This window comes from Globicephala melas, chromosome 10, assembly GCF_963455315.2.
Source record: "Globicephala melas chromosome 10, mGloMel1.2, whole genome shotgun sequence".
NCBI classification, from domain to species: domain Eukaryota; kingdom Metazoa; phylum Chordata; class Mammalia; order Artiodactyla; family Delphinidae; genus Globicephala; species Globicephala melas.
The window spans coordinates 69,504,043-69,792,400 of record NC_083323.1 but is presented as its reverse complement, the minus strand read 5'-3'; the positions used below and the strand labels follow the sequence as shown (position 1 = coordinate 69,792,400).

At 38.8% G+C, this 288,358-nt stretch overlaps 2 protein-coding genes and 1 pseudogene across 6 annotated transcripts; 1 reads left to right on the top strand and 2 right to left on the bottom strand.

Annotated features, from left to right (window-relative positions):
- Positions 1 to 124,231: 124,231 nt before the first annotated feature.
- LOC115841288 (N-acetyl-D-glucosamine kinase pseudogene) lies at positions 124,232 to 135,755 on the top strand (annotated as a pseudogene).
- Positions 135,756 to 156,845: 21,090 nt separating this feature from the next.
- Positions 156,846 to 206,475, bottom strand: GXYLT1 (glucoside xylosyltransferase 1). Of its 2 annotated transcripts, XM_030835377.2 has the most exons (8): positions 206,162 to 206,475; positions 192,514 to 192,606; positions 182,468 to 182,639; positions 176,786 to 176,911; positions 173,574 to 173,825; positions 167,573 to 167,696; positions 167,185 to 167,357; positions 156,846 to 159,906 (listed from the first exon to the last, which is right to left on the bottom strand). In XM_030835377.2, exons 1-8 carry the CDS (start codon positions 206,380 to 206,382, stop codon positions 159,745 to 159,747), a joined length of 1,323 nt encoding a protein of 440 aa, XP_030691237.1. In that variant the 5' UTR covers positions 206,383 to 206,475; the 3' UTR covers positions 156,846 to 159,744. The 2 variants fall into 2 exon arrangements, with proteins under 2 accessions (XP_030691237.1, XP_030691238.1); XM_030835378.2 differs by lacking the exon at positions 192,514 to 192,606.
- Positions 206,476 to 210,457: 3,982 nt separating this feature from the next.
- YAF2 (YY1 associated factor 2) lies at positions 210,458 to 282,117 on the bottom strand. 4 transcript variants are annotated; one of them, XM_030835373.3, is made up of 5 exons: positions 281,871 to 282,117; positions 281,306 to 281,431; positions 258,410 to 258,481; positions 218,878 to 219,030; positions 210,458 to 218,092 (listed from the first exon to the last, which is right to left on the bottom strand). In XM_030835373.3, the coding sequence occupies exons 1-5, from the start codon at positions 281,894 to 281,896 to the stop codon at positions 217,855 to 217,857; spliced, it is 615 nt and encodes a 204-aa protein (XP_030691233.1). In that variant the 5' UTR covers positions 281,897 to 282,117; the 3' UTR covers positions 210,458 to 217,854. The 4 variants fall into 4 exon arrangements, with proteins under 4 accessions (XP_030691233.1, XP_030691234.1, XP_060163128.1 ...); XM_030835374.3 differs by having other exon boundaries at positions 258,410 to 258,542; positions 281,871 to 282,116; XM_030835375.3 differs by lacking the exon at positions 258,410 to 258,481 and having other exon boundaries at positions 212,220 to 218,092; positions 281,871 to 282,074.
- Between the last annotated feature and the right edge of the window lie 6,241 nt (positions 282,118 to 288,358).

Below are 288,358 nucleotides of genomic sequence, written 5' to 3'. Positions count from 1 at the left end.
ATCTGGTGGCATTTTCTCCAGGGACGGAAGCACTGGCGGGTGCCATTTCTGTCACTTTCCATCAACCTACTAACGGTGTGCACCCCCTGCTCCACTGCTCCCCTGAACACCAGCACTGCCCATCCCACCCACCCCAGCTGTCCCCTCCAAAGCAGCCCCCACCCTGTCCCACCCAACAGGCGGCCGCATCTGACATCAGTGCCACTCCAAAGTGAGTTTTGCTGGGGGGTGCTGCCCCACACACCAGCGTGTCCACAAAAGTTGTGACCTGACCTCATAGCCAGCCAGGCCAGAGGACAGCTCTACCCACCAGTGTGCCCACAGCAGTCCTGGCCAATCAGAACAGCAAAAAGAAAAAAGAATCCAAAAAAATTAGGATAGTTTAAGGGACCACTGAGACAACATCAAGTGTACTAGCACTCACACTATAGGGGCCCCAGAAGGAGAAGAGAGAGACAGGAACAGAAAAATTATTTGAAGAAATAATGGCTGAAAACTTTCCTAACCTGGCAAAGGAAACAGACATCCAAGTCCATGAAGCACATAGAGTCCCAAACAAAGTGAACCCAAAGAGACCCACACCAAGATACATTATAATTAAACTGTCAAAATATAACAATAAGGAGAGAATCGATAAAGAGAGAATCTTAAAAGCAGCAAGAGGAAAACAATCAGTTACATACAAGGGAATTCCATAAGACTCTCAGCTGATTTTCCAGCAGAAACTTTACAGGCCAGAAGGGAGTGGCACAATACATTCAAAGTGCTGAAAGGAAGAAAACTTACAATCAAGAATACTTTATCACAAAATGATACCTGGCAAGTTCATCATTCAGAATTGAAGGAGAGAAAATAATTTCCCAGACAAGCAAAAGCTAATGGAGTTCATCATCACTAAACTGACCTTACAAGAAATGTTCAAGGGACTTCTGAAAGGCTGTAACTAGCAACAAGAATATTATGAAAGAAAAAATTTCACTGGTAAAGGCAAACATACAGTAAATATAGTAGATCAACCAACAATAATGCTAGTTATGAAGGTTAAAAGACAGGAGCAGTAAAATCACTTATATCTAAAATAATTAGTTAAGCAATACACAAAGTAAAAAGATGTAAAATATGACAGTAAAAAAACCCATAAAACATGGGTGGGGAAGTAAAAATGCAGTGTTTTTAGAATGCATTCAAACTTAAGAGATCATAAACTTAAAATAGACTGCTATATACATAGATTGTTATAAATGAACCTCATGGTAACCATAAACTGAAAACATAACAGATACACAAAAATAGATAGAAAGGAATACAAACATAACACTAAAGAAAGTCATCAAATCACAAACGAGGGGAACAAGAGAAGAAGAAAGGAATAGAGAACTACTTAAACAAACAAAAAACAATTAACAAAATGGTGGAAAGTACATACCTATCAATAATTACTTTAAATGGGAGTGGGCTAAAAGCTCCAAACAAAAGACATAGGGTGGCTAAATCGATTAAAACACAAGACCCATATATCTGTATACAAGAGACTCACTTTGGATCTAAAGCCACATACAGACTGAAAGTGAGGCTATGGAAAAAGATATTCCATGCAAATGGAAACAAAAAGAAAGTTGGAGTAGCAATACTTACATCAGACTAAATACTTTAAAATAAGGTTTGTAACAAAAGACAAAGAAGGGCATTACACTATGATAAAGGAATTTAATCCAGAAAGAGGATATAACACTTGTAAATAACTATAACTCAGCACAGGTGCACCTAAATACATAAAGCAAATATTAACAGACATAGAGGGAGATACTGACAATCCCCTGCAATACAGTAGGGGACATTAACACCCACATACATCAATGAGTAGATCATCCATACAGAAAATCAATAAGGAAAATTTGACCTTAAAGAACACTTTAGATCAAATGAATTTAATAGATATAAATAGAGAGAACAGTCTACCCAAAAAAAGAAGAATACAACAACTTCTTTTCAAACACACATGAAACATTCTCCATAAAGGATACATGTTAAGCCATAAAACAACTCTCAATAAATTTAAGAAGACTGAAATCATATCAAACATCTTTTCCAAACCACAGGTGTGTGAAACTAAAAATCAACTTCAAGGAGAAAAATGGAAAAATCACAGACACGTGGAAGTTAACAACATGCTTCTAAACAACCAATCATCACAGAAGAAATCAAAAAGGAAATTTAAAAATACCTGGAGACAGGGCTTCCCTGGTGGCGCAGTGGTTGAGAGTCCACCTGCTGATGCAGGGGATGTGGGTTCATGCCCCGTTTCAGGAAGATCCCACATGCCGCGGAGCGGCTGGGCCCGTGAGCCATGACCGCTGAGCCTGCGCGTCCGGAGCCTGTGCTTCACAACAGGAGAGGCCACAACAGTGAGAGGCCCACGTATCGCAAAAAAAAAAAAAAAAAAATACCTGGAGACAAATGAAAATGGATACAATGTTCCAAAATCTATGGATGCAGCAAAAGCAGTTGTCAGAGGGAAGTTTATAGCAATATAGACCTACCTCAGGAAACAAGGAAAATCTCAGATAAACAATTTAACCTTACACCTAAAAGAACTAGAAAAAGAAGAATAAACAAAGCCCAAAGTTAGTAGAAGGAGAGAAATACTAAAGATCAGAGTGGAAATAAATGAAATAGAGACTTAAAAAAATAAAAAAGATCAATGAAACTAAGAGCTGGTTCTTGGAAAATATAAAATTGATAAACCTTTAGCCAGACTCATCAAGAAAAAAAGAAGAAGTTCCAAATAAATAAAATCAAAAGTGAAAGAGAAATTACAACCAACACCACAGAAATATAAAGGATCATAAGAGATTACTATAAACAATTACCTGCCAACAAAATGGACAAGCTAATAGAAATGGATAAATTCCTAGAAACATATAACCTTTTAAGACTGAATCAAGAAGAAATAGAAAATCTGAACAGACCAATCACTACTAATGAAATTGAATTAGCTATCAAAAAACTCACAAATATAACAAAAGTCGAGGACCAGATGGCTCACAGGTGGATTCTACCAAACATTTAAAGAAAAATTAACACCTATCCATCTCAAACAATTATAAAATATTAAAGAGGAAGGTACGCTTCCAAACTCATTCTACAAGGCCAACATTACCCTGATACTAAAATCAGATAAAGACACTACAAAAAAAAAAAATTACAGGATAGTATCCCTGGTGAACATAGATGCAAAAATTTTCAACAAAATATTAGCAAACCAAATACAACATTACATTAAAAGGAGCATACACAGTGATCAAGTGGGATTTATTCTAGAGGTACGAGTATGGCTCAAAATCCATAAATCAATCAACATGATACAGTACAAAACAAAGGATAAAAATTATATGATCATATATATTATATATATAATCATAAAAATTATAAGCAATACATGCAGAAAAAGCTTCTGACAAAATTAAACATGCATGACAAAAACTCTCAACAAAGTGGGTATAGAGAAAACATACTTCAGCATAGTAAAGGCCACATATGGCAAACCCACAGCTAGCATTATACTCAACAGTGAAAATCTTAAAGCTTTTCCTCTAAGACCAGGAATAAGACAAGGATATCAACTATCACCACTTTTATTCAATATAGTATTGGAAGTCCTAGCCACAGCAATCAGTCAAGAAAAAGAGATTAAAAAAAAATCCAAATTAAAAAAGAAGTAAAACTGTTTGCAGATGACATGATACTATATATTGAAAACTCTAAAAACTCCACCAAAAAAGTAAAACTATTATAACTAATAAATTCAGTAAAATTGCAGGATACAGACATCTGTTGTGTTTCTATACACTACCAAAATACCAATGACATTTTACACAAAACTGGAACAAATAATCCTAAAATTTGTATGGAACCACAAAAGACAACAAATAGCCAAATCAATTTTAAGAAAGAAGAAAAGCTGGAGGTATCACACTCCCTGATTTCAAACTATACTACAAAGCTACAGTAATCGAAACTGTCTGGTACTGGAACAAAAACAGATACATAGATCAATGGAACAGAAGAGAGAGCCCAGAAATAAACCCACACTTATATGGTCAATTAATTTACAATAAAGGAGCCAGGAATATATAGTGGGGAAATGACAGTCTCTTCAATAAATGGTGCTGGAAAACTGGACTGTTACATGTAAATAATGAAACTGGACTGCTTTCTTACACTATATACAAAAATGTACTCAAAATGGATTACAGACTGGAATGTAAGACCTAAAACCATAAAACTCCTAGAAGAAAACATAGGCAGTACACTCCTTGATCTCAGTCTTAGCAATGTATTTTTTTGGATCTGTCTCCTCAGACAAGGGAAACAAAAGCTAAAATAAACAAAGGGGACTACGTCAAACTGAAAAGCTTTTGCACGGTGAAGGAAACCGTCAAGAAAACGAAAAAGCAACCTACTGAATGGAAGAATATATTTGTAAATGACATATCCAGTATGGGGTTAAGATCCAAAATATATAAAGAACTCACATGACTCAAAATCAAAAAAACAAATAATCCAATTAAAAAATAGTCAAAGGACCTGAATAGACATTTTTTCAAGGAAGACATATAGATGGCCAACAGACAGATGAAAAGATGCTCAATGTCGCTAACCATCAGAAATATGCAAATCAAAACCACAGTGAGATATCACTTCCCACTTGTCAGAATGGCTATTATCAAAAAGACAACAAATAAAAGTGTTGGTGAGAATGTGAAGAAAAAGGCATCCTCATTTATTGCTGGTGGGAATGTAAGTTGGTGCCACTACTATGGAAACTAGTTTGGAGGCTCCACAAAAAATTAAAAATATAACTACCATATCATCCAGCATTCCCACTTCTGGGTATTTATTCAAAAAAACAAAAACACTAATTCAAAAACATATGTGCACCCCAATGTTCATAGCAGCATTATCTACAATAGTCAAGATATAGAAGCAACCTAGGTGCCCATCAATAGATGAATGGATAAGAAGATGTGATATATATACAAAATGAAATATTATTCAGCCATAAAAAAGAATGAAATGTTGCCATTTGTGACAACATGGATAGGCCTAGAGGGTATAATGCTAAATGAAATAAGTTGGACTGAGAAAAACAAATACCGTATGATTTCACTATATGTGGAATCTAAAAAAAAGCTAAACAAACAAAACAGAAACAGACTTAGATACAGAAAACAAACTGGTGGTCACCAGAGGAGAGGGAGGTGGGGGGTTGGGCAAAGTAGGTGAAGGGGATCAAGAAGTACAAACTTATGGAATAAATAAGTCACGGGTATGTAACAGCATAAGGAATATAGTCAATAATAACATAATAACTTTGTACAGTGACCGACTTACTGTGGTGATCAATCCATAATGTATACAAATGTCGAATCTCTATGTTGTATACTTGAAACTAATATAATATTGTGTGTCAACTTACTTCAATAAAAAATACTTTAAGTGATAATAGAAAAAGATATTTGAAAGTAAGGCTAAGTTTAAAGAAAATGGGATAAAATTTGAAGGCAAGCTCAGGCTCAGATTAATGGATATCTACTCAGCATGAATGAGCGAGGCTGAGCGCAGCAGCCTAATAAGTTATGCTATATTAGTTTATCTATACTACACTTGAAGTCAGTGGAGTCTTGAGGAAAAAGAACATTGATTGGTGGAGGAGATGGGAGGGGGAAAGACCCAGGATGGTTGAGACATCTCAGCCTTTGAGGTGAGGCTGGGGGCGTACAGCATGAAGGGCCTGGGTGCCTGGAGAAAAGGACCCAGGAGCTGAAAAAAAGGAAAGAAAAGGGAAAAACAAATACTTAACCATTTTTACAATTTTGCCCAACACTCTCTTATTCACTAAATCCCACCACAACTCCTGTGATAAATAATATCAAATTATCTACTCAAGATCTCATGATACAACAAAGGATAGGCATGAAATAACAGAGAACACTACTGAATGTAGAGAAAAGAGGATACATTGTAAAGAAACGCTACAAAAAGAAAGGGTTTTCATCAGTTAAAAGGATTTTCAACTTCAACAATAGAAAATCTTGTAATCTGATTTAGAGGACAAAATGTTAAAACTACCATTTGAGGGCCTGGCTAAGTGACTCATTTAATCCTAACACCTACTCTATAAAATGGCAGCAGAAGAATTTTAAAGTTTGTACACACACACACACACACACACACACACACACACCCCATTTCCACAGAGTTTGCTGCCCCAATGTGAGGTTCCCCCATGGTTCACTGTGTGTGAAGTATGTGGCAGGGCTGGGAATCAAGCCCAGGCATCAAAAAGATGCAATTTTGCTACTACATTTCTGAAGCTACTATTGGTATTAGCATCTCCCAAGAATGGAACAAAGAAAATGAAAGTATGGGTCATTCACCTGGAGTATCTTGACAGATCTAGCTAAAGAGATTCCAGCCAATAATAAGAAAAGGTGAAAAGGAATAGGATTAGGACAAGGAAAGCACCAAACAAACCCTAACAAAGAAGCCATATAGGGAGACTCAGTGGGAACACAGTACCGGATGGCACTATGTGTAAAACCACTAGGTCTTGACTATGACCTCACAGACACATGGGTCCTTCTAATAAGAGCTGTGTTTGTGATGCTAACCAGCATGTTAGCTTGCACGACCAGTTTAGAAAAGCTACTGATCCCCTGTTTGCTGCCAATTTGAAATAAAACAATTGTAAGTGATGTTATATTTGTATTTCATCTGACTGATATTAGGTTTTACATTGCTTTAGTGCAGAAGTCTAAACTCTAATTAAAGAATCTATTCTAAATATCGGGGTCCCATATTTAGGGCTTCACAGTCAATAAGCTTGAAAAACATTAAGCAAAATTAAACATTTTACTAAAAGACTTCTCAGAGCCTCTACTATGCTCGTGTGCATGGTGGTGACCAAGACACAGATATAGTCCACTCCATTTTATCACAGGACACTTTTTTTGTTTGTTTTTTGTTTTTTTTGTGGTACGCGGGCCTCTCACTGCCGTGGCCTCTCCCGTTGCGGAGCACAGGCTCCGGACGCGCAGGCTCAGCAGCCATGGCCCACGGGCCCAGCCACTCCGCGGCATGTGGGATCTTCCCGGACCGGGGCACGAACCCGTGTCACCTGCATCGGCAGGCGGACTCTCAACCACTGCGCCACCAGGGAAACCCCACAGGACACTTTTTAAGGGGAAGCATCTCAGTAGACAGGGAATCACAATTCAAAGTTTGTGAAATACTTGTTTAGAGTGTGAGGAAAAAGCACAAAGTTTATTCAGGGCTCACTCAGTGTAAAGATAATAAGAATAATAAATTGTTATAAGTACCTGAAGATGCTTGTGCTTTGCAAACACATAGGCCACAGGGCCTCCCAGAAGAAAAATTACAAAGTTCATGTCCTTATCAGAAAATTGGAAAAGGATCTTGCTCAGGGGAAGTTCTTGGTCAAATATCTAGAAACATCCTATATTTAATGACCGATTCTATTTATATGCAATAAGTGAATGGTAAAGACATCTAAGAGACAAACAGCAGTAACATTTTGTCAACAAGCCCATCTCTCCAGAATACTTTTCCCCAGATGTCTGCACAGCTCCCTGCCTCTCTTCCCTCAGGTCATCATTCAAACCACATCTGCTTGGAGGACTTTTCTTGTCTACTGTGACAATTCCTGTAAATCTCTAGCCACTTGTCTTGCTTTATGCTTTATGGCACATATCCTCCTACGTGTTTATCTGTTTACTGCCTGTTTCCTCGCTAGAGTGTTGGCCCACTGAGGCCAGGGATTTTATTTGTTCACCTCTTTATCCTGAGTGCCTGGAGCAGTGCTTGTCACATAGTAGGCCTCCAAAAATGTGTGGTGATTAAACACTCAGAATAACCCACATTGGTTTCTAGCTCTACTAGTGATGCTTTTCCTTGAAATATTCCATATATCCAAGGATTTAAAATCCCTCCCTATATTCTCAGTTAGAAAAAGTGAAGAAAACAGGTTTGTCCATGGTCAAGCTCTCTAGACTTGTTAGGATTGCGGTTTAGGTTACGGGGGAAGCTTTATCTTTCAGATGATTGGCAGTCCTACTAACATCCAATGACAACATTATCCTTTTATTTGCGGCCAATGAGAGGTAAGGTTATTCTTTCCTTTCATAAAAAACAATATTCCGCATAGCAAGCCAACAAAATTTCTCATGACACAGAGTAAATACAAAAACTGCAGGGCTTCCCTGGTGGCCCAATGGTTGAGAGTCCGCCTGCCGATGCAGGGGACACAGGTTCGTGCCCCGGTCCGGGAGGATCCCACATGCCGCGGAGCGGCTGGGCCCGTGAGCCATGGCCGCTGGGCCTGCGCGTCCGGAGCCTGTGCTCCGCAGCGGAGAGGCCACAACAGTGAGAGGCCCGCGTACCGCAAAAAAAAAAAAAAACTGCAGAACATCAAGATATTGCGTTTCTGCGTGTTATGGACTGACTTGTGCTCCTCTCCCAGCCCCGACCCAATTCATGCATTGAAGGCCTAACCCCCAATAAGACTGTATTTGGGAATAGGACCTTTAAGGTGATAATTAAGGTTAAGTGAGATCATAAGTGTGAGGTCCTAATCTAATAGGACTGATGTCCTTGTAAGAAGAGAAAGAGAGAGCAGAGACCTCTCCTTCTGCGCTTGGGCACAGGAAAGGTTGTGTGACAACGCAGGGAAAAGTGGCTGTCTTCAGACTAAGAAGAGAAACCTCACCAGAAATCAAATTTTCCTTGGACTTCTAGCCTCCTGAACTGTGAGAAAATTAATTTCTCTTGTTTAAGCTTCCCAGTCTGTGATATTTTATGGCAGCCCAGGCCAACCAATACCACTTCTTTTTGTTGAAACGCATGTACATTTTCCTGAGGGTACAAAACAACCCAATCCCTGCAAATTCAAACTGTCCTCATAATGATTTGTCTAGGGGTCCATCTTTTCATGGACGAAGGAGTGTGTTACCTGGCAAGTGGCTGAAAGTTTCAGGCAGTTGGGCAGGACTGTTCAAGGCAGGATTTTTCTCAGTAACAACTAAAACCGTCCAGCCTCTCTGTACAGGAAAACTTCTGATAGATTGATGCTTTGAAAGGGCATTTACCAAAGATAGGAAAAAGGGCAAGTGAGTAGCATCTGTAAGATTAGGACAGGAAAGTTAAATAGCACAGTGAGCCGAAGCTTAGGAGAAAATGCTAAGACAACACAAAGGCTAACCGTGTTCGATAAATCAATGAAAATGGAAGGGATAAGCCTACTTCTTGAGAAAGGCTGTATAATAGTAATAAATGACTGAGAAAGAAGAGAACACAAGTCCTTGACAGCATCTGTCTTCACCAAAAAGAAAGACATTCAGATTGGGGGGAAAATATTTATGGTTAAGAAGAAATTGAACAGCAACGTAAACCACAGTATTTCCATCTTTAGCATATTAGAAAGCCACTAAAAACTATGCTTCTGAAGAGTGGTTCATGGCATGGAAAAAAGAACACAGCATAAGATTAAGTGGAGAGGAAAGCAGGATTCAAAATTGAATCACAAATAATCTTGATTTACGAAAAAATAAAATCAGAGAAAAAATACCAGATGATTATATGCCAGAATAACACTGGTTGCCTCTGACTGGTAAGATTACGGGTATTTTTTTCTATGTTATATTTTTATGAGCCTTCAAACAACAAACATTTGTTACTTTTATAATCAGAACATAGAAGTATAAAAGCAAAACGAAGCACAAAAGCAGAAGCCCAAGATACTTGAGGCTATTATAAAGCAGCTTCAAGCCAGTATTAAATGAGGCCAAGATTCCAGGCCCAGGAGTTGCAATGAGGGAATCAGTATCAGTAATACTTGAGGACTCACAAACATTACGTAAGAGGCCAGGAAGCTCTTGTTTTCAAAATTATGAGAACCTTAAACCCTTGGGCACAATATCTCAGGAGAAATCTTGACCCAATAGCTTTGAAATCCTGGAAAAGGTGATAGAAAAGGAACAGGTTTAGCTTTTTCTGCTCACCATTCACCTAAACACAAGCTTTGTCCTGCCCATGACTGTTACCAAAATCCATTAGAAACAAGACGCAGTGCCCGCACAGACCCCAGCCCTGTGGTCTGTGGGTCTCAATGCAGTCTACTTATAATTGATGGCATCTGGGAGTTGGGGCATAAGTTCAGTCCCCGGCCCACTCCTCCCCCGCCCCAGCCAGCTTTTTCTCCCAGAACTCCTCTCTGCCCTCGCAGCATTTTTCAGTCTCCCTCCACTGGCCTTTTCCAGTCTCAACAGTGGTCTAGTCTACCCCAAACCAATCCTTCTGTCACAGCTCTATTTGACATGGACCACCGAGAACCAGCCCTGACCACATAGTAGGATGTTTTCCAATGCATGCTTCTCATAACCATCCCTGAAAGACATCCATGACATTCCATGGCCAAGGGGATTTGATTATGTAAAATTTGAGAAACTCCCTTTAGGAGATTCACAATGTCCATTCACATATTAAAGGTTTTGACAATACCTACAATAAGGAAACTTGTTTAAATCTGCCCATGTTTAATAACTGCTTTGGTGAAAACTTTTTTTAAAAATCCTATTAAATCTAATAACTCAGTGATCTAGGAGCACACTTTGGCAAGAACTACGTTAGAAGCTTCCTCCCCAGTAACACTTATGGCCTAGAAAGAATTTGCAGTTCCCATGCCTTTATCTCATCTCCTGATGTTGGAATTAGCACACTGAGGCCATTTGAGAGCATGAAGCTGCAGCCTCTGTATCACTTCATGATGTGTGTCCAACCTGCCCAAATGGAAATGAACCCACCCTCCTGCAAACAACAGACTGGGGCCCTGGTCCTCTCCCTTTATTCCTTCTGACTCCTTCTCCTGAGTTATCTGCTTCTCCTATCCTGTGTAATATTCACCAAAGACCACTCTACACAAGAGCTCAGACCTCCAGCAGATGTTAGCAAAGAGGCAATCAGTCAAACAATCTGTTATCCAGGCTTGCTCCCTCCCTATCTTATCCAGATAAGAAGGAATCATAACATCCTTTTTTAGAAGGAATCATAACATCCTTTTGGTTTTTCTTGATGATTAACTCATAGCTCATCTTACTCTTCACTTCTTCAGGAACACCTCCTTGATCTGATTAGATCCCCCATCTTATCCCCATAAGAAGTACCATACACTCTTATGGTACCATGTACCTCTCCACGAAGTACCTGTTACAAGTACCATTTTATGTTTATTTGTATGAACACATAATTAATATCTCTCTCCCTCACTAATACAAATACACAATAAATTACTATGCTTCGTTAAATGTTTCACATTATTTTCCATTTAATCCTCACCACAACCCAACTAAGCATAAAGGTTTAGAGGTACAATTATTATCCCTATTTTATAAATGAAACTGGGGCATAAAGTGGTCAAGGGACTTGACCAAGATTCCATAGCTAATAAGGGAGAGACTGGAATTTAAGTCCAAGCACTCTGATTCCAGAACTCAGCGAGAGTAACTTAATTACTTCACAAGAGTCCATGAGGGAATAAACAGTATATGACTTTGCTCACCACTGTATCCTGAGTGCCTAGCACAGACAATATTTCATTAAATTTTTGAACAAATAAATGAATGGATAAACATAATTCAAGTATAAAATTCAAATATTTCATAAATATGCAATTTATAAAGTAAAAGTTGTCCATAATCCTACCACCACCTCGCCCAGAGAAAATAATTTTCAGCAGTTTTCTAACTACCCCTTACAACATGAAATTTATTGGGCAGTGTCACATACTTTACATATGTGGCTTATTCCATGATTTTTTGGCATTTCATGAGAATAACTGTTCTCCCTTCGGGACATTGCCATTACCTGGTACATTGTTTACTCACATTTCCTTCCCTACACCACCATAAACACTCATGTTTTGCTCAATATTAACAGATGATGGATAAGCAGATATTTACCACCAAAGCAATAAACAACATCATTCACAATGTCCATGATCAAAATAAAGAACTGTAGACTGGATAAGAATACAGATACATAGAATCAAAACTGAATAAGTAATAAAACCCAGAAAGGAATAATTAATAAATGTTAAAACTGGAGACCGGGCCATAATAGCATGCCACAGAGCTCTGCCCCTGTTTCTGGGCTGTTCAACATTTCTAATAAATGAAATGATGAAAACGGAAAACATGCTGATCATTTCTGAAGATAACATTAAACTGGTAGAGGTAGATAATATTTCAGATGACAAAATCAGTCTTTAAAATTTTTCCAGTGGATGGAAATAATGACACAAAACCAACAAGATTAAACTTAGTAGGATTTAATATAAAGTCTGAATATAAGTCCTAAAACTTAATAATATAAATTTAGAATGGGGGCGTCATTTTCTTCTTAGCTTATGGAAAAAGCCTGGATGCAGCCAAAGAATGATTAAGCAAATCACACTTGTGCAGCCGATATGAATGTCAGTCACCAAACTTAGATGTGCAAGAAATGTCTGGTTATTTTCTGTAAGTCAGTTTAACTTCTAACCTGGAGAACTCAATCTGCCAAGCAGGCAGAGAATTTAATCGAAGCCATTCTTGAAGATCCTTTACCACCCCAGGAAGGTTCAAAGAAACATATACAGTGGTGAGACACGGGGAATAGGGTGGCCCCACCTGTCCCCTGTCATCTACCTGCACAACCTGCATGGACGCAGGAGCCCTGCCACTCCAGGCACTGTTGGGCCATAGGGTCTTTGCAAAGACTATGTGCCCGAGCTCTCCCTACTTTCCTCCTCCCTGGCTCTGCTGCCAAGCAGTAGGATGGGACCCCCGCTACTCAGGAACACATACTTCTTTCTTATACTCTCTCCTACTCTCTAACCTCCTTTTTGGTCTTGGGAAATCCTACCCTCAGAGGCACTTTCTGTTTTCTCCATAGCAAATCTCCTTGGCCTTTACACCACCTCAATAAACATTCTAAGTTCCACTGTGGGTTTAGGCTTAGAGAAACAAAATCCAGAAGTCTACATACATGGCTTCTACTTTCCGCCTTGACACATACCTCCCCTGAGGCACAAGGGGAGTGCAGGCTATTTGCTTGAATTGGGGGAAAGAACCTGGAAAAATACAAAAAGAAACAAATTAATAGCTTGAAATATGCAGCCATAGAGATAATGGAGTACTATTACATGGCATTAAGAGCAACTATATGGGCTGTAAAATTAGAAGAAATGTTGTCCCTGAAATAATGTTAAGTGAGAAAGATACATTAAAATGACTGCAATATAGAAATACACATTTTAGAAGAATCAGGACCTAATTTGAAATGATATAAATTGATGTAATATTTTTATGTAAAATTAATTGCATAATAATTTTTGAGAGAATAAACCATACCAAGATAATGCAAAACCAAAAAATTCTAGAAATAATTTAACTATTATAAACTCAATGTGATCTAATAAATGAAAATGTGAGTTTTTTTAAGGAAGGCTAATGTAATTTTGAGGTGTATGGCATAAACTGTTAGGTAGCTAATAAAATCCATTCTTCCCTTCCTCCATTGTAATTGAATTGTAACAAGTCACATGGCTGCCCAGATAGACTACATTTCCCAGCCTGTCTTGTAGTGGGTGTAGCTGTATTACTTTCTTGCCATTGGAACCTAACTGGAAGCCCACGATGGGTCTGTCTTCTCCTTGCTGTCCTTTTCTATCTCTCCATCCAGAACCCATACATGGCTGCTACCCAGCATCAACAAAGAAGATGATTACCCACCTGGAATGTTCATCACTGACTGTTACATGAAAGAGAAATAAGCTTCTTTGTTCTTTAGCTTACTGATTTTCTGGACCTTTCTGTTTCTGCAACTTTAGCCTACACAAATTCTCAGGGAATTAGAGAGCCAACATAACAGCAAGAAAAGGAATTCCAAAACTAGAATGTTCTCTCCTTCTTCAGTTATAGCTCTTCCATAATATGATCCTCCCTTTCTGCAAGATTCTAAGAAGATACTAGAAATTAGACCTCTCATCATGAAAAGAGTAAAATGTCTAGATTCCATTTTCTCTAAATGATTTAACCACAGTTTTCTCTCTTCTTCAATGAAAAAGAGTGAATATGATTAACCAGTAGAATTTTTTAAACATTATTCTTATATGTGTAGAAAAATACTTTTTCTGCTTACCAAATTCTTAAATGTTAATAGTTTTATTTTTCTAACAAGAGTATTTCACAAGAAACTGCATATCCATAAAAACAATATCTAAGCTGAAGCATCATCATTTTTCTACTATTAAGGGTAAAGGGGAACCAATTGATATTTAATTTAATGGGCTTTTTTCCCCTGTTTGCTCTACTCTTTTACTTCTTCTCCTGGATCTATTATTCCCATTAAATTTTCATAATATCCCATTAACTCAATAAAAAGAATTTTGTGTGGTATTGAGGTTGGAAGGAAAGCATTTTCTTTTATTACTATCATGAGAAATTTTTTTGGCAAAAATTTTTTTCTTTTTCCTCTGGACCTTTAGTGTGCTCTCTTTCAGGATTTTCATAATTATTCCACTGTTATCAGTACCCCCCTTAAGGCCAAATGAATCACTGTGAGTTTATGTCCAAACTTCAGTATAACTTTCAAATTATTGGGTGTCTAATTAGAGAAGATTTTTTTCATAAATAACATTTTAAAACTGTACCACTGAATGGCCAAATACCTGCAGTTACCTCCTCCATCTTTTCTGACAGGTTCTCCTAAAACAGCTTTAGCTGAACAGTGAACACTGTCGTTGTGTTGCAAAGATGAAAGCAAAATTCCATGTGTGAAGCCAAAATTGAAATCACAGAAGGCAGGATTCACTCTGCTAATTGTTGCTTAGCAATAAAATGTGCAAAACGTACTGATGGAACAGTGACATCAGGTACCAGAGGCATCTGTATCAACACCGGCAGTAAATCAGGGAATTAGAGAGCCAACATAACAGCAAGAAAAGGAATTCCATCCCTTAGGAGCCGGGGGAGGGTTTCTGCCCTCTTTCCTACTTACTGCTCAGTTGAAAAGAAAGTCCATTTATCCACTAGATACTCCTGTTGTGGTACTTGAAGACTGCATGGAAATAGATACTCAGAGGTTCATATTATCCTAAAAGAGTCCCTGGTGGATTTGCACATATCTATAAGAGTAGATATTTTCTTTCCCCTGTTAAACAAAAAGATTCCCAGTGAGGATAGACATTCAAATCCCAGTTCAGATGTTTGCTAAGGGAGCAGAGTGGGACCAGCAGCTCCTTAGCTGGCAGCTATGCCTCCAGGATTAAGACTGTGTCTGAAAACTCAAAACAAACAAAGAGCCCACATTGCATAGGAATGGTATGAGGTCTTAACCTGAAAACTGACTCCAGCTTCTTGTGTTCTGTTTCGGTTTTGTTCATTTGTTTCTGAGAGGGTTTCTGAGATTAAAAAGTTCCAAGTTGCCTTAAAAGAAATCTGAGTTTACCTATTATCTCCAGTCTCTGTGGTGACATTTAAATGAACAGTATGATGGTCAGGCAGGGGCAGGGATGTTTAGGGATTAAATAAAATCTCAATTCATATTAAATCAATTTTAAGAAAAAATCATGCAAAAAAAAAAAAGACTGCTTTTAGAGAGAGATAAAGACTCCTGTAGAACACAAGGTGATTGTTGAGCTACAAAATATTGACAAGACACTATTTGCCTCCCCTTAGTGTCTCTCTCGGGAAATCTTTATTGAGCATATAAAGGCGTCCTGCTCCTTGCTAGGTGCTTTGGCTGCACAAGTATTGTTTCTAATTTGTCAACAATATAGAAAAGATGATATGTATCAGCCAATTAGTGACAAACAAGAGACTACAATATAAAAACTAAAGATCTGAAAACTAATACTGAAAGCCAGTTCATTTATTTTGTGGAGATACCTAGCTTCTTTAATGATAATCTGCTGTTCTCTAGATTGGTCGATGGAAAAATCCAGATACTTAGCACCTAAGATATACTTTTTAAAACTATTTTATTGAAGTATAACTTATTATAAAATGCACAAATTATAATGATATATAGCTCAGTGAAATTTTCATTTATGTAGTGTATATCCATGTAAACACCACACAGATCAAGATATAGACAGTTCCAATAATCAAGCATGCTCCCCCAATCAATACTGCCCCAAAGGTAACCATCATTCTTACCTCTACCACAAGAGATTAGTTTCGCCTGTATTTGGACTTCATATAAATGAAGCCATAGAATGTGCTACCCTTTGATGTCTGGCTTCTTCCTCTCCACATTACGTATAAACATTCTTGTACCTGTCTTTTAGTGGACATAAGCACACGTTTCTGTTAGGTATAAACCAAGGAGTGGAATTACTGAGTAAGTATCTGTTTAGCCTTGGCAGATACCAGTTTTTCAAGTAGTTTTTACCAACCACTGTACTCACTAGAGATGGAGTTTCACGTGCCTTACATACTTGCCAACATTAGATATTGTTGGCCTTTTCATTGTAGCTGTACTAGTGAGGTACTGTGGCTTTAATTTGCAGCTCTCTAATAACCAGTGATGTTGAACACTTTTAATGTGCTCATTGACTATCTGAATATCCTCTTTTGTAATAAAGCTCCAACAGATATGTTTGAGATGGGCTGAGGTTTCAAACAATCAGGATGTAGGTTTGATCCTGCAGGCCTCCAAAACTCTATTTACATCCTGATTAGCTAAGGATACTGAGGCCATGACTTTTGTAAAAGGGGAAACCTCAAGAGTGAGCTTCCTGTCACTGGAGCTATTTAAGCAGGATTGGACACAAAGGAAATGTGTAAAGGAATATAAATCCAGCTGGAAGGTGAAGTCTAAGTGTCTCTTCCAACACTGGTAAGTGCTACAGCGATTCAGCTATTGGTAGATCAGTAAGAACTGGAAGGCAGAGGGTGGAAGTTAGAGGAAGAAGCTTTTAATTTTTGAGTATCTATTGTGCTCCAAGGGCTGCACTAAGCTTTACATCCATTAATTAATTTACTTCTCATCTCACAATAATTATATAAGATATGTAAGAAAAAAATCTCTCCATTTTTTTTCCTTCTACGTACAACATATTTCTGGGCACCAAATATTGTGGGGGGGGTCCCACAATGACCAATTCTCAGATACCAGCTGGGTGTCCTACAATTCAGTTCAGTTCTGACACCCTCTCCCTGGAATCAGCATCGGATCCCACAAGTTAAGGGCTCAAGTCCCACAAGACTGCCTCCACTTAAGATGCCAGTGGCAAGTCCCAAGTTGTCACCCATACTTCTAATCAACCAGCTTATAGTTGGGGTTCCAGTGACCTCCTCCTTGGGTTATATAATTTGCTAGCATGGCTCACAGAATTGAGAGAAACACTTATGTTTTCCAGTTTATTATATAGGTTATAATAAAGGATACAGATGAACAGCCAATGAAGAAATGGCAAGGTCCAGAAGTGTTCCAAGTGCAGTAACCTCTGTCCCCATGGAGTTGGAGTGCGCCACCCTCCCAGCACATGGATGTGCTCACCAACCCAGAAGCTCTCTAGATCTCTTCACTTAGGATTTTTATGGAGGCTTCATATTTAGGAATGGCTAACTAAATCATTGACCATTGGTGGTTAGCTCAACCTCCAGCCCCTCTGTCCTTCCCAGAGGTGGAGGAGTGGGGCTGAAAGTTCTAATCTTCTAATTATATGGTCGTCTCTCCTGACATCCAGCCCCCATCCTGAGTATCTAGGGACCCTCAGCCACCAGTCATCTCACTGGCATACAAAAAGACTCTTGTCGCTTTGAAGATTCGAAGAGGTTTAGGAGCTGTGTGCCAGGAAATAGGGGCAGAGACCAAATATTAGGTTGGCCAAAAAGTGCATTCGGGTTTTCCCTTAAGATGTTACAGAAAAACCAGAACGAACATTTTGGCCAACACAATATATAATCTCTTACTATGTGATAGGTAGATAATACCTTTATTGGTTACCTATTGCACTGAATATCTACCTATTGGATATTCAGTGCTGAATATAAGAATATTGCCATTACCTTAGTAGCCTAAAACAACACACATGTATTATCTCATGGTTTCATGGGTCAAGAGTCAGGGAGAGGCTTAGCCAGGTCCCCTGCAGTCAAGGTGTGGGCCAGGACTGGGTTCTCATCTGAGGCTTGACAGGGGAAGGATCAGCTTCCAAGTTCACATGATCCTTCTCAACTTCAGTTCTTTGCAGGCTGTAACTGAGGGCCACGGTTTCTCATTGACTGTCAGCCACTCTCAGCTCCTTGCTGCATGACCCTCTCCACATGGCAACTCACAACACGGCAGCTTGCTTCTTCAAGCCAGCGAGGAAGAAAGTTTCCTAACAAGACAGATGTGCCAATCATGTGAAGCATAATCATGAATGTGTATATATGTATATTTGTAACCTTGCCGTATTCTATTGGTTAGGAGTGAGTCACAGGTCCTGACCATGCTCATAATGAGAGAATTACACGTGGACACAGACACTAGTAGCAGAGATCACAGAAGCCACTTCTAAAATCTACTACCCTACTATTATTGCAGTCTCTTTACAGGTGAAAAGTAAACTAAGGATGGTAAAATAAGTCAACAGTTAGGCCAGGTTTTGAACACAAGTGTCTTTAAATCCAGAGTTTACCTTCTTAACCACTATAATACCAGGGAAATATTCAAAGAAAAGGTAGAATGGCTTATTCTTTTTTTTTTTTTTTTTTAAAGAAGATGCTGGGGGTAGGAGTTTAGTTATTTATTTATTTATTTTTGCTGTGTTGGGTCTTCGTTTCTGTGCGAGGGCTTTCTCTAGTTGCGGCAAGCGGGGGCCACTCTTCATCGCGGTGCGCGGGCCTCTCACTATCGCGGCCTCTCCTGTTGCGGAGCACAGGCTCCAGACGCGCAGGCTCAGTAGTTGTGGCTCACGGGCCTAGTCACTCCACGGCATGTGGGATCTTCCCAGACCAGGGCTCGAACCCGTGTCCCCTGCATTAGCAGGCAGATTCTCAATCACTGCGCCACCAGGGAAGCCCCCTCATTTCTAAAAGAGGGGGTGATGGTAGTGAGATAATGCATAAGGTTTGCAGAAAGATAAAGTGAGATAATAGATATAAAAGTGTTCAGGATAGGGAATGAAATGTAGTAGACTCATATTAAAATATTCATGATTATGTCAGTATGCAGTGTAATGTTTTGCTAATAAAAGTACAATGAATTTTGTTGAGTAAAAAAATCCAGTATAATGAACACAATCCTGAATCCTTTTCCATCTTACGCTTTTCTGACAAGGACACATGTACCTCCAAGGAACACAGCCACAGTGTAAGTGAACATGGGGACTCTTCCTGGAGTGTCCACTTTACTGGAAGATTTGGGTGGGGGGGGGAGCAAATTTAACTTATAAGTAACTTTTTAATTATCTTTGTATTAAGTTCATGAGAAATGTTTTATGTGGTAACATATATTATGTTCCTAATAATACTGATTTAAATATCTACAAGTCTACTTTTAAGTCCACAGTTTAGAATTCATATGAATGGACTGAAAACTTATAATATATGACATTTATATTAAGTATCTAGAGAAAAGATTCCATTCAAAACAAAAGCTTGATATTTTATAGACATGGTTTCCTCTGTACTTTATTTTAAGTGCATTAATTTTTTAATTACATTCATCTTTTTTCATCTGGTGGTAAGATACTAGTTCAATGCTTTTATTGAAATAAATCTTAGATAATGAACAATTATTAAACTATGAAGAAAAATTGGTGGGGTAAGAGAAGAGTCAGACAGACCCTCGTGAGGACCAGAGTATTTAACCTGCAACTAAATAGATTAGACAACTTAATTAAACTCTCAGAACTTTGATTTTAGAAATATGACCTACTTCATAGAGATGTTGAGAAATTTAAATCAGATATGTATATCAAGTGACATATAGGAAGCCCTCTAAAGTTTTAGTTCTGTTTCCCAGTTACAGTCTTCCTACTCCCTGCTTCAGTGATCACCTCTTCTTACGAATATCAACCTCATGTCCCACCAGCCACCAATCAGCATGCTTTTGCCTGAACTTTATCTATTTTTTTAATTTTCTTATTTCATATGTAAGTTTAAAAATTGTACTGAATAGATAAGCCAAAGACTTGGAGAAAATGTTTACAAAACATATATTTGACAAAGTGCGGGATATGTAAATAACTCCTGAAACTAAATAATAAAAAAAAAAAGGACTCAATAGCAGAAGATCTAAATAGACATTTCTCCAAAAAAGACATACAGATAGCCAACAGGCAGATGAAAAGATGCTCAACATCTCTAGTTATTAGAGAAATGCAAGTCAAAACTGCAGTGAGGTATCACCTCACATCAGTCAGAATGGCCATCATCAAAAAGTCTACAAATAATAAATGCTGGAGAGGGTATGGAGAAAAGGGAACCCTCTTACACTGTTGGTGGAAACGTAAATTGGTACAGTCACTATGGAGAATAGTATGGGGTTCCTTAAAAAGCTAAAAATAGAGGTACGATCAATCCCACTCCTGGGCATATATCCAGAAAGGTGGAAAACTCTAACTTGAAAAGATACATGCACCCCAATGTTCATACAGCACTATTTACAATAGCTAGGACATGGAAGCAACCTAAATGTCTATCAATAGATGAATGCATAAAGAAGATGTGGTACATATATACAATGGAATATTAGCCTTAGAAAACATATATAATGCCATCTGCAGCAACATGGATGGATATAGAGATTATCATACTAAGTGAAGTAAATCAGAAAGAGAAAGACAAACATCATATGATATCACTTATATGAGGAATCTAAAAAAATGATACAAATGAACTTATTTACAAAACAGAAATAGAGTCACAGACACTGAAAACAAACTTATGGTTACCAAAGGGGAAATTGTGGGGGAGGAGGGATAAATTAGGAGGTTGGGATTAACAGATACATACTACTATATATAAAATAGATTAACAACACAGACCTACTGTATAGCACAGGGAACTATATTCAATATCTTGTAATAACCAATAATAGAAAAGAATTTGAAAAATAATATATATTTATATGTATAACTGAATCACTTTGCTGTATACCTGAAACTAACACAACATTGTATATCAATTATATTTCAATTTTTTTAAAAATTTGGATATAATGGAAATGTAGAGATTAAATAATAGACATTAAATAGAAAAAAGGTGAATTCAGATTTATAATTAGTGGATAATAAAATATTTCAGTAGTGTTCTTGTTTTACATTAAAAAGTGAAACAAGCCATAGGATAAAAACTAATTTGTATGTAGAAATATCATTCACCCAGTGATAGCCCATGAGACCCACAGCGTAATTATTAAAAGAGTCACTAATTTCCAAAGGAAGAAAAAAGACCCAATAAAAAATAAGCAATAGATTTTGACAGACACTTCAAAAGAGAAGATATATAAATTATCAATAAGTGCATCAAAAAGTGTGCACTGGTCATCAGAGAAATGCAAATTAATATCATAATGAAGTATTCTACACACCCACCCAAATTATTAAAGTTTCTAAAGTTGACAACATCTAATGTTGGAAAGGAAGTGGAGTAAACAAAACTCTCATACACTATAAGCCAGCAATTCTACTCCTAGGTTTTTACCCAAGAGGAGCAAAGCATATGTTAACAGAAAACTTGAACAAGAATTTACATAGCAGTTTTATCCATAATTGCCAGAAGCTGAAAATGGCTCAGATATCCATCAATAGGAAAACTGATAAACTGTGGTATAATCATAAATGGAACACAATTCAGCAATAAAAAGGAACTAATTACTAATACATACAACAGTATGGACAAGTCTCAAAACATTATGCTAATTGAAAGAAGAACAGTACATACTACATGATTCTATTTATATAAAATCCTGGAATAAGCAAAAGGTAGGGGGTGCCTGGGAAAGGGCATGATATGGTGATAATGTTCTATATCTTGATAGGAATTTGCATCACATAGAGGTTTGCACTTGTCAAAACTCAATAAATATACAATTAAGATATGTGCATTTCTTTGTATGTATATTTTACAGCAAAAGAAAAAAACTGTAAATAAATACTGCAGACTCTATGCTGATGTCTGCAGTTGACTTTGGAATGTGTCAAAAATTAAGATGGATTAAAGGATGAGAGAAGGACAAATAATTAAATAGATATGTTTTGAAACAAATAGAATAAAATGTTAATGGTAGAATCTAGGCAGTGGGTATATGAGTGTTCATGGTAAAATTAGTTGTTTTCATAATAAAATATCAGAAAATTTGTTTGGGATAATGCAAAACTGAATTGTAAAAACTTGCTGGTGAGAAAAAATTCACAGCAGTTGTTGAGCATTCCATGAAGGGAAAAAATGTTTTAAATCATAGACACACATACATACATACAGTTTTTTAAAGTATAATCGGAGCCTCATAGAGCATTTATAGTATTGTCTATTGTATAAGTATTTCCCTCCAAAAACAGAATCAAAAGTTTTTAAAAGTCATACCTATCATGAAATAAGAATATTAGCACAATTTTTTTTTTTTTTTTTTTTTTTTTTTTTTGCAGTACGCGGGCCTCTCACTGCCGTGGCCTTTCCCGCTGTGGAGCACAGGCCCCGGACGCGCAGGGTCAGCGGCCATGGCTCACGGGCCCAGCCGCTCCGCGGCATGTGGGATCCTCCCGGACCAGGGCACGAACCCGTGTCTCCTGCATCGGCAGGCGGACTCTCAACCACTGCGCCACCAGGGAAGCCCCTAGCACAATATCTTAATCCCCCAAAAAAGTGTGGTAGATCATTTTATCACCAAAAATATTCTTTAAGGAGAAGAAAAAGAAAAATCAGACTGCAAAGATTTTCTTCAGATTTCATTAACATCTGCTGTTTTTCAGGTCCGACACTGTGACTTTGAAGTGTGTTTTTTAATGATTTTTGCTTAAAGTTTATTGCCTACATCAGCATTTTTCAACATTTAGTAGTTCTTGACCACCTGCGTCAGAATCACTGGAAAAATTTGTTGAAGATTAAGGTTCTTGGTCCCAACCTATACCTACTTAATCAGAATCTTAGAAAGATATTTTTATCTAATTTTTAAAATTTTTATGTGTGATTGAGCCAGAATTTAGAGGCATGGCTCAAAACCTGCCATTATTAGATATTAAATATGTTCTGCAAGCAATGGGCACATAATAAAAACTCACTGGCAATCTACCCACTAACTTGTGCCAACTTCCAAACAACTCCTAGTGTGTGTTCCCCAGTTACTCCTCCCCCTCCTTACTAACACACTTCTTAGTGGTGTCCTGTGAGTTAAGCACAAGCTCCTTAAATGCAGGCTCATTTTCCAGCTGATTTATAGAGTAAGGCTGATGGCTACATTAGAGGGTAATATGGGGTCACTTATGGTGCTACTTCTATGGCTCCCAGCTAGGGCTTGTATAATGGGATATGCAGAGCATGCTGCGCATAGGGATCCCCAAAGAGGAAAGGACTCAGACTCCGATCACTGCTTTCATTCATTTAGTAGTAAATATTTTGTGCATTTACAGTACAGAGGCCAAGTCTCCTCCTTTTTTTAATTTCCCCTAGAGAAAATCCCTCTAAAATTCCCAGTGGAGACATGCACATTGCAGATTCACATATATAATTAACAGTCATCTTTCATCAAGGTAAAAATTGACTAAGATGTAAGGTGAAGAGAGCAATCTTAAAGAAGAAAGGAAAGACATGACCCAGGAAGTATTTGGGGGTTAGAGATAGGGATAAAGCCAACCCCAGACTCATACACATAATAATATCTTTGGTTTATCAGTAGAGAGCAATGAACGTTTCTATTTCTTCTACTAAATAATTCATAGGCCTAGTTCCAAAAGCTACTGATGGGAACAGGTCTCCTTACTCTGGAAGCATGTAACTATTGTCCCCATTTGTCAAACTGTGTTCCAAAACTGGGACCCAAAGAACACTGGTTCCTCCAGACCATTAGCCACAGTTAAATGAGCTTTGGAAATGCTGCAGATCACATCCCATTTGGGTTGGTCATAATACCGCTCCCCAAATTAAATGTTAAAAAGTTCTGTTCTAAGGAAATCTATTTAACCTTCCTTAATTTCTGAAATTTGAATATTAATGCCTTTTCACACATAACACATAAATGGAATGCCCCACAGAACATTATTTTGCAATTGCTGCCTCAGAGATGGCTTTCTCCTTGTATTCTATTTCCTCTCTGCTCAAGGCACCTAATATCCTTATACCACCTTCTGGCTAGCCAGATTTCCAACTGAGATGTTAATCCCAAATCCAGGACCCAGTACATAACTGTCAGGGCAACCACTGCAAAAGGAAAGTGTATGGTCTTTTGTTCAAACATTATTAAGAATTTCAAGATGGCAACAGCAGAGCATAAAACCAAGCATGGGGTCCTTCTGAGTATGGCTCTTACCTGCCTTCCTTTTCACACCTTTAGAGTCACCCATTAAAAAAGGAGAGCAACCTAATTAAATTAATCATGTGAGTTGAAGAAATTAATCATACTAATAGAGGAAAGACTTGAAGGGATTTTCTTGACAATGCACACACACAAAAAAACAAATAAACAAACAAAAAAACATTCTGCTTAAATAATGGGACTGATATTTAGAAGTAAAGAGAGTATATTTAAAGAAAGGTAATGAATGATGAAGTATTTTGAAATCATTTCATAGGAGAGAGAATGGATTTAGTCTAAAACATATCTAGGCCAAAGAAGAGAGAGCTTGGAGGTCAAGAAAGTACAGCATGTTATCTATCTGCCATGAAGGCTTCATGGAGACAGGACTTCAGCTAGTTCCTAATATCTTAATAAGATTTGATGAGGACTAGAGGTTGGGAAGAGCACCATAAACAAAGGACTAACATGAGTCACACAGCAGGGGTACTTCTTGGTAAAACACTCTTGCTAAATATAAGGAAGGGCTTCCCTGGCGCCGCAGTGGTTGAGAGTCCTCCTGCCAATGCAGGGGACACGGGTTTGTGCCCTGTTCTGGGAGGATCCCACATGCCGCGGAGCGGCTGGACCCGTGAGCCATGGCTGCTGAGCCTGTGCGTCCGGAGCCTGTGCTCCACAATGGGAGAGGCCACAACAGTGAGAGGCCCGCATACCGCCAAAAAAAAAAATATATATATATATATATAGAAGATAAGACATCTATTTCCTTTAGGTATTACTCAGAGGTGTAACATATTCAAGCTGCTGAAAAGAAAAAAAAAATTGTTGAAGATAGCCAGAGAAAAAAGACACATTATATATAAAAGAACGAAGATGAAGTTACAGTCAACTTCTCATCAGAACCTCTGCAAACCAGAAGACAAGAGAATGATGCCTTTAAAGTGCTACAAGCAAAAACTGTCAACCAGTATTCTATTCCTAACAAAAGAATCTTTCAATAATGAAAGCGAAATAAAAACTTTATCAAATAAATAAAACCTGAAAGAAACCATTGCCTGTGTACCTACTCTAAAAATGTTAAAGGCAATTCTTCACGTGGAAGGAATATGGTATCTGTATCTGTCTTAGTCTGCTGGGGCTGCCATAATAAAATATTATAAACTGAGTGGCTTAAACAACAATTTTCTCACAGCTCTGCCAGGTAGAAGTCCATGTTCAGAGTGCCAGCATGGCCAGAGTCTAGAAAAGGCTTTCTTCCTGGCTTAGCAATGGCTACCTTCTTGTTGTATCCCCACATGGCAGAAAGATGGCGAGCAAGCTCTCAGGCATCTCTTCCTAAAAAGGCACTAATCTCATCAGACCAGGGCCCTGCCCTCAGGACCTAATCACCTCTCAAAGGCCCTGTTTTCAAATACCATCACACTGGGGTTAGGACTTTAACATATGAATTTGGGTGGGGGTGGGGGGATACAAATATACAGTCCATAACAATATCAGACTGAAACTTGGATCTACACACACACACACACACACACACACACACACACAAAATAAGTGGCAGTGGAAATAAAATATATGAAGCTCTGACAGAATAGCAACATTACCTACTTTGTTCACAGCTAGATCTCTGACAGACAAGGATCTGAAGTATACTCAATAAACATTTCTAAATGAGTGAATGAATGCCAGGATAAGTGAATGTACACCTGATTAATTGATGTGGATTCTGAAGAAACTGAGTGATGATCAACAGCACGATAGTACCATTACCAGATCATTTATACAACCAGTTTTATACTGGGTCTCATAAAAATTAATTCCAAGCCATCAAAGAGTTTTTAGTTTAAGATCAGTAGGATTTCAACCTTCTATAGCCACAATCTCATCTCAGGGTAATTGCTTTAGCAATCCTGCTAAATAGGGTCAGGGCTTCCTTTAAATATGAAGGTGAGCATTAAAATTTAGGAATAATATGCAGATCCACAATATAAAAATGCTAAAACAACTAAAAATCTAGAGGAATTTTAAACTGGAATACAAAAAAGAAGACATAATCTATGATTCCATTTATAAGGCAAACTATAGCAAAACAAACCTGAAAATTAGTTTATTCTGGGAGAGATTGATTAGAAAGCGGAATGAGAGAATGTTCTAGAATAAAAGAAAACATCTATACCTTCATAGGAATGGAGAGTACATGGCATATGCATTTGTCAAAACTCAACAAATTGGACTCAAGATTTATGCCTTTTCTCCAAAGAACACATATAGATGACCAACACACACATGAAAAAGCGTTCAACATCTCTAATCAACAGAGAAATGCCAAGTAAAACTGCAAAGAGATAATCACCTCACACCTGTCACAATGGCTATCATCAAAAAAACAAGAAATAACAAGTGTCGGCAAGGATGTGGACAAAAGGGAACCCTCATACACTGTTGGAGGGAATGTAAACTGGTGCAGCCTCTATGAAAAACAGTACGGAGGTTCCTCAAAAAATTAAAAATAGAACTACCATACAATCCAGCAATTCCACTCTTAGCTTGCTTTTTTTTTAACATCTTTATTGGAGTATAATTGCCTTACAATGGTGTGTTAGTTTCTGCTTGATAAAAAAGTGAATCAGCTATACATATACATATATCCCCATATCTCCTCCCTCTTGCATTACCCACCAACACTCCCTATCCCACCCCTCTAGGTGGTCACAAAGCACCAAGCTGATCTCCCTGTTCTATGCGACTGCTTCCCACTAGCTATCTATTTTACATTTGGTAGTGGATATATGTCCATGCCACTCTCTCACTTCATCCCAGCTTACCCTTCCCACTCCCCATACCCTCAGGTCCATTCAGTACATCTGCATCTTTATTCCTGTCCTACCCCTAGGTTCTTCAGACTTTTTTTTTTTTTTTTGGATTCTATATATGTGTTAGCATACGGTATTTATTTTTCTCTTTCTGACTAACTTCACTCTGTATGACAGACTCTAGGTCCATCCACCTCACTACAAATAACTCAATTTCATTTCTTTTTATGGCTGAGTAATATTCCATTGTATATATATGCCACATCTTTATCCTTTCATCTGTTGATGGACACTTAGGTTGCTTCCATGTCCTAGCTATTGTAAATAGAACTGCAATGAACATTGTGGTGCATGACTCTTTTTCAATTATGGTTTTCTCAGGGTATATGCCCAGTAGTGGGATTGCTGGGTCGTATTATACTTCTATTTTTAGTTTTTTAATGAACTTCCACATAGAGGTTGTATCAGTTTACATTCCCACCAACAGTGCAAGAGAGTTCCCTTCTCTCCACACCCTACCCAGCATTTTTGATGTAGTTTTTTTGATGATAGGAATTCTGACTGGTGTGTGGTGATACCTCATTGTAGTTTTGATTTGCATTCCTCTAATGATTAGTGATGTTGAGCATCCTTTCATGTGTTTGTTGGCAATCTGTATATCTTCTTTGGAGAAATGTCTATTTAGGTCTTCTGCCCATTTTTGGATTGGGTTGTTTGTTTTTTTGATATTGAGCTTCATGAGCTGCTTTTATAGTTTGGAGATTAATCCTTTGTCCATTGCTTCATTTGAAAATATTTTTTCCCATTCTGAGGGCTTTCTTTTTGCCTTGTTTATGGTTTCCTTTGCTGTACAAAAGCTTTCAAGTTTCACTAGGTCCCATTTGTTTATTTTTGTTTTTATTTCCATTTCTCTAGGAGGTGGGTCAAAAAGGATCTTGCTGTGATTTATGTCATAGAGTGTTCTGCCTGTTTTCCTCTTAGAGTTTTATGGTGTCTGACATTACATTTAGGTCTTTAATCCATTTTGAGTTTATTTTTGTGTATGGTGTTAGGAAGTGTTCTAATTTCATTGTTTTATATGTAGCTGTCCAATTTTCCCAACACCTCTTATTGAAGAGGTTGTCTTTTCTCCATTGTATACTCTTGCCTCCTTTATCAAAGATAAGTTGACCATATGTGCCTGGGTTTACCTCTGGGCTTTCTATCCTGTTCCTTTCATGTATATTTCTGTTTTTGTGCCAATACCATACTGCCTTGATTACTGTAGCTTTGTAGTATAACTTGAAGTCAGGGAGCCTGATTCCTCTAGCTCTGTTTTTCTTTCTCAAGATTGCTTTTGCTATTCGGGGTCTTTTGTGTTTCCATACAAACTGTGAAATTTTTTGTTCTAGTTCTGTGAAAAATATCATTGGTAGTTTGATAGGGATTGAACTGAACCTGTAGATTGCTTTGGGTAGTATAGTCATTTTCACAATGTTGATTCTTACAATCCAAGAACATGGCATACCTCTCCATCTGTTTGTATCATCTTTAATTTCTTTCATCAGTGTCTTATAGTTTTCTGCATACAGGTCTTTTGTCTCCTTAGATAGGTTTATTCCTAGGTATTTTATTCTTTTTGTTACAATGGTAAATGGGAGTGTTTCCTTAAATTCTCTTTCAGATATTTCATCATTAGTGTATAGGAGTGCAAGAGATTTCTGCACATTAATTTTGTATCCTGCTACTTTACCAAATTCATTGATTCGCTCTAGGAGTTTTCTGGTAGCATCCTTAGGATTCTCTACGTATAGTATCATGTCATCTGCAAACAGTGACAGCTTTACTTCTTCTTTTCCGATTTGGATTCCTTTTATTTCTTTTTCTTCTCTGATTGCTGTGGCTAAAACTTCCAAAACTGTTAAATGATAGTGCTGAGAGTGGGCAACCTTGACTTGTTCCTGATCTTAGAGGAAATGATTTCAGTTTTTCACCATTGAGAACGATGCTGGCTTTGGGTTTGTCATATATGGGCTTTATTATGTTGAGGTAAATTGCCTCTATGTTTACTTTCTGGAGAGTTTTTATCATAAATGGGTGTTTTTGTAGAAAGCTTTTTCTGCATCTATTGAGATGATCATATGGTTTTTATTCTTCAGTTTGTTAATATGGTGCATCACGGTGATTGATTTGCGTATATTGAAGAATCCTTGCATTCCTGGGATAAACCCCACCTGATCATGTGTATGATCCTTTTAATGTGTTGGATTCTGTTTTCTAGTATTTTGATGAGGATTTTTGCATCTATGTTCATCAGTTATATTGACCTGTAGTTTTCTTTTTTTGTGACATCTTTGTCTGGTTTTGGTGTCAGAGTGATGATGGCCTCTTAGAATGAGTGTGGAAGTGTTCCTCCCTCTGTTCTATTTTGGAGAAGTTTAAGAAGGATAGGAGTTATCCCTTCTCTAAATGTTTGATAGAATTTGGCTGTGAAGCCATCTGGTCCTGGGCTTTTGTTTGTTGGAAGATTTTTAATCACATTCTCAATTTCAGTGCTTGTGATTGGTCTGTTTATATTTTCTATTTCTTCCTGGTTCAGTCTCAGAAGGTTGTGCTTTTCTAAGAATTTGTCCGTTTCTTCCAGGTTGTCCATTTTATTGGCATATAATTGATTGTAGTAATCTCTCATGATCCTTTGTATTTCTGCAGGGTCACTTGTTACTTCTCCTTTTTTATTTCTAATTTTATAGATTTGAGTCTTCTCCCTTTTTTTCTTGATGAGTCTGGCTAATGTTTTATCAATTTTGTTTATCTTACCAATTAACCAGCTTTTAATTTTATTTATCTTTGTTATTGTTTCCTTCATTTCTTTTTCATTTATTTCTGATCTGATCTTTATGATTTCTTTCCTTCTGTGAACTTTAGGGTGTTTTTGTTCTTCTTTCTCTAATTGCTTTCGGTGCAAGGTTAGGTTGTTTATTCGAGATGTTTCCTGCTTCTTAAGGTGGGCTTGTATTGCTATAAACTTGCCTCTTAGAACTGCTTTTGATGCATCCCATAGGTTTTGTGTCATCATATTTTCATTTGTTTCTAGGTATTTTTTTATTTCCTCTTTGATTTCTTCAGTGATCTCTTGGTTATTTTGTAGTGTACTGTTTAGCCTCCATGTGTTTGTATTTTTTACAGATTTTTTTCCTTGAATTGAAGGAAATAAGACTGTGGTTGGAAAAGATCCTTGATACGATTTCAATTTTCTTAAGTTTACCAAGTCTTGATTTGTGACCCAAGATATGATATATCCTGGAGAATGTTCCATGAGCACTTGAGAAATATGTGTATTCTGTTGTTTTTGGATGGAATGTCTTATAAATATCAATTAAGTCCATCTTGTTTAATGTATCATTTAAAGCTTGTGTTTTCTTATTTATTCTCATTTTGGATGATCTGTCCATTGGTGAAAGTGGGGTGTTAAAATCCCCTACTATGATTGTGTGATTTTCGATTTCCCCTTTTATGGCTGTGGGCCTTTGCCTTATGTACTGAGGTGCTCCTATGTTGGGGGCATAAATATTTACAATTGCTATATCTTCTTCTTGGATTGATCCCTTGATCATTATGTAGTTTCCTTCTTTGTCTCTTGTAATAGTCTTTATTTTAAAGTCTATTTTGTCTGATATGAGAATTGCTACTCCAGCTTTCTTTTGATTTCCATTTGCATGGAGTATCTTTTTCCATCCTATCACTTTCAGTCTGTGTGTGCCCCTAGTTCTGAGGTGGGTCTCTTGTAGACAGCATATATATGGGTCTTCTTCTTGTATCCATTCAGCCAGTCTATGTCTTTTGGTTGGAGAATTTAATCCATTTACATTTGAAGTAATTATCAATATGTATGTTCCTATTACTATTTTCTTAATTGTTTTGGGTTTGTTATTGTAGATCTTTTCCTTCTCTTGTGTTTCCTGCCTAGAGAAGTTCCTTTAGCATTTATTTTAAAGCTGGTTTGGTGGTGCTGAATTCTCTTAGCTTTTGCTTGTCTGTAAATGTTTTAATTTCTCCATCGAATCTGAATGAAATCCTTGCTGGGTATAGTAATCTTGGTTGTAGCTTTTTCGCTTTCATCACTTTAAATATGTCCTGCCATTCCTTTCTGGCTTGCAGAGTTTCTGCTGAAAGATCAGCTGTTATTCTTATGGGGATTCCCTTTTATGTTATTTGTTGTTTTTCCCTTGCTGCTTTTAATATTTTTTCTTTGTATTTAATTTTTGATAGTTTGATTAATATGTGTCTTGGCATGTTTCTCCTGTATGGGACTTTCTGTACTTCCTGGACTTGATTGACTATTTCCTTTCCCATATTAGGGAAGTTTTCAATTATAATCCCCTCAAATATTTTCTCAGTCCCTTTCTTTTTCTCTTCTTCTTCTGAGACCCCTATAATTTGAAAGTTGGTGCTTTTAATGTTGTCCCAGAGGTCTCTGAGACTGTCCTCAATTCTTTTCATTCTTTTTTCTTTATTCTGCTCTACAGTAGTTATTTCCACTACTTTATGTTCCAAGTCACTTATCTGTTCTTCTGCCTCATTTATTTGGCTATTGATTCCTTCTAGAGAATTTCAAATTTCATTTATTGTGTTGCTCATCAGTGTTTGTTTGCTCTTTAGTTCTTCTAGGTCCTTGTTACATGTTTCTTGTATTTTCTCCATTCTATTTCCAAGATTTTTGGATCATCTTTACTATCATTTGTCTGAATTCTTTCTCAGGTAGACTGCCTATTTCCTCTTCATTTGTTTCATCTAATGGGTTTTTACCTTGCTCCTTCGTCTGCTGTGTGTTTCTCTGTCTTCTCATTTTGCTTAACTTACTGTGTTTGGGGTCTCTTTTTCACAGCCTGCAGGTTCATAGTTCCTACTGTTTTTGGTGTCTGCCCCCAATGGCTAAAGTTGGTTCAGTGAGTTGTGTAGGCTTCATGTGGAGGGGACTGGTGCCTGTGTTCTGGTGGATGAGGCTGGATCTTGTCTTTCTTGAGGGCAGAACTGCATCCCGTGGTGTGTTTTGGGGTGTCTGTGACCTTATTATGATTTAGGTAGCCTCTCTGCTAATGGGTGGGGTTGTGTTCCTGCCTTGCTAATTGTTTGACATAGGGTGTCCGGCACTGTAGCTTGCTGGTTGTTGAGTGGAGTTGGGTCTTAGCATTGAGAGGCAGATCTCTGGGAGCTTTTGTCATTTGATATTACGTGGAGCTGGGAGGTCTCTGGTGAACCAATGTCTTGAACTTGGCTCTCCCATCTCAGAGGCATAGGCCTGACATCCGGCCAGAGCACCAAGACCCTGTCAGCCATATGGCTCAGAAGAAAAGGGAGAAAAAAAGAAAAGAAAAGAAAGAAAGAAAGAAAGAAAGAAAGAAAGAAAGAAAGAAAGAAAGAAAGAAAGAAAGAAAGAAAGAAAGAAAGATAGAAAGAAAGAAAGAAAGAAAGAAAGAAAGAAAGAAAGAAAGAAAGAAAGAAAGAAAGAAAGAAAATAAAAAGTTATTAAAATAAAAAATACTATTCTTGCAAATTTTCTGTAAGTTTGAATTATGTCAAAATAGAAGGTTTTCTTAAGAAGACAAGGAATATTTAAGGCAGTATCAAGACCTTCAGTTCTGAGCTCTGCCATTGGGAGTAAGTGACTGATAGCACACAGGATTCCCAGCTTGAATTCAGAGAGTGCCAGCATAGAAGGTTGTACATTTTTATTTTAACTGAAAGTCATATTGACACAAACTTAATAAGAAGAAATTACTTCTTTCAGACTCTCAGTCAAAAACCTTGTGGAGGGAGCAGAAGAGCTGTGGTCTGTTGAGGACCTGCCAAAAGTGGGAGGTAGCACAACAAAGCCCAGGCCATGGAGAGTGCAGACCCAGGTTGGAAACCCACCTTAGTGGTTTACTACCTATGGAACATTCCCAGGTCCCTTGGCCTCCCTAAGTCCTCATCTGCAAAGTGGATATAAAGTATTCATACAGCAGAGTTAAGTGAGGAATAAAAATAACATATATAGAAGGCATGGAGGAGGTACTCAATACATGTGACCAATTTTGGGTGCCAGGTACTTCCATGCATTGATGCATTTAATCCTTACAAACACACTGAGAAATGTATCATTACTTTCATGTCTACGTTTTAGAAAGCAGACTCAGAACAGTTAAGTGTGTCGTACAATTTATAAGTAAATCACCCTATAGATTCCACCCCTACTGTGAGTGACTCCAGCCCTGCCTTGTTTCTTAGGCCACACTATCATGCAGACACACAACATGCACATGGAACAGTGTGTAGCAGGAATAGGAAAGAGAGTGGCTTCTGCACCAAACTGAAGTTAAATGATCCTGCAGCTAATGGCTCAAAGAACACCTATTGATCTTAACCTGTATTTTGAGGACTTCATTTACTTCTTCTTAATAAATGATAGAATAACTTGAAATGACATTTTCATTATTTCCTCAAACCATAACGCCAAAGGACCACTAGTGACATGTTAATTACGATGCCATTATAGATACGAGTCTTTTTCCATCTATTCCTACTGACATCACTACCTGCAATGTCATTAATAAGGGAATATCAGTGATGGCCTAGAAATCTCTATTATCAAGTTAGTTATACTTTGCTTTTTAGAATTACATAGGCTAAATTTTGGCCTTAAAAAGCCATCAACCAAGAATTACAAAGTACATTTCAAGTCACATATTTCAGTAAAATGTTAATATGGTCATTTCACAGATGAGAGAACTCAGACTCAGTGTTTCTAAAAATCTCATGCCTACAGTTCCGAGATTCAAATCTGAAAATCATTATCCAGGCTAGTGTAAACTATCTTAATTGCCATGGTAGGAGATGAGGATGAGAAAAATATCTAATAAAAATGGGTCACAAACTATCTAGGTTTGTTTTAATCAGTTATGTAAATTGGCTCCAGACCCACAAACTAAGCCCATGGAGAAAAAGAAATCAGGCCAGCTGAAAAGGTACATGGCTATATGCAGAAATGTTTGTAATTAAAGTATATTTTTAAAATGCCTTGATCTGTACATTCCAAACCTTAGCTATTCACAATAGAAGCCAAATACATGTTTGAGGAAGGAGGGAAAGAGAAATGGAAGGAAGGAAGGAGGGAAGAGAGGGAGGCAGGGAAGGAGGGAGGGGAGGGAGGGAGGGAGAAAGGACACAAGGAAAGAAAAGGCAGTCTTTTCTAAAGCTGTCAGTGCTGGTTAACAGCCAATGCATCACTTCTAATCCTAAGAGGAGTACAGTGAAATGGTAAAAAATTGCTACTTCCGAAGTCAAAGGGCTTAATCATTTTTAGCTAATCTGCAATCCTGTCATGCAGCATAGATTAAATTTGCCGCCATATTTGAACTCTTAACTCTCTCAGAAAAAATCCCAAAAGACTACACAACATAGTGTAATCTTGCATGTTCTCATTAACAGCTGCTCAATCCATATTCTTTTTCAAAAGCAGTTATACAAACCTAGTGAGTTCAACCAAAAGTATGGGGAAAATAATATCTGCCCTGCTCATAGCAATGTGGCTACTACAATGAGGAAATAACCTTTACACACACACACACACACACACACACACACACATACACACAAACTTTGGTTTGAAGACAGTTGTTAATTATAAAGCACTCTTCACGTGAGTTGTAACACTCAGGGAGATCACTAGTGGCCTGGCCCAGGTCTCTGCTCTATACACCTTTAAGGTGATATGTATTATTATTGTTGTTGTTACAATTATTGTTATTAAATATTCAAAAAATCCACAGTCATGTCAGGAGGGGCATCAACTGCGGTTCACTCAAAGGGCACAGACAGTACCCACCAGACTAGCACAGGGCAAAACTATTGATCATTAACTTTCTTGAACAGCAAAGTCCTTAACATACATATGTAGTACTCAGTAAATGTTTGATGAAGAGACCTAAAAAAGGGGAGCACTCCCTTACTCTGCTTGAGCTTCCCTCAAACATCTCACCACAGGGCAGCAATAAGAAAAACAATAAAAATAGGCAGTATTAACATTATATAATCACTTAACATTCATTACCTCATTTAATCCCCACAACAAACTTAGGAAATAAGTACTGTCATCATCCCCATTCCACATATGAGAAAACTGAGGCTCAGATACGAGAAATTATTTGCCCAAAGGCAAACAATAAATGGTAAGTCATGGAAATGAGCTTCCAACCGATTTCCCTGACTGCAATGCCTGTGCTCTTAACCTCAGATGAGGATACAATATCACATCTATCCTTCATGTTGGAAAAGAAACATAGCCCCAAAGAGGCTAACAAAAGAACAGCTAAAATGATGGCTGGCAGTCTGGGGTTCCCTTACATTTGAAAAGCCCAGGGCATTAAGTCTGCCTGTTGTAAGTGGGGATATTGCAGGACATGCAAATCCACGGTCCTATTAAATGTGCATTCACAGAAAAGTACCAACGTCTGCAGCCCTCTTTGATGGTATATTTATCACAGTTTCTAGGGTTAGACTTACACAGCTCACCCTGGTTTAATAGGTTTCTACTTTTTGCCAACTACTAATGAAGCAAGACCTTTTCCATTCCACTCAGAGGAGAGAAACCGCAGCAGAAGAGATCTTCTGTCAGCACGCCTTTGAAAACTAATGGACTTTGAATGTGACCTTAGAACGGTCTGGTGAGAGGAGCCCCAGATGATCCTCTTCACCTGCATCCGTTGGAGCCCTGAAGCCTTCTCTTCCTGAGAATCCTCTATTAAAATGCAGAAGGCTTCGTCACTGCCAGACACAATGCCAGATCCCTGTGGTTCCAGCCGAGTTCCAGAGTTGGCCTCCAGCCTTTGTATTCACAGCACCTGCCCGAGCTCCCCTATCCAACCGAATTCCCAGCCCTTCTCCTTGATCAGCCCAGGCCTGTTGCTGCCCAGCCAGGACCTGGCAGGACTTACTCCTTCATTATGTATGTTCACTACCAAATTTCCAGTCTCAGGCTCTCTCCACTGGTTCACCTCCCCCAGCCTTCAAATACCTCAACACCATGATATTTATCATCCACACCAGCATACTCTTGAGAGTGAAAGCAGACAGTATATCAGTATTATGCTGGGACAAGAGACCTAAATCTGCAAACCTAGATCTGGTCACCCCATCAAATACCCACGTGACTGCCTTATCCTTAAAACAAAATTACAGTTCAGTCTAGTGTCTTTTCCAGAAACTCATCCAATTTCTTCCCCTTTCTTCTCCACCAAAATTCTAGAATTTGTGGTCTACAAAAATGGCCTGCATGTATTCACTGCCCCGCTCCTTGCTAATCTCTAATCAAACTTCTGCATCTACCATTCAACTGAACGGATGTTCTACATACTAAATCAAATCTCCTTTTTTCAGTCCTCATTCTCCTAAAGCCCTCTACTTGATTTGGTCCTGCTCAGTCCTTCTACACCCCACCCTGAGCTTCCTGAAAATCACTGTCTCATCTGTTCTTTGTTCCCTATTATAAATGGTAGGTACCTTTAAATATTTGAAAAACCTGCCTTTTCTGAGTTAAATCTCAGTCATCCCTCATTTAGCATGATTATGAGACACTCTCATCCTGGCTGCTTCCTCTGGCTGAGCTCCAGTTCATCAATATTCTCCTTAGAATGCTTCATCCAGGAAGAAGCACACCCTGACCAGCACAGAGAAACTCAAGACTGTGTCTCTGCACTTGTCCTCTTTCCACTATTTCTGCCTCATACTGTCTTAGCTCTGTTAGCAGCCTCTTCACTCTGGTGGCTTCTATCATGGTGACAGTCAACAAAATCTCCTGGACCCTCATTGGTGAATTCTTACTAAGTTGCTTTCTTCCATCTTGACCTTATGCAGTGAACTTTTTTGTCAACCCAAATAAAGGATTTTACATTTATCCCTGTTACATTTCAACATCTTAATTTCAATCCTATTTCACAGCCTGTCAAGACCCTTTTGAGTTTTAATGCCAAAGTCTATCATGTTAAACCTTCTTTCTATTGAGTTGTCTACAAATTTGATAACCATCCCTTATGTGATTTTCTCTTCTCTATGTCAGTTTCAGCTTGGAAACAGCTGATTTTTCAAATATACATGTTAAAGACCTATTCTCTGCCTCTCAGCTGTTCTGTGTGACAGTGTGTCACCAGGAGTTCTCACTTTCCCAGTCTGGCATGATTAGTCCTGTCATTTGGAACAGTGGTTCTCAAACTTGAGTGGACATCAGCATTACCTGTCACATTTGTTAAAATGCATATTCCCAGACCCAAACCAAGTATTCCTGATTGGTAGATTGGAGATGAATCCAAAAATAAGTGCCTTTAACAAGCATCCCAAGTGACTAATGACTAAACAAACTGCACATAATATTTAAACACTTGTTTAGGACCACAAATTTCCACTTTTCTGAATCTTTGTGCATTAGAGGGTGGAGGGAAGGAACAATGGTAGAGAAGAGTTATGTTTTCTAACTGCCCTTTCAGCTCCCAAAGAACTTTTCTTTTTTATGATAAATGACAATGTTATCAGAAAGAATACCCCAAAGAAATTTCACCAGGCAAAAAGGAACATTTACATTAAAACAACAATCCATAACAGAAGGCAGTTGCAAAAACGTGAAAGATGTGGGCATGCCTGAGGATGCAGGAAATGATTTACGCTATTTCAAATTACCATTTTTTAAAAATTGAAATAATTTAATATTGTGATTTATCTTTCAAATGCATGTTTTCTTATTTTTTTCTTATTTTAGCATCCATTTATGGTCAAACGTTTTGGTGAGTTTCACTGGACTTTCTGTGTCTTAAATAGGATTGGGAAAGAAGAGGAAACCATGGTAGTCACCCTGCCACTCAGGCTACCTCCCTTGACACAGGTAATCCTACAGACAACAAACAGGTAGCTGCCACAGGGGAGGAGGGTCGGGGGGTCAGGGAAAATAGGTGAAGAGGATTAAGAGGTACAAACTTTCAGTTACAAAATAAACAAGCCTCAGGATGTAATATATAGCATAAGGAATATGGTGACTAATACTGTAATAACTTTGTATGGAAGCAGATGGTTTCTAGACTTACCGTGGTGATCATTACATAATGTATATAAATGTCAAGTCACTATGTAGTTCACCTGAAGTTAACATAATATTTTACATTAACTATATTTCAATAAAATTAAAAATAATACATAAGTAAATAAAAGACTACTGAAACTCTACACTATTAGGTAATAATTATAACTGTTATAAGTGCATATTGTTTTATAGTTTACCAAATATTTTGTAAGGGAATTGAACATGATATCATTCTGCCAATATTCAGTTACTCTTTGTTCACATTTTCTAGGAAAATGGTGCCGAATAATTTCTTAAAGGACAAGACTTGAAATTACCTTAAAAAGTAGACATAGGGCTTCGCTGGTGGCGCAGTGGTTGAGAGTCCGCCTGCCGATGCAGGGGACACGGGTTCGTGCCCCGGTCCGGGAAGATCCCACATGCTGCAGAGCGGCTGGGCCCGTGAGCCATGGCCGCTGAGCCTGCGCGTCCAGAGCCTGTGCTCCGTGGCGGGAGAGGCCACGGCAGTGAGAGGCCCGCGTACCGCAAAAAAAAAAAAAAAAAGAAAAGAAAAAGTAGACATAGGTTAGAGAACCAAAATTGGGTCCACTCATCTGAAACACAGCAAAGCCAAACCCCTTACACCAGGTTATGATGATGGAAAGTACAGCATTTATTATGAGGCTAAGCAAGATCAGGCAGCCCATGCTCAAAAGACCTGAACTCCCTGATGGCTTTCAGGGATGGGTTTTTAAAGACAGTGTGAGGGAGAGGGTCGCAGGGTGCCTGATCAGCTTGTGCACGATTCTCTGATTGGTTGACGGTGAGCTAACAGAGTGATGTTTTAGGAATCTCAACCGTCAACCTTCTGGTTCCAACTGGGATCTATGTGCTGGTGGTCAGGATGGAGTTAACTTCTTCCACCTGGTGGGGGGGTTTTAGTATCTGCAAAACAAACATATGGCTCAGGATAGCATCTATAGCCCTTGAGGAGGAACTAAACATCCTTAACTTTGTTTTATGGATAAATTATTATAGTTTTGTCTTGCTTGACTAGTTTCTTTTGTTTCTGCATTTTCACACTTCTCTGACTAAATTTGCTCTTTGGAACTCAGAGAAGGCCTAGGAGGCTAAAGCTTTTCTACAAACAAGAGGCAGGGATGCAGAGGTCTGTCCCCAACAAGGCCCCAAAGGGTCCTGCTCTGTTTCACATATTTAAAGAGCTTCTTTATGGCCTTAAATTTAAAGAGATTATTTTGGTCTCAGTTTATATGTCTTTGACTTGAGATTTATAAAACAACTCCTCTGGTCATACATTTATGCAATGTTATATCTGTAGTTGTTATTAAAAAGAATTTCAAATATTTTTATGCTCTATTTTTAATTTTTCTTATTTTAAATTTCTTATTTATTTTAAAATCAGCATTATTTTACAGGTTATTAATTTCATGGGTTTAGTTTTCCTTTAAGTTTTTTATACTTTGCTCTTTTAAAACACTGTATTTAAAGATGTATCACTAGTGATAGTTACCTATCGTATTTTAACATTTTTTAGCCTTATGACTGACTCACCTCCTTTAAGTTCTTTCATTTTATTTAACCATCCCTATTCTCATCTTGTGCTTTTCTATTTTTGGCCTCTTGCCTTTCACAGTGCCTGACAAAAAAGTGGGTCATAGGAATGCTCAAAATGGAAGGAATCCAGTTACAACCAGGAAAGTGTCAAAGGTGCCCAGCCACCTTTGTACCTGTTAATCTAGCTTCTCCTAATTCATCCTTATGGCTCAGCAGACTCACAAGAAATCCCATAATAGCGACTTTCAAATAATCTACCTAGAATAATTTGTCATTTTTCTTATGCTCTTAATTTGTTAGAGTACTAGTGTTATAACTAGTTATAAGTAAAGTTAGAATGTGCATGTTCCAAACAGTTTTTGTTTGTTTGTTTTGCGGTACGCGGGCCTCTCACCGTTGTGGCCTCTCCCGCCGCGGAGCACAGGCTCCGGACGCGCAGGCCCAACGGCCATGGCTCACGGGCCCAGCCGCTCCGCGGCATGTGGGATCTTCCCAGACCGGGGCACGAGCCCGTGTCCCCTGCATCGGCAGGCGGACTCTCAACCACTGCGCCACCAGGGAAGCCCTACTGTTTTTGTTTTGTTTTATTTTTCTTCACCTAAACTTCTGCTGTAATTACGTTCATGCACAGTCAAATCATTGAGTAAAATGATCCATTCACATACATTAATCCATCAGACTCATGTGGAAAGAGAGAGAGAAACGATAGCGGTTGCCGTTTATTCAGGGCCACGCTCTGTGTTAAGTGATTGAAATATAGATGATAGATATAGATGATATAGATATAGACACAGATATAGATATGATATAGATACAGATATAGATATAGATACAGATACAGATGATGATAGAGATAGAGATATAGATTATATAGATAGATATAGATATACATTCTGATTAATTTTCACAAAGAGTGGAGACTTCCCTGCTCCTTCTATTACTCCACACAACATGCTAGTTGTAGAGGATACAGTGCTGGAGGACTCATTATCCAAGCTGCCGGGATTACTGTCACCTCACTGTTGGACCTCTCTCAGATTTGCCCTCAGCTGAGGAGAGCCCCTCACCCAAGGTCATACCTCTTCCCAGGGGCAGCCACATTCCATAACTGATCAAAGGGGAAGGGAATATAAGGACCAGCCTCCTTGTCCAAACCCAGGACAACCCTGAATGGCCATTCCAGCTCCAGAGCTCCCCTGGGACTGGCTGGAGCCCAGCTCCTCTATCTGTGTGTCCTGCTTCCTTCCCTCCTTTCACTGTATGAATCCTGAAAGTACTCCCTAATAAATGTCCTACACATAAATTTCCTTATCAGGGTCTGCTTCTTGGAAAACCTGACCTACAACATTGTGGTGAAACATAGCAATTTTTATTTATGCCTCCTCTTTAACAAAGAAAGCACTAAAGGCAGTTTTCGTGAATATGTAAATACAAGTTAACATATTAGAGGTGGCAGAGGAAGAATAAAGAAATCAAGCACATAAAATGGAGCCAGGCATGTGGCTAATACAAAAATGAATCCCTTAGCTGAGCCATAAATCTGGCTCTTTTTTGCTAATGTAAAAGAAAGTAAACTCTTCAGTCCTACAATTCACTGTAACCTTAAGATATCTGGTTAAATAAACAGTTGCTCAGGAAAAACAAAAACCAAAGAGAAAATACCTCCTCAGAACTCATATAAAGATTTTCACAGCCTTACATTAGATGCACAGGTAAGTTCCATGAGGATGTGTTTGACTGGCTGGTACGGTGACCAACTTGTCCAGGTTTGTCCTGGACAAGAAAGTGTCCTGAGACATGCACTTTCTGTTCTAAAACCAGGACTATCTGGACAAACTGGAATGGTTGGTCACCCTGGTGATAATAAACTCCAACATCAAGACATTGACTGCAACTCCAACATTTTTACTCCAACAGTAAAAAGCAAATCTGCAAGGGGCCAATATGAATCAGTCTAGGCACATAGGTTTATGCTGGCATGACTCAATCCAGGAATATTTTTAGGTTATCCAGAGGAACATTTAAAGCACACAGCCTTCACACAACCCTCCATGAATATTGTTGACCTCCGCTGAACTTTTGAAAGATGATGCACACGGCCATTTTATGCTGTCAGTTCACTACAGATCCTTACACTTGAGCAGAGCTAGGAATAGAGTTAACATTCTTGGGTGAAAATTGAAAAGCTTGACAAGCACAGAAAGGTGATTTCAGCTCCACTTGGCAGTGAGCTGAGGGAGCATTTGGGAGCAGGAACAAAATTCTCCTTTGAAAGTAATTTTGAATCTTCTCTACTACATAAATGCATGCAATGGGGTAAAAATATTCTACTCCAAGAACTGTGTCACCACAATTTTAGCCTGGAAGAACCAGGAAGTGAAAAAGGCAGATATTACCCCAAAAAATCAATGACAATAAAACATCTATAGAATAATTAACTAGACTCCTTGCCACTTTCAAGTACGTCAACCAAAATCAAACTATCCGAGGAATTAACCACAAAGTAACTGAATAATTGCCCAGGACCTGCATCTCATTAAAATGGGATATTCCCATACATTCACCATCTATTCTATAACTAAAATAATAATCCACCAGTTTATAATGCTGAGTTGCCTCTAATGGACTTTACCTAAGTGTTACAGTCAATAATACTGATTTAGGAGTTCCAGTTTAGCAGCTGTCTTCCAGCAAATAACCTTTGGAAGTCATTTAACAAACAAATGTTCCTTTTTCCTGAGTGATCTAATCAGCAATCATATGGATTTTCTTTTCTGGTTAAGTTCTAGTTGTCAATTGTAATTTGTAAAAGAAACTGGGAGGAAGTTGGAAACAAAGATGGCAATTACCCAGCTAAACTGGGGTTTGTGTATGGCTGCACACATGTCAGATATGCTTGAGAATATTTTCTATTTCCATTGACAAAATTTCCAAATGATTGCTAACATTCTTTCTCATATTCTATTGCACGAATAATCACAAGTAAAACTGAAATGAAGATATTCAGTGATGCCCGATCTGCAAAGCAGAGGCAGTGACAATTGTCTCTTGAATTCACAAGGCATAGAGGTATAGTCAGTTTTATCTTTCCAAACCATAACTTTTTCCTTCCCTTCATAGATCAATCGGTTGAAATAACTGCACAGTAAGACAAAGAAGAGTCCCCTGGAAAGTCCAAACAAGGAAGATTGTCTTTCCTGTGCATTATTTGTAGTTTTCCAGGGAGATATCAACTCTCTTAGAAAGTATCTCAGGGATTCACCCCACAAAATCTGGAGCACTGGCATCTACTGGGGGCTTCTGAGCTGTGGCAGTGGCCCCCAAAGATTTTCAGCTCTCAAGAGTCTTGTTTGTATTTCTTTATCGCCTTATTCACCAGTTCATTTCCAACGCTTCCATTTCATTGTGGGCTGAGTCAAACCAGTGGAGGACAGAATAGCTGGGTGCCCCAGATCACGGTCCCCTACCAGCTTCACACTACCTAAATCCCATTCCAAGCCATTTTGCTATTTGTCTTGCAGCTTTACTTATTAAACAGGAGGGAAAGAACACCCTTTGCTGCACAATGAAGTTATCCGTTTCCTCAGCTCATCACACAGGCGAGCTTTCCTTCCTTCTGAATAACTAGTTTCATCTGCGATGAAGAGGGCTGAAATTTTACTACTCAACCTGCTAATTTTGCATTGCACCAAAGGGAAGGTCAGTAATCTTGACAGAAGATTTAAAACATAAGGAGCTTAGCAAGCAGGTCTAGGAACTTAACGCGCCGTGCCCTCACAGTGCACTGCTAATGGAGCTCGATTTCACTTTGCAGCTGGCTTTTCAAAAAAGCTGATGAGGACAGAATGGTCCCTCCCTCCCTCTCCCACCCCATCCCCCTGTAGTTCGGCATTTTGTACACCTCCAGACAAGACTAACAAGCCAGCTCTTGGCGGTGAAAGGCAGGACTGCAGTGGGCATCCCGGCTCCCAGCTTCATGAACTCTTGAATCAGCGTAATTTCCAAATACATCACTGTCAGTACACACCTTTATCCTGCCATCAAAGAGCCCAGAAATTGGACTGCCATCTCATTCTTCTTTTCTAAAGGTTAAACGAGCCTTTTGAAAAAAATTAGTTATATTTTACTGTGTGTGGATATTAAGTTTTCCTTGAACAGATGAATGGTATGTAAGCATTTCACTCTCTAAAGAAGAACATAATATTTCTATTTCCAAAATGTACATGCATACATTTGTTTAAAAATAGCTTCCTTCATTATCATAATGATTTTTCCCCCTGTGTTCAGGAGCTCAGGGAATTAGTGATAAATGTAAATGTAATCAAGGGCACCACTGTGCTCTTAATTTGGCAAGTGAAAACCATTTATATCTCCCATCATTGTGGCAGGACAAGTCAGTTTTATTACCAGAAGAAGCTTGGAAGTAATGTTTGCCATCTGACTTTTTTTTTTTTTTCACGTCTATGTCTTGCCTGAATAAAAATCCTGGCCTCTAATATAAAGTGTTTGTGCAGTTATGGGGAAAGGTACTGTTGTTAAGAGTGTAAATCAATACTACCTTTCTAGAGACAATCTGCCAAAAATACATTAAAAATGTAAAACCATGACTATCCTTTGACATAGACACTCCACTTTCATAAATTTACCAGGATGTAGTTGCACACAGAGAAAATGATGCATGTTCACTGTATTGCTGTTTACAACGGCAAGAAATAACTAAATAAGAAAACACCCTAAGTGTGCACTAAATGGCAACTAGTCAAATATATTATAGTATGAAAATAAAATGTAACACAACTATTTAAAATAATAGGATATTTGAACTATTGTTTAATAAGAAACATCTTGCACAGTATAAAGAATTCATATAAAATCTACTTCTGCCACAAATATTTATCAAACATTTACTAAATGACAGACAGACATCATTCTATAGCAGAGGTGGACAAACTTTTTCTACAAAAGTCCACATAGTAAGTATTTTAGGCTTTGCAGGTCATACGGTCCCTTCTGCAGCTGCTCAACTCTGCCACCGCAGCATGAAAGCAGTCCAGGCAATATGTAAACAAATGGGTGTGGCTATGTTCCAACAAAACTTTATTTACAAAAACTAGGCTGCTGGATGGATTTGGTTCCTGGCTGTTAGTTTGCTGACCCCGTTCTAGACATTGGGATATATAAGTGATGCAAAACATACAAAAAGTTCTGACTCCAAGGACCTTACATTTTGTAGGTATCTGTTGACCTATATGCATATATGTAAATATGATTAGGTGGATGTTCACCAATCATTCATTAAACAAATCTTTGGTGATTGTGCCAGACACCATGCTATAATTAGCTAACTATTCCATGGAAACTAAAGAGATTTGGTCCCTGCCCTCATAATGCTCAAGGTGTAGTGGAGAAGACAGACAAGAAAGCAAGTAAAAAGAACAATAACAGTTTGTTAAAAATTATAAGCAAATAAAATTATTAACATGGGTTATCCGGTTAGTGATATGTCGAATGAGTTTTCCTTTATCCTTTTTTACTTTACTCCATTGTTTGAGGTTTTTACAATAAGCATATTATATCATTTCAAAAACAATAAAGCTAGTCTCAAAAAGTTGTAAGTAATGAAAAGGATAAAAGTTTAATTCATATTTTCTATTGAATACATAATCCTAATGGATTTAGAACAGCAGGCAATCTACGTTTTTCACAGTAATTTGTTTCATCTTTGAAACTGTCTACTTAGAATAAAAGGTCTTACTCTTCTCTAAATAAATAAACAGACAAATAGAAATCCTTATCGTTGGGATATGGATGAGGAACTTAGAAAAGGACAAAAGAAACAATTCTTCTCCACTCACACACTAATCTCAAGTGTAAAACAAAGGGCTTAAGGAAGCATAGGCGATCAATGACACAAAGGCTGGCAACACTTTGAGATGACTGACTCCAAAAATAATTCCTTTTATTTTTATTTTGAAATGGAAGTGTATAGTAAAAAATGTGGCTTTCCCCAAAGAGAGGGCTAGGCTTTGCCCTTGACTTCTGGAAGGTAATCTCTGTCATACCTGATGGGAGTATCTGTGTTTAGAGTGGGGGCTGGCCACACCCAAAAAAGCAACCATGTGATTTAGGGTGTGAGCTTTGGGTCACATAGTATAAGTCGACCTGGTGACTGAGATCAATCGTAAGGGCAATCAATCAATCACGCCTATAAAATGAAGTCCCAGTAAAAACTTTGGATATCAAAGCTCAGGTGAGCATCCTGGTTGGCAGTACTCCGTGTGTATTTTCATACACTGATACCAGGAGGGCTATGTGTCCCCAGGACAACAGAAGCTTTCTATTCAGTTCACTCTCAGACTCTGCCCTAAGCACCTCTTCCTCCTGCTTATTTTAACCTATATCTTTTCCCTGTAATAACCATTACCAAGCATATGGTTTGTTTCTGTGAATTCTTGTGAGTCAACTGAGTGAAATATGGAACGAGAGGGTGGTTTTGAGAACACCCCAAACTTGCAGTTGGTGTCAGAAGTGAGGGTGGTCCTGTGGAGGACTGTGCCCTAAGAACCTGCAGTTTGGCTAACTCTGTGTAGAGAGCATTCAGAGGAAGAAGAAGACAAGACAATCTGTTGGTGGAACTTCAACTCTCCATTTGCAGTGAGACTACATGCTCTGGGTCTCTTTCTCCCTTTGCTTCTTCTGAGTCTCAAACATCATTCACCAGATTTAACAGAAAGAATGACTGCATAGTACATTCAGATTTTATAAATATAAAGATGCACAACTATCCTGATGAAAGGTATGTCTTTAGGGTACATTTACATATATTATTTTCATATTTTACTGGTAACTTAGTCTTAGAAAGATTTATATACAATATTTTTCTTCTTTCATATATAAGAAGCAAACAATGACTCAAAGACTCAAATCAGTGCAGCCCCAAAGAGCACAAATTTTGCCAAAATATTTTCCTGACAGCTTTTTAGTGAGTCAGAAAAAAAGTTTCATTTAATTTTCTCATTCTTTCCATTTTTTTATTTTTATTTTTTTTAACATCTTTATTGGAGTGTAATTGCTTTACAATGTTATGTTAGTTTCTGCTGTATAACAAAGTGAATCAGCTATACATCAGTATACATATCAGTATACATATATCCACATATCCCCTCCCTCTTGCGTCTCCCTCCCACCCTCCCTATCCCACCTCTCTAGGTGGTCACAAAGCACCAAGTTGATCTCCCTGTGCTATGCGGCTGCTTCCCACTAACTATCTATTTTACATTTGGTAGTGTATATATGTCAATGCCACTCTCTGACTTTGTCACAGCTTACCCTTCCCCCTCCCCATATCCTCAAGTCCATTCTCTACGTCTGCATCTTTATTCCTGCCTGCCCCTAGGTTCTTCAGAACCACTTTTTTTAATAGATTCCATATAAATGTATTAGCATACAGTATTTATTTTTCTCTTTCTGACTTACTTCACTCCGTATGACAGACTCTAGGTCCATCCACCTCACTACAGATAACTCAATTTCATTTCTTTTTATGGCTGAGTAATATTCCATTGTATATATGTGCCACATCTTCTTTATCCATTCATCTGTCGATGGACACTTAGGTTGCTTCCATGTCCTGGCTATTGTAGATAGAACTGCAGTGAACATTGTGGTACATGTCTCTTTTTGAATTATGGTTTTCTCAGGGTACATGCCCAGCAGCGGGATTGCTGGGTCATATGGTAGTTCTATTTTCAGTTTTTTAAGGAACCTCCATACTGTTCTCCATAGTGGCTGTATCAACTTACATTCCCACCACAAGTGCAAGAGGGTTCCCCTTGCTCCACACCCTCTCCAGCATTTATTGTTTCTAGATTTTTTGATGGTGGCCATTCTGACCAGTGTTAGGTGATACTGCATTGTAGTTTTGATTTGCATTTCTCTAATGATTAGTGATGTTGAGCATCCTTTCATGTGTTTGTTGGCAATCTGTATATCTTCCTTAGAGAAATATCTATTTAGGTCTTCTGCCCATTTTTGGATTGGGTTGTTTGTTCTTTTGATATTGAGCTGCATGAGCTGCTTGTAAATTTTGGAGATTAATCCTTTGTCAATTGCTTCATTTGCAAATATTTTCTACCATTCTGAGAGTTGTCTTTTCATCTTCTTTAGGGTTTCCTTTGCTATGCAAAAGCTTTTAAGTTTCATTAAGTCCTATTTCCTCATTTTTGTTTTTATTTCCATTTCTGTAGGAGATGGGTCAAAAAGGATCTTGCTGTGATTTATGTCATAGAGTGTTCTGCCTATGTTTTCCTCTAAGAGTTTTATAGTGCCTGGCCTTACATTTCAGTCTTTAATCCTTTTTGAGTTTATTTTTGTGTATGGTGTTAGGGAGTGTTCTAATTTCATTCTTTTATATATAGCTGTCCAGTTTTCCCAGCACCACTTATTGAAGATGCTGTCTTTTCTCCATTGTATATTCTTGCCCCTTTATCAAAAATAAGGTGACCTTATGTGCGTGGGTTAATCTCTGGGCTTTCTATCGTGTTCCATTGATCTATATTTCTGTTTTTGTGCCAGTACCATATTGTCTTGATTACTGTAGCTTTGTAGTATAGTCTGAAGTCAGGGAGCCTGATTACTCCAGCTCCGTATTTCTTTCTCAAGATTGCTTTCACTATTCGGGGTCTTTTGTGTTTCCATACAAATTGTGAAATTTTTTCTTCTAGTTCTGTGAAAAATGCCATTGGTAAATTGATAGGGATTTCATTGAATCTGTAGTTCACTTTGGGTAGTATAGACATTTTCACAATGTTGATTCTTCCAATCCAAGAACATGGTATATCTCTCCATCTGTTTGTATCATCTTTAATTTCTTTCATCAGTGTCTAATAGTTTTCTGCATACAGGTTTTCTGTCTCCTTAGGTAGGTTTATAACTAGGTATTTTATTCTTTTTGTTGCAGTGGTAAATGAGAGTGTTTCCTTAATTTCTCTTTCAGATTTTTCATCCTTAGTGTATAAGATTGCAAGAGATTTCTGTGCATTACCTTTGTATCCTGCTACTTTACCAAATTCATTGATTCGCTCTAATAGTTTGCTGGTACCATCTTTAGGATTCTCTACGTATAGTATCATGTCATCTGCAAACAGTGACAGGTTTAATTCTTCTTGTCCGATTTGGATTCCTTTTATTTCTTTTTCTTTTATGATTGCTGTAGCTAAAACTTCCAAAACTATGTTGAATAATAGTGGTGAGAGTGAGCAACCTTATCTTGTTCTTTATTTCAGTAGAAATGGTTTCAGTTTTTCACCATTGAGAATGATGTTGGTTGTGGGTTTGTCATATATGGCCTTTATTATGTTGAGGTAAGTTCTCTCTATGCCTACTTTCTGGAGGGTTTTTATCATAAACGGTGTTGAATTTTGTCGAAAGCTTTTTCTGCATCTATTGAGATGATCATATGGTTTTTCTCCTTCAATTTGTTAATATGGTGTATCACATCGATTGATTTGCATATATTGAAGAATCCTTGCATTAAGGGGATAAACCCCACTTCATCATGGTGTATGATCCTTTTATTGTGTTGGATTCTGTTTGCTAGTATTTTTTTGAGGATTTTTGCTTCTATGTTCATCAGTGATCTTGGCCTGTAGTTTTCTTTCTTTGTGACATCTTTGTCTGGTTTTGGTATCAGGGTGATGGTGGCCTTATAGAAAGAGTTTGGGAGTGTTCCTCCCTCTGTTATATTTTGGAAGAGTTTGAGAAGGATAGGTGTTAGCTCTTCTCTAAATGTTGATAGAATTCACCTGTGAAGCCATCTGGTCCTGGGCTTTTGTTTGTTGGAATATTTTTAATCACAGTCTCAATTTCAGTGCTTGTGACTGGTCTGTTTATATTTTCTATTTCTTCCTGGTTTAGTCTAGGAAGGTTGTACTTTTCTAAGAATTTGTCCATTTCATCCAGGTTGTCCATTTAATTGGCATATAGTTGATTGTAGTAATCTCTCATGATCCTTTCTATTTCTGTTGTGTCAGTAGTTACTTCTCCCTTTTCATTTCTAATTCTATTTATTTGTGTTCTTTTTTTCTTGATGCGTTTGGTAATGTTTTATCAATTTTGTTTATCTTCTCAAAGAACAAGCTTTTAGTTTTATTGATCTTTGCTATTGTTTCCTTCATTTCTTTTTCATTTATCTCTGATCTGAGCTTTATGATTTCTTTCCCTCTGCTAAATTTGGGGGATTTTTGTTCTTCTTTCTCTAATTGCTTTAGGTGTAAGGTTAGGTTGTTTATTTGAGATGTTGCTTGTTTCTTGAGGTAGGATTGTATTGCTAGAACTGCTTTTGCTGCATCCCATAGGTTTTGGGTCGTCGTGTTTTCATTGTCATTTGTTTCTATGTATTTTTTGATTTCCTCGTTGATTTCTTCAGTGATCTCTTGCTTATTTAGAAGCGTATTGTTTAGCCCCCATGTGTTTGTATTTTTTCCCGATTTTTTCCTGTAATTAAAATCTAGTCTCATAGCGCAGAGGCCAGCATGACATTGCAAAAGCCTGAGGTACCCCATGTGTTGTCCCTGGATCACAGGACCCTGGCAGTGGTGGGCTGCACAGGCTCCCAGTAGGGGAGGTGTGGATAGTGACCTGTGCTTGCATACAGGCTTCTTGGTGGCTACAGCAGCAGCCTTAGCATCTCATGCCCGCCTCTGGTGTCCACGCTGATAGCCGTGGCTTACGCCCATCTCTGGAGCTCGTTTAGGTGGTGCTCTGAATCCCCTCTCCTCGCGCACCCTGAAACAATGATCTCTTGCCTCTTAGGCAGGTCCAGAGTTTTTCCTGGACTCCCTCCTGGCTAGCTGTGGTGCACTAGCCCCCTTCAGGCTGTGCTCATACAGCCGACCCCAGTCCTCTCCCTGGGGTCTGACCTCCGAAGTCCGAGCCTCAGCTCCCAGCCCCAACCTGCCCCGGCGGGTGAGCAGACAAGCCTCTCAGGCTGGTGAGTGCTGGTCAGCACCGATCCCCTATTTGGGGATCTCTCCGCTCTGCCCTCTGCACCCCTGTTGCTGCGCTCTCCTCCGTGGCTCTGAAGCTTCCCCCCCAACTCCGCCCACCCGCCGTCTCCACCAAGGAAGGGGCTTCCTAATGTGTGGAAAGTTTTCCTCCTTCACAGCTCCCTACCAGAGGTGCAGGTCCTGTCCCTATTCTTTTGTCTCTGTTTTTTCTTCTTTCTTTTACCCTACCCAGGTACGTGGGGAGTTTCTTGCCTTTTGGGAAGTCTGAGGTCTTCTGCCAGCATTCAGTAAGTGTCCTGTAGGAGTTGTTCCACGTGTATATTTTTGATGTATTTGTGAGGAAGAAGGTGATCTCCATGTCTTACTCCTCCACCATCTTGAAGGTCCTCTCATTCCATTTTTTTAAATGTTACCTAGAACACCAGGGTTTAGATACATTCCATCTTTTCAAAAGAACAACAAAGAGTATGTCTCTGGGAAGGTTTGAGAGTATGTCTCTGTGTGGTTGAGATCCTGGGGAGTCAAAAATTTCTACTGAACCTTTCTTGGGAGCAGCCTTAGGCTTTTTATAATGGCAGCCTCTAGTCCATTTACCTTTAAGGTAGGAGAAAATCCCTCAAACTTAGTCTGTCATTTCCTTAGAGATTGCCCTACTGGCCTCACCAATCAAATGTGGGTATATCATAAATCCCAAGTCACCCAGGCCATTATTTTTTAAATATCAAAAAATAATCCAGGAAAATTAATGCATTGAACTTTCATTAACAACTTAGGCTGGAACTCAAAAGTATTTCCTCCATGCCTACATTTCACCTGCATAAGTCTTTTATTTTTGGTTTTGAGGGCTTGAATTCAGGATAGATTGAACCTCTAGAAACTCAGTCTAGTTCTGAGCTTATCTTTGACTCCAAGTTCCAGTGCCTAGCACTTGAAAAGATCAGGTGCAATTCAATTATGAAGTCGAATCTGACTTTTTGAAGTGTAAATCCACTGCACTCGAAAAATGGCAAGTGTAAAATGCATTCTTAAAAAGCACTTGACATTTTCACATACAGCTTTACAGCCATGAAATGTGAGGAAATGGCCAAGAATGGCTTTTAAAGAAAGAAAGAAAAAGAATAAAATTCTAATGATTGGTCAGGAGCAGAAGTCTGATTTTCAATTCTTTGTTTTGACTCAGAAATTAGAACTTCTTTAAAAGCTGTGCTTTGTAAAACTCATCTCTGTGAGCTGATTTTTCCTGATAATGTTTAACTTCTGGTGTGTATGCTGTAATATCACATGCTTTTCTTTTCACAAGGACTCTATAGGCTATCTTGATGTGTTTATTCTGCACTTGCAGCCTGAAAAAATCATATAGATCAGGGGTTGACAAACTTTGTCTGTAGAGGGCCAAATAGCAAATATGTTTGGCTTTGTGAGCCAGATGGTCTCTATCAACTCTATCATATCATGAAAACAGCCACTGACAATAAGTAAACAAATATGTATGGTTGTGTTCCAGTAAAACCTTATTTATGTATGCTGAAATTTGAATTTCATATAATATTCACATGCCATAAAATATTATACTTCTTTTGGTTAATCTTCAACCATTAAAAAAAAAAAAAGAGCTATTCGTAGCTTCTAGGCTGTATAAAAACAGACAGTGGTCTGGATTTGGCTCCCTAGGCATAGGTTGCCAACCACTAATATAGAAGGCAAAAAAAATTTAACAAAATAAAGCAAAAATGGCAGTGCACATGATCTGAAGTTTTACACATTCTGTGGAAAAGATCTGTTGGAGATCCTCAATATCTCTGAGCATAAATAAGCCAGCAAGTCCATGTGACTCCATCAGTGGTTCAATAGGCTGGTTATCCTGCTGAAGTTGGCCAAGCAATGCTCTGGCCTGCCCTGCTCCTCACTGGGCTGCAGCCCTAACACCTAGGGGTCCCAGCCCCATCTAAGCACCGTCCTTATACCACCAGCACCAGCAGCATCTGGGAGTACACCAGAAATGCACACCAGAAAGACCTCAGGCTCTGCTCCGACACGTCCCAGATCAAAATCTGCATTTTAGTGCATGAAACTGGACACAAACAGGTCATATATTGTGTGACTCCATTTATTTGAAACATGGAAAATAGGTAAATCCATAGAGACAAAAAGGAGATTGGTAATTGCCAGTGTTTCGGGGAAGGTAGGAATGAGGAGTGACTGCTTGATGGGTATAGGGTTTCCTTGATGGGGAAAATGTCTTGAAACCAGATAGAGGTGATGACGGCACAACATTTTGAATGTACTACATGCCACTTGATTGTACACTTTAAAATAGTTAATGATTTTTTGTGCGTGTGTGCATTTTACCTCAATAAAAAAAGTGCAAAGTGGTGGTGGGGGAGGTGGTGGTGGTGGGAAGAATGGGGAGATTGGGATTGACATATATACACTAATATGTATAAAATAGATAACTAATAAGAATGTGCTGTATAAAAAAATAAACACAATAAAATTCAAAAAAAAATTTTTTTAAGTGCAAAAAAATTTTCATTTTAAGAAGAACCCCCGGGTGATTTATTCACACATTAGACTTTGAGGAGGCAACTCTACTAGATGAAGTATCAGGTATTTCTAGTCATTTTCAGTCTGGCTTATAGAAACACTGGGTTTTCAATACAAAGGGAAAAAACTCCACTCTTGATACTGATGCACATAGCATCACAATATTAATGGTTATCTAAATATTGTTGATACCTTTTCTTAAACCTTTGGTTTAAGAAATGTTAAAATAGTCTCACTCTTTAAACTCTTTTTCCAAATTTCTTCTACATATTCAATGGGTAAATTCTAATACCTATGAAATATCAAATATGTTTCTCCTATTGAATTTGAGTTTGTGCAATTCTTTTCTTATTCCAAAAGCTGTGCCCTAGCACCACCTACTTCTTCCTGTTATTTATTCAACTATAACGTTCTTTAAATATTTTTTTTAACTTTCACAGATTAACTCTCCAGACGAAGTGTTTCCCTACTTGATATGCAGTATATATTTTCTTGTGACAGCTTTATGGTACAATTAAATTTCATACATTTTTTCAGCCTTCTCTGAATATGCATTAGAAAGCCAACCATCATAATTCTAAACCAATTGGCTTGATTTGCTTTTTTAAGCCCACATCTCACAGGTCTGCTACATTTCCATACATTCCTGTTCCATCTGTACTCCATCCACCTGCCCAAAGTTATTGATTGTGCTGACAGTGAAGGAAACCACAGGGCATTGACAGTCAAAATATAATTTCCATTAGAAAGCCCTTTTGAAAATATAAAGACTATATTTAGACTCTGAACTTTAATATGCCAAACTGTATAGTGGTACCTATTTAATCCAGGTCACAGAAGAAACTGAAAATTGAATATCAACAGCAGATTGGGCCTGCGTTTTTCAAAACTGTTACCAGACTTTAGCATATAAGAAATTGATATCACAACTTAGCATATGAGAGAAAATCCTGATGTTCAGATGGACTAAGTAACTTAATAAGGCTCATTTGGATGCAAAAATAAATGAGCATCAAGTTAACATTAACTTTTAATGCTTGCCATTTTATGTTAATTTATATTTTTAAATTATGGCTGATTCTTTGCAATCAGTCTACAGCTAATTATATCTCCAACATATAAACCTAATGGAATGCTGGGACCAAAGAACAACAAAAAATATCCAACAAAGACCTTGGAGACTCAGAACTGTCACATGTCCCTGTCAACTGGTAAAATCCAGCTGCACAGCAGACCCCAAGCACTGAACTTCTGTCACCATTCTTTCTCTAAGATCAAAGCTTAGTGTGCTTAACCATGGAAACCATATCAATGCACCCTGTTTGAAGATGTTTTTCCTGATTTTTTTAATCTTTGTAACTGATGACTCTATCCTAAGACTCAAGAGCTATATGTTAGGTAGATGTAGACTGGATTTTTAAGTAACCTCCAAGCTAAAACAATCTAAATAAGAAATCTGGTGTTAAATACATCCTCCCACCCAACACTTAGTTTCTACATGCTCTTCAAGACACAAGGATTCTTGCAATTATAAAAAGACATCCAGATCCAACTATGTTAATGAAGATTTATTCTAATGGCACATTCTCATCAGAACTTTAGATTCTAATAATACAAAAACTAATAGCTACCATGTAAAGTGGCTCTACCCCAAGCCAGGCACTTTGTAAATGCTGTTTATCTCACTTACTCTCCGCAACAGCCCTGATGAGAAAATTGAAAGATACTTAACCAAAGTTACCAAGCTAGTAAATGACCAAAGCAGAGCTGTCTTATTTCAGAGCCAGGAAGATATGGGTTGTTCAAATTCAGATGCTACAAGTTTAACAAATGTTTAGATGTCTGTTAACTACTAGCTTTAAGAATCCAACTCCCACATTTCACAGGTTAAGACACTAAGAGCCAGAAAGTTAAGCAATTTGCCCAAGGTTGCAAAGCCAGCTAGTGGCAAATCCAGGACCAGAACCCAGATCTCCTGTCTGCTCAGCTGTCTTTTGTCTTCCATATTTTACTGTGCATGTGAGTCACCTGAGGATCTCGTCACAATGCAGGTTCTAACTCAATAAGCCTAGGAGGGGGCCTCAGATTCTGCATTTCTGCAGACCACCAAGGTGATTATGGGGCCCGGAGCCAATTCTCCATACCGCACTGCCATCATCACTGATAGACATAACAGATCTGGAGATGTGTCTCAGGATTTTAATTAGGAGAAATGACAGCATAAATATTGTTCACTGACCACTAAGGTGACCAACTCATCTCAATTTGTCTGGGATTTTCCCAGTTTTAGCACTGAAAATTTCACATCCTGGGAAACCCCCCAGTCCCTGACAAATCAGGATGGTTGTTCACTCTGTTGTCAACTGGTTGTTCGCTCTGTTGTCAACTGGTTGATACACCACACCTAACACAGCACTAAATCGGGAGAAAACGCTGTATGCAATATGGGTTGAAAAAGAGGAGGCAAAGAGTGAGAGGGCTTAAGAGACTGCTTAGAGGGAGCTGGCTTCCTGGGCCACACCTGTGCAGACACCCAAGCCCCATACTCAGAAGGGCTCTTCACTTAGCTTCATTTTCTGCTCTTACTGTCTTGAAATTCTCAATATTTTTTTTTATTGAGATATAATTCCCATACCATAAAAATCCCCTTTTTAAAGTATACAATTCAATGTTTTTAGTATGTTTACAAGCTTGTGCAACCATCACCACTACCTAGTTCCAGAACTTTTTCATCACCCCAAATAGAAACTCTGTATCCATTAGCAGTCATCCCCCCTTCTCCCCTCCCGTAGGCCCTGACAACCATTAATCTACTTTGTCTCTAAGGATTTGCATATTCTGAACATTTCATAAAAATGGAATCATATAGCATGTTTTCAAGGTTCATTCATATTGTAGCATGTATCAGTACTTCAATCGGTTTTATTGTGAATGACATTCCACTGTATGGATATAATGTATCCATTGCATGGATATATTCATGTTTTGTTTATCCATTTATCAGTTGATGGTTATTTGGGTTGTTTTCACTTTTTGGCTATTATGAATGATGCTGCTATGAAGATTCACATACAAGTTCTTGTGTGAACATATGTTTTCAATTCTCTCAGGTACATACTTAGCATTAGAATTGCTGGATCATATGGTAACTCTGTTTAACTTTTTGAGGAACTGCCAGACTGTTTTCTAAAGTGTTAGTAGATTTTACATTTCCACCTGCAGTGTAGGAGGGTTCCAATCTCTCCACATCCTTGCCAACACTTGTTATTGTCCATCTTCTTTATTATAGCCATCTTAGTGAGTAAGAGGTGGCATTTCACTCTTGGTTTGACTTGCATGAAATTCTTAATAAAATTTGAAAAAGGGGCCCCTCATTTTCATCTTACCTTGGACCCAACAAATGATGTAGCTGGTCCTACCTGTAGCAAAATAACTATAAAAGGAAGTCCCGGCACCCAGGATCTACAGTCACTCCTTGTTTTCCCCAGACACACAAAAGGCTGGGGTGTGGGAGGAAGGAGAAGAAACCCACCTGTCTCTGACATACCCATCAGACACCTTACAGGAACTGTCAGGTCATCATCAGAGGAGACCTACTGGAATTTCAGTTCACCCACCTTCCTAAGCCTCCGGACATTCACGCTCCACCATGCCTTCCCCTCTCTCACCCCTTCAGCTTGAATTCCTTCAAGTGAGAGGGAACTAAGCCTTTCATTGTTCATTCAACAACAGTTTGTTATCTATCTACCAGGCACTGAGTAAGATGCTGGGGATACCATGGCAAAACAGTTCCAAGTCCCAGGATTCTCAAAGTTGGTAAAGGCTTGACTTAAAAACCTGCTTGAATTACCATATCCATGCAAATTCATTCACATTAAATCAAGATTAATGAAATTGTTACAAAATCCGTTTCTGATGGAAGAGAAGGAAAAACAAGAGGGTGTAGGATGCCTTAAGTCAGGGGAGGGGGCAATCTTAAGAGGTAACAGAACATGGAAGGTGGAGACACAGAGAAGGCTGAAATACTTCATATATTTGCTGAAGAGTGGCCCTGTTTGCTTACCGCTGGGCAGGGCTGAGAGCCACTCCGTTGAGGGATGTTTCTGCCTTGCCAAATGCCTAGAGGCAGTTCTGCCTGGCTTGATTTATGAAGATGAGATTGGAACACATTTTTTTTCAACACCGCCTCTTTCCCTGAGGATTTGTTAATTGAGGTATAACCTCTCAAGAATCATTGAGTAAAACTAATATATTACATTGCATGTTTCTGGTTTCCACCAGGGCAATTCTTTCACAATGTGAATTACAGGGAAGACCACGCTCTTGAGCATGTCAAATAGAAAGCAGTGAATCAGGACCAAACTGGAAGAGGTTGATTTCCCTAATTTACACACTGGAATTAGACTTTATTTCATTTCTTTATCCTATTTCTAGAAATGAAATCATAAATTTCTCCTAACACGTCAGCACAAGTTAGTTTTAAGTGTTCATAGTTCTATTATCTTTGGTGTGTCTTTGACCAGCATTGAGTAGAAGTTGATCACATAACCTTGTATCACCCAAAATTGTACACTTAACCTTTTTCAATATCTTGGGATGGTTACTTCCTATTTAGAAAGATTATAAAATAACCTGTTACAAATTCTAGGGTTTCCTATCACCTAAGGAAAGTGCAAATGGGAGTCCTTAAGCATTTTTATGTTTCTGAAGGCCCAATGAAAATCAAATAATACATCTGCACAAGTCAAAGACAACAAAAAGTTTGTGATTGACTCAGTGTATCAACTCTCCCATTCATTAGACATTTGGACTGACAAACGTGTTGTTGCTGTTGTTTGATTTATACATATATATATATATACACACACACACACACACACACTTTATTAATAGAATTATTAAGAGAATAGAATTATATTCTGTATATAATAACTTAATAGAGTTATTTTGGAGATAGTTTTTAAACTGGGTACATGAGGAAGGTGTCAATCACTAAAAGGGTCCTCGATATTGAGAATTCTGGGGAAAACCTGGAATAGAGTATAAAACATCAAAAAAAGTTCTGTTCCTTTAGCAGCTGTTGCTTTAGAATGCAAAGTTATTTGGGAATTCATGTTCTGGCCCTTCTCATCCTTGTTCACAGCTTCCTCCCCATATCCCAGTCACTCCCACTTGGGACCTAAAACTGCCCACGCCTGAAAAGTAGGGCTTCCAAGCAGGTTCTTTGTGTAGGTTGAATGATCAAAATGACTCGCATTGTTAATATATATTCTTGGCAACACCAACTTAGATTTTACTTTTTAATATTAATAGCAACTGTTTTCTTTCTGCTTACTGGAGGGGCTCTTGTCCAGCATGAAAGCCCACTGAAACCCAAAGGATCATCCCTGCTCCAAGGAAGGTTCGAGCAAGGATAGCTATGATTAACCTGGTGCTTCTCTATGGGGACGTTCTAGAAAGGACCAGGCTAGTGAAACTTCTGGAATTGGGTCTTTACTAAATGAGTTTCATCATTGTTAGAAGTGAATCTTATAGAAAAGTACCCAGTCTTATCGAAAAGTAACTTTAAATATGTATATCAACTGTAGAGAACAAATGTATGGACACCAAGGGAGGAAAGCAGTGGGGGGTGGGGGTGGGGGTGGGATGAATTGGGAGATTGGGATTGACATGTATACACTGATGTGTATAAAATGGATGACTAATAAGAACCTGCAGTATAAAAAAAAAAATAAAATTAAAAAATTTAAAAAAAAAGATAACTAATAAAGACATGCTGTATAGCACAGGGAACTCTACTCAATACTCTGTAATGACCTAAAAGAATACAAAAAAGAATGGATATATGTATGTGTATAACTGATTCATTTTGCTGTACACCTGAAACTAACACAACATTGTAAATCAACTATACTCCAATAAAAAATTTTTAATAAAAATAAATTTTAAAAAATATGTATATCAACACCAATGGGAGGCAAGAGCAAGGCAGCGATGAGCCATTCCCTCGAGATTGAAGATAAAGGAGCAACAGTTTCTTGTGCACTCTCATTGTCAAGAGTGGTAGTAATAAAAATAATAATAATAAAGCAAGTGTTTCATTAATACTTTCCTTCCCCCACACACAAAAAAAAACCCTGAAAGCCTTCATAGCAATCTCCCCTCACTGGAGTTTACCACTCACAGGGAGATGTAAACTAACAAAAGCAAACTCTGGTAGATGGCCTGGACTATACTATTGTGATCGGTAAACAAAAGCTCTCCTTCATCTCAGACAAGGAGCCTCTGATACTTGTAGCTTCAGACACTGCAGGACAAAGAGAATAGAAAAGGTTGGATGCCGTGTTGTTTTGTTTCAGTTAGTAAATACAGCTACCATTAGCCATAAATACATGTTATTCATATAACATGTATTTAATTTTAAAAAAATTAAAAACTTTTTTTAATTTTTCTTTATTCTACTGGCAATAAAAAGCCATTAAAGTTTTCTGAACAAGCAAATGACATTCTCCAACTTATATGTAGGAAGATAACTCTGGAGGCTCTGTGAAGGATGAATGGGCTGATGGAGAGACTGAGGATGAGGCAGATAGGAGCTTCTTGCAAAAGATGGTGCCAGGCCAAGCCAGGATAAAGTCAGATAGGGGGTGGAGGTGGCAGATAAAAGAAACATGGCAAAGAATAAAAATCACTAGCAGTTAGCTGCTGATTAGGGGTAAGCGAAGGGGAGACACGGAAATGATGCTGAGAAACTGACAATGAGAAAGGCATGTATTTAAAAGCTGTAAAGACTATCCAGTGGTGGTTTTATAGATGCTCGTGAACCCTGCCCACGAGCCTCAATGAATGGTAAATGCCCAGTAGGACCAGCTCAAATGACTAGGCTGATATCTGCCTCAAACCAAAAAGGGAGAAGTGAGCCCACCGGTGCAGCACAGCAGAAAAAGCACAGATTTGAAGTTAATTGCCTAGTTTTGAATATCTGCTTATTCCTTTCTCCCTACCACCCTCATGTGATCTAAGGCAGACTACTAACCCGAAACCACTATTGAAACCGCTGCTTCCTGATCTGAAAATGAGGATGATATCCCTTGTAAGACTGTGGTGAAAATAAACAGTCATGCAGCATGGCACCTACTGCAGGCCTAGCGTATATCAGGGGCGTGACAATTAGTAATGGTTATTATCAGCCACAGAAATTTCCTGTACGGGGCTCAGAGAGAATGCATGACTTTCCAAGGTCAAGGTCATGTAGTAAATTTGTAATAAAACCAGAACTTAAAGTCAGTTTGTCTAAAGTAATCTTTCCCAAAGCTAGATTTCCCAAACGCAAGGACGTGAGATGCTTCCTTCCACACAGCTTCATGTTCTCTGTGTCCTGTGCATACTTCCTTTTCAGACCCTTAACAACAGCCAAGGCAAATCACTAAAAGCTTCCATTCCCAATATCAAAACATTTTTCTCCTTACACAGTGCCTATTATCATTTTCCTTAGCCCACGTAACGATTTTTTTAAAAAAATTCTGAATGATACAACCTACCCATTGTTTTTGTCATCTATTGTAACAAAACTGCCCCAGAACTCACTGGTTTGACAGGACAATTTGTTATTTCTCTCAATTCTGTACCTTGTCTGGACACAGGTGGAAGTTTCTTCCGCTCCGCGTGGTGTTGGCTGGGATCAGTCTGTGGCTGTGTTCAGCTAGGATCTCAGCTAGAAAATCCAAAATGCCTTCACTCATATGCCTGGTGCTTCTGAGGTTGTGACTGGAACAGGTGGGAGCTGTCTGGGTCCCCCTCTCTCTATCCACATTCTTCAGCTGCCTGGCCCAAGCTTCTTTACAAAGCAGCTGGGTCCCAAGGGGCGAAGCAAAAGTTGCCAGGCAGCTTCCGGCCAGTGCTCAGAAGTCCAGGTCAACCTCCACAGCCTTCTGTTGCTCAAAGCAAATCCCAAGGCCTGGCCAGGTATTGCAGGGAGGGGAATAAACCCCACCTCCTGACGTACACATGCTCTCACAAAGACAGGGAGAACTGTTGGGAGGAAGTGCTGATGGGCGTCTTTGAAAGTATTTACCAAAAGCATTACTTGTCAAATCTGAGCTTCAGAGTCCACAGTGAACTCTTTCATTATGACTTTTTAGAAAATATCTCATCCATACATGAACAAAATTTGTTTTTTGTGTCTTTTACCTTTGATTTCCCAGAAAGCATTTAACAATTGGAGTAGGTTGGATTGTGGGCTTCAGAAAGATGTCCAAATCCCTAGAACCTATAAATCCGGCCTTATTTGGAAAAACAGTCCTTGCAGATATCATTAAATTAAGAATTTTAAGATAAGATCATAGTAGATGACCCAGGTGGGCCCTAAACCCAATGACAGGTGTCCTCATAAGAGACACAAGAAGAGAAAACACATAAAGGAGAAGGTGATGTAAAGACAGAAGCAGAGATTAGAGTGATGTGGTCATAAGCCAAGGAATGCCCACAGCCACCAGAAGCTAAAGAGGCAAGAAAGGATTCCCCCCTAGAGCCTCCAGAGGGAGTGTGACCCTACTGACAGCTTGATTTAAGACTACTATCCTCCCAAACCCAAGAGAATTAATTTCTATTATTTTAAACCACCCAGTTTTCAGTAATTTTTTACAGCAGCCATAGAAAACTAATCAAGGATCTTCCCTCCCTATAATTAAGACTACAATGGGCCCTCTTATCAACAGGGGATACATTCCAAGACCCCCAGTGGATGTCTGAAACCACAGATAGTACAAAACCCTACAAATACTGTTTTCTCCTATACATACATACCTATAATAAAGTTGAATTTATAAATTAGGCGCAGTAAGAGATTAACAACAAGAACTAATAAAAAACAATTATAGCAAACAATTATACTGTAAAAAAAATACAATTATACTGTAAAAACAATTATGTGAATGTGGTCTCTCTCTCAAAATATCTGACAAACGTGCTGCCTTTTCCATCTTAACTGAACACTTATCGCACACTGCAGCTATAACTTTTGCAGTTTGAGGTTTGACAGCAAAACTAGCAAGAATTTCCTTTTCCCTCTTCACAACTTCACAGGATCAAAGATTCCTTCTTACCATAGATATTAGCACTTCAGCATAGATCATTTTTCTTTCCTTAAGTCAGGAACTTTCACCTTTCTACCCAAAAGAAGCACCTTAGGGCTTTGGTATGTCACTCCTCTTGCCTCTGGGGCCATTGTTAAGCAAAATAAGGACGGCTAGAACACGAGCACTGCATCCTGAGACAGTCGATCTGATAACCTAGCCGGCTACTCAGTAACTAACACGTGGGACACTCGACAAGGATCAGAGCACAATGGTGAGGCTTCATCGCCCTTCTCAGAATAGCGTGCAATTTTAAATTTATGAATAAACGTATGCTTTTTTTCTGGAATGTTCCATTTAATACTTTCAGATGCTGTTGACCAAGGGTAACTGAAACTTCGGAAAGGAGAAGGCAGAGAAGCAAGAACTACTGTAAATATTCCACTCCCATTTTAGGATTGAGATTTACAGGTCCATGGCTCCCATTTTCCCCAGCAGGTCAGCAGAGATACTGCCCAAGTCCCTTTCCCTGAAAACTCAACTTTGCCCAGGTCTAAACCAATCCTGGCTGGAACATCTAAGACTTAGACGCCTCTGTCACACCAGCTCCCTCTGGAAACAGCCTTGCTGCTCAAAAGTTACCAGCCCCGCAGGCCCTCCCTTCACTTGTCTCGCTCACTGCCAAGGAAGGATGCGACTTCCTGACTAAGGCGCTCGGGTGGCGCATCACCTACATCCTTGTGTGACTTCTGTAAACCCTGAGTCTCCAGTTTCTTCGGAAAACGTGATGGCGTCGCCTTCCTCCTAGAGCTATTTCAAGAGTTAGCTAGTGGCCGGCTGTGACCCTGGAGGTTGTGGGGCCCCCGCAGCTCCACGAACCCCGCCAGGGGCCCAGGCGCCCTCTGCGCGCACTAACCGCCACCTCCGGCCCCGCGCTCCCTCCGCTGCCGCCCCAGCCCCGCGCGCATGCCCAGCGCTGCAGCGGTGCCCACGGCCTCGGCATCCTCGGCCACGAGGACCCGCGGAGACGCGGCAGCTGCCAGACAGTGCTTGCACCCGGCGGCAGACGCGCAGCCCTGGGGCTGGGGAGGCGCGCCGAGAGCCCCACGTTCCGCTGCTGCCTCCCGCCATTGGATCCCAGCTGCGCTGGGCGGGTCCGGGGAGGCCTTCGCCAGTGTCTGGAGGCCAGGCCAAGATGATCTAACGCTGGGACGAGCCGCAGACGCGGCTTTCGACGTGCTTCCCCACACAGTCTTCATCACCGTGGGCTTTCGTTTTTAATCCCAAAAAGGAGGGAAGGAGAGCAGCGGCCCCCGCTCCCAGCCAGCGCCAAGAAAATGGCCTTTCCTTCGTCTTGAGCCCTTCGCCTTACATAGTCTACCTCCGCCAGGGTCCAAAGGAACTACCCTCCCGTCCTCTTCCCTACTTAGCAGTAGACCTGCACATCCCTGCCCATCCTGCACAAAAGGAAGTTTTCCGATGCCCAAGAGAGAGGCCCCATGATGAAGACTCCCAAAAGCCCGAGAGTGAAAGGTTTTCTGGACTCCCTTGGGTGCCTGAGGTTTGTTTCCTGGTGTTATAAATTTATAGAACACTTGCTCTGGCTTTATTGCAAACTGTGAGCAAGAATCATCTGCTGCTATCCCACGTTTGTACCGTGGGACTCCTCTGTAACCTTCAAACCTGCAGTGTGGCCGATTGTTGGCTGCCAGAAGAAAAATTCCGCGGTTGTACGAAACTTGTCTTCCTGGGAGCTCTCCAAGCCCCGCGTGAGACCCGCTGCGGGGTGAGGATGTGGGGTGTGGAAACCTCGCCTTTCTCTGTGGTCAGCCCCACTCCCCGTTCTGTGGTCCTGTGGCAGTGGGAAAGCAAGGTCAGGAGTTCCAGTGCCCATGCTTATCTGATGAGGACCTTGGAGAAGTTACTCCGTGGGCACGACAGCAGAAGAGCACCCCATTTGCTCTTGTGAGGTCTGTCACGCTTTATCATCCACAATTCAGATGGGCTTAGTGATTAAAACACGATGCTAGCTGGGCCAGGTTCATCCTGGACCATGTGCCTGTCACCTGGTCATCCCTTTACCAGCCAGCCCCATCCTTTACTGTGCAGCCCATTCCCTCCCAGAAATAGAGCAGCAAACTGAGAGTTTGAGTCGCCTAAGTGTGGCCCATACTCCTGTTTAGGACCCCCAGACCAACTCCTTGAAACAGGCTGCTGCTCGAGGCTGTGGGGAATTTGGGGAGCTTGCAGTAGAGGGGGGCTACGGGGGAACAGGAGGCGCATGGTAGAAACTCCATTCCTTCTTCACAGCTGGATGCGACTTTTTCTTTTCTCTGATTTGTGCCAGGCAGTTGGTCTTTACTTGGCTAGAGCTGTAGTGTCAGGCAGTCTTGACCCAGAGTCGCTGCAAGTGAGGCATGAGTTGGCTGTGAGAGGGTAGGTGCCCTGGCGTTTGTGCACTGGGGCTAAGTGTAAAGCTGTGGGATAGGAAAAGAGTTGCAAGGGATCTACCAGAAGGGTGAGGGCCTGAGTACAGCGTCTAAACAAAGCCAGAAGTGCTTCTGTATATTAATAATAATTCTTGCACTAAATCTTTTGTGTGAGATCCTTGTATAAGTTGGGATAAACCCACAGCTAGTTCAACTTGGTCTCTTAGAAACCATTCAGTTCTCTCCAGCCTTGAGATCAGGGCAAGGTCTCAGTCACGGCTTTGCAGTAATCATACAATTCGGTGGTCAAGATTTGAGCCCACCCTGGTTCAGACCTGCCGGGCTTGGTGAGCCTTGACTTGGGAGGAGGGGGCATAAGCGCTATTAGTTTTTTGTTTTTGTTTTTGTTTTGGCCACGTGCACAGCTTGTGGGATCTTAGTTCCCCGACCAGGGATTGAACCCTGGCCCACTGCGGTGGAAGCCCGTAGTGCTAACCCCTGGACCGCCAGGAAATTCCTGGCATAGGTACTATTTTTTTAACATCTTTATTGGAGTATAATTGCTTTACAATGGTGTGTCAGTTTCTGCTTTATAACAAAGTGTATCAGCTATACATATACATATATCCTGATATCTCTTCCCTCGTGCGTCTCCCTCCCTCCCACCCTCCCTATCCCATCCCTCTAGGTGGTCACGAAGCACAGAGCTGATCTCCTTGTGCTGTGCGGCTGCTTCCCACTAGCTATCTGTTTTACATTTGGTAGTGTATATATGTCCATGCCACTCTTTCACTTTGTCCCAGCTTACCCTTCCCCCTCCCCGTGTCCTCAAGTCCATGCTCTAGTAGGTCTGCATCTTTATTCCCATCCTGCCCCTAGGTTCTTCATGACCATTTTCTTTTTTTTTTTAGATTCCATATATACGTGTTAGCATATGGTATTTGTTTTTCTCTTTCTGACTTACTTCACTCTGTATGACAGACTCTAGGTCCATCCACCTCACTACAAATAACTCAATTTGGTTTCTTTTTATGGCTGAGTAATATTCCATTGTATATGTGCCACATCTTTATCCATTCATCTGTTGATGGACACTTAGGTTGCTTCCATGTCCTGGCTATTGTAAGTAGAGCTGCAATGAACATTGTGGTACATGACTCTTTTTGATTTATGGTCTTCTCAGGGTATACTGGCATAGGTACTTTTTAAAAATAACGTTTAATGTTGTTATTTTTCATATTTGGAAAGAGGGAAAGTCTGACATTTTTGAAAACCAACTACAGGAAGTAAAGCTTAATAAAATGTGCAGAAACTGGTGATTCTCAACCAAGGAGGTGGGCATATCAGAGTGGCTTTGGAGCAAGATTCTACCAAAGTTTCCATCACAAGGGGTTGGGATTCTTTTGGGTTTTGTTTGTAAAAACACTAGTAGCCTGTAGTAGCTGGGACATTTCTCAAGGGCTCATTGACATAAACCTCTCAATTTTATTATCTCTTGCTGAAGATCACAGCCAAGAACATTCCCTGGGGCCCCAGAACCTGGAGGTAGATAGAAAGTTCCGGAAGGTTTCAAGCAAGGGGGAGGGTCAAGACTGTGTGAAATTCCTGTAACATTCCAGACCATTCCAGATAACTCCAAGCAGAATAGTCCATAAGGTTTATTAACCATCTAACTCTAAGCCTCTCCTTAGGCCTAGAGAACTAGGCCCACACTAATCGTGCCATCCTGCTGCCTCAGGTCTTTTTAGGCCAGAGCTGAACTTAGAGAGACCCCACTCCCTAAAACTGAGTCTGGGTTCTTCATGGAAGGGGAGATGTGTGGGAGGCCTTTTGAAGGATCCCCCAATTGGTTCCCCCATTTCTCCCTCCTGCCCCCCACCAATGATACTGTCCTAGGTTTTTCTTTCTTAGATTCTTACCTGCTCTGAGGAGGAGAGGCTGAACCAGGCCGTGGATGTTAGCCCCTGCCTTCTGGGTACTATTCTCCAATTCTGATAGTGGAGAAAGGCTCAGACATGCTCAAACTTTGTCTCCTTTTTCCTCTTGGTCACAAACTAAAACAAAACTACCTAGAAGTTTGGACCTGGCCTGGGGCACTGGGACAAGAGGGGCCCACCCTGCCTCAGGCTGTGCCCATCAGGCTGGGAATGGGGTACAAGGACAGTAGGAGGCTGAGTGCACAGCAAGCACAGGTCCTAAGTGGGGAGACACGGACAACAGGACAGGAATCAAAGGTGTACACGTCTAGGCAATTGTGATACTGTCTTCGGAGTTGATCAGTTGTTTATTTTATTCCTTCTGAGCCAAATTAATTTTTCCCTCTGTTGCCCCTTATTTATTGCTGAGTGAAATAATCCTTCATAGATCCCAGTGCTGAGAGAGTAGGATTTCTTGCTTTCTTCTGAGGTTCTGGCATTTCATTCACTGGGTGCACCTTGCCTGGAGCCAAGATGAATAAGAATAGGCAAAAAAAATAAATTAAATTAAATAAAGCAAGTAAAACAACTGGCACAAAGGACTTCAGGAGATGGTGCCTATTATTACCACTACTCTTATGCTCTGCCTTGTTTCTTTTTTTTTTTTTTTTTAGCGGTACGCGGGCCTCTCACTGTTGTGGCCTCTCCCGTTGCGGAGCACAGACTCTGGACGTGCAGGCTCAGCGGCCATGGCTCACGGGCCCAGCCGCTCCGTGGCATGTGGGATGTTCCCGGACCAGGGCACGAACCTGTGTCCCCTGCATCGGCAGGTGGACTCTCAACCACTGCACCACCAGGGAAGCCCTGCCTTGTTTCTTTAGTTTACACTCTTGGTGCCCAGTGGGACTGGACCTGAACCCCAGTGTGATAAGTGAGGCCTCTGACCCCTTTCTAGTCCTTTCCAGCCACTCCACCTCTCCCAAATGAGCTGTCCTCCACGACTTTGTCACCCAACTGCTGCACCACTTTTGCCAGGCCCCACGCACTAGATTTGACCTACCAAGATATTGTAGTGATGCAAGTTCTTGGCCTCTTTGAATTAATCAGAATCTCAGGGGCCTGGGCATGAGTATTTTTCAAAGCTCCCCATGTGATTCTACCATGCAGGCAGGGTTAAAAACCCACAATAGGGGATCGGAGGCTATACCTTTTTTGCTCAGTCCTTCTCACCCTGGTCCTGTCGTCTCCTAGCATCCTCCCTTCCCTACTGGCCACTGTTGCTGAATCCCCTGCAAGTCTCACGACCAAGGTCACCCCACTTTCTCCGTACACAGAGAACACGTGTATCCAAGGTAGACACCAAGATGCATCACTCAGATATGCCTTCAAGAAAGGACTCGTGGGGCTTCCCTGGTGGTGCAGTGGTTGAGAATCCGCCTACCAATGCAGGGGACACGGGATCGAGCCCTGGTCCGGGAGGATCCCACATGCCGCGGAGCGACTGGGCCCGTGAGCCACAACTACTGAGCCTGCGCGTCTGGAACCTGTGCTCCGCAACAAGAGAAGCCGCGACAGTGAGAGGCCCGCGCACCGCGATGAAGAGGGGCCCCCACTTGCCGCAACTAGAAAAAGCGCTCGCACAGAAACGAAGACCCAACACAGCCAAAAATTAATTAATTAATTAATAAAAGAAAAGAAAGAAAGAAAGGACTCGTTGCCCAGATTTGGAGAGAACGTGATCACCTGACAGCCTCCAGCTATTTACTCCTTCAGGATCGCCTCAGCTTTGGCCAACATTAGGCTCCTCCGGGGATGCTGCAGCCAGTGACTGAGCGTGACTGTGGTACCAAGAGCCTGACATTTCTGCCCAACAGGGACTCCTCTGGGCAACCTTCATCCACGGGCCAAGATTTTGTGAGATGGGCGTCATGTCAGACTGCCCCCCCGACCCACTTCCACTTCTACTCTTTCTTTTTAGAGGTCTTACTCTCCAATAAACTTTCCACACTCATAATTCCATCTCCTCGCCAGAGGACACAGCTGACTCATATGCCCTATTTTACTGGTTCTCAGAGTGTGGTCCCCCAACCAGCAACCTCAGCATCACCTGGGAACCTCAGCGTTACCTGGTTAGAAATGCCAACTCTAGGGTCCCCTCCCAGACCTACTGACTCAGAAACTCTGGGGCCCAGCATCTGTGTTTTAACAAGCCCTCTACGTGATTCTGAGGCACACAATTTGAGAATTGTGGCCTTGCTGTATTTCAGTAAAAGTTCAAACCACCTGATATCCTGTAGAGTGAAAGAAATCACCTACCCAGGATACTGAGTGCTGCTACTAGAGGTGCTGCTAGCGCCCTCCACTGGTCAGGGATATAATGTGAAATATACCAGACATTTGCCAGTAGCGAGCTACACTCTGCCCTACCCAGGGTAGCACTCTTAGTATTTTACACACTGGGTGTGCCCAGTCTATAGCTCTCCAAGCCCATAACCCCAGCAGCCTGGTCACTCCATTGCAAGCAACAAAATCAGTGCAGCAAAATTAACCACAAGGTCAAAATCTGACTTTGAACTGTAAAGATACAGCATTCAACGTTTATACTGCCAACTGCTTTCTATAGTAACTCAAGTATTTAACTTACAGCACCTCTTGATATTTAATTTTTCAGAGCTAACAATGTATTTGATGTTCATAGGAAGTGGACGCAGATATCGGATTAACCTGCTCATAAATTCTACATTTATCTCACCAGGACCTTGTGAGCTAGGTTGTAAGAGCACAGCATGTTTACAAGATTCAGAGCTGACTGCCCGCACCTAATGGCTGGGGCATTTCTTGCTGTGACCCACCCTGAAGGAGAAAGGAAGCAGATCTTCAGACTCTTTGGCCCTTCTTTGTAATGGTTCAAACAGATTCTCTTATTAAAGTTTCCTCCTTAATTACTGACATACATGCAATTCAAGTTACTTTCTTGCAATTATGTTATTCAGCAATAATTGGTTTTCTAGTTTTAATTGGGCCCTAAATTAGCAATGGCTTTCATGAAAGCCATTACAGTGATTTCTAACTACAGTTTCTGCTGCTTTTTGGGTACATTATATTTCAAACAGGATGATTCACCAGTAGAAGAAGTCACAGCTGTGGCAAACTCTTACACGGGTTTCTATTAATGATTACAAGTTGGGCACTCTTCTGTTGTACCTGAACATTTGCTGCAAATACTATCCATTGAGCCTTGCTATGTCACAAGCGAGGCTGCCTTCTGCCCAGGGTCAGAGCACACAATTCTCTTCGTGATGAAGATCCAGCCACGTGACCAGCTATTTAGCTCAGTTAAATGGGGAAAAGGATCTATTTCTTACCACTTGCTACTGCAGATAAACATAATACAAAATAAAGAAGACCAAATTATTCTTGAAAGCTATCGAAATCAAAATTTTGTTGAACCTATAGAAAGCGTAATCCCATTGGTTTCTTCCTTTCCTAATGGGACCATCTACTCAAATCAGCCCAACAAATGTGCTGAGTGTCATGTATGCACTACTCATTACAAAGGACACTAAGCTAGTAAGAGACAACATATGAGCTTTGGAGTCAGACCATGTGGATTAGAATCCCAGCTTTGCTACTTCTTGGCTGTGTAACCTCAGGCAAATTACTTAATTTCTCTGAGGTTCTATTTTCTCATTTGTAAAATATATCACAAGGTTGTTGTGTGGATGAAGTGATTTACTACATGTAAAGGACTTTTAAAAGTGCCTGCCATGAGGTAATCACTTATTAAATACTAGTTCCATTATTCTAGTTTAAGGTGGCAAGGGCTTATCTATATTGCTCATGACTGTATTCCCAGCTTCCGGAACAGTGACTGACAGATGATAAGTGCTCTACGACTATAGAAAGTACCCTAAGAGAGAAGGGATTTAAAGGAGAGAGTAATTGTATCTAGTCTGGGGTATACCAGTCAGGACATTTGGTAGTAAACACATGGAACCTCCAAAAGGAATAATTGAGGAACATTTCATGCAATAATTCCATACAAAGGAATGGGACAAATTAATAGAAACAAACAAAAATGGTAAAGCACTGCAGGATTAGCAACAGCAGAGCACAATTACTACCCCTAGACCTGAAAAGGCAGAAACTGTAGAGAGGGGCCTCTGACGGGAGTGGCAGCCTTCAGTATGGAGCGCAGTCTCAGCTACCTGCGGCCACACAGGAAGGGTGTCAGGGCAGTAAATACCCTGACCTCTCTCTCTATTGCCCCCTGATATTGTCCCATTGGCCAAACCCAATTAGAAGCCAGAGGGTAAATGACACAATCTATGCAGGTCAGCCTCCTAGGCACCCAGCACAGTGGACAAGGGTAGAGAGTGAATCTGGAGAAGTAGATGGAGAACATTTAATTTACAGGGAAATTAGGAAGACGTTTTGTAGGGGTGGAATTTAACATGAGCCTTTAAGCAAGGTTGGGTTACATATGCAAGGTGACGTTGAAAGGGTGGGGAAGGTGTCCCAGGTGGAGAGAAGAGCATGAGTAAATCAAGACAGGAAATAGATTCAGGAGTCAAAATTAATCCAACTTGGCTGTACAGCACATGTTTGTAAGAAAAGATAACATTTAAAATGTAGATTGAAACATTTCGCAGAATGTCTGAAATGACAGGGCAAGACGGGGGACTTGATTTTGGAGGCAGAAGAGGCCACTGAAGTTGGGGGTCCAGCAGATAAGGATCAATTCTATGGTTTAAGAAGTCCGATTTTATAGGAGTGCATCAAAAAGACTAGCAAGTGAAAAGATGAGTGATAATAAGATAATTTGAGAAGTTTTAATAATTGTTCAAGGGAGAGAAAAATAAGGATATGAACCCCGATGTGAGCAACAGGGGTGGGACTAAGGAAGCAGACGGGTTATGTGGGACGTGGGGGACAGGGCTCAAGAGTTCACAAAGAATCAAAAACCATCCCAATATGTCTGACCTGGATGACTGGACACTTAAAAGGAGGAAGGTAAGGATAAAGGAGATGAGAAAATGTCCAGCTCCTGGGGGCAGAAGAGTAGTGACAAACGAGTCATTGAGTGTCCTCTCATGTATTCCCCACAGACCTTGTACAGACACCCTTGGATTCCAGCCAGCTGGATTCCACTCCAGCTCATTTCTGCTTGTACTCATCCTTGTTACCCTGACAGCCCACCAGTTAACCTGATTTGGTTTCCTTGGTATGTGACTCATTTCCAGGTTCCTGGCTGCGTATCATCCTGAAGCTCAATCCTGGTTCTGAACCCTCCTCAGGACTTCAAGCTACTTGTGTACTTCTTCACGGTGCAGAGATTTTTTTATGTATGGTTTCTTGCCATATCCTAAGTCCCTAGAACATATTTGATGCATAGTAAATACTTAATAATAAATGAATAACCGTGGTATATTATCCAAATAATTTGGAAGTAGCTGAAGTTAATGTCTTTTTTAAGTAACAGATTTTACTGCTCTAAAATAGACATACGTTCAATCAGTTGGTGGTAGGAGGTGGATTGGCGGGGCTATACAAGAACTGGTTGGTGATGGAGAGGGGATTCTACACCTTCCAGGATGAGTTCATGGCAGAGGTTAGACAATAGAAAGCCCAGAGAAGTCTGGGGGAAGATCCAGAACAGGGGTACTTGTGCTTTGCTTCCTGGGTAAAGCCTGAGAAAACAAAAAGCCTCTTAGACCCAGAACCCCCTGCACCAACTGGGTCTCCAGTAGATTAAAAATGGCTCAAGTATACTTAAGCAGAGAAGAATTGACAGCCCACAACCATCAAGTTTACTCATCCCTGAAGTAATGTAGAAGAGTAAAGAAAGTAACCTGTGTCCTTAAGAGGGGTACAGCCACTTCTGTACCTGAGAGGCCTTGACATCTAGACAAGAAGGATGCAGGTGACCAGTATGTCCCTGGTGCCCAGAAAGCAGGGTGGAACCTTCAAGGTTCAGCAGCAGTTGCAGTGTGGTTAGTGCCCCCAAAGTAAAAACATCTAGCCAGAGGTGTTAGTAGTGGACACAGCATATGACCATGGAAGAAGGAGTTGGGGAAAAGATGCTGTCTACCAATGACACATGGTGACTACTTGAGGCCCCATGATTGGAATAATCTCTGGGCAAGAACAAGTTAAAAGGAGAGGGTGAGAACACTGAATGGATTGAGTTTCCCTGGAAGTGACTACACAAAGTTTTCTGCTCCAGGTGAAATGAAAGTTTGAGAGCTAAGGTAGGTTGAGTTATAGGGAAATAAATTTTTTAAAGTTCTATTTTTGTACATCTGACCTTGTAACTGCAAAATTTATACCCATGTAGTAGCTATCTTATAACATTTTACCATTATTACGCACTTGACTCGCATCTGTGTCAGGCTCAGTGGCTGTACGTCAGGTACAGTCTTCACAACCTCATTATCAGTAGAACACCCACATGCATGGAGACCTGATCTGTGGCCCAGGTCAAAATTCCTGCCAATATCTGGCCATGTGAGCTTCTTGGGTCTTAGGCAGAACTTACTCTTGTATGTAGTAGCTTCCAGATAGCAGCTTGTTTGGTCATCTCCGTGTTGTGTCCCAGTTCCTCAGTCAATTTATTGAATCTGATTGATTTCTGTGGCCAACCTTTTCTCAAACTCCGGCATGGATTTGGTGGTTACAGACAGATTCAGAGAACTGGACTGGAGCCAAAAAATGATTCCAGAAGGATAGTGAGCTGGTCTCTCATGCAAATACAGATCTGACCTGAAAACCTTTTGTTTGTTTCAAGGTTCAACTCTGCAGATTGGCATTTAAGAACCTACACACACCAATCTCCAAGCATTCCCTTAAGTACACATAAAATTCTTTTATTTTCTCTGAGCACCAGGCCTTTTCATCTGTCTCAGCTGTCTTTTACATCTGTTCCGTTTATTGCCTGAAAACTCCTTACTTCACCTTCTACTTTCATACACCCCTCAAGTGCCAGGTCTAGTGTCACCTCCTTTTTTGAAAACTTTCCTAACTTCCCTGGGCAATTAATCACTTACTCTTTGGGCTCCCACAAATTTGGTACACACTTTCTCTAAGGCATTTTTCACAGTGTTCTCTAATTATTTATTTTTGTACTTTTTCTTCCATTAGTCTGTGAGCTGTTCAAGGGGAAGGATTCATCATGTGTCTAACTTGTTTTGAATTATTCCCAGTGTGCCATGCATCTTACTGCACAAGTGTGTGTGTGTGTATGTGTGTGTGTGAGAGAGAGAGTGTGTGTAGAAAATTCCCTGGGAATCACATAACCCTAAGATCTTTCTATAGAATATGACATGATTAGGTCTAGTGCATTTTGAATTGTTCTCAGCACAATCTCATTCCTACCTGAGTCCCATAAAGGAAACCTCAGTCTCTGAGAAGTTAGATGACTTGTTCCCAAAGCATGGCTCCCAGTCCAGCAGCATTAGCATCATCTGGGAACTTGTTAGAAACGCAGATTCTAACAAATTGGGTATAGAAGGAATGCAGTGCAACATAAACATGTAGGACAAGCCCACAGCTAACATCATACTCAATGGTGAAAGACTGAAAACTTTTCCTTTAAGATCAAGAACAAGACATGGGCGCCCACTTTCCCTACTTCCACTCAACATATTACTGGAAGTCCTAGCCATAGCATTTAGGCAAGTAAAAGAAATATAAGGCATCCAAACTGGAAAGGAAGAAATAAAATTGTCTTTTTTTGCAAATGACATATTACATATAGAAAACCCTAAAGAATCCACCAAAAAGAAAAAAAAAAACCTGTTGGAACTAATATACAATTTCAGTAAAGTTGCAGGATACAAAGTCAATATGCAAAAATCAGGCACATTTCTATACACTAAATGATAACAAAGTATTTGAAAAAGAAATAAAGAAAACAAACCCATTCACGATAGCATCAAAACAAAAACATACTTAGGGAATAAATTTAACCAAGGTGGTGAAAGATCTGTACCCTGAAAACTATAAGGCATTGACGAAAGAACTTGAAGAAGGCACAAACAGATGGAAAGATATCACATAATCATGGATTGAAATAATTAATATTATTAAAATGTCCATAATACCCCAAACGATCTAAGATTCTATGTAATCTTTGGAATTAGAATCAAAATCCCAACAACAGTTTTTACAGAAATAGAAAATATTGTAAAATTTGTATGGAACCACAAAAGATCCCACATAGCCAAGCCAATCTTGAGAAAGAAGAGCAAAGCTGGAGGTCTCACTTGTCCTGATTTTAAACTATACTACAAAACTTGTAATCAAAATAGTAAGATACTGGCATAAGAACAGACACATAGACTACGAATGGATCAAGTCCAGAGCCCAGAAACAAACTCACACATACATGGTTAACTAATTTTTGACGAAAGAGGCAAGAATACTCAATGGGGAAAAGATAAGTCTCTTCAATAAGTGATGCTGGGAAAATTGGATATTCACATGCAAAAGAATGAAACTGGACTCCTATCTTACACCACTCACAAAAATTAACTTGAAATGGGTTAAAGACTTAAATGAAAGACATGAAACCATAAGACTCTGAGAAGAAAACCTAGGAAAAGCTTTCCTTGACATTGGTATTGGCAATGATTTTCTGGCTATGACACCAAAAGCACAAGAAACAAAAGCAAGAATAATCAAGCAGGACTATATCAAACTAAAAAGCTTCTACACATAAAAAGAAATGATCAACAAAATGAAAAGGTAACCTACAGGACAGGAAAAAGATGTTTGCAAATCATGGATAAAGGGCTAATATCCAAAATATATAAGGAACTCATACAAAAAGTAATCTAATTAAAAAATGGGCAAAGGAGCTGAATGGACATATTTCCAGAGAAGAAATACAAATGGCCAACAGGTACAAGCATTCCTTGTTTTACTGTGCTTCTCCCTTTTGCACTTTGCAGATGTTGTGGTTTTTGTGGGGTTTTTTAACATCTTTATTGGAGTAAAATTGCTTTACAGTGGTGTGTTAGTTTCTGCTTTATAACAAAGTGAATCAGTTATACATATACATATGTTCCCATATCTCTTCCCTCTTGCGTCTCCCTCCCTCCTACCCTCCCTATCCCACAGATGTTGTGTTTTTTACAAACTGAAAGTTTGTGACAACCTTGCATTGAGCAAGTCTGTCAGTGCCATTTTTCCAACTGCATTTGCTCACTTCATGCCTCTGTGTCACATTTTGGCAATTCTTGCAGCATTTCAAACTTTTTCATTATTATTACATTTGCTATGGTGATCTGTGATCAGTGATCTTTAAATTTTTTTTTTAATTTTTAAATTTTTTAAAATTATTTTTTAAACTGAAGTATAGTTGATTTATAATGTGTTAGTTTCAGGCGTACAGCACAGTGGTTCAGTTATACATATATATATATATGTATACATATATGTATATTTTTTCAGATTCTTTTCCTTTATAAGTTATTAAAAAATATACAATATAGTTACTATACTGTGTAGAGCTATACAGTAGGTCCTTGTTGGTTATCTATTTTATATATAGTAGTGTGTATATGTTGATCCCAAACTCCTAGTTTATCCCTCCATCTCACTTTCCCCTTTGGTAAACATAAGTTTGCTTTCTATGTCTGTGGGTCTGTGGGTCTATCTGTTTTGTAAATAAGTTCATTTGTTTTTTGGTTTTTTTTTTTAGATTCCACATATAAATGATATCATATGATATTTGTCTTTCTCTGTCTGGCTTACTTCATTTAGTATGACAGTTTGTAGGTACATTCATGTTGCTGCATATGGCATTATTTCATTCTTTTTTTTTTGCAGTACGCGGGCCTCTCACTGTTGTGGCCTCTCCCGTTGCGGAGCACAGGCTCCGGATGCACAGGCTCAGTGGCCATGGCTCACGGGCCTAGCCACTCTGCGGCATGTGGGATCTTCCCGGACCGGGGCACAAACCCATGTCCCCTTCATCGACAGGCGGACTCTCAACCACTGCGCCACCAGGGAAGCCCTATTTCATTCTTTTTAATGGCTGAGTAATATTCCACTGTATATATGTACCACATCTTCTTTATCCATTCATCTGTTGATAGACATTTAGGTTGCTTCCATGTCTTGGCTATTGTAAATAGTGCTGCAATGAACATTGGGGTGAATGTATCTTTTCGAATTATGGTTTTCTCCGGATATATGCCCAGGAGTGGGATTGCTGGATCATAATGGTAACTCTATTTTTAGTTTTTTAGGGAACCTCCATGCATAGTGGCTGTACCAATTTACATTCCCACCAACAGTGTAGGAACATTCTCTTTTCTCCATACCTTTTTCAGCATTTATTATTTGTAGACTTTTTGATGATGGCCATTCTGACTGCAGTGAGGTGATACCGCATTGTAGTTTTGATTTGCACTTCTCTAATAATTAGTGATGTTAAGCATCTTTTCATGTGCCTGTTGGCCATCTGTATGTCCAAATGTAGACATTTGGAGAAATGTCTACTTAGACTCTGATCAGTGATCTTTGATGTTACTATTGTAATTGTTTTGGGGTGCCACAAACCACGACCATATAAATATAGCAAATGTAGGGCTTCCCTGGTGGCGCAGTGGTTGAGAGTCTGCCTGCCGATGCAGGAGACATGGGTTCGTGCCCCGGTCCAGGAAGGTCCTGGTCTGGAATGAAACCCATAATGTCTTGGAGGTATGCCTGTATATATACAATGGAATATTAATTAGTCATAAAAAAGAAGGAAATCTTGCCTTTTGTAACAATATGGATAGATCTTGAGGGCATTATGCTAAGTGAAATAAGCCAGACAAAGACAAATAGTATGATGTCACTTATATGTGGAATCCCCCAAAAACTGAACTCATAGAAACAGAGAGTAGATTGGTGGTTGCCAGGTTTGGGGATTGGGGGAAATCGGTGAAGGTGGTCAAAGGGTACAAACTTCCCATTATAAGATGACTATCACGTACAGCATGATAACTATAGTTAACAATGCTGTATCGAACACTTGAAAGCTGCTAAGACTATAGATCTTAAAAGTTCTCATCACACACATACACACACACAACTATGTGAGGTGATGGATGTGTTAACTAACCTTATTGTGATAATCATTTTGCAATATATGTATATCAAATCATGATGTTGTATAACAAACTTACAATATTGTGTAAGTTGTGTAACAAACTTTCACAATGTTATATGTCAGTTATATATATATATACATATATATACATATATAATATATATGTGTGTATATATATATATATATATATATATATATATATATATAGTTGTTGTTGTTTGGCCACTCTGCAGATTGCAGGATCTTAGTTCCCTGACCAGGGATAGAACTTGTGTGCCCTGCAATGGAGTCCTCACCACTGGACCACCAGGAAATTCTCTCAATTATATCTTAATAAAGTTGGGGGAAAAAGAAGTGCAGGTTCTCAGGCCTCACCACAGAGCTACTGAATCAAACTCTACAGGACCCCAGCAACCTGTGTTTCCACATTCCTTCCAGGGGATTCTGTGCATGTCAACCACTGTCAAAGACCCGCTCCAGGTATCTCTGTGGTTACTAAGGCAGGGGATTGGGGACTGGCAGGGAATGGGGACAGCTGAGGTGGGTGGACGGTTGATGAGGAGTGAATCTAGCTCCACAGTGCCTTTTTCTAAGATTTGGGCACTAGTAAAATCCATGTGGGATAAGGTGAATCACTCTTCCATCCCCCACCTGTTGCTATCCTGACAGATTTTTCATCCCAGCATTTTTGCTAAAATTAGAGCCCTCTGAGGAGGAGGGCTGTACCTTCTAGCCATGGATGAAATCATCCTGATGCTTTGATGGATAAAGGGAGATCAACATTCTCTGAGAGCTGGCAGGCTTCCGGGCATTCTCTGTTGTCAAGGCAGCACCCATGGAAGACTCTGCAGGGGAACACAGAGCAGTCCTATCACCCCAAGGATATACGCTGCGGCACTCTTGACAGGCAGGAAGACAGGGAAGTGAAGGTTTAGTGTTTCATAAATCATTTGGAGGAAATTGTGTTTTATTTATGTTCATTTTTTATTGTATTTGAATTTTTATTACAGCTATTTTTCAAAGATGCAAAAGCATTGGAGGCAATCCTGGGGGAACACGCACCTCAAAAGAATGTGGCAGGGGTCGACCTGATTGGCTGAGGGGGTGAAAATTATTCATATTTTAAAGAGCAGTCTGAAGTTGGCTTTCAAAGGGACCAAATCTGAATAAAACTTGAAAGTTTTAAATCGCGACTATAAAGGACCTGGTTTTAAAAAGATGATTTAGTATAAGTGAATCACAGCGCCACCTAAGTGATGTGGAGAGGAATTCAAACTGAGAAAACAGAAGGAAGAATTGGGGATGAATCTCAATTAAATGGGCTGATTAATTGTGTGGACCACATCAGTGGCTACTTTTTCAGAATCTCCCTTCTCTGATATAATTGAGCCTGCAGTTGGGTCCGTTTATCGTCCCTGGATCTCAGCTCAGTGGCACTAACTCTTCCAGCTGCCTTCATTACCAATGCTGGCCATCAGGGTTACTTCCCCAGTGGGACTGATGGTGTGGCTACTGGCACCAATCAATGAAGTGGGCCAGAATGACTAAGCAGTGCACCTGTGTGTCTGCACTACGAGGAGGTGCATTTCATGTGGAGGCACGATCAGTGTCCCACTCCTACTTGATTAGCAAAGGACTTTGATGCTATTGGAACTAAAATGAAAATGGACGTTTTAATTTGAAATTTTTCATGTTGTGATGTTTGCCTCTACAAACATATTTTTTGCAAGAATGTTGAGTTTTGAGATATAGTTTTCCTTTTCCATCATGGTATGAAGTTAGTTATGGGAAAAATATGTTCTCAATAAAATGAGGAATGGCAAACGGAGACAAGGAGTATTTCTTCTCCAATGTATCACTGAAACAGGACACAGGTAAATATTTTAGGATACAAAGGTATGTGCCAGTGCCGGATGCTGGTACTTTTCTTACAGTATCTGATTTCATAATTCTCGGGCTTCCCTGGTGGCGCGGTGGTTGAGAGTCCGCCTGCCGATGCAGGGGACGTGGGTTCGTGCCCCGGTCAGGGAAGATCCCACATGCCGCGGAGCAGCTGGGCCCGTGAACCATGGCCGCTGAGCCTGCGCGTCTGGAGCCTGTGCTCCGCAAGGGGAGAGGCCACAACAGTGAGAGGCCCGAGTACCACAAAAAAATAAAAATAAATAAATAAATACATAATTCTCCCTATTACGTGATAATGTGACAACAAAAAAGTTGGTTCTGAGAAGAAACAGTGCCTTTGGATGGGAAAGCAAGAGTCAAATAAGAACAATTTTGTTGATAAAAACTGTAAATTAAAAGGTTGTAAAAAGGCATTTTGATTAGCAATATTAGCTGTCTCTGATTGAACTGTGCCCAGGACTTGATGTTTATTCACTGGTTAATTCAACTCATATTTAGTGAGCTACTAATGTGTGCCAGGCACTAGCGTGAGCTACAATGGTTAACAAGCCAGACTTGTGTATACATTCACCCAGCTTGTCAGAGCAAGTGCCTACTGTAGTTCACCGCTGAGGAAACTAAAGCCAGAGACATGAAGAAACCTCTGGAGAGTTCTGCTTTTGAAAATACTGATGTCTGGGCTCTACCCTAGATCAATTAAACCAGAATCGCTAAATATGGGGCTGGGGGGCCAGTCTTTTCTTGTAAAGTTCCCTTGGGGGTTCTGATGTGTAGCCAGGGCTTGGGGACACTGCTGCGAGGTCACCCGGGCCGCCCATGGACAGGAAGCCATGAAGTCAGGTGCACGTAGAGCATTGCTATTGACTGAACTCGGTGTCCATGCAGTGGTGTCGCTGGTTAGCTGGGGATGCTCCCGAGGCCTCATGGATTCTCAGCACAATCTCTGCTCTAAGCCTCTCAGTTTCTTGAAAAGTTCTGTCAACGTTCCCAGTTTGAAGACAAATATGTGATCCTCCAAAGGCTTTTCACTTAATAGACTACTACACGCTGTGCAGCATGTGTGCTTTGTAACTTAAGAGGTTTGTTATACATATATCCTGGTAAGAGCAGTGGCAGAGATAGTGGAGGAGGGAAAGTGCCGGGGAAGGCTCCCCTTGTCCTCTCGGAGGAGAGCAAGTTATCGCTTTGTTTTCAAATAATGCAGTTGGTAATGAGTTTTTGGATGTGTGTGAGCTGTAAATCGTTCTGAAAATTGAACTGAAGATACAGTATCGTAAATCTCTTCTTTGGTGGTGGAATATTTATGGGGAGGGCAATCTAATCAGTTATGTGGGTATGCTGTGTCTGACGGCTGACTGAGCGGGACCCTGTACTGAGGATCTATCGCCTATTAGAAAATTCCTCTAGGTGAGCACGCGCCTGTGTCAGCTGGAGGACTATTTTTAATGGGAATGATCAGATAGATGATCCTTTAATAGAATCAATCCGGAATGCATTGGTGGAGCAGGTAGGGATATCTGGGGCAGCACAGTGCCAGGACGGCAAGGACGGGCAGGCTGCACAGTCACCCTCCTGGGGCAGACTCCTCACCTGGTTGCTGTGGAATTTGGTTCCCTAAATCAATGCTTGTTTATTCTAAGAACTCAAAATTCTACAGAAATGCACATTTCATTAGATTTGTTCCGAAACTCATTATCATCACTATAAATACCTCTGTGTGGAAAGTAATGAAATAAAGCCAAAAAAAGTAGTGAAATCATGGCAAGCTGTGAGCAGTGAAGAATCACGGCAGCAGTATATACAACGCTGTCGTGATTTTTCTTCTGAATAATTATGGCAGTTATTTCAAAGATAAAAATCTATAATTACTATTTATAGTTTTCAGACATTTTTGCGGGGGGGTTGTAGTGAAACACTTTTTTCAAACAAAATCTGATTTGCAGCCACGTTATGTAAAACGGGTCAAAGGTTGAAGCTGGGGAAGTGACTCAAATCTTGGCCTACTTAGCCTCTAACAGCGGTATCTCCCTCCAAAGTACCTCCCTCATCCCCAAAGTACCTCCACCACCCCAAGGTCATGCCAATCACGGCTCTATAACAGCTGACCTAGTTAGGACTCTCTCCTTTCATAGATGAGGAAACCAAGTCCAGGAAAAGTCAACTGGCAGAGAGAGAACAGAGAAAAGATGCTTGAATCCATTCTTGTGCTCCTTCGGTCAACCCACGCTGCCTATTGACACAGAAGAACTTGGTCACTTTGGGAGAGAGAACTCATTTGATTAATTTCACCTCCTTCAAGTCTTTTCTTAAATTTCACCCTCATTTTCCTAATCAACTTTACCCTGATCACTTCATTTAAAGTTTCAAGTCTCCCTCTAGCTCCCTGTACACCTTACACTGTTATATATATATATTCTCACAGCACTTATCCTCTCCCTGCCTATGATATCATTTATATAATTTGTTTGTGTTTATTGTCTGACCCCCGGTCCTACCAGCCCCTCCCCCAACAACTCTCCACTGGAATCTCAGGGTCATGAGAGAAGGGCTTTTTTTTTGGGGGGGGGGGTCTATTTGTTTACTGATGTATCCCTAGTATATAGAACAGTGCATGGCATATAATAGGTGCTCAATACATATCTGCTGAATTAATAAATTTTATGAAAACTGACTATAGATTAATGAGATGGTCTCCACAAGTTATCCATGACTGTCTTGCTCATGACCATGTATAATCAGGTTTTATTGGGGAAGAGAAAAGGCTCAGCAAGTCAAATTAGTTCAACCATTTTCACCCTCCAAGTGAAAGGTAATTGCCCTCTGAATCAACACTCTGTGTTAGTTTTGCTTTCAGTAGCATCTGCCTATTGTGGACATGAAGACAGGCATGATAGGGCTAGGCTGGTGGCTCTTTTCTTTTTATGGCTGACTAATATTCCATTGTATATATGTGTCACATCTTCTTTATCCATTCATCTGTCAATGAACACTTTTAGGATGCTTCCAGGTCCTTGCTATTATAAATAGTGCTGCAATGAACATTGTGGTACATGACTCTTTTTGAATTATGGTTTTCTCAGGGTATATGCCCTGTAGTGAGATTGCTGGGTTTTCTCAGAGTATATGCCCTGTAGTGGGATTGCTGGGTCATTTTAGTTTTTTAAGGAACCTCCATACTGTTCTCCATAGTGGCTGTATCAATTTACATTCCCACCAACAATGCAAGAGGGTTCCCTTTGCTCCACACCCTCTCCAGCATTTATTGTTTGTAGATTTGTTGATGATGGCCATTCTGACTGGTGTGAGGTGATACCTCATTGTGGTTGATTTGCATTTCTCTAATGATTAGTGATGTTGAGCATTCTTTCATGTGTTTGTTGACAATCTGTATTTCTTCATTGGAGAAATGTCTATTTAGGTCTTCTGCCCATTTTTAGATTGGGTTGTTTGTTTTTTGGTTATTGAGCTGCATGAGTTGCTTGTATATTTTGGAGATTAATCCTTTGTCCGTTGCTTCATTTGCAAATATTTTCTCACTTTCTGAGTGTTGTCTTTTCATCTTGTTTATGGTTTCCTTTGCTGTGCAAAAGCTTTTATGTTTCATTAGGTCCCATTTGTTTATTTTTGGTTTTATTTCCATTTCTCTAGGAGGTGGGTCAAAAAGAATCTTGCTGTGATTTATGTCAAAGAGTGTTCTTCCTATGTTTTCCACTAAGAGTTTTATAGTGTCTGGCCTTAAACAAATTACAATGAAAACACAATGACCCAAAACCTATGGGCTGCAGCAAAAGCAGTTCTAAGAGGGAAGTTTATAGCAATACAATCTTACCTCATGAAACAAGAAAAATCTCAAATAAACAACCTAATCTTACACTTAAGCAATTAGAGAAAGAAGAACAAAAAAAAAACCAAAGTTAGCAGAAGGAAAGAAATCATAAAGATCAGAGCAGAAATAAATGAAAAAGAAATGAAGGAAACAATAACAAAGATCAATAAAACTAAAAGCTGGTTATTAGAGAAGATAAACAAAATTGATAAACCATTAGCCAGACTCATCAGGAAAAAAAAAGGAGAAGACTCAGATCAGCAGAATTAGAAATGAAAAAGGAGAAGTAACAGATGACACTGCAGAAATACAAAGGATCATGAGAGATTACTACAAGCAACTATATGCCAGTAAAATGGATAACCTGGAAGAAATGGACAAATTCTTAGAAAAGCACAACCTTCCGAGACTGAACCAAGAAGAAATAGAAAATAAAAACTACCAATCACAAGCGCTGAAATTGAAAGTGTGATTAAAAATCTTCCAACAAACATAAGCCCAGGACCAGATGGCTTCACAGGCGAATTCTATCAAGCATTTAGAGAAGAGCTAACACCTATCCTTCTCAAACCCTTCCAAAATATAGCAGAGGGAGGAACACTCCCAAACTCATTCTACTAGGTTGGTGGCTCTTAATTCAGGGAGTCGATGAACTTGGATGGGGGAAAGACTACTATTTTATTTTAACTTACATCTAGCTGAAATTTAGCATTTTATTCAGCTACAAATGTAGGCAACGAACTGCAAGAGACTTTGTTAGCAATAGAAATCACAATTTTTTCATATCATGTTATTGTTTCAGATATATCAAAATATTTTCAATTATTCCCACTTCAAAATTATGGTAGCTATTACACCAGTCTCTAGATTTTATTATTTGATGCATTAATAAAGAATCATGTATACTACTATATCACAAATTTGTTAAAAATATTTGACATTTCAATATATTTTGCTTCCTTTATAATACTATGTATTTTTAAATTAAATTAAATTAATTTATTTTTTGGCCACACCTCACATTGTGGGATCCTAGTTCTCCAGCCAGGGATCGAACCCATGCCCTCCACAGTAGAAGCATGGACTCCCAAACACTGGACAGCCAGGGAAGTCCTGTAATACCATGTATGGTATTTTATGCTTTCAAAAACATTACTCTAAAAAGGAGTTCAGGCATCATCAGATTGCTAAGGAGGCCCATGGCATTATTTGTACCAGGAGAGAGTACAGTGGGAAGTCCTTGCTGCTGGGTGACTCCAAAGAAACATCCGAGACCAGACTCACAACAAGAAGAGCCGCATCCTGCTCCCCTCTAGCGAGTGTTCTCTAGGTGCCAAGTCTGGTCTCTGCAAGCCCAGTTTCACCAAGATACTTGGGCCAACCCAATGCAATTCTGTAGTAATTAGGATTTCCAGCCCTCAAGAGGTGGATCTTGAATTTATCAGCTATGTGTAGCCCTCCCGGCTACTCTATCTGAAATTTCAACAACTGTACTCCCATACATACTTCCTAAACCCTGTCTTGCTTAATTCTTACTGCTATTTATCATACTATATATTTTGGTTGAGTATTATCGCTAGAACGTAAGCTACATGAAGGTAGGGAATTCTGTTTTATTCATGCCGTGTCTTCTATAATAAGTGTGCCTAGAATAATGCTTGGAACAGAGATAATAAATAGATGTCGGTCGAATCAATGAATGCATCTTGATGCCTTTATTTTGAACTATGTTGTGTCTGTGGGGGACACCGGCATCTCTTGTCTTTCTAACTGGCCTGTCTTCATAATATTACCCTGCTGTGTTTGATAGATTGGATGATTAGGTGAGTGCTTTTGTGTTTTTCAGTGACCTCAAGTTTCCTCACTGGATTGGACACCTGGCCCGAATCACAGGCCCTTGGGCTGGACCCTTAGTTCTTCATTACACTAGTCAAGATAGACAAATAGGGGGCACTTGGGCAATCAGTCCTGCACTCATGGCAGACATAACTAATTGATTACAATGCTCTTTTGCTTGGCTCAGGGTTGGTTTCACAGTCCTTCCTAACCTAGTGGTCAGGAATTACTATTCTTTGGAATGGCACCCAGGATTTACCCTTTGGTCAAGTCCTGAGCTAAATCCTATTTCCGCACCCTTCAGCTACTGTCTGGGATCCTGTTCTAGTTTAAACTCACTCCTAGAATCTTGATGCCTCCCTGTACCACTTGCACAGTCCATGTCTGCCTCACCAGGTCCAGTTCATTTATTCAAGAGACTCAGCTCTAGGTAACTTGGTATATCAGTGAACAATATACACAAAATTTCCTGTACACATTCTTGCATGGGGAGAGAAGCATTAAATAATAAACACAACATAGTTAAATTATGTAATATTTCAGAACATTAAAATGCTATGGAAAAAACCTAGAGCAGGACTTAGAGTGAGATTTAGAATTTTCATTCCCCTGCAGGCGGCGAGCTGGACAGTTTTGTTCGATTGGCCCTGTCCCTGTGTGGCCCTGTCTTCTCTGTTTTATTTGCCTAGTGCTCAATCCCAGCTTGGTGTGGGGACAAGTTGTGACACACACTGTAGGTGCTCCAAGGAGAGGCAGGGCAAAGCAGGTCTGGGCTAAGCACTGCTGTGGGGAGCTGAGAAAGTAGCTTCTGACATGTTAAATATATATATGGAAAGGAAGTAGAAGTAAAGCTGAAAGCATGCTAACAACAAACTTTATTCTTGCCACAGTTTCTCCTAGGGTTAGTTCCTGCAAAACCTGTTTGAAAATTCAAAATCTAACAAACCTTCATTCTTTTTCATCTTTCCCACTGAATGAGCTTCCTACCTTGAGGCTATCCAAATTAGAATTAATTAAAAGTTCATTTCCTCAGTCTCACCAGCCACATCCTAAGTGCTCAATGGTCACATGTGCTAACAGTTACCATATTGGACAGTGAAGGTATAGAACACATCCATCATCACATAAGATTCTGCTGGACAGCATATTGCTCTGGACTGTGAGCTTGGATGGGTCCAGAGCTGAGTGGGTAACTGGGGTTGGGAATGACATATACACACTAATATGTATAAAATGGATAACTAATAAGAACCTGCTGTATAAAATAAATAAATTAAATTAAACAAAAAAAATTTTCTGCACCATGAAGCTTACATACTGGAGGGGGCAGACAGACTATAACAAATAAACATAATACTTCTTGTTATATTATTACATTTAATATATTATGTATGCCATAAGATTATATCTTATAGGTACTGATTAAATAGTATATTAGAAGATAATAAATGCTATTTAAAAATGCCAGTGTTAGACGGGCTTCCCTCGTGGCGCAGTGGTTGAGAGTCTGCCTGCCAATGCAGGGGACACGGGTTCGTGCCCCGGTCCGGGAGGATCCCACATGCCGCCGAGCGGCTGGGTCCGTGAGCCATGGCCACTGAGCCTGCGCGTCCGGAACCTGTGCTCCGCAACGGGAAAGGCCACAACAGTGAGAGGCCCGCGTACCGCAAAAAAAATTCCAGTGTTAGAGGCCAAATGCAAACCAATAAGTCAGATTCTGTGGGCATGAGGTTCTGGCATAAATATTTTTCAGAAGCTCTCCAAATGATTTGAAAGTGCAGCCAGATTTGAGAACCACTGCTTTCATCCATGGAAAATATCATTATTGCTCTGTGGGAGTTCTTTCTTTTGTTTTGTTAATTCATTTATTCATTAATTCATTTATTTAAATAAATAAATGTTTGTTTATTAAAAGGTAGCACCTCCATTTTCCAGCTTTGTTGTAAACACCAGGGATACAGTAATGAAGAAAAGAGGCAAACTCCTTGCTCTCATGCTGTTCACACACCAAACAATTGTTTTTTTTCCTTCATCATCTCATTTAATTCTCACAACACACATAGGCAGTGTGTATTATCTCCACTTTCCAGGTGAGGAAACTGAGCATTCGTCCAGTGAAGAAACTTGCCCAAAGTCATACAACTACTAAGTGACAGAGCTAGGACTCACACCCAGGCCTGGAGGAATCAAAAGACCATATTCTCATAACCTCTGTCATAACTGCATTTTCCCAGTGACAGGCCTTTATGCATGCTTCTTGCCATCTTATTTTCAATGCTTCTTATAGACCAGTTTCATGATATAATTTAATGGAATTAAATCTGAACAGCTCAAAATGATGTAATTGATTGCATTCAGTTTCCATAACAAATTACTAATTTGATTCACACCAGCTGATGTGACACCTAGAAGGAGGGAGTAGAGCTGGGTGGGTAGTTAGGCCTTATTGATCCATGATATATGTGCTAACTAACTGTGTAAAAGAAATGTTATTTAAAAATCTCCAATGGGCTGTGATGAAGCAGCCCACATAGCTATCATCAGCTTACCTGTTAGACACCTGGAAATTACTGTAATCTGCCTGATAAATTCTGGAATTAATTTTCATTGAATTTCCCTATATGGGAGATTTAATGAGGATATCTCCATGTATCGTATGAGATACTCTCAATGCATGCCTCATATATAGATCATACATTTATGTGAGATCATATATTTATAGAAATTCTAAATTTTTGGTCAGCATTTCACATTCAGTACAACTGTGTGTCATTTTAGAGATATATACTGTTATGGGCTGAATTGTGCCTCCCCTACACTTCAATGTTCAAGCCCTGTCCCCCAGGACCTCATAATATGACTGTATTCAGAAATAGGCCTTTAAAGAGGTGACTGAGTTAAAATGAGGCCATTAAGGTGGGCCCTAATCCAGTGTGACTGGTGTCCTTATAAAACGAGGAAATTCGGACATACAGAGTGACACCAAGGATGTATGTGCACAGAGGAAGGGCCATGTGGAGACACAGCAAGAAGGTGGCAATCTTCAAGCCAGGGATAGAGGCCTCAGAAGACACCAAACCTGCTGAAACCTTGATCTTGGACTTCTAGCCTCCAGAACAGTGGGAAAATGAATTTCTGTTGTTTAAGCCACCCAGTCTGTAGTTATGACTGCTATAGCAAACTAATACACATGCATGTTACATTCAATTAAACAAATGATTACCATTCTATGCCTGACATAAAACTATACTGTTAGGGAGATGTTGTGGACCCTTTCTTCAAGGAACTTACAGTTTCTTAGAAAGACACATATGTGGATGAGACAGAGAGTAATAGGAGGTCCAGTAGAGAAAATAAGTGCTACTCCGAAGCGAGATGGAGCAGCAGGGAACCCCCCAAGAAGAGTTTGAAAAGAGGGAAGTACTGAGGTTGGGTGGGGTAGGGGGTAGAATGGACAATAGCACAGACGGTGAAGGCTTATGAGAGAGTAAAACAAAGAGGTGAACGGCATGAGCTTCGGAGCACTCGTTGCCACTTACTGGATACGTGACCTTCAGGTGAGGGCGGAAAAATGCACTCTTTGTGGGGCTGTGGTGAAGATTCCCTGTGACGGTGCTGTAAGAGTGATTTGCTGACATATATTAAGCTCTCAGTAAGAGTAGTGGAATTTGAGGAGAACAGCGAAGAGCGCTCACGCAGAAAGAAAAGATTCAGCCTGAGAAACAGTGAAAGATAAGGGGTGTCCTTGGTGAGGACTTGAGACTAATCTTATTGGGAGATTAATCCTCCCGATAAGATTTTCCCTAGAAGGAATATTTTGCTCCCAAACTTACAATACATCCATATAACAATAGCTGACGTTTGCTGAGTACCCATATGTGCCAGGAGCCATTTTAAACATTTTGTTATGTATTAATTGCTTCATATGTATTCATTGCTTATTATTATGAGTAGGATAATCCACTGAGATAGGCCTGATAATAATGACCCGCACTTTATAGATGAAGAAACTGAAATGGAAAAAGCTGACATAGGGGGCCCACAGCTGCAGTTATAACCGCGGAGGGAGTCAAGAGCTGGCAGTTCTGCCCCAGAGTCCGACTCTGCACACGCACTGGGACCTACACCCTCCTCAGAAGCACGCACAGTGCCCCGCGGGCATGAGCCCTTAGCACCCTCTAACTGATTAATGAGGAAACTGAGGCAAGAGAAGCGTGCTGACTAATTACCCAAAACTGTATAGCAGGCAAGTGGCAAAGCCAGAGCTCAGAGTACTTAGAGCCTGTGGCCTGTGCCCTCCCCCAGCTTGGCCCTGGCTCTCATTTCAAAATATGTCACTTTCAGGGATCCTTTTTTTTTTTTCCCCAAGAGAATATGTTGACTTTCACCAGACTCAGGGTATTTCCCCTACTTCTCCACATGACTTGGTGACTCTCAGAACAAAAAAAAAAAAAGGAAAACTCTCAAAATATAGATTCTGTGACTTCAGGGAGAAAAAGAAATTTTAAATGCAACTTTTTTTTGTATGCATATGCACAAAAAAAGCTAATATAATATCTACGAAGGATCTAACTGAGGCAGAGCACATTCACTGCACTTTCTCATTTCATCCTCACACCAGCCCCTGCAGATGGGCAGATGCCATTATTATCCAGTGGTAGAGATGAAGAGACTGGGGATCAGAGAGGGTGAAGTAACTGGTCCAAGTCTGACAGGTCCCCAGTGGTGGAGCAGGTGGATTCAGAACCAGGTTTGTCAGACAGAGGCCACACCCCTAACTCCATGCTTTACTACCTAACTAACGTTCCCACTAATGTGCTCCTCTGTCCTTCCACTCATGCTTGTTCCCACTCTTGAAAGCCTTCTTTTCCCTCCAAATCCTAATTGTGTTCCAAAGCAGCAGTCTCCACCTTCCCTGCCCCACCTGCAGCCCTTTACATCAGGACACACAGGCCTCAAAATGACCTAAGGTGGCTGGTTTATATGTATACATATAGCTGATTCACTTTGTTACACAGCAGAAACTAACACAACATTGTAAAGCAATTATACTCCAGTAAAGATGTGAAAATAAATAAATGTAGTCTCCTGTGTCCCACCCCTAATCCAATGAATTATAATCTATTATTGGGCTCTTAGGTTGGCCAACCAAAGCAGGATTATTCATAATGTGGTTTAACTATGGAACCAGTTGAACCTTGGTACTGATAACTGAAGAAACATTAGGTACAGAACACAAAGTAAAAAAGAACATGGTGCCTTGAAAAACACTTATTTCCTGGGGTTCATGTTTACTGTGTATTTACAAGTCAAAGAGTATGCATACCCTTTTGGCATTTCCACTTCAAACATATAGATGTGTAAGAAAGGAAAATGGATACCAGAGATTTAAATCAAGCTCTGTAAGAAGCCACTTCTAAAAGCCAGGTGGCTAATTCAAATTAAAATATATTTTGTTTCTTTTCTGAATATCAAGGAGGAGCAGAATAGACACATTTTCAATAACATTTATGAAGCATTGATTTTCCTTTCCTTCTAACCCAGGGATACTCCATTCATTTCACAGATACCTCTCTAAATATGAATATGATTAACAACGATGATTTGATGACAGGCATACGCAGCTTCTTCGTCAACATTAATAAACATTTACTGAGCAGCTAGTATGTATAAATCAGACAGTGAAATAGGGATTTGAAAAATATTTAGACTTAATGCCCATGAAGACCTAAAGATGACAGTATCTGAAAGAATGATTAAGCTGAGACCTGGAGCAGATCTGGAGCATTTAGGGAGCATCTTCATTCAGTCTGATCAAAGAAATAATAAAACCAGTGGACTGTAAGTTTTCCTCAACTGCTTCATCAACTAGCAAGGTTTAGGGAGCAGGAACTCTCTCCTCCTAGCAGCCCTCCTAGCTCTCCAGAGCACCTGTGATTGCACAAATGGTTCCTAGGCCCAGTCGATGTGAGAAAAAAAAAAAAAATCCATGCATCTTCCATAACATTATTTTTGTAGTATCGGTTAAGAAAATGCATATCGTTGAAAGGTAACAAATTCAGTATTATCTTAAAATAACTTGTGTTTCATTAAGCACAGCAGTATCTGCCTTCTACATATATCTAAAAAGCAGTTAGTTAAATCATGTGGTTTATTCAGGCTACAGACCACTCTTGGTGCACTGGGGAATTTGAAGTTCTTTTTAATAATTTCAAGGGTCAGAAGCAGAGGCTTGAGTCCCACAGGCTAAGATCTGTTGCCCCAGCCTGTCATCTCGAGGGATTGCCTCCCAGGCTCTTCTCATTAACTGGTCTGTGGAAAGACAGCCCTAGTGCCCCAGTGAAAACAAGGAGGTCAGACGTGTTAGGAAGTGGGAAGGCTGGCAGCAAACGCTGGGTTTCTACAGATGGTTTACAAAAGCAATTTTTTTTTTTTTTTTTTTTTTTTTGCGGTACGCGGGCCTCTCACCGTTGTGGCCTCTCCCGTTGCGGAGCAACAGGCTCCAGACGCGCAGGCTCAGCGGCCATGGCTCACGGGCCCAGACGCTCCGCTGCATGTGGGATCCTCCCGGACCGGGGCACGAACCCGCGTCCCCTGCATCGGCAGGCGGACTCTCAACCACTGCGCCACCAGGGAAGCCCTACAGCAGCATTTTTTAAAGCTGTCAAGGTCTTCACCATGTTTAGAATTGGGGACTGAACCTAGACTGGCTCAGAGCAACTACTTCATCCTCTGCAAAGATCTGATTTCACCCCAGAGGCCACCTTGACTGGCTTAAAGCATGATAGGTAGTAAAAGGATGAGGAAAAAAAGCATTGTCAAGTATCTCATAAATGTCCAGTTCTCGCTAAGGGAGGCGAGCATTGTCCTTAGAAATAGTTACACTATAAAACTGTAGGCAGCAGGGAAGTGGGTTAAAGCAGATCATTCTTGAGGTTTATTTCTCAAATGTCAAACATGATTTCAGTTTGGGGTCATCCACGGAGCATGAAGGTTGTGGATAACAGTATTATTAATATTCCATAAATTCTTTATATAGTACTCAGTGGAAAAATCATCATTTGTAATATTTATCTGGTGCTTGAATGAGAACATGCAATAATATGACAATTCAATTTTCTACTTTGACATTTCAGATATGACCAAGTCATGATAATCAATCAGCAATACATTTATCATCTACATGAAGCCAATTATGTGCCAATAATCAGTAGAATTTCAAACTTGTAACCTAGACCCGTGTGCAGTGGCAACAGTGAAGGTGGAGACATTTGCTATAATTATGCTGTTATTGCTTCTAACAAAATGTTTCATACCTGAAAGAGCAGGCAGTGCTTTTAAAACCTCAATTCCACTCTGGCTCTTTATTATTAATTGACTTTTGAATCATAAGCTTTTTAGAAGGGCAGTAGGAGATGCAGTCATCATTAAGGCAGCAGGAGTGCATGGCTTTGGAATCAGAAAGACTGTGGTTCAAATCCCGGCGCTTCATTTATTAACCAAGTAACCTTGGGCAAGTGATTTAACTCTCTAAGCCTCAGTATCTCCAGCTATAAAAGGGGTAGTAAAAATTCCCTCACAAGATTGCATAGGGATTCACCATGATGTAGGGCACAAAGGTGCTCAAAAAACAGGAGCTATCATTAGAACCAAAAGAATATAACCAAAGCTTAAAGGTTTAGATCATGTTTTTAAAAGAATAAATTTAAAACTTTCTATATAAGTGAACCAATGTTGAAAGAAGAAAAACATTTAAAACAGAGCCCTCATTATAATCAAGTATCTTTTAAAATATTCTGATTACTAGACAACAATTATATGCACTATTTTAGTAATATCATAAAATGGTTGCACTTTGTTCTTTGTTTATTGCATTCTGAAAGCCCATGTTAGAATTATAGGCATATAAACTGTAGCTATTAAGAATGCCTGTGGAAGGCACTTACTGATGCATCATTTAGCCCATATCTGGTCTTTGGAAGAGAGAAATCCAAATGGCTGCTTCTTTCAAAGGTCACCCAGATACATAGTGTTCATTTGAGGTCATCTATATATTTTTGTGTATGTGTACATGTGTGTGCACATTTTAACTCAGCTTTCCACAGCACCTCGTAGGAGTTTTTCTACCCCTATGAGACAGTTAAGAATACTGTCTGGGGGCTTCCCTGGTGGCTCAGTGGTTGAGAGTCTGCCTGCCAATGCAGGGGACACAGGTTCGTGTCCCCGTCCGGGAAGATCCCACATGCCGCGGAGCGGCTGGGCCAGTTAGCCATGGCCTCTGAGCCTGCGCGTCCGGAGCCTGTGCTCCACAAAAGGAGAGGCCACAACAGTGAGAGGCCCACGTACCGCAAAAAAACAAAAAAAAATTACTGTCTGGGACAAGAAGGGATTTGGAGGTATCCAATATGCATGGGATGTGGCACTATAGGAAGCTTCCCATGAACATTTTCCTGGTCCCAGAGAGTGGACCTCAGAACTCACAGAGCTACAGAGTTGCTGCCAAGGGATCCTTGAATCAATATGAACACAGTCATTCACAGTGTGCAGAGTACAAAAAGCATATTATCACAAAGGATGTGTGTTCCAGTTGTCTATTCCTGTGTGCGAATAATAACAGCCACCCCAAAACTCAGAGGTTTAAAACAAAAGGTATTCTCTCCCATAATTCTGTGGGTTGACCAGGGGTTCTGCCACTCCACCTGGTGTTAGCTAGAGCTCCAGGATGGCCGCAGTCATCCGGGGACTTGACTGGGCTGGAGCGTCCAAAATGGCTCACTTACATGGCTGCCTCTTGTTGACTCTTGGCCGGCAGTTCAGCTGAAGATGTCAACCAAAGCACCTACCCGTGGAATCTCTATGTAGGTTGGGCTTCTTAGTTGGGTGGCGGGGCTGAAAAAGGTAGCACCCACCAAAGGGCCCATTACAAAGAGCCAGATGGAAGCAGCAAAGCTTCTTATGACCTTGTCTTGGACACCACACAGTGTCATTTCCACCTCATTCTATTAGTCAAGCAACTCACAGGGCTAGCCTGATTCAAGGGGAGGGCGATTCGATTTCGATTCGGGTGGGAGAACTGCTATTTTTCAAGTTTTTCTATGTGTAATAGCTAGAATACTAATTTATTGAAGCGCATATTGAATTCTTAGTAAATTTTAGTCATTAAATATTTTTCAGTCAGCTCATAAAAATGTATAAGCAATTTAACAAGGTGATTAGGAGTTCAAGCTCTGCTGTCAGACAGCTCTGAATTTAAATACTGACACCTATTGGTTGTGCAGCCTTGAGAAAATCACTAAGCCTCGATTTCTCTACCTCTAAATTGGCGATGGAAATGGCCTTGACAGAGCGGTTCCCAGGATTGCACAAGAACATGCATGGCAGACGCTCAGGACTCAGAAGCAGGGAGCCCTTGTAGTTGCTGTAACACTGGGATCACAGCTCTAGCTGACTCTCTCCTTTCTTCTGGCTCCCAGCCTCCTCCCCCATCCCTCCCCTCACGTCATCTTCTATTGTACTTGAATGGGTGGATTGCTACAATGCCAGACCCGGTTGTGGCTGGGAAGCGTCTATAGGTAGAAACTTACTGGAAAGATGAATTTTAACATTTGCTCATGCAAAAAAAAAAATTTATTAATGTCAAACAAAATTTAAGGGACATGATATTGTTGGAAGAAAATGAAAAACTTAAAAAGTAGCCCTATTATCATTAAGTATCTTTTTTCAAAAATTCTTAAGAACCCGTACATGACAAATAAGCCAGGAGTCAACTACTACGTATTAATCACACGTGGTGGGTCAGTTCTGGCCCACTTGCCACATTTCTTGGGACTAAATTGACAAAGAGGCAGGAGTGGGCTCTAGGGTATAATGAGTTAAAAGCAGTATCTGAGTGCAAAGTGGGCAGATCAGGTCTGAAGCCCAGGAGTGCAGGAGGAAGAGGGGCTGCAGGCCAACACAGAGCAGATAATTAGGAACCAAAAGAACTTCTGAATTCAGCCTGCGCAGTTAGGGTAACAACGGTAGACTAAATAAATGGGGAGGGCAGGAAACCAAACTGGGCAGAAGCCAAAGGTCAAATAGCAGAAGTATTGGAAGTTCACAGAAAAGATTCTGCTGGCTTTCTTGGGGCTGTTCTTCTTACTGCCTATTCTAAGCAATTCTTCCCCTACATGGAGTAGAAAACTGCACTGGTGCGGCTTCTGACCCAAGCTTAGTCCAGTCAAACCCAAGTTCAGCCCAGCTAAGAGCTCAATGTAGGAACTGAAGTTCTGCTAAATTGAAATCTTTTAGTGAAAGGAAGGAAGGGAGTTCTCTGGCCCTAAACTATGCAAGTGACTGTCTCATGAGGTGAAGTGGTCCAGCAAACATCATGCATGAGGTTTCATTCCCATACTCTGAAGCCAACAAGAGTTATGCACATGAGCAGAACCATGGAACCTGCTTTATAACGCGTTTAGGAAACTCTGAGGGTGAAAATATTTATGAAAGTTCCATGGACAGGACCCCTCTCTGGGTATCATAACCCTGGTATGTCATGGGTAAAATAAGGTTCCAACAAAACGCTCCAATATAAAGCTTTTTTTAAAAGGTTGATAGAAGACTGATAGACCTGCCTACGTCTGCATTCCACACTGCAGTAGCTCTTCTTATGTATTAGGACTCCAGTGCATAATGCTTTTTCAGTAATAGCATTTTTCCCGGTTCTTGGACTATACCTACAGATCCACCAGTAGCCTGTCTTCATCATCCTCATGTTTGGTGCTATATATTAATAGTGTTGAAAAATGATTTATAGACAATGCATTAACCACTGAAATTAGACTCACAGTAAGACATTCACGTCTTATTACATACAGTATTTGTTGTATTGTTGAGAGTAACTTTTATATACTTACCCTTTCTTAATTTATAAGCTAGAAGAGAGAGCTGTCATTTAACATTCCCATTCTGGTGCATTTCCTATTCTGTTAGTGCCACCAAACAAGAAACAGCTTGCTAGGACTGCTGGTCCCTTGAGAATTTCCCCAATACACTGATAGCCACAGCTGTCATCTATTCACGACCTTGATGTGAATGTCTTATATATTTTTGTTTAAACTCAAGAGATCGTAGTTGGATGATTAGGTGGTTCGAATGAATCTCATTGCTTTTTGCCCCCTATCCCCATCCAGAGACGTTCTTTTCTAAAAATGCTCATTGGCCACACTACATTGTCACTGAAAAGAAGGGCCTACCTTTGATGATGCTGAAATGACTGTCCCACACCTTCAGGCAGCCATTTATTACTTAAAACCATGATACCAGAGAAAACGACATTTATATCTTGTAGAATTAAATTCTGCTGACTACTCCCTGCCAACTACTTGCATTTAAATGTACACTTAATTAGATGGGAGTTTATCCAGGCAAAGGTGCAGATCTGCAGTCACCAGGCCATGTGGAATTGACTATCACTCATTAAAGTTATCCTTAAGATAAAGATTTAAATCTATTTCATTTCCTTTCTTGGTATCACTAAAGTAAATAGGACTAAGACATGAGAATTAAAGGAGATTTTCCAGCCAAGAACATTGACAGCTGAAATATAATCAGTTTCTAAGATTTATAATGCTATTGACTTTTCTTGTGCATCATAAATTTCACTGCTGACTCTCTGCCTGAGTTTTATTATAATATCATATCATATTAGGGAGATCAGAGTTGCTGGTGACAAATGAAAATCACTGATACGAAAACAAATTCCCATTATCAGCTCATCACCTAATCATATTAGCATCTTTATATCTTATTATCAACTTTTTTATATAAAATAACATTTCCTAATGACAGGGATTTCACTAATGCTATATGAGTGGGACTAGTATCATTTGAGAGTTCTCGTCATGCATATCCTACTTGAAAGCAAAGTATATTTGTTTTCTACACAGACTTTGAAAATTTCAAATGAGTGTCTAGCAATTCAGGCAAAAATGATGGTTTATGGAAAAGCTATCTTCCTGATCGGCATTGAGAGCCTTTCACAATCTGGTCCCAAACTTCAATTAACATCATATTGACTCACAAAATTTGAAGGTAGTTACAGCAGATTTTTTAAAACCCCAATCAGCTAACCTATCGAATGCAAAGTAGAATCGATCTAATTTCTTTAGTTATCACTCATATTATTCTCAAAGTCAAATCAGCATAAAGTTTAGCTGAGTTAACTCTTACCCGATTCCAAGTGTTTGCCGATGCCACTGAATGAGAGATTTGTACCTATTTCTTAGCAAACTTTCTTAGACTGGTTGAAACCTGATAAAGGGAAAAAACAGCATTTCTACAATTTATTTTTTAGAATGTGACCGAATCACTGGAGTTTGTGGCTATATCTGCAAGATACTGGACTAGTCAATCACCTCAGCAATTCAGTATGACAACCAGTCAATGCAGTGAGAAAATCAATTTCATCAGCTCATTGAACTGAACTGACGCCTGTGGACACATGCAAATCGAAGGTCCTTCACGGCTTCCCATCCCTACTTCGGCAGCTGCCTCTCTCGCCGGTGGGATAAGGTTCTCACGTAGCCAGAATTCCACAAAGGGGGACCCCAGCTCTTGCATGTATTTTTAAGTTCCCCTGGCACCTGGCACCAAACGAGAAGACACTGGCGAGGCAGCACCAAACACCTCTCCTGGCCAACTGCAGCCCGGGGCCCCAGAGAGCAGGCTGAGCTCCCTTGATGAGGACTTCCCCGGCTGTCCTCTCAGTCCTTCTAAAACCCAGGGTTCACCTTTGACCCTGCTATGAGAGTATGCTCCCAATGATTCTCAAACTGATGTTTCAGTCCTCTCCAGAATTTCACCCAAGAAGCTTACTTACCAGGCCCTCATTTCATACCTCCATAGTCAGCCAAGAGCTCCCAGAATTCTAGAGTGGTTAAATAGCTCAGCTTCTCATGAACCCTCCCTACATGTCACTGGCTGAAATGTAAGTGCTTGAAATGGAGGGGTCTGTCTTTATAACCCATGCAATGAATAGCAGATCATGGGGTTCAGTAAATATTGAATGACTGGATTAATTAACTAATTAATTTAAAGCAGTGGCTCCCAAGCTTTAGTTGGCATTAAAAGAAATTACCTGCAAACTTTTTTAAATATGGATTCCTGGACCCCATTCCCCCCAAAATGTTTACTTAATAAGTCCTGGATTGGATGCAGATTTTAACAAGTAAAAATCCAAGACTGGAGTTTTAACAAGTACACTGGGTGACATGTTTTGATTTAAAGTATCAGTTATCTTCCAGTGATCTGACTCTTACTTTATTTATTTATTTATTTATTTATTTATTTATTTTTGGCTGTGTTGGGTCTTCGTTTCTGTGCGAGGGCTTTCTCTAGTTGCGGCGAGCGGGGGCCACTCTTCATCGCGGTGCGCGGGTCTCTCACTGTCGCAGCCTCTCTTGTTGCGGAGCACAGGCTCCAGACGTGCGGGCTCAGTAGTTGTGGCTCAAGGGTCTAGCTGCTCCGCGGCATGTGGGATCTTCCCAGACCAGGGCTCGAACCTGTGTCCCCTGCATTGGCAGGCAGATTCTCAACCACTGCGCCACCAGGGAAGCCCCCTAACTCTTACTTTAAAAAACAAAGCAAGCTATGTAAATGTTTGCTATAAGACAAATTTTCTAAGTTGACCCATTTCTGCTGCAAGTGTCTATTTTTGCTGTTGTTTTGATGCATCATTTATCTAAGCCTAGGAGAACGACCAAGCATTTAAAATGTATTTCCAGCCCTGAGTTTCAGTGGGAATTAGTTGGGAAGCCGTCCCTCGTGAAATGTGTGAAAACATTTTCACACAGAATACCTGAAAGTCTTAACAAATGTCTCCCCTCCCGTGGCTTTCTCATGACCTCCGCCTCATGAATTTCCAGGCACCCAGCATTGGAAGGAAACATGCCCAAGTCCCGAGCAGTTCCCACCTTTAAGGAGAGGTGAGAGGAGTCAAGGAGAAGCCTAACTATGTTGTCAGGCTGAAGCATCAAGTGAAACAAGGAACAAGCCAGCTTCCTGGGACGCTAGTAGAAGCCAGTAGAAGAGAGGAGGTTAGAAATGTCATGTCTCTGCCGGCCTCTCAGCCCCTCCTGGCAGGGGAATTACCCCCTGTTCTGTGCTCCTTTTCTCACTAGCATATGTCTACATTCCAGTGCTTTTTACAGTACAGTCTACTTCGTGGCCCACAGTTTCCACGAGTCCATAAGCCCTTCAAGGCAAGGCCTGTGACTGACAGTATCATGATTAAGAGCTTGTTCTAGAGGCAGACCCCAAATTCAAGTCCAGGTCTGCTACTTCCTGGCTCTGTTACCCACTAAGCTGCAGCTTCTTCATCTGCCAAATGGACAGAATAATAACTTCCCTGGAGGAATGGTTGTATGAATTAAGTGAAATAATCCATGTGAAATGCTTAGCAAACCTGCTTTGTAAGTGTTGGGTACGTATTAGCTCTTATAATTATTGTTCATTTTGTGTCCCCAGGAAAACTTGTGATAAGCGGAATGGAAATGAGGATTCTGATACCCATCCTACCACAGCCAGCCTCTAGCTCCAGCTGGGCCCCTGAGGAAGACAGACGTCAAGGCCAGGCACATGTCCACTTCTGGTCACTCTAAGTTCTGGCCATGAGCCTTATGTGGAACACCTGACCCTGGTGTGCCTGGACCAAAAGCCCAGGCCAAGAGATCTCCATGGCCTCTTCCAGGTCCATCCACTCTGATCCTGGCTCTTAAAGTTTCACCACTCCATGGAAAGAAGATGTACAGAAAAGGGATGCTGAAGAAGAGAAAGGCCTTCCCTAAACCATACTCCTAGGTCAATCCTGGCATAATTATTAATAAGACACCCTCTCCCAAGCACACCCAGGTTTGAAAGATAAATTCTGTGGTTATCCAGCCCCTACACATTGGAGGGCAAGAGTCCCTCCAAGTCACTTGCACCAAGTTGGAAATAGCTCAAGCCTGTCGTGTGACACCAGCCTCATGGGCTAACAGGGAAAGAAGCTATACAGGAGAAGAACCTCCAAGGATGTAAACTTCAGGCCCTACCTCCACTCTGAAAGGCCTGCCCTGGAGCCTTGTGGCCCAGGTGTATCCCTGGGAACTCCTTTGCCCCTGGACCCCTGTTGAAGCCCCTCTTTCTCAGTGGGAGGGAGCCCGGGGACACCTAGCTCCCAGGAGAGTTTTAAAGAGGTCTTTAAACCGCCACTCCTAGTAGGGTCCCCAACCACTTAAAGAAACTCAAAATATGAACTTTCACTTTAGGAAAAACCTTTCCATGGACTTAAAAGCTAGCTTGTTTTTGATGATCGTAACATTCTTGGGTAAGAGACAAAAGACAATCTAACAAACTGCTGGTTAAACAGTGGTCACAGACTATCAAAGATGCAAGTCCAAAATAACAACAGGGCTTCCCTGGTGGCCCAGTGGTTGGGAGTCCGCCTGGCGATGCAGGGGACACGGGTTCGTGCCCCGGTCTGGGAGGATCCCACGTGCCGCAGAGCAGCTGGGCCCGTAAGCCATGGCCGCTGAGCCTGCGCGTCCGGAGCCTGTGCTCCGCAACGGGAGAGGCCGCGGCAGTGAGAGGCTCGCGTACCGCAAAAAAAATAATAATAATAACAAAATAACAATAAAACCGACAGTCAGCCACAGTAACTCATTCCTGTCAAGCACTTTACGTTCACAATGTGCGTCCATGGCCTCATTTCTGCCTTTCAACAGCACTACGAGCTCGGCATTGTCAGCCCAAAGTTCACAAGTGAGAAAAAGGGCACTAAGAAAAGTGTTTTGCCAAGATTACACACGTGTAAGCGGCAGGCCTGCAACCTGAATACTTGGCTTTTGATTTCAAATCTTTGATTCTCTTTAATACAATCCCCCACATCATATTCAGATTAAACTTGAATTCAATTATATAGAAAAAAAGAAAAGGGAAAAATACAGATAGAAGGAAAAGCCAAGGAGAAACCATTTAAGAAGTGCAGGCAATATCTCTGACCCACCCTTTGAATACAAACACGCCATGGAAGGAGCAAATGATTAGGGACAGGACCACACTATCCACTAAGTTTACCTCTGTCCTCAGATGCTTTCATCATGGAGCATCTCATCTTACTGAATGTGATTTGAAGATTTAAAGGTTTGTATTTTGGGACAACAAACTCCTCAACACAGATTAACCAGTTCATCTCATGCTCAACCCAGGGAAACAACCATCTATTAGCTATAGGAGGAAAAACCCCAGGGAGGGACAATGACAGGCCCCACATGGCACCTGCCCAGAGCTGTGGCTCCTCCAGTGTCCACCACCCCACAGTTGAGAACATGCTTTCACAGACCCCACGTCACGCAATCTTGTCAGCATCCCGGAGACAGGGAGAGAGAGGAAAAATGTGCTTAAGATACTGCGTTGTGTTTTTTCTGTCTGCATTTGTGCTACAGGGAAGGAAGGGATAAAGTGGTTAAGACTCAGGCTGATCAGGCCCCTAGGAGTGGAGCTTTCAGAGACGGGCAAGGTTTTTGTGCCCAGGCTTTGCCCAGAAGCCACAGAGCTGCCTGCCTCCAAGGCACAGGGCTTAGCGCAGATGCCAGCTGTGACCACACGGGACTGATACTGGATGGTCCTCCCCAAAAAGCAAGGCACCACTGAGCCTCCTGGGTTCTTGTCAACCCAAGGGAGTTGGAAGAAACCCCAATAATGACTATAAGTAAGTGTCTTGCTCACCTTGGGAGATAAGCACCCACAGTTATGTTGATGTTGACTCCTTGTTTGTTTTTAAATTAAGAGAATTTTTTTAGAGTAAAGTTCACAGCAAAATTGTGGTGAAGGTATAGAGATTTTACATATACCCCCTATGCCCCTACACGTGCATCGCTTCCCCCCTGTTATCAACATTCCTCACCAGAGTGGTACATTTGTTTCAATGTTTCAATGGATGAGCCTACATGGACATATCATAATCGTGCAAAGTCCGTAATTACCACTAGGGTTCACTCTCGGTGTTGTGCATTCTTGGGACCAATGTATAATGACATGTATTCACCATTATGGTATCACATGGAGTATTTTTACTGTCCTAAAAATTCTCTGTGCTCTGTTTATTCACCTATCCTTCCACCCCCCAACCCCTGACAACCACTGATCTTTCTATTGTCTCTATACTTTCGTCTTTTCCAGAATGTCATAGAGTTGGAATCATACAATATGTAGCCTCTTCGGAGTGACTTCTTTCAATTAGTGATAGGCATTTAAGTTTCCTCCATGTCTTTTTATGGCTTGATAAGTTCATTTCTTTTTAGTGCTGAATAATATTCTATTGTCTGGATGTACCACAGCTTATTTAACTGTTCACCTACTGAAGGACATCTTGGTTGCTTCCAAGTTTTGTGTTGACTTTTTTTAATGAAAAAATATGAAATTTCTTGCAGATCTTATTTTGTGATTGCAAATTTTTTTCCACCTGTGAATGAGGAAAAAATAAGATGCCAAACATCCAGAAAAATCATATATTTGAGTTATAAGGGCAACCTTTGCTGTGGAATGAGGCACTCAGTTTATCAGGCAGACTGTTGGCTAATGTATGCTTCTCCTTTGTTTCCTGTACAGACCTCAGTTGTTTAAAGTGACTTTGGGGTGCCCCTGTCTTTACTGACTTACTGGTCTCTAACACCAATTACCATCCCAAGTATGTGACATCAAAACAACTTGTATGGCTCCTTGGAGACACACAGAAGAAGGGGTTCCCAAGGCACACAGTCATTAAGCAAGTTTTTGTGCCCTGGTGCCAGGGCCTTTCCTTATTATATTATATAAGAAATAGCTCAGTTTAATGGTTCCTTGCCATCGAAGAGTCTATGAATAAAAACTCACTTGGTATTCATCTAGTTGAAAATATCTCCTACGCATGTCCTGTTCTGCTCTCTCTGCAGCATTCTGAATTTTGGCTTTTGCTTGCTTTTAGTATTTGAGGATTTGTTTTCTTGCTTTCAAGCTCAGCTATAGTTAAGGGTTTCTCCTACATTGAATCCAGCATGTCTCTGTGTTCAGAGCCTGAAGAGGGCTTCCCATAGCACCCAAGTTTGCCATTTTCAGGGTAGTCTCCATAAAAAAGTTCATTCACTCATTCAATCAACATGTTTGAATCCTTAAGAGGTGTCAGGCAGTATGCAAGACACAGGGGATGACATAAACGTGAGTGAGATGAAAAGCCTGTTCCCAACCAGCTCATAGCCTAGAGGTAGACCACAGACGAACTCCAGTACAATGGGGCCCCGGGCCAGCCTAGGCACGTGCAAAGGGAACAGAAGCAGAGCACTGACGGTTGGCTGTGGCAGGAAAGCTGAGGAAGGCTTCGCATGTACAGCTGTGTGTGATGACTGTGACCAGCCAAAATCTACCCATGATCAGCATGTCAGTGACAGAAATTAACTTTGACGTTTCTGATCCGAACCTGTTTTAAAATGCAATAGGGCATAAAGTAAAGTGGGTTGTTAGACTGTTCAAGACACCTGGGTCAAAGTTCTCATTCTGAATCTACGGGCACTTGAGAGAACCCTTGTACACTTCTAAGCATCACTTTCCTACCTTATTATTTAACCAGTTGGGTTAAATAATCTCTAAGATCTCATCTAGCTGAAAATTATATGATTATTATACTGAACTGTCATCATTTTCCCACAAAAGCATTTTTATTCCATTATTTAAGGAAATAAAGCTAAACGTATCTGTTTGCCAAGGTCAACAAGTGCAATTTAACTAAAGAAACAGACCCAGAAGAAACAGACACAGACCAAAAGGCTAAAGAGAGGAGAGATTGCTGGTGAGCATCAGATGCAATTAGCACAGTAATGCTGGAACACAGCAAAACGAAACTGCTTGTTTAGTATCAATGGGCAGAAAATCGTTTTGACTGAATATCTGCCCGTCACCGTCGCAGCCACAAACTTCTCAAAGTTACGAGTCACATCTTGTCATTGCAGCTCACTACCAAGCATCAAGGGACCCTTAATAAATACAAACTGGTTACGAGAAAGAAGAGAGCATCCTTTTCTTGGTATCTGTTGGGGGCTGCTGAGAACAGTCTTTCAACCTCCCACGGTAACGATCGGGTCCTTTCTCCTGATAAGCAGCTGGTTCCCTTAGCGGTAATGAGCACTGTTAACCCAAGGCATTAAGCCCCCTAGATCAAGGATAACAAAAACTATGTCCTTGAGAGCACAAGTCGGTATGAAGTGAGGTGAATTATGATGCTAAAACGTAGCTTCAATTGCTCACCCAGTTCTGAATATGTTGCTTACAGTCTTCAGCTCAGCTCTGCCAAAATTGGGTTCCAGTCCCATTACCGAAGGCAGGCAAAAGGGGAAGCGCAGCGCCATCTGCTGTCTGCCTGAGGGGAGAGCTGACACTGCGAAGGAATTACTTCTGTGTTCTGAAGGTGTTTCTTCCACGTTCTGTAAAGCAATTCTCTCTGATATCAACGAATACATGAAATTTACTTGTTAAATTTTTATTATTTATTATCATTTATTTATGTGTGATATTCTAGATAAGGATCTCAGACGAAAATGAGGTTTGAAGTTTAAAATCTAGTTTATAATATTTATGAATGTCATAGAATCACAGCATACATTTTTTTTAATCACAGCATACATTTTTTTAATAAAGCATCTGACCTTAATTACAGTTCTTTCCTTTGCATTCATTTTAAATACCACAAAATTAATGCCATACACAAAGGGAAATATTGCAGAGGGATAATGTATTCAAACAATGTTATAAAACAGCACCTTTTGAGTTAAGATAAATATTTTTAAAATAACATATTAGAACTTAAAGAATGATTCAAAAGTAGTCTTCTTTCCTTAAAATAGCTGAGGTTTTGCACTGTGTTACTGATCTTTCTTTAGCTGGATTCCGTATGTAATTCTATTTTAATGAAGCCTATTTTCAGAGCTGACAGTGGTGCACTGGGATTCTTTCAACTATGAATGAATATGTCCTGGACAGGACTAGATACTGGTCTCTAACTTGGATGATTTAGGGCTTATGTGACCAGAAAAAAATGGTAAACAGGATGTCAAGGACAGCCACAAAAGTCTCGGAACCCTTACCTAATGTACAGCCAGCCCTAAAATTCTGGATTGAGACCACAGCAGAGACCTGGACAGAGAATCCCAAAGGCAGCTTCCTCTGGCATCTCCTGCCAACATCTTATTCCAGGTGTTGATTTTTACTAAGTTTCTACTCCTATAACTTGAGGTAGGAGTGACAGCAAGAGGTAAACAATGCTTGTTTTTTATTATAAATATTCCCAAAAATATTGGGAAAGAACAAGATGCTAGAAATAATATTCATGAAACAAATTATAAATTAAGCCATAAGAAACTACTGCTACTTGACTATTTTTTACCTTAAATAAGGCAATTTCACATACCACTTAGGAAATAGGAAACTCGAGGAAAGGTACATTAACATGGATGTGACTAGTGAATAACATTCCTTGTAAGTGCAGTTTTTAACCGCACAAAGTTTGTTCACAGCCGAAGCCATGTTTATGCAACATTAAGTTTGTCAAATATTTTAGCTTGCTTCATGAGTTTTATCAAACAGAATACACTGACTCAAATAAGCTTCCAGGAGGGGCTATCAATTTGGGTGTTAAGACTTAGTTTCTCATCCTTCTTTACTAATTAAGTTTCTGTCAAACCTTTTGTGTTATAATATAGATAAGAACTACATATGAAATTAACTAATAGATATGCTATGTTGCAAAAGTCCATTTTTAAGGCAGTTGCTTGAAGGTAAGAAAGTACCTCCTCAAAGAAATAAAAAGTGGTTAATTTCCCAAGCCAATTCATGAGTCTGCGTAATTCATCATACAGTTACATTATGACGTTATTTTACAAACCAAAATGGCAAGCCCAGGAAACAGAAAGCTAAAAAGGAGAAGGAAAAGGATCAAAACGTGGCATTGTGATACTTAGTGTTCGTGACACCATTTACAGTAGTCTGCCATACTATGTTATTTTTAAGTACTAAAATACATATTTAGTTCTGGATAATACTGTTGCTTCAATATTTGAAAAAATGTGAAATCTGAATCCTTTATGTATTCAAAAATCAGTGACTCAATTCTTCAATTTATGCCACGAAACAAACCTGTGCTCGTTTTTTAGAGCTGGGTAAGACCACACCCAAAAGGTTGCAATAAGTAACCAAATGTGCAATTGCAAGGCTTCCACTGAAAGGGTAAGTCTTCTTCCAATTCAAAGACTTTCTGAGCAAGTAAAATATGAATCTGTCAGTATTGACATTGATAAAGATCTCTCAATCTCAGTCTTTAAGACACTAAGAAAAGAAAAGACAAACCCGAAATGTTTTTTTCAAAACAAAATATTGAAGCTTATGATAATAAAAAGATTGTCAGTCTCAAAAATATTCAAAAAGTACTCCTCAAAGAGATGGCATTGTTTGAAGATGAAAGAGTCAAAAGTAAATGTCTGGAGTTAGCTTCTAACTTGCTTCTCCACTTCTGACAGGTACATAGAAAGAGCATTATGAGCAGCTGAAAAAATTTGTACAAAAACATGCTTGCAACTGAATAATGATACCGTTGACCTCATTTCTTTTAAGTTAGTGCTTCTTAAAAGAACTATAAATTACAACAGATATTTGATTTTACATTTTGTGACTAATTTTCTTCATTTTATAAAGAGCCCATTTAAGTAAAGCATTATTTTATATATTTCATTTTTTAATAATTTTACTATTATAATGCTTATTTATTTTCATGAATTTATATTTTACTTGAGGTTTTCTAGGTTTATAATTTTTATATTTGAAATGTATGACTTTTTAATCCAACTGAATTTTAAGAATTATGAAATTTTGTTTTAAATAAATTATAGGTGATACATGTATTTCAGTGTTCATTTCACTTAAAATCAAAATAAATACTGAAGTGCCAGAAATGTCATTTTTTTCTGGTATATCATAATGTCTAGTGGTGCTCAGAGACAACATGTTGAGGAGGAAAGAATGAACTAGGACCCAAGAGACCTATATTTCAGGCTGAAATAAGACCTACTGAGGCCATAAATAGTGAATGGTACCCCTTCACCAATATGTAATTAAAAATTAAAACAATACTAAGTCATAAACTAAACTCAACAGTCTTTATTTTTCTCATAATGAATAATAATTTTGTTGTTAAATATTAAAAAATATGACATGCTTCATCCATCTACAGTGCAGTCCTCCCCAGTCTCCTTCTGTTGCCGACTCTGCCTCTGTTCACAAGTGACTTCACCTCTCCAGGCCTTTCTTTATCAACACAATAAAGGATTTTGATTAGATGACATCCAGCCTCCCATCCAGCTCTAAAGAATTACTCCCTGCTTCCAGTCACTGTAGAGTCAGTCCTAGGCAATTGTGACATTGTGATTTATAATAAGATATATATACATTTGTTCTTCATCCCCATTTCTGGCACAGAGCTCCTAAAACCCTTGGAATTTCCTAAGAGGTGAGAGGGATTAAGGTGTCTCTTGTTATGTTAATTAGGTGACTTTGGACCCTACCTAAAGATGGGAACTGGTTGCCAGGAGAACAAGCCATGTGATTAAAGGGTTGGAATATTTAATGCCACTCTCAGACCTCCATGAAGGGGAGAGAGGCTAGAGATTGAATTCAATCACCAATTCCCAATGATTTAATCAATCATGCCTACGTTACAAAGTCTCCATAAAAAACAGAAGAGACGGGATTCAGAGAGCTTCCGGGTTGGTGAACATGTAGAGATTCAGAAGAGTAGCACTCCTGGAGAGGGCATGCAAGATCTGAGACATTTCCCCACACCTCACCCTATGCATCTTTTCTATATCTAGTAAGTAAATGTTTCTCTGAGTTCAGAGGACCGCTTTAGCAAATAAATTGAGCCCAAGGAGGGGATCATTGGAACTCTGGATCTATAGCTGGTCTGTCAGAAGCACAGGTGACCACCTAGAGTTGCCACTGGCATCTGAAGTGGAGTGGGTGCAGTCTTATAAGACTAAGCCCTTAACCTGTTGGATCTGACTCTACCTCCTGGTAGATAGTATCAGAATTGGCCTGAATTGTAGGACACCCAGCTGCTGTCAGAGAATTGCTTGTTGGTGTGGGAACCCCTTTCCCCCACATTGGAAGTTGGTTGCAAAACCTCTTAGCAAAGTTTATGAATACCTTTGAAATCTTCCTACCTCCCTTTAAGACAGAAAACTGTTGAACTAATTCATAGGACTGTGTGAATGCATGATAGATAGCCTTAACACTTCCAGGTGTGCATTTATTTTAATATTATTAACCATGAGTCTCTAATTAAGGGGATTTCAGGCATTTTTTAAGAATGATTTTTTTAGGAGTGATAAGCATGGTATTTGCCGAGAACAAAGGCTTTGGTGCATGACTGATATGGATTTAGAGATTGACCAGTTCTACCAGAGCGGCAGGTACATGGATTTAGCAAGGGCATGGAAAAATAAGCACTCTCAAATATTCCTCTAGGGACAGTAATTTGGTTATATGTTTCAGATTTTCAAAGGTATGTATCCATTGGCTGGACAATTCCACTTGAGGAGTTTGTCCTATAAATTTATTCACAAAAGGCAAAATTTAGGTAGAAGGACCTTTATAAGGCTGAGTATGCTACGGCATAGACTGAGCTAGTTATCCTCAGCCCCCCTCCCCACCCTTCTATACTCTGTTCTGTGCTACTGAGACTCTCAGTGTGCAAACTGCATTTTCCAGCCACCCTTGTCAGCTGGCTTCCCATTTGGTTCTGCCAGTAAGAGATCCTGGAAGGTAATGAGAAGGCCGGAGAAAAAAGACAAACCTTCTATTTCTGGCTCAGCCAGTGTGGTGGTTACTGCTGGTGGCTGGCATATACTGCCACGGCAGCAGAAGTCCGAATTCAGTACCCCAAGAACCATCTTTTCAGCTATTTCAGTGCTGACCTAAGTGCACAGATTCAGCAGGTCCAGAAGCAACTGGCTGCAATAGTATCTCCAACAGAACAGCGCTGGTGCGGGTTTCTACTCAGGGGTATTAGTGCCTTCTGATCTCAGATTATCACGCCATCTTCCATGTTTCCCAGGGCTCCCTAAATCTTCTAACTTTTGCTGTTCCAACCCTTCTAGGACCTTTCTAACCAGTTTCCTATGTTGAATTCCCTCTGTTTGAAATACACAATAAATTCTGTCTTTCAAAATGGTCCTCAAATGATACAAAGATCATCCATTCCAGTATTGTATTTAATAGGAAAATACTTTAAAACAATATAAGTGTCACTCAACAAGGGACTGGTTAAATAAACTATGACACATAAAAACAATGGAATACTATACAGCTGGCATAAAGACTGATGCACCTCTATATGCACCAGTATGAATAACCTCCAAGTTACTACAGTTAAAAAAAAAAAACAAGGTGCAGAATATCATGATAGTATGCAACCATTTGTGTCAATCTCTCTTCCAGTTGAATTTTAAGTTCACAGACCCTGTATTCTAGCCAACCGGATGGTTTAACTGGCACCATGGCCATGCTGAGGCCAAAATACCTTTCTAGTTTTCTCTTTGCTATTTCCTCTTTTTACCTCCTTCCCCACAAAATACTGTTTCTGTCTATGGTCTGTGGTTGATGAAATTAATGTGGGTCTAAAATATATGATTGGATTCTTGGATCATTTCTTTTGTTTGAGATGAGACTATAAGACTACAGTAAGTCCCCTACACATGAACAAGTTCCGTTCCGAGAGCATGTTTGTAAGTCCGATTTGTTCGTAAGTCCAACAAAGTTAGCCTAGGTACCCAACTAACACAATCGGCTGTATAGTACTATAATGTAATAGATTTATAATACTTTTCACACAAATAATGCATAAAAAACAAATACACACAAAAAATAAAGAAAACTTTTTTAATCTTACAGTACAGTACCTTGAAAAGTACAGTAGTACAGTACAACAGCTGGCATACAGGGGCTGGCATCAAGTGAACAGGCAAGAAGAGTTACTGACTAGAGGAGGGAGAAGAGGTGGGAGATGGTAGAGCTGAAGGATCGTCAGCAAAAGGAGACAGAGGGCAAGTTGCAATTTCACTCACGCCTGACACTGATGGCTCAGGTTCTGGTTCCTTGCTGTATTCAATTCTATCTACCCTCTTGAAAAAACAATCCAGTGATGTGGATGAAAACCAAATATATATGAGAAATATATTTGGTTAAGTGAATGACCAAATATATATTTCTTATAAATCACAATATCACAGTGGGACTTTAATTTTATTATGGCGATGAGAAGAAGGAAAATCCACTTTTTGTACTTTGTTTTGAACAACAGAAGAAAGATTTAATAGTCAAGTGTGCTTTAACTTTCTAATAGAAAAAAATATGATATTAATGAGAAGAGGAACTTAAACTTTTCTGTGAAATCCAGGTGTTTGCTTGACAGTCAGGGGATGCTCAAATCAAATTCAAGGTGTATTGCTGGCAGATATGTCCCGTGCTCTAGAGACAAAGGAAATGAGTGAATTCTCCAGGGTAGAGAGACTTCTACCTCTACCAGAATTTATTGTGTATGTAGTCTTCAGGTTTACTTAATTAATGCTCTTCCTTGACCCATTTCAGAATTTCTGGGAGCAACATAAAAGAGGAATTTACAAAAGTCCTTCAGGGGCTTCATTACCTTTTTAATTAGTCCCAAGAAGTAGCTAACATATCTGAAGTGACTCCATAAAGATCCAAGCAGGATTTATCAGTCTGGATTTGGTCAGAGAACAGAGCCACTACAAGTTTTAAGAAATAAGGAGTTTAACATAGGAATTAAAGTCTGCAGCTGAAAAAGAAGAAAAATAGTGACTAACAACCTCGATTTAAACTAAGGCAGTGGAAGAGAAGTAGCCAGAGCTCACATAGGGAAGCCTGAGAAACTGTTGCTCGTGGCCACCAACACCGGCAGGGGGAGCTCTAGAGAAACCTGCCAAGCCATCACGTGTGGCCACCTGACTTGCTGTGAATAATGGCTCTTGCTTTCACTTTCAAAATCTCAATACAAGATTCTCTCTTGCCCAACTCTCGCCATACAGGGAAAGAGTTTCTGAGAAATGTAGTTCCAGCTTTACATGGTGCCTAGTTGGGAATGAACAATCTAGTACAGGGAACTTCACTCTTTCCTCCACCAAAACCTTTGGCATTGGACACAGTTGGCTGCTTCCTTCTTTTCAAAGTACATTCTTCCCTTGGGTTCTGAAATATCACTTTCTCTTGGATCACATTTTACCTAGTTTCTATTTCTCAGTCTTTTTTGATGCTTCCTCTTCATCTCCCAGAGATCAGTCCTGGGACCTCCTTGCTGATCTCACCTGGTCTTATGACTTTATATAATATCTGTGTACAGATGACTCCCCAATATACGTCTCCAGTTCAGATGACCCAAAACTCTTGACTCATGTATCCAAGTGCCCTCTTCTCTGCTCACACGTCTAGTAGCCCAAATCAAACTCTTGATTACCCCCAAGAAAAAGTTCTCCCTCAGCCTCCCGCATCTCAATAAATAACAACACCATTTGCTCATATCAACAGTCGTTATTTTATTTTTCTCTCATCCCAAAGCCGATGCATCACCAAACCCTATCAGCTCTATGCTCAAGATATGTCAAGAGTCTGTCCACATCTCATCACCTCTACCTCTGTATCCCTGTGCAAGTTCCCATCTGGATTTCTGCAATGGTCTCCTAATCCACCCCACCCCAAGTCTATTCCCAGTACAATAGGCAGAGGGATCCACCTAAAACATACAACATACCTTAGATCACATCACTTCTCTGCTCAGAATTCTACAATGGCTCCGTTTCATTTGTTATCACAAAGGTTTGCCCTGACCACCTTTTATAAAACAACAACCCCATCAGCATACCCCTTAGTGTCTATCACCATCTAACTACTATGTATTTATGTAGTAGTCTATTTCTCTGCTGTGGACTGTGCTGCATCTCTCTAAGGTTCCTATGTGAAGCCCTAAGCCCCAATGTGATGATGTTTGGAGACAGGTCCTTTGAGAGTTAATCAGGGTTAGATGAGGTCATGAGAATGAGGTCCTCATGATAGGATTAATGCTCTTATAAGAGACACCAGAGACCTTGCTTCCTCTTTCTCTGCCATGTGAGGACAAGCTAGAAGGCAGCCATCTGCAAGCCAGAAAGAGGGCTTCACCAGGAACTGAATCTGCCCACACCTTGATTTTGAACTTCCTAGCCTCCAGAACTATGAGAAAATAAACTTCTGTTGTTGAAACCACCCAGTCTGTGGTATACTGTTATGGCATACTGAGAAGATTAAAACAATCCACTCTCCCCAACTAGATTATAAGATTCATAAGGAACCAGATTTTGTTTGTTCACTGCTGTATCCCCAGCACCTAGTTGCCACTCGACATACAGTGTATTTGTGCAATGAAATGACTGAATGAATGAGTTGCCCAATATCTTAGCTAGAATGTGGCAGAGCTTGAACTAACTCAGATGCTAGCTGATAAAAACACAATGAAGGATAAGTTTTCTATCTTAATTGTGTGAATCTAATTTGCAAATGATAATACAAGCAACCCATCATGAATATTCTAGTACATTCAGAAAATAAAAATATTAATTCTTCCTCTCAGCCTTTCTCCTATATGAAAGACGTGGTCATCCACTTGGGAAAACCTCACAGCATATCTATCCCAACACAAACTTCACCCAGTAAACAGCATGCGAGGATTCAGAGAGCATAGCATTAAACTCTACTCCCCATTCAAACCACAGAAATATGTTTCTTGAAAGCTTTTGCAGAGCTAACTCCCAGTACAAGGGCCAGCCAGCACTCTTGAGGTCCTGACTTTAAAACGATGGCATAGCTTTGTTAATTCCCCAAGAGGGAGTGCATTTGTTAAAGAGACATAATTCACAATGTGAATTAGCTTCTGATAGTAATTCATCTGGTTCCACTAACACAGAAAGCTCAAAACCATTCAGACTTCTTTCCTTGAGACTACTGAAAATAAGATTCCTTTCAAAGCAGTAAGTAGTAATTGTCCCTGAAAATCAAGGCCAAATGGGCCAGAAATGAGAAGCAGGATGTAAATTCTGAGTTTGGGCCCACCAGAGCCAATTACTGTAACAGAGACAATCTTGGTGTCTTTATTTGGAAGCTTGAGGTAGGCTGTTTACTGCAAGTTAAATGAACTGATGTGTTCTCTATGTGTAATTGAGGAGAAACCTGTTGGGTCACAGATTCATCCAGTAATTGCCTAGGACTCCTATGAGAGTGCTTACATAATTTTCTTTGTATGTGTTTTCCAAAAGGACATAGTCTCCTATCCAGTGTTCTCTAAACCACAAATATACCCCATTGATTTTCTCGGTCTACAGTGTGTTGATTTTCAGTCCATCGTGTATAAGGTGAAAGGAAACAATAGTTGTATATAGAAAATATTGATCTGCAACCATTGATTCAAGGCCCCATGGTATCAAAAGATTAGTTACTTTTAAGAGAAGTACTAAAGGTGACTTTCAGCTACTTTTTATTGACTAACACAAGCCAGATAAATCCTTCTATTCAAAGCCATAGACTCTTCTCCAGAAGCCATAATGAATAGACTATTTTACTCCCTTGCTTGAGATCTGAATAACACTGTGAACGTATTTTCCAAATACATATAAACATGTGCTGCACTATTACCAAATAGTTCACAATATTTAAACTTAACTATAATAGTAAATAATACATTTAGTATTTACTGTGTCCCAGGAATTGTTCCAAGTGATTTACATATATTTATTTATTTAGTGTTCACAATACCCTCTGAGTTAGGTACCAATATCATTCCCATTTTACAGAAGAGTAAACCAAAACGTAGAAAGATTAAGTAACTGGTCCAAAGTCACACAGCTAGTAAGTAGCAGAGCCAGGCTTTGAACTCAAGTAGCCTGGCTCTAGAAGTTATACTTTTAAGCACTACACAATGGTACCACTCAAATTTTAAGGAAAATGTGAGAAAATTCATGGGTCAAAGCTGCAAATAAGGCTTCCCTGGTGGCGCAGTGGTTGAGAGTCCACCTGCCAATGCAGGGGACACGGGTTCATGCCCTGGTCCAGGAAGATGCTGTGGAGCGGCTAGGCCTGTGAGCCATGGCCGCTGACCCTGCGCGTCCGGAGCCTGTGCTCCGCAACGGGAGAGGCCACAACAGTGAGAGGCCCGCGTACTGCAAAGAAAAAAAAAAAATTAAACGTAGAATTGCCATATGATCTAGCAATGCCACTTCTGGGTATATACCAGAAGGAATTAAAAACAGGGATCTGAACAGACATTTGTACACGCGTATTCAAAGCAGCATTATTCACAATAGCCAAAAAGTGGATGCAACCTAAGTATTCACTAATAGGTGATTGGATAAACAAAATGTCATATATACATATAATGGGAATATTATTCAGCTTTTAAAAAGGAGGATATTCTGACACACATTCAACACGGCTGAACATTGAAGACATTTTACTAAGTGAAATATGCCAATCACAAACGAACAAATACTGCATAATTCCACATATATGAGGTACCTAGAGTAGTCAAACTCATAGAGACAGAAAGTGGAATGATGGCTACCAGATGCTGGGGTAAGGGGGAAATGGGGAGTTACTGCCCAAGGGCATACAGTTTCCATTTGAGAAGATGAAAAGTGTTCTGAAGATGGATGGTGGTGATAGTCACACAAGAATGTGAATATATTTCATTCTACCAAACTGTACATTTAAAAATGGTTAAATTTTATGGTAAGTGTATTTTACTACAATAAAAAAGACCACATGTGTTCATTTGTGCATACATGTAAATAGATAATAGATAGATCAATAGATGATAGAGCCTCTCTTTTTTGTACTACTTGAAGCTGTGAACACTGTTCTGAACCTTCTTTTCTTCTCATAACAACATATCTTAGAGAGAATTCAATATCAGCACATTCTTTTAAATGGCTGGTTGATATTCTATAGTACAGGATACTATAACTTATCTAAGCTACCTGTTATCAATGGTCATTTAATTATCTACAGTCTTTTGTTACAATATACAATGCTACAAGAGCAACATAAAATCCTCTAGAATAGAAAGTACACAATAGAGCTTGTATTAGTCAGGATAGACTAGGTAACATGGTGTTAAAAGAACAACCCCGAAACCCTTTACTAAACTCTCAGATTCTCTTAATACAGCAAGAGTTTGTTTCTTACTCATGTGACACAGCCTGCAGGAATCAGCAAGGGCTTTTGCTCCACAGAGTTCCACCATCTTCTTCATCATCCAGAAAACAGCCTCCCTCCTTGATCACTGGGCTTCCTACAGTCTCAGCCCAGAAGTAAACTCATATCTCATTAGCCAGAACTAGTATTTTCTCCCTCTCAACTGAAAAGAGGCTGAAAAAATGTAGGAGAATAAGAAAATCTATTTCAGTAACTCTTCCGTACTTCAATCACACAAATAGAAATAATTTCCTCACTAAGGTAAATCCAAAGTTTGCAAATTATTTATGGAAGGCTTTTTAAACTCTCAAGTGATTATTTTTCATTCAACAAATATTTATATCACTCCTACCATATGCTGAGTGCAGGAACATGGTAGGCACTTAATAAATATTTGCTGAATAAGCAAATAAATGATCCCTAATTATGTTAGTAATTGCTACCATTTCTCCTAGAACAATCCAACTACTAGAAATGGATAGGAAAAGAATAAGAAATGACTTCTGTCTTCTCACCTAGTCACTTGACCAAGAGCCCAAATTAACTAAACTTCCTATTTGAGGGCAAACCTCCTCATCAGGAGAACCAGGAATCTGACTAAGCTCTAAGCTACAATTCAGCTATGGTTATTGCCCAGTTCAAAATTCTCATTGTTTCAAGGTCAATCCATGAGCCATGGTTGGCACTTAAAACATTTCAGCTTACACCTCACATTTGCATTCTGCACAAACATTATGCACAGGTAGAAGAAGAGGATTCAGCTTAATCCAATAGCTAATTAGCAACACCTGCACCAAGGAACTATTAGCATCTTGCTATTAGGTTACTGTCTGCATTACAGGATAAGTGATTATGCCTGTCAAATTATGATAGGACTTGTTTCATTTTTTAGTTCATGTATAAATTTAAATGCCATTTTTTTAATGTCCCACAAAATGTTTAGATATGACATAGCTCTTTTTGAATTGCAGTTACAGATTTCAGTTGTCAATGACAGATTTACAATTAAATTCCTAGAAAACTTAAAAGTTGTATTTACATGAATAAGCATATCCTTTTAATTATTAGTATCAGAGTATCTCCTCTACTCAGTCTACCTGTTCTCCCTAAGGCTCTAGTGCCTAGATATAAACTCTAAATGTAGTAACATAAGTTAATTCTCAAAATTTTATGCCTATGCCTAAAAGAACACCCAGCATGTGTAGGTACTGAATGTATATTTGTTGAATTAATTAACTCAGCTTCTGCATCTATGTTGATGACTCTCAGATCTCCACTCCTAACCATTCTCTAAGCTCCTGGCTTCAATTCACTTACAAAATATATTTCAGTATTTCACAATTCTACAGACAGTATATGCTCTACTATGATAACCATTTAATTATTTTCTAGGTTTACAGTCACTCAGCTCAAGATCAAGAATTCACAGTATCCCTTATCCACATGTGAACAAAATCTTTTTTCCTCTAGAGAGAGGAGTGGTCAAGATGATGGAGTAGGAAAACCCTGAGTTCACCTCATTCCACAGGCAAACCACAACTGCAGTTATTTACAGAGCAATTATCCATGAAAGTGACCTGAAAACTAGCAGAAAAGACCTACAGCTAAGAACAACAACAAGACAGGCAGATGGGGCAGAGATGCAATACAGTCAAGACCCACACCCAGATAGGCAACCCACAAATGGGAGGATAATTATAATTACAAAGGTTCTCCCCAAGGAGCAAGGGGTCTGAGCCCCACATTGGCTCCCAAGGCCAGGGGTCCTGCATCAGAAAGATAGACTCCCAGAACATTTGTTTTTGAAAGCCAGTGGGGCTTACTTTCAAGAGAGCCAGAGGGCTGTGGGAAATAGAGACTCCACTCTTACAGGGCACACACAAAATCTCACACACTCTGAGACCCAGGGCAGAAGCAGTAAACTGAAAGGGGCCTGGGTCAGACCCACCTGATAATCTTGGAGAGCCTCCTAGAGAGGCAAATGGAATTGAAACTCATCCTGGGGATATAGACCCTGGCAGCAGCCATTTTTGGAAGCTCATCCCACCACAAAGACACTGGTACTGGTAATCCTCCCTCTAGCTTATTAGTGCTGGGACCTGGCCCCACCCTATAGCCAGTCAGCATCAGCCCTGGGATGCCCTAAGCCAGGTCCCTACCCACCAGCAGGCCAACTGTCATAAGACCCCCTGAGCACCCAGCCAACCTGGGAACCGGCCCAGCCCACCAGAGGGCCCAGGACCTAGCCCCATCCACCAATGAGCCTGCACTTGCCCCAGGACCCTCAGGGGCCCCCATAGCTAGCCATCAGATTAGCCCCCCCACCAACAGGCTAACACCAGCTCCTGGACCACCACACCTCACAGACAATCAAGTCAAGACCCAAATTACCCACCAGCAGGCTGGCACCACTCGTAGTGGATACCCAGAACCCTGGCCATGCCCAGGGAAGTACAAAGAGTCCCAAACAAAATCAACCCAAAGAGGACCATACCAAGACACACTGTAATTAAAATGGCAAAAATTAAAGATAAAGAGAGAATACTAAAAGCCGCAAGGGAAAATCAACAAGTTATGTGCAAGGGAATTCCCATGAGGCTATCTGCTGATTTTCAGCAGAAACTCTGCAGGGAGTGGCATGATACAAAGTGATGAAAGGGAATAAAAGAAAAAAAAAGCCAACAACCAAGCATACTCTGCACAGCAAGGCTTTCATTGAGACTTGATAGAGAGATAAAAGTTAAAAGAGTTCAGCACCATTAAACCAGCTAAACAAGAAATAAGGTAAAAGTACTCAAAGTGGAAAAGAAAAGGCCAAAACTAGAAATATGAAAAGCACAAAAGGAAAATTCTCATTGGTAAAGACAAAAATATAGTAAAGGTAGTAGATCAACCACTTATAAAGCTAATAGGAAGGTTAAGACAAAAGTAGTGAAATCATCTATATCCACAATAAGGAAAGGGATGTACAAAAGAAAAGGATATAAAATATGATATCACAAACAATAAACATGGAGAGGGGGAATAACACTGCAGAACTGTTAAAATGCATTTGAACTTAAGAGATCAGCAACCTAAAACAATCATGTGTATGTACCTATAGATTGCTATACATAAACTTCATGGAAACCACAAACCAAAACTCTATAATAGATACACACACAAAAAAAGAGAAAGGAATCCAAACATAACACAAAAGGCAGTCATCAAGTCACAAGGGAAGAGAGCAAAAGAAGAAGACAGGAACAAAAAAGAACCACAAAACCAATTAACAAAATGGCAAATGAGTACATACCTATCAATAATTACTTTAAATGTAAGTAGACTAAATACTCCAATCAAAAGACATAGAGTGGGGCTTCCCTGTTGGCACAGTGGTTAAGAATCCACCTGCCAACATGGGAGACACGGGTTCGAGCCCTGGTCCAGGAAGATCCCACATGCCACGGAACAACTAAACCCATGTGCCACAACTACTGAGCCTGTGTTCTTGAGCCCACGAGCCACAACTACTGAGCCCACATGTCACAACTACTGAAGCCTGTGCACCTAGAGTCTATGCTCTGCAACAAGAGAAGCCACCACAATGAGAAGCCTGCACACTGCAATGAACAGTAGCCCCTGCTCACTGCAACTAGAGAGAGCCCGCACACAGCAACAAAGACCCAACGCAGCAAAAAATAAATAAATTAAAAAACAAAAAGACATAGAGTGGATGAATGCACTCAAAGACAAGACCCATATATATGCTGTCTACAAGAGGCTAATTTCAGAGCTAAAGACACACATATCTGAAAGCGAAGGAATGGAAAAATATATTCCATGCAAATGGAAATGAAAAGAAAGCCAAGGTAGCAATACTTATATCAGACAAAATAAACTTTAAAACAAAGACTTTAGCAAGATATAATGAAGGATATTACATAATGATCAAGGCATCAATCCAAGAAAATATAACAGTTCAAAATATATATGCACCCAACATAGGAGTACCTAAATACAGAAAGCAAATATTAACAGACATAAAGGGAGAAATTGACAGTAACATGGTAGTAGTAAGGGACTTTAACACCCTACTTACATCAATGGACAGATCATCCAGACAGATAATCAGTAAGGAAACACTGTCCTTAAGCAATACATAAGATCAGATAGATTTAATAGATTATATAGAGATCATTCCAGCCAAAAGCAGCACAATACACATTCTTTTCAAGTGTACATGGAACATTTTCCAGGAGAGATCACATGCGAGGCCACAAAACAGGTTTTAGTAAGTTTAAGAAAATTGAAATCATATCAAGCATCATTGCTGACCATAATACTATGAGAGTAGAAATCAAGTACAAGATAAAAAAATGCAAAACCTACAAACACATTGAGGCTAAACAATATGTTACTAATAACCAATGGGTCACTGAAGAAATTAAAGAGGAATAAAAAAATACCTGGAGATGAATAAAAATTAAAACCTAATGATCCAAAATCTATGGGATAAGGCAAAAGCAGTTCTAAGAGGAAAGCTTATAGCTATACAAGCTTATCTCAGAAACAGGAAAAATCTCAAATAAACAACCTAACCTTACACCTAAAGAAACTAAAAGGAACACACAAAACTCAAAGTTAGAAGAAAAGAAACCATAAAGATCAGAGAAGAAATAAATAAAATAGAGACTAAAAACAACAACAAAAGAAAAGATCAATGAAACTTAGAGCTGGTTCTTCAAAAGGATAAACAAAATTGGTAAACCTTTAGCCAAACTCATCAAGAAAAAAAAGAGAGGGAGCTCAAATAAATAAAATCTGAAATTAAAAATGTTACATCTGACACCTCAGAAATACTGAGGATCATTAAGAGATTACTATGGGGCTTTCCTGGTGGCACAGTGGTTGAGAGTCCGCCTGCCGATGCAGGGGACACAGGTTCGTGCCCCAGTCCGGGAAGATCCCACATGTCATGGAGCGGCTAGGCCCGTGAGCCATGGCCACTGAGCCTGCGCGTCCGGAGCCTGTACTCCGCAACGGGAGAGATCACAACAGTGAGAGGCCCGCGTACCGCAAAAAAAAAAAAAGAGAGAGAGAGATTACTATGAAGAATTATATACCAATAAAATGGACAACCTAGAAAAAAATGAACAAATTCCTAGAAATGTACAATCTCCCAAGACTGAACAAGGAAAAAACAGAAAATATAAACAGACCAATTACCAGTAATAAGATTGAATCAGTAATTAAAAAAAAAAAACTCCTAAAAAACAAAAGTCTGGAACCAAGATGGTCAAACAGGTGAATTCTACCAAACATTTAGAGAAGAGTTAACACCTGTCCTTCTCAAATGATTCTGAACAACTGCAGAGGAAAGAATGCTTCCAAACTCATTTTACAAGGCCAGCATCACCCTGATAACAAATTAGACAAAGATGTCATAACCAAAAATATCACATGCCAATAACACTGATGAAAATAGATACAATAATTCTCAACAAAATATTAGCAAACCAAATTCAACAATACGTTAAAAGGATCATACATCATGATCGAGTGGGACTTTTCCCAGGGATCCAAGGATGGTTCAATATCCACAAATCAATCAATGTGATGCACCACATTAACAAATTAAAGAATAAAAATCATAAGATCATCTCCATCAATACAGAAAAAGCTCTTGACAAAATTCAACATCTATTTACAATAAAAACCTCAACAAAGTGGATATAGAAGGAACATACCTCAACATAATAAAAGCCACATATGACAAGCCCACAGCTGACATTATACTCAATGGTGAAAAGCTGAAAGCATTTTCGCTAAGATCAGGAACAAGACAAGGATGCCCACTCTCATCACTTTTATTCAACATAGTATTGGAAGTCCTAGCCACAACAACCAGACAACAAAAAGAAATAAAAGGAATCCAAATTGGAAAGGAAGAAGTAAAACTGTCACTGTTTGCAGACGGCATGATACTATGCAAAGAAAATCCTAAAGATGCCACCAAAAACTTACTAGAACTCATCAATCAATTTGGTAAAGTTGCAGAACACAAAATTAACATGCAGAAATCTGTTGCATTCCTATACACTAACAACCAACTACCTGAAAGAGAAATTAACAATCCAATTCACAATCACATCAAAAAGAATAAAATATCTGGGAATAAATCTAAGGAGGTAAAAGACCTTTGTATGGAAAACTATAGACACTGATGAAAGAAATTGAAGGTGACACAAACAAATGGAAAGACATACTGTGCACATGGATTGGAAGAATTAACATTGTTAAAGTGCCCATTCTACCCAAGGCAATCCACAGATTCAGTGCAATCCCTATCAAAATACCAATGGCATTTTTCACAGGTCTAGAACAAATAATTCTTAAATTTGTATGGAAACACAAAAGACTTCGAATAGCCAAAACAATCTTAAAAAAGCAGTAGGAACAGGAGGTATTACACTCCCTGATTTCAAGCTATACTACAAAGCTACAGTAATCAAAATAGTATGCTACTGGCACAAAAACAGACACATAGATCAATTGAACCAAGAAGAAAACCCACATTTATATGAGCAATTAATCTATGACAAAGGAGCAAGAATATACACTGAAGAAAAGATAGCCTCTTCAATAAACAGTATTGGGAAACTGGACAACTACATTCAAAAGAATCTAACTGGACCACTTTCTCACAGCATATACAAAAATAAACTCAAAATGGATTAAAGACTTACATGTAAGACTGAAACCATAAAAATCCTAGAAGAGTATGCTCTTCTAGGCAACATACTCTTTGATGTCAGTCTTAGCAATATTTTTTTTTTTGGATCTCTCCTAAGGCAAGGGAAACAAAAGCAAAAATAAACAAGTGGAACTACATGAAACTAAAAAGCTATTGCACAGAGAAGGAAATAATCAACAAAACCAAAAAACTGCCTACTGAATGGGAGAAGACATTTGCAAATGCTATATCTGACAAGGGATTAATATCCAAAATATACAACATCAAAAAAGCAAACAACTCAATTAAAAAATGATCAGAGGACCTGAATAGACATTTTTCCAGAGAAGACATACAGCTGGCCAGCAAACACATGAAAATATTCTCACCATCACTCATTATCAGGAAAATGCAAATCAAAACCACAGTGAGGTATCACCTCACACCTGTCAGATGGCTATTATCAAAAAGACAACAAATAACAAGTGTTTGCAAGGATGTGGAGAAAAGGGAGCCCTCATGCACTGTTAGTGGGAATGTAAATTGGTACAGTTGCTATGGAAAACAGTATAGAGTTTCCTCAAAAAATTAAAAATAGAACTACCATATGAGGGGGAATTAGATGAAGGTAGTCAAAAGGTACAAATGTAATGTACAACATAATAAAGACAATTAACACTCACAATATTATAATGAAAGTTGTTGAGAGTAAATCTGAAGAGTTCTCATCACAAGGAAAAAGTATATTTTTTTGCTATTTCTTTAATATTGTATCTATATGAGATGATGGATGTTCACTAGACTTATTGTGGTAATTATTTCATGATGTAAGTCAGATCTTTATGCTGTACACCTTAAACTTATATAGTGCTGTATGTCAATTATATCTCAATAAAACTGGAAAAAAAAACTTTCTTGCTCTAGTCCTGGAAATGGGCTTTAGAGCTAGAGTCTTAAGCTGGGACCACAAAGGCGGTTTTAGAAATCCAAGAACCTTAAAATATTCACACAAAGTTTGTGTTTCATGGGTTTCTCTCTCAGTGTAGGAGTGGGGTTGTTGCAGGACTGTATCTGTGGTGTTGGCATGTTGGTGATCCCAGTGGCAGCAGAACATGTTTGCAGTGGCAGTGGAATGGCAGTGGGGGTAGTTCGAGGTCCATGTTCATGGTGTCCATGCAGGGTTGGTGGTGGTTGCTACAGGACCATGTCGGCAGTCAGGACCAGCTACGTAATTCACAGGGCCTAGTGCAAAGTGAAAATGTGGAGACCAGTGTGCAAAAATGATTCAGCAATCCAAGGCGGTGATAACAGAGCATTAAACCAAGTGTGAGCCCTTCTGAACATGGCACCCTGTGCAGCTGCTCAGCTTGCAGACCCAGGAGGCAGGCCCTATTAGCAGTGTCAACAAGGTGCAGATGATGGTTGCTATGCGTCCACGTTTGTAATGTCAACAAGTACTGATGCTTGTTGCTGCAGGACCAAGTTAGTGGGGTGTTTGTGTTTGACGATGCACAGCCTAGCTCCCCATGACACTGCCCGCCATGTTCAACTATTTCCAGGTGTCAGATCAGCTAGGAATCCTCACTCACCTATATTTGATAAATGCAGGTTTACTGGATTTTGCTGTTAAAATTGCAGGAGGTGCTCAGCAGGTAGCTCCCCTTTCTTGTTTTTTTTTTTTTAAGACACATTAGTGTTTTGTTGCTGTTGTTGTCATTTTTTAATTTATTTCGTTGCACCGGGTCTTAGTTGCAGCAGGTGGGCTCCTAAGTTGAGGCTCACAGTCTCCTTAGTTGTGGCTCTCCGGCTCCTTAGTTGCAGCACGTGGACCCCTTAGTTGCAGCAGGCGGGCTCCTTAGTTGTGGCATGCGAACTCTTAGTTGCAGCATGCATGTGGGATCTAGTTCCCTGATCAGGGATCAAACCTGGACTCCCTGCATTGGGAGCACGGGGTCCTATCCACTGCGCCACCAGGGAAGTCCCTCTCCTTTCTTGTTATACCTTCAGGAAGGCCGCGTGGATGCTGGGAAGACACACCATGGCAATATTACCTGGGATTGACCAGGTCTTGTTCCAACAGGAGACTGGCCTTCTCATTCTGTTTGTGGGCTCCTTATGGAAGAGCTGGGAGCTGCTGAAGGAAGACTTCCTTTTGGCACTGACCCAAGGCAGAGATCCTGGCTCAGAACTGCTTCTCTACCTTCACCCTGATGAAGCTGTGGCACTTCTCTTCACTGGGCGGGGCAGCCTAGGGTTCAGACACATGCAGCACCCCCTTCTCATGGACTACAGAGTTAACGCCATCACCTTCTACTCTACAACTTCTAGTAGGGGTGCTTGGACCTGGCTCCACCCGCCTCCAAGCCCAGTAGACACTGGGTCCTGGAAGGGAGGAGGCTTTTTCTCCTTTTCCTTAAACACATACACACACATACACACAAATAGAAGAAAATAAACACATTTTACCCACTTCCAAAAAAAAAAAAATGGGGTGGCAGCAGTGGCTTCAACAACACTAAATTCCAGAAATAGCAGTGCAAACTGCATCTTCTAGTGCTTCACAGAAGTATAGCAACGGATTCCTCACCAGACACTTCTGTAAGGGTGGGTTTGGACATTTCTTCCTGGTTGCCTAGTCTCATTCCCGATTCTACAGCTCTCCCAGAGGTTCTGTGAGCTACCAATGTCTTAAAAACATAAAGTCTTCTTTCTATTTCAAAATCGGATTCATTTCTGTAGCTTATAACAGAGAACACCAATAGATATGTGACTTACGTGCATTTACTGGGAAGCGGGCTATGGCTTTCATCAGATTCTCACAGAGGTTCTCTGTTTTAGAATCAAACCTAACTGAATTCCAGTGTCAACTCTGTCCCTTCCTTGCTTCATGTCCTACTTCCCTCTTATATAAAACAGGTTTAATAAAATCTACTTTGCAGTATTTTCTGAGGAATAAGCAATAATTCAAGGGGACGGCATACATGTACTTCATCAAGGTTAATTCCCTTTCTCTAGACTCCTTTAAACTATAAATAAAACTTAAGTTTCATTTTAAGAAAGGGGGTTGTAAGGTAGAGTTAAAAAACAAAGATCAGTGATAACATAAACATACTTAATATTTGTTAAAAAAATCAGGTATTCTAAATTTATTAAAGATGTTTTGAAAATACAAATAAAATCTACAGAAAACTGAGATGAGATTAAAGTATTCTATAAACAATACAGGGAAAGATCAACAAAAAACTGAGCATAAGAATTAAATACCATTATAGTTCAAGATCGACACAAATGTTTCATTTCTAGGACTGATAGGTCAGGTGAAGTCCATTTGCATAATATCACTGAATTTCAGAATGGCATTTGATAGAGTTTCAGTATATTTGGTGATGACCTTGTTAGACATGGGATAAGACCTGTGCTGGAAGTGACTCTGTGTGGTGGATTCATAACTGGTTGAATGACCAGAGTCTAAAACACAGATTACGGATTGAGGGAGCAAGGTTTAATGAGGCACATCATAGGCAACTTCCTTGGTTGTATACATATGCTTCTTATTACTTTGGTGAGGCTAGTTGAATCAAGAAATACATAGTAAAAGCCTACTATATGTCATGCATTGTACTAGGCACTGAATATACAATGGTGAAAAAATATATATTCCTGCATTCAGGATCTTACAGGTTAGTGAGGAAAAGAAGTCAAGGGTATGACCATTATAATGTAGTTTGATAAGTGCTAGGATTAACATAAATACAGAGTACTATAGGAGCTCAGAAGTGGGCCACGTCACCCAGTAATAAACAAAGTCCTAAAAAAAGTGATGTCTCAGTCAAGCCTTGAAGAATAAAAGTTAGCAGAGGAGAAAAGGAGAAGTATCACAAAACAGTATGTGCAACAAAACAGTACGTGCAATCACAAAACAGTGTGTGCAAGAGTATGTGCAAAGTATCACAAAACAGTGTGTGCAACAGAATGTCTCAATTCACTCAAATTGAGATAAAGCATGACCTGTTCCAAGAATTATATTTCTGATTGTATGTATGGAGCAGGGTATATGATGGTGGGGGTGTTGAGAGATGAGACTAAAAGAGTGTTAGGGGATCATTAGATAATATAAGAAGAATCCATGAAGATTCTGGTAAGCCAAAATGATAAGCTAAATACAACAAGAAATTTAAGAGGGATAAATGCAAGTTTCAAAGTCTAACTACTCAAGGATGGGTGGAAATGTTTAAGAGCATGAGAGAAAGGCACAGGGATTTTAGGTGACTACAAGGTTAATATGATTTAAAAGAGTGAGAAGGTAACCCATAGAAGAAACCTCTTCAAAATCCTGAAAGGAAGAAGTCAGAATCTGAATTTATGGTGTGATACTTGCCTCACCATAATTCAAATTTTGTGTCATTGTATTTGCCTTCAAATGTCTAAAGGGATTTTGACATGGAAGAAGGGTCAGACTTGTTCTCTGAGGCCTCAGAGGACAGACACGGCATGAGGAAGTTATGTTACTGAACTCAGGTTCGGCTGCTCACCACTCAAAAGCAGACAATCGAGGGGCAAGTGTCGGTAGAAAGGAAAGTTGCTTTATTCATAAAAGCCAGCAATCTGAGGAGGAGGTGGACTCTTGGCCAAAGACCAGCTCCAAAGATTCTGCTCAGCCATGGCGATATTTTAAAGGAAAAGGCGGAAACAATCTCAGTTAATCATTAAGGTAAGAGATTAGATTGTCATTTTTCCGTTGTGTGCAGACCCACTGACTTTTCCTGATTCCTTTGGATGCTGTCTTGCCCACCTGGTCCACCTGCAACTGGCTGTCCTCTGGCCCCTGTGGTCTGCCTGCAAATTTGCTATACTGGGGGTAGAGAGTCAGTCATTCTTTAACTACTTAATTCTTCATTCCTACTCCTTTTAATCCAGGAAAGGAGTCAACAGGTTAGGCAAGGCGTGAGTTAGGTTAAATGTTACCTAGTGATCTCATTTTTATGATTAAGGTCTGAGAAAAACAGAGACGAACAAACAGAAAAGGGGCAAAAAAGCCACTTACAAATCCCCACTGTCAGACATCGTTCCATTTCTATGAGACTAGGGGCAAAGGCCCATCTGCTGTAACTGCTCCCTGCTGAGAGAGAGCATCAAATTCTTAGAGTGAAAAATGTCGACATGGGTCTGTAGCATCTCTTTGCTGACAGTTTTAGTTGCCTGCTTATATACATGGGCAGAGCAAACTACAATTATTCTTACACCAACAGAGATATAGATTATTATGAGCAATAGTGTTAATCCCATTCTTGCATCAGACACTGAGTCTGTGACTCCATTGTCCTAACCATTAACTGCTTGAGCCTGCTCTCTTGTGATTCTGGGAGGCCTGGGAGACTTCAGCTTTTCTACAAATGAGAGGCAGGGGACATAGAGGGGTCTTTGTTCTTGGGGTAAGGGGCACTGCAGGGTTCTGCTCAGTTCCAGTTAGAGGAGAGCACATGTTCACTCAAGAGAAGAAAAAGTTTCCACCTAAGCCGTCAAAACCAGAATGGGCTGACTGGTGTGGTGGGGGTAATTGTGTTGACAAATGTTCGAGCGGAGGCTCATCCGTGATCATTTAGGTGGATGTCTCCAAAGACCTTCACCCACGACTGACCAGGTGTAGAAGGAGCGGAGATGATAAAAAATGAAGAAGAGATGTCCCTGCCTTCAATCTAATATCGTGCTTGACCTAAAGAGTTGCATGGTAATTAGTAAGGCACGTTAAAATCATACTGTCACTCAAAACTGTCCTATTTTGGAAAGATTCTTTCCCCTAAATGTTAGCTTTTACAACTCCTTGTGTATTTTTTTTTAATTATATTGCCAAAATATTTGGTATTTCATTTTTTTGCAATTAAAATAGCATTGATTTATGACCTAACATAAGCAAACACACTCTGACTCTAAAGACTGAAAAGCTGTTCTCTGTGCATGCCACCATGAAAACCCATCCAATAATCAAGACTCCACGCTTCCTGTAAAATGGACTCCAGCTGTACAATATAGAACCCTGTAGACAACATTTTTAAATTTGCCATTAAAAGTATAAGAACGTTTTCCAGACCCTACAGAAAACTACTCTTTCAGACAATGGGAATCACTTTTTTCATAGCACAAAACTGAAAAAGGCACTATAAGTCAGAAACTTTATACTCAGAGAGCACATGTATTCATTTATTTCAAATTCCATCTGAGAATGAACCGCAGCAGTGGTGACCTACAATTTGCTACAGACTGATTTAGCCTAAAAAGACCCAAAATAGCCTTTCTACTCAGCATACAGTATCTACTCATCTATTCTGAGAATCTAATCTTTGCTGCATACTTTCTCCAGGTATGGATATTCTTTGTGATATTCACTTGACTTTGATCACCAATTTGATAGTTTAGCCTCTACTGCAGAAAATGTTCTCCAGTTTAAATACCTCGTCTTAAATCTATCACAGAAAACTGTAATAGATTAGTCAAAGCAAGGCACTTTTATCTATTTTAGAGAATTTTAAGAATAAGACATTTTCAACTTGCTAATTTTCATGGGTTTTTTAGAAATAATAATAAACTGATTTTTATAATGGACTCAGTAAAAACAATAGTTTGCCAATCTTCTCCTTTATATCAGGGACTAAGAAAAGTAGGGGAGGGAAGAAATAAAGCACAATGGTTTTTAATATTTCTCTTGCATGAGGTAAGAACTCAAAATACCTTCCAAAATAAATGTTACCTACTTTTCAGAGATGGTACAAAAATTGGCACAATGTATAATCAATAGGGCCTGGAAGTTTTACTCTGTTGTGCTGATTCTATGAAATTTCTTTAATTCTGTACAATATAAATCATCTAATAGCATTAAAATTAAATGTAATTTGAAATTAATGATGTGAAAATTTATTTCAGTTATCATTTAATCAAACCACTTTCATAATTTAGCTAGTCACCTTGGCTTCCCAGAAACTAATGAAATAAATAGTGTCCCAGTGGCAGTGGGGATGGATTTGGGCATCTGATCTTTTATTACAACTCAATCCCTGACTACCTCTATAAACTTGGACAAGTCACTTCACTTCCCTGGTCTCAGGTCCTTATCTGAAAATAGGTATATATTACCTATGTGTCTATCACCATTGCTGTCACTGGCTATGGATTGGAGGTTCCAGTGAATCAAATTGGGTTTGATTAATTTGCTAGAGTGGCTCACAGAACTCAGAGAAACATTTTACTCGCTATATTAACAGCTTATTATAAAAAGGTATAACTCAGGAAGAGCCAAATAGGAGATGCATAGGGCAAAGTATGGGGAAAGGGCCCAGAGCTTCCACGCCCTTTCTAGGCACACCACTCTTTCTGAATCTCCACGAGTTCACCAACCTGTCCTTTTGGGTTTTTATGGAGGCCCATTACATAGGAATGCTTGACGAAATCATTGGCCATTGGTGATGAATTCAACCTCCAGACTCTCTACCATCCCAGGAGGTCAGATTGTAGGACTGTAAGTTCCGACCCTCTAATCACCTGGCTTATTCTCCTGGCAACCAGCACCCCCAATTAGGTGGGGTCCAAAAGTCACCTAATTAACATAACAAGAAACACCGTAATAGCTCTCATCACTTAGGAAATTCCAAGAGTTTTAGGATCTCAACTGGGTGAAGACCAAATATGTATTTCTTATTACGAGTCAATATCATAGCACTATGCAGGATATACACAAGGGGTGGACACAGAAAGTAACAGATAGGGTCTTATTTATACGATATGATCAGAATTACAGTAAAGATGACAAGAAAATGGGATCACAAATATAAAACACTTGGCATATAAAAGGCATTCAATAAATATTATTACACTGCTTCAGAACAAGATATGGAAAAAATTCTGAAATGCAAGTAGGTAGGATTGAAAATTTAAAGGAAGAGCAGGCTAGATATTTTCAAATTCTTTTCTATAAGATACTTAGAAAAACTGGATCAAATATAATAGCCATTCTTTCCAACGCATAGCTGAATTCATTAAAAAAAAAAAAAAAAAGGTATGGAAAATTCCCAAGGGCCAAGTCTAAAAAGCAAGTTGTAACCATAGTTGTAGGCTGACACTGAAAGTGCAGTTGGCTTTAAAGCAGTTGACACTTCCCATTTTCTAAATGCTTGGGTTTTAAGGGCAACCTCGAGACAGAAAACAAGACCTTGAACTTGCAAAAGATAGGGATTTGGAGTTGAAGTCCCAGTGCTCACACACACTGAAAAAGAAGGCTAGAAAAATGCTGTCTGCCTATCAGCAAAGAGGAAACACAAAGAGATTTGTCTGTCTTGGCACAGACTTAGGGTGTTCAAAAATAAAAATAACCTCTGAGGGGCTTCCCTGGTGGCACAGTGGTTGAGAGTCCGCCTGCCGATGCAGGGGACACGGGTTCACCCCCCGGTCCGGGAAGATCCCACATACCGCGGATAGGCTAGGCCCGTGAGCCATGGCCGCTGAGCCTGCACGTCCAGAACCTGTGCTCTGCAACGGGAGAGGCCACAACAGTGAGAGGCCCGCGTACCGCAAAAAAAAAATAATAATAATAACCTCTGAGATTCATAACTACAGGTTATGAATCTGCATTTGGGATTAAAATTCAGCCTCTAATTGGTTTGGGAAACCCCAAAACAGTAAATTAACATATAAAGTTCAGGCAAACATGATAATCACAATCCAAAATTACAAAACTCACCAGCCATGAGGAAAAATTAGCTGAGATAAGAGATTAGGCCCTCAAGAACTTCAGCTATTGGAAATACCAGATAGAGAATATAAAATTAGAATGCACAAAAGAAGCATATAGTGACCCCAAAGTAAAAATCTGGAAAAGATTACACTGATGATGGGGTAGAATACACACAAAAACTTAATTAGAAATGCAAATTAAGCTGAAAAATTATAGGGAGAATGGGTGACTATAAAATATAATGGTATTGTCTGGAGCGTGTCTGAAATTTAGCCAGAGTCCCAAACTGTCTCTAATAAAATAAAATTCATATATCACAAATTTTTTAAATTTTCAGGACTGAAAAATAACCTGTTGAAATAGTCTCTTTTTCAGTGAAACAAAGACCCCTGTGAATATAATATAATGTAATATAATAGGATGCCTGAGGACATCTTAGGCTTTCATTAGAACTACCTCATTTAGAAATGAAACAGCTATTCATTTTACAATTTTGATCAAGGATAATTTTGACCAAGAACTGCTATTAGAAAAGGAGCTTCACAAAATTGGTATCTTGTTATGTAAGCCCAGGGTTGATCAGGAGTGTGCGAAAGAACAGATGTAAAAAATGTGGGTGTGTACAAGTCAGGACACTGTCGTTTTTCCCCACTTTGTATCTGCTGAGAAAGTAGTCTTGCATATCTGCGCCCAGGCTGGCATGAGCAGAAGAAGGGGAACAGGGAAGAAGCAGGACACAGAAAGCACAAGTGGAGTCAGCACTTGGGCTACATCATATGAATAACATGACTTTTCTGTGTGGCTGTGTGAAAGTGCTTGGGCTGGAATTATCCAACCAGAACAACACCCAAGGGAGCCATTTGCCAGGAAAGTGGTGTGGCAGTAAAAGGAGGTCAAGGGAAGAGGCTGATCTGGACCCAAAGATCCCATAAGAGGGGACTTTGCAGTGGGGACCCCGTCAGAAAGCCGGCACCTGCACTCTGCAAGGAGTTATCTGCCATCAGCATTACCAGAAAAGCAACAAGGAGCAGATTGTAATCACCCAAAGAAGACAAGGGGTGCTTTCCTTCCCTGCCATCCCTTCCCCAAGCTCTAGAAAGAAGACAGAGGAAGAGTAACAAGTCTGAACAGCACTGGGGGAGAGTTTTGGATCAGATATGAAATTGAAGTTTTTAACTGGACTAGATTATTTTAATAACAGAAACTGACCAGAAAGGTATAGGATTTGTCCAAGGTGTTGTTAGGAGGTTGGAAAGTAGTATTTGGCATAGAATTATTAAAGGCGGCTTGTACTCCAATGTTTTCCATGTATTGTAGTTATAATTGTGTAAAAAGCAGAGAACGATACAGTACTCAGTTTCCAATCCCTCTGTTAAATAGTAGACCTGCATTTTCTTGTGGATTGAAGTTTACAGTCTATCTAGAGGGATGCGGTTCTCAGACTTAAACGTTAATGCAAAACACTTCACATAGGGACAAAGGGTTAAATGCTGAGTGCGTAGCACAGACTATGATTTGAGAGGACAATACTGTGAGCCACCCAGTCAGTTTCACGGACAATATAGGACCTAAGCTGTGCCCCACGAGATGGATATAATTTGCATTGATAAAGCGATGTTGGGAGGATTTTGCAAGAGGAAGAGGTAGCATGGGCCAAGGTGCAGAGGTGGCAATCCAGGCATCATGCTCCTCCTGGCTGCAATGGGATTTGTGTGAGGGAACAATGGGACAGAAATTTACAGAAAGAGTTCAAGGTCAGATTTCAATAGCCAGGACATCTCAGCCAAAGGAATTTGCATCTGGTTGGATAAATAATAAGAAACCATTAGTTTTGCACAAAGGCTTTTGAGATGATTGTCAAAGGAAGACAGAGAAAGAAGCATTTAGAAAAGGAAAGCAAACATTTATTTTCTAAGAGGGCAAGAGAGTCAGACTTCAGAAGAATTGGCTGGCCAAAGTATTTAAATTTAAAAGCTGCAAAACTGCCCAGGTTACCGAGTTTACATTAGTCTGTCCATGAAGGAAAAACAGTAGCTTTCTCACATGATTATCATATTCAAAAACTCACGACGACGTATCTTCAGACACCAACATGGCAAATATCAAGTATAAAATGGTTTACAGGAAATATTCAAGGTTTTGCTATGCAGGGGCCAAACCCAGTCAAGGTGACCTCATTATTTTTGGTTTATGTCAGAGCATTACATGTTTTCTCTGACTGTCATATATGAGGTGCCTAATCATGTTGGAAGCAGGGTAAAATGTCACTTTTTGCTTCTACAGGATCAAAGTGGAATTTGAAGCCAATAAAATTGACACTGGTGTTCAGTGGTGTTGTTGAGATGAGCAGAAGTCTCTGTAGGTTTGAGCCACTGTGTTTTCCAGCTTCATCACGAAGAAATTGAGGCAGAGGTGTCAACTGACGGCTCAATGACATATTCCATGACGTAGCTGGGCTGCGGTATGCAACTGACAGCATGGCTTTCCGTTCCACTTCTCCAGCCCTTCTGATTAGCCTGCTGAACCATTTTACTTCTCTTTCAATGATAACTACCAGCAAATTAATTCAAGTGTGGGTGTTTTGGAGTTGCTATCAACAAGACAAATGATACAAGCCTCACCAGCAGTGCCCATAATTCAGTTATTCTTAATTAGGCAGTGCTAATCTGAGGAAGAACCAGCCTACAAGATCCCTGATGCCTCCCTGGATATATCAGCATTATTGTCAGAGCACCTGCCTCCTTTATGGCTAGTTCCAAAACATATGATTTACTTCTTATTTTATTATATTGTGGGGTTTTCCCCCTTGAACCTGGAATGTGCAGTGGGTGTCCTGTTACTACATTTTCATCCGGCCACAGAAGGAGCAACGTGAGGTTACAAATATGCCTCGGTGTTGTCACACCGATTCAGACACTAAGAGATTCCCATTATTTCCGCTACCTGGCTCCATCTGCTTCTGTGTTGATGGAAGGAAGTTCTTTCTAAAGTCTTGACTGTATTGGTTTGGTCTTTGCTACACAATGGACTTTCTGCTGTTCAAGAATTATTAAGTATAAAAAATACGATACTTCTCTATAATATGTTTTATAAAGCAGAGAATTTTTACCATACATGTCATTCAAAGATGCAAATTCAGACCTTCGCATGTCTTCATTTGTGTCACACAATGATTTTTTTTAACAGAATGTCGACTTGGATTTTTCTGTTATCCTAATATTGCTGTTAATTTAGTCACTCTTTGTACTGATCTGACATACACAGGAGGACCAAGTGCCAAAATAGATGAACAGCTCCACTCCTTTGAGATTACAACTGTGTCTATGAGCACATTTATAAAACTGCATTAGGGCAGTGGGAGTTGGTGATGGGGGTAGGAGGGGAAGAAAGAAGGATAAATTATAGATGTTTTAGACTTGGGAGTAAAAAGAGACTCTCAAAATGCTCTGAATAAAATTACATCTTTGTTGATATTTTTCCTTATATAAAATGTTTTTACTGTTCTTTGAAATTGTGATAAACATGGTTACATCACAAGTAATATCTGAACAGGATTGAGAATACTTCAAAGATGTTTTGCTCATCAACTGACATCTTAAGAAATTCATTAAAACAAATTAAATTGTACATTAATACAATGTAAATTAAAATACAAATAGAACTTCCCCTTTAAAAGTAATTTTTGAGAGCAAAGCTTGTCCTTGGAATTTTTGTCTTTTCTCCACTGGTGGCAGTTTTCCCCTCTGCTGGTTTGATACCATTTTATTGAGAAGCATTGTGTTGTCAATAAATAGGGTGGTAACCCTGAGGTAGGATGGACTGTCTGCCCAAACTGGATTCTGGGATGAGAAGTATGTCAATCACTACAGCCTTTATGGTGTGTATGGTATAATACATATGCCATACAATTTAACATCTTAACCATGTTTAAGTGAACAGCTCAGTAGCGCCAGGTATATTCACATTGCTGTGCAACCCATCACCAGAACTCTTCTCATCTTTCAAATCGGAAAGATTTGAATCTATTCTTTTAGATTGACTGTGAGTCAGCATTTTAAACACAAGTTTAAAACTTTCCTGAAGGCTGTGTTAGCTGCAGTAGCAGGGGTAGCAGGGGTGTAGGCAGCTGTAGCAAAGCGAAAAAGAGGCTGAGGGGACAACCCGAAGATGGCGGCTTAGAGCACCCAGGCCAGACTTCATTCATGGAAACTCCAACTTCCTCGGCCATCCTCCCGTTAACAGTCTTCAACCTTCCTTTTTCAACCACAGCTCTGTGCTTCCACCCTCTTCAAGCCACAGATGCTCCACCTTCCAGCCCAATGTTTATAAACAGCACTGCATAGGAGAAGTATTCCGAGGGTTAGGAGGTGGGGGAACGGCTTCTGTGAGTACAAATTTAAGAAATGCTGCATACTCTTCCCCTCTTGGAAATTCCCAATGTTCATTTGCATAATAAAATCTCCGACAAGTCTTACAGTGAAGAAATCAATGTAATTTTATAACTTTGTCTAAAATAGCCCTTTCCAAATTACTTGACTATGTACCTTATAACATGATGGTTAAGAACACAGGTTTGTGGATTCATGAAGCTCTAGATTCCAGGACCAACTTTGCACTTACAAACTACACCAAGTTACTTGCCCTCTCTGGGCCTTGGTTTTCACATCAGTGCAATATGTTAAATAACATCCAGCTTTTCAAGGAAAGAAGGAAGGAAGGAAAGGAGGGAGGGGAATCCTATAAACTCAACTCTATGATGACATGGATTCAAAAGTATAGATTTAACCTAAATGTAACAGTAATAGCAAAAAAAAAAAGTCAAGATCAAAAAGAACTACAAGAAGCTGACGAAATATTCCAGATTCAAAGGGACTAAAGAAACAAGACAATTTAACACAATGTATGAGCGTGGATTAGAGCTTGAACCAGGAAAAAAAAAGCTATAAAGGACATTATTGGGGTGATTGATAAAATTTGAATATGGGCTGTATTTAAAACAATAGAATAGAATTGTATCATTGTTAAATTTCTTGATTTAAATTATTGTACGATGGTTATGTAAGAGAATGTCCTTATGTCTAGGAAACACACACTGAAGTATTGAGGGTAAAAGAGACATAATGTATCCAACTTACTCTCAAATGGTTGAGGGAAACCTCAGAACCACAAGAGAGAGGGGTGGGGTGGGGGGAAATGATAAGGCAAATGAGGCAAAATGTAAAAGAATTAAGGGTATACAGGAGTTCCTCGTGCTATTCTTGTAACTTTTCTAGTTTGAAATATATCAAAATGAAAACTTACCTAAAATTCATGATAACAGATATAAACATACATAATGGCTAGCTCAGGGCTCATCTTCTCAAAAACACCTGTGTCTAATGATGCCTTGTGCTGAGTATATCCCACTTGTCCCTCCAGTTCGGCCTCCACCACCTTCCTCGCCCTGGTTTGATCTCCGGGGGTCTGTCTTTAAGGACTCTATCAGTGGGCTCTGTGCTCTCTGGTCTTTAGCTGGATTTGCCCAGTGGGAGATGCTCTTTGGGTTCTGGCAACCTCTACCTCCCTGCTCTGCCCCTTTGGGCTTAGAAGTGATAATAGTTTCCCAGCGCTATGAGCCCTGGATATTCCAACATTCCGTGTTGTTTTCCCTAAACCTTGACCACACATTTGTAACTTCATTTACCACTCCTCAGCTACCCAGTTTGAACATGCTTCAGTATATAGACTCTCTAGACACTGGAGACACAAAGATGGCTGAACATGAATGATGCTTTCTGATTGCTCACAATCCAAAGTAAAAACTGAATGCTGTTAAATAAAATGCATTGTGATACCCTCAGTCATAACCTGAATTACTAAGGAAGCTTCTCTCAACCCTTTCTCACCTGGCCTTATGGTCTGGAGATTAATCCTTCCTAAGTGTCCTCCAGCTATATCTGAGCAATCCCCAAAGGGGGCCGCCTCATGGGCACCCAGGAGCAGGGTCTTCAGTCTCTTCTGCTCTGGCCTCCTCGTGTTCACATGCCACTGTGTTTGATGACAATGACACATGTAGGATCACCGTGGCCCTGAGCCCAGTTAATGTGTCCACGACTCCTTCCTCAGAGGAATGAACCTCCCTCTTGATTTCATAACAGTATATCAGAGAAAATGTAGTCAAGGTTAATGAGAAATTACTAAAAGTCTTAGAATAATGGAATATTATCTGCTCTGGAATGTCCTGCTGTCCTTCACCTGACCCACTCACTGCATCAGTCCATCACCAGAAGCACCCCAGCCTAAACTTTCAGTGTTAAACAATTGAGAAGATTAACGAACGGATCAAATAAATCCTCAAAATGATGGGAGACTAAGCAGCCATTAAAGTTATGCTAAAGATCTATATAAACAATAGTGTTTACAATGGTTGAAGTGAGAAAAAGTAGGTTACAGAACTCCTTGTAGAGTATGAATTCATACATACACACATACACACATATAGGTACATATACATATAGAAACATATATACACAAAAACATATATGTATGCACTTATACACACACACACACACACACACATACACACACACATGTTATTGTCAACTTTGTTAACCTGGGAACTCTGTTTCCCAGAAACCTCTTCCCTGTCTGGCTCTGAGCTGGAGTTGGCAGCCACACACTGAAGGAATTCCCAGTTAGATACACTGCCAGATAGACCCAGACTTGCCTGGTGGTTTCCAACTTGTCCTAATTCTCATTCCACACCAAATCTTCTGCTGCTGCCACAGCAGTACCCTATACCAGCCTTCACTCCACAGAGGCGACAGCTTCCCAGAGACCTCACCACAAGCCTCAGCTTTGTAGTGGGATGTGGTAGGGCTTCTCAGATTTCCTGCAAGTTCTGCTTGTCCAACCACAGTGGTGCTTCAGGAGAGTAGCTAGTGGCTCTTTCTCAATCCTCCAACTCCCCCTTCTGGACTCTCACTTCTCCAGCTCCCCCCATAACTTGTTATGGTCTAATTCCTATAACCAACCCCTTCTTCTATAAATCCACGGCGACTCTGCTTCCCTGACTGTACCCTAACTGAAACAATACATGAATGTGTGTAGGAAAATGTCTGAAAAGATAAGTGCTGAATGGAAATCCCCATTATGTCTGAGTGGTAAGCTTATAAGGTTTTTTTCTTTTTATTTGTTTGTGTTTAATTTTTTTTAATAATGACCATGGATTAACTAAGTTTAAATGATTAAAGAAAAATATCTTTTACATGGCAACAATCCAGTAACAACCCATTCTTTTTTTTAAATACTAGTTTTAGGTGTACAACATAGTGATTCAATATTTTTACAAATTATAATCATTTTAAATTTATTATAAAATATTGGCTATATTTCTCATGCTGTACAATATATCACTGTAGCTTATTTATTTTGTACATGGTAATAATCCCCCTCCCCTATATTACCCCTCCCCACTTCCCTCTCCCTACTCCTAATCACTATTTGTTCTCTATCTGTACCTTTGTTTCTGTTTTGTTATATTCATTCATTTCATTCTTTTAGATTCCACATATGTGATAACATATAGTACATACTATATGTTATGTCTTTCTCTGTCTGACTTATTTCACTAAGCATAATACCCTCCGGGTCCATGCATGTTGTTGCAAATGGCAAAATATAGTTCTTTTTTATGGCTGAGTAATATTTCATTATATATATTGTATATAATATATATAATATTGTATATAATATATATATCTTATATATGTTGGCTAACACTGCTATGAACATAGGGGTGCATATATCTTTTCAAATTAGTGTTTTCATTTTTTCCAGATATATATCCAGGAGTGGAACTGCTGGATCATATGATAGTTTTATTTTTAATTTTTTTTGAGGAACCTCCATACCATTTTCCATAGTGGCTGCACCAAATTACATTCCCACCAACAGTGCACAAAGGTTCCCTTTTCTCCACATCCTTGCCAATATTTGTTTATTTTTGATGATAGTCATTCTGACAGGTATGAGGTGATAACTCGTTGTAGTTTTGATTTACATTTCTCTGATGATTAGCAATGTTAAGCATTTTTTTATGTGCCTGTTGGCCATCAGGATGTATTCTTTGAAAAAATGTCTATTCAGGTCTTCTGCCCATTTCTTAATCAGCTTGTTTGTTTTTTGATATTCAGTTGTATGAGTTGTTTATATATTTTGAATATTAACCACTTATGGGTCATATCATTTACAAATATTTTCTCCCATTTATTAGGTTGTCTTTTAGTTTTGTCAATGGTTTTCTTTCTTTCTTTCTTTCTTGCTTGCTTGCTTTCTTTCTTTCTTTTTTGCCGCATTGCGAAGCTTGCAGGATCTTAGTTCCCTGACCAGGGAATGAACCTGGTGAACCCAGGGCCATGGCAGTGAAAGTGCCAAGTCCTAACCATTGGACAACCAGGGAATTTCCTGTCAATGGTTTCCCTTGCTGTGAAAAAGCTTTTAAGTTTAATTAGATCCCATTTGTTTATTTTTGCTTTTGTTTCCTTTGTCTTAGAGACAAATCCATGAAAAAATTGCTACCATTTATTTCAAAGAGTTTTCTGCTGATGTTTTCTTCTAGGATTTTCTTGGTTTCTGCTCTTACATTTAGGTCTTTAAACCATTTTGAGTTTATTTTTCCATATGGTGTGAGAAAATGGTCTAATTTCATTCTTTTACATGTAGCTGTACAGTTTTCCTGTCACCATTTGTTGAAGAGACTATCTTTTCCCCATTGTATATTCTTGCCTCCTTTGTCATAGATTAATCAGCCATAGGTGAGTGGGTTTATTTCTGACCTCTCTATTCTGTTTCATTGATCTATGTGCCTGTTTTTGCTCCAGTACCATACTGTTTTGATTATTGTAGCTTTGTCATATAGTCTAAAATCAGCACATGTGATATCTTCAGCTTTGTTCTTTTTCTCAAGATTGCTTTGGCAATTACAGGTCTTTTGTGATTCCATATAAATTTTAGTGTTATTTGTTCTATTTCTGTGAAAATGTCATGGCTATTTTGATAGGGATTGCATTAAATCTTCAGATTGCTTTCGGTGGTATGGACATTTTAACAATATTATTTCTTACAATCTATGAACATGACATATCTTTCTATTTGTTTGTGTCATCTTCAGTTTCTTTCATCAGTGTCTATAATTTTCCATGTAAAGGTCTTTTACCTCCTTAGTTAGATTTTTCCTAAGTGTTTTATTCTGTTTGATGCGATGGTAAATAGGATTGTTTACTTAATTTCTCTGATAGTTTGTTGTTAGTGTATAGAAATGCAACAAATTTCTGTATATAAATTTTGTATCCTGCAACTTTACCAAATTCATTGATGAGTCCTAGTAGTTTTTTGGTGGCTTCTTTAGGATTTTTATGTACAGTATTATGTTATCTGCAAACAGTGACAGTTTTACTTCTTCCTTTCCAGTTTGGAGTCCTTTTATTTCTTTTTCTTGTCTGACTACTGTGGCTAGGATATCCAATACTATGTTGAATAAAAGTGGCAAGAGTGGGCATCCTTGCCTTTTTCCTGATCTTACAGAAAATTCTTTTAGCTTTTCACTGTTGAGTGTGATGTTAGCTGCAGGTTTGTCATATATTGCCATTATTATGTTGAGGTATGTTCCCTCTATATCCACTTTGTTGATAGTTTTTATCATAAATAGATGTTGAATTTTATCAAAAGCTTTTTCTGCATCTATTGAGATAATCATATGATTTTTATTGTTCAATTTGTTAATGTGGTGTATCATATTGTTTGATTTACAGATTTTGAACATCTTTGCATGCTGGGGATAAATCCCACTTGATCATCATGTATGATCCTTTTATTGTATTGTTGAATTCAGTTTGCTAATAGGTTGAGGATTTTTGCATCTATCTTCATCAATGTTGTTGACCCATAATATTCTTTTTCTGTGATACCTTTGTCTGCTTTTGGTATCAAGGTGATGCTGGCCTCATAGAATGAATTCAAGAGCATTGCTTCTTCTGCATTTTTTGGAGTAGTTTGAGAAGGATAGGTGTTAACTCCTCTCTAAATGTTTGGTAGAATTCACCTGTGAAGCTATCTGGCCCTGAACTTTTGTTTGTTGAGAGTTGTTTTATTACTAATTCAATTTCATTACTGGAAATTTGTTAACTCATATTTTCTATTTCTCCCTGGTACAGTCTTGGGAGATTATACATTTATAAGAATTTATAATTGTACATTTATTCTAGCTTGTCCATTTTATTGGGGTATAATTGCTGGTAGTAATCTCTTATGATTCTTTGTATTTCTGAGATATTGGTTTTAACATTTCCTTTTTCATTTCTGGCTTTATTGATTTGAGCTCTCTATTTTTTTCTTGATAACTCTGGCTAAAGGTTTATGAATTTTGTTTATCTTTTCAAAGAATCAGCTCTTGGTTTCTTTGGGCATTTCTTTCTTTCTTTTTTTTTTTGTCTCTGTTTATTTCTGCTCTGATCTTTATGATTTATTTTCTTCTACTAATTTTGGGTTTTGTGTGTTCTTCTTTCTCTAGCTCCTTTAGGTATAAGGGTAGGTTGTTTATTTGAGATTTTTCTTGTTCCCTGAGGTAAGCTTGTATTACTAAAAAATTCCCTCTTAGAACTGATTTTGCTGCATCCCAGAGATTTGGGATCATTGTGCTTTAGTTTTCATTTGTCTCCAGGTATTTTTTTATTCCTTCTTTGATTTCTTTGGTGATCCATGTTTGTTTAGTAGCATATTGTTTAGCCTCCACATGTTTGTGTTTTTTGCAGTTTCTTCCTTGTACTTGATTTCTAGTCTCATAGCATTTTGGTCAGAAAACGTGCTTGGGATGTTTTGAATTTTCTCAGATTTACTGAGACTAGTTTTGTTGCCTAGTAACAACCCATTCTTAATCATTTGTTACACAGGAACACTAACAAGAATGAATAGGACTCAGACTGGCTGGCATCAATATCAGAACCTCCTCTCCAATATCCAGCCAGAATTACTCAATTTATTCCCTGGGACAATTAAGGTATCTTTGAAATATTATGGGTTTTTTGTTGTTTTTTTTAAGGAGAGATACAGAATAATTATAAATTTTCAGACTTTTTATCACCTTCACATTTCTTCCTTGATTCTTTTCTCACCCTGGAAAAATTAGTATATAAATCTTAATTTTACAAAGAGAGAGACTGACACAGAGGGCAAATGAGAGTCAATTAAAAAATTAAATTTTTATATTTAATGTTTTTCTAAAACTATTCCAAATAAAGATCAAAGATATCTGTGAATATATAGAGATTCTGTATGGATTTGATCAGTCTTGGGTGGGAAGGGGTTTTTTTGTTTGTTTGCTTTTTCAGGATAGGTTGATTTTTCTATAGGACAAGTGGGCACATGTTTGGAATAATTAATATAAATATTATAAATTAATTTTACAGACGATATTTTGGTATTAAAAGGTTGGCAAATTGTCAGCAGATTTGACAATTGTTTAAAAATGAACATTTTGGGACTTCCCTGATGGTCCAGTGGTTAAGAATCTGCCTTCCAGTGCAGGGGAGGTGGGTTTGATCCCTGATTGGGGAATCTAAGATCCCACATGCTTGTGCAGAGCCATTAAGCTGGTGCACTCTAGAGTCCATGTGCCACAACTAGAGGGTCCATGTGTCGCAATGAAGAGGCGGTGCAGCTCATCTAAAAGATCCCACACACCACAAAGAAGATCCAGCATGCCACAGCCAAATAAATAAATATTTTAAAAAATGAACATTTTATCAAATGAATCTGTAGGGTGCAGCATGTAATTACAGAGCTGTGGATATGATGCTGATGCTAAGCTATCAAAAGGAAAAGTATGAGATGAATTGGACTCCTAGAGCCCAAGGGTAGTGAAAAACACATTATAGCACTCTAATAAACTGCCCATCTCAAATGACCTAAAGTGGTATTAACATAAAAACAAACAGAAAGTCCCTTTAGAAAAGAAAATTAAATGATTTATTCAGTAGCTAACTACGTTTTCCCCAAAAGACAATATAGTAGTAGAAAAAGGAAGAACCACAACAACAAAGCAAAAGGATACATATTTGTTGCTTTGAGGTTAAGAATAAGAGCACTAAAGTCTGCTTTTGCCGCTTATAAGTTGCTTTGCCTTAGGCCAATAACATACCATGTCTCTCAGTTGCTCCATCTATAAAATGGGGATAGTATTATCTAGCTCCTGGAACTGTCATAAAGATTTCATGAGATAATAAATATAAAGCAAAAAGCATCATATTTAGTGCTCTACCTTAGAAAAGGCTTAGCTCCTTTAATAAACTCATGTGTGGGGTGAAATAAGGAGATTTATGAAAGCAGATGGAGCTTAAAACACCCAGAGTTTAGCTAAATGAGTCTTTCACGTGTAATTAGGGCCACTAAAAATGTAAGATACTAAAGTAAGAAGCATAGATAGAAAAGAAAATCAAAACTCTTCATGTTGGGACTTCCTTGGCAGTCCAGTGGTTAGGACTCTGCACTTCCACTGCAGGGGGCTCAGGTTCGATCCCTGGTCGGGGAACTAAGATCCCGTATGCCTCACAGCACGGCCAAAACAACAACAACACAACAAAAAACTCTTCATGTTAAAAACAACAAATTGCCTAATTAAACAAAGCGAATTGAACTCACATACTTACCTTTGTTTCTTCACTAAACTCCACCAAAATGATAGTAAAACAGGAGAAGCATACACCCACATGGACACCTTCATACTGTTTTCATAGTGGCTGTACCAATTTGCATTCCCACCAACACTGCATGAGGGTTCCTTTTTCCCCACATCTTTGCCAACACTTGTTATTTGTTGTCTTTTTGATGCCATTCTGACAGGTGTGAGGTGATATCTCATTGTGGTTTTAATCTGCATTTCCTTGATGATCAGCAGTGTTGAGCATCTTTTCATGTGTCTGTTCACCATTTGTATGTCTTCTTTGGTAAAATATCTATTCAGGTCCTCTGACCATTTTTTAATCAGGTTGTTTGGGTTTTTTTTTTTTACCTTGAGCTGTGGGAATTATTTGTATATTTTGGATATTAACCCCTTATCGGATGCATCATTTGCAGATATCTTCTCCTATTCTATAGGTAGCCTTTTCATTTTGTTCAGTTTTCTTCACTGTGCAAAAAGCTTTTTAGTTTGACGTCATCCCATTTGTTTGTTTTTACTGTTATTTCCCTTGCCTGAGGAGACATATCTAAAAAATTTGCTAAGATCGATGATATCATAGAGCTTACTGCCTATGTTTTCTTCTAAAAGTTTTATGGTTTCATGTCTTACATTTAAGTCCCTAAGCCATTTTGAGGTGTTTTTTTGTTTTTGTTTTTCTTTTTTTTTTTTTGTATGTGGTGTAAGAAAGTAGTCCAGTTTGGTTCTTCTGCATGTAGCCATCCAGTTTTCGCAACACAATTTATCGAAGAGGCTGTGTTTCCCCGTAGTATATTCTTGCCTCCATTGTCATAGCTTAATCGACCATACAAGTGTGGGTTCGTGTCTGGGCTCTCTATTCTGTTTCATTGATCTTTGTGTCTGTTTTTGTGCCAGTACCATACTGTACTGATTACTGAAGCTTTGTAGTATAATTTGAGATCAGGGAGTCCCCAGAAGTTTTCTTAAAATCTGGGAGCAGGCCCTTCTCCTACCGTTTCTTCATCCACGCTAGCTAGAAAATAGACACGCTAGATGGAACCAGAGGGCATTTTGTTACCATTGTTAGAAATCATTTATTGGGAATGACAAAGAAGCAGCCAAGAGGGAGGCTAAGTTCCTGATGTTCCAAATTAGCCTTGACAACCCACATTTATGTGAGAGAGAAATAAGCTTCTGTCTTCTTTAGGTCATCATTATTTTTGGTTTCTGTCACTTGTAGTCAAATCTCATCTCAGGTAATCCAACCTAATATACAAGCTTAGGAAGGTTTTCTTTGCAAGTTATTAAGTTCTAAAAAATGTATATAATATGGATATATATAACATGGTTTTTATTTATTGTGTTATTTAAATCCTATAAATACGTCTGATATTTTTGGTCTTCTTGATGTACAAATTCTGAAAGTTAATTAAAGATTGATACTATGATGGTGGCTTTATCAATGTCATATATTTTTGGAAGATTTTGCTATATGTAAACATCTTCTATAATGTTTGATGCATAACAATTAGTGTATATTTTGGTAGACTATGAAATTTAAAAAAAAATTCTTTGTCCCATTTTAAACTTTGGATCTTGATTTTACTCTTTCTGATAATATTACATTTGATTTCCTTTAAAAATTTTTCTTCTATGCCTTTCCCCATTCCTGTATTTTCCTTCTTCCTTTGTCACTTTGCTTAGGTATTGCAGGATTAACCTCAAAGTGTCAGAAGACTAACTCTTTCAAAGGGTGCTAGGCCTGCTGGGAAATGGCTCTTAAATTCACCCATTTTCATGGAAAGCACTCAGAAACATTGTGGGATTATTTTGTCTCTGCTGAGTGGGAAGGCACAGAGTTTGAATTTCTAGAACAGTAAGGATAGGAGGGAATAGGCAGAGGTGGGGAAAAGAAGGAGATGAAAATCCTGTGAGAATGACAAGATAAGATCTGCCAGAATCCTTATGCAATGCAGCTACTCATACCCACAAATGTATGTCCCAGGGAAATTACTGGAGACTAAATAGCCCATACCACCATCAGGCAGCTTTCTGTGTCATCTCCTGCCTTGTCTAAACAAATCCATAAATTTCCACATCCTTTTCTATAAAGAAATATTACATCCTCTAATGACATGAGCATTTTTCCAACAATTACATTATCATTTTGTTGCTAAAGTTACCAGATATATTTCTCACAGAGAACATGAAGCTAGTTTTTTTTTAAACCAAACATCAAGATATTGGTCTGTATTTTACTAATTTTGTTTATATAAAAATGGTACATGCTTATTTTAAGGAATGTCTAGCATGAAGAAGACTAGTAGAGGAAAGGCAGTTAAAAAAACAAAGTTAACATTTATTGAGACCTCTTTATATGTCAACATTATTTTAAGTACTTTGTGGATATTAACTCATTTAATCCTCACAATGGCTTGATGAAGTAGGACTATTACTGTACCCATTTTACAGATGCAGAAACTTAAAATTTATTAACTTGCTCAAAATTACAGTTATTGAGAGGCAGAGCTGCTGTCTCAATCCCCCAACCCCCAAACCCCTGGCTCCTTAGTTTCTCTTATACTTCTCAGCAAAAAGTTAACAAAACTATCATCACCTCAAACTCCACCATCCACGTAACTATCACTATCAGGTGAACATCATTTCACGGATCTTTCTCTACATATATACGGGTGGAATGATAAGTAGAAATACTTTTATGAAATAGGGTTATACCATGCATGTTATGAAGGAATGAATGAAAGATTACAAATAGACAAAAACTAAGAGCGTATCTTGCACCAAGCATTGTGATTCATCTAATTTTGTGATTAAAACTTTAAAATAAATAAAAATTTTTAAATGAGGTTGATATCCTAATACATTTTTAAACTAGTAAAGGCTTAACACTTTATATACCCTGCTTGCTTTCCACCTCCCAATTTTTTGTGGATTACATTATTAGATTAGATTCAGATGTTATCGTAATACCCCCACTATTTCCAATTAGCCCCATAACTGAATGCTTCACAGTTTATTGTAAATTCTTTTATCATGGCGTCTCCACTGCTGAGGTCTCTGTATTGATTCATCAGTTAGTTGTCTGCTTTCATTTATAAGTAGGTCTTTCAAGAACAGCTCAAGGGTTTACCATCTTTTGAGTTCATGCATGTTTGAGAATATATGCATTTTGCCTTTATATTTGAATGAGATCTTCTTTGTTATAAATGTTAGAGTCATTTTCTTTCATTCAAAACCTTGTAGACATTTCCTCTGTCTGTTGAATGTTGCTCTCCAGAAATCTAAAAATAGCTTGATTTTGCTTTTTTCATTCTTTTTTTTTGGGGGGGGGGCGGTGCCTAGGAGCATGATTTGCTTTTTCTAATAAAAAATGATTTATCTGAAGAAATCTGTCTTTATTTTTGAAATTTTACAACTTACCTAGAATATATCTGTTAGTACTCAGAAACAAAATTTCCTGAAATAAGATGTGCTCTTTTAACTTGCTGATTATTCTTTTATAATTTTCATTCCAAGGAAACTTTCTTGTTCCATGTGTTCATGCCCTATTTCTAGTTTGTGGTCCTTTTGGATTTTTCCTAATTATGATGATCTTTCTTTTTCATTGGCATTTGACTCACTGTACTTTTCCTCTATGTCAGCAATTTGATTTTCAACTGTCTTTTCTGTTCCTTTCTAATTTACTTAACAAACTTTTAATGACCTCCTTTTGATCCTCAACTTGTTTCTTAGACCTATAATCTCTTTTTAAAATCTCATTTAATTGTTTTATTTCATATTTGAGGCTTACCTTAATGAATTCATGAGCTTAATAAGTTGTTCCCTAGTATGAAGCACTTGAGGGAAATTTGTTCTTTAGGATATAGTTTCTTCTAGGTTGGTTTTTTTTTTCCTGTAGTATGACCCCATAGTTACCATGCCACTTTTTAAATTTTATCTTGCTCATTCTTGGACAGCTCTAATGAGATCCTCTATATCCTGTGATAAAGTGTAAATTACTTCTCATTCATCCAACAAGACTTTATTGAACACCTATGTGCCAGGCATGTATCAATGAACAAAACAGAAAAAAAATCCCATTTATATTCTGGTGAATGGGAGAAGGGGTCATTGATTAAGAAGAGAATGATAATAAATAATAAACATAGTAAATATATTACATGTTAAGGTGATAAGTAATATGGAGAAAAAAAATAGAACAAAGTAAGGAGAATTGAGAGTACCAAGGTAGAGACAGGTACAAATTGCAACTTTAAATAGGCAGTAAGTGTAGGTGTTCTGGTTGTCTATCATTGTGTAACAAACTACCCCAAAACTTTAGTGGTTTCAAGTAACAACCATTTTATATTATATGATTTTGTGGGTCAGGAATTTGGGCAGGGCTTCTGTTCTACCTGATGTCAACTGAAGTCACTCAGTGGTTTTCAACTGGTGGCAAGTTTGGGCTGGATGATCCAGTATGACTTCACTGGTCGAAGAGGGTTCAAGATGTCTTCACACACATGCCTGGACTTGGCAGAGATGCTGGAAGCCTAGTTTCAGCTGGGACTCTCACTCCTCATGTAGTCTCAGGATGTCTCCAGGTGGTTTCTACAGAAGGGTAGTCAGACTTCTTACAAGAAAACTCAGGATTCTAAGAGTCCAAGGTGGAAGTTGTTAGTCCCAAACATAAGCCTTCCATGCTCTACTGGTCTAAGCCATCACAAACCATTCTTATTAATTCAAGAGGATGGGAAATAAACTCTCCCCTCAACAGGAGTGTCAAAAAATTTGCAGCCATCCCTTATTCTTCTGGTAGGTTTCACTGGGTATTGACATTTAACCAAAGATTTGAAGGAGATGAAAAAGTTGGCCAGGGCAATATTTAAGAGATTTGCAGAGAAAGGAAACAACAGTGCAAAATCTTCTAGTTGGGAGTTTGTCGGGCATGCCAGTGTGGTGGAGAAAGAGTGAGCAAGGCAACAGTATTAAATAAAATTAGAGAAATAATGCTGGCAGATCCTGTAAGGTCTTGTAGCCACTTAAAGGCTTTGGCTTTTACTATGAGTGAATGGTGTGTCACTGAGTGATGAGCAGAGACATGACATGATATGACTCATCTTTTGAAAAGGATCAGTCTAGCTGCCATGTTAAGGATAGACTGTGGCTGGATGCTGCTGGCAACAGGGTCACCATTTAGGAGTCTGTTGCATTAATTCAAACAAGAGGTAATGATGGTCTAGACAAGTGTAGTAGAAGTAGAAGTAGGGAGGAGTTGTTGGATTCTGGATTTAATTTAAAGGTTGATGCAATAGCATTTTTAATAGCTTAGATGTGTCATGTGTATGAACAAGACGAAAGTAAAGAATGACTCCAAAGATTTTAGCCTGAGCAGCTAGGAGGATAGATTTGTCATCATCTAAGTAAAGAAGATTCTAAATAGAGTAGGTTTAAGAAAAAAAATCAAGAATTCTGTTTTGGGTATGTTAAGTTTGGGATGAATACTAGATATCCTAGTAGAGATAGCAAGCAGAAACAAGTAGTAGAGGAGACTGGAATTTGGCAGACATCTTGATTGATGATACAAATTGGGGACACGGTCCATGTTTGTAAAGACATCGAACGGATGAGATTGCTGAGAGGCTCTGATACACTCTAGCATTAAGAGAGTGGGAAGAAAATGGAGTGCTAGACAGAAACCTGAAAGAAGTACTGAATGAGGAAAGAGGAAGACAAAGAGTACAATGAAATGGAGGCCAGGTGAAGATGTTTCAATGAAGAAAGTGCTTCTTCAAATTCTGTCACATGCTACTAATAGGGCAAATAAGATGAGGATTAGCAATTGGAGATTGGAATTAACAACACACAAGTTGGGAATTCCCCGGCAGTTCAGTGGTTAGGACTTGGCACTTTCACTGCTGAGGCCCCGGGTTCCATCCCTGGTTGGGGAATGAAGATCCTGCAAGCCATGAAGCAAGAGAGAGGGAGAGGGAGAGGGAGAGGGAGAGGGAGAAGGAAGGAAGGAAGGAAGGAAGGAAGGAAGGAAGGAAGGAAGGAAGGAAGGAAGGAAGGAAGGAAGGAAGGAAGGAAGGAAGAAAACACAAGTCACTGTGATTCAATGTTTTTATAGAACCCTGAAACTAATACAATATTATAAATCACCTATAATTTTAAAAAAAAGAACACACAAGTCATCGGTGATCTTGACAAGAGAAGAACTGGAGACAGAGAATACAGACAACGCTTTCAAGGAGTTTTCCTGAGAATGATCTAGTACAGTGGAAAAAATTATAAGGTAAAGAGAAAGCGGGAAGAATTGATGGAACATTGTTCTTGAGCTACACAAGAGAGGACAGAATCTGTTACTGAATGCAAGTGTGTGTGCCCGACGCACAGTGAGGCGAAACAATACCAAAATGTCAGAGTTTCGAGCAGAGAAAGGTTTATTGCAGGGCCATGCAAGGAGAACGGGTGGCTCATGCCTTAACCCCCCTACCTCCCCCCACTCACCAAAAGCTTTCAACAAAGACCTTTTATAGGAGAAGTGACGGAGGGGCGTGGTTAGTTGCTGCAAACTTCTTGGTGTCGGATCCGGATCCTTTGTTCTTGAGGTCAGGTCACGGTCAGGTCACGATGTTCCTGTAAACCTCCACCAAAACAAATGTTATTTTCAGTTCTGACAAGAAAGGGCAAGGTCCAAGGCTTAACTTTAGCCCTCTGAGGTCCAGGCCCTGGCTAAGAGGAGGGGGTCCCTGCGCAGGACGGTTACCCTGAGAGCATTCGTCCCGCACCAGTCCTGCTGGTGCCCAGGCCCAGCTAAGCAGGCAGATCTCAGCTGGAGGTGCCCTCAGGGCCAGGTCCCCAGACCATGCCCAGCCGTCATCACTGAGGGAGCCAGGTGCCCAGGAGCCAGCCGGCCCTCAGGCCACCCAAACAGGGGCTGGGGTCCCGAGGTCTGCGACCCATGGAGACAGCCGCCGGCATTAGGCCGCAGAGGTGGGAATAGGGGAGAGGTTCACTGCTGCTTCAAGGCCTAAGCCCAGCCAGTGGGCGGCCGTGGTGAGGGCTCTGGAGCTCTGCAGGACACACCCCCAGCCTGTCCCTGGGGCTCCCAGCTCAGCCACCGGCCCGAGGCCGCAGGGCCTGGGGGGCCCCGGAGAGAAGGCCACGATGCGCCTCTCACTGCACTCTCTGTTGTGAGGACCACTGCGAGTAACCACCGTGTGCGCTAACAGCTAACCCACCCCACCTGTTAAAAGTCTAGTGCAAAATGAAGGGACTGGCTTTAGACGGGAGGTGTAGCAACGCTGGGAAGCCAGAATCTATGGGAGCAGACTCAGGTTTATTATGGATTTGAGATCAATGTTTGTGCATGAGTAATCAATGGTCCAAAAAGTGGGCTCTGAGGGTATGTGAATCATATGACCTCACTATCATCTGAGGTTGTGTAGTAGCTTCACCATAACCTTGATGCAGGGGACACGGGTTCGTGCCCCGGTCCGGGAAGATCCCACATGCCGCGGAGTGGCTGGGCCCGTGAGCCACGGCCGCTGAGCCTGCGTGTCTGGAGCCTGTGCTCCGCAACGGGGGAGGCCAGAACAGTGAGAGGCCCGCGTACCGCAAAAAAAAAAAAAAATTCACTGAGCAAATCTGTGTGTCTACCATGTACAGTCACAGTGACAGACACCACTGAACAAACAAATGATTTTTGCCTCCAGAGTTTGTACTCTATAGAGCTGTGCTGTCCAAGATGTTAACCATGAGCCACAAGTGGCCACGTGAAATGTAGCAAATTTGAATTGAGATGTGCTGTATGTGAAAAACATAGGCTTAGTACAGTATGGAAAAAATATGATCTCGCTAACATTTTTATATTCACTACATGCCCACATGATAATATTTTGGATATACTGAATTAAGTAAAATGTATTATTAAAATTAATTGCAAGTGCTTTTTACCGCTTTTAATGTGGCTACTAGAAAATTTAAAATTAAATGTGTCTGCATTATATTACTGTCAGATAGCACTGTTCTAATAGATTAAAAACCTCTTTTAACCAGTTAAATGGCCCACTTAAAATATTTTAAATGCTAAAGAACAGTAGGTAAAGCACAGGTAAAACTGAGGGTCAAATTTTGTTAATTTCTACAAATAAATTTTTTAGAGCTATTCAAATGTATTTTAAGACGATTCAAAATGTATTTTTAAAAAAGAATGGAAAGGTAAAAGAACCCTGAAGTAACAATATTCAGACATGCCAGTCTCACAGAAATGTAATTATTGTTATTTTATTATTATGTATTTCTTACATTACATATTATATTATTACTTACAAAAACTTCCCATTTAATTTTTTAAAATTTTAATAATCTGATATTTACTTTGATTTTTAAGGTACACTACAGTTTATTCACGATTTAATGCACCTTAAATGACAACTAGAAAAATGGTAAAAGTAGTTAACAACTATTTCCCCTAACAAGTTAAAACTCATTACTTATGCTTTCATACTTCAGAAGTCCATACGCTAATCTCTACTTAAGTACACTACTGTGACATAATATGCAGCTAAAGAACGAGGTAGATCTAATGTATCAACAAGGAAAAATATCATAATATACTGTGTGAAATAAGGCAAGTTGTAGAAGCCCTTGTAGAACCAAGCCCGTGTGTGGGTACACTGTGTGTACATGTGCACAGCAAGACAGGGAGGATACACACCAGATGCTCTTAGGGGTGGATTGTTAGGAGTCTTACTTTTTACTTCATATACTTTTAATTCTTCAGTATTGTTTGAATGTTTTTCAGTGAGGGCATTTTGTAACTTATAAATGATTAAAAATATGATAAAGGTTGCTAATAACTATTAATACATTTCTCAACATAAATTTAGAACTTTTAAACTCTCTTGGAAGTACTCATCACCTCAATAATCTTTTAAAACCCTTCAAGCTATCACTGTAACCAGAAAACCATTGTATAAATAATAAAATATGTAAAACTGAGAACTGTTGGATCATAATATTACCGAGACCCATTAAAGCACAATTACACCCTGGCACAGAAAAGGTACTCTTCTCTAGATGTGAAATTTGATCCTCTGGGTAGTTTTAAGAAATACTTGGGGACTTCTTTGGTGGCGCAGTGGTTAAGAATCCGCCTGCCAATGCAGGGGACACGGGTTCGATCCCTGGTCCAGGAAGATCCCACATGCTGCGGAGCAACTAAGCCCGTGCACCACAACTACTGAGCCTGTGCTCTAGAGCCTGCAAGCCGCAACTACTGGGCCTGCATGCCACGACTACTGAAGCCCGTGCGCCCTAGAGCCCGTGTTCCGCAACAAGAGAAGCCACTGCAATGAGAAGCCTGCACACCGCAACAAAGAGTAGCCCCCGCTCGCCACAACTAGAGAAAGCCCGTGTGCAGCAGTGAAGACCTAGCGCAGCCAAAAGAAAATAATAATAATAAAAAGAAATACTTGGGCCAGTAAAATCATCCAGGTCTGTTGCCTACCCAATAGCTATCTTCTAAGCCCCTACCCTTCTACCCCACAGACTTCTAAAAGAACCCTGATGTTATTTCCTTTCCTGTGAGTATACATTCTTCAAGGGAGGCTATATTTAAGTTTGGGGCAAATCATGGTCTGAGCCAACCACTGAAGTTTTATTCTCTTTGCAAAGTAATTGTTTTGGACACAGATATTGCTATGGCTATGAGAGCAAGTGAATGGAGACAGGTGGCACCTTCCTCTTATAAAAAGATATATTTTTGCATCTGGTTGTCACTTGAGACGCAGAATGTTGGCTGTCACTTGGGGGCCGTGGGGGGAGACACAGCTCACATGGTGAGAACAGTACTGTAAAGACAAAAGGTACCTAGGTTTCTGATGACGTTGTCCAGTTGCCGAATTAGTCAGTCCAGGAACTGCCCTGACTTTTAGTTATCAAGCTTCCCAAGCCTAAAGATTCCAAAATTGCTTCTGACTGCTAGAATAATTCAGACACATCACTTGAAGAAATTAGGTATTTATTGAGTAGATGTTTATTTAGTAAGAACAACACAAAGTTTCTCAAGAAAAAGATGATTTGAATCCCCCCAAAACAGAACAGAGCAACTTTCCATTATTCTCAGGTTACATCCCAATCTATAATCTTATACTGACCCTCCCTTTAATAAATGTCAAGATACACAAAATACTTGGAGGAAGATATCCAAATTATCCTAAAACCGTCATATTTTCAGGTAAAAATCAATTTAAGAGTAGTAATCTCTGTGTAACAAAGTACACCACAGCTGCCTTCCTGCAGCTTTAGAATCATTACTACTCAAAATATTAACATATTTATGCAAAATGCTTGTGAAAAATGGAAGCACCTTCCAGTTTCTGACTTCAGGAACAAGTACAAACCACCATCTCCTTCATAAATCTTCTGTTACAACATCCATCAAAAGCCACTGGCCCAGCTCTCAGATACTGACAACAATGGATGTGATGCAATGGATGACACAGTTTACAGCTACGCTACAAGCCCTGAATTATTTTTGCATAACATTCCAATATTCCCTGAAGAGATTTTATACACAGGTTGAAAACAGCTATTTTCCATCATAGTCAAAGTCAACTTACGTTTTAAATGAAAGGTACACTGTTGCTTTTCTTCAGTTTTTACAAGGAGTTGCTATGATGATGTGTGTTTGAATATGCTCACAAATTCAAACTGTATATGCAAACTACACATCATCAGAGGCTCCATATCAGGTCTTCAGTTTGGCATTAAAATGTCTGACCACAGACCCTCCAAATAACATTCACAGCATTAGAAGTGACAGAAATTTTCCTTTCTTTTTCTCTCCGTATCTTTTCAAAGGTTCTCTTTTGTTTGAAAACTGGGTTCATAGAAAATTCTTAAGAAACAATCCCATCAGACATTTGGAATTAATTGGTAGAGATGACGTGACAATAGATATTTTCCATTTAGAAGTTTGACATCAACTTGTAATCAGTTTTAAATTGCCTAGTCCAATATGCTATTCCATGTTCTCGTAATTCTGTAATTGCTAGATATTTGGATTAACATCATATTCATTTTTAGTTAAAAAAAATTCTTGCATCACCTTTCACACCTGCCTTAAGTTTATATAATTTAGTTTTAAAAATCTAGTTTCATGTTCAATGAATTAAGAAACGACGAACACCAGGACAGTTTAGCCAGACTTTAACAGGCAAAAAAGGGTTGCTTTGGCAATGTATAAAAGGATAACTGTTGCAGTACTAATCATTATTTAATCTACTTTTATTAAATATTAAAATTCAATAAGGCAATTGTTTAAGATGCTTGAAATTACATTTAATAAAATGATAACTGGCCCCACACCTGACATACTGCTTCCCTAATTCTTCTCTATTTTACTCTAAGGAATGAAAAGTTATTTAAAAAAAAAAAATCAGTGGTCTCCCTAAATCACTCCTGATTAACACTAAGGTGTTTATTACTTACAATATAAACTTCTGAAAAAGACACTGAATACTTTCTTTTTAGGTTTTTCCATTTAATGTACTCCTGCTGCCTCCTGTTCTCTTTAATCCATTCCTAACACTTCAACTGGAAGTATGCCTATTGAGGAATCAGGAGATGTGATGTACTGTTTAAGCTGCCATTCATTCAAGGCAGGGCAGTGGTTCCCAAATCTAGCTTCTTATCAGTATCATCTGGGAAAACCACTGTGATAGATTCCTGGGCCCCCTTCAGATCTGATATGGCCATCCCCTCCTCCTGTGTTATCTATGTGGTCAGTCTGCATAATCCAGCATCTGGGAAGACTAAAAGAATGTTAAAAAGGAAGATATTTGTCATCGTGTTTCGACAGGTCTTAGCTCACAAACTTGGATCCAATTAACAAAAAAATACAAAAACAAATACAATGTTGAATCACAGCACTAAATGATCAGTGAGTAGAGTGACTGGGAAAAGCCTTTAGGATCAACAAATCAAACCAAGGTATCCTGGCTGCCCCTTCCACGAAAGCCAGCACAATTCCTGAGCCCAGAGGGCCTCGTGAACTGAAACAGAGGAAGGCAAGCAGACAGTGGTACAGGCTGGGGTGCTGCAACTCAAAAAGTGACTGTTCCCACACCTCCGCTCTCTACCTCTACTTCTCGATTTCCCCACTCTCATCCCCTCTCTTCTTGCACTCTGCCTTTGGCCATTCTCACTCTTATTCCCTTCTCTTTCCTCACTTTTCTCACTTCCTCTCTTTTCCTTCTTCCTTTGATCATTCCTTTACATCATTCTTTCCTTTGCTTTCTCTTCCTTAAAAATTCTTCCTTACATAATCTAAGCAAATTCACACCAGAGATAAAAAACATTCAGCCTAAAACAGAATGATCTGTTCAGGAGACAACAGAGCAACACAGAACTTCAACAGTAATGCTGGTGTGGCATGATACAAGCCATGCAGCAAATCCATTCTCTCTTCTGGGTCTCAACTTCATGACTTCTGAGTCTTATGAGGTGGGAAGGGCATATTGATTGTTCACAAACTTATGGCACAGAGAAGGTTAAATGATATGCCTCGGGTCCCTAACCAAGAAGAGAATCCAGATCTAGTTCACAGTCTGGTTTTCCTTCCATTACACCAATAACATCTGACTGAAGGCAAGATGAGAGAGCAGTGAGTAAGCAGTAGTATTGTTTCAGGCTCTGAAGTGTCCAAAGGTAAGTGGGTTACCGTATACATTATGAACTACTCTTCATAGGGAAAAAAAAAAGTATGTATTTTCTTAAAATGTAAATCACAATATATATTTTCTAAAGGTTTTCCAAGTTCCTCTAAGGTGGCTACTTCATATAAACGAGGGCTGGCTACATTATAAAGTCATTCCGCTTTGGTAACACTGCAGCCCAGAGATAGTTCTGAGGTCAGAATTGTTCTAACACATAGACTCAAAGGATATAGAATGTAATTCGTATAAACTGCATAGATACACCATCTTATGGAAAGAAATATAAAACGTTCTCTAAGCTGTTCTAGAATTTAACCTCATTAATGCTGAGAACTGCACTTCTTGAGACTTCTCAAGGAAAACGTTACCTTATCTAAAGATAAACTCAGAAAACTCATTTTAATATTGTTAAGGACTTTTTGTGATACCCTAACTTTCAGGTAAACACAGTCCCTAAGTGGAGAGTTTTCGCCATAAACCAATTTATGGTAAAACGCTCAATTAGGTCAGGTCTGAATAAACCACATGAAGAACCTTCCAACTGATCCACAATGTAGAGTGTGTAACCGTGTAAATAGGTACAACAGGCGTGAGACCACAGCACACAGTCCAGTTAAACTATGACCACACTCTACCCAGTCCCAATCATACTAGAGCCTATGGGGCTAAGAGTCTCTGTTCACTAAGGAAATTAAATCTAAGCAACTTCCTAATATAAATTTGTATCGTGTCAATAGCCCCAAGTACTTCCGCTAATGTTTCAGAATCACATTTATAATCCACCAACTGTGCCGAGAATTGTGGTCCTAACTTCAACCTTCAAGTTGGCAAAATGATTTCCAGGGGTTCCCAGACTGACACCAAAATCATCTGAGGTGCTTATTAAAAATAGAATCATAATGTGACTTATTTTTGCACTCTGATTCTAACATTGTAGTCAGTAAGGGAAATCTGCCTAAGAACTGGATATTAACCGAAGCCAAAGGAGATATGATGTCACTGTAGTTACCGAAGTGTTCACAGAGGTGAAATAACATGATGCCTGGCATTTTCTTTAAGATACTTCAGCAAAGGAAAAAGGGACAGATGACACAAATGTGGTAAGATACTGACGTGTCTGATCTGGATGAGGGGTCCCACTGTACTATTCTCTCTACTTCTGTGTAATGTGCAGACCCATCTAGACATGGGGGACCAGAGTCACCAAAGGTGAGGAATCCATTCTCAGCAAGGTCCCCACAAGAGTCTAATGTAGCCAGGCCGCCAATGGTCTCACCTGGGGACCATTAAAAATGATCCTATACCCTCCAAACTTCAAAATTCTAGGGACCTCATTTTTTATTTAGCAAATCAACTTCAACAAGTTCACAAGTTCTCACAGTCACCACGGTGCTCTGCCAGGGACACACAGACTGTGCTCTCTGAACGCTTCTGTCCAAGAGTGCTGGGCTGGCCATCAGCTTCTAATCTGCCTTTCTTAACACCTTCCTCTCCCAATTTGTCCCTGACTGAACTGCAAAGACCGAGGACCGTCTTCCACGTCTCCACAGAGGGCACTGTGTCTTCATAAACCCAATCACCACTATTTTCACAAAGGTGATAGTCTTCCTTCATGATTTTCTCTTCTCTATTTAAGCGTTAAAATGTCAAAAGGAGAAAAAGAAGTTAACCATACAGTACTTGGTAAAATGAGACGTGTGCCCCAGCACAGTACATGCTAAGTACTCAGAATCTACAGCTATAGAAGACAGGTCAAAAACACTAAGAGAAGTAATATTTTCTTATTGCCAAGATAAAAAAAAAATAACTGTCTTAAGTGATATTCAAAGAAGGAGGACATGCACATCAAACCAAATCAAAACTAGTTTTTCTATAATCAGATGTGACAATCTTCTGAAGCCAATCATCCATGAAAGTTGTCTAACTTAAAGTCAGGCTCTATACGTATATTTGCTTCTTCAAAAATATCTTGCAAAGCCATTTTGAGGTAGAAGGAAAAAGGTTTAAGTGGACCACTTTTTTTCTGCTCCACTGTAACTATAATGACTGCTCACAGGAAGTACATAGCTTATGCATTTTGGTCCATCACATTTTCCACCATCATATAAGTATACTCGTTAGGTTCTCATTTTATTATCAGTATATTTATTGTGTCCAGAATGCCCAGTAAAGCTGAAAATTTTCATTTAAAGTGATAAAAAATTTCCTAAAATACCTAATAATCTTAGATATGACTTTTGGCAAGACAGTTAAGCACATACAAATGAAAATTCTACGTTTCACAAATACACACAGAGACTAATAATCAAAACTTTCAGTTTTCCCTCTCAATTTTAAATGTGCAGTTTACTTATAAACTAAAAATAATTTTAAGCATGATTGTCACAAAAATATTTTAAAACAGAGATGAAATGTATAAAGGCACACACAGATTGTCGATAGTGACATCAGTTACATCCCATTTCTTTAGAAACAGAACATTTTCTGCTCCTGTAAACAACTTTCTTTTCTCACACGTTTAAAGTGAGGTTAGTGCTGACATAAAATTATTGCTATACTCACAGTTTGAGTGTTTCCACTGTGTATGAGGTACATTTTTCTCCAACCATACATCCCTACTGCTCTTACCCACTTGAGAGTAAGAGTCAAACAAAGTCTGTAGGCTATAACCATTCAATAATATCTTCATCAATACTAGAATGATAGCAAATAGCATTACAAAACATCAGAAATCAAAAATATCTTCTTGTTGGGGTCCAAGACTTCAACTTATTCTTCATTACATGAAAATACTGCTCATTAAACTTCTTCGGGAAAAAAATTATTCTGAAGATGAATAATTCTTTCCTGAACACTTCATCTAAGACTATTCCTTCACACACATCCTCTGATATTTTCTTGTTTTAATTCATTTGATTTAGCGGTCACCAAGAATCACCTTTCCTTTGGTGGTCTATCATAACGATCTTGTATGCTTTTCGTCAGCTGTTTGATAAATATTTTGTAAATTTTTCCACAGTATGTATGCACTGTCTTTTGTAGTTCCAGTTCTAAAGGCTTTAATAAAGAATGGATGTTGTCATCTTCAAAAGAACACTAGAGAAAGAAAATAAGACAAAGATATATATAAAAATTTCACTCTATTCCCAACAACTTCTTCTTCAATCAACTTGACATTGACAACCTCCATTTAAAGTCTCACAGAAAGTATGTGCCCAACAAATAATTTCAATGAGTTTAACAGACTACGATCTCACAGGAGGAGGGAGAGAGTACGGGTAACTCACTGGGGGTACTGGGGAGAGCCCTTCAGAGAGGAGCGTGGAGGCAGGGCACTCCAGGCCAAGGCAAGAACATGGTTAAGGGCAGAGAAGACCAGAGATACTGACAGGTGTGAGGTGACAACCAAAAGCTCGAGGTGTCTGAGAGAGACTAATAAGAGCCAAGAATCACTCTGATAACACTGGTGAGGCTGGACTGGGAAGGAGTGAGACGGAGGCACACAGCGGGAGGAATGCAAAATGACAGCACAGGTCAGTGCTTCCCACAGAACTCTAACTGCACAAAGGGATCCCAAGGATAAAGATGTTTGAGAACTGCTAAATACCAAGCACTCTTGGGGGGATTCGCAGTGGCACATGAAAAACTATAAAAACAGAAAATACATCTGTTGGGTATTGTTCGGCCCACTAATTCCAAAATATACTTTTTACCCTTTTCACCATAAAATATATTAATAGCCCAAGGAATATATTTTGGAAAACACTGTTGTAATAGTTAAGTGCAAATAACCTGTGAGCTTAGTATTTTCAACCAGGTACATTTTTTCATTTAGTATTTGCAACTACAGTCAGAAAGACTGATGGGGCTTGAAAACAGAACATTTTACGGGAAAAGTTTGAAGTCAGTGAAAAATGCAAAATCCTGAAGGAAATTCAGAACCTGAAATCTAGGAGGGCTGCATATGACCTGAGGTTCACTACGCTGCCACTGAGGAAGAGGAAATAAAAGCACCATTTGAATCACAATTAGTGAGTCTGTAGGAAGCCACAGCCCATCTAGGGAGAACAGGCTGAACGTAGATGCTAATTTAGAACATGGACGTGTAGAGCTGCAAAGAGATCCTAAACCTGGGTGCCTCTAGTGCAAGAAAACTATGAGCATTAACTGCATGAAACCTTCACTCTTGGGGTGGTTTTTCAAACCTAATCCCATATACTGAAGATAAATATCTTGAAGTATTTTTGAAAACCAAAAAAACCCCAAAAAAACAAAAAGAGGAGAGGCTTAACTGGGAAGAACGTAACGAAAATAACAACAGCTAGCACACAGGGATCTAGGAGAGACTGCTGAAAGCTGGACTGGTTAAAAGAGGGCCCTTCCTACATGCCAGGCATTGTTCTAAGAGCTTTATACGTATTAATGCACTTAAGCCTCATACCAACTTCATGTAACAGGACATCACTATTTACAAAGCAACTTAAGGCAGGGGGAGAATCCTCCCAGTTACAACGCTAGTTAGGTGGCTAAGCCAGGAGTCCACCTCAGCTGTGAAAAGAAATCGATAGCTAGTGGGAAGCAGCCGCATAGCACAGGGAGATCAGCTCCGTGCTTTGTGACCACCTAAAGGGGTGGGATAGGGAGGGTAGGAGGGAGGGAGATGCAAGAGGGAAGAGATATGGGGATATATGCATATGTAGAGCTGATTCACTTTGTTATAAAGCAGAAAGTAACACACCACTGTAAAGCAATTATACTCCAATAAAGATGTTAAAAAAAAAAAAAGTCAACAGCTTTACAACCACACAGCACCGCTTATCCAAAACAGCAAACGCAACTGTGCCAAGTCAGTTTCAAAAACTCTGTTAAAAGATGCAGCTCTGTTAACAGTGGTAAACTGTGCTGTGCTGTATACAGACACGTCTACATTTGTCTGGGGTTATGCTGAAGAAGGTCAGGTTTACCTTACCTTCTTCAAGGTTTAACACCTGTATTAAGTGATACTGTCAAGAAACATTTCACTGTGTATAAACAACATACTTGGACAACTGTGGCTGAGAGGCGAGTAATAATGGGAAGAGCAAACTGTGGTCTTTTTCTTACTCTACAATGACAAAAAATGAAAACATAACAAAGGTGTTTAAAAGCAAACTCCCAGGAATACTAGAGATTCAGTTCATCCATTTTCATGTGATTTAAATCCCAGTTTGTGGTTAAATTTCTTTTTTCTTCACTGGGAAAGTCTTTTGATGAGTATTTTCCCAAAATAAAAATATTGCCTCATGAATTAGAGCTCTTTTAGTCCAACATATAACACAAGTAACTTGCCCTTTACGGGAGAAGGTGATAAATCACCCAGATGTCCACCTGTAGTGCACAGCCGGAAGTCACGCCCTCCACCAGCCACAGACTCTGCAGTGTCCAGGAGTTGTGCAGCATGGAACGCACGTCCAGACGTTCCCTTTCCCAGAGGCCACATGTGCCCTTACCTGACTGTGCGCCTCTTCCCATACTGAGTGCTACGTTTGACTGGTCTGCACCATTCCTGCCTGCCTGGTACTCAGCCTTCCAGCTCAGTCCAAAGTCAGCTCCTCTGAGAAGCTCTCCTGACACAGTTAATCACTCCCTCCCTCTTCACTGGCACCGCACCCAGCACACAAACTTTTAGGAAGGTCATGTTTTATATCTAAGACTGTCAGTTGAAGGCAGTGAATAAATGGTGAGGCTATGATGACCACAAGTAGATAATTAAAGGCATTTTCGAAAAACAGAACATGTTTTAAAAGTATGGCAGAATGGCAGGCAGTTCAATCTGACAAATGCTGAGTGCCAACTATGTACAAGAAGGTGGTGCAGGAGGGAAATGGTCGAGAATCCCTTGCATCTCTGCAAATCTACTGCATCTTATGCAAATAGAAGAAGGGTGTGAAGTAAATCATAGGTAACACAGAAACACCAAGAAATCTAATAATTCAAACGAAATACAAGAAGCAGAAAATATTTTACAGAGTAATAAAATATTTTGTTCCCATTGCAAATCTGCAATTTTTAATCTTAGTATTTTTATTCACTCAGCAACTAATATTTAACAACTATGTGTGGGCTGTAAAAACTGATTTGCTGGCAGACAGAGCCATGCATTTACATTTTAAAAATGGTTCACGTCCTTATTGTTCACAGCATTCGATGGCTATGACTAAGCTTCTGTCTGACACTTGCATAAATGCCCTTGTCTAAACTGCAATTCTTTTAAATTACACTTCTCACTGAATTATAGATAAGGCAAGATAAAAACACTAACCAAGAGCACCAAAAAAGACTGATTAACTTCATTAAGTTGAAAAATGGGTAATATGGCTATTAATATGGACCCAAAACAAACATTAATCTTTAATTACTTCAGTATTTGAAATAGTTTTTAAAATAAGATTTATTTTTTAAAAACCAAGTGTAATTCATCAGCTTAAAACGAATACTCAATTTTTTTAAAGTATACATTTATAGAAGATCAGAAAAGATCAAATAAAACTAGTAAGATTTAATTCCTTAATAATTTTTTTTAAATGATCAAAGGCAACAAAGAAATCACATTTTTATAGGAGTGCATTTCTTTTCTATCCTGCAAAGTCTCAGAACCCCAAATGTACCTTTTGTCATCTTTATCACCTCTTGACAACCCATGATAAAGCATTATTAAAATACGATATTGATTTCTGAAGGCATACAAGGTCGGCTACATGAAAATGAACATCACTAAATTTTATAATTCTTCAGTGAGTGTAGCTGTATCATGATAAACTGATTATTCAGAAACCTTCTCTCTCAGGTTTATAGGACAAGAAACTTAGCAAAAACACTAAAACTGTAGCCTACAATGCTGTCAGCACTTTGCCTACCACCAGGTTTGAGAAACTCAGATTTCCAGGAGAAACCTTCAGCTCCTTGTCACTGCAGACCGTCACCTTACACAGCACGTCATCACCGCATCTAGCCCAGCCCTGCTGCTGCCTCCCTTCACCCATCACCCCAAACAGCTCAACGCCTGACCTCCTCGCGGACCTTCCACAACCCCTGAGGCTTTTTCTCAGGCAATTTTGGCCCAGCCTGCTCACCTGGCAAACTCTTACTCATTCTTCAGGGCTCACTTCAAATGCCTCATCAACGAAGCCTTCCCTGGCTCTTCGGGGCAAAACTTGCACTCTTTCACAGTCCTAGTACAATCTGTGTCTCAGCAGATTACATACAGTTCAGTATCTTTATCCCCATTCCTATTACTGAGGCTGTACTAGCAAACAATGAGAGCAGTCACGAGCAGATACTGAGCATCTAGCAAACAGGAGCATCAGCTCTTCTCCTGACCCCCACGCTTACACCAAACCACTCCTGTTATTTTACTTATGTTTTTGTCTTCACGTCCACATAAGATTAGACACAGTCTAGCAGAGCAGTGAACACACCCACGTGAGAGATGAGTGCTCACATACACTTCTCCCCAGGTATCAGTGAATTAGCTGCATGGATAGCACTTGATATAATGCTCCTTAAGCAAAATCATAAATCCAGTCCTTATTTGGATTTGCCCCAAGTCTTGGTCCCCAACATATTCAGAAACCTGGTTCATGCATCATCTCCCCCTATCAATCCACCTTAATTAAACAAGAGCACCGTAAGAACAAGGAAAAAAAAAGAGAGAAGAACAGATATCTGGGGTGGTGGGGCCAGTATAATTTTTTCCCAAAATCAATATAAAGTAAACGCTTAAAAGAGAAAACCCCATTTACAAAGGCAACAAAGAAGATAAAATACTTAAGGATAAACTTAAGATATGTTCAAAATCCACAGTATGAAGAAAACTATTAAACATTCCTGAAAGACACAAATGAAAGACAGACCTTGTTCTTAAGATGTCTCAACAGCATTAAAATGTCAGCAGTCACTAAGTTAATATGTGAAGATGATACACGCCCAACAAAAAAACAAGTTTTTTATGTAATTAAATGAGTTGATATTTGTGGAAAAATAAAAATACAGTAGGTAGGAAAACACTGAAAGGACAGGCTACGAAGAGGAAGTAACCCTATCAGATATTAAAATACAGCACAAAGGCTTTATAATTAAAATAGTGTGCAAGAGTACACAAATGGACAGACCAATGGAGCAAAACAGAAAATCCAGAAATTACAAATGGAACTTTAGTATATAATAAAGTCAGTATCTCAAATCTTTTAGACTTTTAAATAAATGGTGTTGGGACAAGACAGCTATTTGGGAAAAGATCAAATTAGATCTATTCCTCTCTCAAAAGAGTAAATTCCAAATTGAGCAGAAGGCTAAATGTAATAAATGAAAAAGTATATAGGTGAATTTTTCTATAAGCTGAGTATAGGTAAGGAAAGACTTTCTAATTACTACTTTTTTAAAAAAAAGGTTTTAAATTTGATTACATAAAATTTTTAAAAAACAACTTTGAATGGTAAAAAATTCCATAAACAGTCAAATTGGGGAAAAAATTTACATGAGATGTCACAGAAAAAGAACTAACATCTTTAATACACAAGGAACTTGCAACAAATGGTGGGGAGGTGGGGAGTAGAGACCGAAACTCCCTCATGGTGATGACTGTACAACTCTGTAAACATGATAAAAACCACTGAATTATTTATACTATGGGTGAACTGTGTGGTATATAAAATATGTTATCAATAAAAAAGATGTAAAAACAGCTGTTAAATATATAGAAAGATGTTCATCGCAATCATAAGAGAAAGGCAAATTAAAATTAAACTAAGATTCCATTTCTCACTCGTTAGAATGGCAAAAATTTTTCAAGCTTGATAATACACTCTGTTAGGGAGGCTGTGAGTAACAGGCCTCGTCATGAACTGTTGGCGGGAATGCAAATAATCCCCATGTAGGGAAAACAGGCGGTATCTTCAATTAAAATTATCCCATGTCCAGGAATTTACCCTGGAGAAACATCTCCCAACAATACATACATATGTATGGCAAAGTTATGCACTGCTGCGTTATTTATTATTCAAAACGCTGGAAAAGACCAAAATGTTCAAACATAAGAGATTAATTGAATAAACTCTGGTACATGCACAAAATGGAATATCATACAGCTGTTTAAAGAAAAGAAGCATGAAGAAAATATTTATAAATGCCCAAATTTCCAGAATACTGTAAAAAAGGCAAAGCGCAAATAAAGATGAACAGTATGCTACTTCTCATGTAAGAAAAGGGGAATTACAAAACATACACGTATCTACTTACCAGTACAGGAAGGACAAACCGGAAAATGAAATTGGTGATGGGGTGGGGGGCCTGGGGTGGAAGGATGGGGAAGGAGTGCTACTTCTGAGTAAACCGTTATATAGTTTCGACTTTTTGAAGTATATTAATATTCCTCATATCAAACTAAAGTTAAATCAACAAAGATGAGGGGAAAAAACTTAAAACTGAAAGCATACAGAAACACATGAACCCAACTGTATTTCCAATGAATGAATAACCACACTGAAAGAAGGAGAAAAGAACTGACGCAAGTAACTTCTGTACATAGTACTGAGTACACACCCTCATCTGGGGCAGGGGAGGGGCGGGGGGAGGACTAGAAACAAATCCTTTATAGTAGGCTGGTTTTTCAAGAACAGAGGAGCAGAGATAGCAGTATGAATGCAGCATTTTTGAAATTAGTTTAAGTGTACTGTAGAACTAAGCAAAAGAGGAAATATTTTATGCTCGGAGCCAGGATTCTAATTGTGGAAGAAATGAGATAAAACAGAAACAAAGTAGGAGAAGGCAAGGAAGGGGCCTAAGGGAATGGAACTGGAGGCACTGGTGTGAGCACATGACTGTGTGTGTTTGTATATCTGTATTTCCCAGCTCTGCTGCTGAAAGGGCTTAGAAGGGAAGACACCCTTGTAGCAATAAGTATCAGAGTTCCTTTGACAGCTGATTTCAGGGTGAGGGCAGGGAATGTATAACAAGACGAGCCTGGGGTATTTTGTTTGGACAGAGAATGCGGAGGTACTCAAAATAATGATGGGAATATGTCAAATGAGCACAAGAGGTAGCCAAAAGGGCTCCCAATCGCCAAATCTGGCACAACTTCAGCATCAATATAAATAAAATTGAATGCTGCATTATAAATCATGGAAAAAAATACGTATCAGTGAGTTCACACTGATAATGTATAGATCAATAAGTGGGAAAAGGGGAGTGCTCTTCCTTACAGCAGAACGCCAAGTGCCAGAGCTAGATGTGGAAGGAGTGCTGGGTTTATAACTCTTGAACTAGGGTAAAGGATATGCAAATTCTCTGTAAGCTTGCGAGTATGTCCACAAAAACATTTTTTTAAAAAAAGCTTACATTTCTCAGTGCTTCATAAATAGCTCTAAACGCTGGTTGCTTATCATCATGGTAAACACCTCTGTTCCCATGAAGAATAAAGATTCCTTCTTCTTCGGCTTCTTGGCAATTGCTTCCATATATGCAATGATCTGGTCGATAATTCCATTGACACGGAAAAACAAAAAGGCTTTCTAGGCAGAGACAAAACAAAAAAGCAAACATACCCTAATTCCACAGAATTAATACTTTGCAAAATTTTAGTTTAAATTTAGTTTACTCTGTCTTAAAAAAAAAGAGTGATAGCCATTAGTATAAGCCAAAATCAAATAAATGCATTTCTCCAGTTCTGACTAAATATTAACTATGATTTTTTTTACAAATGCAAAGAATAAATTTAAATGATTACCTGGATTATGAAAAAATATGATATTCAACAGATCTTGATCACCCCATGTGATGTTCAGTTTGTATTTTTTAAGCAATGGCATAAGTATATCTCCCCATCGTAGTCGCACAGAGGTCATATCATTCTGTTGGTAAATACATTAATGAGATTCTCAGGCTTCCAGGTGTAAAACGGCAGCATAATGACAGTTCCCCATTCTTCCCTTAGCAATTGTTACAGATCAAGGGGAGAAGTGTAAACTTTCTTTTTTTTTTTTTTTTTTTTTTGTGGTATGCGGGCCTCTCACTGCCGTGTCCTCTCCCGCCGCGGAGCACAGGCTCCGGACGTGCAGGCCCAGTGGCCATGACTCACAGGTCCAGCCACTCCGCGGCATGCGGGATCCCCCCGGAACCGGGGCACGAACCGGCGCCCCCTGCATCGGCAGGCAGACTCCCAACCACTGCACCACCAGGGAAGCCCAGAAGTGTAAACTTTTGTTTCAAAACCAAGTGACCCTAATGTAAACATAAGTATCAGTAAAACTGTCCAGCTGGAGTGCAGAAGATAACAGAAGAAGGTATCTGAAGCTGCACAAAGAAGTGATAAAACTAACAGATGTCGGGGAGGAAAGGGAAAGAGAAAGTAGGTGGTAGTTTAAGTACTATGACTGTGACCTCATCTTAAAAAGCAGATAGCTTTAGTACCTATGTCATATGTCTAGACACAGTACCTATGTCTCTATCATACAGCTGCTGAGGATCAAACCTGTTAATATATGAATAAAGAGTACTAGGAAAAGTACCTGGCACAGTGTTAGCTATTATTATCACCATGATCATTATTATTCTTAGTCTGATTTGCCAACCCTTTATAGCTGGCATTTCAAAGAGGTCATTTGAAATTGATAAATCAAAAATAGATACTGAATTTCGTCAGATGCCTTTTCAGCCTCTACGGAACTACTCATAGCTCATACCTAAGGAAACAACAGAGTTGAAAGAGGGCTGGGGATCATGTGAACCTGGGGTGAAGTTGAATACTAAGTCTTTTATACCAATTTGACTCTCTGAAACTCTCCAGACTTAAACCAGTACTCCTCAAAGTACAGTTTGCAGTGTGCTGATCAGTGAATTTTTCATGTCCTCTACAAGATTTAAGTACACAAATTAAGAGTAAGATTTAGAAACTTTTATAGCAACTTTATGTCTATTTAGTCTAATATTTTCCTAGTAATTTATTTACATTATTTTTAGAAAAGCATTGCTTCATGACAGATTGTAAATAATGTTTAAAAAAACACGGATTCTTCTCCACAGATAGCTTAAAAAACATTATTACAAGCTATTCTAGGATATATAACAAACACAATGGAGGTATAAACAATCTATCCTTCGAGAAAGAAAAGTCAGAATTCCTGGGGAAAAAACTACGTGTTTAAACTAAATATAATCTGCTATAATTGTATTACCTTTGTGTGAAATTTCTCAGAATGCAGTAAATACAGTAAACTATACACAATCAGAAGTAAATCTGGAAAATGACTGAAACAAGTTTTTTACTTAAGGAAATATTAAGAAAATACTTTATTGAAAGGATGACTCTGAAATAAGTCACAGATCATGTTCACTAAATGTTCTTAGGATCTGAAAAGGAAACTTCTGAATTGCTCAAAAGGACCAAGACCAGAAACAGATTAAATAGACAGGACTGGTGGACCCCTTGTACCATGTCAATGTTCAAGTCTTCACTGGATTCTACTTATGAAAAAAAAAATGTATAGAGAGACAGAAATACACCTATTCAAAGAAATACATCTATTCAAAGAAAAGAAAGATAAAATTACAAGGTCCAGGGCAGTTTTAGGGAAAAAAGAAAAAAATCAAGGGGTGGGAGGTGGGGGGACCTTTATAATACACGTAAAGGAGAAGTCCTACTAGAAAAATACTGGACAAGAAGCAATAACACTAGTATTATTTGCTGAGGATACAACCTAGAATATCCAAGACAACCAACGAAAACTATGAGAAATGAGTTTAATAAAGAGGCATCATATATAAAAAGAGCTCAAGTCAACAGAAATGGAAAAACGGCAAAGTACAGAAATAGTCAAAGGATATGGCCATACAGCCATTCACAAAGGAGGAAACAAAAATGGCTAAAATTTGTATGAAAAGATTTTCATCCCACATTGGTGGTACAGTCAGGAGAGTAAAAATTAAAATACATGAGATATTTTTCAGCCATGTACCTACATATTCATACTAGTACACACAAACAATAAAATCAAAACATTCTTTCTCCACAATATCACACATATTAAATGTGACAGACTATATGTACTGACATAAAAATCATTTATATATTTACTAAGTGAAAAAAGCAAACTGAAGATATATAAAAGAATTCTACATATAAATGCTAATGTACATGTATATCTGTTTCAAAATACTTTTTTAAAGGGTCTGAAGAATACACAGCAAAGTTTATAATGCCATTTGGGCAAAGGAATGAAACTGAGGAGAGTGGTGTGTAAAGGGGGGACTTGTCTTTTTACTCTATATGCAATGAATTGCCTGAATTTTTATAAGCATGATTTAGTTTTGTAAATTTTTTTTTAAAGAAAACATTTTTAATCTTACAGTACAATACCTTGAAAAGTACAGTAGTACAGTACAACAGCTGGCATACAGGAACTGGCATCAAGTGAACAGGCAAGAAGAGTTACTGACCGGAGGAGGGAGAGGAGGTGGGAGATGATAGAGCTGAAGTAGTTTTGTAATTTTTTAAAAAGATGTAGTTCTAATTTACTAATTTCAGCAAACCTACCAAAATGCACATGCATTATATTAAGATAAATTAGTTTCATTTCTAGAACTATGTATGCTTTTGAAAATAGACTCATTAGTATCATCAGTTTAGGTTACAAACAAATATAAAACTGACAGGTGGCTATTCCTATTATGTTCCAACAATGCTAGAAACTGAGAATTCATCAATTCCCAAAGATTAGTTACTCTCCTAATCTCTGAAAAGTTCCATCCCTTTTGGTAAGATGTTCATTGATATTGTTTTAAGCTCTACATGTAACACAATAAAAGCCCTCCATCACATATATCTTTCAAATATGTAAAAATGACCCTCACAGCCACCTCACAATAAGTATTCTCTTTTTTTTAATTTTTCAATAATTCATTAATGGCCTAGTTTCTAAAACTTCTGTCTGTCCTCTGCCAGTAATTATCTACTGAGTTGCTACTTTACGCCAGACTCCATGCTAAATATTCTGAATACAAAGCTGCATAAAAGACACACCCTGCCCTCAGTAGATGAAGAAAACAGGCAAAAATTACTTTACAAAGTAATATATGGCACGATATGAACAGGGTACAGTAAATATACAAGAAAAAAATTCTCAAGATGCCTTATTTATATTCTCTGGTTTTTAGCTAATAAATAGAAAAAGGTTAAGAAATATCTTAACAGAGATTCAACACTGCAAATACAATCATAATACAAAATACAAAGCAGTATCTTAGCCAGTGTTATATCAATGTCTATCAAGCATTATGAGAAAAAAAACAAAAAAGTTATAATTTTACTATTTTAATTTTTAAAATATACAATTATAATACATCAGGTTGGAACTGAATAATCATGAATGGTAGGGCTGGGTGACAGCAAAGCAAAGACTTTAAAACATGGCCATGGCCACTGTCCTAAGTGGGTAATCTTACAGCTTTTCATGTGATAGGCACTATGGGGTAACATTCATGGATCTGCGTGAAACAGTTTGAAAAGTTATTACAAGTAATTCAGTTACATCACTAGAGCTCTAAAATTTAAGATCTGTGCCAGAAATTATAGAGTTAGTAGGAAAAAACAAGGCAGTGTTTGCTAAAGGTATGTTTGGAAATCAGGAAAAATAAAGAAAGATATATGAAAAACAGAACTAAAAATCAATAAATTTTGTAGAAACATATCAGCAATCATAAATACAATATTTAGAAACAGAGTAAATCTGTGTTGTTCCCACTGGGCAAGAATAGAGTTGTTTGAAACAGAGGGATAGTAGGTATGAAGTAAATTGTGCCTACTAAATTAATGTACTATCACACTCCTCATATTTTTCTTCATTAAGTCATTAATACATAGAAAAAAACAAAAGCTTGAAAGTTTAGAAATTATTTCAACTCTTATATCTACATCTCTAGCTGGTTTAGAACATGCCACAGACAAAAAGAAAAGGGAAAGGGGAGAAACTGTTAAACATATTTAAGAATGATATTTAAGTAAGTAAAAGGTAAATAAAAAATAATCAGAGATTTGAACTATATAGCTGCAATTTGAAATTTTCTTAAAAATCAAGTAATGGTGTTACACTAAATTATCTCTAAGGTTATTGCAACACTACACTTCTCATAATTCTAAGAATTTCAAACGAAGAGCTCCTGAGTAGTCACATTATTCCTTAGCACATAATCTTACAGCACCATCTTCTGGTATAATATTACTGTGCATAGTCTAATCATCAGAAAAGTAAGAAAACTCATGGTATGACACCTGTTTTATTTAATAAAACTTTATGGTACATGAAATTTTAAAACTCAAAATATATCAAAAAATTGGGTAATTGAAGAAAGATGTTCACTTGTAAGCAAAAGCAAAGGTTACACTGGCCTCATTAATGCATTCATTTGTGGAAGACAAAAGTGAAATGAAATCAAGATTTCAGAAAGGTACAGAAAATGGGAAAGCTAAAAAAAACCCTAGGTTTACTAGATCTTTACAGAAGACAAGAGTGATGGGTATTAACTGTCTTAAGAATGAAATGGCGAGATGTGAGTGGTGAACGCTACAAGCAGTACTGCTGCCTAGAGCAAGGATAAGAAGGGACAAGAGATTTAAATCAGACATGCAGAAAGGAGTAATAAGTAATGGTGTAAATTCTGGTCCACCAGAAGCCATAAGAAAAATACCAGACAAATATACATATATATTACATATATATTCATACCATAAAAGACATAATATCCCTCAATATTTGATTTAGTACTAACTAGATGTAAAAGGATAAACAGTGAATATCAGTGTTTCAGAAGCCACTGCTTTTAGCTAACACTGCAGTGCTTACTATGTGTCATGCTCTGTACTAAGCATTTTGAATGGGTCTCTTTTAAAAAGACAACCTACATAAGTCCATTTATTATCTCTATTTTTCAGCTGAGAGCACTGACGTTTGAAAGTTAACTAGTTGGCTAGTGGTTGTGGTGAACAGGTGGCAAAGCTAAACGTAAGGCTAAACCACTTGACCCCAATGCCCCCAGACTACAACGACTTAAGGACTCACCAGCATGAAACTGGTAAACAGTACAACACACTCATGTGTTCAGAATATGCAGAATAAGAGAATTTAAATAGCCTCACTCTTCTACTGACCCCACAATTTGAGAGATGAGAAACACACAGGAACTTTTTTTTTTTAAAGTTAACTTCCAATAGCACCAAAATAGCCAACGTTTCCTACGTGTTAGCCTCCCTTCTAACTAATTTAACCCTCACAAAAGCCCTATGACATAGGTACTGTTATCTATCATCCCATTTCACAGATGAGGAAATCAAAGCCCAGAGATGTTCAAAACTTACCCAAGATCTCAGCGTCTGAACCAAGCCAACGGTTCTTAGCTCTTAACCACAATCTGTGTTCCCCCAAAACGTACCACACTTTAGATTCAAGTATTATGAGGCTGCACAACTACAAAATGACAACTCCTGCCTGGAATACCAACCTAGGAAGGTGATGTTCACACTTGCTGCACTGTTACTTCATTGTAACACCATCTGCTCTGACCTACTGTAATGCTCTAATAAACAGAATACTAAGAACACACTTTTCTTCAATTATTCTAGATAAGTGGAAAAATTCTGAATAGCTCGATCTAGTTTTTAATAAAGCAAAATTAAATTGGAAACCAAACAATATGGAGGGAAAAGAGAGATAAGTTAACCTGGATCGGTGACTTACCTTGAAATACTTCCTTCTCATTCTGGTCATGTTCATCAACATAACTCCAGAGTTCACTCCAGTTTTTCCATAGTATGGATGTCTGGCAAAGCGATTATACCAGCCTATTCGAGGCTCTTCATGTTCTGGTGCCATTGCAGCAATTTGTGTGGAATTAAATTTCTTTAGTAAAGACCAAATATCATCAATGGGCCGTAAAAAAAGGATATCAGTGTCGACATACAATAGTGAGTCAACTTCTTTCAGGATTAACTGTGGGGAAAGATATTTGAATCATTAACTGTAACTCTATTTAATATAAAACATGAAAGAGGCTTTCATTATTTAAAAAACACCTAAGAGAGAAACTAATTGACATTAATTTTTAAAAGTAGTTTTTCCCAAGTCTCTCATTTTTTACAAGAGCATATATAGATGGTCTGCTAATCTCTTTAATTAACTTTTAGAGAAGAAAAGCTATAAAAACAAATCAGAACAAAAACTCAATACTAAAAATTGGAAGAAAAAATAAAAGCAGTAGCCTCAAAGACTAGGGTGGAAATGTTTTTCATAATGGAAAATAACATTAGCTTCGGTGAACTGACATATCGAATCTCAATTTCCTGAGGTAAAATACAGAAATTAATCAGTACCAATGGAGATCTCAACTCGTCCCCTCAGCCTGTAACACTAATGGCCAGCACCTTTACCTCATTCTGGGCTCAGCCAGCAAATGGTAGAGCCAAAATTGAAGTCCAGACCACCTAACTCCAGAACCCATGCTCTTATTTCTGAGCTTACTACCTCCCAACAAATCGAAGAAAATGTGCACTCACATAGCAAGGGTGAAGACAAGACTTGTCTTGGAAGACTCGCTATGTCACTTTCCGAGAGACGTTAAACCTCCAACATGCATCTCTTATAGGAATTTTCAAGGGTACGTTTTTATTTCTGCCTTACCCATACACTTTAGAATGTGACTCCTGCGAATTTAAATGTATTGCCTATCCCAGTGTATTAGTAAGACTCAATGATTAGGTTAACCTAAAGGTTTTTGGTTAAGAATACAAAGACGATAAGAGCTTGATCTTCATTCTGCTCCTTTTCAAAGCTGCTACCTCCTCCTGCAGTTACGAAGGTGAGCAGTTACGAAGCTGAAATCACTCCATGCCCCCACTGATTTAGTATCAGGCTGGGGAAAAATATCTGACAGTTGGCTACAGAGCCTGAGTAGAGAAGGCTCACTTGTTCAAAGACTACAATTAAAAGGGTATGTATGTATGTGGATGTCTGTTCCTCTCTCTTTTTGCGGGGCGAAGAGTGAGGGAAATTGTTTTTATATCAACATTTTGCTTCTGTACCATGAGACAAATGTGTGTTTACAGACTTTTGTATTGTTAGCAATCTAGGAAGACACTACAGGAAGCTCCAGGGTTACTGTTGGGAGCCACTGCCAACTGGAGTTCATACATAAGGTTAAATAATAACCACGTCAGTATTTTTCTATGGTTCCTTTTGGCGGAACAAGGAGTTGGCAGAGCTTACCTTGGTTCTTTTAATCCATCTATTTTAGAGGAGAAACTTAGTAAAAAAAAGGATTTTACTTAGAAAAATGAAGAATCGATTTACTTAGATCTGGTTAAAACGATGCAGAAGTAAGAGTGAAGGACGAGGACAATTTGACAGGCTTCAAGTATTTAATTTTAGTATTCAAATTCCATTTAGGAATTTAACCAGATTACATCATTAAATGATCTGGCAAATTTCCTATCAAGACATCAACAATTAAACTTGTTAATAATGCAGAATAAAACAGAAGAGCAATGACTGTAACCTCATGCTTCTTTCATCATTGTTTTTCAGTGACATATCTGTGCTTATTTAATGTCATAATGTGCTTGTTTAATGTCAGCCTCCCACATCAGACAACAGGCTCTATGAAAACAAGCAATCTGTTTCATTCATTCCTATATACCCAGCCCTTCATTACTGATACTTGGTAGAATAGAGGCACTCAAACTATTAAGTAAATGATGTAACATTGCAATGAGTCAACATAAGATTTTTTGTTAATTTTTAAAATTTAAGGCCTACATTAAGTACCTAAAACTTCTTAGGCTTTTCCCCTTTAATCCCTTATTTGTGTGCTTCTTACAATGAAAGCAGGTAATGAGAAAGATATCCTAGGATCCAGATTTTTTATGCTCAGCAATAAAGCTACTGGTTAGGCAGACTCAGCTATCAAAATGTAACTTAATTTTAAATTTTAACTGACATCCTGGATTTGATAAACTCTATTCTTAATATACTAAGAATTGCCTTAATCCACTTAATAATAACAAGTAACTTAAGTTTCTTCCCAGTAATTCACCTTCCAGAAACTTGTGAGCTTCTTAAACTCAGTATTTCTAACTACCGTAACTATTTTAAACATTACAGTGGTTCTAACAACTACTGAGAATTTTAAAACTATCAGTGAATTCAATTCAAAATGGAAAAGGTAAGCTGGCTTCTGAATATTTTTATTTATTTTTATTTATTTTTTCTTTTTTGGCTATACCATGTGGCTTGCAGGATCTTAGTTCCTGACCACAGATCAAACCCGTGTCCCCTGCAGTGGGAGCTCGGAGTCCCAACCACTGGACCGCCAGGGAAGTCCCTGAATATTTTTAGATTAAAAAGAAATAATCAGGGTTTATCACCAGAGACCACCACCAAAGAACAGCCCCATTGAATAAATGGTTCCCATTTCCCTTCGAGTTCACGTGCCTCAAATTTTGTGTCTGTGTTAAAATATCAGCCAGAAAAGGTGAACTGGCTTGCTGTTAAGACAGAAATGATTATCTAATGATCTACTTCATTTCCCAAATTATAAATGAAGTCTGCACCTGGCAGGTGATCCTGTCACTGCATTCCTCCTGGCAAAGACTTGGCTCCATTAAGATCTGATGACCTCTAACTCCTTCTTAGAGATGAAAGTTTATAGCAAATGAATCAATTAAAATGTAAGAAATAGTATTTCAACAGAAATTATTTACATTTTTCGTTTTTAACAGAGGTTTTTTTATTCTATCTTTTATTTGTTCTATGGGAAGTTTTTCTTTCTTCTAATGTTCAAAGGGAAAATCATACATGTGTGTTTATTTAACTGATCTATATGGAACTCTTCATTAACTTGTGTGTGTAACAGCAACATGCAAACAAACCAAAAAAACACTGGAGAAAAAACTTACTGGCAAGAACAATCTCTGGGAAGCACACGGTTTAAAGAGCTTTTTCCATTCTGCTGCATTCTCACTTGGAAAAGTTATCGGGTATAATGAATAATTAAATGTTTGGAGAAATGACCAGCTGTTAAGCTAAAATAAAAAAACAAATAAAAAATAAAAACTCGGTTTAGATTTGTTTCTCTTTCTCTGCAAAATCATAAACCAACAGATTATTTTTCAAAAGCTAAAATTTAAGATGTTATACATTGTATGTCATACACACTTAAGAGAAAGTTAGATTCTTCTTTCCCACCATTTTGTTTCCATTCAAAATCTTAAAGTCATTCCAATATGCTAGAAAGACTCCACCGTAAAGATCTGAGGGACAATTGAAGTTATAAGGATATCAACCACAAAACCAAAGTGGAAAGAGCCTTACAAACTGTTCGCCTCCATCAGCTTGACCTGATGTATAAATCCTCTCAATCCCTGAACAAGTTAAACTCAGAAAAATTAAGCACTAATTTTATTACCACAGTATGTATGATATAACAGAAAATATTTACAATCCAAGTCAGACCAATGTGAAAAACTGATTAGAAAATATTTATCTATATAGATTCAATATTCCTGGTAATAAAATATTTTGATAAATACATAAATACATAAATGATTTTAAAAAAATGATTTAAAAAAAAATCATTACAAAAAGCAAAATCTGATTTTCTGATCTGAAAATTTATAATGAACACGTTTACTCTTTGGCAGCCCGAGTGCAATTCAAGACACTGAATTGCTTCAAATTCAGTTTAAGTATTACCTATCACTGCTGCTTAAACAGAATTTTTGATTTAAATTTCCTACAGAGCATTCACAATTTTTGCAGGAAGAAAAAACTAAGCATTTTATATAACAGGCTGAAGATGATCTCTTTTTGAATTATGTCTGTGTTCAAGTAATTTTTACTTTTTAAAAATTTTTTAAAATGCTCAACACATATCTATTTTTTATTGTTTTATTTTTATTTTATTTATTTTATTTATTTTCAGTTGCATCGGGTCTTAGTTGCGGCACACAGGATCTTTCATTGTGGCGCTCAGGCTCTCTACTTGTGGCGTGTGAGCTCAAGTGAATGGGCACAGTAGTTGTAGCACGTGAGCTATTTGTGGCATGCAGGCTCCAGACAATGTGGGCTCTCTAGTTGTGGCGCGTGGGCTCCAGAGTGCATGGGCTCTGTAGTTGCGGCACGCAGGCTCTCTAGCTGTGGTGCGCGGGCTCAGTAGTTGCGGTGCAAGGGCTTAGTTGCCCCGCAGCATGTGGGATCTTAGTTCCCTGACCAGGAATCGAACCCACGTCCCCTTCATTGGAAGGCGGATTCTTAACCACTGGACCACCAGGGAAGTCCCTGTTCAAGGGATTTTTAAAAACATTAATTCCTCCCTCTTTCTTTCCTTCTTTCTCTCCCTCTCTCTCCCTCCCTCTCTCTCCCTCCCTCTCTCTCCCTCCCTCTCTCTCCCACCCTCTCTCTCCCTCCCTCTCTCTCCCTCCCTCTCTCTCTCTCTCTCTCTCTCTCTCTCACACACACACACACACACACACAATCAATGCCTTCCAACATAGTTTAAGGGAATAACTTTACTTCCAACACACTGTTTTGATGTATCTGTTAATTAGTTTCAAACACTAGTATTTTATTTTCCTTGCGTGACTTATAAATCACTTAAAGATCCTTTCAAGGGACTTCGCTTCACAACTACAGAGCCCACGCGCTCTTGAGCCTGCGTGCTGTAACTGGAGAGAAGCCCACACGCTGTAACCAAGAGCCCAGGCACCATAACGAAAGATCCCATGTGCCGCAACTAAGACCCGATACAGCTAAAAATAAGTAAATAAATAAATAAATAAATAAATTTAAAAGAAGATCCTTTCAATACCAACTTCAAAATGAAATCTTAGTCATTCTTAAAATTCTAATATCGAATCATCTTTTCTGCAGTAAAAGCACATTCCACAAAATATTTGACTCTCCTTCATCAAAAGCAAAACCAAACAGTCTCAGAGTTAACCATGATAGTTAAAGAAAAACTAAGTTTAAAAATATAGTATATATTATACAAGCAATAACTCAGCCAGCTTTGAAGACAACACAGAAGCCGCATATAAGATGAAGCAATAAATTTATTTTACTTTTATATTACATTTTCAAAGGTTTCCACAGTTGGTAGCAATCTCTTACTATTCTCTGAACTGTTAGGATGAGATTAATTCCTCAGTTAATATTTTAGGAAACAATCCAGATAATAAGATTAAGATCACAAAAGCACATATCATAAGTACAGATACCAGAAATATTTTAAAACAGTAAGTAAAGCTTTTTTTCTGCATTGTTTTTTAATTGAAGTACAGCTGGTGTACAATATTATATAAGTTACAGATGTAAGGTACAGGTACACAAGTTTTAAAGGTTACACTCCATTTATAGTTATTATAAAATACTGGCCACATTCTCACACTATATATAGGATATACTGTGGTGTAAAATATATCCTGTAGCTTATTTTATACATAATAATTTGTACTTCTTAATCTCCTACCCCTATATTGCCTGTCCTCCTTTCCCTCTCCCCACTGGTAACCACTAGTTTGTTCTCTGTTAAGTGTGAGTCTGTTTCTTTTTTGTTACATTCACTAGTTTGTTGTAATTTGTAGATTCTACACATAAGTGATATTATACAGCATTTGTTTTTCTCTGACTTATTTCACTTAGCACAATGCCCTCCAAGTCCATCCATGTTGCTGCAAATGGCAAAATTTTCATTCTTTTTTATGGCTGAGTAGCATTCCACTGTGTGTGTGTGTGTGTGTGTGTGTGTGTATGTGTGTGTGTGTGTATATACCATCTGTTTATCCATTCATCTGTTGATGGACACTTAGGTTGCTTCCATATCTTAGCAATTGTAAACAATGCTGCTATGAACATTGGGGTGCATGTATCTTTTCTAATGAGTGTTTTTATTTTTTTCAAATATATACCCAGGAGTGGATTGCTGAGTCATATGGTAGTTCTATTTTTAATTTTTTGAGAAACCTCCGTACTGTTTTCGACAGTGTCTACACCAATTTACATGTCCACCAACAGCATATGAGGATTCCCTTTTCTCAACATCCTAATATTTCTTATTTGTGGTCTTTGTGATGATAGACAGCCATTATGACACGTGGGAGGTGAGATCTCATTGTGGGTTTTTTGTTGTTGTTGTTGTTTTTGCGGTACGCAGGCCTCTCACTGTTGTGGCCTCTCCCGTTGTGGAGCACAGGCTCCGGACGTGCAGGCTCAGCGTCCATGGCTCACGGGCCCAGCCGCTCTGCGGCATGTGGGATCTTCCCAGACCGGGACACGAACCCATGTCCCCTGCCTCGGCAGGCGGACTCTCAACCACTGCTCCACCAGTGAAGCCCTCATTGTGTTTTGTTTTGTTTTTTTTTGCAGTACGCGGGCCTCTCACTGCTGTGGCCTCTCCCGTTGCGGAGCAACAGGCTCCTGACGCGCAGGCTCAGCGGCCATGGCTCACGGGCCCAGCCGCTCCACGGCATGTGGGATCTTCCTGGACAGGGGCACGAACCCGCGTCCCCTGCATCGGCAGGCAGACTCTCAACCACTGCGCCACCAGGGAAGCCCCTCTCATTGTGGTTTTGATTTGCATTTCCCTGACGATTAATGAGCAACGTTGAGCATCTCTTCATGTGCTTGTTTGTCCATCTGCATGTCCTCTTTGGAGAACCGTCTATTCAGTTCTTCTGCCCATTTTTTAATCAGGTTGTTTGTTGTTTTTGATGGTGAGTTGTATGAGCTGTTTATGTATTTTGGATATTAACCCCTTATTCGTCATATCATTTGCAAATATTTCTCTCATTCAGTAGGTTGTCTTTTCGTTTTGTCAATGGTTTCCTTTGCAAAAGCTTTTAAGTTTACTTAGGTCCCATTTGTTTATTTTTGCTTTTATTTCCTTTGCGCTTTAGGAGACAGATCCAAAAAAATAGTGCTATAATTCATGTCAAAGAGTGTTTTGCCTATGATTTCTTCTAGGAATTTTATGGTTTCTGGTCTTACATTTAGGTCTTTAATCCATTTTGAGTTTATTTTTGTGTATGGTGTTAGAGAATGTTCTAATTTCATTCCTTGTAAAATAGTAAGTAAAGCTTTAAGCCTCTTGGAATCAAAGATTTTAGCAGAAATCTAAGACTTGAGGTCACAAGTAGTGTTTTTCACTTAATATGCAAAATGAACTAATTTAACCTGAAAAAAACATCGAATACACTTTTCCTACATAGATCAAGCAAAAAACCCAAATCAGTTTGACAGCTTAATTGAGTGTAGATAGAGAGATAAGAGATGGTGCAGGGATAATCATTATCCTCTTCACCACCATCTCAGGACACAAGGTAATGAGATTTCAGGTGAAGTTTCTTCTTTGTATATGTTCTCCCTCCTATATTTATCTGTTCTCCTCTTCTTGCATAAGAATAATTTTTTTTGTTAAGGTTATGTGGCAGTCCTGATTAAAAGGGTATATCGTCAACCCACACAAACAACTAGATATGGTCACATGACTAAGTTGAAACCAATGAGATACTGGCAGGAATGTCATGTGCAACTTCTAGAAAGTTTCCTTAGAAAGGAGGAGCAGAACCCCCTTCTTCACTCCTTCCTCCTTCATGTTGGCTAGAATATGAGTGTGATGGCTGGAGCTTGAGTAGCCATCTTGGATCATGAGGTAGAAGCTTTAAGTTAAAGATGGCTCAGCCACAAGAGAGAAAAAAACAGAATCCCTGAAGACACAGCGCTGCCATATACCACAGACTGCCTACTTTTATATAAGAGAGAAATAAACTTCTATCTTGTTTAAGCCACTGTTATTTTGGGTTTTCTGCCATTACAGCCAAACTGACTATAACTAATACAAAACCAAAATAAGAAACTTTCTTACCAGAGCAAGAAGCTACTTCCCTCCATATTGTCAATTAAGAGTTCCCTCCACTCAAAACAGAATTAAAACCTTTGTGCACACTCTGATTGAGGCACTCTCAAGCCAAGGATGGGAACACAATTAAGAAGTAGGACTTCTCAGTCAAAACATCCTGGAACTATATAGTCAGTAAAATAAAACCTCCATGCTTGGCAAAGGACTCTAAATAGCCTAACTCCTTTTCAAAAACAAGTCTTCCTCTTACACCCTAGATCTGGAAGTACAGATGGAAGTGGCAGCAGGGAACAGTCCCCACTCTTAGAGGGCAGAGCTGCAGAATACATTTTTTTTTTAAAGGAATTTTGCTTTTTAAAAAATTTTATTCATTTATTTATGGCTGTGTATGGCTCTACGTTTCTGTGCGAGGGCTTTCTCTAGTTGCGGCAAGTGGGGGCCACTCTTCATCGCGGCGTGCGGGCCTCTCACTATCGCGGCCTCTCTTGTTGCAGAGCACAGGCTCCAGGCTCAGTAACTGTGGCTCACGGGGCTAGTTGCTCCACAGCATGTGGGATTTTCCCAGACCAGGGCTCGAACCCGTGTCCCCTGCATTGGCAGGCAGATTCTCAACCACTGCGCCACCAGGGAAGCCCTAGAATACATATTTTTGTTCAACAACATTTTACTATATATACCATTAAATATTCAACTATACAGGCTTGACTAAGTCTCAAATACTTACTATGCCTTTAAAACTATCATGCAGTTGATCTTCAGCAAAAATATGGAACTGAAGAGGTTTGATGCTGAAGATAAGTGCTGACTTCAACATGGTTAGAGTTTCTTCCAGTCTTTCCCCACAGGCAACTACGGCTAGGTGCACTTCCTCAACGGGCTGCATTTTCAGACTATACCTGATAGAAAAGAAAACCACATTTTCCAACAGTGTTAGTACAGGGTAACATGTTAACGACATGGTATTCTGACCGTGTTCAAAGATTGAGGTTTGAACAATAAGGTCCTACTGTACAGCAGAGGGAACTATATTCAATATCCTGTAATAAACCATAATGAAAAAGAATATGAAAGAGAATATATATATAACTGAATCACTTTGCTGTACACCAGAAACCAGCACAACATTGTAAATCAACTACAGTTCAATTGAAAAAAAAAAAAAAAAAAAACCTGAAGTTTGAACCTTCTATTTAAAAAGCAAAGACACATCAAATTACAAAACAGTATAATGTTGAATCAATCATATATATATATATCTATACCCTCAACCAGCCTTTCTCAGCTAACGTTCCTCACCAGGAACCACAAAACACAAAAAATGACCACTTCCGCATTCCCCCAAGAATGGTACATAACTAGCATCATTCTGGATGCACGGGAGAGAAGTTAATTCACTACTCACTCTGGATGCTGTAGGACATTAGGGCTTAATTCTCTCAAGGAAACCCCCACTTGAGAAAGGGAGCAGCACTGATTTGAAGGTCTTCCATTTAATTTTTAACTATTTTACTTAAAAAAAAAATCTCAAACACACCAAAGTAGAGAGAAGACAACAGTAAACCTCCATGTACCCATCTCTCAGCTGCAACAATTATCCATTCAAAGGTATTCTTATTTCCTCTAAAACCCCTCCCCACAGCCCCTTCCACTAACCAACAGATCATTTTGAAGCAAACCCAGATATAAATTCACCCTCAAATATTTCAGTATTATATCCAATCTTCAACCATGCTGATTACAAGAAGTTTCCTTCACATAAGTTGTTTTGTTTTGTTTTGTTTTGTTTTACTGTGCAGTCCCATTTATCAAGTAATCAGTGAGAAGTAAAAATTTCTGAGGTGGTCTAAAAATACTAGTCAAACGCTCATAGCACATCATTTTGGAAGGAAGGAAAGATTCCTAAACCCCAGTTATCAGCCTAGGCTATGTTGGACCCTACCTCTAACACAGAGCAGCAGTGCAAGCACCTTACCACTGAACCAGTAATACTCCACCATCATACAAGGAACAGAAATAATTATGTGTGACTGCATTGTTATTAAATAATTAACATTTACAATATAAAATAAAGACCTCATCTGTAATTAGGACATAAAATAATCTTTTTGGAACTGACAGCTAAAGGTATGTAGGAGTGGAAGACAACATAAAACAACCTAGTAGCACATTAAAGTATTATGAAGTACAAACATTCCAAAACTAAAAACATACGAATTTGACTTTAACTGAATTTTTAGTTACAGAGATCCTTTCTGTAAAATGTATAAGGGGATTACAAATAATACTGTTTAACGTTAATAGTTGTATGTATCCATTACTGAAATTTTGTAGTAGCAGGGATGGGTGATTAATCATTTTTCTTAAATTTATAAGCTAAAATTATCATGGTTATGTTCCTTAGCACAGGACTTTGGAATCTTGAGTATTCATTCATGTGTCCGTGTATCAGAGTGGACCCAGAACTGTTTCCTGAGGAAAATCTTGGTCTTGCTCATGGGTAGTCCCTCAACTGGCCAGGATATGAGAAAACAGAAAATGATGCTAAATAACATTAAATACAAACAATTGACTATATAAAACACACCTAAATATCAAATTCATACAACTTAATGTTTTAACATTAAACATTTGGAATTATTAATTTTTTATCCTATTAATGATAAAGTCTGAATATATATAACGTGCTCCTGCATCTACTATGTATCTATTCAGTCATATTAACAAGCTTGTTTGCCAAGGGCCCAGAGACATTTAAGGACAGCAGTTGAAACTGACGCTTTTCTGCTCTGAGTTTCTGAGGCCTGAAAATGGGTTCACTTCTCTTACATGGGACATCTCTTACCTACACAATTACTGGTAACTGTCAGCCTTCAGCAGAGGAGCAGAAAGGCTTTTCAGCATGAATACTTATCTCCTAGAAAACACAAGAGTCATTTCCTTCCCTGATCCCTCAACTGGGAGGCTGAAACCCAATACCTTGATAACCTACCCTTTATTCAGACTAATGGGCCAATTATTCTAAAGATGACGTTCTTTAAAAACAAACAACAACAACTGCTTTTAAGAAAAAGAAACCTTCCCTGGATAATTCATGAAGTTAAACATTATTACACCACTTTGTTAATGGTATTCAATGGAGAAGTCACATAAAAAGTGGTATTGTTGGAAGGGGAATTTACTATTCGAGAAGCGGTGGTGATAGTTCATTCTTCATCAAGTTATTAAGATTATCATTAAATTAAGATATAACATCAGGTACATACTTTGCCTTTAAAATTTACATCAATCTACCAGGAACTGCTTTTTAAGAGTGGTTTGAGGAGGGGACAACTGCATAATTTTGCACATGGCTATCCAGCTATCCAACCATCTTCTGTTACAGGTTTACCAGAGTTTAGCCTTCCACCACTCACCTGCTGTGCTACCTCTTTCACTCATAAGGTACAGCATAAGCTTGGGTCTTTTGAAAGCTCTGTTCTTTTCCACTGACAGGAATTAGAAAGAAGCAGTGCCTGTGTCCTCGTCTGTACCCTCTATCCATTCCCCTCGTTTCGGTTGAGCCCCTCAGTTTATAACTTTGGAGCCCTATCAGAGGGGAGACTATCTACACTTTCTATACCTAAACAAGGGGACATGAATCCAGTTCACCTCAAAGCAGTGGAAGCCACAACGACACAAGTAAAAGAGAAGGCAATCAAGACACACAACAATCTCACAGAACTCTCCATTGTCTCAGCTTTCTGATAAATGCCTCCAGGTCCTGTTACTCATGAGGGTACAAAGACCCTCATTAAAGCATCAAGATTTGAGAATCTATAATGGGTTCGGATTGCTTAACTGGCCATAACTAGATCCTGCCCCAAAGCTAAAAGCCTAGAGATTTAAAGAGTGAGCTGTAACAGTCATGTGCTGTTTGGCACAGAACTCTCTACATACAGAAGTATAATAAACCTTCTCAAGAGAAATAAGTCAAATGTTCTTCAAGGAAAAAAAGTCCTTCTAAGGTCAGTCCCAGGGACTCCTGCTCTCAGGCACTGCAGAAAGGCTTGTTCTAATCACACTGCTAGCACTCCTTCCACCAATTTCTATAAAAGTAGTAGTACTGTCAACAATATTGCATTTGTTTTTCTGTTATGTGTCCCTTTTTAGCAAAAGCATTATATACAGTACAGACTCCAACAGCTAAACTGACAAGACAAAGCATATTTTAAAGATGTCTCTGCTCACCACCCTGTCCCTAGACCCAGGAACAGGAAGTAACTGCAACTGGAAGAAATCTAAAGTAAGCTTTTACACTAGAGGAAGGGATAACTAAAACCTTCGAAGAAGTTGTAGGGAAGTAGCCATTCAAGTAATTTTGGTCCCAACTGAATGGTGTTAATATTGTCAGGATCTACAAAAATATGCTATATATTAATTACAGTGTGAATAAGAGAAAGTCCCTGTGGATTTAAAGAAACGTTATCCAAAAAGGACATTTTAAAGTCATAACTTACTTTTCTACAGATATATGATTAGAAGAAATGCTTCAGATAATTCAAAGGTAACACCTGAGTGTCCCCATGGCTAAATCTGGCATAGCCTGAGCATAGACTAGAATTGTGACAGCAATGATCGGTAACACATTCTATTAAAAAACTGAATCAGTGAGTCCAAAATGATACTAAATAAAGAGTAAGGCGGAGGGGGAACCCTCCTTTAAAGATGAATACCAACCAATAAATGTAGAAGGAATGACAGAATTACAAAAAACACTATTTTGCACTCACTATTGCAATAGATGATTTGAACAAGAATAATTAATGGATGCTAAAACCACAGAGTATCAAGGTATTATCCCCACACATTACAAAGGGGATAAAGATACTGTTACGGTGTAGAAATGTGACACCGCTACCTTAACCAGGGGATCAAACAACCAATCATGTTAACTGTCTGCCACCACATGCCTCCCCATAGAACGCCCAAAGAGCACAAGATCTCCTGCGCAATATTCCTGCCAAAGATCCTGAATCTAATCCTAAGGAGACAGGCAAATCCAAATAAAGGAACATTCTGCGAAACAAAACAAAAATATCATGTCATGAAAGAAAGACACCGACCACCATGCCTCCCTGCCCCGTCCCCCCCTCAAAAATATGTCTGGGAATTGTTCTAGAAAAAAGAAGACTAAATAGATTTAATAACTGAATGCACTTGTTCCTTGACTGGGTTCTGAATGGGGTAGAAAAGATACAAAGTTCATTAAAAGGAAAATAAGGAAATATGAATATATATAAATATAACATTCTGTCAGTGTTAAATAACTTGAAAGTGCCAATTTTGTTATGTTGGTACTGGAGACTATCCCTGTTCTTTGGCAATACATGCTGAATATTTAGGCTGTCGCTCAAACAGTTCAGCCAAAAAGTGGCAAAATGTTGCTAATAGGTAAATATCTAGTGACAGGTATGTAGTGGCTCACTATGCTATTCTTATAACCTCTGTAGATTTGAAAACTTATCAAAGTAAAAAGCTGAGAGGAGGAATCCAGAAAAAAAAGTTAACACAATGTTTTAGATGAAAATTCTAATACAAATACTGTAAACAGACTTACAAGCCTTAAGAATAGACTTATTTTAAGTAACATTTCTGCTATAAAGGAATAATAATTTTTCTTTTTTTAGACAGCATCAAAATTTAAACATTAAAGTTTTTAATCAAAATTAAAAATTTTTTAATCAAAATTTAGCATCAAAAGCTTCCAGTGTGTTCTTCTAGCCTATAATTAAATTAGTGTTTTCTCTATAAAAGAAAACAACATATAACAATATTTAGACTAGTAATTAGCATTATAATTAAGTACACAGACTCAAAGTAAACAGATTAAATTTCTGATAACAATCTCCCCAAACTAAAAAATAACTGCCACAAACTTATCTTTAAAAACTTGTGGGCTTCCCTGGTGGCGCTGTGGTTGAGAGTCCGCCTGCCGATGCAGGGGACGCGAGTTCGTGCTCCGGTCCGGGAAGATCCCACATGCCGCAGAGCGGCTGGGCCCCTGAGCCATGGTCGCTGAGCCTGCCTGTCCGGAGCCTGTGCTCCGCAACGGGAGAGGCCACAACAGTGGGCCCGCGTACCGCAAAAAAAACAAAACAAAACAAAAAAAACTTGCAATTGGACAAAATTGGAAAACTATATTCAGAAACACTAATGATAATTTCCTTAATGTGTAGCTCTTAAAAAAAAGTTTTTCCTCTTACTATAAAAAAAAGAGTTGTGGTGAATTAACATACTAAGGTAAAACTACTTTAAAGGTTGTATATAAATCACTCTGGGGACAAAATATAATACTTAAAAAAAACTGCAAGGTTTTATGCAAAGGATTAAAAATTCAACATTTTGTAAGTATTAATTGTTAAAATGTAATTTAAAATAGTCTGTAAAAATATACCTCTTAAAACTAGCATGGGATCACTCAAGATAACAGTTCAGGTAGCAAATACACAGACTATGAACTGAGAATCAATTCCCATCATAGAGAGAAAGATCAAATATTTTAAAAGCTCAAGTCACATAATAATATTAAAATTAAGAGATTACATAATGAAAAGAAAACTACAATTAAAAAATGAAACAAATAAGGAAAATATTTGTAATCAATGGCAAAGGTAGAACGTGTTATTCTAAGAGTTCATAAAATAAGCATTAAAAAGCTCAATAGGTAAATATCAATACAGAAAATACAAACAAAAATTTAAAAAGCCAAATAAATGCAAAAATATATTCAAGAAATAATCAATGAATATAAATCAATAATAAGCTACCATTTTACTCTAATAAGTGGTAAAATTATAACTCCCAATAAGGTTAAGGTTATGGTGACACCAGTACACTCACACAATGCTGGTACAGGCTTAAATCTGTATAATTTTTAGAACATAAGTGATATCCATTCTTTTTAATGAATATTTGAACTCCTTTCACATGCTAGACACTGGGGATAAACAAGAAAGCCACAATCCTAACCTCACACAATTTATAGCTGTTGTGAAAAGACAGATTTTTGAAAGATTTAATCAGAAAGCATGGTAATTGCTTAAACAGAAAACAATCAAGGTTGCTAACTGGGCTCACTACACAAACATCTAACCTAGTCTGAAACTGCTGGGGAAAATTACTAGTCATTTACTGGTTGCCAAGCACCTTGCCAAATAATGGGGCTTAAATAATGAACACCACGTGGTGTCCGTCTGCGAAGTCAACACTCCAGAAGTGGGTAATGATTCGCAACCACAACAGATGCAGCAGGTACAGTAACTAGGAGGATACAGAGAAGGGAGAAGCGGTGGGCACGGAAGGGAGGTCACAGTGGCGGGATAAGAAGTGATTCCACGGTAGTTAAGGGACAGAAAGGAACAGGCTGGCAGGAGCAACAGCATGAAAGGAGACGGGCGGGAAAAGTCACTGCAGACGGACTGACATGTGGGAAGCCCACCGTGAACCAAGACACAAAACCCAGATGAGGGGAGGTGTGAGGGGCTAGCCCAAGTCAGCAAGGCGAAAATCACCACCGTGCAGCTGGAGACACAGCTCGGGAGCTCAGAGAACAGCTCTGGAATGAAGGTATCAGTTAAACCATCCAGGGAGCAGCAGAAGAAAGAGCAGAGTCCTAAGGAGTTAGGACTGGAGAGAGGAGTCCAGAGGCGGCGGGAACAAAGCCTGAGACGACAAGAGCCAGAGACGGACAGAGTCGAAAGGAAGAAAGAGGAAGTGGTAACAAGAAAGCACATTAGGGCTCAAAGAACAATTCCGAGGTCAGAGGTGACTTCAGTGAGAGCGGGGTTTTTTGTCAGGTGGTGGCTGGGTGCTGCTCCTAGCGGGCTGAGGTGTGAAGGTGTTCTTCTTTTTGTTGCTGTTTTTTAAGGAAGTAAAGCCAGCAGATACTCATAAATGTTTGCTGGTGACGAGAAAGAACAAACAAAGGATGCTTGAAGGAAAGGGCCTGGAAGCAAGCTGCGGTAGGGACTTTGGTTTGTTTCAAGGATAGAGGAGGCGGAAGAGGTGTGAGCGCTGTGACGCCACCGGGGCGCAGTCAGGGGCAGACAACTCATGCAGATACAAGTTATTAGAAGCACACGCACAGGAACGGCGAAAACACTTGCGGTGGGTATTGAGGCGATTTGGGCTTTTTTATGTTATTTTATGATCACTGTATAATAAATTAATTGGGAGGAAATAACCCCCCAGAGAAGTCTAATCAAAATACATAAAGAATTCAAATTGGAAACGCTGGGACAAGTCTGGGGAGAAGAAAATGGTGCCAGTTATAAGGGCCCACTGGTGCCAGGCAAAATGGGAGAGCTAATGGTAGCCGAGGGGATTTCAGAGAAGCTTCCCCAGGTGGGCAGAGTCAGGCAAAAATGAGGTGCTATTTAAATACTGAAATGGAGGGGGAGAATGACATGGCAATGGGACAGCACTTTAGCTTGTCGGCACATTGGAATAGACTGAATAAATAAGGGATTCCCAAGAGCAAAGTAAGAAACTAAGTGTTGGGCTGCAGCATGCAGGCCTGCAAGCTCCGTACTTGCCCAGCTTCAAGACCGAAGGAGGAGGCCAGTCAGGCCAGCAGAGACATCAATGACTTAATGGATGGGGGGAGCTTACATGTCGAAAGCAAGGTCCTGGAGCAGCACGCTACTGTGTGCAGATGACATGGCAGCAGTGTTTGCTGGGGGGCGGGGGGAAGGGGTAATCAGTTATAGGGAGAACTGACCTCAGGGTGGCTCACTGGTTACCAGGGAAACTAGCAGAGGAGCACGCGCCTCACCATCCCTTTGATAAGCTATCATGGAGGAGATGTTCTGATTTAAAGGTCAGAACCATCGCCAGTTGGGGCAGGGGCAAGTATGTAGGAAGGTCAGTCATGTGAGTAGGGTGTAGGTGAGGCAGGGACTGGTCGAGCAGGGGACGTACAGAGAGCAAGAGAACAGCCATCTTGGGTGGCCTGATCATACTAAGTTTAAGAGATTTTACATAATGATATGATACATGTAACAAAATGGTTACAGATTTATACTACGGATGTAATATTACAGGCAGAGAGTATAACTTTTAAAATCTCAAATTTAGGAGAGTAAAAAAGCACAAGGGTTTACAATGTCACGTATCTATCCACATGTAATTCCTTCCAGGGAATTCTTCGGAGCTTTGGGAAAATAGTGAGTTGGAGAGACTCAAAGAAAAGGAATACTAAGCAGAAGCTCCAGGATTCAGACTAGGTCAACTTCCCTGGGCTACTTCTGCAGCAGAGGAGGTAGGAAGATCATTACTCACGCCGTAACTTACGAAAGGGCCTGGGTTGTATAAATCGGAGTATACAGGGGCTTTCAACCTTACCCAGCTCCCAGAGTGAGCAGATTTATGTCAGGTCGGAGATAGCTAAGTGGTGCTTGTCATTACTCTATTCACTAGAAAACTCTTTAAAGGATGAAAAATATGGAGCTCCTATTCTCCAAAATTATGAACAAGCTGAATGGTAAGATTATCTTGAAAAAGTGAGCTTTTAAAAGTTTACATAATCTGACTCGACTGACCCATATTAGAATTTCAATCATCCAATCTTTTCCATAGCAATGAGATACAATTAAAATATGTGATTTCAATGATTCATTCCCAGTTGTTCATGGGATGTATAATGTACTGGGAATACAAGAATTTAAAAATACACACTACTAATATTTATTAAGAATGCAGTTCTTCCCACCTGGAATATGTCACCTCTTGTCCTTAAGCCTGGCTAATTTCCTGTTCGTCATGCAGTCACTCCCTTGAAAACGCCTTCCCTGATGCCTCCCACCTGCTTCTCCCATCTTTGTGGCTATAACCTGTCACCCTCTACTAGAGTCTCAGGTTGACTAGTGTGAAGCTCCCATCAGAATGTAAGCTCCAGAAGGATGGGGCCATGTTAACCAGACTCAGTCTGATTCTTAGCACCTAGCACTGTGCCTGGCAAATGGAATGAGTAGAATTAAAATTCAAATGAATCATAAAGAAATTTTATTCTTGGGAAGGGCACTTTAGGCTACAGCCTCACTCTCCCCTGCTACTATCTCAGAGAGTCTGATATCCCATTCCTACCAATACTTGTTTCCTTCGTTGAAGGTTAGAGCAGGAAGGGACCTGAGAGTCAGTCAATCCAATGCCTTCATTGTCCAGAGACGTGAACAAAGCTGCACTAGTCAAAAACTTTAAAAAAGGGCCAATAAACAATGTCATATCATTTGCTCCTTTATTACACACTTATCTTTATCCTCCCATTCCTCAATATTCAACCCCTCTGCTCATAACCAATATAATCCTTCCCCAGTTGTCTCCATCTGGCTACAAAATGTTTTTTTAGTATACCAGCTTTAAGTTAGATAAATGCTATATGTCTGTAGATGTCAGTGGAAATCTACCTTTATTATCCGGTTACCACTTCATTACCTGTTACCTAAAATTTGATCATAAATTGTCCTAAGAATAATGGTTTATCTTAGTAACATCTTTAAAATTTTTTAGATCATTTTATACACAGTATGTATTAAAAAATTAGTCATAACTATTTCAAAGTGGGAAAAAATAGAAAACCCAATCAGAAAACAAATTATTTACTTGTATAATAATATTACAGGAAAAGAAACATTTTTATGACCATATGACCACATTTTTATTACACTCAAAAATTTATTAGCTACTATCTAATCTTACCTACACTGATCTACCAATTAAATATTAAGTGCCTACCTAAAAGCCGCTTCCCAAAAGCAGTTCATTCCACAAACATCAGAGGGCAGCATCCAATAGGGATTCCAGTAACACAGAGAGAAATCTTTACACCTAACAGAGTAAGACAGAAATAGTCCTACGTGAGTATTTTGGCTTAAAACTAACAAGGAATTTACTCAATAACATAAAAACTTACTGTTCTATTTTACAGCAACAAAACTGCAAATCCAACTTGCTATGGTAACTTGAGGATTTCTGGAAATTGATTTCTCCCTTACTTAGGGTAGCACTACTTTAAATAGAACTTTAAAACCTTTAGGCAAAAAATACCACAGACTGGAAACGTTTTTTAGTCATGAACGCTCTTAATATATTAAGCTCTCCTCCTAAGATGACATAGAAAATATTGGAATACTTCTAAAATTTTCCTTCCTTCATTAACTGCACATATCCCCCCTAGAATAAAATCCATTCTGCCAAACAAAACATTTGCTTATTCTGAAGCAAAATTTAAGCCACAAATGCTGGTAGAAAGGAAAGAGAGAATCTTTAAATGCTTTTAAATTAATCCTCAATCCAAGCTTAAAACACCAAGTATCGTGTTTTAAGTTGGAAATAAGAGACCAAGTTGATATTCACGGCTCAGTTTCATTACCTACACATCTCAGTTTCACTATATTTCACAAGCTAAAATGGGGGATCAAATGTGAACTTTCTTCTTAGATTGCAGGTTGGAGCTAAAAAACCCCACAAATACACAACAACAACTGCTCACATTACAAAAAGTATGTTTTTCATTGTTATTCCTTTTCAAAACAAGAGTCTAGCTGGAAATTCAGTACAGTGGAGGCTTGGGTTTACTAAAGCAAGTATGAAGTCAGAGTGAGTCACTAAACCAGGTCACCTCATGTCCCATCACCATTAATTCAATTATAAGTTACTGTTCTTACAGTGAAAGGTCTATGAAATTTCATATTTGCAACATCTCTGATCACACCTCTCACAAATGTCAACAGGCTAAGACAGGGGGTCTCAATCCAGGATGTACAATGAAATCACCAGAGAGCCCTACACCAGACCTGTTAAATCAGAAACCCTGAGGACAGGGTCAGGCACTGGTTGCTTTTAAAATCCTGCCTAAGTTATTCTGTATACTACTGCATGAAGAACTACGTCAGAATTTTTAAATCAATGGAAAAAAGTGACACTATATTTTGTTTTTTCTTGAAATGGACACCGTTTTCAAGCACAGCATAAAAAGTTAACATATCTTAGTTGATAAGTCAGAAAATGTGTGCAGACCAGTAAAATGTACAACCTGATCAGGAAATTTGTTGGTCCCCTTCCAGGTGTGGTCATGTAGTTTTTAAGTCTTGCACTTATTTGTAGAGACAGGCTGAGTGGAAGTGGCAACAACTAACACAGAGTTTTTTCAGATTCAAGAGTTCTCACATCCATTTAAGCCTCACAACAAACCTGTTCAAATAGGTATCTCCATCTTTCAGATACAGACATCATCAAAGCTTTCTTTCAACAAATCCACAATTTATTTATAATCAACACCTAAAGTGCCCCTTTGTTCCAGGAAGGAAATAAGTTGGTTATTCCATCTCCTTCTGTCAAATCTTCCAACAGTAGAAAATGAAAATTAAAAATGAAGTCTCAAAGAAAATGACTAATTAAATTTTTTTGTAAAAATGACTGCTTGAAATTGTATATTAATACCATTTTCTGCCTCAACTTGTATTGCTCCCAACCCTAGGCAATCATGCATCTATTTTCTGTCTCCATAGATAAATGGAATCATATAATATGTGACCTTTTGAGTCAGACTTTTTTCACTTAGTGTATTTTCAAGGTTCACCCACTGTAGCATTTATCAGCACATTTCATTCCTTTTTATGGCCAAATAACATTCCCTTTTATGAATGGATGGATATACCACATTTTCTTTATCCATTCATGAGTTAATGAACATTTGGGTTGTTGATACTATTTGGTTATTATAAATAATACTTTTATGAACATCCATGTAAAATTTTAACATGAACGTATGTTTTCTATTCTCTTGAGTATATATATATATACACACACACACACACACACACACACGTGCGCACACACACCCCTACGAGAGGAATGGCTGGATCATGTAATCAATGTAAACTGATTAATGCAGATGAAATTACAGGGAAAAAAATGTCAAGTTTTAGGTAACTTTCTTGACCATAACTCAATGTCAGAAAACACAGTTTACAGAAAGAATGTTCTCTTTCTGTCTTTCTTTAATGGAAATATAAAACATATGCACTAGTGAGTATACATCCTCCTTACCATTAAAAAAAAAAAACAAACATAAAACACTGAGCTGCTGCTAGCAAAAGGGGGCATAATTTATTCACAGTTTCTTATCTCCCAAATTTACATTCTTTCACTTCTGAAAACTTGGTTTTAAAGATTAAGATAGAGAGTAGAAACTCATTCTGAGAACTCATTACGTACCAATAACTATCACTACAAGCAATAAATGAGGAAAAGCAACTAATCTGAGACAGACAGTACTGGTATTTTCAGGCCAGAAAAAAAAAAGTTTAAAAATATTGGAAAAGTAAAGGTACTTATCCAAGTTCTGATTATTAGCTGCTTTTGCTTTTATTCCTTAAGACTATTGAAAATGGAACATTAGACATACAAAATTCAAAGAGGTAACTCTATTAAATAATTTTAATGGGGCAAAACTGTAGCTGACCTAAATGGGTATGTCTTCAGTAAACAATGACATCCAGAATCAGTGAAGTCCATAAATGCAAAGTTTTTCCACTGTGGATCAAACTGAAATAAAACTTTACCATGACTCATCCCCCTGTTTCATACGGCTTAATATTTCTAGCTCTAGGTGGCTTGTCTACAAGCAAACTGATCAAGGGATAGCACAGGGATCTCCGTGGTAATACAACAGTCTGTATCCTGACTGTGGGGGTGATGACACGAATTTCACTTACGTGATACAACAGCATAAAACTGCACATACACATGAGTGCAGGTAAACTGGTGATGTCTGAAGATGGTCTATGGGTTGTACAATGTCAATTTCTGGGGTTCTAATATTCCACTATGTTGATACACATATATTCCAGATACAGTAGCATTACACTAAGCTCGTGTAAAATGTTACTACTGGGGAAAAACTGAGTGAAGAATAAATGGGGTATCTATGAAGCTTCCTGTGAACTTTTATTTATTTCAAAAGTTTAAAACAATAAATGAATCACAAATTAAATTCCTCCAAATTTCAGTACTTGAAATATGTTTTAAGAATTGAGACATCAGAATCAAGAAGAACTACAATCCTGCAGCCTGTGGAACAAAAACCACATTCACAGAAAGATAGACAAGATGAAAAGGCAGAGGGCTAGGTACCAGATGAAGGAACAAGATAAAACCCCAGAAAAATAACTAAATGAAGTGGAGATAGGCAACCTCCCAAAAAAAGAATTCAGAATAATGATAGTGAAGATGATCCAGGACCTCAGAAAAAGAATGGAGGCAAAGATTGAGAAGATGCAAGAAATGTTTAACAAAGACCTAGAAGAATTAAAGAGCAAACAAACAGAGATGAACAATACAATAACTGAAATGAAAACTTTGCTAGAAGGAATCAACAGCAGAATAACTGAGGCAGAAGAACGGATAAGTGACCTGGAAGACAGAATGGTGGAATTCACTGCTGCGGAACAGACTAAAGAAAAAAGAATGAAAAGAAATAAAGACAACCTAAGAGACCTCTGGGACAACAACGCAACAACATTCGCATTACAGGGGTCCCAAAAGGAGAGGAGAGAGAGAGAAAGGACCCAAGAAAATATTTGAAGAGATTATAGTCAAAAACTTCCCTAACATGGGAAAGGAAATAGCCACCCAAGTCCAGGAAGCACAGTGAGTCCCATACAGGATAAACCCAAGGAGTAACATGCCAAGACACACAGTAATCAAACTGGCAAAAATTACAGACAAAGAAAAATTACTGAAAGCAGCAAGGGAAAAATGACAACATAAAAGGGAACACCCATAAGGTTAACAGCCGATTTCTCAGCAGAAACCCTACAAGCCAGAAGGGAGTGGCATGATATATTTAAAGTGATGAAAGGGAAGAACCTACAACCACGATTACTCTACCTGGCAAGGATCTCATTCAGATTCGATGGAGAAATCAAAAGCTTTACAGGCAAGCAAAAGCTAACAGAATTCAGTACCACCAAACCAGCTCTACAACAAATGCTAAAGAACTTCTCTAAGTGGGAAACTCAAGAGAAGAAAAGGACCTACAAAAAAAAACCCAAAACAATTAAGAAAATGGCCATAGGAACATACATATCGATAATTACATTAAATGTGAATGGATTAAATGCTCCAACCAAAAGACACAGGCTTGCTGAATGGATACAAAAACAAGACCCATATATTTGCTGTCTACAAGAGACCCACTTCAGACCTAGGGACACATACAGACCGAGAGTGAGGGGATGGAAAAAGATATTCCATGCAAAGGGAAATCAAAAGAAAGCTGGAGTAGCAACTCTCATATCAGATAAAATAGACTTTACAATAAAGAATGTTACAAGAGACAAGGAAGGACACTATATAATGATCAAGGGATCAATCCAAGAAAATGATATGACAATTATAAATATATGTGCACCCAACACAGGAGCACCTCAATACATAAGGCAACTGCTAACAGCTATAAGAGGAAATCAACAGTAACACAATTAATAGTGGGGGACTTTAACACCTCACTTATACCAATGCACAGATCATTCAAAATGCAAGTAAATAAGGAAAGAGAAGCTTTAAATGACACAATAGACCAGATATATTTAATTGATATTTACAGGACATTCCATCCAAAAACAGCAGATTACACATTCTTCTCATGTGTGCACAGACCATTCTCCAGGACAGATCACATCTTGGGTCACAAATCAAGCCTCAGTAAATTTAAGGAAATTGGAATCATATCAAGCATCTTTTCTGACTACAATGCTATGAGATTAGAAATGAATTACAAGGAAAAAAATGTAAAAAACACAAACACATGGAGGCTAAACAATACGTTACTAAATAACCAAGAGATCACTGAAGAAATCAAAGAGGAAATCAAAAAATACTAGAGACAAATGACAATGAAAACACGACGATCCAAAACCTATGGGATGCAGCAAAAGCAGTTCTAGGAGGGAAGTTTATAGCTATACAAGCCTACCTCAAGAAACAAGAAAAATCTCACATAAACAATCTAAATTTACACCTAAAGGAACTAGAGAAAGAAGCACAAACAAAACCCAAAGTTAGTAGAAGGAAAGAAATCATAAAGATCAGAGCAGAAATAAATGAAATAGAAACAAAGAAAATAGCGAAGATCAATAAAACTAAAAATGGTTCTTTGAGAAGATAAAACTGATAAACCATTAGCCAGACTCATTAAGAGGGAGAGGACTCAAATCAATAAAATTAGAAATGAAAAAGGAGAAGTTACAACAGACACCACAGAAATACAAAGCATCCTAAGAGACCTACTACAAGCAAATCTATGCCAATAAAATGGACAACCTGGAAGAAATGGACAAATTCTTAGAAAGGTATAACCTTCCAAGACTGAACCAGGAAGAAATAGAAAATATGAATAGACCAATCACAAGTAATGAAATTGAAACTGTGATTAAAAATCTTCCAACAAACAAAAGTCCAGGACCAGATGGCTTCACAGGTGAATTCTATCAAATGTTTAGAGAAGAGCTAACACCCATCCTTCTCAAACTCCTCCAAAAAACTGCAAAGGAAGGAACACTCCCAAACTCATTCTATGAAGCCACCATCACCCTGATACCAAAACCAGACAAAGATACTACAAAAAAAGAAAATTACAGACCAATATCACTGATGAATATAGATGTAAAAATCCTCAACAACATACTAGCAAACAGAATCCAACAACACATTAAAAGGATCATACACCATGATCAAGTGGGATTTATCCCAGGGATGCAAGGATTCTTCAATACACGCAAATCAATCAATGTGATACACCATATTAGCAAACTGAAGAATAAAAACCATATGATCATCTCAATAGATGCAGAAAAAGCTTTTGACAAAATTCAACACCCATTTATGATTAGAACTCTCCAGAAAGCAGGCAGAAAGGGAATCTACCTCAACATAATAAAGGCCATATACAACAAACCCACAGCAAACATCATTCTCAATGGTGAAAAACTGAAAGCATTTCCTCTAAGATCAGGAAGGAGACAAGGATGTCCACTCTCACCACTATTATTCAACATAGTTTTGGAAGTCCTAGCCACGGCAATCAGAGAAGAAAAAGAAATAAAAGGAATACAAATTGGAAAAGAAGAAGTAAAACTGTCACTCTTGGCAGATGACATGATATTATACATAGAGAATCCTAAAAGTGTCAACAGAAAACTACTAGAGCTAATCAATGAATTTGGTAAAGTTGCAGAATACAAAATTAATGCACAGAAATCTCTTGCATTCCTATACACTAACGATGAAAAATCTGGAAGAGAAATTAAGGAAACATTCCCATTTACCACTGCAACAAAAAGAATAAAATACCTAGGAATAAACCTACCTAGGGAGACAAAAAACCTGTATGCAAAAAACTATAAAACACTGATGAAAGAAATTAAAGATGATACAAACAGATGGAGAGATATATCATGTTCTTGGATTGGAAGAATCAATATTGTGAAAATGACCAAACTACCCAAAGCAATCTACAGATTCAGTGCAATCCCTATCAAATTACCAATGGCATTTTTTACAGAACTAGAGCAAATAATCTTAAAATTTGTATGGAGACACAAAAGATTCCAAATAGCCAAAGCAGTCTTGAGGGGAAAAAACGGAGCTGGAGGGATCAGACTCCCTGACTTCAGACTATACTACAAAGCTAGAGTAATCAAGACAATATGGTACTGGCACAAAAACAGAAACATAGATCAATGGAACAAGACAGAAAGCCCAGAGATAAACCCACGCACCTATGCTCAACTAATCTATGACAAAGGAGGCAAGGATATACAATGGAGAAAAGACAGTCTCTTCAATAAGTGGTGCTGGGAAAACTGGACAGCTACATGTAAAAGAATGAAATTAGAACACTCCCTAACACCAAACACAAAAATAAACTCAAAATGGATTAAAGACCTAAATATAAGACCGGACACTATAAAACTCTCAGAGGAAAACATAGGAAGAACACTCTTTGACATAAATCACAGCAAGATCTTTTTTGATCCACCTCCTAGAGTAATGGAAATAAAAACAAAAATAAACAAATGGAAACTAATGAAACTTCAAAGCTTTTGCACAGCAAAGGAAATCATAAACAAGATGAAAAGACAACCCTCAGAATGGGAGAAAATATTTGCCAACGAATCAACGGACAAAGGATTAATCTCCAAAATATATAAACAGCTCATGCAGCTCAATATTAAAGAAACAAACAACCCAATCCAGAAATGGGCAGAAAACCTAAATAGATATTTCTCCAAAGAAGACATACAGATGGCCAAGAAGCACATGAAAAGCTGCTCAACATCACTAATCATTAGAGAAATGCAAATCAAAACTACAATGAGGTATCACCTCACACAGGTCAGAATGGCCATCACCAAAAACATCTACAAACAATAAATGCTGGTGTGGGGAAAAGGGAACCCTCTTGCTCTGTTGGTGGGAATGTAAATTTATACAGCCACTACAGAGAACAGTATGGAGGTTCCTTAAAAAACTAAAAATAGAATTACCATATGATCCAGAAATCCCACTACTGGGCATGTATCCAAAGAAAACCATAATTCAAAAAGAGACAGGTACCACAATGTTCATTGCAGCACCATTTACAATAGCCAGGTCATGGAAGCAACCTAAATGCCCATCGACAGATGAATGGATAAAGAAGATGTGGTACATATATACAATGGAATATTACTCAGCCATAAAAAGGAACAAAATTGGGTCATTTGTTGAGACGTGGATTGATCTAGAGACTGTCACATAGAGTGAAGTAAGTCAGAAAGAGAAAAACAAATATCATATATTAACGCATGTATGTGAAACCTAGAAAAATGGTACAGATGAACCGGTTTGCAGGGCAGAAGTTGAGACACAGTTGTAGAGAACAAACGTATGGACACCAAGGGGGGAAAGCTGCGAAGGGGTGGGGCTGGTGGTGTGATGAACTGGGCAAGTGGGATTCACATGTATACACACATGTGTATAAAACTGATGACTAATAAGAACCTACTGTATAAAAAAGTAAATAAAATAAAATTTAAAAATTTAAAAAAAAAAAGGGCTTCCCTGGTGGCACAGTGGCTGAGAGTCCGCCTGCCAATGCAGGGGACACGGGTTCGTGCCCTGGTCTGGGAGGATGCCACATGCTGCGCAGCGGATGGGCCCGTGAGCCATGGCCGCTGAGCCTGCGCGTCCGGAGCCTGTGCTCCGCAATGGGAGAGGCCACAGTGGTGGGAGGCCTGCATACCACAAAAAAATAAATAAATAAATAAAAAATAAAAAAAATTGAGACATCATGCTCTGGATTAAACAGAGCATTTAACAGTAACACTCTCCACAATAACAGTCCTCAAACTTAAAGTTTACTTAAATGCAACAGCAGAAGGTCTTTCATACTTTTAAATCAAACTGAAAAAGATTTTTTTCATTTCTAAATGTCCCTGATAGCCATGAGGCTTTAGTGAAAACCATCTGCATCGTGGAGAGTCAGTGATAAGTCTAGGCATATCCAGCATAAGAATGTGGAAGTCTGAATGAGATGCCTCACCAAAGATGCACCTTAAAGGCACGGATACCTGCACTGTGACTGCAAGAGAAATAAAGATGCTTACAGCCATGTTAAAGGAGACCATTCCCATGGTTCTAACCACCATTATTTAAAGATCAGTTCCTGCACAACTCATTTTCAACTAAAAATTGTCTTCAGACATCTAAGTCAGGTCTTCTTTTTCATAAATATCTAGTGTCATGAATATTCAAGAAGTGTGAAAAGAACTGCTTATACGCAAATGGCAATGAACAATTATCTAACCATTTCAAAAATAAGTTAGCATCACACTGTACAACCTAAACTCTCTCGGAAAAAAAAAATGAATTAAAGATTTAAATGAAAAAAAAAAGGGGGAAAAAACCCACTGGTAGAAAGTTTTTCTATGCATGACAAAAATAAAAATGATAAGGAAAAAACTGCCAATCTGAATACGTAAAAATTTTAAACTTCACGTGGCATACACTCTGAAAAAAATTTAAGTTAACATGTTGGGGGAAGTATTTCCAACAGGTATGACACACAGATAATAATCTTAATGTTTTAAAATAGGATTTCTATGTCAAAAGTACACATTATTTTCTCATTAACCTAACCACTTTCCCGTTCAAAAGCACAGAACAACGTTAATTAATTTACTAGTCAGGTTTGTGCTAAGCACTTTACAGCTATGTGAAGTATGATCTTCAGTGAACTGAAATACAAGGTGCAAAATACTGGTTTTTATCTAAGATGTCTCTGCATCAACAAAGCAGAGATTAAGGTGGGTTTAGTAAATAATTCAGCCTTCTTCACTGTTCACTGCCTAACTCCTCTCTTCTTCAAAAATAACTGCAGGGAAGAGGCAAAAAATTTCTCCCCCAAAAAACAATAGCGCAAAAATAGTGGTCAAATCATTCTCAGTTAAATCAATGGTTCTCAATCTTTGGCTTTATAACAACACCCTGGAGCACATATCTAAAATATAGATTCCCAAGCCCCACTCCCAGGGACTCTGGTTTAACAGGTCTGGACTGGGGCCTGAGGACATTTTTCCCAGAGGTCAGAAACTGGAAAAAAAAAAAAAAATCATTTAAAATTTAAATGATCAAAACCATCACTGAATTAGCTATAATTTTATTGTGCCAGGCACCATACCAAGTAATCTACACAAGCTATTTTTTTCAATTCCCACAAACAACCCAATTATCACAGATACTCTTACCTCTTTGTAACGGATGAGGAAATGTGTTCAAGGTTAACACAGCCAGTAAGTGGCAAAGCTGAAGTCTGTTTCCAAAGCCCTGACTCTTCCCACTCTACATTTTCAGTATATCCTACTAGTTAGTGTTCCTGGGACCCAGCAGAAACCATAACTTGATGGCCTGACCAGATCTGAAAAGGAAAGTAAGGTGACTACCTCCCAGTTAACAGTCATTCACAGTAAGGGTATGACGGGTCCAGAAATGGTATCACTGAAATGCCTAGTAGTTTCTTGATTCCCTACTACCGATATGCTGTACAGCCTCAATGGGATGAAATCTTGATAATCACTGTCATCAGTGAAATGTGAGAATTTAATCACCCAGAGTATCTAAAAAGCCAGAGCATGGTTTAACTCCTTCTGAAGTACTGACATCTGGTCAGTGCTTTAAGGTAAGTGCTTTAGATTGAATACCTTAAATATAGTCTGTCCACACTGAGCACCTTCAGAGTCCCTCTATGTGGAAGAGCCACCACCTGCTGAGCATTCCTCTCCACTGGCGCAGCACTCCCCTCCAGCGCCAGTCATGGGATTCTGTCTGCAGTATGGATGTGCAAGGAACACAGCCCAGAGAACCAGAGGCCCCCATCCCAGGCAACATTGGCTGATCCAAGGATGGGCATGTGATGCAAGTCCAATGAGAGCCTTTTTCTAAAATTTTCTACTTGAGATTAGTGATGAAACACTACAAGAAGTTGAAAGACCCCAGGAACAAAGCCTGTCTACAGCAGAAGAGAAAGAGTCCCCAGTCCTTGAGGTCCCTGGAACTGCCCGGGGAATTCTTCCTTCAATCCTGTTCCTTCCAGCAACCCATATAAGCCTATAAATATCTGTTTTGCTGAAGTCATTTTTAATGGACTTTGGTGACTGACAACTAAGAATTCTGATTACTATAAATTAATTAAGGTAAATACAAACTACATTTTACAGGTAAGAAAAGTGAAGCAGAGAGGTGGTCAAGGTTTCACAGGAAACAGGGCCAGAATGAGACCACAGGTTTGTCTGACACTAAGATCTACCCATTTTCTAAATACCAAAATAATGGATTCAAACAAAATGAACTCACTAATAATAAATTTCACTGAAAAATTGTTTCCATCATTTTCTAGTTTTTACTTTGAGAACGTGCAAGGACATTTCCAAGTATTTTGTTGTCGTGGAATTCTGTGCAATGAATATTTTCTATAAGGTTTGACCACTGGAACCTATTGGGTATAAACATAATCCCATGTTTCAAATGAGAGAGAGAAATAATAGTTTTAATCTTTGAGGTAAGACAGCTTTAAAAAAAGTAAGAATGCAATGATAAGTCCTACCAAAAAAAGGAAGATGTTGCTTGCCTCATAGCCCCATTTTCCACTGATGTAACGCTATCTAGACTAGGTTCTTATCACAGCAGCTTTATAGAAAGAGCACTTGCAGAGCAATCAAAGGATACATAGTTTCTAATGCTGGTACTGATGCCCTCTGCACCTCCACCAAACTATACACAGGAAAAGAGGTTAAGAATACCTACTCCATATCCCATGGTAGCCAAAAAAGTTGACTGAACTCTATGAGAAATCTAAAAAGATGTTATAAATGATAATATTTAAAATGAAGAGTCCTGATGTCCTAGGAATCTTCTGACCTTAATCAAATCATAGGCTACAAACAATCCAGCTTTTCCAGGGTGCTCCTCTGCCCACACTTCTTTACAAAGAATGATACACCTTCAGGTGTTTTTTTTTTTTTTTTTGCTTTTTTGGGGTTTTTTTTTTTTTTTGCGGTACGCGGGCCTCTCACTGTTGCGGCCTATCCCGTTGCGGAGCACAGGCTCCAGACGCGCAGGCTCAGCGGCCATGGCTCACGGGCCCAGCCGCTCCGCGGCATGTGGGATCCTCCCGGACCGGGGCACGAACCCGCGTCCCCTGCATCGGCAGGCGGACGCTCAACCACTGCGCCACCAGGGAAGCCCATACACCTTCAGTTTTAACTCAAATGTGTGCCTCATTTAAAATGAGGAATTATGTTGCCCAGAGAACCTGTAATATACAGCTTTTTAGCTGACTCGACTCTGACACATCAAACTTCAGATTTCAGTAATGGCTCTATAAAACATTCATTAAAACTGAAGCACTTACTTTCTGAATTTCAAATAATGTAATTTTGTTAAAATTAGCTAGCCAAGCAGATACAATTTATAAAAATTTGTCACAAAATATTAAGTATCTCAGACAAGGCACTAAAAATGAATGTTACTCTATCAGATTGAAATGCTAATATCATAGTCCACTTTCATTCAATGTTTTGATAAAAATGTTGCTTCCTGACAATTCTACCCAATGCAAAAATAGCTTCTTCCCCATAACTTTAAATAAATGCTTCACTGGAACATAACAGACCACCATTAGCTTTTCATGAGCTCATCCAGGTCTTCAGTCTCGGCCTCTCCCAGAACAGATAATAGCGTTGACAAACCTGGCTCTGGAAAGTAGTTCTGCTTTTATGAACAGAGTCCTGACTGTAATCAAATGACAGGGTGAAAACAGGACAATCCAGCTTTTCCATGCTGCTCCTCTGCCCAAACGTCCCCTTTCATTTTGGGAATGGCCATCAACTCTCAGAAGAACATTAACAGCCTACAGCTGATCTGCGCTCCCTCCTCCTATCAGCCCGTAGGAAGTTTTTCATATGAAAGCAGCCTTTGCCTCTTACTAAGGGAGCACACGGAGTAAGAGAGGTGCCCACAAACAGAGGAGCCTCGTTTTCAAGGAAGTGGAAACGCTCAGATTTTGTTAAGCATTCGTAATGCGTTGCTTTTTCCATTTAAATCTCATGTTGATTCCAACTCTGACAGTGATCTGTGTAAATCCACTTAAGTCATTATGCTTTTTAAATTCCGATTTTTAAAGAGAAACACCTCTATCCCAACGCACAAAAGACGTGGGCATGTTAAGTATCGCTTATTTTTCTTAACTTAAGTTTCACGACAGCCCGATCGTTTCCTAAAGAAAAATTCACAGTCCGCAGAAATGCTCTATCCAAATTTAACTAACCGGCAAATAATGAAAATTTTAAGCGTTAACAGGAAATTTAAATGTCCCATTCAGGAGGGGGGAAAAAACTGAACTAGGGCGCCAGCCCGATGTTTAAATATCTCAACTTGAACGCCATGGAAACAAGAGGGAATTCCCACTAGCCAGACAGCAAGAAGGCTTTGGTAGGACCCTCTTATTTTCAACGAATTCTAAGAAAAAAGGAAAAAGAAAATGCAACTGTCAACTAAGAGTTGAAAATTAATTTCTAACTGCTGTGAATAGTGCCTAAAGAATGGGTCTGAAGACAAACACAAAAAGCGTGGGGTGCTCTCGGGCTGGAGTAGCGCTGGGCTCACCCCCAGGGTGAGGAGGAGGGAAACGAGCAAAGGGGATCAGAGTCTGCGGCAAAGAAGCGGGAGACGCGGGCCTGGTGGCGGGAGGCGCGGGGCTGACCCGCAGGCAGCCCGGGCCGGGCGTAGCCCAGCGCCCTCGCGCCCCCCGCCCCGGCCCCCGACAGGGAACGGCCCGTACCTGTCAGACCGGCCGGGATGCGCCGCGGGGCCCGCGCTGCCCGCCCCTCTCCCGGCGCCGCGTCCGCCGCCCGCGAGCCAGGAAGCCGCTGCGGCCTGCGGCTTCCCGCCACCGCCGCCCGCTCCTTCCTCCAAGGACACGGCGAGCTGGCTGAAGGCGTAAAGGAGCGAGCAGAAGCCACAGGCCAGGCACAGCACCACGACGCGCAGGTAGCGCCGCATGACGCCGTCCCCGCGCCGCCGCTGCCGTCGCCGCCGCGCCCGCCCGGGCGAACTGGCGCGGAGGGAACGACACCACGCAGCCGCCGGCGCAACAAGTTCCTCCTTCGCCACGGCCTCGCGCCCGCCCCCCTTCCTCCCTGCCTCCCTTCGCTCTCCGCCCACCACCTTCGAGAGCGCGCGGACACCCCGCCCCGGAGCCCCGGCCCCGCCTCCGCCGCGGGCCTCTCCCCAGAAGGTGGGCGGCTGGACGCGCCGGCGCACTGAGCGCGAAGGGGGCAGGGCGCGCCGGGTGGGCTGGGGCCAGCGGGATGTCGGACGCGGCTGGCGCAGGGCCTTGGGCCACCGGCGACCCCGGGAGGGCGACTCTCGCGCCCTGTGGCTCCCAACTGCGGGCGAAATGATTGGGGCATTGGAGGAAACCGACCCAAATTCAAATGATGGTTCTTCCACGTGGTAATTTGGGACGCTGAAAGCCCTAAATTCTCTGAGCGTGTTTCTTCGTCTCTAAAATGGAGATGACATCCTCATCATAGGGTGCTTGTAAAGATCAAATTGCTTAACGCACGAAAAAACCCTTGCACTTAGACGGCACTTGATTAAGCCATTTCTCACTTACATCCTTCTCAGCAGGGACTTCCCCAGCCTCTAAGATTCTATAATACAGTCGGTTCGAGCCATTTTCACCCAGATGTCTAATTACCTCCTAATGCCCTTTAGGATGCATATCTTGCCTCCCATCGAGGTTGTAAGTTCCAATAAGGCTGATGAGGTTCAACCTTTTACGCCTTTTTGATCCTCCTCACAGCTCACCATTCGCATGTCCAAAACAATTAATATTCTCCCTAAAGAGCTTTGCCTTTAGCTTTCCATTTCTTTTCCCTCTTTCTCAGCCATATTTTCACTCCATTCATTTATTGAACATTTACAAAGCATGTGCCAAGCACTGTGTGAGTACCTTGGGGTACAAAGACGCCTAGTTGGGGCATGGGGGTGGGACAGTGGATACTTGTTAAGTGCAATACGACCATACAGACATTAGGATATAAGCCTGTAAAGGTGTGGGCACACATACAAAACGGAGCAATCAGTTCTGCCTGCGGGCATGGTTAAGAGACACTTCATAATGTTAAAATGAAACACAGACGCCAGACTTGAAAATTCCCTGAGCGAACAAAACCAGTTAGTCATACAAGCAAAGCTTAATTTAGCTTATTTTGCGGGATAAGAGGTTAACTTGACCTGGGTCACTTTTTGCTTATGCATGTGAAAATCATAAGCAGACCTTAAATAGTTCCTGAAAATTGGTATGAGGTAACCACTAACCAATTCCCTTTCATTTAAGAAAAGTCTAGGAGGGGTGGGCAAAATGGGTGAAGCGGGGGTGACTTACCTGGTGGTCCAGTGGCTAAGACTCTGCACTCCCAGTGCAGGGGGCCCGGGTTGGATCCCTGGTCAGAGAACTAGATCCCGCATGCCGCCACTAAAGATCCCGCACACGACTAGGAAGATCCAATGTGCCACAACTAAGACCGGGAGCGGCCAAATACTTTTTTTTTTTTTTTTTTTAATGGGTGAAGAGGGTCAACTGTACGGTGATGGACGATAATTAGACTTGTGGTGGTGATGACTTTGCAGAGTATATAGGTGTTGAATTATAATGCTGTACACTTGAAACTTATATAATAAAAAATAATTTAAAAACAAAGAAAGAAAAGCAGTTGAATACTCAACGTTTGAAGTTTAAACTGCAAAAAAAATGAAAAGAAAGGAAAAGAGAACATTATAATATTTTAACCAGTCACTGTAGAGAATACACACTCAGTCTTCACAGAATATACCCCTGAGCCTCATTCCATATTTTGGTTTGAGTGCTCCCAGTTTGCTGTCTTTTTGGTGTACACACAATAAACTTTTACTAATAACTATGTAAGTGACTCATAGGTTTTACTTCTGTTTTTTGTGAACTTTTGACTGTAGCAAAAGTGGCCCTAGAGTCTAGGGTGTGGTAAGAGAAGTAATTCCAGGCTGAGGAATCAGTGAAACAGGCTCTTGGGTCAGGGAGCTGTGAAAAGTTTGATATCACCAGTTAAGTGAATGCAAAAGAGGAGAAGATGAGCTATAAGACTAGAGGTTGAAGGGGCCAGATATCGGAATGCCTTATTTAGTACAGCAAGGAGTTTGAACATAATCTGGCAAGGAGCTTGAACGTAAAATGTTGAACCATTGAAGGGTTTTTAAATTAGGAAATAACATGGTCACATTTGCCTTTTGGAGAGCAGATTCTGGCTGCAGTGTAGAGGCTGGGACAGATTGAGATTGGAGCCAGAAAGCAGCTAGCTACAGTGCCAAAAAGTGAGGGAAAGGAGGCTTTAAACACACACACACACACACACACACACACACACTCTCTCTCTCTCTCTCTCTCTTCATGGAGAAAAATCATGCTGTTAAACTGTTCAAATTGCAGTTGGAGCTTTGAAGAGTTTGGCCATGAGAAACAAGATATGGAAATGCTGTATAATTAGTGGTAGTTCTTCATTTGGAATCCCTACACCAAATAAGTGACCATGGGAAAGTCACTAAACAAATTTAAGCCTCAGTTTCTTACCCTATAAGGATTAAATTTCTTGCCTTACTTGACAAAAAGTGAAAACTAGCATGCTATCAAGCTGTGAATAGAATGAAAACATACACTTATTCATTCAATAAACATTTATTGAATATATTCTACATGCCAGACAAGGGGCTATTCTGTACTGCCCCCAAAACTGGAGACAGGCAAGTAAAAACCACAATATAAAGTAAATCCTTTCACTACACCTTACAATTCTTAGAGAAATAAAGATAAACTTAATGAGGTACAAAGATGGATGACAAAAGCATTTATAAGAACAGAAAATAGATTTTCAGAGAGAAAACTAAAGGATATGGTACCAAGAAACTAGAGTAAGAGCTAGCACTCAAAGTACGTTTAACTTAAAGAGATGGTAACTACAATTGTTTCTATTTCAACAAACTAAATGTAATGAAAATAAAGAATAATTTAATGACCCAGAGATTTTTAAAATACTAGAATGGCAATATTCATTTCTGCGACAATATATGGGAAGAGCATATCCGGAAGAACAATCATCCATTTACTTGACATCAGGGTTCTGGACCATATCATCCCTTTAGGTTCCTTTTAATCCTGTAATTAAAAAGGAAATTCTGTTGAAAAGTATGTAAGGCATTCCAAAAATAGAAATGATTTTTGTATTACCCACACACTGTCCCAACTGGTTATCCTGGAGTATAAGGAGCTGTGTGAATACTTCTGATCATTTCCAGGATTCACACATTTTGATACTCCTAAAATTAATTGTAAATTATTGAAAATATTTTTTGCCATAATGGTTAGGCATTTCTTTCACTTACTGTGTGTATGTATGTGTTCTTAAGTCTATTTTTTCATCTCTAGACCACCCTCTTAATTCTCTAGTGACAGGCTGGCTATATCCAAATTTTTTTTTTTTTTTTTTTTTTTTTTTTACAGTACGCGGGCCTCTCACTGTTGTGGCCTCTCCCGTTGCGGAGCACAGGCTCCGGACGCACAGGCTCAGCGGCCATGGCTCACGGGCCCAGCCGCTCCGCGGCATGTGGGATCTTCCCGGACTGGGGCACGAACCCGCGTGCCTTGCATCGGCAGGCGGACTCCCAACCACTGCGCTACCAGGGAAGCCCCTATATCCAAATTTTTAATCAATATTGATCTTCCCTTCATTCTGTCAAAAAAGGTAAATTTAGGTGGACAAAAAGAAATTTAAAAGTAGCAACACTAGTTTAAATTATGGAGATAGAGACCTCCATGACCTAAAAAACTCTCGGATTCAGGATAATCCAAATCTCAACAATCGTATATTCAAAAGATTAATCTTGATTTTTCATATAGCTCCTAGTACATGCTGGATATATGGTAGACATTCAATTAATGAGTTTTGGGGTTTTTTTTAATGTCTTTTCCAAGACACTCTAGAGCAAATTTAGGTCCTGCTCAGCATTTCCTTCCCAATTCTACCTTTTAGTACTTCTTAAAAAAAAAAAAAAAAAGACATCCTGTGGGGGAAAAGGTAAATTCTATACCTTTTCATAGTAAAGTTCAAAGCTTTTTAACATAATTTCCACTTTATAAAGGTCTATGCATAAACTAACTTAATCCTGATAACAATTATACTTTATTCCTTTAACAAACAAGGAACCTGAAATTCAGAGAAGTTTGTTAACCACATGGCTAATGATGAAGATCCATAATTCAAATGGAAATCTTTGAGGCTCCAAAGTGCATGTTTGTTTTTTCCCTTATACCATGCTATCTCACTGTGAAAAAATAAATGCTAAACTGAGTGATGCAAATTAAAAGTAAAAGCAAAAAAGCAAAAAAGATGTTATATGAAAATCTCTTAGATTGGTCTTGGGGATTAAAACAAATTAAACTTGCAATCACAGAAATACAAATCACGGGGTTTCCCTGGTGGCGCAGTGGTTAAGAATCCGCTGCGGGGGACGCGGGTTCGAGCACTGGTGCGGGAAGATTCCACATGCTGTGGAGCAACTAAGCCCCTGCGCCACAACTACTGAAGCCCGGGCGCCTAGAGCCGGTGCTCTGCAACAAGAGAAGCCATCACAATGAGAAGCCCGTGCACCGCAACAAAGAGTAGCCCCTGCTCACTGCCAACTAGAGAAAGCCTGCATGCAGCAACAAAGACCCAATGCAGCCATAAGTAAATAAGTAAATAAATAAATTTATATTAAAAAAATAGAAATCAGATTAGTTGCAGAGCACAAAGAATCAGAAATTCACACTAAAATTGAAAATCATTCTCTCCTCTTGTTGGCCTCTAGTGAAATTTCTTCATTTTTCACAGTCCATTTCCTAGAGACCTTGTTGGGCTGGAGGAAAAAGTTGGAAAAGTATGTTGTCAGTTGGAGCAAAGAGTATTTCATTTTAAGTGTTCATTCAGACTAGTAAATGTGGGAAAAGGGTAGAGTAAGGGGGAAGACGAAAGAGTAAACTGATTCTCTTCATGCTCAAAAAACTCAGCTATAGATCATAAGATTAGAAAAAGTGGCAGTGGAAAACTAAGTGGGGACACCTTAACTCGTAAATAATCCTAGAATTCAGCTAGTATTTCCATCCACAAAGGAGAGAGATTATGAAGCGGGCAGAGTGGGGAGGGAAAGAACGAATATGCTATGGACCATCCTTACATTTCTCCCTGGTTCAATCTCCAGGAACCCTCCATTCCCATTAATAGATTATAACCTATTATTATTTTATTTATTTTTTTGCGGTACGCGGGCTTCTCACTGTTGTGGCCTCTCCCGTTGCGGAGCACAGGCTCCGGACGCACAGGCTCAGCGGCCATGGCTCACGGGCCTAGCCGCTCTGCGGCGTGTGGGATCTTCCCGGACCGGGGCATGAACCCGCGACCCCTGCATCAGCAGGCGGACTCTCAACCACTGCGCCACCAGGGAAGCCCTACTGTTATTTTTTTAAAATACTGTCAGTGAAATTAAAAGCTAGATTTACAGGGAAATTTAGTCATGAGGAAAATTAGAATTAAAACATACATGCACAAGTTCACCAAAACCTGCCATCAATCAAGGTCATGATTATAATATTAAGTAACAGATAAGTCTCTGGACCCCGATTCCACAAAATTGAAAAATGAAAATAATAAGAATTCTGATAGTTACACTTCAGAAATACAGTACTTACTTGAAAAATAAAGTCAGAATTATTGTTATCTATATTCCTTTCTGTATAGAAGCTACATCCTAAATAGTCCTATGTTATGTTTGGTTTTTCTTTTTTTTTAATATTAATAGGTTTTATTATTAATAGGTTTCATATTTTGAAATGGTTTTTCTTTTCACATGTCTATATTTTATTTTTAATAAAGTAAAAAAAAATCTGTTTTTTCTTTCTAATTAAGTTAAAGTGTCCCTTATTTATCTTATCCTGTACTGGAAACATCATAGGCTTTTACATTTTCTCTTATTAAAGACCAAAAGCTACCTCTTGGACCTAAGGCCAGATCGCTGTTTTTTAATTCTGAAAACAGCCTACTTTTTTCTTTTTAATGCTTTCACTACATTTTTGTCCTTTAGGAGTCTTCTTCTCCCAAACTGGTTTTATACAGTATCCCAACTCTTCTCAATCTTGCTGACTGCAGAAGTGAACACAGGCTAATTTCATTGTTGCTATTAGTCTGAATTAAAAGAGGTTAGTGAAAATAATACACATACAAGTCTAAATTAGTAAATCTTGGTACCCAGTTTAGTTTCTGAATTCTCTTGAAAAAAGAGTTAGTGTAAATATGAAGATGAGATGGTAGCTTTCATCCACATTCCCTACTTCCAGGTAAGTCAGCAGATCTAGGTTTACCTGCATGTAATTCAAAACCTGCCAAACTTGTGTATTATTTCCACTCCTCAGGAATTCCAGTTGGATCCATTTTACTGGATCCTTGAACTGAAAATTTCACGTAGGGGCTTATCCTCACAACTAAAATAAAGCAGTTTTTTTGAGATTTTTTTAAAAAGTATTACTATTTAGCCTTATGTACAAAAGAGATTTGAGGAACTTTATAAGAACACAAGGGAAAACGTTAAGTAGATAAAAACTGTAGTTAGATGAAGTTAAAAATTTAGTTAGATGAAGAATAACAAGTTAGAATATGGATATGCAGATGACTGAGTTCTACATAATTATTAAAAGTATGCCTAATTTTAATCTGAGATTTCCCACAACTAAAGCAAAAACTGAGGACAATCGATGATTTGCATTGTTCACAAGAAAAAGGCAAACTGATTTCTCAGGTTGAAGTAAAGCTTTTCCTGAAAGAGGTTTGAATAAATTTTCTCATTTGGATTCTGAGTGATGTAACGTTTCCTCAATATCCTCACAAAAAGGCAACAGGAGACCTCATTCAGCTGTTTACTGATTTTTAAAAATTAGTATAGGAAAATGATAATCTCTCATTACATGCCTTAAAGTCTTTAACTTTTGAAAATTCAAACTGGAGTAATGAAATGGTAGCTGGCTAAAATTACTGGTGACACCCAACATTACCAGCTGCAACTATCAAGATGAGATCCTAACATCTCCATTGCGGACTTACAGTGGATACTCAGGCCAAGCTGAATTTTCTAGGGGGAAAAAAAAAGAAGGAAAAAGAAAAAAAAAATGGTGGCAAGCACTCCCTCTTCTGTTACTTCTCTATCTTATATGTATTTTTATTGTTGAAATAATGGCATTGTATTTACAGATCTCTCCTCTAAGACGTGAGTTCCACATCTTTGTCCTCTTTGCAACCAACCCCCAGACCAGTGCCTAGCACACAAAACATACTCAATAAATGTTCACTGAATTGAAAACTGACATAAAGAAAACCTAGATCAGGAAAATAATGAAAGTATTACAGCAGTAAAATAGCTACGACAGTCTACAACTCCTACTGATGAGGAGGAAAGAAATCACCACTGAAAAACAATTCAGAACATGAAACATGTCCCAGAGAACTAAAAGCTTTCAGAGCTCTACTTGATTTTTCTATATAAGTACCTAGTCTTATCGTGGCATTTCATATGCTCCAGAATTGGCCCATTCCACAAAGGCTGGAATATCTGCACTGGCTAAATACAAAGCCACATTAAAAACATAACATTTAAATTATCTGGGCTAGCAGGGCTGTGCATTCAGGAAAGTAAAGTGTTCATATAATTCAAGGTAAATCTCTATGACAACTTCTAAAAATGAACTGGTTTTGAAGAAAATCATTTTATAGTGATTACACATATTGCTGCTCTAGTAAACAGTCTACTAAACACAACTGAAAACTTAATGACTGAGTCATTACAAAGATGATTTATCATGGCTTGTTTTAAAATTTTTCTCAAGAGACCGAGATGCTATACATTCTATTTGTTCTCTCTCTCCCTTCTGAGTGATTCTTCTCTGCTATCATCGACTACATCACAATCCCCATTTTCTAATTTCTGCTACTATCTTTGCTTTTTCTCCTTCCTCCTCCCTCATTTTTTCCCCCATTTCTAACCTTCCTTGCCTTTATTATTAGGGCATCTTCTTTTTCATCACTCTCAATAGCCAGGGAGGGTGTTCTTTTCCTTCTGCTTTCACAAATGATCAGTCACATCCTGTATTCTGCAATCTTCACTGTCTCTTGAGTCTACTCAGCTATTTTTGTCACTGATGACTTTTCTACATTTCAGTTTTTCTACATTTCAGTTGTTCCAGACACCTGAAGGTGCCTGTGGTTGAAGAGGGGAGCCAGTGCTAGTAAGTCGAAGTATTACTTTATGATTACCCTTCTTACACACACATTCACTCTTCTGTTTGCACTTAATTTTCGAAGTACAGTACAGAAATTTCTATCAATGGCCCAGTTCGTACTTCAGGTCTTCAAGATTCCAGAAAAGAGATAAGTGGCAGACCAAGAAAATAAGTAAAATAAGGGTTTCAGTGGAAACTAAAACTTCTAGACCACTCAGCATGAATGTATATAATATGAATAAGCTATATTCTTTTCAGGCAATAAGAACTTCTTTCTAAAAGAAGGGTAATAAATGTTATCAACTTAGAAAAGCAAAGGTTTTTCTTCCTTTTTTAATGTTTTCACTTTGTCTACAGTCATCACTATAATTTTAGGAAAGCATTTAATAAAAATAAAACCTTTAAGTTATTGTCAACTATTTCTGTGTAATATAAAAGGTTTAAGAATATGTATTCTTGTATGCCTCAAATTATATCTTCACTCTTACTTATATCAAAATAAGCTAATAAACTCTGAAAAACATCCAAATGCTCTTTTTGTATAGAATTTGGCTAAAATAACCCACTATTAAAACCATAGGGTAAGTTGATGAACCAGAGCTAAAAATATACCCTAAGCCCAGGCTCTGAACCTTTTTGCATATTTTAACATTAGGTGTATTTATGGAATTTGAGTCTGTTTCCTGGTTTGGAAGTGTATTTGAGGTAGGGTGAAATGAAGACAGCAAAAGATAACTGTGATTAATGAAAGGAAAACAAACTATCAAAGCAGACAACTCAGCTTATTTCTCCTGTCTCATAATGCATACCATCAGGTTCTTTAATTATAGAAAGACAGCTGGTCTGGGATCAGAGCAAACATCTGATGTAAAAAATTCAGTTTAACCTACAGAACACAATTCCTTTTGCCCAAAAGGCATGGAAACAATTTTTGTTACAAAAAAAATTATGTCTCTGTAATGGGATTTTACCTATAAAGATAGTAAAGGCTCACATTTACTGAGCACAGAGTACGTGTCAGGTAGTTGTTAAGAATTTTGTATGGATTGACATTTAATCCTCCCAACAACCCTATGAGTTAGATATGATTACCATTATCCCTGTTTAATAGACGGGAAATGACCTTGAATGACTTACTCAAGCTCACTTAGGTTCTACAACAGAGATTCAGATACCAGCCATCAGTTAGCATTCTCAAATTCCATGCTAACTGTCTCCCTACTATTTAGAAAGATGACTATGCCCCGTTCAGGTAAAATCCCATCTTCTGTCAGATTTTTCTCTCTTGCAGTCCATTTAAAATATATCCAGAAAGTATTTGATCATCATCATAAGACCCAGTACCTCCAAAGAGTAATTTTGACTTAAAAATTAGAATATTTTCCCTATTACAGTTAGTACTTGTAGTTTTTACTATGTCTAAAAATGAATATATATGTATATATATAAAACATTTGGAACATGTGAAAAAGAATAAAATAAGAGAAAAAAATTTTCATGTTTTAAAAGAACATACCAGTCATTTGGGGTTCCACTGAAAGTATCTTAAAAACAAATAAAATTCTTTCATTTAACAACACTAAAGAATGAGGTATATAAATGTTTTAATCACAGACTTTTACTGTATGCAATTAACTGTATTTCACAACTTGCATCTTACAAAAAAGACAGTACCATTGTGCCTGTAAAAAGTACTGCAATTAAACAGAAAATTACATTACCACATGAAACCACCAAATATCACAACTGTCAGGGTCTACAGTTTTATTTCTTTCTTCAAATGCTATCATGATGTTTTTATGTGATATTCTGTATCCAAGTTATAATTTAAAGTTCATTTATAGTTCAAAAGTCTCCTATAGATGAATACATACTAAACAAATGGCTAACAGAAAGCAGGAGACCCTAGAATTTAAGTACTGTGTGGTTTCTTAGTTGGATTTTTAGAAACAACAAAAAACACTTTTATTAGTTGTAAACAAAAATGCAAAATCTGTAGTCATAAAAATATTTTATTGGTAAATTTACATAATAGTAAGTGGGGCTGTAAATGCTTTTTAAATTTTAGGATATTGATAAATGCATAAACTGGCAATTGTTTCTGAAAATAGGGTACTATAATTTTTATAAGAATTGTTATATTTAATAAGAGGCCAATTAAACTGATTAAAGATTAGTTATTTCTCAGTTCTGTGCAACAGTTCCCATTTCTGTATTAATTAGATTCACACTTCTATGACCCTGGATAAGTCTGGGGCAAGGAAACAGTGATAAAACTATTAAGTTAAAGCTTTTCCAAAACTGCAGCTTTTAAAATATGACAGGTTTCTTCTCTTCTGTTTTTGCCAAATGCTTATAATTACTTGAATTTTAATGTTCTATATAATACAGAAAATACCAGTGTTCAATGACAATAGCAATAAATCTGAATTATAAAGCCAAGTAATCAATGTTTTATTGTTTACTAGTCTGCTAGTAAACATTACAATAAATGAATGTTTTGAAAGATAAGCAAAAATTCCCCCCAAAAACAGATAAAACCTAAAACATAATTCAGGAACAATAATTTAGTAAAATGTGTCAAAAACATTGGCAATGGTTCATACAAATTCTTTATTTAATAACAATCTTCCTATTTAACCACACCAAGTACCAGCAGGTGTATTTAAGAGGATAACCATTAAGAAAATTCTGTTGTAGCAACAGTTGATTAAATTGATTTTTGACTTGTATACATATAACTATTTGTTTCACAATTCTCAAATAATACATATTTAGGCAGCTTGCACTATGTTATAAAAATTTAAATTCGTTACATGCCAATAGTAGAGAATTCAAGAATTATGTGTTAGAATTCACTAAACTAAAAGTGAAAATAGACTTACCAATAACACTGCATAATGAGTAATTCAACCACATTTTCATGGCACCTTTAACTGTGGAGACCAAAATGTTAAGTCTGGAAATGTTTGGTAGGCATAGATTGCAATAAAATCTAACAAATTTCTATTTTATGTAAAATGCAAATTATGGATTGTGCGTGAATATGTTTGTCATGAAAATGTGGTACTTCTTGGCATAATCTGTGTATTTGCATGGTATGACAGAAGTGACTAGGAAATTGGAGAAAATAAACTTTAATGAGATTCTCCGTTCAATGATGAGGCTTCTCCTCTGGGTGAAGATGACCTGGACATTCCCCTCTCTGTGTTATCAGAGCTGGAGCCACTCTGACTGTGTTGATCTGCAGAAGCAGCACTAGATGCGGGCGGTGACTTCGTTTTCTCCTTAAAGTCTGTAATAATGACTGTCAGATCTCCAACGGTAACTTCCAAATGTTGAGCACTACTCCGATCCACATTTTTCAATCTTGGCCTAAACACAAAAGATGATAAAATTTTAAACTAGCTTTTCTCTCTACCAACTTTCTGAGCATGTAATGCATATTAAATTAGGTAAAAATAACAAAACAAATACATCTATCTTTAAAGCTCTATATTCATGTGTAACTAGCCACAAAAATATAATTAAATGTTTGAAATCATTAACATTAATCAAGCCAATCATTCCTGAATCTTCCTCAACATGACAAAAAACTCTGGGAGTAATGTTCTCTTAAATGTGCTTTTACAGCTTTATCATAATTTTGCAGACAGCTTATCAATTTTACTAAAATAAATGTTTTAGAACAGCAGTGACATAGCTGAATCACAGAGGAAGCTGACAACAGCTAAGGTTGAGTTATATGCAGGGCTGTTACTCCACTGATGTGCACTTATGATAAGGGCGTCATGACTGTCTGTTCTGCCTGGACCCATGACCATTCTGACTGGTTAAAGCTCATGCAAATATCTGTTCAGTATTGTGAACATCACTCCTGGCTTTATGAGTGAAAAAGAAACATTTCAAACACAAATGTCTTGTAATCTAGTAAAACAAAAACAAAAAACAGAAAGTGTCCTCACACTTAAACTTGTATTTGTGGCCTCTGTGTTTAATTTCTAATATACCTTCAACTAAGAAAAACACTTTCATGATATAGTAAAAGAGATGAAATCTTTTATTTCTACTTTATATACTTTATATATTGATGTTAAAAGACAATATTAAATGGTTAATTTTATTACTTCAAAAGTGCCATTAAAACACTCTAAATTTACCTGGTTTTCTTATGACTGTTCTTTTTGCTAGTTGTTTCCTTTTCACTTTTTTCTTTTTCTACTTTATCTTTTTTCTCTTTCTTTGACTGTGTAGGGGGCACAAACTGCTGAGTAACCTGCTGTGCAACCAACTGGGAGACAGGCCGAGGTTTCCTGTGTGCATGTTAAAAAGAAAGTTTTTTTTATTACTATAATTTAAGAATGTATTTTTTATGAGAGAATAGCTCAAATTATGAGAATAGATATATGATTTCACATATAAAAATTTCTCATATGTAAGGTAATTCAGATGTGCAATTTAACAGATATATATACACACACATACATTACTGTCTCTCCTATCCAACAAAAATAGAACTATAATAACAGTTAAAAGTTATAGCCCAAGATATATAGTCAAACCATTAAAATGTAACTGTTACATAAATCGACACGAAAATTATTAAAAATGTATATCAAACTGTGCTTATGGGGAAGCACACATAAATTTTTAAAATTAAACTTGAAAGTTCACACTGAAATAAAATCTAAATTTATCCCTCTTCTCTCAGAGAAGGAAATACCTCACCATCTGTTACAATGGCTATTCTTTTCTTTAAAATCTTTCATTTATTCACTGAATAAATATTTGAGTGTCAAAATTTCTCACTTCTTACTGCTCAAATCTTTGAGGTTCCTTATGTATCCAGCCACAATTTCACTGTGGTTTTTTGACCTTGGAGATCTGTCCAGTGCTTTGAGACTTGCCTAACTTACTCACTTACTCATTAAAAAAAAATTTATTGAGAACCTACTGCAGAAACTGTACCGAGATAGATGAAATGTTGCCTGACTACAATCTTTGGTACCAGTTGTCACTTTTGGTACAAGTTGTCACTCTATTAGCCCAGGGTCAAGGATGCCTCCAGCTTTACGGTAGAACGTGGGCAGCTGAGGTCAAGATTCAAAGTAAATGGTCTCTAAGTTCTTAAAATGAGAGAGAAAAAGACAATTGAGGAGGGAAAAAAGGTGGGAAGGAAAAAGCAAAGAAGAATAAGATAAAAATACATTAAAAAAATACATTTTAACAGATGGTCTATAAACAACAGTAATCTATTGCCTGGAAAATCCTGACCCTATTCTGGTCAGTAGAGTTATTAAAAAATCTTTTCCTTTGTTTCTCTAAAGCAAGACAAAATAGAAACCAAAGAGAAAATACTGCATAATCTAGGATTCAAAGCTGCAAGGAGGAATCCTTTGAAGGAGGAAATAGGAAACGCAGTATATAAAACATCTTAATAGATGGGTAATGAATTTTGTTTAGAACCTACAGAGTCTGAAGTACAGGAAGGATATCCAGGAAAGATGTCCAATACACAATTTAAAAAGCAGGACTGACACAGATACCAGGGTCAATGATGTAAATTAAGAGTTATACAAATGAAAATGATATTGAAAGCATGGTAATTAATGGCTGAGCTTGTTAAGGAAATGAACTTTAAAAAAAAAAAGGACTAAAGTAGTGATTCTCAAATTTAAGGTACATCAGGATTACTGGGAAGTCTTGTTTAGCTTGCTTAGCTCCGCTCCCAGGGTTCTTATTTAGTAGGCTTCGGGGTGGAGCCTAAAATTTGCATTTCTAAATAGCTTCCAAGTTAAGGGGAAGCCTCTGGTCCAGCCACCACACTGAGCAGAGAAGCTTGAAGAAGTGCAATATACTGATACTACTGCAGCATAAAGTTTGAGATGGAGAGCAAGGAGTGGCAGAGAAAAAAAAAAAAGCTGGACAGATAGGAAGGAACCCGACAATGAAAAGCGAAGGAGTCTGATTTACCTTTAAAAGACAGCAGATCACTGAAGAAATTCAGACTTCAATTTTACAAAGATTACTGGCAGCAATCTGGAGGGGAAAGGTACTACAGAGGCAGGGAAAGCTACTTTAATAGACCAGGTAAAAATAAAAAGGGCTTGAACTAAAAGGAAGCGGCAGTGGGCTTATTTAGAGACAGGCTGAAGAAGCAGAATCAAGGGGACGTGGTGACGAATTAAACGTGCCTTTCTCACTTCTCAACCAAAAAATATTCCTTTAGCAAAACATACAGAAATTCTTGTTTGTCCTCATGTAACCAACGTTCTGTGGATGAAATCAAACAAAAAATAAAGTCTTACATGTTGATAAATGCTATGGAAAAAAAAATAAAGTAAGGAACACAGGGAGTGTTAAGGAAGGAGTTACTGTCTGTTTCCTCATCTAGGATATACACTCCACAAGGAAAGGGATGGTTTCAGGTTTATACATCACTGGATAACTAGTACCTAGCACAGTACTGAAAAAATACTAGATATTTAATATTTGTTGAAAAATGAATGAATGATAAAATCAGGCTTAATGAGGAACGAAGATGTTTTAAAAGACAAGGAATACTGTCTCGATGCTTACTCACGGGCCAGGATCAACCACTCACTACACAGACGTAAACAAGTAGTGAAAAGTAAGAGCAGCAAGAATTAATTCCTCTTTTAATTATGCCGGAATATGGAAAGAGAAAGAAAGTACAAAGGTGTGACAGGTTGTGAAAAGGTTTGGTTAGACTAGTGCCTGGTGAACAGTGAGTCACCTAAAATTAAGAGTCACTCCAAGCTATACAATGGAATTGAGGGGTAGTCATCATTTGTCTCCTAAGGTATTATGGGTCTCTGACTCTCTTCCTGCCATAACAAATGAAAGTCTGACAACATCCTTTATTATAGTTTGTACTGTCGCTCCTTTCGTCCCAAAATTTAATGCAAAATGAATTTATAAAAATGTTAAACTAAATTACAAGAAAATTGCGAACATTAAAATAAATTTACATTCTAGAGTAGAAATCCTGAAGTTCCTAGCAATCAATAAATTGACATTATTGAGAGGCCATTATCACTAACTTAAGATATATAATAATTTATATTCTCTTTATTTAGTGCTGCCTTTTTTAAGTAAAATTGAATATTCTTCTAGGTTTTTCTGGATTCATTAATAACCTCAGTACTCAGTGCTGTTTTTCCCATAAGATGTAACTGTCTCAATCATGGATTCTCTGATCATGAAGCTTTTCAGAAAGGAATATAACGATTGTGCTGTGGTTAGGTACAGAATATTTTTATAACATTATCAATCACTCCCCCACCCCTCCAGCATTTGTCTCCAAGTTGGTGTCCATCAATTATGTGACACAGTTCCTCAATCACTCCTACTTTTATGTGAGAGAAGGGATAATCCTAATTCCCCAGCTTCATGGATCTTACAACTGCTGCCAAGTCTTTTTCATATGTAACAGGTTTTCTCTCTCCAGAATCTTCCTAGAATCATTTTCCCTTTTCATATGGCCCATAAATCTGAAAATGAGGGAACGCCCTGGTGGTGCAGTGGTTAAGAATCCACCTGCCAATGCAGGGGACATGGGTTCAATCCCTGGCCCGGGGAAGATCCTACATGCTACGGAGCAACTAAGCCTGTGCACCACAACTACTGAGTCTGTGCTCTAGAGGCCACGAGCCACAACTACTGAGCCCGTGTGCCACAACTACTGAAGCCCACGCAGAGCTGGGCTGTGCTTTGCAACAAGAGAAGCCACTGCAATGAGAAGCCCGTGCACCGCAGCGAAGAGCAGCCCCCGCTCACCGCAACTAGAGGAAGCCTGTGTGTAGCAACGAAGACCCGATGCAGCCAAAAATTTAAAAAAAAAAAAAAATCTGAAAATGAAAGCATATCAGTACAGCACGATTTGCTCCATGAAACCATGAGGAGAGTTAAATAAACTAACATTTTTTAAAGATTGATTGATTTAGTTATTTTTGGCTGCGTTGGGTCTTCGTTGCTACATGGGGGCTTTCTCTAGGTGCAGCGAGTGGGGGCTACTCTTCATTGCAGTGCGCAGCGCAGGCTTCTCATTTTGGTGGCTTCTCGTTGTAGAGCGCCGGCTCTAGGCGCACGGGCTTCAGCAGTTGCAGCACGTAGGCTCAGTAGTTGCGGCATGTGGGCCCTAGAGCACAGGCTCAGTAGTTGTGGCGCACGGCCTTAGTTGCTCCACAGCGTGTGGGTTCTTCCCGGACCAGGGCTCGAACCCGTGTCCCCTGCACTGGCAGGCAGAGTCTTAACCACTGTCCCACCTGGGAAGTCCCTAAATTAACATTTTAAAACAAGTTATGAATCTAGAATTCTTCTAAGTGTTATATTCTCAGTGGTAAGAACAAAATACTCAGTAAATGTATACTCTCTTACAAGGTAAAAACCAATAAAGAAAGAACAATTAGCTGACCTGGTCAGGTGAGAGACTGCAGTGAGGAGACAAATTAGAAGACCACCACTTCATACTAGAAACGATGGTGCTGGTCATGCTGGGTTTGTGGATTTTATAAAATTTAAGCAAAGGTGTCCCTGGGGCAAGTGGAAATGTGAGACTAGTGTTCTGATAAGCAACCAGTAATTTCTGTACGTGGCATTGTTTGTGGTTGATTTTGTTAGTTTTTAATCACCAACAAATTTTCTATAGTGGTTCTCTTCTGCCTCAAGAAAAATATTATTTTTGTTTTTCAGTAGTAGTTATGTCTTTCTCTCTCTTTTTATCCTAACTTTTCCTAAATGTGTAGTAATTCATTCTTTTTTCACTTAAGATAATGACTTTGCTCCTCTCTTCTAGGATTATTTGATCTGGTTCAACTTTGGGAGAAAAGAAGCACAAAATATGTGTTTCCATGTAGCTTAACTATTGAAATAAAGTTCTCTGCTGCTCTCTAACGGCCTGAATGAGTTTTAAAGATTCTTCAACGAAGGCAGGAGGAACACAGCTTATGATGATCTTTGTACCCTATCATAAAGTGACTCAACTTCACCATGCTCTATTAAAAAGAAAGCCCTCCTAGCTCTAGGGATCTTAAAAAAGTTTAACTATGATCCTTTTTCTACTTAGTGAGAAAAATCTAGAGGATAGTAGGGAATTTTAGAGGTGGGAGATAGTTAACTTAGGATATAAGGGGCAGGGTATTATTTACAAGGTGTGCCTTTTTTATGTTCAGCGATTTGTCATTCATGATTTTGACAGTACACCTACAATGCTAAAGGTTCTGTGATAAGGAGGACAAAAAGGTCATCCAGTGCTATCCAGACATATCCCAACTGCACTCTATTGTCATCTACTTGTTCACATACGTCATTATTAGCTGTAACTTGTAAAATATGATGTTCCAAAATGTTGAGATCCCTATGTGTCCCTATGTATCCTTCATAAATAGCTCGAACAGACTGTCTGTGTAAAGTTTGGCAGGTCTGTTGACTTACTGTGACATGAAAAAAGGGGGGGAACATTTCAACAACCGTTTACGGATAACTATTATTCATCAGATATAGTTTCTAACTATGTGTCTGCCCTCCACCCCACAACAAAAATCCTGTATGCTAAATACTATAAGAAAAATGTTTTAAGCTTGATTAACCTCATCACAACAATTTAGCTTTGTCAAGTTGGACAGGCAAAACAAATACGATATAAAACCATTGTTGATTCTTTTCTAAAGGAGGCAGCATTATTCATAGCTCAGAAAGAGGCAATCTGCTTCCCAACACTAAAATATATATAGTAAATTGAAGCAGTATAAATCTCAATGAGTTAAAAGGCTGAACTTAACCCAAACCTGTTGTGAGTCTGCTAATACACTGCTAACAAAAGTCCAAAAATCTAACCAAGGAAGATTTTTATAAGCCCCCTGTTTGACAAATGTATTACACACTTAACACGTGTCAGGCACTATCTAAGGTGCCGGAGACTCACCATGAACAAAACAGACACAGTCCTCGCCCTCACAGTTTGTTTAGTGCATGGGATAGAAGCCACACAAAAGGAAACTAACTAAATAAAAGTAAATTTTGTCAGAAGCCCTAAGAAGGAAAAAACGGTGTGCTGTGATTTTAAAAATTAGAGGACTTACTACAGGGTGGAAAGCACTTTAGTTCATGTTTAGTTCATCACCATGGGCTGCCACCCCCCTTTTTAAGTCATTTTATGAATAATTTACAGAAATAAGAAACAAAGGAACAATATTAAAAATTTTAATAAGACTTTAGAGTGTAGTTAAACCCAATTTTTTATTCCATTTGAAGGTATATAGGCCTGATATAGATTAATGTAACTAATTCCCCATCAGCTGTTAGGCCTAATCCTAGGAACATATCTAATCTTGTAAACAGTGAGTGATTCCTGATTTCAAATACATCTCTAATAGACTTTGGCTTATCTTTACTTCCACTTCTTGCACTTGCATCGTCAAAACACTTTACTTTGAAAACCCTGATGGCTCACAATTTTTTGCAAAGGGGACAGCCATTCCTTGTTCCAAAATTATCAAACACTGCCATTTCTAGACTAGGTATACATCCCTACCCTTCAGCATCTGTCCACTTATGAATCGTATCAAATAAATTTTGATGCCAAATATCAGTGAAGATGAAAGAAATCCATCACTTGTCCTAATCCTAGGATAAAACAAAGATGGTTCAGGTTCACGGTCACAAAATACTGCATGATAAAGTCCTTTCTGTTGAATGACTGTTCACCTCATGAGAAACCATACTCCCTTCTTAAGTCCTTAAAGATACATTGTTCACATAACGATTCTTGACTTTGCGGAAAAACTCGTCCAGGATATTCTCATTTGAAGGCTCAGAGAGCTCTAGCACCATGCAGCCTACAAAGCGTTAACAAGCATGAAGGGCTGTAAGTTACTCAGCGTGAATTCCCTGGATTTCTCCCCAGGCCCTGGGAAGTGCTTTCTATGGACTGGCCTGCTCAATGTATCTTCCCTTCCCAGGATTTCTGAGGTAGATCTTATCTGATAGATCCGTTTTTGAGATTTTGTGATGAATCATCAGAAGGAAAGGAAGTTAGGAAGAAACGGCTGAAACAGGGTTTGCTTTGTTGTGGGGCCTGAAGAGGTGTGAGGAGTGTGACTTGGGGGCCAAAATCCTCTGGGAGGGCAGAGGTGGAAGAGGGAAAATGATGGCCAAAACATGTTGCTGCTGCTACGTGACTTTTTTCAACGGCTTCGAGAAATACAAATAAAGGATCTGCTACTTTATTTTGAAATGGTAAAAAAAAAAAAAAAAAAAAGAGTGAATTAATCTACAAAATAAATTAATGAGCTTTAGTGGTCGTCTTTCTTCTGTGCACGTTAATATTTGGTGCATAGGACACTTTTATTTGACGGGTTATTTAATATTTTAAAAAGAAATGTGCATCACATATCTGTGGAACCCCTGCAGCAGCTCTGCAAACTCGTGGTCTTCTACACTCTTCTGCAATGCTGTTGATCTTTTTATGGCTGTGTTCTATTTCCCTAACTGGACTCTAACCCCTGCGTGGGAAAAGATCACATCTTGCCTGTTTCTGTATCCCCAACACCTAGTACAGTAGATCTTACGTGTATTAGATACTCAATAAATGTCTCTTAATATTAACAATTATAAATACCACTTAAATATGATGCATAAATACAACTATAAATCAATTGTGTAAAACACTGATTTAACTAGGCGCCAACTTTCAAGGATTCACTGTCTTGAAGAATTTGCTGATGTCATTTTGCTTTTGAGCCATTTACTTCCTTTTTCATGAAAATGGAATGAAGGGCTTAAGGTACGACTGCTTTCCATAAAAACTGATTACTGAATCAAAGGATAATAGAGGCCTTTCTAAGTGGTTTTCCCCACCTCCAAACAATGAAATAATCTACTCTGATAAAACCAGCACTATCTGACTTACCAGCAAAACTCAAATGTTACCTACACTGATGATACTCAAATGCTTTCTGTTATTGTTTCTGCAGTAGAATCACCATGCAAATAAAATCTTACAAGGAATCTCAGTGTATAAAACTGAAAACAAACTAACTTCTATTGAAGCTGATGTGGAGACATCCGCTTCAGCCCCCATCCGCTCAGTGCTCATCCTTGCATCTCCCAGTTAGCCCTGAGGTGTGGCTCTGAGAAAAACAATTCAAAATCTGCTGATCCAAGGTATTCACACTAAACTAATGAAATTTACACCTCAGGTTCAATGCACTCTTTCTGGTCACTTGCCTTAGTTTGCTTATAGAATGCAGTAAATAGTATCCTTCAACAGTTTAAGAATCTATGTTGAGTATTTTGAAGAGTTCTTACTCCAAGGTCTACATACATTAAATTTTCAACATCAAACACTTCCGCAGACGCCCAGGACAAAATTTTCCCTAAACTCCTGGGAGGTGGTGGCAGGAGAGACTTGATTCCTTGGCAGATACAGAGATACTTTCTGGTAAGTACAGACAAAATAGATGACTACATCAGCTTTATACAAACTAGGTTAGAGTGCTCAGCAATTAAGTCTCTGAAAAATCCCTCAAATCATTAAACAACATCACAGTCCACTTCATTTGAAAGACTAAGGACATGCTCCAGAGCTACAAACAGGTCATACTCAACTTTTCCTTCCCCTTAGCCAAAGAAAAATCAAGTCCTTTCACTTCTTCTTCCATATGACTGGAACAGTTCCCCTCATCATTCCCAGGAGCACTGCTCTCGCCTAACCCGACAGCCACCTCTGTGCTACCTCACTTGCCTCCTTCCCTCCAATCCAGGGTTACTCTTCCTTACAATCATTTATTTAACAAACATTTACTAAGCACTTACTATGTTCAAACCACTGTTCTAAGCACTGAGGAGAGAGTACTGAACAAAACTTTTATTGTGCTCTGTTTATTTATTATGGGGTGACCTTGATTCTTATTTCAGAGAAAATAGAAGCTATTCAATTAACATTTCTACAAGCTGCCATCCGTGCCCATATACTCTAACTTCCCTCTCCGTATTCCTATTTAAGGCCATGACTCTATCTGCCAACTGGATCCCTTCTCCAGGACACCACTCCTGCTACTGACCTCTTGCTCTCCTGCTCCAACCATATTTCCTTCTCTAAGTTATTCCTGTCAGCATACAAACACATTATGATAGTTCTTACCTTAAAAAGAAAAAAAAAGAGGGCTTCCCTCGTGGCGCAGTGGTTGAGAGTCCGCCTGCCAATGCAGGGGACACAGGTTCGTGCCCCGGTCCGGGAAGATCCCACATGCCGCGGAGCTGCTGGGCCCGTGAGCCATGGCCGCTGAGCCTGCGCGTCCGGAGCCTGTGCTCCGCAATGGGAGAGGCCACAACAGTAAGAGGCCCGCGTACCACAAAAAAAAAAAAAAAAAAAAAAGAAAAAAAAAGAAAACCCATCCCTACTTCCACATCCCCTTCTAGCCACTGCCCCATTTCTTTGTTCTCTTTTCCACAATAAGCATCAAGTGATTTGTCTATACTTACTTTCCTCCCTTCTTTCATGGGCTCACCTCAATCAGGTTTTTGCCCTGACTGGACATTCTACCAAAAGTATTTCTTTCAAGGTCATCAACAATCACTTTACCATATCCATTAGTCAACTGTAACTCACATCTCGCTCGGTCTTTTCAAGCCATATTTTACAGAGTTTATCATGCTTTCCCTCCTGCAAAACTATCTTCACAAGCCTCTAGAACACCACACTCTTTCGTTTTTCTCCTGCCTCACCAGCTTTCTTTTTTTTTTTTTTTTAATTTATTTTTGGCCACGTTGGGTCTGCATTGCTGTGTGCAGGCTTTCTCTAGTTGCGGTGAGCGGGGGTTACTCTTCGTTGCAGTACGTAGGCTTCTCATTGTGGTGGCTTCTCTTGTTGCGGAGCACCGGCTCTAGGCACATGGGCTTCAGTAGTTACAGCATGCGGGCTCAGTAGTTATGGCACACAGGCTTCAGTAGTTGTGGCTAGCAGGTTCTAGAGCACAGGCTCAATAGTTGTGGCTCATGAGCTTAGTTGCTCTGTGGCATGTGGGATCTTCCCGGGCCAAGGATCAAACCCATGTCCCCTGCACTGGCAGGTGGATTCTTAACCACTGCGTCACCAGCGAAGTCCCACCTGCTATTCTTTTACAGTCTTATTTACTGGTTCCTTCCTCTCCTTCCCAATTTCTAAACTTTGGAGGGGCCAGGACTTAATCTTCAGTTATCTCTTTTATCTACACTAACCCTCTAGGATGGGCTACTCAAAGTATGGTCCATCAGTCCAACTCCCAGGTATCAGTACCTGGGAGCCTCATAGAAATACAAATTCTCAGAACTTGCCCCAACTACGGGTATTTTTACGCAAGCAAAAGCTTGAGAAATGGCTGTGCTAGGTGATCTCATTCAATCCTTGGCTTTAAATACCATCTGTACAATGGTTCTCAGCCCTGGCTCCACGTTAGAATTAACCTGCGTTGCTTTTTAAAAATAATTACACCTAGGGGGCTTCCCTGGTGGCGCAGTGGTTGAGAGTCCGCCTGCCGATGCAGGGGACACGGGTTCGTGCCCTGGTCCAGGAAGATCCCACATGCTGCAGAGTGGCTGGGCCCGTGAGCCATGGCCGCTGAGCCTGCGCGTCCGGAGGCTGTGCTCCGCAACGGGAGAGGCCACAACAGTGAGAGGCCCGCGTACCGCAAAAAAAAAAAAAAATTAATAATTACACCTAGGAAAAAAGAACTTAAATTTTGCTAAATCTTATAAACTAGATATTTAAACTGAAATTAATAAACTGAACATTAATTTTAATAATGAAAATAGTGTCTGAATAATCTTTTCTGGGCATAAAAGTTTTCCTCAAGGACATACATACACTCTCACACACACACACAAAACCCCTCATGTTGAAACATATGAAAAAATGTGATCCATACGACCCAGCTATTCCACTCTAAGGTATTTATCCAGAGAAGGAAATACATGACTACACAAAGACTTGTACACAAATGTTCACAGCAGCTTTATCTGTAGTGGCCCCAAACTGAAAACAACCCAAATGTTCATCGACAGCTGAATAAAGAAAGAAGTTCATACAATGGAATACTACTCAGCAACAGAAAGGAATCAAGTACTGATACATGCAACAACATAGACGAGTATCAAAACAATTATGCTTAAAGAAGCCACATAGAAGAGTACACACTGTAAGATTTCATTTATAGAATTCTAGAAAATGCAAACTAATCTACACAGAAAGCAGATCAGTAGTTGCCTAGTGACTGAAGATGGGAGGGAGGTAGGGATAGTAGGGAAGAACTGAAAAGGGGTACAGAGAAACTTCTGGTGATGATGGGTATGTTCAATACCTTAATTGTGGTGATGGTTTCACAGATGTATTCATTTGTCAAAACTTATCAAATTGTACACTTTGTGCGTAGTGTATCGTATGTCAATAATACCTCAATAAAAGCTGTTTAAAAAAATGTTTAACCTAACCACTAATCAAATTAAAACAGAAATACCTGAGCCCCACTCCCAGGTTAAACAAGAATATACAGGGGTGGGACCAGGCTCAGAAATTTTTTGAAAATTCCCAAGCTGATTATAAAGTGTAACCAAGGTTGAAAATTACTGATCTATACGATACTCCAAAATTTGCATCACCAGCCCCAGCGTCTCCCCCGAAACTCCAGACTTATATAACCAACTGCCTACTTACATCTTCATCTGGATATTCAGTAGCAACTCAAAATAGCTTATAATTTTGATTGCTCCCTCCTCCCATTCTTCCATTCTTTGACAGTCTTCCTATCTTAATAAATAGCACTCCATTTTTTCAGTTGCTTTGACCAAACACTTAAGACACAATATTTCATTCCCCACTTTCTCTCACACCCACATCTAATTCACCAGCAATTTCTGTCCACTCTATCTTCAAAATACGTCTAGGATTGGATGATTTCACACTACTCCCACTGATAACCACCCTTGCAATAGTTATGAAGATAACTAATGTCCCTGACTCCTCAACTGTTTTGCTACAGACTATTCTCCCACAAAGCAGCCAGTTGATCCTTCTAGATATAAATCAAATTATACCACTCCTCTGCTAAAACAATTAAATGGGTTCCTCCTCCCCACCCAAACCCCTTCCCTAGTTATACTCTGGCAACCAGAGTATATGGCAACTGAGAAGAAAATCCAAAATTCTTGCTCTAGACTGCAGCCCCACATGATTGAGTCCCTCTTCCTACCTCATCTCCTATACTCCCCTCTCTGGAACCCTCTGTTCCTGCAGTCTTAGTTGGCTAGGGCTGCATAACAAGATACTGTAGAGTGGGTGGCTGAAAGAACAGAAATTTATTTTCTCACAGTTCTGAAGAGTAGAAAGTCCAACATCAAGGTATGTCAGTGTTCAGCTTCTGGTGAGTGCTCTCCTTCTGGCTTGCAGAAGGCCTCCTTACTGTTCCTCACATGGCAGGCAGAGGGAGAGAGATCTTTTTCCTCTTCTTAAAAGGCCACCAATCTTATCCCATTAGGACCTTATCCTTAGGACCTCATTTAACCTGCATTGCCTCCTAAAAGCCCTATCTCTAAATACAGTCACACTGGGGATTAAGGCTTCAATATACAATGGGAGGTGGTGGGGGGCAGTGTGTGTGTGTGTGTGTGCGCGCGCGCGCACGTGCGTGTGTGCGCGCGCGTGCGTGCGCGTGTGTGTGCGCCCGCGCGCGCACAATGTAGTCCACAGCACCCAACCTCACTGGCCTGTGCCTGCCTGGGCGTTTCCCCTGTGATCTCCTCTGCCTACTCACTCCCTCGCTTCTTCCACGTCTCTGTACACATGCCAACAGTTAGGGAAGTCCCTCCTAACCTGACATAAAATAGCACTCTCCTCTCCAACTCTACTCCCCTTCTCTGCCTATTCCTGTCTCCCTCATTATGCTTTATTTTCTTCAAAGCATTTGTTTTTACTTACCAAATTACGCATTATTAGTTTATTGCCTGTCTTCCTTACCAAAAAAGAATACAAGCTGCCTTCCACCCCCATAAGTGTAAACAGGCACCTTTTTCCTGTTTTATTTTGTTCAACGCTGTTTGCCCTCTTCCTGTGGCATAAAAACAAAACACATCCTAATGTGCTTTTAATGGATGGGTGAATATGAAACGCTCCTACTCAAAAATTTCCAGGGACCTTAGGTGATCCTACAGCAGTTTCCCAACCCTGGCTGCACATCAGCATCACAGGAAGTCTTTTAAAAAGTACAATACTTGGGCCCCACCCAGACCAACTGAATAAAATTCTCCAGGAGTATTTACCTGGAGATAAAAATACTTGAAAACTCTCCAGGTATTTTTCAAAGCTCCTCAATTGCTCTTGTGCAGCTACTGGCCTACAGAATAAGATCCAAGTGATAGCTAAACTGTCAGATTTCTCCAAGTCAGACCCTAGGACCTGTCAAGTGAAGCAAATTACTGCATTTCACCTTGTAATACTTTCCTAATGTACCTAATGTACTTTCCTAATGTACTTTCCTAATGTACCCTAATGTAATACTTTCCTAATGTACCTAATGATCCCATCTCTTCCAAATCGCATTCTTTATCTACTCTAGCCTATATTCATCTCTCCCCTCTCTGAAACCCTACAGCACATGTGGACTGTTTCTGATAACCATAGTAAATACATATATACCATGAAGTATAGCTTAGTCCCATTTTAAACTACTTATATGTATATTTTTAATCCCCCACATATGCTACGCACATACTGGACACAATAAATACATGTTGAATAAAGAAAGTTTGTTCCTAAAATTATTTCCCTTTTCAATTTGTACTAAACCTGAGAAAGGGTGCATGCTTGAATCTTTCCATTAAGAGCCACTTAAATCAGTGGTCCCAAACCCTGACGACCTGAGGAGCTTTTAAGAAACTATATCCTTGGGCTTCCCTGGTGGCGCAGTGGTTGAGAGTCCGCCTGCCGATGCAGGGGACACGGGTTTGTGCCCCGGTCCGGGAGGATCCCACATGCCGCAGGGCGGCTGGCCCCGTGGGCCATGGCCGCTGAGCCTGCGCGTCCGGAGCCTGTGCTCCGCGGCGGGAGAGGCTGCAGCAGTGAGAGGCCCACATACCGCAAAAAAAAAAAAAAAAGAAAAAAAGAAAAAAGAAACTATATCCTTGTCTGGACCCCACCTTTAGGAGTTGTGATTTATTTAGCCTGGGATAGAGCCCAGCTATCCTTTTGTATTGATAGCTTGGTTTTTCAGTTTCTAAGGCGTTTCCAATGTGCAGGACAGCTGAGAACCAATGACTGAAACGCATCAAATTCGGAAGCTCTACCTTTTCTAAATATAGGGATTTGGCAGCATTAAAAAGATGTTAAGTTACAGTCTGCAGAAAACAGCACTCATATTTTCCAAGCCTTTCTTTTATGATATTGATGAACTCGTACTGTACTTACTGATCAAAATGTCTATTTTAAGCTAAAACAAGTCTTATCCAGAGATTAATTTTCTGTTTTATGGTCCAGCTTCCCTTCTAGTAATCTGTATTTAGGGAGGACTTACTAGTACAAGCAATTTTTCTTAAGTTTCTCTTCTTTTCTTCATTCATTTACTCATTCATGAAAATGTTTATTGTGGCACGCAGCCTTCTTCTAAGATGTCCCCAATAATCTCACCCCCTGGTATTCCTGTTCTTGTCTCATGTTCCTGGGAGTGACTGGACCTAATTAAGTGCTTCTAACGAATAGAATATAGCAAAATTGATTGATGCCGCTTCCCAAATCAGGTTACCAGAGGACTCTAGCTTCTATCTCTCTCACCTTTTCTTGCCTTGTTGTGAGCGCCTCTGTAAAGTGGCCCACATGACAAAGAAGCCTCTGTTCAACACCCAGTGAGGAAGTGAGGCCTGCCAACAGCCACCTGAGTAAGCATGGAAGAAATTCCTCTCCCACGAATGCCTTTAGATGACCACAGCCTGAGAGAGACCCTGAGTCAGAAGCCCCAGCTAAGCTATACCCAGATTCTTGGCCCACAGAAATGGTGAGGCAGTTTATGTTTGTTGTTTTAAGCAGCTGAATTCTGAGGTAATTTGTTATGCAGCAACAGATAACTAATATACTTATTGACACCTATTATATTCCAAGTATTGAGATGTCATCCTTCGTTACAGAAAATCTGATACCCATACTGGAGGATGGTCTCTCTGATACACCTAGCTCTGATCCACTGAATCTTTATATGTTACATAGAGGTTATGGTACTGACTTAGCTCACCAGGGGACTACAACAAGTCGCCCATCAGATTATAGCACCTTCAGTGTGGGACAAGTTGTCCTGTGCTTGAGGTTACTCAAGTAAATACTCGATTTGTTCTTCACTTCACGTTCTCATACAGCTGTTCCAACTGGTATTTCTTTTCACTCCTTTGTAATGTTCACCTTTATTCTGTGCTGTCAGTTATTCTTGTTACGCAGTTTACTCTGTGTTGTCTGTTCTTACTCCTTGCTCTATTGCTTTTCCTCTGCTTCTTGGCCTGGTGTGGGTAAGACAGTGGTTTTCAGAGTCATCACCAGGCAGCAGTACTGCTCCTTTCATTTTTCTCTCTCCTTTACCTTTTACCAGCCAGACCTGTTACTTATGTAATAATCAGATCTGTGGCTGTTTTAATAACTGCTCCTGGAACAGCTCAGTGCCATATTTTCAAAGCCTGGTTTATGTACCACCAGTGGTCCCTGTCATCTGCCTGCTCCACAGACAGCCTGGTATAATCATAAATTTAAAAGGTAAGATCAATTATGATTTTTCACTGAAAACTTGTTATTTTGTAATGTATAATCCAAACTCATAGAAGTTGTTTTAGCTCATAAAAGTAGAGATGAAAATAATTCCAGAAATGCCAGAATTCACTGAACAGGGCTTCATTAGAATATAGAATGTCAATCAGTATGACAGGCAAGTGAATCTGCAAGTATTGATGTGTATGCACAAGCACCTGGAAAAGAAAATTATGAATGGAAAGCATACTGATAAATATCTAAAAACTGTTTTTTTTTTTTTTTTTAACAAACCAGCATCCTGTCACCTTTCGTGATCACAGTATAATCCTCTTTCAAATAGTGGCATGAGCATTAAAGCTTTTAAATTATTTTCAAAAATATAGTACTTTTCTGGCAAACCAAGTAAGTTTTTATAAAACAAGGGCAAAATATGCTCTTTGGTATAAAATCAATGCACTCTGTCACCAAAAACGGATAAGTCAAAAACTACAAAGGCAGCGTTCATATTTGTACTCAATATCAAAAATATTATAAAGAGAAGCTTTTTTAAAAAAAATTCACAAAGTCAATGATAATTTAAAGGGAATAATTAATACTATTACTTGTGCATGCTAGCAGGTATTTTTGTTTCACAGTTGGAAAAAACCATAAATGTGAAAAAAATCAAGCAGTTCTTACATCATTATAGACAACCTATTTCAGAGAGAAATGATCAATGATTTTGTTTGATTTATCAATGACATCCCAAGCTACAGAAAATTTATTTCCAGTAGAGTGAAACTATATTAAAAACTGTGAACCACAATGTCAGCTGCAAAAGGTGGGTTGGGGTCAGTACTGATAGAACAGCAGCTATTTGTGTAGATATCAAGCTATAAAAGAGATTGCAGTTGACTGCCTAACTACACGTTGCTTTAGTGTTCAGTGTATAGCTGGCAATCAAAAATACACCTCCCAATTTTGATTCAATGTGATCAGAATGGTCATAAGGTTTTTTGCTATACAAAGAAAACATTATTGAATATACTGAATTTTCCACCTTAATATAAACTGTTGCAGTAAAAAGTATTTCGATTTCTTTAAAAACTGGTAACATCTGAAATGATCATTTCTATGATTTCTAGAGATTTGCTCAAGTAGTATATGTATCTGAACAATATGTTTAAAATCTTGAATAGTATGAATATGTTGATTTAGGGTACAATACAATAAATTTAATTTTTAGTTTAAGAAAAAGCCAAATATGGTATATGGGGTTGATCACCGAGAGACTGACTTTCCCACTAAAAATAACCAGGAAGTTAATTAATATTACATTTACCACTGACTCAATTTGAAATATGCAAACTTTCAGCATTTTAATGAGACAAAGTTGATCAAGAATCTGAGAGTTCAAGAAATAGCTTAAGAAACTATCTGTAATTTTGGAGTCATGTTCAATTTTAACATCCAGAATTATCTGAGCAAGCCATTGCTTGTTACCATTTCAGCAACCTATAATTGTAAGTTAGCAGAAATTAAGCAGGAAAAGAAATATACAATATGGGTAACCTGATCTATACAGTTCAAGCTCACAAGCCCTATAGATCATCTAGTAAACAACATCTCTTTCACAGATGTGACTTATTATAAATAACTATTAGTTCTTAAAATACTATTTTGTTTTTATTACTTTACAGTGATAATTTTTTTTTTAATTACCAAAAACTAGTGGTATGCTTATATATCCTTTGTGTTCCAAGGATACAAAACGATTGAGATTCAGTGACATAATGTTTGAGTCTGGCTCTTAAATAAGATTACCTGGCGTCTAATCCTACTCTGATACTTACTTAAAATCTCATTTCTCATTTATAAAACCATAACTGTGGGAAGTAAATATTGTGGGGAGTAAAAGTTGTGAGCATGAAAATACATTAACACATTGTCTTATACATAATAAGTATTAACAAAGAACAAGAATAAACTTATTTTTTCTTCTTCTTTGAGGTTATTCAAACAATTGAGTATATAAAAAATCTGAGGGTTTCCCTGGTGGCGCAGTGGTTGACAGTCCGCCTGCCGATGCAGGGGACGCGGGTTCGTGCCCCGGTCCGGGAAGATCCCACATGCTGCGGAGCGGCTAGGCCCGTGAACCACGGCCGCTAAGCCTGCGCGTCCGGAGCCTGTGCTCCGCAATGGAGAGGCCACAGCAGTGAGAGGCCAGCGTACCACAAAAAAAAAAAAAAATCTGAAAGCTAGTATGTGAAGGTACTACTAAAATATGATTTAGGAACACATCCTTATAAGAGATTAAGTTTTTCATACTTTGTCATCTTCAAACAAAATGGCAATGCTACACTATAAAATCCCAATTTGGAAAAAACTAAAAGCTATTTGGTTTATTCACTTCACCTCTGTGTTTCCCAGTTCCAGAGTTGGGTTAGATGACTGCTGCTAGCCTCCAAGACAGTCTCACATCTCTTGGCATTCATGCCCTTGAACAGGCTCCTCCTACAATGAACAGTGCTAATTTGTACCAACAGAAGGATACTGCAGAAATGGCTATAAGTGGGACTTCCGAGGCTAGGTCATAAACAACACTGTGCCTTCTATCTTGCTCACTCTTGATCACTCACTCTGGGGAAGCCAGCTGCTATGTCATCAGAACATTCATGCAAGCCTAGGGGGAAGTACACGTGGCAAGACACTGAGGCCTCCTGCCAACAACAGCCAGTGTGAGCGCACCATCTTGGAAGCAGATATTGCAGCTGAGTCAAGCCTTCAGATGACTGAAGCCTCAGTTAACATCTTAATTGCAACCTCATGATAAACCCAAGGCCAGAACTACCAAGCCAAGCTGCTCCCAAATTCCTGACTCACAGAAACTGCAAGAAAATAAATGTTTTGGAATGCTGTTACACAGAAATATATAATAAATCTGTTTGCCAAAAATCCAGGTCAAAAAACAGGGGTTTCTGGTGTGGGAAAGGGGAACATGGAAGAGGGAAAGGGAGAGGAATGGGAATAGACCTAATCAAAGTGAACAGAATAAAACAATGCAAAGTGTTGAAAATGTTTTAGGCTGTTATCTCTAGGTTTCAAAGATCATTTTAATTTTCTTCTTTGTCCTTTTCTATATTTTCCACACTTTTAACAATCTATCTTACTTTTAAAAATAAAAACAGAAATATGCTTTTTAATTCTAAAAACTTTCTAAATTTCATGTGTATAATCTTATTAGGTAATAATCTACTTGAAAATAACTGAAGGTCAACTGTTGAGATCACTACTGACTTCAAAGCTTCAGCTATTATTTGTAGTGAGGTGGATGAACCTAGAGTTTGTCATACAGAGTGAAGTAAGTCAGAAAGAGAAAAACAAATACCGTATGCTAACACATATACATGGAATCTAAAAAAGAAAAAAAAAGAAAAAAAATGGTCATGAAGAACCGAGGGGCAAGATGGGAATAAAGACACAGATCTACTAGGGCATGGACTTGAGGATATGGGGAGGGGGAAGGGTAAGCTGGGATGAAGTGAGAGAGTGGCATGGACATATATACACTACCAAATGTAAAATAGCTAGCTAGTGGGAAGCAGCCGCATAGCACAGGGAGATCAGTTCGGTGCTTTGTGACCACCTAGAGGGGAGGGATGGGGGGGAGGGAGGGAGGGAGGGAGATGCAAGAGATATGGGAACATATGTATATGTATAACTGATTCACTTGGTTATAAAGCAGAAACTAACACACCATTGTAAAGCAATTATACTCCAATAAAGATGTTAAAAAAAAAAAAAGCTTCACCTATATGCAAGGCACTGTGCTTAATGTAAGAAGAGACTAAAAGATGAAGACGACATGGTTCCTAACATCATGGAGCCTCAATTTAGTAGGAGAAACTGTCAAGAAGAACTCAATAATGGCCTAGAACATGGTATATTCTCAATAAATATTTGTTGAATAAATATGAGGGGTAGGAAATACTAAAAGAGCACACCTACAATTGGGAGAGTCAGAGTGGAAAAGAAACGTGTCAGGGAAGCCTTCCTGAGGAGCTGGTAAGTAAAGTGAGCCTTACGTGTAGAGACAAAGGTGGAACGGCAAGTTGCAACCAGACTATGCAGAGTTCTGATTGCTAGAGTCAGTGGTCTGGAGTCTGGATTTTATTCTGGAGGAATAAGGAGCTATCACAAGTTCAATCTATATGCTATTCTCTCTAGCATGTTTGAAATTTTACATAATGTTATAGAAATAAAAGTTTAAAACTTGAATCTTGTTTTGAATCCTCATTGCTGACAATGCAAGGGCATCAGGGTCAGACTGGAAGCAAGGAAAATCATTAAGAAATCATTACTATAGTTGAGAGAGAGGCGGTAAGTGTCTAAAGTAGGGCTTTAGGGGCTATGTGAGAGAGCATATGTAAGGAAAATACTCAGAAGTCTATTTGGATTTGGGGGTGTCGAGACAGAGGGGAGGAGTAAACAATGACATCAAGGTTTACAACTGATGCCTAAGGGCATGATGATGCCACAATAGCAGAGACGTACTTAAAATTTGCTATTTGGCCTTACATATGTATATATATACTAACACATACATATATACAAGTTATCTATATATTATCTGATGTTTAAATGTTACATACATTATATATTACAAAAGTTATATACAATATATAACATTTGCAGCAGATATAAGATCCTTAGAAATTTTATTCTCATTCTGTTTCCTAGGTTAATATTAATATTAGATGAGATTTCATAAGTACAACTGATGGTATACGCTACAGATAGACAGGGAAGGTAAACAAACCCACTCTAAGTATCAGAAGAAAATTACCCTAGTATAAGCACATTTTGTTGATAATTCATATACAAATAATCAGTTCAAGACAAAAAACAGGTTATATAATATATATATATATCACTGTAGCATATACTTTCTAAATAATAAAAGCAGCTACACTTAATTTTGAAAATGTTAATCACAAATTGTGATCAAAATTGTCTGTTTTAATATATTATACAATGCCATACAATTTGCTTTTGTCATTTTCTTTAGATTGTTTGTTCTATTTAATTCAAGATGCCTACAATCACAGAGATCTCATTCTAATTTAAAGAATGTTCTTTTAAAGATACCTATCCTGTAATTAGAACGATTTTAAAAATATTGAGCCCAGTAATACAAATCACTGCTAGTCTGTATCCTTTTGATTATACTACATATTAATTTTTCAGAGGCATAAGTAATCAACAAATGGTTATTATCTTCTGTCCGGTAACAGAAGAGTTAATTCATCCTTTGTAAAGTTCTCCAAAATTTGGATTAATGACTATATATGAAGTTTAGGGCAGAATATCACATTTCTTAGAATAAAAACAGTATTCTGAATGTAAATAAATATCCACATGTTTGCCAAGACAGATTTAGCTCTAATCAGTTAAAGTACATCACAAAATAGTAAGTGACCAACTTAAGTTGTACAGAAGTGAACTAAATTAACTTAGAATGAATGGATTATAATGATATATGCCAAAATAACTAAAAAGGGGAATTTAAGGTTTAATGATAACATCAAATATAAAGAAACCTGCAACAAAAAGAGGCTTACCTAAAGTAAAAGAGGGTAGGAAAAGACTACAGAAGGAATTTCTAGTGATGAACAGAGTCCTGATTTAGGAAAGACAAATGTCCTCTACTCTCGGCATGTCTCAGCCAAACACAAGTGAACTCCCAGCTTCTCTTTCCAAAGACAGTAAGGAAACCCGTTCAGGATCCTCTATCTCTAATGATCCTAAGAGATTTAAGTTAAATTTACTTTCCAAATCAGCTGAGGAAATAGTTGTAATTTTCCGTTCCATCCCATAGTTCCCCATCTGATTCATACTAGCCAAAACTTACTTTAGAACAGAGCTAAAACACAAACGTATGGTTGAAATGACAAATTTATAAACACATACAAGAAATCAACCAGCAGGCATAAATGACTACTTCAGATCTTTGCTTTTTGATAAAAGGAAAGTATAAGGAAGAATAGAAGTATATTAGGCCCAATGAGATAAATAAAAAAGAAATTTGAGAAGACAAACTTAAAATCTTACACAAGATTACCGCAGTTAACACATACTATGTACTAATAAATGGAAGCTATGTGCAGAAATTTTTGGTGGACAAGGCCACAAATAAATTTTACTAAAAAACACTGCCACTAAGTTAATAGAGACCAACAATGACTACAAATCAACTCGGTTTTTAAAAATAACAGTAACTTTCTATAAAAGCGCTTTCTTAACATAGCATTTACTAAGTTATCAACTATATTTAGCAATTCACTAGTAATAGTTCAGTGCAAATGAAAGATACTATACATTAATATTCAAAGTTAAATGTAGTCAAACTGAACATTTAGGACCTGTGCATTTTATTGTATGTTAATTACACTTCAATTAAATAATTAAATGTAGCAAGACTTTAGTTATGAGTAACTGAAGGTGAAATATTTAGATAAAATTGATTTTTCCAGCTAACTAAAATATACATTTCAAAAAAACAAATCTTTTTTATTTTGTTCCTAAAATTTATTACATGCTCCACTGTCTTAGTAAATAGTATAACATATAAAAGCTATTAATTTTTAAAAGATGTCTTATGTGTGCCAAGGATCATACTAAGCTCTTCACATTCACTAACTTATTTAATTTCAAATTCCTTTTTATATGACAAGGAAACCAAGGCTCAAAATGTTTAAGACATCTGCAATGATCATATTCCAAGTCATACTCAACTCCAGGTCTGCCTGACTCTAAAGTCTGTACTTTTTTTTTTTCCCCCAGCTTTATTAAGGTGTAATTGACAAAACTGTATATAATTAAGGTGGACGTGGTATTTTGATACACGTATACATTGTGAAATGTTAACCACAAACTAACATATCCATCACCCCATGTCACCTGTTTTTGTGGTGCTGAGAACATTAAAGATTTACTCTTTTAGCAAATTTCCAGTATACAATATTACTAACTACAGTAACCATGCTGTACATTAGATTCCCCAGAACTTACTCATCCTGCATAACTGAAACTTTGTACCATTTGACCAACATTTCCCTATTTCTCCCACCCCCAGCCCCTGGAAGCAACCATTCTGCTCTGCTTCTATGAGTTCAACTTTTTTAGATTCCACATATATGTGACACCACGCAGGATTTGTCTTTCCACAGCCCATACTTACAACATGTCACAAGGCTGTCTTGTCTTGCTTACTCAGAATCACCTTTTAGAACCTCATGCAGCATGTTATTCTGGAGCCATTAAGATGTTTTGGGACATCTGCCCTTATCTGAAATGGCAGTTCCAGAATGCTGTCTCATTCTAGCTGGTGATTCTTTTCTCTCCTGTCTTGGCATCAGCTACCACTTCTCCGTATATCTGATTTGGGCAACCTTAGTCTTCTCAGTCACAACTCTAAGCCCCAAGCTGCTTCTAATTTAATATCTACCACAATCAAAGAAGAAGGGAAAATTGCCAAGAATAAGATCTTATCAAATTGGTGATCATATTCTATACAATTGTTTTACATCACTGTTAACAACTGTGACACAAAAAAATTGCATGAGGCAGAATACGGTTGTAATTCTTAAAGCTGCATACAGCACTCTAGAAGCTAATGGGGGAGATGTGGATGATGAGGAAGAGGTGACTACAGAGCTCCCTATCCCTTCTGCAATGAAAGCAGCTCTGCTTTCACTTTATTAATTGGAGCTCCAAACAAAATTATATGAGATTTCATTTTTATAAATTTATTTATTTTTGGCTGCATTGGGTCTTCACTGCCGCACTCCGGGCTTTCTCTAGTTGCAGCGAGCGGGGGCTACTCTTTGTTGCGGTGCGCGGGCTTCTCATCGCGGTGGCTTCTCTTGTTGCAGAGCACGGGCTTTAGGTAAGCGGGCTTCAGTAGTTGTGGCACGTGGGCTCAGTAGTTGTAGTGCATGGGCTCAGTAGTTGTGGCTCGCGGGCTCTAGAGCGCAGGCTCAGTAGTTGTGGCACACGGGCTTAGTTGCTCTACAGCATGTGGGATCTTCCTGGACCAGGACTCAAACCTGTGTCCCCTGCACTGGCAGGCGGATTCTTAACCACTGTGCCACCAGGGAAGCCCTATGAGATTTTTTTTTTAATGGGAAAACTATTAAAATAAACTAACCAAAAACACTGTAGGACTGTGTTTGTGGAAATTACTGAAAAATGGCTGAAAATTCAACAAGGTGGATAGTTCTTGAATCTAGTAACCGAATGCCCAGAACAAAGCACTGAATGTTATCCCAAGGGTTTGGGGATTACTTCAATATCACGCTTCTCTAATTTCTATAACTCTTAGTACATCTAGAACAAAGTTAAATAATACTGAAGAGAATTTCCTTGCCTTGTTTCTAATATTAATATCACTTAATTTCTAATATATCTCCATGAAGCACTTTCCTGATTATGGTTTTGAGGTGCATATTTTAATTATGTTATGGTTTTATTAAAGACTGTTTCCAGATTTTTTAGGAGAATGTTTTTACATTTTTAAACTCAATTAATTGAGGTTTTTTTGTTTTGAGGTTTGGGAAGGTTTCATGGTTTGGTTTCTAGTTCTTGCTTTTTTATTAACTTAAATTTTCATCGTAGAGTGTATGGTTGATAACACCTTTTTCCTCCCAGTTTTCTTTCTAGTACTTATTTTTGAAAATGTCACATGGGGAATAAAAAAGGTGTCGTTCTTTTTACAATAAAAAAGTATGATATATTATATCAGATTTCTTGACTATATAATTCAGAGTCTCCATATCTCATATCTAATCTCTCTGATGTGGCAAGGACTGAAAGATGTTTTAAAGTCTCCTGTTACTGTTATATTTCTTTCTCTTCCTCCTTGAATTTACAGTTTTCACTTTAAACACTTCAATGCTTCATTTTCGGAAAATAAAGATTTGTGGTTCTCTTCATATTGGTAACTGTATCCTTGATTATCACAAAGGGCCTCCCTTTTTTTCACCTGATGTTTACTGCTTTTAATTCAGCACTGTCTAGCAATACCATCCAATGATTAATTTTTTGTTTTTATTTGCCTAGTATCTTGTTTTGACTATCCATTTACCTCCAACCCCCTTAGCAATTTTGTTCTAGATATCTCTAACATCAAGTGTGTAGCTGGGTTTTGTGTTTTATCTAATCTGAGTCTTGCTGAACAGCTAAGCTTATGTCATGGGCTTCTATTGTTTTAATAAGCACATATGATCTTGCTTTTATGTTTTCTGGGTCTGTTTTTCCTTTCATGCTCATTCTTTTTATCTTCCATCTTTTGCTACACAGTTATTCACATATTAAACAAATGTTTACTGAGCACCTACTATGTGCCAAGTACCATACTTAGTGTTAAGAACACAATGGTAAACAAAAAAGTTAGCTACATACATACAATTACAAACTGGTTTTGTTCTTCTCCACCCCAACTCAAATACCATTAGCAATTCTAACAGGAGTTGGCGTACATAAGGCTTCCAAGGAAGATTGCTCACATGATCTGACATGCTCAGACTTAAGTAACACAAAGGAGGTGCTCCAATGAAATAGTGGGAGAAAGATTATATTGGGCAGAAAGTAAGCAATGAGTGTACAAAGGTGGCAAAGAACTCGGTGGGCTATAGAAACTGAAGGAAAGGCTGAAGGATATTGAGCAAGGGGGAAGAACTACATGAGATTAAGAGGTAGAAAGGCCATATCAGGTCTTCAAATGGGCCAAGTTAAAGAAAGATTCTTGGCTTTATTTTAGGTACAATAGGTATCCTGAAATACTTTTAAATTTTAAACGTAGAGAATGAAGCGTGACACGTATGGAACTGAAGAGACCAAGTGGTACAGTATTACAGTAGCCCTGACAGGAGACGGTGGTGACTTGGAGTAGTTGGCAAATGGTGAAGATGGATCCAAAGATTTTAATCAAGGTAGTATTATCACTCTTCCTCTTACCCTTCTCCCAGTTCTGGAGTTATGTGGTCTACTTTTAGACCTATTCAAGATTACTTTTACATATAGTATAATTTGGTTGCTTATTAAAAAGACATGCTACATAAACTCATTCATTCAGTAAATATTTATCAAATGTTTATTACTGCCAGGAAACATTCTAGGCATGGGAATATAGCAAGAAAGAAAAAAAATCCCTAGCCTTGCAGAGCTTACATGTTGTGAAATAAAATAAAACTAAGTCTTCTTTATGTATCTCATTATGTCCTACCATAATATTCTAAATCGGGTAACATTAAAGCATTTTTTGATGTAGTATAGTCATTCATTCACTCAACAGACATTTACCAAACACCATCTATGTACCAGGTCCTACTCTACAGGTATACAGAAATATGCCCTCATGAGCACACATATTAATTGCTAGAGATAGGCGCGCGCGCGCGCGCACACACACACACACACACACTAATATATATATATATATAATTTATCTGTATTATTATAAACAAGCATACACATATATATTATTATATGTGTGTATGAGTAGAAGGTAGGAGTAGAATAAAAATAAAGCAGGGTATGGGAAGAAGCACAGAAGTGCTATTTTTCTGCAGGGAAATCAGGTAAGCACCTCTCATGAGGTTACTCTTAAGCAGAGTTCTTAAGCAGAGTCCTCAGTGAAGTGCAGGAGGAAGCCATGCAGGTATCTAGATGTGAAACATTCCAGGAAAGGCAAAACCGACTGTAAAGGCCCTGAGGCAGAAGGCTGGTATGTTCAAAGAACACTAAGGTGACCAAAATGTCTGAACTGCAATGAGTGAGAGAGAAAATGGTAAAATCAGTCTGAAGAGGTGGCCAAGGACCAGACCATGCAAAGCCCTCCTTTTCTACAATGGAGATAACTTGGAATTTTATTCTAAGTAGGATGGGAAATGAAGTAGGATGTGAAGGTTCTGAATAGGAGAATAACATGATCTGACTAAAGTTAAAACCAAAACTACTTGGTTGCCCTACTTAGAATGGTCAAAATCTAGAACACTGACAACACCAAATGCTGGAGAGGATGTGAAGCAAAAGGAACTCTCAGGTACAGTCACTTAAGAAGACAGTTTGGTAGCATTTTATAAAACTAAATATACTCTTACCATACAATCTAGCAAGTGTGCTCTTTGGTATTTACCCAAAGGAGTTGAAAACTTATGTCCACACAAAAACCTACATATGGATGTTTACAGCAGCTTTATTCATAATTACCAAAACTTGGAAGAAACCAAAATGTCCTTCAATAGGTGAATGGATAAATAAACTGTGGTACATGCAGACAATGGAATATTATTCAGTGCTAAAAAGAAATGAGTTATCAAGCCACCAAAACACATGGAGGAATCTTAAATGCATATTACTAAGTGAAAGAAGCCAATCTGAAAAGGCAAATACTGTATGATTCCAACTATATGACCTTCTGGAAAAGGTGAAAGTATAGAGACAATAAGAAGATCAGTGGTTGCCAGGGGTTGGAGGAGGGAAGGATGGAATAGGCAGAGAACCGAAGACTTTCAGGGCAGTGAAGCTATTCTGCATGATGTTATAATAGTAAATACATGCCATAATATATTTGCCCAAACCCATAGAATGTGTAACACCAAGAGTGAATCCTAATGTAAACAATGAACTTTGGGGGATAATTATGTTTCAATACAGGTTCATCAATTATAACAAATGTACCACTCTGGTGGGGATGTTGATAATGGGGGAAGCTATGCAAGTGTGGAGGCAGGGGATATATGGGAAATCTCTGTACCTTCCACTCAGTTTTGCTCTGAACCTAAAACAGCTCTAAAGAATAGTCTATTTAAAAAACAAAAACTGATTGCTTTAGAAGAGTGAATATAAATGGTATGAATGACATATCCCCTTGCAAAACAGTCTGGGGGAGATTTTAAGGTAATGTCCTTCTTATAGTTTCCCAAGTCAATCACATTTAGAGTTTGTGGTCCACAAGGCAAAGCTTTGAGACACGAAGATCCATAATTAAATTCTGGCTCTGCTACTGAATGACTTCTGGTCTTATGTAAGTCACTTAACCTTTCTGGACACTGCTTTCTTGAGAAAATAATTACAATAATAATAGTCATTCTACAAAGGGGTTTGTGAGGATCAAATTAAAATGAGCACTGGAAACTTTAAAAAAAAATTACCTGGCTGTTATTTAGAGACCAGATGGTAGGGGAGCAGAGAGTAATCACAGAAACCAGTTAGGAACTTACTACAATAGGCAGGCAGGAGATGATGGTGGCTTATATTAGGACGGCAACAACAGAGTGTGGAAGAAGTGGCAGAATTCCAAATATATTTTGGAGGTACAGCAGACAGGATTTGTAGATGAATAGGAAGTAAAGGATAAGAGAGAGAGTGAGGGGAGAGAGAATGTGTCATCAGAAAGAAGGAATTTGGGGAGAGAAATCTAAGTTCAATTTTGCACATTAAGATTGAGACACCTAGGACTTCCCTGGTGGCACAGTGGTTAAGAATCCGCCTGCCAATGCAGGAGACAAGATAACGTGCCCTCGTCCAGGAAGATCCCACACATACTGTACAGCAACTAAGGCCATATGCCACAACTACTGAGCCTGCACTCTAGAGCTCGTGAGCCACAACTACTGAGCCAGCGTGCCACAACTACTGAAGCCCGCGCACCTAGAGCCCGTGCTCTGCAACAAGAGAAGCCACCGCAATGAGAAGCCCACGCACTGCAACAAAGAGTAGACCCCGCTCACCCCAACGAGAGAAAGCCTGCATGCAGCAATGAAGACCCAACGCAGCCAAAAATAAATTAAAAAAAAAAAAAAAAAAAGATTGAGATACCTAGAAGACACGAAGTGGAGTTGCCTTAATAACTGTCTAATGTTTCACACTCAAAAAAGTGGGAGATGTTTACATCTAACTTATTGAAAACACTCACTGTTTTACAGCCACATCTTAAACATGCATATGGTAAACAGCAAGACCTTTCAAATGCCAATATCAGTTAAACTATTATACCAACAGGTGATTAAAACAAGACAGACATGGTTTTAACCCTTCGTTTACAGTTTAGTGTGAGAAACAGAAAAATACACAAGTAATTAAAATATATGCACTATGGGAGAAGTCCAAAATGGAGGAAGAAATTTAGGCAGAGATAAAAACTACCTTAACATCACCTATAAATAACACTCAAATGCTGCACTCACGACGCTGGGTGACGTGCACTGACCATATGGGTATTATGAACATAGTAGGGTTAGGAAGAAAATAGAATGGGATTGAGATTCTACTAGAAGGGAGATGGAGTAACAAACAGGTAGGTTAAGAAAGACTGGAAACTCCAAACAGGTACGAAAGTTAAACAAAAATTAAGACAAGAAAACAGCCCAGGAAACCCCAGAATCTGAGCATTTATATATTCAGAGCCCAAGTAATCTCATGTTAGAAGAATAAGGTTTGGCACTCTTTGAAATAATTTACAAAAGATTGTTCTGCTGGTACTGGGACACATGGATAAGCATCAGAGGTTACAAATTCATTTACTGAGAATAATCTTCTTAAATGTCCCTCATCTAGGAAAGATGAAACCAAAAAGCTATTAAAATGTCAAGTCACATGTCTTGTACCTTAGTTATGGCTTTATTTTGCAGTATGTTCATTCTCAAACAGTATCAACTAGGGGAAAAAATGGGTTGATTTGAAAATCTCCAAGCCCTTAGTATCTTAGAGAATGGATACTCAATTCCCGTAAAGTATGATGTTAGATCTCACCTCATAAAAAAGAAGTCTGCATGTAAGGAAACCTTCTGCTTCAGAGCAGTGACTTTGAACGAAGAAAGGAGAGGTTTGTTACCCTGCTGGGATGAGGGAAATAACAATGACAATAATGTGCAGTCAACGCTTGAAAAACAGAGGGCTTAGGGGTGACCACCCCCATGCAGTCAAAAATCTGAATATAACTTATAGTTGGCCCTTTGTATCCAGGGTTTCTGCACATCCATGGATTCAATCAGTGGCAGACTGTAGTACTGCAGTATTTACTATTGAAAAACATCCACGTATAAGCAGACCCATGCAGTTCAAAGGTCAACTGTATAATGCTACCTACTCTAGCCCATGTAGAAGATCTGAGTCTGATATTCTGATGAAAGGAGGAACTGATACTCTGATTAAAAGCTTATAGGAAGGAAACTTTACAATTTATCTAAAGAAATTAAGTAGGCCTGGATATGAGAAGACATTACAGAAAGACCTAAATGGTCTGTCAAATTTAGGAATGCACAGTAGGGTTTCAGGTTACCAATAATCAATAGTAAAGCTAAGCACCTATGAACAGGTGAAGCAATAAAAGAAAAAAAAATACTCAAAGCATCTTTAATGAGAAGTAACAGACGGAGAACTATATAAAACCAAATGTTTTTCAGATGCTCCAAATCTGCACTGTATAATACAGAAGCCATATGTGGGTCCTGAGCACTTGAAATGTGCTAATCTGAATTGAGATGTGCTCTAAGTATAAAATACATCCCAGATTTTTAAGACTTAATATGAAAAAGATTGTGAAATATCCTGCTAAAAACTGAAAGGGTAATATTTTAGATAAACTGAGTTACATTTTAATTTGGCCACAAGAAATTTTAAAATTATATATATAACTCCCTTTTGTGGCTTGCATTGTATTTCTACTGGACAGTGCTGTTATAAATTAGTCATGTTTAATGTGAAGCCTTAAGTTAATAGGACTATTTTTAACATTTTCGTTGAATTTAATAGTTTGTTCCTTTAGTACTAAATTCCTCTTGGGTACATCCTGAATAAGATGATTTTAATGTGAAGAACAATGACAGCTTACCAGACTGTCCAGAAAATAGACTGAATCAAATATCTGGGGAGGGGCTTGAGCCAGCAGGATTGTTCCACCCAATGTTAGCCAGGCTCTCTTCATGTTATCTCTGGCAAAAGGGTAACATAGTAAGAAAGAAGCACTATGTACACATAGAACAGGATTTGACCAATAGTTTAGTCAAATCCATCCAGGATAACAATAAACTTTGTTTTAGGATTTTTCTCAATTACAATCCTAGTGTTAAACTTACAGTGTAAGATAAATATCTTTCACTATGATTTATTCAAGCTTACCCATTCTCAGCAATTTTCAGATATTCAAATTCACCCTTTGGGGAAAGAGCTCGCCTAATTTCAATTTGCTATAAAGGAAAACACACCTCTCTCATTAGGGTGAAAGGAAATAACTGTATTACTTTTTATGAGATACCATGACAGATTTTAAAAGATAGTGCAATTCTCATAAACACTAATACCATCTGGAAACATTCCATGGTCCATCTGGAAACTTAAAAAGAATGTTGTTTTAGGAAATTAAGAATTTCACAAACAAGATACAGAACATAAAACTTTTACAAGATAGCACTGACTCAAAGACAGAGAATGCAATATCTGAGAAAAACAACTGAACTATCCCAATATTACAAGACTACTAATTTTTAAAAAATGTATTGGACTCAGCACAAAGAAAATTATATTGGATTTTAGAGATCCAATATTTCCTACAGATTAAAATATTTGTCAAGTCAGAATTCTTTGGCACAAAACAATTCAAGACTTCATATATAATTCTCAGTCAAACTGCCTTAGACTTTGGTAATCAGTTGAAGAAACGGAACCAGTGGAAGACACCCTAGACGGCTAGAGGAGAACTTTGGGCTCAGGTGTTAGTTAATTTGAGAGCGAAGTGTCAAAGTGCATTCATTTCAACATCCAGGGGTCTACTAAGCACAAGGTATTAAACTAAGTTTTGGAGATATAATGGTGAACAAGCTACAATCTCTGACCATTATAGAATTTATTCTTTCATAGTTTTGTAAAAGAATAAGAAGTAGGATTGCCATCAATATTTCATTGCCCGTTTCTCTTGCCCCAACTCAAGACATTTCCCCCTTCTCCTATTTGTATATGGAGGGGAAAGGGTGGGGATGGAGAAACAGGGAAGAAGAGATAGAGACATAACATACTGAATTAAAAGTATTTTTCTCATCTCTTTCCCTGTTCAACTCTGAACTCCTTAAAGAGAGAGGGTGAAAGCACCCTATCCCCAGCACCTAACCCAGGGTCTGGCACTTACCTGCTGCTCACTATCGCAGAACTAGACTAAATTACAGCCATTTTGCTAGGGCCACTGCTTTTTTCTTTTTCTATATAACCAATACCAAGAATAAATAAAGATTAAAACAATAAAGGTCAATCTTTCCAGTGTTTCCTTTTACAAAAATAAGCATATACATACATTAAGTGCAGATGTTTAAAAGCTATAATGTACATATTACTTTACTTATATTACTTTCATATTAAGGAAAAACATGCAGTTCCATAAGCTAGTTTCTTTTCACCACTATCATTAAGATCTCCCTCACCTCCCAACCCCATCCAGAGGTAACAACTACCATGAGTTTGATGTAAATGAGATCATATTGTATGCATCATTCTGCAATACCTTTTCCTTGCATTTATGATGTCTCTCCATATTTATAAACATCAAAAGGTGGCATGGCATAGTGGACTCTGGAGCCAGGCCACTGAGGTTCAATCCTAGCTTTGAATCCCAGCTCTGCTATCTACTACCTATGAGAGTAGGTAGGGTTATTTACCCCTCTATGCTTCAGTATTCCCATCTATAAAATGGAAATAATGACAGTACCTATTTCTAAGTTCTCATGAGGACTAAAATACTTAACGTTTATAAAATGCTTAGAACAATTCCTGGGCATAGACAGTAGAATCTGTTTCTTAAATTTAAAAAAATCACTGACAATAACCTAATCATAGATCTAGGTAATTCTTCATTAAATAACTTTTATATCTTATTTTATTTATCCATGCCTCTTATTGTAGACATTTAGATATTTTTTCCAAATGAATATCCCTGCATAAATCTCCCTGGGCAAATGTGCAAGTTTCTCTAGACTAATACCTTGAATAGTAATTGCTGGATACTAGGTATGCACATTTTAAATTGTGTAACACTTATCTGATCCGGAGCTTTGCAATCTAATGGGTGAAAATCGACGGTTCATAAGCTTTTAACTACATTTCCCTACAAATGAGGCTAAGCATCTTCTCAGTCCAATTTCCAGTTTCCTCTGCTGTGAATTACCTTACTATCCATTGTTCATTTTATTTGTATCACCTATAGTACCTCTTTCGATCTTTTCGTATTCTGGACACAAATCCACTGGACATTACAGACATTACACATATCTCCCAGATATGACATTATGTTTTAGTTTGGTTTATGATGCCTTACATTAAACCTAAGTTTTTCTTTTTAAGGTAGTCAAATCCTTGATGTTTTTTTATCCTTGAAGGTTCATTCTTTTTTTCTTGACTTGTTAAAGAAGGCCTTACATATCCTAAAGATACATAGTCTTCTATACTTTCCTATTTTTTAAAAACAGTTTCTCATGTTTAGTGTTCAATTCAACCGGAATTTATTTCTGCATATGGTCTGAAGTAGAAATCTAGTTTTCCCCCATATAGAAAAACCAATTCAACAGTCCATATTTTCTTTCCCTGGGGATAGAAAATGCCATCTCTAGCACCTAACAACTTCTCAAATATATATGGATCCATTTCTGAACTCTCTATTCTGTTATATTAATCTCTCTTTTCCTGTATTAAGCCTATACTATTTTAAATACGATAAGGCTTTACTTTTCTTTGAGGTATAATTTATATAAAGTATACAAGTACTCAAGTACTATGTACAGCCTGATTTTTAAATATGTACACCCCTGGGTGATCCAACTCAGATCAAGATATTAACATTTCTCATGCTCCAGAACGCTCCTCATATCCCTTCTCAGTCAGTACCATGCTTCCAAGATAACCACTATTCTGATCTCGATCACCACAGATTAGTTCTGTTTTTGAGCTTCCTAGAAATGAAATCATACAATATGAACTCTTTTGTGTCTCACTTCTTTTGCTCAACATTTAGTAGAAATTTCATCTCATGTTGTGTGTAGCAGTTTATTTTTTTTCATGCTATGTAGGATTCTATTCTCTATATCATAATTTTAAGATTAGTCTAGATATCCAACAGCGCAACTCCCTCTTCCTTGTTCTTTTTCTTCTTTCAGAGCTGTCTTGGTTATTCATGTGCCTTTACTTTTGTATATGAAGGTCATTTTCCACCAAAAAAGAAAAAAAAATCCTACTGAGATTTTTGTCTGAAATTACATATAAATCACAGAGAAGTTAATTTTTTAGCAATATGTATACTTCCCACTAATAATTATAGTATATCCTTTTATTCACGTCTACTTTTATGTCCTTCAATAAAACCTTGGGTACTTTACAGAATTTGCTGTATAAGAGGTATTTTTCATTTTCTAACTGGTTGTCAATTTGAATGTTGAGCTTGTATCCAGTAACACTGAATTCTCTTATTAGTACAGTCTGTTGATTTTTTAAAAAATTTTTTCTAGGGATATGTTCATCTCATTTTTCTTCCTTTCCAATCCTTTTGTATTTTATTTCTATTTTTTTCTTATCTTATTAGTAGAGATATATTTGTCTTATTCCTGACGTTAAAGGGAATGTTTCTAAGGTTTCGCCATTCAGCATGACACTTGCTGTTTGAAAGACAGCCTTTACTGGAAGAAAAAAGTTCATTTCTCTTAATGGTTTGAGGGTTACCTTTTTAAAAAACATTAATGAGTGCTGAGTTTTATCATATACTTTTACCAATTCTTGCAAGATTTTTTCCCTAAATCTTACCATATAAATTACATTGATATAATTTTCAAATATTGAACTATCCTTACATTCTTATCCTAATTAAAATTTTTCAAGAAAAAATAAAATAATAAAATTTTTATATCTGTTCATAAATGAGATTGAATGTAATATATTTTCTCTTGTATATTCTTTTCAGTTTAGGTTTCAAGGCTAAATTTGTCTGATAAACAACAGGGCAGCTCTCCCTCTTTTTCTATTATCTGGGTCAGTTTGTATAAAATTGGGATTACCTGTTCCCCAAAAGTATATGTGAAATTATGATTACAAAATCACAATTAAAACTAATCCTTCTGATACTACTTCACACCAACTTTAGGATGGCTTTAATCAAAAAGAGAGATAATGAAAATGTTGGTGAGGGTGTAGAAAAACTAGAACCTTCATACATTGCTGGTGGGAAAGTAAAATGGTACAGCTGCTCTGGAAAACAGTCTGGTAGCCCCCCAAAAGGTTAAACAGAGTTACCATATAACCCAGCAATTCTACTCCTAGGTATACACCCAAGAGAAATAAAAACACATGTTCACACAAAATCTTTCACACAAATGTTGGTACCAGGACTGTTCATAATAGGCAAAAAATAGGAAAAAAAATCCAAATATCCATCAACTGATGTGGTATATCCACACAATGCAATACTATTTGGCCATAAAAAGGAATGAAGTATATTGATCATGCTACAACATGGCTGGACCTTAAAAATATTATGCTAAATGAAAGAAGTACACCACAAAAGGCCATAAACTGAACGATTCCATTGTGTGAAATGTGTAGAACTGGCAAATCTACAGAAACAAAGAGTAGATTAGTGGTTGTCTAAGGCTTGAGGGTTTGTGGAGAACTGGGACTGACTGCTAATATGTACATGGTTTCTTTCTGAGGTGATGAAAATATTCTAAAATTGACTGTGGTAATGATTGAACAATTCTGTAAAAATATTAAAAACCATTAAATTGTACATTTTAAATGGGTAGGTGGTATGGTTTATGAACTATAGCTCAATTAAGTTGATATTTAAAAAAACTTCTTGGGGAAATTTACTATAGCTTCAATGTCTTAGTGGTTTTTAGTTCCTATGGGTTTTCTTTTTCTTGTACAATTTTTGAATGATTTTTTCCCTAGAAAACAGACCATTTCACCGGGTTTTTAAAATTTATATACACATAAATTAATAGTGATTTCTTATGGTTTTAAAAATTACAATTTGTAATTACATCCCATTTTATAACTTTATTATTTGTGTCATCTGCTTCTTGGTGAGTACTTCTAGAACTTAATCAACTGAAAAGAACCAGCTTCAATTTGAATGAACATTGCTACTATTTCTATTGTTGATTACTTTCTATTTCATCAAATTCTACTTTTATTTTCATTTCCTCTTTCCTTCTTTCTTTGGTTTTACTTTTTACTTTTTTTAGTTTTTTGAGCTGTATATCCGGGTCACTTATTTTCTTTCAACCTAATACATGCATTTAAGGTTACACATTTACCCCTAAGCACCACTTTTCTTATATCCCTCAAGTTCTGATACAATGCTTTTGTTGTGATTCAGTTCTAATTATTTCATAATTTCCACTATTTTTTTTAATCCTTGAAAATTCTTAGTCATTTTTTCTTCAATATTGCTTCTCTACCATTCTCTGTATTCTCTCTTCTGAAACTCTAATTAGAGATACTCTGGAGCTTTTCAACCTATTTCTAAGGTGTCTTAGTTTTTATTTTCTATTTTTCATCTCCTTATCTCCCTGTGCTCTAGTCCTGGAAGAGTTAACCAGTTTTATCTTGAAATTAACAACTTCTGTCTTTAGCTACATCTAATCTTCTATTTTGCCCAATGATTTTTTTTAAATTTATTTATTTTATTTATTTATGTTTGGCTGCACTGGGTCCTTGTTGCTGCACGTGGGCTTTCTTTCATAGCGGCGAGTGTGGACTACTCTTAGTTGTGGTGCACGGGCTTCTCACTGCGGTGGCTTCTCTTGCTGTGGAGCACGGGCTCTAGGCGCGTGGGCTTCAGTAGTTGCAGCGCACAGGTTTAGTTGCTCTGTGGCATGTGGGATCTTCCAAGACCAGGGATCGAACCCATGTGCCCTGCATTGGCAGGCAGATTCTTAACCACTACACCACCAGGGAAGTCGCCCAATGATTATTTTATAACTAGATATATTTTTCATTTTCAAGATTTCAATTGGTTAATTTATATATCTACATATATTTTTTTATTGACTGTTCTTATTCAATTATAATGGAATATGCTCTGAATAATAAAAAAGGAATAGATATACTTTAATCTAATATACTTTTAGGTGAAATGTTCTTTGAAAAGTTCTCCATTATAAAATTCTTCTTTAATGTCAAAAAAAAAGTACTTCTTAAGAGCTCTCTTGAATGCTATTCTACTGAATGTTATCCCACTGTGCCTACCTGCATCAAGGCATGGAAAGAATAAGTCCTATTATTGCCATTTTAGAATTAGAGAAACTGAAGCACAATAAAGTTCTTTATAAAATACTTTCTCCCCAACTTTTGTTTGAAAAATATCAGAGCCACAGAAAAGTTGAAAGTACAATGTATACCACCATACCCTTCACCTAGGTTTTAAACTGTTAAAATTTTCCAGATCTGCTCTCTCTCTCCTTTTCTCTCTCTTTACATACACATATCACCACATCCAGATACCCACACATTATTCTTCTGAACTCATCATGATATTTCACTTCTAAATATTTCAGCAGGCATCTCTACAGAACAAGGGCATTCTCATACCATATCACACTAAAAAAACCAGGAGACTGAAGAGTCGGCAGATTCAAATCAAACACTTAAATCATCTGACTGACTGTTCTTCATTTTGGCTTGTCTAATTAGACCTGAAGTGGTTCTCTGGTGATTATTTAGAAGTGACAATCAATTTGTCAAAAAGCATTTCCTTCCTTCAGTGACCTTGAAATCAGATTTCATTTACTGCTTCATCAGACAGGTATCTTAAATCCAAGCATTTCTGAAAAAATCAAGCAATAATCTTCTAAGATATTCCAACCTCAAAAATCAAGTATACTACTACACAGAGTCTTAAAGTGAATACAATTGAATTAACACTCTCAAAGCTATACATTCTTTTCTAATGTGCAATGGAAGTTTATAGTGTATTAAACAATTATAATTTCACTATACCAGCTTTGAAGGAAAAAAGTTGTTGCTCTTAAGAAAAAATACACAGTACAAACAGGATTGATTAGCCAAATGAACCCGTTTTATAAATGAAAAAACTGGCAAGTATATTTGTTTTTGGTGTTTTTTTTTTTGCGGTACGAGGGCCTCTCACCGTTGGGGCCTCTCCCGTTGTGGAGCACAGGCTCCGGACGCGCAGGCTCAGTGGCCATGGCTCACGGGCTCAGCCGCTCCACAGCATGTGGGATCTTCCCGGACCGGGGCACGAACCTGCATCCCCTGCATCGGCAGGCGGACTCCCAACCACTGCGCCACCAGGGAAGCCCTGGCAAGTATATTTGTGATTCTACATAAAAACTAATTTTTCAATGGGCACGATTTAATCTCAGTCACTAATGTTAGGAAGTAAGATAGCACAATAAAATCCTATCCTTGCTCTCAAAGACCATACAAGTCAGCTTAAGAGTTTTATATCATAAGAAATAACAATCAATACAACCTGAAGCTAATATTTAAAGCTAAACTGTGTCATACAGATAAGAATTATACCTACAATCACAGAAATATTTAAGATCAAACTACAATCAAATAATAGCTAATAAGAGAAGTTACTATGTGCCACTAGGCACTGTTCTAAGTACACTCCAAGAATTAGTTAATTCAATCCTCGTAACAATCTCATTTTTCCACTGAAGAAGCAGAAATAACAGAGATGCCAGCATAAAAGGATTTATGTAAGGGGTAGGACCTGACCTCAACCTTAAAGTATAGAGAAGAAGAATGAAAAGAGGGTCATTTCAAGAAAATGGAAAAGCACAAGCCAAAGCATAAATATGAGAAGTATCCTGGTAAGACCAAAACAAAAGTTTCAAATTGAAGAAATTAAGGCTGGATAAATAGGATGGGATTAGATTACGGGAGGCCCTAAGTACCCAGCAAATGGATGAAATTTTATAAACAGCAAGAGCACGGCACCACTACAGGTCTTTATGTGCTATAAGTGGCGTTTTAACAATGGTAACCTGGTAACAATGCAGAATGAGTGAGAGAGAAATGGGAAGCAAGGAACTCAGTCCAATTCTAACATTTACATAAATAAATGGGGTTGGTACATGAGGAATCACAGAGCTCATAGTGAACCAACTATGTCACCCCTTCACATCAATAAGCCAATCCATTATGAATAATGAAGTGGTAAGTATAATTGCAACACACCCTGAATTATTTCCAAATATACCTTCAATGAAATTAAAAGGTACATTGAAAACTAGGTCAGTAAGAAGTAAAACTATTCTTGCTGTTTAGTACTGTGCCAAAAGAATTTGGCCGAATTTGACATAAGCAGAAATTTTACAGTACAAGTATCTACTTCAATTAAAACAAACATCACAAATAAAGGAATTAAAATAATTCAACATATAGCTTCCTCACACTGCTTTAGAACTATTGCACTATTTATCAAAAGGCAATAAATATATAATTTTTATAAACAGCTATTATGTAAATGTATACTTTAAAATTAATGTCACATTTATTCATGTACCCATTAAGGACTAGGTATTTATCATCCATACAGTAAATTCTATAATCCACATCAAACTTACAAAAAGAGGCTATCCCAAACAACTTCCTCTCTTTGTAATTAAATGAACTCCTGAAGAGAAGAAATGTGGGGAAAAAATCTTAAGTCTGTGAAAACTAGATTACTTACCAGCAACTTGAGTTATCCTATTGGGTCTTTTCCCTCACAGATCCACCTCTCTTGCCCTTCTGTCCAGCATGAGAATCTTCCTGATGGGCATCCACTGGAACTGAGGGGGCATGCAGTACAGACGCATATGTAAGAAAGTTGGGGGGAGGGGATTTGGGAGATGCTAGAGACATGCTTCAGTGTGCTTGCTTACCTTCCTGAAATTGGAAATTTCAACGGTCCCTTGGTCCTCGAGGCATTCACAATAACTTCAAAGAATGTGGATCTGTGGAGATTACCCAATAGGAGAACTCCAGTTACTGGTAAGTGATCCAGCTTTTTCTTCTCTATCAGAATAAGAAAATTATTTAAATTCATTTGAGATTATTAATACATGTAGAACTACAGGGGACAGAGTTGTAAATTCATCAGATTATTATATATGAACGCACCAAAGTAAATACAAAAACAATGTGCTAACTATGAGGTCAACAGAAACTTCTGGCATTATCAGAAACACAAGGAAAAGAAAATGATTTGAATGGTTTCATTTTAAAATCTCCAGCTGTAACAAGAGCTATATTTTAATATATAAAAAATCAGCTATCAGACTATTCTATCTCACTAAAACACCACCATCATTTTTTAATATGAGTAAAGGATAATTAGTTGATCAAAATCTACCATTTCTTAACTAGCCATTGTCATTAACATTGCTTGAATTTTGGTGTAGAGGCCACCACAGTGGATTAACAATCTGTAAGACTTCAGATAAAAAGCATCAATGCAATTCCCATTCATCAGTCAATAACTCTTTAAAATAACCATTTGTCACCTACAACAAACCAACCACATACACATATACAAGTATGTCCACAAAAAAAAAAAAAGTATGCCAGGCCACTGATAAACAATGATGCTGATTTTAATGTAAATAATTGTACAAAGTAGTACAGTAATATTTTTGATTAACTGTTATATTTTTTATTTTTATAGCAATAAATTATTTTATTTTACTTAATTTTTTTCCATTTCATTTATTTTTTTTACATCTTTACTGGAGTATAGTTGCTTTACAATGTTGCATTAATTTCTGCTGTATAACAAAGTGAATCAGCTATACGTATACATATATCCCCGTATCCCCTCCCTCTTGCATCTCCTTCCCACCCTCCCTATCCCACCCCTCTAGGTGGTCACAAACCACCGAGCTGATCTCCCTGTGCCTATGCAGCTGCTTCCCACTAGCTACCTATGTTACATTTGGTAGTGTATATATGTCAATGCTACTCTCTCACCTCCTCCCAGCTTCCCCTTCCCACCCGCCCCCCATGTTACACTTTTTAAATTGGACCTGTCATTGAAAAACAAAAAACTATTCCTAACAGAAGAAAAGTCTCCTCAACAGAACTTTATTTCAGGTTCACATGAAGACTGCCTTTACCTTTAACTCAATACATATTAATCAGGTACATGTTCATTTTAATGTGCTAGAGCAGTGATGACTTCAAACACTAGCTCTTACTGAAGATACAGATACGTTTCAGTTATAGTCTTCCCTGCTACCATTATGCTCCTATTTAATAATTATCCCCTACCTTCAAGAAACATATGGTTTCATGGTTCTTCGTTCTATGGAAAAAATTAAAGATAATGTATAGCTTTTCCTTTGTTTTAAGAGTAAACAGGATAAAATTGGGTATAAAATCATTACTCAACAAAAACAAACTGAAAATGTAATTCTAATGAAAATCTTAAGTGTCAATCTTGTTATAAGGTAGTATTTGTATTTAGTAAAGGTTGACAGCACCATGTCAACTGATTTTTCCTAGATTCCCACTTAAAAATACAAATTGTCTCAGATAAATTATATCCATTTTTATATAAATCTGAGTTTTAAAAAATAATAATAATTAATGCATTAGCTTTTTTTTTGGATGAATTAGGATCCTTTGTTTTTATTTTTCTTTTCACTTTTTTTTTTAACATGTTTTTGGGAGTGTAATTGCTTTACATTGTTGTGTTAGTTGCTGCTGTATAACAAAGTGAATCAGCTATACATATACATATATCCACATATCCCCTCCCTCTTGTGTCTCCTTCTCACCCTCCCTATCCCATCCCTCTAGGTGGTCACAAAGCACCCAGCTGAATCTCCCTGTGCTATGCAGCTGCTTCCCATTAGCTATCTATTTTACATTTGGCAGTGTATATATGTCCATGCCACTCTCTCACTTCATCCCAGCTTACCCTTCCTCCTCCCCGTGTCCTCAAGTCCATTCTCTATGTCTGCATCTTTGTTCCTGTCCTGCCCCTAGGTTCTTCAGAACCTTTTTTATTTTAGATTCCATATGTGTTAGCATACAGTATTTGTTTTTTTCTTTCTGACTTACTTCACTCTGTATGACAGACTCTAGGTCCATCCACCTCACTACAAATAACTCAATTTTGTTTCTTCTTATGGCTGAGTAATATTCCATTGTATATATGTGCCACATCTTCTTTATCCATTCATCTGTCAATGGACACTTAGGTTGCTTCCATGTCCTGGCTATTGTAAATGGTGCTGCAATGAACATTGTGGTACCTGTCTCTTTTTGAATTATGGTTTTCTCAGGGTATATGCCCAGTAGTGAGATTGCTGGGTCATATAGTAGTTCTATTTTTAGTTTTTTAAGGAATCTCCATACCGTTCCCCATAGTGGCTGTATCAGTTTACATTCCCACCAACAGTGCAAGAGGGTTCCATTTTCTCCACACCCTCTCCAGCATTTGTTGTTTGTGGATTTTTTGTGATGGCCATTCTGACCGGTGTGAGGTGATACCTCATTGCAGTTTTGATTTGTATTTCTCTAATGATTAGTGATGTTGAACATCCTTTCATGTGTTTGTTGGCAGTCTGTATATCTTCTTTGGAGAAATGTCTATTTAGGTCTTCTTCCCATTTCTGGATTGGGTTGTTTGTTTTTTTGATATTGAGCTGCATGAGCTGCTTAATGCATTAGCTTTCAAATGACCCACTCAGGCAAACAGGGGCACTACACAGAACTCCATTTCTAACTGTAATACAGAGATAAACGCCAAAAGGGCCATCTAGTTAACTAGATTCCTAGTTAACATCTGTTCCCTGAAAAGTAAGCAAGTACATGGCATGAAGGTTCTACGTGTTTGGATTGATGCAACAGATACAGGAGCAATAATCCAAATATTTTATCCTTATGGTATAAGCTAGTATAAAAGTTGTCATTAAGAACTAAATAACTTCCAATTTTAATTTATAGTAACACATGCAGTCTCCATTTAGACTCAGATCTTATGAATTGAAAATAAAATCGAGTGCATTTTAAAAAATAATTTGAGAATCAAAATATCTTGAAAATATTTTAAGGTAACCAAAAGGTTCACTTAAGAGACCAGCATTCAAAGCTGTTTGTTGTTGTTATCATAGCATAAGCGAAACTAAGATGGATTTTATCAGAACAGTTGAGAAAAGAAATTCCAGAAATTAGGATACTCTATTCAAAAGTATCCTCTGTAAGCTCTAATAATTGTAACGCCCATCCACAAAAACGTACTCCTTAGTAATCAAGAACCTAATCAAGTGTTTCACTAATGAGAATCTATTGCATAAAATCAATTTGAACTTTTGAAAGAACTGTTCAGAAAAAAAGAGTTATTTAGCTAACTTTCACTTCCACTACTACCCATTAGTTTAGACATTATATTTTGGCCAGAAGCAACTTAAATTACAACTGGTTTTGTGATTCCAAGTACATTATTTTCTAACGTTCAATTAAGATTTAAAATTCTAATGTAAGGTATTATAGCTGTGGAAAGTTGTTCGTGGTAAATCCTGGACTTGAAATCCTTTAGCAGTGTAATAAAATTCAACATTATACATATATTCACACATATTTCAGTGACATTATTGATGATTCATAAATATGGGGGGATGTGTGTACCTCAGTTAACCAAAATAAGGTCAAAAGTGAATTATACACTTACTTACTAAATAATGTTATTTACAGAAACTGTCATCCTTTTTTGCTCCTTAAACAGCTCATCAGATAATCCGTTTCTTAATTAAATTTTCCTTTCCTTCAGCCTTATCCACTACTTAGCTCTACATGAACCCATAAAGAAACAAACAAAAAGAGTACTATTTTCTTAACCTAAAATCAAGATGGAAAAAACTGTATTTATCTGTAAAATAGGGGTAACAGCAGAACCTACTTCACAGAGCAATTGTGAGGATTAAGTTAATAAAAATATAAGTAATGCATTTAAAAACCATGCCTGGAATCTAACCATATATCAAATTGTAACATAACCACCCAGAAACGGAATTATTTTCAAATGATTTTATATATCTTTAAAGAACTATTTAAAAAATTCTAAGTTTAGAGATTTAGTGTTTGTATTAATTTTGGTACAGCTGGCTCTCTTTATCCAGGGGTTCTGCATCCACAGATTCAACCAACCATACATCAAAAATATTCGGAAAAAAAATTCTACAAAGGTCCAAAAAGCAAAACATGCTAACAACTATTTACATAGCACTTATATTGTATTAGGAATTATAAGTAACCCAGAGATGATTTAAAGTATATGGGAGGATGTATGCAGGTTTATGTTTAACTCCTACACCATTTTAGTAAGGGACTTGAGCATCTTCAGATTTTGGTAACCAAGAGGGTCCCAGAACCAATCCCCCACAGATTCCAAGGGATGACTGTACTATTATTTTGAGACTATATTCTTTATATTGCAAGATAAAGAAAATAAGTAATTTATGGTATTGATTAGGAATCACGATGTGCAGCATGAAAGAGATACAAGAACACATGAATATTAAAAGTGCAAATACCACTTATACAAAAATACATATAATTTGGAAATAGTTAAGAAACATTCTAGACAGTAGTTACTAAGTAAATCACTATCATTATCCTACCAATATAGAAATTATATCTGCTAATATTACAAAATCAGTCATTCCATTAGATTTACTAGTAAAGAAAGCTCCTCAGACCGTTAAAGTTGCCAGAAACATTTACACAAATCATTTTCAATGTTCCAATACCCGATTTTTATTTATAAGCTAGAATTTTAGAACTGCAACTGCTGACAAATTCTAAAAGTATGAGAAAAATAGTACATATTCATGTTCTTGACTGACATTAGACAGTAAAGATACTAATATTCCATCTGTTCAGAAAAGCTGAAGTGGAGGGATGCTAGCAGGTAAGCTCTAGGTCCCTAGAACCACTGCTCTGGACAGAACAGCTCTCCATTTATCTATTTTATATTTTGGGTTTCCTCCATAAGCTTCCCTTTCAGGAAAGAATTCTGCAACAACCACAAAAAGTTTTAAACTTTAAAGGACTGTGTGATGAGCAGACTTTTAAGATGGTCCACAATGATCCCACCTCCTGGTATGCATGCCCTTCTGTATAATCACCTCCCTCTGAGTATGGGCTGGATTTAGTGACTCACTTCTAAGGAACAGAATTTGGCAGAAGTAATGGATGTCACTCCCAAAATTAGGCTATAAAAAGACAGTGGCTCCCGTTTTGGTGACTTTCACCCAGATATCTTGCTTTGGGGTAAGCAAGCTGCCATGTTGTGAGCAGCCCCATGGACAGGCCCACATGACCAATAAATTAATGTATCTGGCCAACAACCAGAGTCCTGAGGCCTGCCAACAGCTGGAAGCAGGTATTCTAAGGCCTGCTGACAACCCTGAGTGAGCTTAGTTGTGGATCCTCCCTCAGTTGAGCCTGAGAGATCCTGAGCCAGAACCACCTGCTAAACGGCTTCTGAATTCTTGACAAGGAAGGAAAGGAGCAAGAAAGGAAGGAAGGGAGAGAGGGAGGGAGGGAGAGAAGATAATAAATGCTGATTGTTTTTGGCCACTGAGTTTTGTGGTAACTTGTTATAAAGCAACAGGTAACTAATATGGAAAGCATTACAAAGTAATCAGTATTAAGCTAAAAGTTGCAAAGTGACTATTAATTAGGTTCCTAAAAAGGAACTCACAGAAAATATGAGTTAATGGGTGGGGGCCCAATTTGGAATTTGGTTCTTGGTTTTTAGGTCCAAAAATTCAACCTAAAGCTAAAGCAGGTAAGACTCAACTGAACTATACCAACCAACCTCCTCAAACTGATTAATAAACCACACACCACCTTCCAGGGCATTTCCTTCCCAACAAATCTGGACAGAACCAAAGCATTACAAAGAACTGCATAATGCACACAGTCTAAGTATGCAGCAGCCCTGAAAACTGGTTGTTGTGTCTACAAGCTACTTTTTTTAACTGAAATTTTTTAAAGTTTAAGATGCAGTTAACTTAAATATAAAGAAGCCTACATTACTACAACTCCAGAATAAAGCACCATTCTAGCAACCGCCAAATAACATCTCTCACTTCCTACCACCTCCTGTACTATGCTAAACACTAACCAGTTGGCTGTGTGGTTTTTCTTTTTATATTATTTTGTGTTCTAGTCATTCTTCCTAAGGATACCTTAATCACATTAATTGATCTTCAACAATATTCTGATCTTCCTAATTTGACAAATACCCTAGTCCCATAATTAAGCACCACATTTTATAAACCGTATCTTAAAATGGGATACTTCTGTAGAAAAGTAATATCCTCTATTCTTAATAGTTTCTGGTTCCAGGAAACATTTTCCTGATCCTAGTCCAAAATGTGAGAAGCATTAGTCCTTCATTAGCTAATTATAGTTAGTATCCAAGTTAAAGATCGGTTGGCCAAAACGTTCGTTCGGTTTTTTCCATAAGATGGCTCTAGTAGCACTTAGTTGTCTTTACTTCATTCGAAACAATTTTGTTAGACTGTATGTGACAGCTGTCATATCAGCGTGCCTTTTAAAAAAGACTTGTCAAACTGGTGAATTTCTGTGTAGCCTTTTTTTTTTTTGCGGTACGCGGGCCTCTCATCGCCGTGGCCTCTCCCGTTGCGGAGCACAGGTTCCGGACGCGCAGGCTCAGCGGTCATGGCTCACGGGCCCAGCCGCCCCGCGGCACGTGGGATCCTCCCGGACCGGGGCACAAACCCGCGTCCCCCGCATCGGCAGGCGGACTCTCAACCACTGCGCCACCAGGGAAGCCCCTGTGTAGCCATTTTAATACTGAAGATGGAAGAAAATAAGCAACATTTTCGGCATATTATGTTTTATTGTTTCAAGAAAGGTAAAAACGCAACTGAAACACACAAAAAAGATTTGTGTAGTTTTCTTAAGTTTCATGCTGGAGATTTCTCACTGGACGATGCTCCACGGTCAGGAAGACCAGTTGAAGTTGATCAAATCGAGACATTAATTGAGAACAATCAACGATATACCACGCGGGAAATAGCCAACATACTCAAAATATCCAAATTAAGCATTGAAAAACATTTGCACCAGCTTGGTTATGTTAATCGTTTTGATGTTTGGGTTCCACGTAAGTTAAGTGAAAAAACCTTCCTGACTGTATTTCCACATGAGATTCTCTACTGAAACATAATGAAAACATTCCGTTTTGAAAACAAATTGTGACAGGCAATGAAAAGTGGATACTGTACAATAATGTGGAACAGAAGAGATTGTGGGGCAAGCGAAATGAACCACCACCAACCACACCAAAGGCCGGTCTTCATCCAAAGAAAGTGATGTTGTGTATATGGTGGGATTGGAAGGGAGTCCTCTAATATGAGCTCCTTCTGGAAAACCAAACAATTAATTCCAACAAGTACTGCTCCCAATTAGACCAAGTGAAAGCAGCACTCGACAAAAAGCGTCTGATATTAGTCAACAGAAAACGCAAAAAGCGTCTGATATTAGTCAACAGAAAACGCATAACCTTCCATCAGGATAACACAAGACTGTGTTTCTTTGACGACCAGGCAAAAACTGTTACAGCTTGGCTGAGAAGTTCTGATTCATCCGCCGTATTCACCAGACATGGCACCTTCAGATTTCCGTTTATTTCAGTCTTTACAAAATTCTCTTAATGGACAAAATTTCAATTCCCTGGAAGACTGTAAAAGGCACCTGGAACAGTTCTTTGCTCAAAAAGATAAAACGTTTTGGGAAGACAGAATTACGAAGTTGCCTGAAAAATGGCAGAAGGTAGTGGAACAAAAGGGTGAATATGTTGTTCAATAAAGTTCTTGGTAAAAATGAAAAACATGTCTTTTATTTTTACTTAAAAACCAAAGGCACTTTTTGGCCAACCCAATACACAAAAATAACAGCTAACAATACTCTGAATGTCAACAATTTATGTCAACACGATAAGGAAATCAATCTTTTACTTTGCAGTTTCAAATTCTTTTTCTCACCTTTTCTGACCATATTAAAATTAATCTAACGAGATTCTAAGCCCTGTATTAATTTTCAAATCAATTCTTAATAACTGTCTCTAAAACATAAGTGCATATTCTTGATGTAAAACAGTTATTTATTTTTAAACAAATTTATTTATTTTATTTTTATTTTGGCTGCACTGGATCTTTGTTGCTGCACGTGGGCTTTCTCTAGTTGCGGCAAGCGGGGGCTACTCTTCATTGCATTGCGTGGGCTTCTATTGTGGTGGCTTCTCTTGTTGCAGAGCACGGGCTCTAGGCATGTGGGCTTCAGTAGTTGTGACTTGCGGGCTCTAGAGCGCAGGCTCAGTAGTCGTGGCGCACGGGCTTAGTTACTCCGTGGCATGTAGGATCTTCCCGGACCAGGGCTCAAACTCATGTCCCCTGCACTGGCAGGCAGATTTTTAACCACTGTGCCACCAGGGAAGTCCTGTAAAACTGATTTATAAAACAATGGCAAATTTTTCTAGTATAATACGTTTCAAATAGTCTGAGGTCAACAGTAATAGTGCAACCTACTGACTATATTCTAAATAATAACTTTGTTATTCAGCACTTATAAAATCTAAATTATGGATATTAAGTTAAATGAACTTATACTTCTCAAAAGAGATAACCCACAACTGGGCTTATTAGAGCTTGTCTAGCATGGCATTAAAAGGTCACAAAATTATTTTTTGCCTTAAAAAAAATCTGAATCATGGGGCTTCCCTGGTGGCGCAGTGGTTGAGAGTCCGCCTGCCGATGCAAGGGACACGGGTTGGTGCCCCAGTCCGGGAGGATCCCACATGCTGGGCCCGTGAGCCATGGCCGCTGGGCCTGCGCGTCCAGAGCCTGTGCTCCGCAACGGGAGAGACCACAAGAGTGAGAAGCCCGTGTACCGCAAAAAAAAAAAAAAAATCTGAAACATGGATCACATCAAATCCCATATACTCCGCAATGACTACCACTTCACAGACCAAATATACTGTACAGTTTTATGAAAAGTGCTGTGATTTGCTTGGTTAGCTGACCTAATGCTATGATTCATTCCTTCTAAAAACAGAAGATAAGGACTTCTTCAAACTATACACGCTCCCTCACAATTAACTATGCAGTTTTCCAAGAAAGCGTTCCAAGTTGTTGCACTTACCACTTAAAAAATTCTTGATACCAACATGGACCCAATTTTTTAAATTAATTCTATTAATTTCTATAACCAGGAGTTACCTGTAAAAGTAGAGGCTTGGTGATATTTAGATAAGAATGCTCTAGATCATTAGAGCACTCTTCCTTGAAACAAGTTAGTTAGTAACATAATTTTACTCATCTCCTGACCTACCATTATTAATCTCCTTTATTAGATATAATTTAGAACTGCTGTAACTACCATGGAAAGCTTAGTGCAAACACTATGCAGGATTATAATCTTGTTACAATTTAAAATATAAATGTTAATGCAACACTTGTTAAAATAAACATTACACAGAATGCAAAGGAAAAATTAAGATTCTGATGAAAGTAAAAGCCATTTGCCATGGCCAACCACATCCCCTCCTTTTCAAAATATTCTCTTCCCTCTATTCCCATAACATTACACTCTCCTGGGCTTCTCACTCCCTACTTAATTTTTCTTTCTCCTCTATTTCTTTCTTCATCTTTGTAGGATTCTCTTCTTCCACCACCACAAGGAAGTGATGATATTTCTCAAGTTTCTGTCCTGGGTTCTCTTTTCTCATGCTGTTCTATCTATTCTTTCCTTGATCTGTCTTGATCTGTCTCACTCCCATGGCTTCAATTTGGTCATGTATGCTGATGACTAACAAACATGTATTTATAGCCCTCATCTCCTTCCTAAGCTTAAGCCCCACATATCCAACTGCCTCATAGATCCCCCTTCTCAGATTTCTCTCAGATGCTTGAAATTCAACAGACCTAAAAGTGAACCACTACCTTCCCCAAAACCTGTCCTTCCTCTTGTTTCCGGTCAGTGACAAGTACCACCATTTACCTAGCTGCATAATTAAGCCAGAATCCTGGGATTTATCCTTGATTCTTCCCTCTCTAAAACCCAAATTCCTATCTCTCACAACCATATCCAACCATCCATCAAGTTCTATACATTTTCTACTAAACATATCTAGAATCCATTCACTTCTCTCTCCTACTGGCATCATCCTTGTTTGGGCCACTACTGTCTCTTGCCTAGACGACTGCAACAGCTTCCACCAAATGGTTTCTCTACCGCTAGTTAAGATTCAACACAATAATCACAACTTAGAATAAAATGCTACTTGCTGTGGTTTCAACTATGTATTGTGTCGATGACAAAAGAAAACATTTTTTAAACTGCTGAAAAATTTGAGTATGAAGGTAATTTAGGTTGACACAAGTTCTTTTACGAAGTAAATGGTTATAATTAGACATACTCTACCCAACTCACAGGCCCATGAAATGAAATGAAATGAAATGAAATGATGTAAATGTTCCTTAAAAACAAGTGGAAAACAGTTTAAAGCAACAACAGAATCAGATAAATGATAAAGAGACTTTGCAGTTCGGTTAAGCATTGTCAGTACCTACGCAAGACACAATGACAGACACTGGGATTTTTTAGTTAATAACATTTACAATTATTACATTATTAACTAAAAATTATGTTAAGTTCCTTACATCATTTATCACATTTAATCATCACCACAAAGCCCTATGGTTAGATGACCATAAATGGCATGGTGGGGATTTAAACTAAAATGTGATTCTGGACCAGTCGCACTACTCTCAAGGAAATTACAGTTCAGGGAAGGAGAGAGAAACAAAATAAAATATTTTCAATACACTGTGTAAACATAATCATCACACTTTGCACAGAATGCTTTAAGAGTAATTGAAAGGGCATTCATTCTGGCCTATGGATAAAGAAATGCTTCTTGAGAGAGATGATGCCTTGAGCAATCATAAAGAATCAGAAAGAAACTGTGGAGGATAAGAGAGTACAAAGCAGAGGAAATAATATAAACAAGACACTGTGGCCTAAAAAAGACCATGACCATGCCGTCTGACCATCCAACCTTGAAAGCAGACTTACTCTTTAAGTCTGACAAATAGTTAAAAAAAAAAAAAAAAAAAACGCTGCTTTTAACTATTCAATTCTGAAGTCTATATATACTGCTTACCACTATTACACTACCAAAGTACTTTCTAGATGTAAAAACTTTTACTGGTAAGGCCCAAATGTTTATGTGACAGTACACATCAGCTTAACACACACACACACACACGAAGGGAAGAGAAGAAACAGGCAGAGAGGGAGGGAGGAAAGGAGGGTAAGAGGGTGAAAATATCCCTGAAGCAATTTGTGGAAGTATTATTTTTTAGTAGAAAACACTTCTTATGTTCTGGTTTTGTCAGTCACCCACTAGAATCCACACATTTGACAATAGGGACTGTTATATATGGAAGTCTATTAATATATTACCACTCATGTATTTCACTGTTTCAGCTAATATTTTGAGGACTTACTGTATGCCAGGCACTGTGCCAAGTACTTTACAAGAATTATCTCATTTAATCCTCACAACACTTGGTTGTTATTATCATCTCCATTTTACAACTGAAAGAACTGAGGCTCAAAGTTAGTAACTTTCACAAGTTCACACAGCCAGTAAGTGGTGAGACTAATATATAAGCACAAATAGTTGAGCTCCAGAATCAAAACTCTTCACCACTATACTACATAATTGCAAGCAACTCATAAATATCGACATTCTTTTCTTTTTTCTGCTTTCCATTATCATGAGTACACATAAAAATTAAAAACAAATACACAGTGGAAAAATAAAACTAGATATATTTTCCTGCACTAAAAACATGTATAATGAAATCCTACATAAGTGGAAGATGGCAAGACTACAATTAAAATGTAAATTACCAAGGAATATTACAGAAAAGTGCTGTGTGAATCAGAGACATTGTTTACGAAAAGTTGGCAACAAGGGAATACTGAGCAAAATTGATAACCACATTCATATAGATGATGAAATAGCCTTAAGTTTTATCAAAAAGTACAATTTGATGACATCATGAATTTAAAATATTTTTCATCTGTAAGTTGTACTGCTCATTACTCATCTAATCAATGATTATAGAGCCCTGGGCCTTATCAGCCTTGGTCTTAAAAAAGAAAGCAAAATGTCTAAGAAGATGGGTGAGAAAAAAGGAAAGGAACAGGGAAGAAGGGAGAAAGAAAAAAGGCTTTTCAAAGGGAAAAGCTTCAAATCTCCCCACCATTATACAAAACTCATTATTAGCTCTTCCCTTTGAAATGTGAGGCTAAGAATTAGTCACACAATTAATCCAGCCTGTGCTGAGCAGAATTTGAGTGGTAGAAGGCTAAATGGACGGAACAGGGCAATGATTCTCAAAAAAAAAGGTTTTAATAGCAAAACTCATTTAGGAAATAAAAATTAAGAGAAATCCTAACAAATAAAATGTATAAGAGCATAGATGATCTGGCTGAAGTGGAGTGTGGGAACACAAAGTCCCACTTGTTTGCTCCCATTGGCAGCCACTGAGATAATTTCAGGAGATCTCGGGGCTCCAAAGAGCACAATTCAAAACCTCTGGGCCCTTTTGAGGGAAGGACAGCTCTCTCTCCGCCAAGAAACCTGTTACTTGATTCTTACTGGCAAACCCATCTCCTCCTTACTCCCTTATTTCCTGCAACTTGCTCTCTCACAAGAGGCTTCCCAAAGCTGGCCCTGAAAGAACAGTACGGCTAAAGGAATGGATGGCTGTGCGTTCAAAGCTGTGCTAACATCTCTCTGGCCTGAGAGATGTTATGATGGTGGGCATTCTTATTTTCCTCCTTACACTTTAGTATCTTCAATGAACATGTAATACTTTTATCATCAGAAAAAGAGTTATTATCTTAAAGAAATAAATAATTCTATCCCCCATGCCCAGGTTACTTACGTTCACACTTGAAACTACTACTTTATTAAGATTTACCTAAAACAGGAAAGATTTTCTAGTAAATAAAGGAATGAGAACATTTTAGAAAGTAGGCTAGGAGACTCTGGGCCCTGGGTAGACAAAAAGTAAGGAAAAAAAGGATGGAGAAAGATGAAAAAACGACCAAAACAACTTTGCCTACTTTACAAATACACATAGAGCTCTACTTCCTGAGCAACTACTTCTCTGGCATTGAATATAATCTACTTGCTGCTGTTTTAGGTTGATCATTGCTAGTATATACTATAAAGGATGATATTGTGTAAAAGAACCCTGATCAGACTATAAAATATGTAAGGTGAAGTGATTTAGCTCATGTCTAAAAACTGTCAGAGAACTGTACAAATTTTTTATCATACACACACATTCACATACACTCAAATTTGTAATTTGTTATACTATCAGAGATTCTTAGAATTTATATCACAAATAAAAGAGGGAAATAATATTTACTGGGATTTTTCTCCTAAGAAATACTATGATATCAAAGAAGTCAAGATATACAGCACAATAAACGTTATTGTAAAAGACATCAAAATGAAGTTTGACATTTTAACTTCAAAAATATTTCTTAAAATGGAGAAAACAACCGACCGTCATTTTGTTTTTCATTCACTATAGTGCTAGCCCAGATTTTAACATAAGTTCTTATATCAGTTGTAAGTAGTAGGTTTAATGTTAGAAGTTCTCAAGATGTACAGCACTAGATGCGGTATAATGAAATTTACAAGAAGAAATCCTTAAGAAGTTACTTGCTACAAATTTGAATGCTACCACAGCAAGGTAATAAAAAGGACTTAGAAATCCAAACATTTGAATCTAGCACTAACCAACTATTGACCTTGAACAGCTCAATCTTTCCAGGCCTGTCTTCTTACTTGTCAAGAGGCTACTAAGCTAGAGCCATGAGTTCCAACAAATAGAAAAGACCTCACCCAGCAGATTGCTATGCATTACCTGGCAGTTCTCTAAGACTGCAGGACAGCAAGAATCCTCCAGAGTTGAAAATCCCAGAGGAAAGGGTTTGGAAACAATAGTGGCCTCAACAATTTCAAAAGTTTAAATAATAACATCTCTACCCCATACCCCTCAAGATCTTCCCCCTGAAAATTATCTTATCTCTACCACTAAGGTTTCAAGAAATAAAAAATAGCCTGTCTCAGAAAATGACTAAACACTTTGGAAGCTCTTAAAAGGTTCCTTCCAGCTCTAAAATTCTCAGTAATTCTGTAAATTTCCATAATAAACAACATTACAGAACAAAATGCCTACTGAATCTTTTTTTTTTCTTTTTTTTTTTTTTTGCAGTACGCGGGCCTCTCACTGTCGCGGCCTCTCCCGTCGCGGAGCACAGGCTCCGGACGTGCAGGCTCAGCGGCCATGGCTCACGGGCCGAGCCGCTCAGCGGCTTGTGGTGTCCTCCCGGACCGGGGCACGAACCCGTGTCCCCTGCATCGGCAGGCGGACTCTCAACCACTGCGCCACCAGGGAAGCCCCCCTACTGAATCTTTTAAAACAGATGATTATCAACCACAGGTCATATATAACAAAAGGTAGAGATGTTGGCAATCATGAAAGCCAATAAACACTGTTAAGTGTTCAGTAAATATTTGTTAAATGAATAATTTAGTTTCAAAGTCACGATGACATAATAATATTTTACACACTTGTAAAACCACTAACATTACAAGTTATAAAAGATAATTATTTAAGGAAAATGTGTCTTTAAAAAAAAAAACACCTAAGGTTTCACTGAATGAAAACTTGATACCCCACAGAATGCTAATCTTTCTACCAAAGTATGTTGGCCAGATATCTAACCTTGAAGGAAAGAGGAATAAGCAAAGAAACCTAGAATAAGCGTGTGCAGAATTCTAGGATTTTGTTCACTTCTGATAATTTATTTCCAATAATTCACACATGTATATAGGAGGGTTCTTTTCCAAATAATGACTTAACCTGTATCAGAATTCCAACTTTTTCAAAGCTCATTTAAAAAAAAATAATAACTTCTTTTCTAATACCTATATTCCTCTTTCAACAAAACTTTACTGAACACCTATTATTTCCCAGGCACTTGGTTAAACATCTTCGAAAAAGATAATGAAAAACTCATATTCCTCTTAAGAAGCTCATAACGAGAGTAAATGCATACATCTAACAGAACCATAGTATGCTAAATGATAGAATAAAGGTAAGCGTCACAAATTGACTTTGAGGAACTAATTCCAGGAAGAGAATACAGCCATCCTCCTCTCTCTGGCTAATTTGTCCCATTGAGAGAGAATACTCAGCTTCATAAGAAAGACAAAATCAACTCTGGGTTTATGAGGAAATGCTGAAGTTAGATAGAGGTCACAATCAGAGATATCAACAAAAAACACAAAGGAATGCAAGTCTGGGATGGGCTTAGGAGAATGTCACAGGGACTAGATATGTGAGCTGGATCTTGAAGAATAAGCAGTTAACGAGCAAGGCAAAATAACAAATTCTAGAAAGATATCAATGACTAATCTTTTTAGCTTGACTGAACAATTAGAAATAATAAAGAAGCACAAGATGAGGGAAAATTCTTTTTTCAACGTCTGCCTATTTCTATAGTTATATAGGTGTCTGCTAATTTGTACAATTGATTTATCTTTGAAAGTAACATGTTCATAGATAACATAATACTGTCTCAATCATAAGGTAAAAATTACTTCCATTTGAATTATAATTAAATTTAATTCATCCCATTAATTTTAAATTCAGTGTAGTTCAAACAAATGCAAAATCTGAATTATAAACTATTTTTCAATTAAACAATCTCAAATACTACAAATCTATGTTTAGTATATTTTAGTTTTTGATAGGCTCTTGACATCAACTATTTTAACTTTAAATATCATTTAACAGAGAACCCACAATTTAATCGAGTAATAAAATATATTTCATAATATGCTGTACTCTTTCATGACTTCAGTAGTTTAGGAGAAATACTTCTCATTTTCAGCTATACTAAGTAAATTTCAGTAATCTAAATAACAAGACCTAAAGAAAATGTTGTGAGGTAAAAAATACACAATTTTCCAAAGTTATATCTTAAAAATGCTAAGGTATTCATGTACAATGTCATCCTTGAAATAATGCTACAACATGAAACTTATATAATGTTATATGTCAATACAAAAAATGATAAAGCTAAAAATGTTCTAAAACTGAGATAAAAGTTTTATTTTCTCTTGTACACATACATGCTTTTGAGAATGTGTATAAGAATAAAATATGGTAAGATGTGCTAAGTTCTTTATGTTTTTATTTAATCTTCAAAATAATCAAATACTGTTATAAAAATACTATTCCTGTGTTTAAATACTCAGAATCACTCATCTCAGTTACTCATCTAACTGTAAAAATTGTGCTTTTAATCAAATAACACAGTATCAAAATATGAAGAAAAATTTTGAAAATAAAAATAATGCTGAATCAATAAATACCTACAAATTATGGACAAAATAATCTGGTAATATTGTTACAAATATAATCTCAAAAGTTATTGGAGGGCTTCCCTGGTGGTGCAGTGGTTGAGAGTCTGCCTGCCGATGCAGGGGACACGGGTTCGTGCCCCGGTCCGGGAAGATTCCACATGCCACGGAGCAGCTGGGCCCGTGAGCCATGGCCGCTGAGCCTGAGCATCCGGAGCCTGTGCTCCACAACGGAAGAGGCCACAACAGTGAGAGGCCCAAGTACCGCAAAAAAAAAAAAAAAAAAAAAAGGCTGCCAACATCAAATACTACCGAGGTGACATGGAAAGAAGACTGAGATTAGGTCCCTGAGTTTAACAACTAGGTCACTAGGTTATATCAGAGCTCTCACTCAACAAAGGATAAAGGAAAGGGAAAGAATGCCTGCCGAAGTAAACCTGCTGTATACAGAAACCAAAGCTAATAAGACTCTATGCCAATAGTGTATAAACTTTTTGCTCTCAGGAACTCTTTATACCCTCAAAAGTTAAAAGAGCTTTTGTTTACCTAGGTCTTATCTAAATCAAGAAATAAATTACTATATCAAAAATAAAAACTGAGAAAAAAACTTAAATATACATTATTTCATTTTTTAAAAATCATATTTTAATATAAACAATATACTTTTATGAGAAAACCCTATATTTTCCAAAACAAAGATAACTTTGTGTGAAGAGTTGTAATTGTATATTTTTAGCTTAGCGGTACTCAACTACCCAGCTTAATAGAAGACATCTGGATTGTCATATCTCCTTCTGCATTCAATTTGTTGCAATGTGTTGTTTTGTTTCAAGAATATGAAGAAAATCTCGACTCCCACAACTATGTAGTTGAAAAAGGGAGGAGTATTTTAATAGGCTTTTCAGATAATTGTGGATATTCTTCTTTGATACTAAATAAAAGCACAACAAAGAGCTGTTTCTCAAACGTTAGCTGCATGTGAAATCTGGAAGCACGTCAATGAAGTTTTCATAGTGTTCCCTTAAAATCCATTGGTTTATTTTATACTTTGAGTGGATTATCTATGCATGGTTTTGTAACATCATACATTGGTTACTGGGAAATACTGGTTTACTGAGTGATGCAAATTTTCCAAATGTTGACAAACCACATAATAAAATATCAGAAATTACATTCATTGACATAACCATCTGATCTCATCTTTAAACTACTAGGAAGCTCTTAAGCTCACTGTAGTGGTTACAAGCTTTCAAAAATTTTAATTTTCACTTGAAAGCTCAGTTTTTATCATTGGCAACAAATATTATCAATTGTTTTCTCCGAAGTGACAAACTTACTGTGTTCATTTTTGAGAAAATTGCTAAATATCCAAGTCTGAATAACCACAGTTTGCCAGGCATTCTCTCAAATAAAAATAACGTTCTATGAAAAAAGCTAGATCTGCTCAAAACTCAAACAACTACAAACAACTCCAACTGCTCTCCCGCGACTCACCCACACTAGTTTGGTTGCAGCAGGAGTGCTTTACTTGTACTTCCCAGTTCATCAGACAGAATATTAAAGAAGACACAAGACTTGCTAAAATTAGTCATTTTTACTGCTTCGTGAACAATATTCTTAAGTGAAACTAGCATTATTTTTACTGCATGTGCGTGGTGGTGAAGATTACGATGAATATAGCAATGTGGTGCCACTGCTTTGATTTATGCTAAAGAGCCAGCAGTTTTACTCACCACTGCCTCTGCACAACCTCCTCAAGTGTCAACACAGTGAAAAAGGCAAATAACATCTTAGTATGATTATGAACTCCCTAAAAGGTCTTCAGGGACCCTCAGGGTTCATCAGATCACACTCTGAAAGCCACTACTATCCAAACACTAATCACTTTCAAAATTTCTCTTAAACAATGAACCCATGTGACTACTCTAACCCAAGATGTAGAGAGAAAAACAAACCAACCAACCTCCTAGAATAAGGAGTCTCTGAATAACACCTGTGTGGTAGCTGGAAAGGCTCCTCAGGTAAGGGAGGCTCAGAACTCTGCATTCTGAAAAACAGACTGACTGAGATGGTCCGCAATTCTTTTCTCACATTCCCACACCAAGGGTCTAGGAGAATCTGTGCCAAGCCTCAAATTACAAGACAGAAAGCAAGTATGACAAGACAGCAATGATACTGGAAAAGAGTTTTATCAGATGATAACTGTTTTAATTTTCTTCAAAATGTGAATTTTATATTGTTTACTTCCATTTTATAGAAGCTGAAATAACTCATTCTTTTTAACAACAGTCAGATCCTAACCATAATACTTGTTCAATTATAAACACTATTTCTTTTAACAAGAAAATTTCACCTCTTCAGCTCACACATAAAGTTTTGCTAATACTACCTCATGTACAGAGTTGGTTACAATTCAAAGTGTTTCTGAATTCACAGCAAATCATAAAATTTTACAGAAGAAACAAACATCTATTTTGCCCACCACTGTATGTCTAGTACCTAGCTCAGCCTTCGTACAAAGTAAGACGTTCAATAAAAACTGCTGAATGTTGAAGTGGTTGAAATGAGACAAGAATTCACTGCCAGACTCCTAGTATAACACCTAGTACTCTTGCTAATATGTGAAATCTTTCTCATCGTTCTCTAACATAACATCTCTGAGAAACCTAAAGGGACTACTACAATTTATCCTGAGAAAATATAACATTACCTGTTACGCTTGAAATTACATTTGAAAGCCTGCTCTGGACTAGGTGTTTTATGGGTTCTCATTTAGATCACAGTTCAAAACCAAAACAAATAGCTCTAACATTTTCATTTTTAACTATCTGCGATCTGAATTAAGCATTAATTTCTATTCCTATATGAAGTGGCAATAAGATACTAGTCTAACTCAATACATTGATTGTACTACCCTCACACACACTATGCTAAATATTTCTTTTTCTCTGATGATTCAGAATGGTTCTTGATTTCTTAAAGTTTCTTAGGTTTATATTTGAGACACTTATTACGTTAAAAGAATTTCAAATATAAAGATGAAGGAAATTGTGTAGTACCTTTGAAAATAATTGTCACTGTAACTTTTTCATTTTTACATTTTTCCTGTCAGTTTGACATTTATCATTGATTCTTTCACAAAAGCACATTGTAGAAAACTTCAGTTTTGAACTATCTAGTTATTTAGATTCTAGATTTTAAAAAAGATTAGTGAAATTTAAACTAATTAAGGCCAGCAAGTACAAAATTAAAATTCAATCAGAGAAATGGCATACACTTAAAGAATATAATTTATCAATTTAGGAATTGAAGCTACTTCAAATCACATTTCATTTTGAAATACTGCTATCAATATAACCTCATTTCATTCCATACAGTTATTCTGCAGAAGAACATGACCTACCAGGGATATTGCCAAAGGAAAAGGTCATCTGTTGCAATATAAAGGATTTGAATCAGATATCCTTTAAACAAAAAAGACTGTCAGAAAGACTTTAAAGGGAGGTCATGGGGCTTCCCTGGTGGCGCAGTGGTTGAGAGTCCGCCTGCCGATGCAGGGGACACGGGTTTGTGCCCCAGTCCGGGAAGATCCCACATGCCGCAGAGCGGCTAGGCCCGTGAGCCATGGCCGCTGAGCCTGCGCGTCCAGAGCCTGTGCTCCGCAACGGAGAGGCCACAGCAGTGAGTGGCCCGCGTACCACAAAAAAAAAAAAAAAAAGGGAGGTCATGGACTCCATCTTCTCTGGAGGTTTAAAAAGAAAAGATTTTTCAAATTTCTGGGATTGGCTTAGACTTGGCCTCACATTTGGTGACTAAGACAAAATCAGTTCAAAGGTGAGTCTGACCCAAGGGATTCGAGTCCTGTTTGTCAGTCACAAAAACAAGTAATTAGCAAACTGCATCCCTGGGCTCTGCAGCTATCCAGTCCCTGCTTTAGTAATTGCCAACCTTATTCTTGAAATTACCCTAACTGCTAATTAACATGTCAGTCGTAGAGAATTATTTCTTCTAACTACTGAAACTTTTGCTTCTCCAGTGTTATGTAGCCCTTTAATCCTGTTTTTCTAATATTACCAGAGAGACAAATATTTTGTGGTACAATCAATATCTGCCCTATTAACAGTGCCCTGTTCCACTGTTCTACCCAAACATGGATTCCACTCTGAATTTCAGAAACAACGGGAGAAAAATAACAGGTAACAGAGAAATTAGAGCTCTTAGGTTTAACTTAGGGCCAAAATCAAAAGAGAAGAGACAAATTCAGAGAGAGGAAGGAAGAAGCTGAGAGGGTCGTAGTGTAGAACACTTACTTTTAGGAACAGAGTGTCCCTTAGACTTCTGGTGAGTTGCCCAGAGCCTCTTCAGTTTCAATCCAAATGACAATGCTTCTCTGAGTCCTTCTCAAGTAATGTTTCCACCACTAAAAATTGGATCTATAAGAGCTCAGATGTACTGGTAAGAAATGTCAGGGGCCCCCATGTGGGCCTCAAGCCTCTTTTAAACTAGGCCCACTTCTCTGTCCTGGGCCAACTCCCCTGTGCACTATATTCCTTCTTCTTCCAGGTGCCAGGTATTCGGCCTGTTTCTTCTCTTCTGAGCTGCCACCACCTACTCTATTTCTCAGGGTTCCTCTAACCCCAAGACTGGCTGTGGAGTAGGACACCAGCTTCCCCCCTTCCTTGCTGTCCCTGCAAATAAACATACAGGCTCTTCTAGTTTCAGTATTTTTCTAGTGGCTACAAGAAAATAGAGAGGGAACAACAAAAAGCAACAATATCGCACCAGAGATTAAGATTATAAAAACTGTCTCCACATTAAAGTTCCTGCCTTTTCTGAAAATTGCTTATTGAGCGTTTAAAAAAGTACAAAGTACTAACATAGATATACAAATATAATCTAAGCCAAATCCAACCTTATATAGACTTAGAGATACAAAGATACTCTGCTTTTCAAAATACTTAAATCACGGGTCCAAAAATAGTTACCACATTCATTTTAGCAAATGGTACTTTTTTCTTTTTAGCATGTTCTGTTATATTCCCTTGAATTTAGCAGCTGTTTGAAAATTTGCTTTTTAAAGGACATGATTAAAATATTTAATATATTTTATCCAATGTAATGAGAATTAATATACGAAAAGCATATCGTGGTTTACAAAAAGACAGGTATGTCAAAAGCAGCTAGCTTCACTCAGCAAATCTTAAAATTTCAAGTTTTGACAACCATTTATGTGTTCACATTTAAAAATTTAATAAAATGCTGTAAATGGTGTTTAAAAATCTGGATATCTCATTTTTAGGAATCTAACTCCTACTGAATATATTTATTCCTCTAATGTTACTATTGTATAGCCCTTTTTAAAAACAACAGTATAACGCATTAGTATTCTCATGATAATCCAGTTTCTAACAGACTTTAATCAAGAGTATATGCCATCTAAATATTAGGCCATAAATCACAGTAACTAAGTGTTGGCAGATCAAGAATGCCAGACTTTGAATTTCCTGAATGATTTTCTTTATCCACTTAATACACTTAAGTGTTTTTTTAAAAGACTCTTATCATACTGTAAGCTTACAATAAAATAAAGACCGAAAATAAGCAGAGATCATTTTATCCCATTTGTATAGTCTAACAGATTGCCATCTAATCAAACTAAAGATATTCAGACACTTTCAGAAAAAAATGTGTCCCTGTGACTGGGCTCACCTCCAACTATTTATTTATACAATATTAGAGGACCTGGGATTAAAAACACTACACAAACCCCTGATCTGACCCTTCCAGACGTCTATGTTAAAAATACAGGAAGCTTAATCTGTTGTGGATTCTATAATCAGATACTTTTTTGAGGAACGACATTAAATTACATCTTTCGCTCCTAAAGAGGATTTCATGGTTTTTCTTTGATTCCTGCACACTAACACAACAATGCAGCCAACGTTATTACATCCGGACTGTGTGGTGGGGAAGGGGTGGGGGGCGGGGGGGCATTACACCCAGCGACACGAATTAAATCGCAGTAGCTAATGCCTCCCTTAAACAATTTACTCTCTCTTGGCAGCAAAAAACGTTCCAGCCTCTTCAATTACCCCTCACCGCAAAGCATCGCTTGGGTCACAATCAATCTGACCCAGTTCCTATCGCGGCCACCACCTCAGGCTCGCCTCCGCCCGCCGGGTCTGCCAGTGTCACGGGAGGGGGTGGCGGCCGCAGGGGCGTCCTCGGCGCCGCGAGCCGGTGGGCAGGCGCCGCGCGGGGCAAGCCCGGGACTCACCGGGTGGAGGTGCCCTTCCGCACATCGCACATCATGCACTTGAAGGCCTCGGCGCTGTTCCGGAAGGTGCAGACGCTACAGTCCCAGTAACCCTCATCCGAGGACGGCTTCGGCTGCCGCTTCGGCCTGCAGGACACAACCCGGACACGACGCGGCGCGGGGTCACCAGCGGGCCGCGCCCGGGCCCCGCGGCCGCCCCCGCCTCGCCCCCCGCCCCAGTCCCGCGACCCCAGCCCTGCAGGCCCCCAGCGCGCCAGACTCCGGCTCGAAGGGGGAGGGGAGTCAGGAAGGCGGGGGCGTGAGCGCGGCCGCAGCAGCAGCAGCCGCCGCCGCAGTCGCCGCCACCGCCGCTCGGACACCCCGAGCTGCCGCTCCGGCCGCCGCCATCGCGACTCCATTGTGGGGCGGCCGGCGCCGGCCCCTCAGGCGGCAGCGCTCGCGCAGCGGCGGCACCGCCCCCGTTTTCGCCCTGCTGCTCGGGCTGCGAGCGAGGCGGCCGCCTGAAGCCCGGCGCAAGGGCCCCGCCGCCTGCACAGTCCGGGCCCCGGGGCCCGGGCACTGTTACCTGGTGGGGCTCTTCTTGTCTCCCATGGCTTGGCTACAAACGCACGCCGAGAGTCGCCGCCGCGGCCGCTCTATTTGTCAATAAGGAGGATAATAAGACGGGCGGAAGCGGGCGGGGGAGGAGGGAGGGGGCGGGGAAGGCCGCACCGCTGAGCTCCGGAGCCGCCGCCGGATCCCACGCAGCCTCCAGCTGTCGGGGAAACTCCTGCCTGGGCCACGTGACCCGCGCCCGCCAACCAGCGGCCGCGCCGGAGACTTCAAACGAGGCCAGCGCGGCCCAGCACTCGCGGCGAGTTCGCGGGCTGCCGCGTGGGGGTGGCCGCCGCAGCCTCAGGCGCGGTCACCGCCTCTCCGCCCGGTGCCGCCCGCTTCCTGTCGGCATCCTGGGAGCCCCTCCAGCGAGAGATGCTCTGTCATCCTGCGCGAAGCCTGGTCCAAGGCGGGGGCCGGCGTTCAGAGGTCAGCCCGACTCCGGAGCAGAGTGCGCGACTGCGGTCTCCAGGTAGAACCGCTTTCCGGGCCTGGGCGGTCCTTGGCGTCTCAGCCCCAGCTCGAAGGATACCCGGGGGCAGGCGGCAGCCACCAGTGAGCGCCATTGCTAGGTGCCTTAAGCCACTTGGTTTTGTGCACACAAATGCTCTACCAAGTAGGGATTGTCGCCCTTAATTTGGAGGAAACGAAACCGAGGCTCGAGAGGTTAGGTGACTTCCTCTATATTACCTAATTAGAAAAGGATAAAGCCAGGAATCTAACCCTGGTTTAATTCCAAATGCGCTCTTCTCGCCTCCCAGGCCTCTACAGTAGCTGCTTTAAAAAGAAACAACAACAAAAAACACTCATAAAACCTTTTTTCTTCTTTGTAAATAACGAGATTGCATGTGCCCTGAACGTTGTTAAGAACACTTTCCTCCCAGGTCTCATTACCGTAGCGTACTGGATGCCCTCGTGTTGTACTGGACTCCGGCAACCCATCCAACTGGTCTCTGAAGCTCCAGCCCCACCTCCTCAATCTATTCAGTAATTCACAACCAGATTAATAATAAATGCAGGTAACATGTCACCACGCTGATCAAGAACTTTGCTAAGGCTCTGAGACTTCTTAGCCTAATGACACTTTTTACCACTATGTGCTGGCACTTGGTAAATCTCTTTACATAAATGCATGTTTTAAAGGGCTCAGAGTACTATGCAAATGTTCTCATCAACTAGCCTATCCCTACATTTGAAAGAAGGAATTTAGGGACCAGGTTAAATGTTTTCTTTAATAAACTGGCCAGGATTAGAGCTCAGATACCCCGTCAGTCTTTCACCAAGTCATGCTTGCTTTTTTTTTTTTAATTGAAATATAGTTGATTTACAGTATTAGTTTCAGGTTACAGTATAGTGATTCAGTATTTTTACAGATTATACTCCATTATAAATATAACAAGATAATGGTTATAATTCCCTGTGCTGTACAATATATCTTTGTTGCTTATCTACTTTATACATAGTAGTTTGTATCTATTAATCCCATACCCCTAATTTGTCTCTCCCTGCTTCCCTCTCGCCTTTGGTAGCAAGTTTGTTTTTTATATCTGTGAGTCTGTTTCTATTTTCAAGCCCTGCTTTCTGATTAACCAAATCAGGTTTGCAATCTACAGCCGTTTCTGAACTCATCGCACCATCTGTGTTTTTTGCAAGCATCGCTTCTTATGACTCAGACCTCAATTCAGAAACCCAGAAACCATGAGGAATATGATTGAGGAAAGCATACAGAGATCTAAGGCCTAGTCTTCAATCTCTCAGTAATGTAATGGTAAATTTAGGTAAGTCACTTCCTTTTTTCCATCTGTAAGATAAAGGAGTTAAAACTATTATCTCAATGCAGGTCCCTTCCAAGTCTAAGGTATTGTGATGTTTTTAAATTCCTCAGCTGGATGGATTATCAAGGAGATTAACAAAAAGTGGCCTACTTGCAAAAGTGATGGCAACAAAGTATTTTTAAATCAAAAGAAAAGCAAATGGAGCACTCTAAAAATCCCCAACGTGCAAATCACCATTTCGCTAGAATATAACATCCACCATTATAAAGTAAGCTCCACCTCTGAATCATAAATTCAAGAAGGGCAGGAACTTTTATTCATTGTCTTCATCACTGCGTCTCCAGCCCCTAGAATAGTCTGACACATAGTAGGCAGTCAGTTAATATTCTCAGAATGAATACATTCACCTGTGTCACAATTCTACAGTGAGGTAATTTTTTTTCATACCAGGATTTACAGCCTGTTAAGCACATTCTGGGCAGTGGATCATCAATCACTGCTGAAATTTACAACTCTCCAAACTACTTTACAACTCTGCAATGTAGTCCCTGTAGAAGAACCAGAAACCCATTTTCTGCGAAATACCAAGGCACATGCCCTTGCACTGTACCCGCTGCCTCCCATTTATTGGTGCTTATCTTAGAAAAACCCCTTCCTGTACTAGGCTTCCATGGAGTCAGAGATACAGGAGCTACTTCTCCTACTTCACCACAAAAATCACACCTTTTTCCTAAAGTGTTTCTTACCTGTCTGGAAGAGTGGCTGGCGGAGAAGAGAAAGATGCTTGTCACTAGATGGTACAGGTTCTTACCCATTCATGTATCCTTTTAGTACACCAGAGTTCAGTACTTTAGACATGCAATTCACTAGGGTCACTTGTAAAATGGTACAGTTTAACAATAGTTTTTAACCATTTAACAATAAATTCTTGAAGTTTTCTAATGCTGTACCTTTTAAAAATTAAAATAATCCCTGGATTCCTTAGTTGTCCAGTGGTTAGGACTCTACGCTTCCACTGCAGGGTGCCAGGGTTCGATCCCTCATCAGGGAACTAAGATTCCGCAAGCCACATGGCACAGCCAAAAAAAAAAAAAAAAAATCCGTGGGCCATCAACATAATAATATTAACTTCCATTCTCTTGTGCTTCCGAGAATGGTAGAGACTGGAGAAGTTACTGAAACGTGCATGGACTCCTGCACACGGGATTCTGTTCTCTGTGGAGGTGGATAAAAAAGATTGAGTGCACCTGTCTTATATCAAGAACCTGACCTTGGATCCCAGAGACCCCAGGCTGTTCTGATTAGTCCTGAGTTTATATCAACAAGGCAAGCATAACAACAGCAATAAAAACTATGTATTAAAGTTTTATATATAGTTATTAGGCAACAGGAACTATTACCTGAAATGAGAAGTACCATCTTGTTTATCAACTGGAATTTGAGGGGAAAAATGGTATAAATGAGGCAGAAATAAGCTACAAACCTTCCCTGAAAGAACTCAAAATGAAGTACAACAATAGCAAGCTACAGTTGTAAAACCAATCACATTTTAAAAGGTTGATTGGTTTTTGTTTAGTCAGTTGGTGTTTTGTTTTTACAAAATGGAGATACCTTTATTGACGTTTGTTGGTCATAAAAATTATATGTTACCAGTTGTATTAGCTTCTGGGGTGCCAAAACAGAATACCACAGACTGGGTGGCTTAAGCAACAGCAATTTATTTTCTAACAATTCTGGAGGCTGGAAGTCCAAGATCAAGGTGTCAGCAGGGTTGGTTTCTTCTGAGGGCTCTCTCCTTGGCTTACAGATGGCCGCCTTCTCTCTGTTTCTTCATCTGGTCTTTCCTCTGTATATGTGTCCTAACCTCATTTTCTTATAAGGACACCAGTCATATTGGAGTAGGGCCTAACCTAAGGACCTCATTTTATCTTAATTACCTCTTTGAAGACCCTGTCTCCAAATACAGTCACATTCTGGGGTACTAGGGGTTAGTGCTTCAACATGAATTGGGTGGGGGAACAGAATTCACCCCATTACACCAGTGAAAAAGTTCAACAAAGATTTTTTTAAATAAACATATCCAGCACATTCTTGTAACACTACTGATACAGATTCACAGTCCTCATCTGAAACCCTTAAAGGCTGGATATGTTTCATAAGTAACACATTTGGGATTTTTCAAAAGGCAGTATGGTCCAAAACTGTGTAATTACCTAACACTCCACGTGGGTTCTGAAATAGTGACCTATAATCAAATGCATTAATGTTTCTGCAAAACATATAAATATTCACACTAAGTGGAAAAATAAAGTCTATAAGTTACTTCACATCAGTTCTACTCAGATTTTACTGCTAAATTATTACAGATCAGGCAAAATGTGAAAATGCTTTCAAGTTTCAGTGCTTTTAGATTACAGAATTGTGGACAAAGGATTGTGGATCTGTAAGAATTTGAGGATGAATTCAGATTGAAAAGGTGACCCCAAATTTCATTCCTAAATGCTCAGTGGTCCTGCCTTGATTTGGTTGCTGAAATTTGCGTTAACTTTTACGTTTGGACATTGAACTACTAAGAGGTGCTCTCAAGAATGTTCTGGGTTGAAGACATGTCCTTCCTACCCTCACAGTATACCAGATACCCAGTTTTCCCTTTGTAATCAGGATCAATCTCTCCATCCAAAAAAAGCTGATCCGCTGGCTCAGGAGCATAAGGAGCAGTAAATGCCCAACTGGCAGTTTCATCTTCCAGTCCAGTAGAAGAACCATGTTGTGGCCCCTTTTTGAAGCATTCTTTTTTTTTTTTTTTTTTTTTGCTGTACGCGGGCCTCTCACTGTTGTGTTCTCTCCCGTTGCAGAGCACAGGCTCTGGACACACAGGCTCGGCAGCCATGGCTCACAGGCCCAGCCGCTCCGCGACTTGTGGGATCTTCCCGGACCAGGGCCCGAACCCGTGTCTCCTGCATCGGCAGGCAGACTCTCAACCACTGTGCCACCAGGGAAGCCCTGGAAGCATTCTTAACCCAGGAATCAAGATCTCCAGATCAGTAGTTTGATGTTAGGAGGATGGAAAGCAAAAGTTTTGCAATCAGGTTTTTACGTATAATAGTGAGAAGAGCCACTCCCACTTTCATCTTTTTATTCCTGTGTTTAGTCTGGCTATGGGAGAGACACACGACACACTGGGCTCTGATTCAAAGCATATATTGCATTTTAAGATTTAAGATGTGGATGATGTAAAATGTGAAACCACATTCTTTCTGGATGTTGTCTTTAAACTGACTGAATCTTGAGTAATCCACTCCACTGTTCTATCTGGCCAGGCCCTTAATCAGAAGCAGTGTTGTACAGAATAGAATGAAAATGAATAAGGCATTTTGTGAGTCCATGGACGGTGGTGCCAGCAGAAGCATTATAGGCAGGGAGGGCAAATCTATATCATATATATAAATATATATATATAAATTTTATATATATATATGTGTGTATATATATATATATATATATATATATATATATTCCAGTGAAAAGATCTCTGTCATCTTCCACGAGGGAAGTAGTCCAATATAATTAACCAATCAGCAGGTAGCTGGTTTGTCCTTCCAATGAAGGGTGTCAAACAGAAGACCCAGTGTTGGTCTGTGCTGTTGATTAGTTAGGCACTCAGCAGTGACAATGTAACAAGGCTACAAGGTCAGCCTCGGTGAGCAGATAATATTGCTGTGCCCATGCAGAGCCTCCATTTCAGCCACATGGCCACTTTGCACATGGGTCCATTGAGAAAGCACTAGGGTGGCTGGGGACAGTGGTTTACAGACATCAAGAGAGCATCTTTTTGTCCACCTGATTATTGAAAGCCTCCTCTTCAAGTGATGCCCTTTGGTAAGAATTTGCATGGAACATAAATATCTTCATAGACCCTGTGCCTGTTCTGAGAGGTCTATCCATATACCTCTTCCCCAGACCTTCTTGTATCAATTTTCCAACCTTGTTCTCTCCAAGTCCCTGACAGTCCAATCTAAATGTTAGCAAGTGCTCACGAATCACTGAAGATCCATACTTCTGATCGTGTTTCAGTCCAGAGGAGGGGGACAGTCCAATGTGTTGCTCTCGATTATGCTCGTTAAGAGAATTTCCCTCCACTACTGCCCTCCAGGGCCACCTCTCCATTGGAACTGTAATGATACAACCATCCAGCTTGATGCCAGTATATCATGAAGAACCATTTGTAAACCAGTCCTGGGTTTTTCACCTTCCTCCTCAATAAACCAGTTATAAGAATCTCCCATAAGGCTGTAAATATAGATTGAAGGAGAGGAAGAGTCACTGTTGAAGGACACTTCATGCAATTACTTGTGTCTTCCATCTTTGCTCAAATCCAATATCATATACAATTTCCACTCGATGATAGATTGCTGCCAAGCACAATCAGCCTTATCATTTGGTGGTCCAAACAGCACTCATTTCATAAAAGGAAGCTCAGTTATTGTGGTCACTTGATGTCCCATGGTTAGGCATTCAGTCTCTACCCAGGGCTAAATAGCAAGACTGGAGCTCTTCCTAAAAAGGAGAATAATTATCTAAAAAGGGAACATGGATTTTCTCCAAAGCCCTAGCGGTCTGCACTGTGATTTCCCTTTGGTGCAAAGGATATCTGCTTACTACACAATGGAGTGAATATTTTATA

Coding starts and splice junctions, on each gene's coding strand:
- GXYLT1 (XM_030835377.2), bottom strand. CDS start 206,382: ATGCGGCGCTACCTGCGCGTCGTGGTGCTGTGCCTGGCCTGTGGCTTC. Junction 192,607..206,161: donor CATCCCGGCCGGTCTGACAG/GTACGGGCCGTT, acceptor TTACTCTGTTAG/GTGTAAAGATTTCTCTCTGT. Junction 167,697..173,573: donor TGAGAAGGAAGTATTTCAAG/GTAAGTCACCGA, acceptor ATTTACCAACAG/AATGATATGACCTCTGTGCG.
- YAF2 (XM_030835373.3), bottom strand. CDS start 281,896: ATGGGAGACAAGAAGAGCCCCACCAG. Junction 281,432..281,870: donor GACAAGAAGAGCCCCACCAG/GTAACAGTGCCC, acceptor TGTGTCCTGCAG/GCCGAAGCGGCAGCCGAAGC. Junction 258,482..281,305: donor CGGAAGGGCACCTCCACCCG/GTGAGTCCCGGG, acceptor TAATCTCCACAG/ATCCACATTCTTTGAAGTTA.